Source organism: Rhinoderma darwinii, chromosome 4 (assembly GCF_050947455.1).
Source record: "Rhinoderma darwinii isolate aRhiDar2 chromosome 4, aRhiDar2.hap1, whole genome shotgun sequence".
NCBI classification, from domain to species: domain Eukaryota; kingdom Metazoa; phylum Chordata; class Amphibia; order Anura; family Rhinodermatidae; genus Rhinoderma; species Rhinoderma darwinii.
This window is the reverse complement of record NC_134690.1, coordinates 42,413,236-42,701,593: the sequence shown is the minus strand read 5'-3', so window position 1 is coordinate 42,701,593 and position 288,358 is coordinate 42,413,236.

Genomic DNA, 288,358 nt, shown 5'->3' with positions numbered 1-288,358 from the left:
ATTGGAGAACAGAGCCAGCACTTTGGGGCGAGTCTCTTTGTAATTTAGGATATACAGGGTTGGACTAGGGATTTAACCATAATCCCTTCTCCCTATTTATCATTGTATACCCGGCCTACAATATACCATTGTTGCCCTACACTCTTTTTCTTTTGTTATTCGTTATATGTGATACCGTAGGGTATCCAGGACCTTTTTATTGGGCTTTGTTGCTTATCTGTTTATGTATTGGTATTTGTTTTATTTGCATACCATTAAAGTTATGTTTTAAATTATCTACACACCAGTAATATACAGTTTTTTCTTTCGTAGCATGCCGTCTATTTACAGACCTGAATCTAAGGCTGGGTTCCCACAGTGCAGATTTGCTGCAGATTTTGCCTGCATTTTGTAAATCTGCACTGTGGGAACCCAGCCTTAGATTCAGGTCTGTAAACAAACGGCATGCTACGAAAGAAAGACCTGTATATTACTGGGGTGTAGATAATTTAAAACATAACTTTAATGGTATGCAAATAAAACAAATACCAATACATAAACAGATAAGCAACAAAGCCCAAGAAAAAGGTCCTGGATACCTTACGGTATCACATCCAAAAAGCCCTTTTACACTGGGCGCTTATCGGGCAGACAAGCGTTCATAGAACGCTCGTTGCCGATAATTGCCCTATGTAAACAGGGAAGCGATCAGCAGATAAACGAGCAAACGCTCAATCATCTGCTGATCGTATCGTTTAAAAAATTAAAATATAATCGCTGTTGGCAGCACATCTCCCTGTGTAAGCTGGGAGACCGCTCGTCCCCATGGATAGCTCCTTGTGACAGGAGCAAACGAGTGACCGATCAACGATGTCTTGTTGATCGGCGCTCGCTGCACCGACCGATTATCGGCCGGTGTAATAGGGGCTTAAGTCTGTGACTCTGTGACTTTTTTTAAACCAAACAACCCCTTAAAGATAAACTACCATAGCTTGGGCCATGTGCGGCTGCCAAAACCGTGTGGATTCGTGGTAGAACTGCATGTTTTTTTGCCTCAAAATATGCAAATGTGATCAAGCAGTTCGTTTTTCTTGTACCTCATACTCATATGAATAACAACGCTGTATGTTGATCTGTCTTCTGTAGCTTTAATGTACAACTACACTTCAAAAAATATAAAAGAAAAATAAAGAAATATGAAGTCAATACTACATTGAACTTTGACCTTTGGGAGCATCTGTGGCAAATGAAAATTACGCTTAAATTAATTAAATTATTAAAATAATGACTTATTCTAAGAAATTAATCTTTACTTCTTCTATTAACAAAACATAAGATTTTATAAACTGCACGAGAGACAAGTAATCCCATTAAAATCTTCTGGTGTAATGGACTATAAACTTTTGCTTCTCTATATATTTTCTCTTACTTTCCAAAGAGTAGCAAATTAAACACATGTAACTGAGACATGAGAAAGTGCAGGAGTCTCACAAATTACTTCTATGGATCACAGTTTCAGTCTTACCCCAAAAACCAAGGAGAACTGGATGAAAGGAGAACTGACACGAACCAGGACCTCTCTCTGAGGAATTTTCATTACACTGTTCATACGTTTTTCACGAAGCAAATAAAATAGCTTGGATACTTCTTTTCTTTTAATATATATTCATTTAAAGCCATAAAATGTAAAGTACAAGAGCTGCATGATTCACACTATATTACTTGCTTGATGCTATTCAAAAGAACTTTGAGTATTTGACCAATATATCTAATGAACAAGCCGACATTTGCTATTTTATTATGTAGAGATAACCCTCGCCACAAATCAAGATTTACCATTAAATTACCATTTTCCACAGTTTTCAGTGGTTCATGATGAATGATGGTACACAGATGACTAGATTTACCATTTAATGGACTCAAAAAAGTTGTAATATTCTTCACCCTTTTGGTAGCAACAAGAGGCATTTTTATTTACTTTTACCTGAACCCCTGTTAACATTTCTATATGTGCAGTACAGTACTGGGTCAATATAGATCCTACCCATTAATTCTAAAGCTGTCCACACAAACTAGATAAATGTTGGTGGATCTTACCAATTTTAATAAGATCCGTTGACAATCCAATGTTTATGGGGGCTTCCTGAATGTCCCTCTATTGCAGAGATTGTTGAAATGTGAATCGGGCATGCTGGATTTCTGCATGCTTGATCCTTTCTTCTGCCGAGAGGCAAACTGCTGTCAGAAGTGTCTACTAGCGCCTTATTCCTCTCTCCCCTTCTAACTGTTTAAAATAAGACAAAAAATATACGGCGCACATAGTGCATCATCACAAAGGATTTTGGAGGGGTGGTGCTGGGGATGGTCAAGTTATGCTCACCTGGAGACGTTGCACAATGTCCTGATGCCCCAATATATGATATAGGGGTACTGTAGCCCGAGGTTTGTACGGAGATCCACAAGGGTTTCCATTGGCGATGTGGTAAGAAGTGAAAGAAGAAGAAAATTCCCCTGTAGTGGCGCTGTTCCTCTGTAGTGTGCTTTTGATGGTCCTTATACTTCCATTCTGGATGATTCAATAGTCAAAGAAAGGAGGTCCGTGGCCAAGCGGCATAAAGTTCAAAAGGTTTATTCAGTGTTTTTATAAAACAAGTAAAATAGATACGCGTTTCGAGACCGGACCGGTTTCTTCCTCAGGCTAAAAACACAATGACAAAACTCAGTCCCAATCGATAGTTTTATTGCTGCCTCGAGGTCCAGAGGGATGCTCAGAGGTCAGAGTTCATATTAATTATCTAAATAATACTAAATGGAAATAAAGCCTTAGATACAATATTTGTGCTTTTCACTTCTATGAAATAAAAAAAATTAAAAAAAAAAAAAATATATATATATATATATATATATATATATAAAAGGAAAGGCTTGAGAAAGGACAGAGATTAAACTTTGCACATGGCGCATTAAAGTACCCTCTTTTTTTTCACAATACTACGGAGTGCTGCCTATTTTTTGAATATTGTATATATATATATATATATATATATGTATATATATATATATATATATATATATATATATATATATACACTACCATTCAAAAGTTTGGGGTCACCCAGACAATTTGTGTTTTCCATGAAAACTCACACTTATATTTATCAAATGAGTTGCAAAATGACTAGAAAATATAGTCAAGACATTGACAAGGTTAGAGATAATGATTTTTATTTGAAATAATAATTTTCTCCTTCAAACTTTGCTTTCGTCAAAGAATGCTCCATTTGCAGCAATTACAGCATTGCAGACCTTTGGCATTCTAGCTGTTAATTTGCTGAGGTAATCGGGAGAAATTTCACCCCATACTTCCAGAAGCCCCTCCCACAAGTTGGATTGGCTTGATGGGCACTTCTTGCATACCATATACGGTCAAGCTGCTCCCACAACAGCTCTATGGGGTTGAGATCTGGTGACTGCGCTGGCCACTCCATTACAGATAGAATACCAGCTGCCTGCTTCTTCCCTAAATAGTTTTTGCATAATTTGGAGGTGTGCTTTGGGTCATTGTCCTGTTGTAGGATGAAATTGGCTCCAATTAAGCGCTGTCCACAGGGTATGGCATGGCGTTGCAAAATGGAGTGATAGCCTTCCTTATTCAAAATCCCTTTTACCTTGTACAAATCTCCCACTTTACCAGCACCAAAGCAACCCCAGACCATCAAATTACCTCCACCATGCTTGACAGATGGAGTCAGGCACTCTTCCAGCATCTTTTCAGTTGTTCTGCGTCTCACAAATGTTCTTCTGTGTGATCCAAACACCTCAAACTTCGATTCGTCTGTCCATAACACTTTTTTCCAATCTTCCTCTGTCCAATGTCTGTGAGCTTTTGCCCATATTAATCTTTTCCTTTTATTAGCCAGTCTCGGATATGGCTTTTTCTTTGCCACTCTGCCATGAAGGCCAGCATCCCGGAGTCGCCTCTTCACTGTAGACGTTGACACTGGCGTTTTGCGGGTACTATTTAATGAAGCTGCCAGTTGAGGACCTGTTAGGCGTCTATTTCTCAAACTGGAGACTCTAATGTACTTGTCTTGTTGCTCAGTTGTGCAGCGGGGCCTCCCACTTCTCTTTCTACTCTGGTTAGAGCCTGTTTGTGCTGTCCTCTGAAGGGAGTAGTACACACCGTTGTAGGAAATCTTTAGTTTCTTGGCAATTTCTCGCATGGAATAGCCTTCATTTCTAAGAACAAGAATAGACTGTCGAGTTTCACATGAAAGCTCTCTTTTTCTAGCCATTTTGAGAGTTTAATCGAACCCACAAATGTAATGCTCCAGATTCTCAACTAGCTCAAAGGAAGGTCAGTTTTATAGCTCCTCTAAACAGCAAAACTGTTTACAGCGGTGCTAACATAATTGCACAAGGGTTTTCAAGTGTTTTCTAATCAGCTATTAGCCTTCTAACACAGTTAGCAAACACAATGTACCATTAGAACACTGGAGTGATGGTTGCTGGAAATGGGCCTCTATACACCTATGTAGATATTGCATTAAAAACCAGACGTTTGCAGCTAGAATAGTCATTTAGCACATTACCAATTTATAGAGTGTATTTCTGATTAATTTAATTTTATCTTTATTGAAAAAAACTGTGCTTTTCTTTCAAAAATAAGGAAATTTCTAAGTGACCCTAAACTTTTGAACGGTAGTCCACCAGATAAAAGGTCCTCCCTCCAACCTTCTTGAAATCCAGAATCTCTTTGACTTCAAACACATCAGTAGAACCTCTAGGAGCAGTAGGACTTACTGTTCCAGTTGAGGACCACAGGCTTCAGGAGGGACATATGGAAGGATTTTGGAATCTTGAGAGTAGAAGGTAGACGTAGCTTGTATGTCAAAGAATTGATCTGTTGCAAGACTTCAAAGGGACAGAGAAATCTAGGAGCAAATTTGTAGGAGGGGATCTTCAGGTGAATATTTTTTAAAGATAACGGCCTTCTCTTCTTATTGGCATACTTCTTCATGTGATTCACCGCCTGCAGGATCGCAGACTTCGTTTGCTGTCAGATTTGAAGAAAAATTCCATAAGAAATATTGGCTGCAGGAATTTGAGATGAAGCAGATTCAGGAAGAAAGACACGTGGATGTTGGTTTCAAACGATGAAAAATGGAGAGGAAGCAGTATATTCACTCGTGATTATTATAAGAGAAACTTGGCCCATGGAAGGAGATATATCCAGTTGTCGTGTTCAGCAGATCCAAATTGTGGAGATAATTGTCATATATTTGGTTAATTCTTCAACTTGTCCGTTGGATTGCGGGTGGTATGTGGACAAGGCTCTCCAGAATTTGGAAGTGAATTCCACGCCCCGGTCTGACACGATGTGGAGGGACAATCTGTGTAGACGGAAAACACGCTGAACAATACATACTTGCCAGTCAAGGAGCTGAGAGAAGGCCGGACCGAGGAACAAAATGTGCCATTTTGGATTCATCAGAAAGAGAAAGATCAGAAATTAAATCCATGGCAATGTGTTGTCAAGAGCAGTTCGGCACCGGCAGAGGTTGGTGCCGACTCGCAGGCTTGGATTGGGTATTTTTATTTTGAGCACACTTGGTACAAGAGGAGACATAGTCCATGACATCTTTGGGCAATGTGGGCCACCAACAGTGTCAAAAGATAAAGTGCCGAGTCTTACGAATGCCCGAATGACCTGCCAATTTGGAATTATGGCCCCAGATTACAATTTTCCTCCTGTCAATTTGACAAGCATTTTCCCAGGAGGAATGTCTTTAATCTGCAGAGGGTTAACGCGAATAATACTGGAAGGGTCAGTAATATGCTGAGGATCCTTTTCAGCGTCATCTGTCTCAAACGAACGAGATAGCGCATCAGCCTTGACATTTATATCAGTTCTTGTTGGCGTCAACTCCCAACGAGAACTGCCGAGAAACATCAGGATGGTGAAGAACGGAGGCCCTCTTGAGATTAGTGAATGCCGACTCTGCTTTAGAAGTCCAGTCTTTAGCGTTCACGCCCTTCTTGGTAAGAGCAGAGATAGGGGAGGTAAGCGAAGAGAAGTTTGGGATGAACTGACGATAAAAATAAAAAATTTGCGAAGCCTAAAAATACTTGTATGGCACGGAGACCTTCAGGACGTTGCCACTCAAAGATGGATTTTACCTCCTTATCTGGAGTCCATGATCGGAAACTATATAGCACAGAAAGGACAAGGATTTCCTTACGAATACAAACTTTTCTAATTTGGCAAAGAGGGTATTCCTCCTTAACCGCGACAGGACTTGGTGAACATGCTTCCGGTGAGTAGGTCAAGATATCGTCCAGATATACCACCACACAGACATATAGACAAGCCCGTCGAAAATACCATGCATCAGATGGAAAATACGCATGGAAAATTACCTCAGCATTGCAAAATTAACTCAGCTAGGCATTGCATGGCCTATCTTTAGGATAGGCCATCAATATCAGATTGGTGGGGGACCGACTCCTAGCACCCCCGACGATCAGCTGACTGAGGGGGCCGCGACGTTCATGGCCATGGTCTCTTCAGTGCTTACCACTCACTTGAATGGGACTGGAACTGCAATCCCAGGAACAGCCACTACAGATGTGTATGGCTCTGTGCCTGTAAACTGGGAAGGGACTGCAGAGACGTAACCTTTGCAGGATAATACTAGGAAGTACAACATTGCTCAGGCACTGGTATACAGGGCAGACTTCCTTTTATACAAGACAGCGCATCAAACAGCTGATCGGCGGGTGTGCCGGAATGTGGACCCCCCACCAATCTAATACTGATGGCCTATCCTAGGATAGACCATCAATATAAAATTCCTGGACAACCCCTTTAAGGCAAGCATTTTGTATCTATAGGCTTCTGACATGTAAATCTGGATGCTGATTAATAGCAGTAATTTATGATCTTTTTTACATTTCAGCTCTACAAAAACAAAATACCTGCAATCTGTTGCCTCAAAGGGGTTGTCTCTTTCCAGATTCCATTTAATGGCATATGAATGTGAGCTAACAAAATCCTCCAGATTTTTCTGTTAGCCAGAGCAGAGAGCCACTTATGTGCATGCATTACTTGGAAAACTATTGATATGTATAGGTGCCGTGTAATATTATGAAACTTTAGAAAAATTCTGCACTTGCCAAGTTGTTCTCCAAAAATAAGAGCTGATTTTGGGGTCCCAGCAGCTGGACCCCCTTCCTCCACTCCACTAGTTGCCAGCAGACTAAAGTTTTTGAGCATTTCCTGAAAGCCTTAATAAAAGTGGGCAATGCATCTGCTGCAATATGGAAAATCTTTAATATTGTATGAAGCAATACAGGCATGGCTGGTCATACAGGATGCCTAATAAATTAGGAGTAGATTTTTGGAAAATGCCTCCTGACCTCTTTCCCAGCACTCCTGAATAATAAGCGATGTTTTCTTATCGCTCTCAGGTAAGCAACTAATCATCATAGAATGGACCATGATCAATAAAAGCAATTTATAATACAGTAAAAGACTACTTTGTCTAAACCATATAATCGGTAAAAATAGCAGAAACCAAAAGAAAACATAACTTTGAGGAAAATTTGAAGGAAAATTAAAATTTCATGGGAAATAAGTAATGGATCCTTTGAAACATCATCAAAGCTCTATTGATAAAAGTTTTTTACTCCTTGGTCCAAATTTTATAGGGTAATTTCCAGTGAATTGAAAATGTCATGCAATGCTAAAGAGATAAATCATTCTGCGCTCAACATTTGCCAGTGAAAATGAACATATAAGATAATTATATCAGGACGCTGGCCAATGCATGGTTGACGTCCCTCTCCTTGTCTCACTGCCACCGCCAGTCCATCTATAGCGGTCTGCGCATGTGCACACATTCTGCTACACTTGCTATGTACACCTTAGAAGAGAAAAAACTATTTATTTTGTTACGTGATTTGAAACAACTTTTAAATTTACTTTTATTTAAAAAACATTTTTTTAAGATATAACTTCTATATATCTTGTATACATAGAAGCTGTATAGTTCTGTCAAAGCTGATTCCGTCAGTTCAGCTGAACTGACGGCCTAGATGAAAGATGGTCTTGAGTGTCCCTGACACACAGGATCCAGCTAATATCGATCACATCTAAGTTCAAAAACATAGATGTGATCATTCTCAGCTGGATCTTGTGCATCACAGACATGCAGAACCAGCTTTCAGCGGAACCGTCAGCTCAGCTGAACTGACGGTCGCGGATTTGACAGAACAATACAGCTTCTATGTATACAGGATACATAGAAGATGTATATTAAAAAATAAAACTTTTTTTAATAAAAGTCAATTTAAAAGTTGTTTAAAATCACATAAAACATTGATTTATCTTAAAAAAATTATCTTCAAAGGTGTACATAGCCTTTAATAAGATAGGCATATGTCAGCTGGTTGGTGCTTAGCCAGTGGCGTAACTACCGCGGCATGATGGGGCCCGTGTTGCCCGCCGGCACGGGCCCCCACCATGTCCGGATGCTCCGCTAGCAGCCGCTATGGCTGCTACAGCGCGACGCCACTGAACACTATGGCAGAGCAGAGGGGTATCTCGCCGCTCTGCCATTAAACAAAAGATATGTATCCCCTATCCACAGGATAGGGGATACATGTGTGATCGCTGGCAGCGATAAGGAGAACGGGGGACTGAAAGTCCCCTGAAGTTCTCCATCACAAAGCTCGGACTTCCCGGGTCTGTGTCGGCAGCTCTGTAGAAATTAATGGAGCGCCAGTCGCGCTTGTGCACATGCGTGACCAGCGCTCCTTTCATTTTTATTGAGCTGCGCAGACGCCGGAAGTCAGTGGTTAGTCATGGAGACTTCGGGGGACTTTCGGTCCCCCGTTCTCCCTATCGCTGCCAGCGATCAAACATGTATCCCCTATCCTCTGGATAGGGGATGCATGGCGTTACCTACAGGGGGGGACTCTGCATGGCGTTACCTACAGGGGGGGGACTCTGCATGGCGTTACCTACAGGGGGGGACTCTGCATGGCGTTACCTACAGGGGGGGACTCTGCATGGCATTACCTACAGGGGGGGACTCTGCATGGCGTTACCTATAGGGGGGACTCTGCATGGCGTTACCTACAGGGGGGGGACTCTGCATGGCGTTACCTACAGGTGGGGACTCTGCATGGCGTTACCTACAGGGGGGGGACTCTGTATGGCGTTACCTACAGGGGGGGACTCTGCATGGCGTTACCTACAGGGGGGGGGGACTGTATGGTGTTACCTACAGGGGGGGGACTCTGCATGGCGTTGCCTACAGGGGGGTGACTCTGAATGGCATTACCTACAGGGTGGGGACTCTGCATGGCGTTACCTACAGGGGGGGACTCTGCATGGCGATACCTACAGGGGGGGACTCTGCATGACGTTACCTACAGGGGGGGACTCTGTATGGCGTTACTTACAGGGGGGGGACTCTGTATGGCGTTACCTACAGGGGGGGACTCTGTATGGTGTTACCCACAGGGGGGGAATCTGCATGGCGTTACCTACAGGGGGGGTACTCTATATGGCGTTACCTACAGGGGGGGGACTCTGTATGGCGTTACCTACAGGGGGGGGGACTCTGTATGGTGTTACCTACAGGGGGGACTCTGTATGGCGTTACCTGCAGGGGGTGGACTCTGCATGGCGTTACCTACAGGGGGGGGGACTCTGCATGGCGTTACCTACAGGGGGGACTCTGCATGGCGTTACCTACAGGGGGGGACTCTGCATGGCATTCTCTACAGAGGGGGCTGTATCACGTTATCTACAGGGGGGGCTGTATGGCGTTATCTACAGGGGGGGCTGTAAAAAAGGCACTATCTACAAGGGGGGGTTGTGTGACACCCAGGGGAGGGGGGCCCCAGTCAAAAGTTTGCTATGGGGCCCAGTCTCTCCTAGTTACGCCCCTGTGCTTAGCCTATGGCTTAGCACTTCTGATTATATAAATCTGCTCAGAACTGCCACACCTTGCCTGAGAAACAAGGTTATTTTTATCCTGTCCTTTTGTGAAGGTGTTTGTTGTTTGCTTTCTTGGGTTTGAACGGGATTGTTCATTTCCCTGACCTGTATCTGTCTTATCATGTTGCATGAACTCTGCCAGGCTCTATTCACACGACAGGGTCCGAGTGTCAGCCGACAAAAAATATCCGTTTTGGTCTGTTTTTCTCGGCTGTTTTGCATCCAATTTGCATTCGTTCCGTTTCTGTTCCGGGCCTCATTTTAGTTTTTAACGGGTGATTTTGACCCGTTTTGAAACCATTTTTTCCCTGTCCATTTTGAATGCCCTCTGTAAATAATGCCACACGCTGCCCTCCGTAGATAATGCCACACACTGCCCTCTGTAGATAATGCCACACACAGCCCTCTCTAGATAGTGCCACACACTGCCACCTGTAGATAATGCCACACACTGCCCCCTGTAGATAATGCCACACACTGCCCACTGTAGATAATGCCACACACTGCCCCTGTAGATAATGCCACACTTCCTTTTGTAGATAATGACACACACTGCCCTCTGTAGATAATGCCACACACTGCCCTCTGTAGATACTGCCACACAGCCCCCTGTAGATAATGCCACAGTGCCCCCTGTAGATACTGCCACACAGCCCCCTTGTAGGTAGTGCCACACAGCCCCCTTTTAGGTAGTGCCACTGCCCCCTTGTAAATAGCACACCCCATAGATGGCACTCCCCCCTGTAGATAGCGCCACTGTAGCTCCCTGTAGGAGCGGAATCCCTCTGGCCGGGGATTCTGCTTCAGGAGTTGCCCCTGATGTCACTGCCCATATATGGATAGTGACGTCAGGGTCTCCATCTAGGAGTGGAATCCCCGGCCAGAGAGATTCCTCCTATAGGGGGCAACAGTGGCGCTATCTACAGGGGGGGGGTGCCATCTACGGTGGGTGATATCTACAAGGGAGCTGTGGCACTACTTACAGCAAAAAAATCTCCTCCTCCACACATGCACTTCGCACTGTGAGGAGGAGGAGAGAGAGCAGGAGAAAGCACGGCCGTCACTTTGATCACATCTTCTATGGGAGACTTATCAGGCTGTCAAAAAATCGGCCATGTGAATAGCACCATTTGGGGTCTATTGTTTTTACTGTGGCCGTGAGACGGCTGTTAAATAAACCGCCATCACACGGCCGACTATTCCTGCCGCGTGAATAGGGCCTTACTGCCAGTAAGAGTATTACTGCATATGCATTAAATAGAATAAAATGGTATTCTGTTATCAAGTAAGCTAAGCAGCAGTACTCAATGTCAAGTAGCAGCTTCAAAAGCAAATAAGATTTTAGGGTGTGTAAAAACAGACACAAACCTGTGATCCATATGTAATATGACACCTCCATAAATCCCTTGTAACGCCACATCTCGAATATAGCATCAGTTTTGGGTTCCACATTGTAAAAAGAATATAGAGATGGAGAGTGTTTAAAAATGGGCGACTAGATTGTTAAATGATGGGAGGTCTCTCTTAAAATGAGAGGCTAGAAAAATTGGGCTTGTTCAGCTTGGAAAGAAAACGGCTTCGAGGTGATCTTATTAACATAGTGGCTATTATTATTTAAAGCACCTGCTCGCCCTTTCATCAGCGTTTCTGACCTGGCTGTGTCCATTTGTAAGTATGGCCTTTTTCGGTGTCTTTGTATATGTCCCCTTGTTTTTATCGGTTCTGTTTGTGCATCAGGAACGTTCTGTTCCAGTTTAGGAGTTAGGGACTCGCAAGTCTGGGGATCCTTGTCGTGGATTGCGAGCTTGCGTCCTTTTGGCCAAAATGATTACCAATACCCCAGGGATTTTTCATTATTATGTATATTCGCTTCTCTTGGACACAGTCGGGTCTTTGATGCTGGGAGAGCATGGTGTGTTGTTGTTTGGCATAGCAAGCAGGGTAGCCCGCTCTATGAACTATCAAGGCGTCACAAATAGGCTTCTACCTGGCTATACACGTTGTGCCTCATGACGTACACACTATCCCTCCATGTTTCACTCACTTGCACCCCATTATCCATTTATTTCTATTGAGGCACTTCACTCATTACTGCCCCCTATATTTCACTTATAGTATTACACTGGCACACACACTATTCATTTATTATTTCTTACTACACATCCCATGCACCACACACCACTCCCCTCAAGACTAGTGGGAGTGGCTATTATTATTTAAAGCACCTGCTCGCCCTTTCATCAGCGTTTCTGACCTGGCTGTGTCCATTTGTAAGTATGGCCTTTTTCGGTGTCTTTGTATATGTCCCCTTGTTTTTATCGGTTCTGTTTGTGCATCAGGAACGTTCTGTTCCAGTTTAGGAGTTAGGGACTCGCAAGTCTGGGGATCCTTGTCGTGGATTGCGAGCTTGCGTCCTTTTGGCCAAAATGATTACCAATACCCCAGGTATTTTTCATTATTATGTATATTCGCTTCTCTTGGACACAGCCCGGTCTTTGATGCTGGGAGAGCATGGTGTGTTGTTGTTTGGCATAGCAAGCAGTGTAGCCCGCTCTATGAATTATCAAGGCGTCACAAATAGGCTTCTACCTGGCTATACACGTTGTGCCTCATGACGTACACACTATCCCTCCATGTTTCACTCACTTGCACCCCATTATCCATTTATTTCTATTGAGGCACTTCACTCATTACTGCCCCCTATATTTCACTTATAGTATTACACTGGCACACACACTATTCATTTATTATTTCTTACTACACATCCCATGCACCACACACCACTCCCCTCAAGACTAGTGGGAGTGGCTATTATTATTTAAAGCACCTGCTCGCCCTTTCATCAGCGTTTCTGACCTGGCTGTGTCCATTTGTAAGTATGGCCTTTTTCGGTGTCTTTGTATATGTCCCCTTGTTTTTATCGGTTCTGTTTGTGCATCAGGAACGTTCTGTTCCAGTTTAGGAGTTAGGGACTCGCAAGTCTGGGGATCCTTGTCGTGGATTGCGAGCTTGCGTCCTTTTGGCCAAAATGATTACCAATACCCCAGGTATTTTTCATTATTATGTATATTCGCTTCTCTTGGACACAGCCCGGTCTTTGATGCTGGGAGAGCATGGTGTGTTGTTGTTTGGCATAGCAAGCAGGGTAGCCCGCTCTATGAATTATCAAGGCGTCACAAATAGGCTTCTACCTGGCTATACACGTTGTGCCTCATGACGTACACACTATCCCTCCATGTTTCACTCACTTGCACCCCATTATCCATTTATTTCTATTGAGGCACTTCACTCATTACTGCCCCCTATATTTCACTTATAGTATTACACTGGCACACACACTATTCATTTATTATTTCTTACTACACATCCCATGCACCACACACCACTCCCCTCAAGACTAGTGGGAGTGGCTATTATTATTTAAAGCACCTGCTCGCCCTTTCATCAGCGTTTCTGACCTGGCTGTGTCCATTTGTAAGTATGGCCTTTTTAGGTGTCTTTGTATATGTCCCCTTGTTTTTATCAGTTCTGTTTGTGCATCAGGAACGTTCTGTTCCAGTGTAGGAGTTAGGGACTCGCAAGTCTGGGGATCCTTGTCGTGGATTGCGAGCTTGCGTCCTTTTGGCCAAAATGATTACCAATACCCCAGGGATTTTTCATTATTATGTATATTCGCTTCTCTTGGACACAGCCGGGTCTTTGATGCTGGGAGAGCATGGTGTGTTGTTGTTTGGCATAGCAAGCAGGGTAGCCGGCTCTATGAATTATCAAGGCGTCACAAATAGGCTTCTACCTGGCTATACACGTTGTGCCTCATGACGTACACACTATCCCTCCATGTTTCACTCACTTGCACCCCATTATCCATTTATTTCTATTGAGGCACTTCACTCATTACTGCCCCCTATATTTCACTTATAGTATTACACTGGCACACACACTATTCATTTATTATTTCTTACTACACATCCCATGCACCACACACCACTCCCCTCAAGACTAGTGGGAGTGGCTATTATTATTTAAAGCACCTGCTCGCCCTTTCATCAGCGTTTCTGACCTGGCTGTGTCCATTTGTAAGTATGGCCTTTTTCGGTGTCTTTGTATATGTCCCCTTGTTTTTATCAGTTCTGTTTGTGCATCAGGAACGTTCTGTTCCAGTTTAGGAGTTAGGGACTCGCAAGTCTGGGGATCCTTGTCGTGGATTGCGAGCTTGCGTCCTTTTGGCCAAAATGATTACCAATACCCCAGGTATTTTTCATTATTATGTATATTCGCTTCTCTTGGACACAGCCGGGTCTTTGATGCTGGGAGAGCATGGTGTGTTGTTGTTTGGCATAGCAAGCAGGGTAGCCGGCTCTATGAATTATCAAGGCGTCACAAATAGGCTTCTACCTGGCTATACACGTTGTGCCTCATGACGTACACACTATCCCTCCATGTTTCACTCACTTGCACCCCATTATCCATTTATTTCTATTGAGGCACTTCACTCATTACTGCCCCCTATATTTCACTTATAGTATTACACTGGCACACACACTATTCATTTATTATTTCTTACTACACATCCCATGCACCACACACCACTCCCCTCAAGACTAGTGGGAGTGGCTATTATTATTTAAAGCACCTGCTCGCCCTTTCATCAGCGTTTCTGACCTGGCTGTGTCCATTTGTAAGTATGGCCTTTTTCGGTGTCTTTGTATATGTCCCCTTGTTTTTATCGGTTCTGTTTGTGCATCAGGAACGTTCTGTTCCAGTTTAGGAGTTAGGGACTTGCAAGTCTGTGGATCCTTGTCGTGGATTGCGAGCTTGCGTCCTTTTGGCCAAAATGATTACCAATACCCCAGGTATTTTTCATTATTATGTATATTCGCTTCTCTTGGACACAGCCGGGTCTTTGATGCTGGGAGAGCATGGTGTGTTGTTGTTTGGCATAGCAAGCAGGGTAGCCCGCTCTATGAATTATCAAGGCGTCACAAATAGGCTTCTACATGGCTATACACATTGTGCCTCATGACGTACACACTATCCCTCCATGTTTCACTCACTTGCACCCCATTATCCATTTATTTCTATTGAGGCACTTCACTCATTACTGCCCCCTATATTTCACTTATAGTATTACACTGGCACACACACTATTAATTTATTATTTCTTACTACACATCCCATGCACCACACACCACTCCCCTCAAGACTAGTGGGAGTGGCTATTATTATTTAAAGCACCTGCTCGCCCTTTCATCAGCGTTTCTGACCTGGCTGTGTCCATTTGTAAGTATGGCCTTTTTCGGGATCTTATTAACATGTTTAAATATTTGTGTGGTCAATACAAAGAACTGGCACATGATTTATTACTTCCATTCTTTACGTGTGGAGTAAAATCGATTCAGACATTAATATAGGAAAGGGTTCTTTACAGTTAGAGTAGTTAAACTGTGGAAGGGCCTACCCCAAGAGGTAGTAACAACAGATAATATGACAGCATTCAATAAAGAGATGGGACACATATTTATGAGCCTTAATTGTTGGAATCATTACCTAACCTAACTCCAAGTTAAATAACATTCATAGCATGAACATTAAAAAGGGGCTGTTTAGTTTCAGCAAATTATTGTTATTTTTTTGTGTAACTAAAAGTTATACAATTTTCCAATATACTTTCTGTATTAGTTCCTCATGGTTTTGAAGATCTCTGTTTGCTGTTATTCAGTAGGAACATTCATTGTTTACTTTTAGTGGATAAAATGCTGTCCATGGTCTTCTGATATAAACACAAAGACGCACAGCAAAACCGTGAAGAATTAACACAGAAAGTATATTGGGGGCAAGAAGACCTGGGAGTAGTAAGTACATAGGGGTCTGAATTTTTCTTTGGGGGTCTGGTTTGGGGTGTAAATTAATTTAGGGGTCTGGTCTGGGGTCTGAATTTAGGGGTTTAGGGGGTCAGAATTATTTAAGAGTCTTGTCAGACTCTGAATTAATGTCGGGGTCTGGTTGGGGGTCTGAATTAATGTAGGGGTCTGGTCTAAAATAATGTAGGGTTCTGGTCGAATTAATTTAAGGGTCTGGTCAGGCGTCTGAATTAGCTTAGGGGAGTGGTAAGGGGTCTGAATTAATGTAGAGGTCTGGTCAGGGGTCTGAATTAATTTGGGGTCTAATGGGGGGGTATATTTATTGAGGAGTCTGGCCTTAGATTAGAATTAATATTGTCATCTGATCTAGTGTCTACGCAGATTACATCAATGCCAAGTGTGAGGAGAAGGCGGACACTTCGTCCAGATGTGCCGCAGTGGTGGAAGATCTAAGAGCCTGCAGCAGCCGGAATTGCATCTTGGTGATTGACTGTGCAAAAGCAGCAGCTTCAATGAAATTATTTTTTTCACATTGCCCCCCCCCCCCCTACACACCTACTGTCTCCCACTTGGCCTCAAACAGAGCCCCTGCCAGGGTGTATATCAACCCTGGCCCCACTTCTGCCCATGTCACTTTCTGTTCTCTTAGCCGCTTCCTCCACAGAGCCCTGACAGAGTCTCCCCCACTTGTCTCCTGACATAGCCCTTGCCCCTACTGTTTCTGCCCTGCCCCTCCACAGGTGCCCTGTTAGTTCGCATCTCACCCCTGCCCCCATTCCACCACTGTCCATTGCTACTACTTCATCCCCTGGTAATAGGGGGCCCAAGTACCTTGACTACATCATATAAGGCAATAGTGGCTGAAATGCTTTAATACAGATCCTTATTTCAGCCCCCATTGTCTTATATGAGGGAATATGGTTCTATAAATGGAAATTCACCCTGTAAAGCAAGTTTTCACAGTTTCGCTCATCTTACTGTACCATACTATTTTCACCATTGCTTGAGTTTTTCAAGGCTATTAGGATATGTCCAAGTCGTTTCACCATGTCTCCAGTCTGCAGTATTATATAGAAATCTTGAGAACACAGGGGTTAATTTCCTCCTGATCCTCTCCATTTACATTCTGACAGATGACTAGATGTGGGGATGCTTAGCTAAGGGGGGATACTTATGGTGCCTGGTTTTCTACAGCAGTGGGGAAGGGCTCTTGCTGCTGCCAGTTGCCGTATAGCCAGCAACAGGTTTTACCTAAGGGTTTGTTAAAAGAAGAGGGACCTCCTGGGACATATAAACATATAGAAGAATTTCTTATATTTCTGACAGTTTATAAATGGATGAATTGCTATGACTTTTTTTTGTGTATTTTTGTGTAATTTTTTTGTGTAATTTCTACATTTAGTGTTCCTTTAAAGGCCTTGTTCATATGGAATGTTTTCAGGAATACAATACTCAATGTCCTTTAATGTACAGTTCCAGCTGATATTTAAAAGGGGATTTATGGGATAAAAAAAAAAAAGAATGGCAGAAAAATTACTTACCTAAAATTCTTCAGTTCCCTCACTGCTGCTATTTAGGTCTCCTGCCAGAACTCTGTTATACTTTTGCATGTTGACATGTCCTCCATCCAGTCACAGCCTGCTGTAGTTATGCCATATGTCTGACATGTCACTGCAGTGGCCTGTCTTTGGCCGGCCAGCTCTCATGACATCATGTCACCCTGCAGAAGTATAAACAGATTTAGCAGGGAGCCCGAACAGTGGAAGCAAAGGAATAGTAAAGCATTCTAACGGTAAGTATGTAAGGAGTTTTACTATTTTAGCATTTTGGCCTTTTTTTCCCCCAAAAAAGCCATTTTAACCTATGTGGGCAAAATTATACTTAGTATACACTCAACAGCATACTGTATACTGTACAATCAACAGAAGATAACCAGAAGTGTACTTGAAGCTCCTGGGCTCCATGTGCCAAGTACCCTCAGACCCCAGGGCTCAGGCACGACTGCTATACCTGAGCCCCTGAATCTACCTAATAATATTATGCCTACAGTACATCATAGTACATCCGACATTGCCACATTGAGGCCAAATGAGGCCGAACTGACTACTGGGTAAAGTAGCTGTATCTAATAAATTTTCATATTATATGTCTTGATTATTAAAATATTATATTTAGAATAAATTAAAGTAGATTAACTACCTTACATAGTTTATTATTATAAATAAGGTATAATATTATATATGCAGCACAGACAGCAGCTAGATGAGATGGGAGTGACTCAATAAGGTGCTGATCGGTTGTCTCAGGTATCTGGCGTCATGCTGAATGCAGTGCATCCCACATTTGCTGGAGGGTGCGTAAGGGAGGATCCATGGAGCGAACAAGATGATCGAGGTGGTCCCACAGATGCTCAATTGGGTTCAAGTCTAGTGAAAAAGGGACTAGGAGTCATGCCCATGGCTACGGGCCGTCAGGCTCACTCACCTCCTGACGTCCGCAGCTAAGGAACTGTGAGCGCTGGTCCCCATCTCCTCCTCAGGAGATGTAAGCGCTCACTTCCGCTTTTCCCGGCCGGGTCCCGTAGGGTGCGGGCGCGCACGCTCGTGCCTGCTCTTAAAGGACCAGCGCTCGCACCTGAAATTAAGTCAAAATTAGCCCATGAGCCCCTGGACTATAAGAGGGGCCCAGCCCCTTCCTCCCTTGCCTGAGCCTTGTTGTCGTTACCCTAGTCTGTCTGAGCAAATGGTCTCCTAAGTGTTTTCCAGTTCCCAGTGTTTCTCGTTCCTGCTACCTGTAACCTGTATCCCGTGCTATCCTGGTCAAGTACCGTGTTGAGCTGAAGTCGTGCTGTGCTGTATACCACACCTGTCCTGCTACACCACGCCTGGTGCCTGCCTGCTGCCTAGTCCCAGCCGAGCCTGTCTTGCTACTGTCTGAGCTACCACAGGTACTCTATACAAACTATAGACTGTGACCTGTGTCCTTTTGGCCAGCTGCCATACCGTCAAAGCGGTATGGTCCAGTAGGTCCACGTACCCTACGGGACAGTAGGCTCAGGCAATGGACCCCGCTGGTCAATCCAAGACCATGATGACGTCACAAGAAATGCGGGCGGATATGCTAGACCTCCGGTCTCAACAGGACCAACTCCTCCAGACTTTGAACATTATTGCACGTCGGCTGGAGGTGCAAGATGCTGATCCTCCCCGATTTTCTTTGCCACTTCCTGACCGCTATGATGGAGACGCAAGGACCTGCCGTGGATTTTTGAACCAGTGCCAGATCCACTTTATCCTGTATGCAAGGGCATTTTCGTCTGATGGCGCAAGGGTCGCTTTCATCATCTCTCTCCTCACTGGCAGGGCCCTTGCATGGGCGAACCTTATCTGGGAGAGACAACGACCAGAGACCACAGACTTCCAGGGTTTCCTACGGACATTTTGCATGGTGTTTGAGGAGCCTGGACAAGTCTCGTCTGCAGCCGTCTCCTTGCTAAATCTACACAAGGGAGACACCTCTGTGGGCGAGTACGCCATCCACTTCCGCACCCTGGCGGGAGAACTGTTGTGGAACAATGAGGCCCTGGTGGCTACATTTTGGCAGGGACTGTCTCCTAGGATTAAGGACGAGCTTGCCGCCCGGGATCTACCGTCTACGCTGGATGACCTCATCCTCCTGGCCGCCCGGATTGATATAAGAATCCGAGAACGGTTCCAAGAAGCTGGTCGGGAGGGAGGACTCCCCAGTCCGGTTCCTACTTTGCAGCAACCCCTGCTGTCCTCTGATGCTGATCCTCCTAACTAGTCTGTGAGGAGAGACCAGTTTAAGCTGTTTACCCAGGAGAGACAACGTAGACGGATCTCGGGACTCTGTCTATATTGCGGCCTCGGAGGCCATCTTGTGCGTCTGTGTCCCCAAAAGCCCCAGAGCCTAAGGTTGGTGGGAGAGACAACCTTGGATAAAGAGGGACTGTCGTCTAAATTATCCATTCCCGTGACCATAGTGTCCGGTGAGAGAACGCATCAGGTCTCTGCGTATCTGGACTCTGGATCTGCTACCAATTTCATTTGTAGAGACCTGGTGCATCTTCTCCAATTCCCCACTCCCCCTCTGGAGAGGCCATTGATGGTTGCGTCTGTGAATGGACTACCGCTGCCAGACCCAATTATAGCTGTGACCAAACCGCTGAGGCTCCAAGTGGGAGCCCTTCACTCCGACCTCCTCTCGTTCTTTGTCCTGGCTAAAGTCGTCAATCCTGTGCTGCTGGGCCTGCACTGGCTCCGACTACATGCTCCAGTCCTGGAGAGGTTCTTCAGTGGGGCCCCGAGTGTCACAACCGTTGCCTGGTACAGATTCGTTCGGCTCAGCCTCCTCTGCCTCAGTCCTTGGCAGGATTGCCCGGTCATTATTCTGCATTTTTGGATGTCTTCAGCAAGAAAGAGGCGGAGACGCTGCCCACCACATCAGGCGTATGACTGTCCTATCAACCTAGTTCCTGGTGAATCCATTCCCCATGGTAGGGTATATCCTCTATCCCTGCCAGAGACGCTGTCCATGTCCGCCTATGTTAAGCAGAACTTGGAGAGGGGCTTCATACGGAAGTCTTCCTCTCCAGCAGGAGCCGGGTTCTTCTTCGTCAAGAAAAAGGATGGTTCTCTGTGTCCTTGCATCAACTACCGGGATCTCAACCAGATCACGGTAAAAAATAGGTATCCGTTACCATTAATCTCTGAACTGTTTGATCGCATATGTGGTGCCAAGATTTTTTCAAACCTAGACCTGTGTGGGGCTTACAACCTAATCCGAATTCGCCGGGGTGACAAATGGAAGACTGCATTTAACACCCGTGACAGACACTATGAATATCTAGTAATGCCCTTCGGCCTGTGTAATGCTCCCACGGTCTTCCAGGAGTTCGTTAATGACATCTTCCTTGACCTCCTCTATGTTTGTATTGTGGTCTATCTTGATGACATCTTGATTTTTTTCTCCAGATCCAATGACTCATCAGAGACATGTCCGTCAAGTTTTGCTGCGGTTAAGAGAGAATCACCTGTACGCCAAGTTGGAGAAGTGCGTGTTTGAGAAAGATGCTCTACCCTTCCTGGGCTATATCATCTTGAATCAAGGCTTCAAGATGGAAACTGAAAAGGTAAAGTCTGTCCTGGAATGGCCACGCCCTCAAGGCTTGAGGGCCATACAGCGCTTCCTGGGATTTGCTAAATTTCTACAGACAGTTCATTCCGAACTTCTCCTCACTGACATCTCCTATCTCTACCCTCACCAAGAAAGGCATGAACGCCAAGGTGTGGACTCCAGAGGCAGAGGCCACATTTAATAGCCTGAAGAGTGCCTTTACGTCAGCCTCTATCCTCCATCATCCAGATGTTTCTCGACAGTTCTCGTTGGAGGTGGACACCTCATCTGTTGGTGCTGGTGCACTCCTGTTCCAGAGAGGTTCCAAGGGCAAGTCAATGGTATGTGGCTATTATTCTAAGCTCTTCTCTCCCGCGGAATGCAACTACTCGATTGGGGATCGGGAGTTACTGGCCATTAAATTGGCTCTGGAAGAGTGGAGACATCTATTAGAGGGCGCAGTTCATCCCATCTTGTTATTTACGGACCATAAGAACCTCACTTATCTCCAGACGGCCCAACGACTGAATCCTCGTTAGGACAGGTGGTCGCTGTTCTTTGCCTGGTTCCAGTTTGAGCTCCACTACCGTCCGGCTGACAAGAATGTGAGGGCCGATGCCTTGTTTAGGTCATTCGAGACAGAGGATACTATGGAGTCTCCACAGAGTATCATTAACCCGTCCTGCATCATCCCTGTCAACCCTCTGCAAGTTAGAGACATTCCCCCAGGGAGGACTTTTGTGCGTCTGGCTGACAGAAGAAGAATCCTCCGCTGGGGACACAGTTTCAAATTGGCAGGTCACACGGGTGTCCGTAAGACCGGAGACCTGATTGCTCGTCAGTTCTGGTGGCCCACGCTGCCCAAAGACATCACAGACTTTGTCTACTCGTGCACGGTGTGCGCAGCAAATAAAGTTGCCCACTCCATACCAGCGGGCCTGCTCAAGCCGCTGCCTGTGCCCGATGCCCCCTGGAAACATATTTCTATGGACTTTTTCACAGACCTGCCTCTCTCTGCTGGGTGGTGGTGGACCGATTCTCCAAGATGGCTCATTTCGTTCCACTGACCGGCCTACCATTCGCTTCCTGACTGGCCAAACTCTTCGTCCAACACATCTTCCGTCTGCATGGCTTGCTTCTACATAGTGTCGGATCGGGGGGTTCAGTTCACGTAAAAGTTCTAGAGAGCCCTCTGCGTACTCCTCGGTGCGAAGTTGGACTTTTCCTCTGCCTACCATCCCCAGTCCAATGGTCAAGTCGAGAGAATAAACCAGATTATGGAGAACTATCTACGACACTTTAGCTCCAGGCAGCATGATGACTGGGTGCAGCTGCTTCCTTGGGCTGAGTTCTCCTACAACAACCACACCAGTGAGTCCACCGCTAACACTCCATTCTTCATTGTCTATGGCCAACACCCTCGGATACCTCTTCCTGTTTCCACTACGTCCCAGGTGCCTGCAGCTGACCCTGCATTCAGGGACTTTCTACAGCTATGGCAGCAGACTCGATCTTCTATTCTGCTGGCAGTCAACCGAAAGGCAGAAACAAGAAGACGAGAGCCTCCCCAGTTCCTTCCAGGCACTAAGGTCTGGCTGTCCTCTAGGAATATCCGGCTGAGGGTGCCATCGTACAAGTTTTCTCCCAGGTTCCTTGGACCCTTCGAGATTTTGCAACAAATCAACCCTGTTTCCTACAAGCTTCGGCTTCCTCCTACTCTCAAGATCCCCAACTCCTTCCATGCCTCCCTGCTGAAGCCGGTGATCTTGAACCGCTACTCCAAGACTTCCACTCCTGCAGTGGCTCCTAGCGGTTCATCAGAGAATTTTGAGGTTAAGGAGATCCTGGACACCAAGAGAGTGGGTGCAAGAACCACCGTCAAGGCGGTACGGTCCAGTGGGTCCACGTACCCAACGGGACACCAGGGAAGTACTTCTTCCAACCACTGTCGGACATTTCTAGCCGTGCGACATGTCGCATTGTCTTGCTGGAAGATTCCATCTGCCCCAGAGAATACAAACAGCATGTATGAGTGGACGTGATCTTCTCTGATGGATTCATACTCAAATCAGTTCAGAGCGCTTTCCACATGGATGAGTGGGCCCAGAGAATGGCATAAAAAACATTTCCCCAGACCATAACGCTGCCGCCACCAGCTTGTGTTCTTCCAGGAATGTTTGCAGGGTGTTTGTTCTTGAATGTTTCTCGCCTGACACGCCAAAGTCCATCCGTTCAATAAAGCAGAAAACGGGACTCATCGGAGAAGGCAACCCTTTGCCAATCATCGGTGGTCCAATTCCAATACCGCCATGCAAATTGCAGCCTTTTTTCCGATGCATTTTTGTTAGCAAAGGAGCAGTGACCATCTGTCTGCTCCGGAGTCCCATACACAGTATGTCCCATACACAGTAAGATTAGCTGAACTCTTGTTTTAGACACACGCTTGGTAGCCCGTTGGTTGATTTTTACAATGAACTGCTCCACTCTAGCATATGGTTTGGCCCTTGCGCACCTTCATTCACCTCTCACATCAATGGCACGTGGTTCTCCGCAGTTTCCACGTCAGTTGTTCCCAATGGTGCCATTTGTCCACTCACGATACACCACCACAGCAGCACGTGAACAGTTCACAAACTGCAATGTTTGAGAAATACTGCCACCCTTGGCCCGAAAGCCAATAATCATCCCTTTTTGCAAATCTGATAAACTGCCCCTTTTGCCCATGGCAACAATGAGTTATTATACAGCCTATCAAACACCTTATATACCTTTTATATATATATATATATATATATATATATATATATATATATATATATATATATATATATATATATATACATATATCTCTAATGAGAAAAAGAATAAAGCAGCACAGCAACAGCAGTGGGTGCAGGCCTCCTAGGTTGAAGCTAGGAACCCTTGTTAATGAAATCCCCAAAAAATGAAGAGGCAGCAGTCCAAGGAAATTGGTGAAAAAAAGTGGTGTGTTTATTCACCCCAGGCAGGCAACGTTTTCGATCCGTCTCTATGGGATCTTTGTCAAGCCATAGAGACGGATCGAAACGTTGCCTGCCTGGGGTGAATAAACACACCACTTTTTTTCACCAATTTCCTTGGAGTGCTGCCTCTTCATTTTTTTGGGATTATATATATATATATATATATATATATATATATATATATATATGTATATGTATATATATATATATATATATATATATATATATATATATATATATATATATATATATATATAAAAATCCTGGGTGTTTTCATTACTTTTTTACTATATAATTGTACCTATGTTGCATGTTAGGTTATATTTTTAACTCTGCAGTCGAAAACCTACCGCTTGTGATAATCCAATGTAGTATATTTTTCCTTTACCAGCTTTTCCCTTTTACCTTTTCGGATTTTTTTGCAAACACTTCATAATCATTCATATTCATGAAAGATTTATATTAGCAAAAAAAGCATTAAAAATATTCCCTACTTATAGTCACAAAAACAGATGTGGAAGAGGTTGATTGGCTGATAAAATGTCAATGAATCACCCAGTGACTGAAAGGGTAACGGCAATGATCTTATTAGTGTAACGCATCTAGATCCTGACCTTTGATGAAGTCAATGGAGGGTTCACATAGTAAAAACATTCTGTCTTAGTCATCTCATTGAAATATATTCAATCATTGTAACAGTTATTCTTTCCCAGATCAAGTATTTGGGGGAACCTGCATAGAGATAACCACAATATTGCAAAACAATGATACACACCCAGCATTCCTCAAACCTCCGAGGCAATGAGAATGAATATAATAAGTCACTTGATACTAGGGACTATTCAAACAATACTTAGTCACTGTACCTGATGGGAAAAACTCAATTTCCAGATATTTTCTTATACTGTCAGTTATTACAAAGAAAACTAGTTTAGTTATGTGATGTTTTAGCTGAAACAAAGTATGGGAGCACAGCCCGTAAAATACTAAAATTAAGACATGCTCCATAATTCCCGGCACAGTTCTACAGCACAGACACCTATCCGTCGCGATATAGAAAGGTGTCCGCGCCCAATAGAACTGAATGGGTTCGTAATTGCGGACTGTATTACGGTCCGCAATTACAGATATTTTTTACGGTCGTGTGCATGGGGCCTAAGTGTGCATGGCTTGAGCGGGTAACTACTGTGCTAGACTTAAAGGTTTTATCCACCTTCACAATAAATATTTTAATATTATTCCAATGCATTTAAAATGAGAAAAGTAGCAACTGTACAAATAACCTTAATTGAACATTTACTATCGTTTTGTGTCTACAATTCCTAAACAGGCGTATATATTTCCATGGTAACAGACCATATATAAACCCTATGTATTCCGAAAAGTAATGATTATCTATAAAATATATGTGAGTAAGTATTAGAAGATGAATGCAAGGGAGATGACTGAAGGATCAGACTACACAGGGTGGGTTTGTTGTCTGTTACCATGGAAACATATAGGCTTGTATAGGAACTGTAAACACAAAATTATTTTAAATATTTAACTTATGTCAATTTGCAAAGTTACATCTTTTTTAATGTTAGTTCGTTAAAAGCATACAAAAAAAGTTTGTGGCAAAGGTTAACATAATAAAATAAGTCTTTGTCAGTAAAAGGAATTACAAAAATGTTCAGGATTATCCTTAATCTTAAATCTTATAATTAATAACTTTCTAGATGATGGTGGTGGCCAACAATAAACCTATGCTTGGGCAGTAATGTCAGGGGGCTCCAACAAGCTATTCTGCCTGGCCAGGGTATTCAGTTAGAGGGCTGGGGCAGCAGACTGAATTCTTACGCCGAACTGCGTAGCAAGAGTTATAATGAATATGAAATTATGTATCAAGGTGAATTTAGATTTACATGACTATCAGTGGATGTTTATTATAGCCTCAGTATTTAAAACCATCACCTTTCCTGTTCCTCCAACTTGAAAAGTAAACATGAAGATTCCATGTCAAAGGCAGCTTTTTAGCCAATTACATGACAACTGACCAACCCTTATTATCATGGGAATGGCTAAAACTGTGCACTTGATAAGTAAAGTACTACTCTTCTCTGCCTAGAACTACTTTCACGAAAGGTATGGATTCCTCTCACAGAGGTCCTGGAAAGTAGGGAAGAATTCAAAATACTGTGGGGCAGATTTACGAAGACTGATGTTTCATACGCCGTAATAAGATGCAATAGATTTATTAATAGGTGAATATCCCTTAAAATAATTTATTGCAGCTTTCCACTGGCCATGAATGCAGCTGTGCACCATAACTGTGGCGCAACGGCCTTGCCCGCGGGCCATCCATTCCCAACCCCTAATCAGACATAAAATAAAACCATTATACTCACCTGACTTCTTCGCTCCTCTTCTCCCCTCCGGGTACCCTCAGAATTCCAGCGCGGCTCATAGACGGTCCTGATATTCGACGCTGCACTCAGCGTCATCTGTGCTGCCTTGCAAACAATGTCCTGATGCTGCCCATCACCTGTACCTTGTATGAGCTGCGTCATGCTAATGGGACCTAGAGGGGCGGTGAGGTAAGCATTATTTGTGTTTACTGAATTGTCCAAGGGAGGAAATGATGCAACATGTGCACTAGCAGTAAGTATTATGGAGCTCTGAGCAATTTCTTAAATGTTCAGAGGACCTTTACACTTCTCTATTCGCCTGTTCACATCAATGTTCGTTTTTCGTTCATCGGTTCTGTTCCACCTTTCCGTCGGAGGAACCGATGAACGAAAAGCCTAACTAAAGCGATAGCTTTTCTCTGCATTACCATTGATTTCAATGATAATGCTTCCATTTCAGTTGGTTTCCATTTGTTTCCGTTCCGTAAAGTTTCAGATTTTTCACGGAAACAATAGCGTAGTCAACAGCACTTTTGTTTCTATGAAATAATTACTTTTAGGTGTTGTGCACCTTATTTACCAGTACTGAGTAGTACAGTGTCATTTACTGTAGAATATCGTCTCATTCATCATTCATAAGGTACAGTTTCACTAACTTCAGAGTACGGTGGGAGGTAGGAAGGCCGCCTGTAAAATGTCGCTCAGCTTTTTCCAGAAAAGTCAATAACTGAGACTATTTCAGAGATATGTTTCTCATTTTTGGAGAAAATAAAATTATTTTGAAATCATTGCCGACACTTATGGTCTCTATTTCATTAGAAAAATAAATAGACTAATTGCTTATTGGCTGAAAAGTTCACCTTAAAAAATTACATCTAAATGTCATGTTATTTACTTGAACGCTTATGTATGCAGAGGCTGAAGTGACCCACAGATTACCTTGGACCCCTGTTGACGTGATCTCTCAGTCGCAGCTGACTTCATCCGTCATCCATTCCATTGGCACAATTAATTAATTATTTTTTTTTGCAGAATTCTAAGGCCGAAGGAATGAATACTGTTTGTAGCGAGCTTGGCTTTTACTTTAGGTCCATATTTTTTGTTATTATTTTTATTCCCGCGCATAATTTATTGCTTTTAATCAAATTTAATGATCTCATGTTCGAGAAATATTTATGACAAATATTGGCATGTGAAAAAGGAGAAAATTATCAAAGAAAGTTAGAATTTTGGAATTAGAAAAAAAACATGCAATAAAGAAGGAAAATAGTGATACAGAAACCAGGTCGCAGTGCCGGATTCATTGTAAAACCATGCACCCCACGGACCACATTGACTTATAATAGGGTCCATCGTGTTTCGCCAGGTTTCTGTCATTTTGACAGAAAGAATAGCATTGCCTGGACTTAGCCTGAGGTCCTTTTACACTGGCCCATTGTGACCATAACAACGATCGCCGATCAACGAGACAGCTCGTTGATAGGCGCTTGTTTGCTAGTTTCACAAGGAGCTAGGATGGGGACTAGCACTCATTACTACGATCGCTCGTCCATATACATTTCTATTATGTCGGCAGCACGTCCCCCTGTTTGCCGTCAACGATAGGATCAGCTGATGAATGAGCGTTTGCTTCTGCATCGACTGAGCGTTGCCATGTTTACACAGGGCAATGATCAGAAGGGAGCATTCTGTAAATGCTGTTTTCTCGATAATTGCCCCATGTAAAAAGGCCCTTAGAGCAAGGCGACCCTTCTGCCTGTGGCCCAAGGTCACATGGTGCACAAATCTTTAGATCGGAGACACACAACTCTTTGTCGATATAAAAGTAGGAACGTAGAAAGGTATAAAAATCATACAAAAGAACTCAATTAAAAAAATCCAGAAATATATCATTTTTTATAAATTTATTGATCAATATGATCAGATATTAAAAGACCCATCCGGGTCCAACTTAGTCCTCTGTTCGGCTCTATAGCTTTCATGATGGAAGTTTGGTATCAATGTAAATTATCCCTTTTCTCTTTACTCCCCTACTCCCTGATAGTCTTTCTATCCTCATGTCCAGACCCTGGATGCTCATTAAGCCTTTCACGTCGCTCCACCGGCGATTTACGTCGGGAAAGGGTATTTAGATATGGTGCCCGCTCAGAAGCAGAGCGGGCTCCATAGCCGCTGGGTCTCTACTGTGTTACGAATTTCTGATGGCAAGCATTTAACCCCTCAGATGCTGGTGTCAGATGTGACTACCGGCATCTGAGGGGTTTTTACTGCCCCTTTCACTTCGAGAGTGATCACAGCTCCCGCAAGGCGAGATCGCGGTAGCCGGTGTATTCCTATAGCAGATGGAAGCCTTGTGAATGCTCCCAGCCCTGCTATAGGAAGACTGCTATGGAGACCTGTGTGTGGCTGCACTGCACTGAGTTTGCCATAGACTTCAATACTGTGATATTGCAGTCTATGGCATAAGCTATCTAATGATTGCAGGCTCAAGCCCCTAGGGGGACTAAATAAAAGTAATAAAAAAATTCAAAACAATATAAAAATTCAAATCACCCTCCTTTCCTTAGATCACAAATAAAAATAAATAAACAATAATAAACATAAACACATGAGGTATCTCCGCGTCCGAAAATGCCCGAACTATAAAAATATTTATGCAATACGGTGAACGTCGTAGCAGGAAAAAATTTCAAAATGGCAGTTTTTTTCCACTTCAGCCCCCTAAAAAGTGATCGAAATGCCAGACATTTAACGGGTTAAACGAGTGGGCTCACGAGCGGGATCATGGAAGTGTTGGCTGTAATACACAGCAGACACACTGCTTCCCAGTACATCACACATAATAGTAAATAGTACCGTTAGAAAGTAAAACGTGTCCCATAAAAATTAAGCCCTCATATGGCTGTGTCAACGAAAAAATAAAAAAGTTATGACATTTTGAGGGCGGGGTGGAAAACATAAACACATAAAAATGTAGTCTGGTATCTACACGCCACAGCCATTTTTCGGATTTTCACTTTTGTTTTTTCCTCCCCACCTTCCAAAATAACTTTTTTTTATTTTTCCATCAATATTGGCGTATGAGGGCTAGTTTTTTGCAGGACGAGTTGTAGATTTTCACAGCGCCATTTATTTTACCATATAATGTAGTGGAAAACTGGAAAACAAAATGTTTGTGGGATGAAATAGGAAAAAAACTGTGATTCCTCATTCTTTTGGGTGGTTTTGCTTTTACGGCGTTCACCATGCAGTAAAAACGTCAGTTAACTTTATTCTGTGGGTCAATACGATTACAGTGATACCAAATTTATATAGTTTTCTTTTATGTTTTACTACTTTTACAATGAAAAAAATCTGTTAAAAATAAAATTTGGTATGAGGGCTTATTTTTTTTGCGGGATGAGCTGTAGTTTCTATTAGTACCATTTTGGGGTAAATGAGGCTTTTTGATCACATTTTATTTAATTTTTTGAGATGAAGTCACCACAAAACAACAATTCTGATGTTTTACATTTTTAATTTTTTACGCGTTCACCGTGCGGACTAAATAATGATATATTGTAATAGTTCAGACTTTTACTGACGCGTTGATACTAGTTATGTTAATTTTGAAACAATTTTTTTTTTACATTGTGCTTTAGGGAAAATGGGAAAAGGGTCTTTTTTTGAACTTTTAATTATTTTTTATTGTTTTTAAAAAAAACAACAACTTTATTATACAGTTTATTGATTTTTTTACTTGTCCCCTAGGGTACTTGAACCAGCGATCACTGGATCGCTTGCAGAATAGGCAAGGCAGGGCTTCATGGGAGTACAAAGATCAGGCCCCCAGGCTGCCATGCCAACCAACGGCACCCCCAGATCTCGCCACAGGGGGGTGCGTTGGAACGTTACAGGGGGTCGCCCCCTGTTTTTAGTCATTTAAATGCAGCGGTCGCTATTGACCGTGGCATTTAACGGGTTAAACGAGCAGGCTCAGGAATGGGATCATGGAAGTGTCGGATGTAAGGGTATGTTCACACGCAGTGTTTTCAGACATAATTCGGGCGTTTTACGCCTCGAATTACGCCTGAAAAACGCCCCTAATATGCCTACAAACATCTACCCATTGCTTTCAATGGGTTTTACGGTGTTCTCTTCCCACGAGGTGTAATTTTACTCGTCGCTGTCAAAATACGGATCGTAAAAAAACGCACGCGAAAAAGAACTGCATGTCACTTCTTGGGACGTTTTTGGAGCCCTTTTTCATTGACCATTGAAAAACAGCTCGAATAACGGCCGTAAAATACGCAGCGAAAAACGCGAGTTGCTACAAAAACGTCTGAAAATCAGGAGCTGTTTTCGCCTGAAAACAGCTCCGTATTTTCAGACGTTTTTGGTCACTGCGTGTGAACATACCCTAATACACAGCAGACACACTGGTTCCATGGAGCGAGCTCAGCCCGTGAACCCGCTCCATACTCCCACACCCGACGTGCACCGTATATATACGGCGGATGTCGGGAAGGGGATACAGGGTTTTATTTAGGATATAACATTGATGGTCTATCCTTAGAATAGAAAAAACATCATTCAACAGCACTCTGCAAGTGCCAAGGCCACCAAGTGTATAGATTATTTAGAATTGCGTTAGGGAGATGTGCTGCCGACAACAATATTTTAGGCTGCGTGGTTGATCGTTGCCCTGTTTACACAGGGCAATTATCGGGAACACGCCTTCTGTGAATGCTCGTTTGCCAGATAATTGGCCCGTGTAAAAGTGCCTACAGGCTCTGTTCACATTTTCACGGAGCCTCCGTTGCAAATTTTGTCACATTCGATGGGAAGAATAGCACAACATGCAGTGCTATTCTTCCCATCAAAACGACAGACACAACAGCAAAACCTGATGGACCCCATTATAAAACAATGGGGTCCATCAGGCTCTGGTGGTATACATCATGCTATAGATCCGGCACTGCATCCTTGTTTTCATTATAAACGGAAACGACTACGTAGATGTGATCAGAGCCTAAGATGTAGACAATTTGTTATATGAACTTGGAAAATAAATGTATCTTGATGTTAGCTTTAGGTTCTCCTCTTGATGTTAGCTTTAGGTTCTCTTTTTGAGAGAACTGTAAGACTCTTCTTGAAACTGTAATAAAACTGGACCAAGTCCTTGGCTTAGATACCAACCATTCACCTAATAAATCACAAAGTTTTTGTTCACGTCAACAATAACATCCATGAAAGCATCAATTAGTATTGAGTATATAGCCACTGGTAATTTTTTTTTATTGTCATTGCACACATGTAATGAGCATTTATTTTTGTTTGTTTTTTGCACATTTTTTTAAATTAAATAAAAATAAAATAAAAAATAACAACGTGAGAGTAATTTTCTTCAAATAACTTGCATGGTCATCCTCCTGAATGTCATTATGTTTTGTTTTTTTTTCAGTTTAAAATCTATTGAAAGTTTTTCAAAATATAATAAATCGAATAATACAACAATTGGGGCAATATCCCACATAACAAATGGGTCTGGAAGGAAAGAGAAAAAAAAAACGGTAGCGAAGAGAAGCCCTAGATATTTGTCATACCAAGGAGTGGACCAAAGGCACGAGGAGGTTTAACAAGTAAGTACAAGTATTTCAGAGGTAACAGTCGCACCCAGGCTTTCGTACCTGAGAGACCCAGTATTATAAATGAGACATGATAAGTGGGGGCCTGGTTACAGTTTTGCATTGGGGCCATGGAGCTTCAAATAATGCCCCTGCATGTGTGGCTGCGAGCACGATAATGAATAGAGAAAATGAAATGGGCTAGTAGGAAGTAGTACAGTATGCAGCAGTGCCCTTAAATTGAAACTAGTCCCACCAGGTGCTGGTATGTCATCGCCTCCAGTGTGGGGATAAATACTCTATGCTGTGCAATACGGATACCTCCATAAACCACTCGTCTAATATCAATGGTTCCTGACTTTTGCAGCTGTCCGTAGCTGATTGGGCAGTGTCAGAGCGAAGAGTATAACGCCCCCTTGCCATTAGTGACAGTTCAGGGGCTTATTTACATATCGGGCGCCAAATATAACGGCACCGATATGTAAATAACGGAGGAAGTTAGAAAAATAATTTTACATGAGACAGGGTTTGTGAAGCCTTTCCTATAACATGCTGCACTCAGCTGCACATGTATGGGCAGGTGAAAGGTTCTCTTTAATACTGTATACTAGTCTCAAACAATTGTTATAAGGACAAACAGGCATAGTCCACACATTTGTTGTGTAAAAAAAGGACATAGAAAGCCTACAGAACAATAAGCAACATCTTACCAAAATTATCACCAAGAGCAGAGATCAATAAATATATATTTGATAACTAGATTTTGTGAGTAATCATTAAAGAGCAAATAGATTACCTAAGGCCTCATGCACACGAACGTAAAAATGCCTGTAATCACCGGCCGTAATTACGGCCCGTAATTACCGGCGCATAGACTTATATTGGCCACGGGTACCTTCCCATTTGCGTATGGGCCCGTGCCGTTGAAAAATATTGAACATGTCCTATTTCAGGCCGTAATTACGGCACGGGCAGGCCCATAGAAGTCTATGGGGCTCCCGTGACTACGGGAGCGTTGCTAGGCGATGCCAGGGGATAGTCACTGTCCAGGGTGCTGAAAGAGTTAACTGACTACCGCTGGAGTTAATAGTATAAAACTTAACTTACCTGCTTCTTCCTCCAGTCTGGCCTCCCGGGATGACGTTTCATCCCATGTGACCGCTGCAGCCAATCACAGGCTGCAGCGGTCACATGGAATGCCGCGTCATCCAGGGAGGTCGGACTGGATGTCAAAAGAGGGACGAGTCACCAAGACAACGGCCGGGGTACGTATGAACTTCTTTTACTTTACTTCTTTTACTTTCAATCGCTGCAGAAACTCTGCCCAAAAGGGCTGACCCTTCTCTATATTCAGAACTGATAGAGAGATGGGGCTGCCGATTAGTGCAGAGGAAACGGGTCCGTAAATATGGGTGAAATACTGGTGACACCGGACCCGTATTTACGGGCACGGGTCCGTAGATACTGGTGGAATAACCGTTCGAACACGTGTGACCAAGGACCTGTATTTACGCCAGTATTTACGGGAGGAATAAAATAAGTTTGTGTGCATGAGGCCTAAGAGGGAGGAAAAAGCACTGGGAACATGGAAAGGACTAACTAGTACACAATCTAAAAGGTGATTCTTATGAAATAGATCAAATAGTCCCAGACTTAGGTGGTAGGATAGCCGAGTTGACCATGTAGGTGCTGTATTACCTGCTGGAGGAAGTAAAATGCTTTACAAGTTGGATTGAAGTAGTATTGGATTCCTAAAATCCATCCATGACCGTTAAGGAAGAGATACTGTATGTCTATGTTGACAAGCAATGGAAGGAGTCCCAGTATCTCATCTACGAACTAAATGACATCTCCTTGATCAAGAAGTTAAATCCTGATCTATAAGGGATATACAATTTCATTATAGATGGGTCAGTAAAAAGCTTGAGATGGGCACCCTCACATAAAGTCTAATGGGTAAAGTGAAGTATAAGTTGTAGCTGGACAGCCTGAAAGTCTAAGTGCTGGGTATTATGGAGGGGCTATAGGATATTAGCCTGGTAGAGGACGCCTTGTGGGCCAGCTTAGACCTCATTCTGCATAAACACACTACAGAAGACACGTGGGGCTTTGACTCTAGAGGGTGTTGGTTAAGCTGGAAACCATGGTAGATAAGGTGAAGCAGGGGTTGTTGCAGACCCGTACTCATATGGCATCATATGTCATTCTCAATTAATTTTCAGCATTATCTAGACCAGTATTTCTCAATGTTCCTAAACAAAGTACCCCACTACTCAAACAAATTGAATCAATGTGCCTCCAAGGCTATGCTCATACACAGTGCAGCCTATTGAAAGCAAGCCCCTCTTCTACTGTAACAAGATGATTTTCACCAGGGGATGGAAGTAAAAATGCTGGGATACAAAGGTTAAAAGGGTCTGCAGCTTGAGATAATATTAGGTCAAGAGTAGATTCATCTGGTTTGGTCTGCAGGGAATGTGGAATAGCGGAAGGGGCTTCTTCAACAATACCATAGACGTGGTGCCAGTGATATCCAAGACGCATTGTGCAACCTCAATGAACCAGTAGGCATCACCAGGGTCTTCAGAAGCAGGAGAACATGGAGAGGAAGGTAAATAATAAGAAGAATCAAGCACGGCTACATGGCATGTGTCTGCTTTCTATTTCATGCTAGCTGCATTTAACCAGTTCAGGACCGGGCTATTTTGAGCCTTCAGGACCAGACACCGTTTAGCCATTTTAAGCACTCGTTAGTTAAACGGCTATAACTTTTTTATTTGTTGGGCTAGCGACGTGATTTTTGCGTTGTTTTTTCCATAGACAATGCAGGTTTCTTCGTTTTTAACATTTTTATAAATATCCTTTTTGCTATTTTAGAATTTTTAGGCTTAAAGTTTGAAAATAATAGTAAAAAAAATAAGCATTTTTACTTTTTAGCTATTTTTTTCTGGTAATAACATACCGTATTTTTCGGACTATAAGATGTACCTGACCATAAGACGCACCCAGGTTTTAGACAACAGAAAATAGGAAAAAAATGAGTTGTTAAAAAAATAATTTATTCTGTTTCACCACATTCTGAGAGCCAAAACTTTTTTTATATTTTTTTTATCGATTGAGCGGTGTGAGGGCTTATTTTGTTGCGGGATGAAATTATTAGATTTTTTACATTGTGCTTGAGGAAAAAATGGGAAATTTTTTTATTTTTTTCACACTCCTAAAAATGTATCTAAAATTTTTTTTTTCTTTACACATTTTATTAGTTCCCCTAGGGGACTTGAACCAGCGGCCACTTGGTTACATGTGCAGTTACTGAAACAGCGCAACTACGCTGTTTCCCTAACTCCCATAGTAGTGTATGGCAGTTACGGAAGCAGTGTAGCATGCGAGCTACGCTGTTTGCATAACTACTGTTCAGTTCTATGGGAGTTACGGAAAGAGAGTAGCTAAGCGGGTTACGCTGTTTCAGTAACTCCACATGTAATCAAGTGGCCGGGAGAGCACAGAAAGCTTAGAAGGTTTAGGGGGCCCCGTTCTAGAGATAGGTGCAGGTCCCAGAGGTGGGACCTGCATCTATCTGACATTTATGACATATCCTGTGAAAATGTCATAAATGTCCTTAATAGAAAAAACCTTATAAATGCCACAGTCGCTATTGACCGCGGCATTTAACTAGTTAAAGGGGTTTGCCATAAAACACATGTATCCCCTATCCACAGAATAGGGGCTACATGTGAGATCGCTGGGGGGTTCCGCAGCTCCATAAAGATCAATGGAGAGCCGCTCGCGCATGTGCAGAAGAATCCCATTGATCTCTATGAAGCTGCCGGACACAGAATGCGCAAGTCACAGCTTCTCATGCAGCGCTCGCACTTGGTAACTTTCGGTCCCCGTTCTCCTTATCGATCACACATGTATCCCCTATCCTGTGGATAGGGGATGCATGTGTTTTATGGCACAAGCCCTTTAAACTGCCTGGAACAGCGAATTTGCTGTTCCTGGCCGTTATAGCAGCGTGTCAGAAGCTGACACCTGCAGTTTATGGAGCGGACTCAGTGGATGAGTCTGCTCCATACATCATTCCCCCCCACTCCATGATGTGCCGACACGTCATCGGTCGGGAAAAGGATAAGTAATGAAGCGGTCATGGGGCCCCGGCGACGCCGGGTCCCTTGACTGCGGACTATGAGACGCAGGGACTTTTTAGCAAGATTTATTCATGCTAAAAACTGGGTCTTATAGTCCGACAAATATGGTAGTTTTATCCTAAAATAGACATTTTATTTGTGATCGTCATTATCTACCGTAAATTTTAATATATTATCTGTCTATTTTAGGGTGATTGGCACAGGGCTAGCGTTACGACAATGATTGGCGTGGGGAACGTTTTTTTTGGGGTGGGTATTTTATTTGTATTTATTATATAAAAAAATTGCACTTAACTTTACTTTTATTTTTTATTATTATGGTCTGTGCCTCAATGGTCAGAAAAGACCTTTGGGGGACTTAATTATTTTTTTTCTTTCTTATTTTTTACACCATGTTTTTTCACTGTAACTGGGGCTGCACAGCAGCCCCAGTTACAGGGGAAATCAGCCCTCTCATAGTGACTATTGTCACTAATAGGGCTGTGCTGGGTCTAGTTAGACCCAGCAGCAGTTTTCCACTAATGCCATCCCGGTGATCATGTGATCATTCAAATGATCACCAGGACCAATAGAGACAGTGGGTTTTAAGGACCCTGACCAAATACACAGCCAGCAGTCGGGAACCGGTTAATACCTAGCATGAGTAGCAGCCAGTAACAACTAGTGTTTTATGGGCATGCCCTTTTAACACAGGGATCATTGATTTCTGTTCGAGAATCTGTCCCCTTTCTACCTCTTGGTTAAAAAAAAAATGGAATGTATGATGACTGGAAAGAAGGAGGCCCTTGTTCACAAGCCTTAAAGGGGTTGTCTTAGATTATAAAAAATGTCACTCCATTACATTAACTGTGTTTGGTGTTAACTTGAATAGTGCTGACCTGCAATACCAAACACAGCCCATGGATGAAAGAGGCGCTGTTTATGAAAAAAAATCTGACATTTCTTTCATCTCAGACAATGCCTTTCAAGAAAGCTTTCATAAAGGATAAAGTATTTTATTTGTAAATTTTATAATAAATGTCTTTAGATATCATTATATAACCAGGCTCATACAATTACATTATTTCTTATTTCTAGATAACACAATATATTGTATAAAACATATAGGTGATGTATTATACCATATTTAGGTGACTGAATCTTCTCCAATTGAAAACTGAACCAATTAGGTACCAAACACGGCCACACATAATGAAGACCCAAACCACCATTTTACCCATATAAAGAGTAGCATTGTACCGGAACGCAGCCATAGGCTCTATTCAGTGGCAGATTAAGTAGACCATGGGCCCTGGGCTGTTACCCAAACTTGGGCCCCCCTTCCGCACCGCCGCCCTGCCGCGCCGTAACAATTTTTAACCCTATCTTTTTGGGCAAGCATTAACAAATGGATGTTACGATTCCCCTTGTCACAGGGCTGAGTCCCTATATACTGACAGTATCACACTGTGCTGGGACACATCCTCCTGACAAGGGGAATTGTCTATCAGTCCTGGACTGCAGAAAGACTTTGTGAAATACAAGGATTTCCTATAATAAACATGTCAGGAGAGGTGACAGATTCTCTATAAATCTAGTGACTCACAGGTGACGACGTCTCAGATTCTAGTAGTTTTTTCCTCTTTTCTTCTCCATCCGGTCCAGAGCTCATGACGACTTCTCCCCACCATGACTCATTTCTGCAGAATTTGCCACTCAGATGTCTTCGGCTCCTCACTTTTCCAACATTTCCACACCTATAAACGAAAAGTTATCATACAAATAAAGTTATCATGGTGCCACATACTGTGCCCCTAAATATAATAGCACCAAACACTGCACGCCTGAATATAATAATACCACACACTGTAAAACACCACATGCACACAGCCCCCTGTACATAGTGCCACACACAGCCCCTGTATATTTTACACACCCCCATAGATAGCGCCACACACAGCCCCCTGTAGATATCACACATCCCCCCCCCCCCGTAGAGAGCGTTACACACAGCCCCCTATAAATAGTGCCATACAGCCCCCCTGTAGAGAGCGCCACACAGCCCTACCCCTTTTGTAAATAGCGCCAAAAAGCCCCCCTATAAAGAGCGCCACACACATACCGCTGTGGATAGCGCTACACAGCCCCCCTTGTATATAGTGCTACACAGCCCTCCCCCTTTGTATATAATGTCACACAGAGCTCCCCCTTTGTATATAGTGTCACACAGAGCTCCCCCTTTGTATATAGGGCCACACAGCTCTCCCCCCTTGCATATAGGCCCACATAGCGCTCCCCCTTGCATATAGTGTACACAGTACTCCCCCCCCTTGTATATAGGGTCACAGAGCACTCCCCCCCCCCTTTGTATACAGGCTCACAGCGCTACCCTTCCCCTTGTATATAGGGCCACCTAGCACACCCCCTTGTATATAGTGCAACAAAGCAATCCCCCCCCTCTCCTTGAACATATACACAGCGATAGTCCCCAGCTAAAAAAATATATACAGTTTACTTACCTTACCCCGTGGCGGCCGCTCCAGCTGGATGCGTGTGAATTCTCCGGACTAGACGCATGTGCAGACCGGCGTGATGCAGTACCTCATCACGTCGGCCTGCGCAGGGAGCCTTCCCAGCGCCTTATAGGCTGCAAACCAAACGTGACCGGCTGCAGCCTACAGTATTCATTTGTATCTAAGTCCTGAGGACACAGATACAAATGAATGTGGCTGCCGCTAGCACCAGGGCACCCTCCGGTGCTAGCGATGCCACCGGGCATGAGGGGGCACGTGCGATCATGTGCGGTTTGGCCGGCCTTGGGCCCCCCAGGAGCCTTGGGCCCGAACCGCCCTAATGGTAATCCACCACTGGCTCTATTCACATTGCATTTACAGTGCATGTTCGGGAAAATCTCCCACTATACAGGAGAACATATCACCCGGCAAATGTAACTGAATGTCATACATTTGCATATGTCATCCATTGACTCCCATTGTAAAAACACGTAAACCATATTGAAATGCGTAGCTAACTAAACTTTCAGTAACGGCAAGACATATGCCGAAAGCATACTCTTCTGGAATATGTCGGGTTCATAGAAGTCTATGGACATGTTCGGGGTCTATTTCAGGAGTATTTCCCAGGCGTAGAAGCCGAATATGCACGGTGAAATGCGCGTTACTTTACCTAAACAGAAGAGAAACTCCACAATAATAAAGCCACAAAACTTGTTATAAATTCTATGCATTTGCAGGGCATTTCTGCGTCTCGGAAAAAGGCTGATACTGGTTGGCCACTTCAAGGCGATGCCTATACCCATAAGGTTACATGTTATGTATAATTACAAATAGCATTCATAGCAATGACCAGAAATAATCAGTACGATGCCCTCTGTGCCAGCTCACATATTAGCATACATCACAGAGAACACAGCATGAGGGGAAAAAGTATTTTGGCTGGGTTTTCCTTTAATAGGGTGGCGTGCCAAGCCAGGAATTTCATTTGTACCACGCTATATGAAATACATGTTCAGCAATACATCTAGACATCACTCATTTGTATCAGCTGCATGTTTCGTAAATCTGAAAGATTTTTGGTTTTCATCAAAGATCATGTTTTAATTTAATCATGAAAAAATTTCAACTTTGTGTTTTTTTTAGACCATGTTGAAAGTTGTTGTTAGTGGAGGGATTTTTTTTTTTTTCTCTTTCCAAAACATTTGAATCTTGTTAAGAGTACGTGTTCTTGCCAGGTGAATCCAAGCCATGTCGAGGGCGCCAGTTTTTAACCGCGAGATTTCGGGACTTGTCACTAAACTTAGAAAAATATTCCTCAGGTTAATATGCTACAATGTAAACATGAAATGGCCTTTCCCTCATTATGATCTTCAACACACTTCAGAGTGACTGCCAGTCTCTTAAAGAAGCCTTTAGGTTAGTTCAAACAGGAAACTAGCAGTTCATAACGTCTGGAAGAGATTCAACTTCTTTCATGAGTTTAATGCCGGATTTTACTCGCACTACTGTGACAGAGAGAATATTAATTTTGCTTTGGATGTTTCTGAAGCATTGAAGTCACATTAGGTCATATCTGAAAACATTCTAAAGATATGGTTAATGTTAAATAATGGTAAATGAGTGACATGATACTGTAACCTTACATAAACCTCCCCGTACTTACCAAATTATATTTATTTAGTTTAGAAAATCCATTTTCAAATATGTTATGAGAGAGTTAATAGATTCTGGAACGTCATCTATTAGCCAGAACAGAGAGCAGCTACAAAGAGTATCTCTTGCTCTGGAGGACTCAACTCGTCGGTGTATAACTCATTGATTTTAATGTGAATTGTGCAATGCTTTATATTTCCTGTGGTGGCGCTGCAGGGAGATTGAACACTTGCTGACAACCTGATTCTCCACCATTTCCATGTCCCTTTTTTGAGTTGCTTGGATGTTTGGAAGTTTTCCACTGCAAATATAGAGAAAGCCGCAGACAAATCCGCACCAAATCTGTACACAGTACTCCGCTTCTTAATCTTTTGCCGCTTCCTTGGTAATGTTAACTTGGTGCCCTGCTGCTCTCCGCATCCTGGCCTCCAGTGAGGATGATGTGCTGACACATGTGAACATGTCCATATATTTATTATTATTATTATTATTATTATTATTATTATTATTTTCTACAAGGGCACTACTAAATAGTGCAAATCATGTATTAAGGTGTAGTTCTTCTTTAAGAATACAGATAATCTATTACTCGGGGAATTATGCAGATATCTGACTTCAAGAAAGCTCTTTTTCTTCAACCGGGGTGGGGGGAGGAGGGGACTGCTGTCGCAGATAATATGTATTATATTCTGACTATAGAAAGAAAAACTGCTATAATCCAGCTGATCAGCCCGAGGGTTTAGATGATTGGATTTCATCCCATTTGGCCATCCAAATATATTCCTAAATAGTATGTTTATTTTGTAAATCAACTTTTGGCTCAGGGTTTAAGGTCTGAATTTAAATGCCTATATTAAATCTTAGGGTGCAATCATTTAGCAAGTAATGACTACGGTCAATGATCCCTGAGGGACACAAGACAAGAATGAGGCTAAGACTCCACGACTACTTTTTGCAGTGCTACTTTCCAATTTTAACTACAGTATGAAGCTACGGGTGCAGTGTAGAGGAATATTTGAGTTGCATGCTACTGTCTGCGCTCCTGTGAACTGCAGCTGTCACTCAATAGTTAAAATTGGAAAGTCCCACTTCAAAAAGTGGAGTACCAGCCATATAATATGATCCTATTTAATGTCCAATTGGTTTCCAAACAACTGCCTACTTCAAGAAAGTGTAAAAAAGTTAATTGGCATGTAGAAAAATCCAAAATTGGCAAATAAAAACTGTTGCAAAACACACAAGCAGAGAGCTACTGTTGTGATATAAAACTTGGCGATTAATTCTTCATGTTTTTGAGGATACAAAAATGTAATATATGACGAAAAATTACAGCACAAAGTCTTCAAAAAGTTACACGGAAAAAAAGTCAAGCAAACCTACTTATGAAGTCCCAATATAAAATGACAAGATAAATGGTCGATCAGTGATTAGCACTGTTTTCTTGTGGCACCGGGGTCCTTGGTCTGACATAGCTAAATTAGATTGTTAGCTCCATTGGGGCAGTGTCTTGAAGGGTCTGTGCACCCACTGGGCCGTACCGCCTTGGCGGTAAGGCAGCTGGCCAACAGGGCGCAGGTCTGAGTCTATAGGATATAGGGTACCTGTGGCAGCACGGACAGTAGCTTGGCAGGAGCTAGGCAGCAGGTAGACGTCAGGCGTGGAGAAGCAGACAAGCGTGGTATCCAGCACAGCCTGACTATTGCAGGCACGGCACTAGATCGGGATACAGGTACAGGAACAGGAAACACTGGGAGCAGGAAACACTGGGGGACCATTTGCATAGACAGACTAAGGAAACACAACAATGCTCAGGCATAGAACTAGGGTGCTGGCCCCCTCTTATAGTCCAGGGTACTCACGGGTCAAAGTTCGTCCATGAGGTCCTGTGCGCACGCTGCCCCTTTAAGAACGGGCACGAGCATGCGCTTGCACCCTACGGGATCAGGCAGAGGTGAGTGGACGCGAGCGCTGGCGTCTCCTGAGGAGGAGGCTGGGGCCAGCGCTTGCCAACTCGTGGCTGCGGCTGTCAGGGGGAGTTTGGAGCTGACAGCCCGCAGCCACGGACATTACAGTATCCCCCCTCTTACGCCCCCTCTTCTTGGGACCAGAGCGAGAGAGAAACTTCTTCAGAAGGGTAGGGCTCATTGAGGTTCTCCTCTGGCTCCCAGCACCTCTCACACTATGCGAAAAGTCCGAAGGAAGGCAGGGAAGTCACGGGTCTCTGGTCCTTGTCTCTCCCAGATAGGGTTCGGCAATGCAAGGGCCTTTCCAGTGAAGAGAGAAATGATGAAAGCGACCCTGGCACCATCAGACCAAAATGTCCTAGCATACAAGCTGAAGTGGATCTGGCATTGATTAAGAAAACCACGACAGGTACTTGCTTCTCCATTATAGCGGTCAAGAAGTGGCAAAGAAACACGTGGATCAATACTGCCAAGAGGTGTAGACTGAGGATCCACATTGCAAGGAGGTGTAGTAGGAGGAACGGCAGCTTGAGCCTCTTGCCGACGTGCAAGAATGTTCAACGCCTGGAGGAGTTGGTCCAGTCGGGACCAGAGGTCCAGCATATCCGCTCGGATCTCCTGTGTCGTCGTCATAGTTTTGAACCGACCAGCGGGGTCCATGGCCTGAGCGTACTCTCACGAAAGGTCTGTGGACCCACTGGGCCATACCGCCTTAGCGGTAAGGCAGCTGTCCAACAGGGCGCAGGTCTGAGTCTATAGGATATAGGGTACCTGTGGCAGCACGAACAGTAGTTTGGCAGGAGCTAGGCAGCAGGTAGACGTCAGGCGTGGAGAAGCAGACAAGCGTGGTATCCAGCACAGCACGACTATAGCAAGCACGGCACTAGATTGGGATACAGGTACAGGAACAGGAAACACTGGGCACAGGAAACACTAGGGGACCATTTGCATAGACAGACTAAGGAAACACAACAACGCTCAGGCATAGAACTAGGGGGCTGGACCCCTCTTATAGTCCAGGGTACTCACGGGTCAAAGTTCGTCCATGAGGTCCTGTGCGCGCGCTGCCCCTTTAAGAGCGGGCACGAGCATGCGCGGGCACCCTACGGGATCAGGCAGAGGTGAGTGGACGTGAGCGCTGGCGTCTCCTGAGGAGGAGGCTGGGGCCAGCGCTTGCCAACTCATGGCTGCGGCTGTCAGGGGGAGGTTGGAGCTGACAGCCCGCAGCCACGGACATTACAGTATCCCCCCTCTTACGCCCCCTCTTCTTGGGACCAGAGCGAGAGAGAAACTTCTTCAGAAGAGTAGGGCTAATTGAGGTTCTCCTCTGGCTCCCAGCACCTCTCACACTATGCGAAAAGTCAGAAGGAAGGCAGGGAAACCACGGGTCTCTGGTCCTTGTCTCTCCCAGATAGGGTTCGCCCATGCAAGGGCCTTTCCAGTGAGGAGAGAAATGATGAAAGCGACCCTGGCACCATCAGACGAAAATCTCCTAGCATACAAGCTGAAGTGGATCTGGCATTGATTAAGAAAACCACGACAGGTACTTGCTTCTCCATCATAGCGGTCAGGAAGTGGAAAGAAACACGTGGATCAAGACTGCCAAGAGGTGTAGACTGAGGATCCACATTGCAAGGAGGTGTAGTAGGAGGAAGAATGTTCAACGCCTGGAGGAGTTGGTCCTGTCGTGACCAGAGGTCCAGCATATCCGCTCGCATCCCCTGTGTCGTCGTCATAGTTTTGAACCGACCAGCGGGGTCCATGGCCTGAGCGTACTGACACGAAAGGTCTGTGGACCCACTGGGCCGTACCGCCTTAGCGGTAAGGCAGCTGGCCAACAGGGCACAGGTCTGAGTCTATAGGATATAGGGTACCTGTGGCAGTATGGACAGTAGCTTGGCAGGAGCTAGGCAGCAGGTAGACGTCAGGCGTGGAGAAGCAGACAAGCGTGGTATCCAACACAGCACGACTATAGCAAGCACGGCACTAGATTGGCATACAGGTACAGGAACAGGAAACACTGGGAGCAGGAAACACTAGGGGACCATTTGCATAGACAGACTAAGGAAACACAACAACGCTCAGGCATAGAACTAGGGGGCTGGACCCCTCTTATAGTACAGGGTACTCACGGGTCAAAGTTCGTCCATGATGTCCGGTGTGCGCGCTGCCCCTTTAAGAGAGGGCACGAGCGTGCGCGCGCACCCTACGGGAACTGGCAGAGGTGAGTGGACTAGAGGGCTGGCGTCTCCTGAGGAGGAGGCTGGGGCCAGCGCTTGCCGACTCGTGGCTGCGGCTGTCAGGGGGAGGTTGGAGCTGACAGCCCGCAGCCACGGACACTACAGGCAGGGCCTAACCATTTCTGTACTGTGCTGTGGAATAAGTTGGAGCTATATAAGCAGCGGGAAATTAATAATGTACCCATTATCTCATTGACCTGCTATTATAATGTGATCTGTTTTATATTGTCATGGATGTGCGGTCAGCGAGCTCCTCTTTCTTTGGTGATTTCCAACTTTGGAGCTCTTTTTAGGATGTTTTTATCCTACCATCGATTTTCTAGTTTGGTGATATTCCTGTTTCTTTATCTGGGGTTTTAAGTAATATCCCTTTGGTCATATTGTTTGGTAGGATCTGACTAGTTTTGGAGTCCAGTTCATTATTGTAAATTTTGGTATTGAAATTCTTTTTGAATGTTTTTGTTTCCATTTACCTCTTTAACATCAACTTATAGTGAAACCTATGTTACAATCATACCTACAGATGTATTCAAAGAGATGTAACCTAGCTCCAGGCTTCAAGTGATGACATCACTGATCTACTACTATACGGGCTATAATGGCTTTCTATACGTCTTTCTTGACATATTAAGAAAAAAAATCCCCCCCCCTCCAGCTGTGTAATGTTAGACACAGCAACTGAGAAAGAGTTAAAGGGGAAAGCAATTACATTACATATAAATTACAACCTGCCGTTAAGTGATTGTGTTTGCCTGTGGATTTTGGCAAAATCCAGTGTTTTAGAGAGGTGGAAGAGTACACCTAAATGGTCCTTAATAAATCACACAGGCAAGTGCTAGAGCGATAATGTGTGTTTATATTGCTCCCTCAGTTTATTTTAACTTTTCTGTTATGAATAGTTACTGATCGGGCCCCGAATAGATGACCGCACTCAATCGCTACAGACACATGTGATTGTACTTTATAAAAATGGAATAGAAAAATGCAACAAATCAGCACCGGGCCACTCCAAATACAATACATCAAGCACAGTTCTTTCCAGGCAGACAGCTATACATCCGTCAATAAATAAGCTCTTCTCAGCCCCTATGGGCTTGTTGACACTGGGGGGGGGGGGGATTATCTGTATCACAGGCTCTATAGTCAAGATGTGCTGACTGGATCTCCTCCAATTGGTAACAACAAGAAGGTCAGATTAGAGGTCATATATATCGAACCTGATGTCATTAATGTCCTGTTTTGGGCTACTATGATAAAAACCAATGTATAGGTTAGTTTTATGCATCAATTTTAATATCGTATAACTAATCAATTTAATAGGTTATAGGGAAAATTCAATTAGTATAATATCATAGAATTAATATAGTAGGAGCCCAACAGGATTTATTAGTAGAAACAAGTGCTAAGATTACTCGTGGCCCATCCTTTTATCCAAAAAGTAATGTAATGTTCATGAATATACGTATAAATCAATATCAGTGGGGGAGAACAATAAATAACTATTTACTTTCATATAGTATGGTATTCATACAGACAGTTTTCACATAGCGGACTTTGGGACGGTCGTTCTCAGTATCGGAGGGGGGTCCCAGCTGTCAGACCCCGAGTGTTACCAAGAACGAGCGTCACTGAGACCCCTCTGTGAATGGAGCGGTACTGGGCATTCTCGGCACCGCTCCATTCATTATCTATGGGACTGCTGGAGATAGTCCTGTGTATAGCTGATAAGTGATGAAAACCCCTTTATATAACGTGATATTTTAATAGTTCTAGATTTAACCGAGTTTTATACTTTTTTATATTTTGTCAATTGTTTTTACTTTTTTCTTTAGTCTCCCCAGGGGACTGTTTCTGTGCTCACCTATTAAGCCCTACCTTGGGCAGGGCTCGACTGTGAGACACAGAAGGCAAACCTGGAGGCCTATATCTGCCATACATGTAGGGGTTGATAAAAGCAGAGGTGCACGACCCGTAGCCGCTTCTATGAGGCCTAAAACTAGGACACAGACAATGACAATGAGTAAGTTTTATCCAAAGTGTTCCTTGAAGCTTGTCTTTTGCAGCCCTTGGAAGTACAGATGGAGCAATCCTTATCTTGACTGATAACTTGCTGCGACGTGATGATACAGGGCAGCGATCAGCCGGTGAATGAGCAAACACTCGTTCATCAACTGATCATATCATTTATGCAGCAGAAAATATTATCGTTGTCGGCAGCAAATCTCCCTGTGTAAATAGGGAGACGTGCTGCCGACATAATATTAATGTATGGGGGCGAGTGATGAGAGTAACGAGTAAGGAGCATATGAGTTTCCTCGTTGATCGGCGCTCGTTTACACAGCCCACGTCGGGCCGTGTAAGAGGAACTACAGATGTACTACAGTTTATCTTGACTCTTGGAAAGCCATTGAAAAAGTCAAGTTAAAGAGTCTTTCCACTTTGTACTTAACACGTTAAAAGTCAAGTTAAAAATAGCGACATCTGTAGTACTGTCTGGAATGCGGCCCTCAGAACAGAAAAGGTTGTGCACCCCTTAATGAAAAAAAAAAAAAAACATGAAAAATACAATCAAATATATATGTATATGCTCTGAATCATCGAACATACAAATGGAACCCCTTAGGAACCATTTGTATTTAGAGCAACCACTGTTATTCTGTTATTAACTGTGACCATTGACTAAAACATCCCATAACTTTAAGTAGTTCATTTTAAAAGGGATTGCTTACTTTAAGGAGCACTTTTCTCAAGGTGTTTTTTATGATGACCCTCTGAAGGGGATACAACCCAAGTGTTGATCCTCATACATTGTGTGGCTTAGTGTTAAGGCCCCCTTACATAGAACACCTTGATAAACGATCAGTGGATTCTTTACTGTAAGAGCAGTGAGACTATGGATCTCTCTACCACAGGTTGTTGTGACGGTTGATTCATTGAGCAAGTTCAAAAAGGGTCTGGACACCATATGTAATATTACAAGTTATGAGTACTAGATTCTGGAGATGCGACATTGATCCAGCGATTTGTTCTGATTGGCATATTTTGGGTCAGGGAGGAATTTTCCCCCTAATGAGGCAATTGCCATCTCCCTCATGAGGATTTTCACCTTCCTCTGGATCAACAAGGTAGGACTAAAAAATTAGGCTTGATGGACCTGTGTCTTTTTTCAAATTATCAGCGATGTAACTATGTTACTGTGTGTTTCACGGCTGATAGCTGTGGACTGAACGATGGTTCATACAACAGCTATTGTGCTAAACGTTAGGGATCGGGTGCTCATTCTGAAACCTCTGCCTTTGGCACCGACAGGGTATGTACCACCCCTAAATTGCATCCTCTACTTCCGCCTTATTAGGGCACTGGTAAGATGCCCCATTGTAAAGAGAAGAGAACCGGAGACATTTTCCCTTTAAGCAACATCTGGTTCACCAAGAACAACCAGTTACAGCCTGACCTTCTGAGTTTACAATTTCATAAAAGCTATAAAGCCACAAGCTGCTTACCTCTTGGTTAGCCATGCATACCATACTGCAATTCAAATATTAAGTTACCACCGAATATCACTTACCACTTTGCCCTATCCATCATTCTGTTCGAAAAAGAAAAATAACAGGAGTGAGAATTTCCATATCAGGCTGCTGTTCTTTGTAATCCTTGATGATTTTGGGGACGTAACGTTATCTTGTTATTTTTGCATATGGTGTTTTTTGAAATATCTGAAAAATCATAAATATGACTTGTCTTGGGTATTGTATGTCTTATTCTTTAATATTTCAAGTTTCTAGCAGCAGCTGACATCCATCCATATTTAAGTGGTGCCCTTTCGAAGTTCTAGGAAACTCTGGAAGTCTGATTAAACTACTAAATTCAATTTCGAGCATGGTGGCGTGTACCCCAGGGAGATGTGGGCAGTTTAAACTATGAAACATTTTCTTTTTGGCCAGTTACCACTCTTAAATATTATTATTTCAAATAGTTGATGTGTTGAATTTTACATGAAAAGCAGTTTCATCCAGTATAAATCCTGATAGGAAAAACCAGCTCCATGTGTGTATACTGGCAATACCAAACTAGCAGGTGAACATCTAAGAATAATATATGACCCCATAACTCATTAAAATGAACAAAAAGGGTGGTGAGATTCCATTTTCATCACATCACAGGTTTGATTCTTCAAGGTTGCTGTTTGGTTTTTGGCAACCATTCTTTAAGTCATTCTGAGTCATGGCTAAGTGAAAAGGTCTTAAAAAGATTCTAGGAACTTTGCTGTCTTGTTTTTGGAGCTTACAAGTAAAATGTCCACTTTTTGTTATTTTTTTTTCTTTAAGGAGGTGTCGCTGTGTTTCTGCTATATTGCAAAAATGTAGACAGGCATTCTGAAAGGCAGGAGTACTGGAAAAGAGGCCATTAAAAGCTCCAATAATAATGATAAAGGGTCAAAAAGACAAAAAAGTGTAATCTCGCTAATGGATAAAAGTATTTTAAAATAATTTTTCAATAAAGAGAAGAAATAATTAATCCAGGCCCTAAAAGACCTGACTACATGCATAATCTAATGGCTAAACTTCAACAAATGGACTGGAAAGTTCTTCAGATCCATTAGTATCTCTTACTAAGCTAAGTCATAGACTAAAGTCGGCCTTTCATGGTCGTCTCTTCTGACTCCTGTTAAACAAACATGTTTGGCTCAGCCGGGTGTACATGTTTATTTCAGTACATTGAGGAGTACATATAAGTCACTTCGAGACACTTAGAACTTACACTCTCCCTTTACATTCAGCGATTATGCTAGGGAAATTTATTAAAATACTGTATGTGCCGAAGGTAAAGGCCTGAAATATGCCACTGTATGCCATACACTAGCACACACCACCCATATGCCCAATGCTCAGGAAACCTATACATTTTTTTGTGCTGGCCCTCAGTATAGGAAAGCGAAACAGGTAGGTCTTTCCTGTACAGAAAAAGAAAAGGTATACCGACATATACGTACCTGTCCGGTGGATGCCAATAGGATACTTTTTTGGAATTCCCCAGGTACATATGCTCGATGGATACATTCAGTGTATGTAGCAGTAGTGCATTTGCTGAATGTACACACCAAACGTGGAGGGGGGGGGGGATAAAGCCTAAGGCTGGGTTCACATCTGTGTTTGTTTTTCTATTTTTCTGTTCCGTCACAAGAACAAAAAAATAGAAAAGAAAAAGGAAGTTACTGATCCGTCGCATGACTGGGTATTGTATATATTGCATGACATTGACAAGTCTAAATCGATGCATTCATAGGCAGACTTATAAAATCCATGTAGCTATTACCCTAGACAAATCTCAGGAACCCATTTTAGCAAAGTAATACATTGTTAACCTCTAAACCACCATCTGCCCTTTAGAAGGCCAATACATACTTTATGCATTGGCGGGATTCAACTTTTTAAGAACAGGTTGCCTGTCTGGGAGATATACTGTAGGTGTGGTTACCCCATACAGCGCTCAGTTCCACCATACTGTCCACAATTAATACCGCGATATAGTGCCTACCGTCTTCACAGCAGCTAGAGGGATTAGAGAAAGACGGGGAGGGGGACAGATAGTTATAACTTAGAGCTACCATAAGTCTGTGTCAGGGTACTTTATACTGCCGACAGTGATTGACAGCTACAAAAGTTTAGGTCTACGGAGCTAAAGTTAATATAGCAACATCCAATGGTATCTCACAAATATCCGGGCCTGACTAGCTGCTGATCCTTCATATTTGCAGAACCCTTTCGTAACCCTATATTTGTTTCAGGTTTATTATCTCTTTAAGGCAGGTCCTATGATTACCTGATAAGCAAATGTGTTACAGCTTCTCAGGTCACTCTCTCAGATAGAGGCAGAACCAAAGCAGAAACTGTGGGTGTTTCATGAATTTATGTATTTCAGCTAAAATTTCCCCTTCTTCAAAGTTCATTCATTCTTGGCCGTCTTCTTGTGCTGTCTTGTCTATTATGATGTTGGCACACACTTCAGTCCCAAGGGTTTTGATCCTGGAACAAAACAGAGAATGTTCTCCAGGTTCCTTGTCAAGTTATATTCCCAAACTCCCTGAATGCTTAGTGGGAGCCATGAACTAAAGTAAAATTATCATTTTTTTGCCCTTTTCCAGCCAAAACCGTCTGAAAGGATTTTTTTTCCTTCATTCTGTTCTTTTTAAGAGAAGACGACTTCAAGACACAAAAATATCATTGAAAACTCACCTTGTTAAGTTGTTTTTGATCATAGCACAAAAATTATATTCTGTGTTTGCTGGATTTAAGTTCAACGTTCACAGGATAAAACACTTTTTTGGGGGATTTACATGTTTCCTTGAAGAAATTCTGTGGGTTTTCGTCTTCAAAGTCAAATGTCGAATGTCAAAGCACAGGTATAGTGATTTATTGAGGGACGTGAGTTGTCTAAATCGGAAAGGTAAAATTGCAATATGCTGCCCAAATGTGAGGTGGTAAATGACAAAAATGCATAAAATATATAGGTGGACTTGTGGACAACATGTTTATAAGCAGGATTTATCTCCACCATATACACCCTTCAGCTATAATAATAAAACCTCTGACAGGTGAAGTGAATAACATTAATTATCTCTTTACAATGGCGCCTGACATGGGGTAAGATATATTAGGCAACAAGTGAACAGTCAGTTCTTGTAGTTGATGTACCAGAAGCAGGAAAAATTGTCAAGAAGTAGGAATAATTGGCAAGTTTATGGATCTGCACAACTTTGATAAGGGTTAAATTGTGATGGCTAGACGACTGGGTCAAAACATCTCCAACACGGCAGGTCTTGTGGGGTGTTCCCGATATGCAGTGATTAGTGCCGAGCAAAAGTAGTCCAAGGAAGGATAACTGGTGAATCGGCGACAGGGTCATGGGCACCCAAGGCTCATAGATGCGCGTGGGGAGCAAAGGCTAGCCCATCTGTTCTGATCCCACAGAAAATCAACTGTAGCAGAAATTGCTTAAAGTTACTGTTGGCTATTATAGAAAGGTGCCAGAACACACAGTGCATCACACCGTTCTACGTTCGGTACTGTGTGCACCTACAATGGGCACATGATCATCAGAACTGGGCCATGGAGCAATGGAAGAAGATCCTCTAAGCCACAATCAGTTTGGCGCTGGCTAGACTGTGGTGCTGAGTCTAAGGAGTATCCCTGTTCTTCATCCTTAACCCCCACAAAGAAGTATGGACTTCACATGTTATTGTACCACGAATAGTTCATTGAACTGGAACTTTAGCGTTGCAAGAATAGAGCCAACAGACATCACGGAGAAGTGATCAGGATTCGACAAGTCAGAAAATGACATGGGAATCGTAGTCCGAGAATGGCCCAAGGGGCAGAACCAGAAATAGGACAACAGTTACAGTACAGTGCGACAAATCCAAGGAGCAAGGCAGAAGGGAAATCAAAGACAGAGCCAAGGTCAAGATCAGTGTTAAGATCAAAGTCAGTGTTGGGATCAGGAACAAAGTGCCAAACAAGGATGTACCTTAATCTGCAGATGAGATGTTTGGTCTGGAATCCTCTTGAAACATTATTCAGAAGCGGCGGTTTCCATGTGATCCTCATGTGGACAGCAGTGTGAAATAGGAGAGCAACAGACTGTAGGAGTAAATCTGCGGATGCTAGCAGAGGGCATCGCTGGCGCAAGGAGAGGTGAGTCAGGTTAACTAGCAACTGGACTTGACCAAACAGCTGAGCCGCGGCTACTACTAGAACAGGGGGAGGTAAGTAACAGGAAGTAGGCAAGCTGGCAGCGGTAGTGTGATGTTCTGGGCAATGTTCTGCTGGAAAACTTTGGATCCTGGCATTATTTGGATGTTACTTTGACACATAATATGTACTGTCACGAGGGGCACCTTCACAATATTAGGCAGGTGGTTTTAATGTTATGGCTGTAAAAGGGGGATATGAACCCCTTGACCTAATGTCCTTGCGTATGGACATATATATGTATATATAGTCAACATGTGCTACCCAATTAATTATAGATTGTATTTATATGATATCACATATGTGTTTGTATAGCTGTTTGGGTTCTTTTTCTGTAAATGAGGAGGGAGGATTGTGTGGCAATAAATTAGAACCATGAGGGTATGTACACACGGCTTATTTTCGGCCGTTTATCGGGCCGTAAACGGACAAAAAACGGCCGGTAAATCGGAAGCGGAATGCCTCCAAATATCTGCCCATTGATTTCAATGGGAAAAACAGCGTTCTGTTACGACGGGCCGTTGTTTTACACGGCCGCTTTGAAAAACAGCCGCGTTTAAAAACGCCCGCAAAAAAGAAGTGCATGTCAGTTCTTCAGCAGTTTTTGGAGCCATTTTTTTATTGACTCTATAGCTCCAAAAACGGCAGTATAAAACGCCTTGAAAACAGCTCCATATTTTCGTGTGAACATATCCTAAGGGTATGAGCGCACGCTGTGTTTTCAGACGTGTTTCCAGGCGTAAACGCCTCTAAAAACGCCTGAAAAAACGGAAGCTGAACACCTCCAAACATCTGCCCATTGATATCAATGGGAAAAATACAGTTTCGTTCAGACAGGGCTTTTTTTACGTGGCCTTTTGAATAAAGGGCGCGTAAAAAAAACGCCCCGTAGAAAGAAGTGCATGTCACTTCTTGAGCTGTTTTTGGAGCTGTTTTTCATTGTTTCAATAGAAAAACAGCTCCAAAAAGGGCTCCAAAAAACGCATCAAAAAAACGTTTGCTGCTTTAAAAATGGCTGAAAATCGGAGGCTGTTTTCCTTTGAAGACAGCTCCGTATTTTACAGCCGTTCTTACTTTAGCGTGTGAACATAGCCTAAGAGCTATCGTGGCTGATAATAGTAGCTGGAGGTGTTTGGCTGAAAGTGCCCTTTAGTCTTGTGCAAATACAGCTCTCCATTACAAGGCCATACCCATATCCTGTAGTTATATAGATCAGTGGTTGTCAATCTGATACATTATGGGGCTAGGATTAAATCCTAGCAGAGGACAAAAAGATAAGTATCCTTAGTTTAACTATTTTTTTTTAAAGTACAGCTCCGAAGAGTAAGGCCGGGTTCACACATAGTGTAAATACTGCAGATTTTCTCCAACAGATTTCATTGCGGAAAATACGCAGCATCATCCAGTAGCAGCAGAGTGGATGAGACTTGAAGAAAATGCTGAGCGGAAAAAAACACTCGGTTTTTAATCCGCAGCATGTCAAATGTATTTGCATAATCACTGCTTTTTTGTTGCTGGTTTTCCTTATTGAATTCAATGAGGAGGTAAAACCCGCAACAAATAGTACATTCATACCTCCCCACCGTCCCGGATACGGCGGAACAGTGCCGGTTTCTCACCGATGTCCCGCCGTCCCGGGCGGTCTGCAAAATGTCCCACTGGGCGCTGCATCAAAACAGCTGATCGCTGCTGACTGCAGCAGCGATCAGAAGAAGGCAGGAGTCTTGCGGCGGTGTTCTCACTGGGATAGATGCCAGCCTGGGAGTGGACCAGTCCAGTCACCTGACCTGTCACCTGACTTGTCATCTGACCTCACCGGTCAGGTGACTGGACTGGTCCACTCCCGGGCTGGCATCGACACCAGTGAGAACGAAGCTGCAAGACTCCTGCCTTCTTCTGACGGTGAGTGACGTCAAAGCAGAGCATTAGGGTCGGCTACCTCTACCGCTGTCTGCTCTGGCGGCATTGTGGCACAAAGTATAAGGGGGGTTGTGTTGCGCTACCTACAGGGGGGCTGTCTCTGGCGCTATCTACAGGCGGCTGTGTGTGGCGCTATCTACAGGGGGCTGTGTGTGGAGCTATCTACAGGGGGCTGTGTGGGGCACTATCTACAGGGGGCTGTGTCTGGCGCAATCTACAGGGGGGCTGCGTGTGGCGCTATCTACAGGGGGGATGTGTGTGGAGCTATCTACTGGGGGCTGTGTGGAGCTATCTACAGGGGGGCTGTGTGTGGAGCTATCTACTCGGGGGCTGTGTCTGGAGCTATCTACAGGGGGCTGTGTGTGAAGCTATCTACATGGGGGCTGTGTGTGGAGCTATCTACAGGTGCGGTTATTCGGTCGGAATACCCTGCAGCGTCCAGGGCGTATATGCTGTGTACTTTTACGCAGCGTATCCGCCCTGTGTGAACATAACCTTAAAAGGAGAAATTCAGTGGTCAGCAGTGTTGCCTTGCAGCACTGGGATACTCAATTCCAACTCAGGACAAAATCTGCATGAAGTTTTTATGTTCTCTTGGTGTTTGAGTTGGTTTCTTTCCACACTTCAAAAAACCCACAATTGATAAGATAAAGAAATTCGATTGTGTGCTCTATATAAGCAACAGAAATAAAATGTAAAAAATCCCGCTCTTTAGGATCCATATGTAAAGCAGAGAACCTGATTACATAACGCTGTCCAGAGTACAGTATTGTAACGATGCTGGTTCTCGGGTCTGGAATCCAATAGGGGAGGTATTGATAAGGCCGGATTCACACGAGCGTGTGCGTTTTGCGCGCGCAAAAAACGCAACATTTTGCGAGCGTAAAAGGTCCACAAAAGGTCCGTGTGTCATCAGCGTATGATGCGTGGCTGCGTGATTTTCGCGCAGCCGGCATCATTATTACATTCTGTTTTTATGTTTGTAAACAGAAAAGCAGGTGGTGCTTTTCTGTTTTCATTCATAGTTTTGACAACTGTAGCGCGCATCACGCGCGGCACACGGAAGTGCGTCCGTGTGCCGTGCGCGGTTTTCACGCAAGCATTGACTTCAATGGGTGCGTGATGCGCGAAAAACTGGCAAATATAGGACATGTCGTGAGTTTTACGCAGTGGACATACGCTGCGTGAAACTCACGGACTGTCTGAACGGCCCCATTCACTGACATAGGTCCGTGCGACGCGCGTGAAAATCAGGGTAAACTGGTGTGTGGAGTCTAAGGAATCCCCTGATGCGCACCCTTGGGATATGGACTTTGCTACAAAGGGAATTCCAGACCACAGTCCCCAGGATAGTCCCCAAATGACAGGTGAAGGAGTACAACAGAGAGAGGGATAAGCTTTGGTCAGATGTATGCAGAGTCCGGTACATAGAAGCAGAAGATCAGCCATAGTCAGTTGTATGCAGAGTTCAGTATACAGGGGCGAGAGATCAGCCATAGTCAAATGCAGAATTCGGTACACAGGAGAGCTAAAGTGGTTAAGCATAGGGAAGCTAGATTACTGGCAAATAAGAATTATCAGGCATAGGAAATACAAAGTTGTGGGTAAATATAGGGCAGAAAATACTGTGAACGTCTACATAACAGGTTCAATCCAGAACGAAACACCAAGAGCAGCAAACACATGGATGGGACCAAATTAATCAGTCTGACTCTAACCTCTACAACATGGGCAAGACCAAAGAGCTTTCTAAGGATGTCAGGGACAAGATCATAGACCTGCACAAGTCTGGAATGGGCTACAAAACCATAAGTAAGACACTGGGTGAGAAGGAGACAACTGTTGGTGCAATAGTAAGAAAATGGAAGACATACAAAATGACTGTCAATCAACATCGATCTGGGGCTCCATGCAAAATCTCACCTCGTGGGGTATCCTTGATCCTGAGGAAGGTGAGAGCTCAGCCGAAAACTACACGGGGGGAACTTGTTAATGATCTCAAGGCAGCTGGGACCACAGTCACCAAGAAAACCATTGGTAACACATTACGCCGTAATGGATTAAAATCCTGCAGTGCCCGCAAGGTCCCCGTGCTCAAGAAGGCACATGTACAGGCCCGTCTGAAGTTTGCAAATGAACATCTGGATGATTCTGAGAGTGATTGGGAGAAAGTGCTGTGGTCAGATGAGACTAAAATTTAGCTCTTTGGCATTAACTCAACTCGCCGTGTTTGTAGGAAGAGAAATGCTACCTATGACCCAAAGAACAGCGTCCCCACTGTCAAGCATGGAGGTGGAAACATTATGTTTTGGGGGTGTTTCTCTGCTAAGGGCACAGGACTACTTCACCGCATCAATGGGAGAATGGATGGAGCCATGTACCATCAAATCCTGAGTGACAACCTCCTTCCCTCCACCAGGACATTAAAAATGGCTCGTGGCTGGGTCTTCCAGCACGACAATGACCCGAAACATACAGCCAAGGCAACAAAGGAGTGGCTCAAAAAGAAGCACATTAAGGTCATGGAGTGGCCTAGCCAGTCTCCAGACCTTAATCCCATCGAAAACGTATGGAGGGAGCTGAAGATCCGAGTTGCCAAGCGACAGCCTCGAAATCGTAATGATTTACAGATGATCTGCAAAGAGGAGTGGGCCAAAATTCCATCTAACATGTGTGGAAACCTCATCATCAACTACAAAAAACGTCTGACTGCTGTGCTTGCCAACAAGGGTTTTGCCACCAAGTATTAAGTCTTGTTTGCCAAAGGGATCAAATACTTATTTCTCTGTGCACAATGCAAATAAATATATATAATTTTGACAATGTGATTCTCAGTTTTTTTTTTTTAATATAATCTATCTCTCACTGGTAAAATTAACCTAGCCTAAAAATTCTAGACTGTTCATGACTTTGACAGTGGGCAAACTTACAAAATCAGCAAGGGATCAAATACTTATTTCCTTCACTGTAATTCGGTTAACATTTTAATAGAATTTTCTCCTTTTTGATAAAATGGAGTTTTACACCATCTATATTATTTGAAAGTGGCTTGTGACTTTCAAAAAGTTTGGGGACTTCTGGTATATAATGGAGGAGATTTACTAAGCAAAATGTGCCAGAATTTGAATGGAAATTTTGGCAAAAAGTGACGTACATGGTGTGCACCATATTTAGTAGGTGTTTTAGACTTTTTTACGCTTCCGTTGGCAGTTTTGAAGTGTCAGAAAAAAAAAGTGGTCAAATTTGCCAAATTTATTAACTGTGTGTGTCCTTTATATGGTACAAAGTATGTTATATGGTAAAATATGGCAGCCATGAAGTGGCATAAGGAAAATAAAAATTTACTAACATGTCTAGCGAGTTGAACCAAATTTATCACTATTGACTTTTGATAAAAAACAAACATTTTTTTTTTTCCGTCTGTGCTCACTATACACCCATTCCTCTAGAATGGAGGAAGGGAAGTGACCACTGATCTGAATCATTTTTGGCTCAGAAAACAAAATGTGTCTATTTAACCCTATTCAATGGTTAGCCTGATAAACCAACACCAGTAAGATCATACAGCACCAATGAAGAATTTTTTATATCGCCATCATCATTCTTTTCTTGAGCTACTTTACCGTTCCACACCAAGAGTTCTCCCTCAAGGCTTTTCCTACCACATGTTGTAATACAAAGACTTGACTGATCAATGACAAAAAAGTAAAAAAATAAAATACATCAATTTAGAGTTTCTTTTCAGAAACTCACCAACCACACTTGCTATTGTTGATATGGAATTTATCATCGACAATGAAAGAAATCCTACTTTTGTTTTTAAGTCGAAATCCATCGACCAGATGTTGAACACATGAGGCTCAGTACAAGCGAGATAGGATGGAGATAACTGTAGAAGGTATACTTTTAGGGAATGTTACACAAGTTCAGTTGTAAATTACTGTTGAATGTACTGAATAGCCTAAATCCACCTTGAATCGAGGCGAGGATTTACAGGGAGGAAATTCCCTAAAGAGACGTTTTTACGATGAAAAGATGGCCGAGCCGAGGACTCAAGGTTTTTTTCCTTCACTTCCTTTTACTACAATCTCCATTTTATCTTCGGATGTCTACCCTCCACAGGATTCAAGACTATTTAGGATTTTGGAAGGTGTGAGAAGGATTTGAAAACATTAATGAGAGATAAAAATGGAACATTTGAGATGTTATAAACCAAGAGGGAATCCTAAAATGAAATATATAGCACAGCTCTGCTTCTTATATGATATAAAGATTCCTGAAGGATTTAAGCAACACAAAGAGAGTCAGTGGAGCAAAGCCCTGCAGAGTGTGTGGATGTAAAAAGTTGGCTACAGACAAAAACTTATTTTTTTTTTGATCATCAGCCTGCCTGGAGACAAAGGGAGATGTAAAAGCTCCCTGAATGACTAGATGTGGGCATAAATCACTGTGCTGTATAAGAAGTAACTGTGGTATGTATATAGATATCACATGCTGCTGTTTATCTTTCGTTCTCTGCATGCGCTCATGATGGAGAAATTATATTTTTTAAGACACTAACAGGGAATGGAACATGTGGAAAGCAGGACTTGTCTATTAGGGTACTGTGTTCCTTTTCAACCTCATGTGCCCTTTTATGTATCCACCAACCAGGGCCTGCATGACAAGTCTGTTTTGCAATCTCACATTTCTTCTGGTTACTTCAAGCAGGGCTGGCCTGAGAGGAAGCCATGAAAAGTAGTCAGCTAGGACAAGGCTGGTATCAGAACCAGGCAAATCTGGGCAAATGTCAGGGCCTAATGGGTTTGGAAGGCCTAGAGAGATCTGGGTAATTGGTATTATTTACTTATTGTATAACGGTATTATTTCGTTATTGTATAGTGGTATTATTTAGTTATTGTATGGCGGTATTATTTGGTTCTTGTATAGTGGTATTATTCTGTTCTTGTATAGCGGTATTATTTAGTTATTGTATGGCGGTATTATTTGGTTCTTGTATAGTGGTATTATTCTGTTCTTGTATAGCGGTATTATTTGGTTCTGTTAAGGATCTGCCAGGCACAGCTTCTGTATCCACGCCCATAGGTAATCAGTCTGCACCTGATTCTATGTCTGTGAGACTGACACCATCTTCCACCTCTCAGGATGGCAGGCTTAGGAGTGGGAGAGCCTATCACAGTCTGGCCAGACGGAGCTACCTCCCGCCCTCTGTCTATTTATACCTGCTTTTCCTGTTCCTCCTTGCTTGTGAATCTTCTCTGTTGGTTTCCTGGCCCTGCTGCAGCTTCTGTACTATTTGACCCTGCTTCATATTGACCCCGGCTTACTGACTACTCTCCTGCTCTGCGTTTGACACCTCGTACTCTCCTGGTTTGATTCGGCTCGTTTACTATTCTTGTTGCTCACGGTGTTGCCGTGGGCAACTGCCCCGTTTCCCTTTGTTCTGTGTTTCCTTGTCTGCTTGTCTGTAGTGCACTTACTGAGTGTAGGGACCGTCGCCCAGTTGTACCCCGTCGCCTAGGGCGGGTCGTTGCAAGTAGGCAGGGACTGAGTGGCGGGTAGATTAGGGCTCACTTGTCTGTTTCCCTATCCCTGTCATTACATATTCACAAGCCCATATACCTACTCTACCCTGGTCCCTCACACCACTATGGACCCCCTTGAGACCCTGGTTCAGCAAATGCAGGGTCTCTCCCTACAGGTCCAGGCCCTGGCTCAGAGGGTCAACCAGCCTGATGCTACCATGGTAGTGCCCCTCACCTCACCTCTTGAACCCCACCTCAAGTTGCCTGACCGGTTCTCAGGGGACCGGAAGACTTTTCTCTCCTTTCGGGAGAGTTGTAGGCTCTATTTTCGTCTAAAGCCCCACTCCTCAGGTTCTGAGACCCAGCGGGTGGGTATAATTATGTCCCGGCTCCAGGAAGGGCCCCAAGAACCTGACGCCCCTGAACTTTCCTCGGTTGATCTTTTCTTTTCTGCTCTCGGACGCATTTATGACGAGACTGACAGGACTGCCTTTGCCGAGAGTCAGCTGGTGACCTTACGTCAGGGTAAGAGACCTGTTGAGGAGTATTGCTCTGACTTTAGAAAGTGGAGCGTAGCTTCTCGGTGGTATGACCCTGCCTTAAGGTGCCAGTTTAGGTTGGGTCTATCGAACGCCCTGAAAGACCTGCTAGTTAGATATCCCTCTTCTGACTCCCTAGACCAGGTTATGGCTTTAGCGGTACGACTTGACCGACGTCTCAGGGAACGACAACGTGAACGTTTATGTGTTTTCTCCTCTGACTCCCCCATGATGCCTCCCGAGGTTCCGTTGCTTCGTTCTTCCACGGAAGACTCGGTGGTACCCATGCAACTCGGGGGCCTCCGTGTCCCCCCGACAACGTAGAGAGTTCCGCAGGAAGAATGGTCTCTGCTTCTACTGTGGGGATGACAAGCATCAAGTGAACACCTGTCCTAGGCGTAAGAATAAGCAGCCGGAAAACTTCCGCGCCTAAGTGATCATCGGGGAGGTCACTTGGGCGCACAGGTATTTCCCGTAAATATGAAACGTAATAAAATCTTGCTTCCCTTTCAGGTCTCTTTTGGTGGTAGGTCTGCTACCGGCAGTGCCTACGTGGATTCAGGGTCGTCTGCTAATATCATGTCTGTGGAATTTGCTATGTCTCTAGCTATGCCTTTGATTGATTTGCCTAAACCTGTCCCGGTAGTGGGTATCGACTCCACTCCTCTTGCTAATGGTTATTTTACACAGCATACCCCTGTTTTTGAACTCCTTGTTGGCTCCATGCATTTGGAGCAGTGCTCTGTACTGTTGATGCAGGGATTATCGTCCGATTTGGTTTTAGGCCTTCCCTGGTTGCAGTTGCATAATCCCACGTTTGACTGGAATACTGGGGATCTTACCAAATGGGGTAATGAATGCTTGACGTCATGTTTTTCTGTTAATTCTATTTCTCCCCCTGAGGAGGTGAACACGCTACCTGAGTTTGTTCAGGACTTCGCTGATGTTTTCTCTAAAGAGGCCTCCGAAGTGTTACCTACTCATAGAGAATACGATTGCGCTATCGATTTGGTACCAGGAGCTAAGCTCCCTAAGGGTAGGATATTTAATCTCTCTTGTCCCGAACGTGAAGCCATGATAGAGTATATCCAGGAATGCCTGGCCAAGGGTTACATTCGCCCCTCTACTTCTCCGGTAGGTGCTGGCTTCTTCTTCGTAGGGAAGAAGGATGGTGTCTTAGGCCATGCATTGACTACCGTAACTTGAATAAGGTCACTGTAAGGAACCAGTATCCCCTTCCTTTGATTCCTGACCTCTTTAATCAGGTTCAGGGGGCCAAATGGTTCTCTAAGTTTGATCTACGGGGGGCGTATAACCTTATCCGCATCAAAGAGGGGGATGAGTGGAAGACTGCGTTTAACACGCCTGAAGGTCATTTCGAATACCTCGTCATGTCCTTTGGGTTGTGTAATGCTCCCGCGGTCTTCCAGAATTTCATAAATTAGATTTTAAGAGATTACCTGGGGGTATTTCTTGTAGTGTACCTTGATGACATACTTGTGTTTTCCAAGGACTGGTCCTCCCACATTGAGCATGTCAGGAAGGTGCTCCAGGTCCTTCGGGAAAACAAACTGTTTGCGAAGACCGAAAAATGTGTGTTTGGGGTGCAGGAGATACCATTTTTGGGTCAAATCCTTACTCCTCATGAATTCCGCATGGACCCCGCCAAGGTCCAGGCTGTGGCGGAATGGGTCCAACCTGCCTCCCTGAAGGCGTTACAGTGCTTCTTGGGGTTCGCTAATTATTACAAGAGATTTATTGCTAACTTCTCGGTCATCGCTAAGCCTCTTACGGACCTCACTCGCAAGGGTGCTGATCTCCTCCACTGGCCTCCAAAGGCTGTCCAGGCTTTTGAGGCCCTTAAGAAGTGCTTTATTTCGGCCCCGGTGTTGGTTCAGCCCAACCAAATGGAGCCATTTATCGTGGAGGTTGACGCGTCCGAGGTGGGAGTGGGGGCTGTCTTGTCCCAGGGTATCTGGTCCCTCACCCATCTCCGTCCCTGTGCCTACTTCTCCAGGAAGTTTTCGCCCACTGAGAGTAACTATGATATTGGCAACCGCGAACTGTTAGCCATTAAATGGGCATTTGAAGAGTGGCGCCACTTCCTGGAGGGGGCTAGGCACCAGGTAACGGTCCTTACCGACAACAAGAATCTGGTTTTCCTAGAATCGGCCCGGAGGCTAAACCCGAGACAAGCTCTATGGGCGTTATTTTTTACCAGATTCAATTTTTTGGGTTACCTATAGGGCTGGGTCTAAAAATATTAAGGCTGATGCCCTGTCGCATAGCTTCATGTCCAGCCCTCCTTCGGAGGAAGATCCTGCTTGTATTTTGCCTCCAGGTATAATCATTTCCTCTATTGATTCTGATTTAGTCTCTGAAATTGCTGCAGATCGAGGTTCAGCTCCCGGGAACCTTGCTGGGAACAAGCTGTTTGTTCCCCTGCAATTCCGGCTAAGGGTACTTAGGGAAAATCATGACTCCGCACTATCTGGTCATCCAGGCATCCTGGGTACCAAGCACCTCATTGCCAGAAACTATTGGTGGCCTGGGTTGCCTATAGACGTTAAGGCCTACGTCGCCGCTTGTGAGGTTTGTGCTAGGTCCAAGACTCCCAGGTCCCGACCAGCGGGCTTACTACGTTCTTTGCCCATTTCCCAGAGACCTTGGACCCATATCTCCATGGATTTTATCACCGATTTGCCTCCATCTCAAGGCAAGTCGGTGGTGTGGGTTGTAGTAGACCGCTTCAGTAAGATGTGCCACTTTGTGCCCCTCAAAAAAACTACCCAATGCTAAGACGTTAGCTTCCTTGTTTGTCAAACACATCCTACGTCTCCATGGGGTCCCTGTCAATATTGTTTCTGACAGAGGGGTACAATTTGTTTCTTTGTTTTGGAGAGCCTTCTGTAAAAAGTTGGAGATTGATCTGTCCTTCTCCTCTGCCTTCCATCCTGAAACTAATGGCCAAACCGAGAGGACTAATCAGTCTCTAGAACAATATCTAAGGTGTTGTATCTCTGACTGTCAATATGATTGGTTCTCATTCATTCCCCTCGCCGAATTTTCCCTTAATAACCGGGTCAGTAACTCGTCAGGGGTCTCCCCCTTTTTCTGTAATTTTGAGTTTAATCCACGGTTCTCCTCCATTTCACCTGGTAGTTCCAACAATCCCGAGGTAGAGGTCGTTCATCGGGAACTGTGCACAGTCTGGGCCCAGGTTCAGAAGAACCTAGAGGCATCCCAGAGCATACAAAAAACTCAGGCAGATAGAAGACGTTCTGCTAACCCCTTGTTTATGGTCGGGGATCTGGTGTGGCTATCGTCTAAGAACTTGCGCCTTAAAGTCCCGTCCAAGAAGTTTGGTCCCCGGTTTATAGGGCCATACAAGGTCATTGAAGTCCTCAATCCTGTCTCCTTCCGACTGGAGTTGCCCCCATCTTTTCGAGTACACGACGTGTTTCATGCCTCCCTCCTTAAACACTGCTCCCCGTCCTTGGCTCCCTCGAGGAAACCTCCTGTCCCCGTTCTCACCCCTGAGGGGGTGGAATTCGAGGTGGCCAAGATTGTGGACAGCAAGATGGTCCAAGGCTCCCTCCAGTACCTGGTCCATTGGAGAGGATACGGGCCTGAGGAGAGGACTTGGGTACCCGCCCAGGATGTTCACGCTGGTGTATTGGTCAGGAGGTTCCACCTTCGTTTCCCCAATAAACCAGGTCCATCTAGAAAGGGTCCGGTGGCCCCTCATAAGAGGGGGGTACTGTTAAGGATCTGCCAGGCACAGATTCTGTATCCACGCCCATAGGTAATCAGTCTGCACCTGATTCTATGTCTGTGAGACTGACTCCATCTTCCACCACTCAGGATGGCAGGCTTAGGAGTGGGAGAGCCTATCGCAGCCTGGCCAGATGGAGCTAGCTCCCGCCCTCTGTCTATTTATACCTGCCTTTCCTGTTCCTCCTTGCTTGTGAATCTTCTCTGTTGGTTTCCTGGCCCTGCTGCAGCTTCTGTACTATTTGACCCTGCTTCATATTGCCCCCGGCTTACTGACTACTCTCCTGCTCTGCGTTTGGCACCTCGTACTCTCCTGGTTTGACTCGGCTCGTTTACTACTCTTGTTGCTCACGGTGTTGCCGTGGGCAACTGCCCCGTTTCCCTTTGTTCTGTGTTTCCTTGTCTGGTTGTCTGTAGTGCACTTACTGAGTGTAGGGACCGTCGCCCAGTTGTACCCCGTCGCCTAGGGCGGGTCGTTGCAAGTAGGCAGGGACTGAGTGGCGGGTAGATTAGGGCTCACTTGTCTGTTTCCCTATCCCTGTCATTACAGGTTCTTGTATATCTGTATTATTTGGTTCTTGTATGGCGGTATTTTTTGGTTCTTTTATAGCGGTAATATTTGGTTCTTGTATAGCGGTATTATTTGGTTCTTGTATAACTGTATTATTTGGTTCTTGTATAGCAGTATTATTTCGTTATTGTATAGCGGTATTATTTAATTATTGTATGGCGTAATTATTTGGTTCTTGTATAGCGGTATTATTTGGTTCGTTTATAGCGGCATTTATTTGGTTCTTTTATAGCGTTATTATTTGGTTCTTATATAGCAGTATTATTTGGTTCTTGTATAGCGGTATTATTTGGTTCTTTTATAGCGTTATTATTTGGTTCTTGTATAGCGGTATTATTTGGTTCTTGTATAGCGGTATTATTTGGTTCTTGTATAGCGGTATTATTTGGTTCTTGTATAGCGGTATTATTTGGTTCTTGTATAGCGGTATTATTTGGTTCTTGTATAGCGGTATTATTTGGTTCTTGTATAGCGGTATTATTTGGTTCTTGTATAGCTGTATTATTTGGTTCTTGTCTAGTGGTATTATTTGGTTCTTGTATAGCGATATTATTTGGTTTTTGTATAGCAGTATTACATGGTTTTTCTATAGCTGTATTATTTGGTTCTTGTATATCTGTATTATTTAGTTATTGTATAGTGGTATTATTTGGCTCTTGTATAGCAGTATTATTTAGTTATTGTATAGCAGTATTATTTAGTTATTGTATGGTGGTATTATTTGGCTCTTGCATAGCGGTATTATTTCGTTCTTATATAGCAGTATTATTTGGCTCTTGTATAGTGGTATTATTTCGTTCTTATATAGCGGTATTATTTGGTCCTTGTATAGCTGTATTATTTAGTTATTGTATAGCGGTATTATTTGGCTCTTGTATAGCGGTATTATTTAGTTATTGTATAGCGGTATAATTTGGTTCTTATATAGCAGTATTATTTAGTCATTGTATAGTGGTATTATTTGGTTCTTATATAGTGGTATTATTTGGCTCTTCTATAGTGATATTATTGGTTCTTGTATAGCGGTATTATTTGGCTCTTCTATATTGATAATATCCTGTTCTTCTATAGTGGTATTATTTGGCTCTTCTATAGCGGTATTATTTGTTTCTTGTATAGTGGTATTTGGTTCTTCTAAAGGGGTATTTTTTTATATAGCGATATTATTTGGTTCTTGTATAGTGGCATTATTCCATTCTTGTATAGCAGTATTATTTGTTTCTTGTAAAGCAGTATTATTTGGTCCTTGTATAGCGGTATTATTTGGTTCTTGTAAAGCTGTATTATTTGGTTCTTGTATAGTGGTACTATTTGGTTCTTGTAAAAGGGTATTTTTATTTTTTTATATAGCAATATTATTTGGTTCTTGTATAGTGGTATTATTCTGTTCTTGTACAGTGGTATTATTTGGTTCTTGTATAGTGGTAATATTTGGTTCTTGTATAGTGGTATTATTCTGTTCTTGTATAGTGGTATTATTCTGTTCTTGTATAGCGGTATTTGGTTCTTGTAAAGCGGTATTATTTAGTCATTGTATAGCGGTATTATTTGGTTCTTGTAAAGCGGTATTATTTGGTTCTTGTATAGCGGTATTTTTTGGTTCTTGTATAGTGGCATTATTTGGTTCTTGTAAAGGGGTATTTTTTTATATAGCGATATTATTTGGTTCTTGTACAGTGGTATTTTTTTATATAGTGGTATTATTTGGTTCATGTAAAGCGGTATTATTTGGTTCTTGTATAGCGGTATTGTTTGGTTCTTGTATAATGGTATTATTTTTGTTCTTGGAAATCAATTTAATCTAGTTCTTGTATATCTGTATTATTTGGCCACTGTATGAATTGATTAACTAGAAGTGAACTATTATGTGGTGTTGATGCTAATACAAGTAACTATGGATACAAATGCCAGATTCCTATACAGCATTTTATGGACTGTACCCAGCACAAGAATGCTTTCAACACGGACACTGACCTCCCTCTTCTCTAGACACAAAAATGTCATTAAAGGGATTTTCCAGCTAGTAAAAATTGATGGCCTATCCTCAGTCCATAGGATATATCTTTCGCTCGTATCTCGTGGGTACTGTCACTGTACCCACGACATCAGCAGCAGGAACCAGGCTGTTATACACAACCAGGTTCCTGGCGCAACTGCCGTAATCAAAGATCTCCCTGATTCCGGCAGTTTAACCCCTTAGATGACGCAGTCAATAGTGACCCCAGCAGTCAAGGTGTTTGACATATGTAGGGAGCTCCCTCTGTCACCCCATTGGCATGGCCTAATAATTTGCCTGTCAGTTTTACACTGACAGGTAAAAATGCCTTGGTATACTAAATATACAAAAGCATTATATCTGCAATCAGAAGATCGCAAAGTCAAGTCCCAAAATGGGACTGAAAAAAAAATGAAAAACAGTTTATAAAAAAATCAAAAAATTACAGTAAATATAAAACCACTTTTTTTTCCATAAAAAGTGGTTTTATTTAGTAAAAGTCTAAAAATAAAAAAAAATACTCATATATCGCCGCAATCGTAACGACTCAAATAATGGAGTTAACACATTAAATTAACTGTCTGGTGAACAGCATACAGAAAAATGCAAAAAAACAACAAAATTCCTTTTTCTTTTCCATTCCCTCTCATAAAATAAAATCAAATAAAAGTAAATTAATAAGTCCCATGTTAATCAATAAGACACCTTGTCCCACAAAAAACAAGCCCACATATGGATCGACAGAAAAATAAAAAAGTTACGGCTCTTGAAATGCAGCGATGCAAAAACAAATATTTTTTTTAAAAGGTGCAAACCTAGTAAAACATAAAAAAAACTATACATATTTTGTATCGCCGCAATCGGACCAACCCATAGAATAAAAATAACATTTGTTATTTATGCCGCATAGTGAACGGCGTAAATTTAAAACGCAAAAAACATTGCTGGAATAGCTCGGGGGTTTTTTCAGTTTATCAATATACTATGTGCACCCAAAAATAGTGCATCCAAAATATACTACTAGTCCTGCAAAAACAAGCCCTCATACGGCTATGTTGAAAATAAAAAAGTTATGCCGGTGAAAAATAAAAAATAGTGCTGGTCATTAACGCGCAAAAAGGCCTGGTCATTAAGGGGTTAAATATGACCCTGACTAGATGTACACTGTTAAACAAAGATAAACTGGTTCAGAAATAGAAATCTCCCGTCATAATGGCTGCCTTATTACTAAATCTATGGCTACGTGACAAATTTGGTCGCACGTCACAGTCACACAATATAGGTAAGTAGTGTGACGTCCCCTGTCACATGACATAAACGTTGCACATATTTCCTATTGAAATTAATGGAATGTGACTGTCATGCTACTGAGTTACGTTGCAGCAAAGTTACACTCTGGTGCAGTCAAAAGTTGCAAAAAAATGAAGTTGCGCAAAGTATGCAACTCAATACTTATCTATAAAATCGTCAGTCACCAGACTATATACCTATATATATATATATATATATATATATATATATATATATACATACATATATTTATATATATGTATATATATGTATACACACATGTATGTATGTATGTGTATATATATATATATATATATATATATATATATATATATATATATATATTTATGTAGAGACAAGCAGCACTCTGCGACAGATTCCAACACGGTAATGGGTGCAAGCAGGTAATCCAGATCCGTGGATTATAAGACATAAACGAAGGAAATCCCACAGCACTCCGATGGTTCCAAAAATTATGTGATTTATTCAGTCAACAGCTGCAACGTTTCCGTCCTGCTATAGGATATATACAAATGCAAGACACAAATATTTGTACAAATAAGACCAAAAAATGCCTCAGCTCCAAAAAACATATACCATGCAGAGAATATAGTCCAAAAATTATAATCTTTATCAGTCCATAAATTTGGACAACCTACCCCCCTACAAATATATACAAAAATTTAAAAAACATAATTTAAAAAAAAACAACCTCAGATGAAGATCACCACAGCCCCAGTCACAGCATATGTAATAGTGGCTCATGAGACTAGGTTCAATGTCTAGAACAAGATCCTAGGCTTAAGGAGACCAAAAATTCGACATAGTGAATGCAGGGATAAATCAATTACTAGTGGCTGGCATAATGGCAGTTGGACAGTTCACCTAAGGAGACACCTCCACGCGCATTTCGCAACATTCCTCAGGAGGTGAGACCAGACTGTACTGTTGCGCGACAATGGCGCAACAGATGTTATGTGTAGTCCTAGTCTTGGTATTATGGACATGTATGAATAGATGTTTACACCTGTACACATGTAAATGTCCTTTAACCTAAAAGACGGGAAACTAAAATAACATGGCTTTTCCTGGCTATGATTTTTTGTCTATTGAAGTCAATAAAACAAACCACCCTAAAAATGACACTCTATGTGAGCTTTGTTTTCATGTCTCTCTTGACGATGGGCTGAGTTTAGCATTAAAGCTAATCCCCATTCAAGTAAAGGATGGGCTGTAATACCAGATACAGCCCATGGACAATAGTGGCGCCATGGGAGCCATATCCCTGAGAGTTTTATGTATGTTAATGTTATTATATTAAATGTCTTATTATGAGTGAATGTTGGAACGAGTTGAACACTGGATAAGAATCACTGAATGCAGAAGTACAACTATGGGATCACTATGGACTCTGAAGCATTGAGGGTTATTATATTCTCACTTTGCATTTGAAGAAATAATCACCTACAAGTGCGAGGCAGCAGGAATCTATAATGTATTTAGAATATAATGTAATAAAAATGTGTTGAGTTGTGCATTGAGCCAGAAGGCTCTGATTTAAATTGGTTTGGCCCAGATTTATTCCAGATTTCGTGGATGGTCTGATCCTGGCGTCTGTATTGTATATTACAAGTGACTATGTGACTGCTAGTATTGTAGAGAGTGAACATGGGGTATGTCTTAGACGTCTTTATTTGCCGATGGTGACGTGTTTCCAGCAATTTCTTGTTCAGTGTGCTATGTTTTGTCTTTGTTCTCTTGGTGTAAAAACAGAGACAATGATGGTTGTGCTAATGGGGCCCGTTGGTTCTTTTACAGAACTATGAAAGTTGCCGTATTAAGAATAGATTCATTGTTGAGTTTTGGGACCTGGGACCCCCACCGATGAGCAGAACGAGGAGGTGAAGCGCTGCAGCCCTTTCACTGCAATATAACACTGATGTCCATACAATTGTGGCTGTGCCACTTACTGAAGTGAAGGGGCCGTGGCACTCCAGCAAGCGCCATTGCCCTGTTAATTAAAATTCTGTACTTTACAACTGACTAGTGTAAGTACAAGGATCACTAGGCCTTGAGACCAGACTTGGCAAGTATTGTATGGTGTAGCCAGTGGCATACATAAAAAAGAGGGTAAGATCTAATTGGGCATTACAGTGCTGGGTTTAGCTACCAGAATGAAAGGGCCTGGTGTTCGTTTCACCCGTCACAACCAGGTTCTTGCCACCAAATAGCCAAGCAGATGGGACTAACCATAACTGGGCCCCCTCTCTCCATGTACCCCACAGAAGCTTTGTAAGTTGCCTCTATGGCGCATGTGCCTTTTGGTATAACTCATGTTTATAAGGGCCTGTTCACATCAGCGTTTGGGTTATGTTCATCGGTTCTGTTCAACCTTTCTGTTGGGAGGAACCGACGAACGGAAAGCCGAATAGAAACTATCGCTTCTGTTTCCATTACCATTGATATCAATGGTAATGCTTCCATTTCAGTGTTTTTGTATATGTTTCCGTTTCGTAAAGTTTCTGTTTTTTTTTTCATGGAAAGAAAAGTGCTGTCAACTGCGCTATTGTTTTCATGAAAAAACCTGAAACTTTGCAGAACGGAAACTCACTGACACAGAAGCCATTGACATCAATGGTAATGCAAACGGAAGCGATAGTTTCCGTTTGGGTTTCCATGACGGAGAGGATAAACGGAACTGATGAATGGAACCCAAACGCTGATGTGAACAGGCCCTAATAGTCCTTATTTTTGTTAGTTTAGAAGAGTTTTCTACTGTTGGACAACCAACCTCAATCTTAACCATCTCTTCTGTTTACTTAATCCTTGAAGGGGTCGTCTGAGATTTTTGTTCCCCGGAAACAACGTCACTGTTGTCCACAGGCTGTGTCCAATCAAGTCCATTTCAACCGTTGGTGGCCATATTAATAGTGTTTATAATGGAATGGCTTGTCTTCTGTTTGGACATGATTCATGAGTTCTGTGAATGTCTCCATCCACTATATCACTGGTCATTTGCTCCATCTTATTCCTTGTACTCTTTAAAGCCTCAATGTCCTTCAAATGAGATGTATCTTCTCATAATATTTCCAAAACAAGATCAAGCTTAATGGGTTTTTTTCTCCTTTTTTTGTCTTTCTATTAATGAGGTTTTCCTAAAATCATCAATTATCACCAATCCATAGGATAGGTGATCATTTTCTGATCACTGGGGGCAACATTGCTGGGACGCTCACCGATCATGAGAATGGGGCTACCGAACCCCCTGTTCCTCTTCACTGCTCGACCAAGGAGGACATTAAATGGAGCGCCGGTCGAGCATGTACGCTGCTTCTGCATTTAAAGTACATGGGAAAGTCGGAAACAGCAGAGTACAGTGCTTGGCTGTTCCCGGGTTGTCTCATAAATACCCCTCAACTGAAGCCTGACAATCGGCTGATTACGCTCTTCTGGTCCGTATGAGCTCACCTACGGGGATGGATATATTTGTGTGGGATGGGTAACAACTAAAGGCTATGTATGTATTTGTTGCAATATGATTCTGTACTAATACAGTATGGTTTTTGATTGTGGTAATTTAGGAGTGATTTATGTTTATTGGTCCAGTCCAGGTTTTTGTTGCTGCCTGTGGGTATCCGTGTTTTTTATGTAGACATACGTTGTTTTATTTGATCTTTAGTGTTTACATTTTCATGTGTGTCAGTTTGTGTCATGCCATGATCAAGAACCAAAATATTAAAGAGGTATTTCCAAGAACATAAATTATCACCTATTCACAAGATAAGTGATATTTTTCAGATTGCTGGGATTCCCACGGATTGTGAGAATGGGGGTGCCGAACCCCCACATCCTCCTCACCGCACCCCCGAGGAACTTGAATGGAGCAGTAGTAGAGCATGTGCCCGCCGCTCAATTTACGGACTATGACAATGACGGGAACAGCCAAGCACTGTACTCTGCTGTTTCCGACTTTCCCATAGACTTTAAATGCAGAAGCAGCGTACATGCTCGACCGGCGCTCCATTTAATGTCCTCCTTGGTCGAGCAGTGAAGAGGAACAGGGGGTTCGGTAGCCCCATTCTCATGATCGGTGAGCGTCCCAGCAATGTTGCCCCCAGTGATCAGAAAATGATCACCTATCCTGTGGATTGGTGATAATTGATGATTTTAGGAAAACCTCCTTAATAGAAAGACAAAAAAAGGAGAAAAAAAACCAAAAACTTTATCCTGATAAAAAATTATTTATTGTAATAAAGGGTATAAAGTTATACAATACATTATATGCACGCCAAAGTGGTGTTATTAAAAAATACAATTTGTCCAGCAAAACGCAAGTCCTCAGACATGTCGACGGAAAAATAAATTAAATAGTCATCGCTCTTAGAATGCAAAAAAACTAAAACCAATTGCGTCCTGAAGTCCAAAATAGGCCGTTTCCATTTAAATAAGAAACATTTTTATAGAGAAGAGATGTCTAAAAGTGGAAAATGATGTAGTCACCAATAATCCATTTAGCAGCAGTCATGATGGTGAAGGACGTGATACGGGTGGTGTAGTTGTGCGTGTTAGTGCAGCCTGTTCAGCACTCTACTAAACTTCTTTATTTTGCCCCGAGCAGTTTGGCGAGCGATTACTGAAGGAGCAATTTATTTTTGGCTTGAGTTGTCTTATGCCATTTATGTCAGGTTATGTGCTTTTTCCCAAGTTCCTTTGGTGCTGATACTCTGGGATAATACAGCTACTTTTCTGAAACCGCATATTGTGATAGTTCATGTAATGCACAGACATTGGAGAAATAACTGTACTTGTTCATGAAAGCAGTTGGTGCTGGAGATCTGCTGTGAAATTTTTCACAGATTTGTTTATGTTTGCAGGTTTTTGCCTAGAATGTCTATGAAAAATAATATTCCTACAATCCACTTAACACTCAAAGGTTTTAGATACTGATTTGCCAGCACAAATCGACATTTATGGGATGTAGTTGTTGAAGATATTTAAGAAAAATTAAAATGCTACATTACCAGTATTAGTCTCACTATAGTATAACTCAACATAATGAATTCACTTTTACATGGACATATTATAAAGTGTTATTGCTGAAGGCAAAAAGAAACGTTTAAGCCTATCCTCCGTACACCTAAACTGTAAAAACTTTTACAAAAACAACTGCCCCTAGCCTCCACAATGCCCTATAAGGGATGAGACAATGTTTCAGTATAAAATTGTTTTTTATTGCATTTACTCCACAATATTGATAGATACATATGAGATGATAGATAGATAGATAGATAGATAGATAGATAGATAGATAGATAGATAGATAGATAGATAGATAGATAGATAGATAGATAGATAGATAGATAGATAGATAGATGATAGATAGATAGATAGATAGATAGATAGATAGATAGATAGATAGATAGATAGATAGATAGATAGATAGATAGATAGATAGATAGATAGATAGATAGATATGAGAGAGATAGATAGATATGAGATAGATGATAGATAGATAGATAGATAGATATATAGATAGATAGATAGATAGATAGATAGATAGATAGATAGATAGATAGATAGATAGATAGATAGATAGATAGATAGATAGATAGATAGATAGATAGATAGATAGATAGATAGATAGATAGATAGATAGATAGATAGATAGATAGATAGATGATAGATAATTTTGTATAAAATAAAAATATCAACAACTTTGCAAATAATCCTGATAAATATCTATCTTTCATGGTTACAGACCACAAACAATCCTGTGTGCAGTCTGATCCTACAGTCATTGGTCATCATGATCCCTTCATTATTCGCCACCATGTAAAAACTGAATAATATAACTCTACAATCGGGGTGGTCAGATCTCAACAGCTCAGTTGTGTGTGACTGGTACATCAAAAAATGTCAGGCAAATGACAGGTCATTTACTGCCCCCATTATGTACAATGATGACATGTAATTACAATCCACCTGTCATAGCTTTTCAATTGATCTCAATTGACCTATTAGCGAGCATTGGATTATAGCATCACAATACAATTTGAACATGTTCAGCTGGCACCTGCTATATCTTGTTCATATGGCACCTGCTATTTCTTGTTCAGCTGGCACCTGCTATATCTTGTTCAGCTGGCACCTGCTATATCTTGTTCATATGGCACCTACTATATCTTGTGCAGCTGACACCTGCTAAATCTTGTTCAGCTAGCACCTGCTATAACTTGTTCAGCTGGCGTCTGCTATATCTTGTTTAGCTGGCACCTACTATATCTTGTTCAGCTGGCACCTGTTATATCTTGTTTAGCTGGCACCTGCTATATCTTGTTCAGCTGGCACCTGCTATATTTTGTTCATATGGCACCTGCTATAACTTATTCAGCTGGAACCTGGTATATCTTGTTCATATGGCACCTGGTATATCTTGTTCAGCTGGCACCTGCTATATCTTGTTCATATGGCACCTGCTATATCTTATTCAGCTGGCACCTGCTATATCTTATTCCGCTGGCATATGCTATATCTTGTACAGCTGGTATCTGCTATATCGTGTGGCCTTTTTTAATTTAATAGATAACTATGATCTATCCTATCTATAAAAACGATAGTTGGACATAGTAATGTTTGAAGGCAATCAATAATAGTAGTTGGACGCTTCTATGCAATTCTATATTTTGCCCAGTAGAGGAAATGGTTGATAAATGGTTGACTTACTTCTTCCCGCAGCCCGACCATGAACATCTATTATATTTCCACCTCTCACACAATAGTATGAAGCTGTGTTATTGTTACAGCATGGCTACAGCCAGTTCGAATAACAGTATTATTCATAAGGAAGACTCTGTCACATAAATATTTATCTCACATGAATCAACCGGTCGTTTTATTTCTGCAGCTGCAGCGCCTATCATAAACTATATGAATCATATTTCATTCAAGTCCACATCAAAACTTGGAAACTCCGGAGCAATTTTCAGCACTCACTTTTTCCAGGTCATACTGCATGTGACTACAATAACTGTTTTAGCTTGTTTTACATATTTACACATACACACTTGGAAAAACATGACAGCCATCAATGTAAGTGAGAAGAAGCTGACCTAAGCCCAGACTAAGAATTGTTCAACATGGTTAGACTTGTGATTTTTATGAAGTGGTTGCTATCTTATACAGTGCGCCGCAGCCTCTATCATTTATAGATTTTTTATATTTTTGGCCCAGCTCTGTTACCAACTTTGTACCTCTGGTTGAGACCTGAAGCTTTGTCCTTACTGTACAAATTGTTATGAGGCGTAACTTGAAGCTCCTGGACACCAATGCTTAATCTCTAACGGGTCCCTAACCCACCATGTGCTATTTCTAATAATAGTGTCTTTGTATGAGGCCATCGTATCCCGTCAGGTATTGGGGCCCAGAAGAGACTACTACGAATGCACCTCCTATAACTATACCCCTGCATGATTCTGGCTCTAGTCTTCTGCCTACCCTTGTTGTCGAGAGTCACCTAATACCACTCTGAGGACCATAACCTGGACTTTTGCAGATGTCTCTAAACATGAGATTTCACTAGACAATTAATCTCTTTATAGCCTAAGGTTAGCACAAAATGCCTTCTTCTGTGGATCGCCATATGCCAGCTTGTAAGGCTGCATCCCATGGGAATGTACTGAAGCCCCTATCACAGCAACAGTTACAACCCACAGAGGGGAATTGTGAGCGACTGTTAGTAGTGTGAAATAGTAGAACTACATTTCCATTGAAAGTTTGAAGAAAAGAAAAACATGAAATGAAAAGTATACAAAAGTCACATCATGTATCTCTAGACTTGGGGTGCCCTTGGAAGCATAAGTAGCCATCCATCTCTAACGAGAAATTGTATCTGAAGCGATAGTAAAGTCCCTTTTACATGGGCCATTGATTGGGCAAACAATCGTTTATAGGAATGGTCGTTCCTGATAATTGCCCTGTGTAAACAGGGCAACGATCAGCCGATGAACAGAGAAACACCCGTTCATCGGCTGACCGTATATTTTATGCAGCAATACATTTTATCGTACATGATGCAAATAAATGGGGACAAACGATCATAGTACCGATCGCTCGTCCCCATACATAACCAAGCATTGATGCTCGTTGATCGGCGCTTGTTTTCACAGCCCATATTGGTTGGTGTAAAAGGACCTTTATAGTTCCTAAAGCATATTATCTGGTCAATTGTCAAGAGAAATGTTGCTTTCAGCAATCATACATTCGCTTCGATGGTTTGACATGTGCAGCAGTCATTGTGCAGGGAGAGGGAGGAGGGAGGAGGAGCTGCACTGTCCCTATCATTTTTGGTCAATCCTGAATTATCTGCCTCTAGCTTTATAATAGAGGTGGAGAACCTGGGAAAAATGCTTCTTGTGTCGGGCGCTCTTGTGTGGATGTTTCAGTAATTCCACAGAACCATCGGATAAGACTTAAAACTATTTATTTGTAAACATGCTAAAAAACAATAAAAATTACTGCTGCAACGCGTTTCAACCTCGTGCTGAGGTCTTCGTCAGGCATATAGATTTCGGACAAACATCATCTTAAATAGCCGTGTCATGTAGTTCACACCCGGGTCAAATAGTCAAGGTTGAAGTTCATTATGGGAGTTTTCAAACGGTACGTGTGATTTAGTTCTGAACTTTTGTGAGTGTCTCTATGAATACTTTATCATATTATTTAGTTCTGAACTTATGTTAGTGTCTCTGTGAATACTTTATTATATTATTTAGTTCTGAACTTTTGTTAGTGTCTTTATGGATAATTTGCTGGAAGTATCCATTTGTTTATTTTGAGTCATGTTTCTAAACATTGAAGAACGGAGCAGACTGAATATTATACCGTTTTCTATCATTTACATCAGTTTTTCCTCCATACACAATGTGCTGCTGTGAGGATTTGACAGGTGGTTCGATACTCATATCTCTATATCGGAGGTACATTGTATTTAGGTCAGCTGTCTAACTTTGCTACATCTACGTCACTGTTTAGGACGAATCTGTCAATTATTAAACTGCCTCTTTTTCATAATGGCCCAGAGCGCTTGAGACCCACATACCGCCGAGACATCGGAGGAAGGAGGAAGCCATTTGGGGTAATGTTAATAATCTATTCTTATTCTTATTTTTGTTTTGACTTTTCTTGTGTATGACTTGAATCACAGCAACCTATTTAGGGGTTGTCGAGTGAAAAATAGTGTGTTGCTTTATAATAGAGGTGTTACCTTTCATTGTAACTGTTTGATAATGAGATGATTGACTCTAACCCCAGTGTACACAGCACAAGCTGAAAAGTGACAGGACGTGGCTGACTAGTGTGAGGGCTCAGTAGCCACTGTGAAAACGGCAATATTTCAGGATTTACATAGAAACTTGATTTATACAATAGGTCATTTTTTGACGATATTTTCTTTCTTTTTTAAGCGCTGTATAATAGCATCGCAGTCTAGTAGTATACAGAGAATATACTCATATATTTTCATATGTGCTGCAGCAAATACATAAGCCTACAATCTCTTGTATCATGACCAGTGGCTTGGTTGCGTGCTTTGGATTAAGCAATTTTGTAATTTACTTTATGAAAAGAATTATAGACAAATTGCATCCAATAATGTCAACCATCAGCGATAACTAATTGATGCCATTAAAACTGAATGCCTCTCATTTGTTATATAACCCTATCCCTGAGCACTGTATAATTTTTTATTAATCTGCATATTAATCTCCATCTCTTTGTATTCAAGACATTATCTCCAAAATAATACTCCCGGGATTACAGGCTATAAAGTGACATTAAGCTCGCCTACAACAAATAGGTCTGACGTTAGACGAAAACTTTGAAGTCTCCTTCTGTCTTGCACTGTCATGAATCACTATTGTTACAGTCTTTTCAGTGTTTCATGCATTTGTCATGGGCCGTCGATATGCTTAGATTTATTTAAGATATAAAAACTCATTAAGTTTGATATATCAGAATGTTTTTTCAACATCTGCTGCCAGCCAGTTAAGAAACTATACAAATGGCCTAAGATTTCTCAGTACTGAGACTTAAGAAACGTGAGACAAGAATGTCCACTGTGATTCGATGGATGCTGTAACTTAGCAGGTCATTAATCTAACATTAGCGTAAACACAACACTCACCGCACACTTACATTGTGGGAAAGACACTTAACCGGTCCCTCTAAATTGTTGAAAATTAAAATAATACACTATACAACAGCAGCCATTACTGGGCTATTATCCAGTATCCTGAGTAATTCTCATTGGTAAAAAAAGAGTGTGGTCCATACCCACAGTCAGTGTAGCCCTAAATAAACTTGACTTTATAGACTTCCCTGATTTGCGGTGACATTGTAAGAGAGTCCATTACTCAACATGCCAAATACAAGTGCTTGATTAAAAGAAAAACAAGAAGAGTTGAAGTCTAGAAGAGTGTATGAAAGAACCACTCAGTGTCCTTCATCCAAAGTTCTTCTGATCTTCAAGACCATATACGTCAGTTATAACTCCCTTCTTTTAGGTCATTACCTGGTTGGTATGTGGTAATGTTCACAACAGGGGCTTTTATATATATATATATGCAATAAACATTCCAATTTATCCCAAAGGTGTTGGATGGGGTTGAGGTCAGGACTTGTGCAGCCACTCGAGTTCCTCAACACCAAACATGTAACGCCATGCCTTTATGGATCTCACTTTGTGCACTGGGGCACAGTCATGTTGGAACAGGTAAGAGCTGAACCCCAAACTGTTGCCGAAAACTTGGAAGCATACAATTGTCTAAAATATCTTTGTATCCTATAGCATTAACATTACCCCTCACTGGAAATAAGAAACACAATGAGAACACAATAGTGTGAAGTCAGAAATTCTTTACAAACACCCGTAGACCATTATCCCTCCTCCACCACATTTTTCAGCAGGCACTATGCATTCCGTTAGGTAGCGTTCTCCTGGCATTTGCCAGTTTCTTCCATCCGACTGCCAGATAGTGAGACATGATTCATCACTCAAGAGAACACGTTACCACTTTTTCGTGAGTCCAGTGGCGATGTGCTTTACGCCACTCCAGCCTAGGCTTGACATTGTGCAATGTGGTCTTAGCCTTGTGTGCAGTGACCATGGAAACCCATTTCATAAAGCTCTAGACGCAGTTCTTGTGCTGATGTCACTTCCAGAGGCGTTAGGATCTCTGTAGTGATAGGTGATTTATACGCCCCATGCGCCTCAGCACTCGGCGGCTCCACTTTGTGAGTTTTCGTGGCCTGCTGCTCCGTGGCTGACCTGTTATTACTCCTAGATGGTTTAACTTTACAATAATAGCAGAAGCAGATCTAGCAGTTTAGAAATTTCACAAAATGGCTTGACATCCTATAATAGTGCCACATTTAAAGTCACTGAGTTCATCAGAGATTGCATGGTTGTGTGCTTGATTTTATGTACCTGTTGGCAATGGGTGTGACTGAAACACCTGAACTTAATAATTAGGAGGGGTGTCCACATACTTTTGGCCATATAGTGTATGTGTAAGTACATGGGTCACTTGAATTACAGTAATGCTAGTATTGTATATGGGTTCAGCTCTGGCACCTTTGTAATGCCTGTGATAGGTTTATCTTTCTATTAGCTGGGGGCTCTAATTAGATTGCTTATACATTTGACCCCGGTCTTTGATGCCGACCATTAACCTCTTTCTTGAATTTGACCATGTCTCAGTTTTGTGATTTAGTGACTCATCTTGAACTCATTTGTCCCGTCTGTTTCTTTGCTCGTGTATCTATCAAGCCTGCCCCCTGAAAATCAGAAGAATTGTTTTGTGATTGTGATGCCTTTTTTAGTCCTCGCTATCAAACACATAACAAAAGGGTAAATTAAAATTATTTTACTGCTCCATGAAATTAAACTAGAATTTTATAACTCATGACCTACCCAAGGTATTTAAGGTGAGGACCAGGATAATATGGAACAAATGCAGACAAAGTGTAGGTAACCACAAACCACAATTTTGGCAACTCAAAGTGTCCATCCATGGATTTCGTCTGTGTATAAGTTCAACTATTTGTAATAGCGGAAACGATAATGTAATATCTCAGCATTTCTTATTTTTGGCCATTAAAGTTTAGAAAACTGGTTACTGACAGATATTTTTTCCCAGTAGCTCGATCCAGTCTTGAGGATACATTTCCATTTATATTAATTAGCTGTGAGTTAATGAAGAACATAATAAAATTGTATGTTTGAAGCAATGACTCCATGGATGAGGAACATTATCTATGAAGTTTGAGTAGATATAAAGAATAAAACACATATGGACATTTTTCTGGTGACCTCTTACCGAGCTTCCTCTGCAGATGCTGCCTTTTTGTGAAATACAATCCTGGATAATTTACAAAACCCATCAAGTTGTTTTAAGAAGATGAACGTTGGCTAATTTCCTTCAAATATCACCACATCATCAGGTTTCCTGAATACCAGGGTTCATCTCTGGTGGAAATGAAGAGAGTAGCTCTTGATGTTGACAGAACTCCAACAAAATGGAGTGGTCTATAACCATAATTCCACCTGAGCAATTGGATACATGGATGCCATCATCTTCTTAATATAATACAACATAATAGAAGACTACAAGATATCATCACAAAAACTTTTTATGGTTCTATTCTAGGTTCTGATTTAGAATCGTCCACAAAACGGTTGTCCGCTGTCTCCTATCTCGAGCAAAAGATCTGCCCAAGAACTTCATTCCCCTTCACTTCTTAGAGGGATTGTCACCTTTTTAGACTCCAGGTTTTTTTCTGTTTCCTGAGCTTACGTCTATAGTTGTTTTAACTTCTACAGGACTACAGATCTAGGAAAGTCAAGAAAAGACCCCTAGGACCTCTGCAGACAGAGTTTTCGAACTTGCAACAATATAATGAAGAACTTTCTGAAGATGATGCCAAGGCCTTTTTCATGTCCTCTCCATCGCCTGCTACGTATTCTGAAGGTCACACTCCAATTAATGCAAAGGGGCAGAGAAACTTGGAGACACATCATTCCGCAATGATTCCAGATCGGTCTATCACTTTCCTACACAATATATTAACCCTTAAGTGGAAACAGTCAGCAGACTTGGAGATACCATCATTTTAGGAAATCTCTCTGGAGACCGAATTTCTTGACAGTACAGGTTAATCATAGGGCTGCATAAGGCCAGATTTTGACCTGCCTGCACACCATTTGCCGCGTTTTTCGTGGCGTATTTCGCAGCATTTTTCAGCCACGTCCATTGAGTTCCGTGGGCAAAAAAACGCAGCGAGAAACGCTTTTTCTGCCTCTTATTGATGTCAATGGGAGGTCAGAGACGGAAATGCCCGAAGAAAGTGCATGTCGCTTCTATTTCCCGCAAGCATTTTTTTCCCACGGCAAAAACCGCTGCAAAAAAAACTCAGTGCGAACAGGGCCTAAAGGTGGATTTTCAGAGCAACAGATAAAGGGAGTAATTTTAATAATAACACTATATTTAATTGCAAGCAATGACGAGCTGTTAGCACTCTTCACATTTCTGTTTTAGCAAATACTTGTATTCCCCATGAAATAACAATTGTGAGATATCTTTTCTTGGAACTATACGTTATGCCATTCCTATGTTATTCCTCCTGGAAATCTAGAAATAGCTAACAATTCCCTGTCTCAAAACATTGTGTCCATACACAACACTGTTAGTACCTTTCAGACTTTGTAGGAACACTACCCGTTGACAAGGGGAATGATGACACCCAGTTGTCCATTTAGTCAGTATATTTACAGGAGGAATAACAGAGGAACTGCACAATGCAGATTTCTTAGAAAAGATGCACAGGAATGTTATTTTATGGGGAATGCAAGGACTAACTATAAATGATATGTCAGTAGAGCTGACAGATCTTCTTTAACGCAGTCCTATAATGTCAACACCAAACGTGACCCTACCCCTAGAAAATGTTCAATATTGTATTCTTTGCCTTTGCTATTATTCTTTTGGCACCAAGCACTACACCAATATCTGCCACCTGTAACACTGCTTAGATGACATAGCAGAGTAGAAATATAATGAGCTGTAAGAATGCAGTAGTGTTCGTTTCTCTTGCAGTGAACATTTGACCTCTCTTATTACTACAATTGGCTTTTTGGTGACTGTATTAAATATTTTTACTTGGCCTCATTGTAGGTTCTAAGCTGCTTTATGATCATAATTGCACATTAAAAATCCAGATCTGCGAGTGGTACAACTCCGTACAGCTACCTATTTATAAAAAGCCAAATAATTAATCCCACATGAATGACAACTGCTTTGTAATTTATTCCCCTTTGTTTGGCTGTGGTTTGCAGAAACATGAACTCTGAATTAGTGAACTATGTGTGTTTCAATCTGGAATCCATATGTTGTTATTCTCCTACCCGATTCATCAAACCCACAAACCCTGGGAAAGGTGTGTGCCACATCCAAATATTATTCATTAATGTCCCATGTTTCAGACTTGTTTTATTTGGAGATACCAAAAAAAAATTCTTACATCTGGGAGCATTTTGAATGATTGCCAGGAGAGAAGAAAAGAGAGAAATCCAGGTCATAACTAACGATCGACATCCACTTTTAATCAGATAAAGTCGTCATAATGTGTCTATGTTCCTGGGGAAGTGGAACCTTTTCAACTCCAGCTGATTCCCAGTAGTGTTACCACATTGGATACAGAAGGGATTTGTCAAAGGGGTAGAAAATGAATTCTACCCTCAGCAGCCTTGAGAAGGCAAAATGATTCCCAATTAAAGACTATGTCTACCTTTGAACCAATTTTTAATTGCTCCAATGCGTCTAAAATAAAAGATGCCGCAACTTTGCAAATAGTTGTGATTAAAAATGTTCTTCCGTTTTCTGTATACTGCTCCTAAGCAGACCCATATGTCTCCATGGTTACAGACTACTAACAAACTCTGTGTAGTCTGATCCTGCAGTCGTACTCCCTTTTATCTGTCCCCTACTTTTTGATAGTTTACAGAAGTAGGTTAGCAAGAAGTAGGGAGTATGACTGCAGGATCAGACCACGCAAGGTTTGTTTGTGATCTCTAACCATAAGGAATCATATGAGCTGTATCTAGTATTGCAGCCTAGCCTTCACTTGAATGAGGATGTGCTGCAATACCAGACACAGCCCATGCACAAGAGTGGCACTATTTCTGGAAAAAAAAAAGGCAGATCCTTATTTCCGTTCCTGAACAATCTCTTTAAGGGATATGTCAATTTTTGCAACCAATTTTTTTTTTTTTAGAAAAAAATAAGTGAACATTAACCCTTTCATAACTGAGGTCCTTTTTGAATGCCCCATTTTAAATGTTTTTGGGGAACAGACTTTTTTATTGTACCAAATTGGAGCTGCTATATTTTATTTTCTCAGTTTTTGCATGTTCTTGTTTACAGCCTGCAGGTCCTTCAGTCGACATAACACAGTATATCAGGTGTTCCCAGAGGGTTCTTTTAATGGTAACTCTCCATTAGATCACTGTATACAGGGAAATGAGAGGGTGAAAATTGGGCCTTCTCAGTACCCTACCCCCACCCCACTCAGCTACAGGAGATCTTCGTCATGCCCTTTTTTCTAGACGCTTTTCAAAACTGTCTAGTGAGGCGTAAAAAATGTCTAAAACACATAGTAAATTTGAAGTACAACATGTTCACCAGTTTTTTGGGCGCAATTTGAGCCAGAATTCTAAAAATCAACCCCACTGTGTTAGCGACCAAGTTCCAGGTGCTGTGTCTTTTTTTAGATAATATATAAGACTTTCCTTTCCTATATAAAACCAGTCTTACTTACACTCAGACTATATTCAGGGCTCTAGCCGCTCTCCAGTCTATATTTTGAGGATGTTTGCCAGTTGCCCCCTTGCATATTGGGGTAGGTTTAGTCTTCAGGTTGACAGGTAGTCTAACTATGACATATACTGTAGATCAACGCTGCAGGTGTCAGGTGGAAAACGTTTCATGCTTTATCTTAAATCTCTATTTTTGATGTTTTAAAGTTTCATGCAAGTCAAAAGCAGATAAGGCAATAATACGTCCCAGACATAATATCAGCAAATGCATTACACAAGAGTTGGCAACAAGTCTGGCAACAAGTCTGGCAATAGAATGGAATGACATTGGAGCTGGCAAACTGTACAGTATGAAATCAGCATATGGATGGATCAGTGCATAAACTAATGAGGTATCAGGGTCTGCACAAGAACATTCAGAGATTTTGTATAGTCTATCAACTCAGGGCAAGTATTAAACATGGTAACACTGTGACTCATCCTACTAACATATCAAGCCTCCATTCCTCAGTCAATATATTATCAATGGGTATTGTCATGTTTTTTATAAAGTGATTTCTTATCTCCCCTATCTGAGGGCAGCACATCATAGAGGGGGAGACACTGAACTTGGGGATATATAGTTTTCTAATAATTCAGAATTTTGATGTAAAAAGCTGTTTGCTGCCAGGACTCATAGAGAAAGCCTGTGTGTCCTGTTTCCCCCGCCCACACAAATGATTGTGGGCGGAGAAACAGGACTCACAGGCTTTCTGTATACAGGATGAGATGTCAATCATTCTATGTGGGCGTGGGAAACAGGACTCACAGGCTTTCTGTATATAGAAAGAGATGTCAATCATTCTATGAGGCCGGGGGAAGCAGGACCCACAGACTTTTTCTATGAGTTTTTTTTACTTGTAGAGCTGTAACTGTGTGTGGGCAGGGAAACAGAACTCACAGGCTCTCTCTAGCGCTGCGGCCCCTTTAAAACAGATTATAGGCGGGGGTGCCAGGAGTGGGACCCTGGCCGATTAGATATTGATGGCCTGTCCTGAGGAAAGGCAATACATTTTTTTGGAACTGGACAACCCGATCAGAGCACCTTCAGCAGGCCAGAGAGAAGAGCACAACATTTAGACATGTTACATAAAAAGACGGTACGTTGGGTGATACATCATTAAGATAAGCAAAAAAACAAAAAAAGTTTTTTGTAATATGGAAAGTCAATAGAGGTGATAACTTAGGAGTTCATAGATCTACAGTCAGATACAGGTATGTTTGTTTTTGTTTTACAATTTTAATGTTTTTTTTTTGTTTGTTTTTTACAGTTTTATAAAAATCTTTCTAAAAAATTACACTGTTTCATAAGAACTCAAAAAATACACCAAAATTGCATCAAGACTGCAAAAAAAAACAACTAAAAAACCTGATAAAACCTGCACGTGTGAATACAGTCTAATGGTCTTTGGTGGGTTCATTGGTTTGTACTCGGCAGCATTGTATTACTTTAAACAGATGTATGTAACTTTATTTTGTGCCCTGTCCCAATTCCCTACACTGTAGTACTCCTCTATCTCATACAGACGTTCAGCAGTGGTAATCCTGAGCTTGTGGTTAATAAATCAAATTCTAAATCTATGAAACTTATAGCATTATGCGGCACCTACACAGGCAGAGCAGTAGAAAGAAGGGGGAGAAGATTAAATACTCCATAACATTGCAGATTTCATTACCATCCAGAATAAAGACCATTGAGGAACATGATCCTGTATCTCTCCGCTGCTTTGATTAATAGAGACAGGAACCTTGACCCTACACATGGATCCTGCTGATCAGGTTTTTTTCTCCAGCCGTCATGATGGAGCAGATGTCATCCACCTTTTATTATCATGCTGATAATGTCTTAATATTTCTTTATAGCCTTCAGAGCTTTTCTTATAATAAGCTCTAAATACACTGGACACATTATTAGACACCCATCTAGTAGCCTGTTGGACCTCCTTTGGCCTTTAGAACCGCAGAAATTCGACGTGACATAGATTCCTCTAGGTGCGGAAACTGTTCTGCAGGAATATTGGCCTATGCGGACAGGATAGATTCCTGCAGTTGCCGCTATAGTGTCCTCCTTCCACAGGGTAAACAGCTGCCATAAAGCAATGAGCTTGGTCGGCCACAAAGCTTAGGTAAGCCCTACTGTACAAATATTCATCTACAGGTATCAGAGGAACCAGGGTGTGCCAAGAACACAAATACTGCACCTCCACCAACCTGAACTGTAGACACCTGGCAGGAAGGGTTCATCATTTAAGCTGCTTGCGCCAAATTTTGACCCTCCCATGAGCATTGTGCAAACAAAATCCAGATTTATCTTACCAAACAATGTTTTTCCGCTGCTCAGTGATCCAATTGTTGTACTGTACACCGCTGTTCAATGTTGGAAGTCTTTTAAATACTTTCACACGGAAAACTTGCTAAATAGTTTTATGCTTTCTTCCGGGGTCATTAATCTAATTTCTATACAGCGAAGCTCCAATTGGGAAAGGGCAGGTGTCTCTACTAAAGTGGCCATTCAGTGTAGAGTTAAAATATATTGCAGTGGCTTCCTGCAGCCACCACTAGTAGGAACATGGGAGCTTGCTGCAAATTGTCTTATTATTTGGGTTCAATGTATAACAGTATACAGAAAACAACTCAAAAGCTCCCTCTAGTGGTGGCTGCAGGCAGCCAGAATGTTATGTTTTTGTTTTGCAGATTATGGGTGCCTTCTATAATCTCATTGTTTTCTTTTTTTTTTTAATCAAATCTTTGTTTTATTGAAAATATACGACAAGATAAACAGAAAGAAAAGCATCCGTACACAGATCACGGGCATATAAATCTTACGGCACGCAGGCCGAAGTTCTGTTCAATAATGACCATGCAGGATGAGAAACAGTAAACAATAAAGTAGAACAATAAACTGGGTACCCATGTCAGAACGCGAGAAAAAATGAGATAAGATAGAGATACAGAGAGAGAAAATCGATGTCATGCAAGGTTTAAGGGGTAAGGGGAAGCTGGTTTGGGAGGGGATGAGAGGCACGAAAAGTCAGCCACGGAGTCCACACCTTCAAATAGTCCTCATGCTTTCTGAGTTCCCAGCTCAAGAGCTCCTCCATCCTGCCAATAGAGTCCATCTTATCTAACCCCTCACGGAAAGTCGGGGGTGCGGACGATTTCCAGTGGAGTGGGATCAGTAGTTTAGCCACTGTAATCATTTGAGTTATCAGATCATTACGCTTCGGGCGGAAATTTTGAGATGGAGCCCATAGGAGAACTAGAGGAGCCCCGAGGGGGAGCGTTTGTTTTGTAACTTTCTGAATTGTGTCAGACACTTTATCCCAGAAGGGCATGATCGAGGGGCAGCCCCACCAGATATGTGATATGCTACCCACGCCAGCATTACACCTCCAACACTGGTTGGATGGAATCAGACTGATTTTGTACAAAAAATCTGGAGTTCTGTACCACCTGGTTGTGGTTTTAAAGGAGTTCTCCTGAATTTTAACGCATCTAGAGAAGCCAAATACGTGCTTTAGAATAAAAGACGTATCTTCCCTGCTGAAGGTAACTTCCAGTTCCTTCTCCCAGGCCAGAAGAAAACTAGGTTTGGCAGGAGAGCCATCTAAAACCAGGCCAGAGTATATTTTAGAGACAAGGCCCTTAGGAAGAGCAGGTAGTAGCAAATATGTCTCCAACCAGGAGGGTTCTGAGATATCCGGAAACATCTTCAGGAAGAGGTTGCTTGTTTCTTTGAAACCTAAGGAGTGTAAGAAAGGGATGGGCAGGTGTGTATCTGCAGGTAAAAGGGATTGCAAGGTGGGACTTGCCCATCTCCAAAAGTATCAACTACAGTATTGTATTGTAAAGAAGACCAGAAGGTATCAGGGTCAGCTGTGCAATTAGTGAGTATTGGGAGAAGGTGTAGGGGTGTAAGCGGTAGTGTTTTTTTCCTCGGAGTGCAGTCGCAGAAAAATTTCTGAGATACTAAAACGGTGCCTTTAATTGTAGGGCTTATGGAGTTTGTAAGTCCCGTTTTTAAAAAAGGGCACCATAGTCGAGCTTGTAAACCTGGAGGAAGCAGAGCTCTTTCCGCAGCTAGGTTTGGAGACATGTCTCTGGTCCTGTTCAAGGAAACCCACCTACCAAGGTGTATGGCTTTATAATAGGTTAGAATGTCCGGAAGGCCCATACCCCCGGAGCTGGGTTTGAGAATCAGGTGTCTATGTGCTAGTCGCGGCTTTTTAGAGTTCCAGAGAAATTTGGAGAATAGAGATTTGATGGAGTTAAAGAAAGTATTAGGTAGGTAAATGGGCATGGTTTGAAGCACGTATGGGATTTGAGGGAGAATGTAAGTCTTCAGGTAGTTTTTCCTGCCCACCCAGGATAGGAAGGGGATCCGCAGGGAATGTAAGTGGGTTTTAATCTTGTTTAGTAAGGGGACGAAATTGGCAGCATAGAGTTGGGAGGATTTTTTAGTAAGCTGGACGCCCAGATATTTGATGCTATGTTGCGGCCATTGGAACGGGGCCAGTTGTTGTACGTCGCATATATCCGCCAGCGGCGCTGAAATATTAAGGACTTCTGACTTGGAGTAATTAATTTTGAAGTTTGACACATAGCCGAAGGAGTTAAAAGCTTGCAGTATTAAGGGGAAGGCTTGCTTAGGGTTAGTGACCAGCAGCAGGAGGTCATCTGCAAAAGCAGCTGTCTTGTGGATGTGGTTCCCCAGTTGTATGCCTGAGATATCAGTAGTCTGTATGAGTTTCTGAATGAGTGTTTCTAAGGTGAGGATGAATAAGGCTGGGGAGAGGGGGCAGCCCTGCCTTGTTCCGTTATTTATGCTAAAGGAGGGTGAGATTGTGCCGTTCAAGCGTAGATTAGCCTTGGGTGTAGTGTATAGAGAGAAAACTGCAGATATAAACTTGTCAGGAAAACCAAATTTATGTAGAGTGGCAAGCATAAAGGACCACCTGACCCTATCAAAAGCCTTCTCGGCATTGGTCCCTAGTAAGACTAAAGGGATCCCCTTCTGTGTGGCATGATGAATTATGTTAAGAAATCTGGTGGTGTTATGCTTGCCTTCCCTCTCGGGCACAAACCACACTTGTTCGGGGTTGATCAATCGGGTGAGGAGAGGATTGAGTCTGTTGGCCAAAAGTTTTGCCCACCATTTGAGATCCGTGTTAAGGAGGGAGATGGGCCGATAGCTTCCACATTCTGCACTATCTTTACCCTCTTTGTGCAGCAGGGTAATGTGTGCTTCCAAAGCCTGCGGAGGTAGAGTAGAGCCCTCCAAAAGACTATGGCATACATTAATAAATTTGGGTAACAATACTTGTTTAAACTTTTTATAGTAGCTAATGGGGAAGCCATCAGGTCCAGGACTTTTACCATTGGGTATGGATGAGAGAACTTTGGACAGTTCGTCTAATGTAAAGGGCTGAGTGAGAGCGTCTCTATCTACGTCCGTGAGGGAGGGGAGATTTATATGTTGGAGAAATTGTTCAGTGAGAGTGTGCGAGTCCGAAGGTTCGGGCAAGTTGTATAGGGATGTATAGTATTGCAAGAACTCCCTTGTTATATCTCCAATATCAGAAGATAGAGAACCTGAGGGGGTCTTGATCTCTTTGATAAAGGATTGTTCTGTAAGTTTTTTAAGAAGTTTGGTCATGACTTTGGAGCCTCTATCCCCGTGCGCATAAAATTTGAAAGAGCTACGCTGATAAATTTTAGCTGACTTAATATTAAGTAAATCCTTCAACTTCTTCCGTAAGTCACTCAACTTCCCCTGTATCTCAAGCGCTTGTGAGCGTTTACCCACTCTCTCAAGAGCAGAAATCTGCGAAAGTATGGAGTTGAGCTCCTTCTCTCTTTGTTTTTTTAAATAAGCACCAAGAGCAATGAGCTCCCCTCTGATGAAGTCTTTGTGCGTTTCCCACACAATTGGCGTTGAGATATCAGGAGCTTCGTTTCTCTGAAAGAAGTCGACAAGATGGGCAGATAGGGAGGTTACATTGCGGGGATCATCCAAAAGGGTTTCATTCAAGGACCAAGTCCACGCCCTGGGGGGCAGGTTTTCCATGCTGAGGTTAAGAGAGATGGGGGCGTGGTCAGATAGGGTTATCGAGCCTATGCGAGGGACAGTCGCCATAGGTAGGTGTCTACTAGAAATAAAGAGATAATCGATCCTATGGTGGGTCCCATGGGTATGAGAATAAAAGGAATAATCTTTAGTAGTAGGGAAATGAAGTCGCCAGACATCTATCAGGTTCAGGTGTTGGAGGCGGCTTCTAATTCTTTTGAGGGAGGAGTGCGCAATGGGTGGCCTGGCGGAGGACGTATCTAGCAGGGGATCTAGTGAAACATTAAAATCTCCCCCCACCACCAAAAGTCCCTCTGCAAATTCCTTAAATAACTTTAATGTTTTAATTAACCATTGAGGCTGTCCCTGATTAGGAGCATATAAATTAGCAAAGGAGATGGGCGAGCCAGCAAGAGTTCCCTTAATGAAAAGGAATCTGCCTTCTGGGTCAGATTTAGACACTAAGTGGATGTAGGGTACATTCTTCTTAAAAGCTATGCTAACCCCTTTGGAGGAGGAGGAAGGATGAGTGCTATGGAACCATGTTGTGTAATGGTAGTGTGAGAGAGTGGGTAGCTTTTGGGGTTTAAAGTGGGTTTCCTGTAAAAGATTGACATCAGCCCTCTCCTTTTTCAGGAGCGCTAAAATTTGACTCCTTTTCCTGGGGTCATTCAGGCCTTTGGTGTTGAGGGAGGTTACACAGATATCTGAACTAGTCATAGATAAACATAAGTGGTGGAGACAGGGGGGTAGCGCCACCAGGTGACCAAGTGACATAGCGGTGAGAAAGAGACAGTTGGAGGACAGCGAATAGAGGCATCACATTCTTATATGGAAGTTTCAGTATCTCAGCGGGTACAAAAAACATCTCGAAATTTGGGAGAGACATGGTTAAAACTGGTATCACAAAACAAAATGATGTAACAAAACAAAACAAAAGCCTGGAGATAGGCAAAGTATGTACCATAATAACAGTCCATTTCAGATCGACAAACCAAAATAGTAGGTTTGAGATAGTGCTATGCAATGATAACATTCAAGATAACATTAGAGCTAAGTATGTAGTGGTCTAACATTATAAAGCAATCTGGAGAGGGCGTGAACCCGCAGGTTGCATATAACGAGGTTACAAAAAAGTGGCGGTGCGTAACTGCGTATATAAGGAAACAAGAGCTTTAATATGAAAAAGGATATGTGGAGCCGCTGGTGCTCCCGGAGATCCAGGGATTCAAGTAGTGTCCATGGAGACTCTGCCAGGCGCCGATTTCCCAGATCTTTTACGATTCCTGGTCATCTTATGCGGATTGGCGGTTTCCCAGGGCGTGTGAGGGGGCAATGGCGGCAGATCGGACAGGTTCTGAACCGCAGCCCAGTCCGGAACGTCCAGGTCAGGAATTCTCAAGGCCACCAGTGCGGCCTCCAGGTCCGCATGCTTACGAAGCATGAATCTTTTACCTTCGATCATGAAGGAGATGCCGAAGGGGAAAAGCCATCTGTATGCAATATTGTTGCGCTGGAGGGACTCCGTGAAGGGTTTCAGAATTTGGCGTTTGGATAACGTGGCTCTTGACAGATCTTGGTAGACGGAAACCCTCGAACCCTCCCACAAGAGGGAATCACAAAGTCTCGAATGCTTCAAGATGTCATCTCGGACCTTTGAGCTAAAAAGGCGGCAAATAACGTCGCGTGGAGGCTCTTGGGGCTTAGGTTTGGCTCTCAGAGCCCTGTGAACCCTTTCCATGCTGATTTCATCTCGGTAGTTATCGCCAAGTATTTGGACAAAAATTTGTTTGATCGAGGTATACAAGGATTCGTCCGGAATTGATTCAGATACGCCCTTCAAGCGCAAGTTATTACGGCGCCCTCTGTTATCTTGATCTTCCAGCCAGTCCATGACCGAGTTCAGGTGGGTCTGACAGGCGATAAAAGAGGACGTGGAAGCTTCAGCGTGATGAATTAGGTGGGCTTGTGTAGACTCCAGCTGCTCAACTCTGTTGCCAATCTGACGGACTTCTTGTTTGATGTCACCTAGCTCTTTGACGACCGGTTCTAGTGCCTTGTTCAGGACCCTGCTAATAAAGGATCTGGATACAGGCAAGTCCCTGGTAGGCACAGTATCCTCCATGTCGCTGTCAGCATCTGCTACGGGCGCAGCCTGGGCCTTAACAGACATGTCTTTCTCGTGTCTAGTGGTAGTGGAGAGGTGATCCCTGACGTTTGGGGGCTGAGGCTTTTTAACAAAGTTATCCAGACTGGTGGCTTTAGACTGTACAGTAGCGTCTCTTGCTTTTTGTTGCCCAATCTTGACCATCATACAAGCAGCTAGGGCTGCGGGTAAGTAGAATCAGGTAGTTAGACCATGTGTAAGGTTATGAAGGTTTCATTGCTGACGGTAAAGCTTTTGGATGTCGATCCGAGAAGAGTGGCCAAGTTAATGCAACATAGATACGGAAGTTTGTCCCCCACTCAAGAGGTGCAAATCTGTGGGCAAGAGGTCTTCCTCAGAAATTAGAGCCAGGCTCGTCCATATAGTAGTATAGTGACAATAGCAATATGATTCAAGATGGCAATGTGCTGGGGAACTGCAAGGATATTCCAGTGTAATATAGGTGGAGTAGGATGCAGGTGCATAAGATGCCCCTTGTGCTTGCCGTTCTGGCCCAGGGATGATAGTTAAGGGCCTGATCTGTGTGGGTACGTTGGCTGCAGCAGCTAGCCCCCCCAGCCAGGTGCAGGGTGTAAGGTGTAAGTAGGCCGGAAGGATGGTGTTTGGAGTGATTCTGGCCCCCTCTCCCTCTCACCTCCAGGTCAGTTCAGTTCAGCCACCGGTGCTCAGGCTTCCCCCTGCGAGACCTTCAGCGAGGTGACCTGTATCTGGGGGCTGGGGAGGTCTCGTCCGCGAGCGGGGAGGCCCAAATCGAGGCCGGGGCTTCTCCTCCCGCTGTAGGCCGCAAGTCCTGAGGCGGGACACGGCTAGGACAAGGGCTGTAGAGCAGCCTTCTCTGCTTGCCCCACACCAGGACGAGGGTGGAGGGATGACAGGCGGACCAAGGGGAGCTCCGGGGAGTGCGTCGGGCGAGAGTCTCTGATGCGCGGCCGCCGCGCTTCTAGTACTCGAGGCCGCGGCTTCACTCGTGCCGCTAGGCCGCAAGATGTCCGGCGGCCTAGCGAGGCCGGTAAGGTCTCAAATTGAGCGTGGCCGTGCGGGGGGAGAGATGTTCCTACCGGAGAGTAGCTGCCAGCGAGCAGTGGAGCGGGATCCCCGGTCTGCACTCGGCGGAATCAGGAGCTCTACTGGGATGCGTCCGCTCTGGTCCACGGCAAGCCACGCCCCCCAAATCTCATTGTTTTCTATTATACAATACAGGAACTGAAGAACATAAAAAAATTCATGTTAACGTTTAAAAGCTTTCTCTCCAGCTATATCATGTTGTGTGCCCCATACAGACTGAACGGATGAGGACAGCAAACTTATCTTTATAAGTAAGGGTATGTTCACACGGCCAAATTTCAGACGTATACGAGGCGTATTATGCCTCGTTTTACGTCTGAAAATATGGCTACAATACGTCGGCAAACATCTGCCCATTCATTTGAATGGGTTTGCCGACGTACTGTGCAGACGACCTGTTATTTACGAGTCGTCGTTTGACAGCTGTCAAACGACGACCCGTAAATTTACTGCCTCGGCAAAGAAGTGCAGGGCACTTCTTTGCCACGTAATTTGAGCCGTTCTTCATTGAAATCAATGAAGCACGGCTCAAGGTTTACGAGCGTCTCAGACGCCTCGTAAATTACGAGGAGGAGCTTTTACGTGTGAAATGAGGCAGCTGTTAACAGTCTGTCTTTTCACACGTAACTGCCTCTCAGCGTGTGAACATACCCTAAAGATACAAATAAATTTTTGCAACAATTATAACCACCAAAATAAAATACTGTAAATTCAAATAACCAGACCCCATCAGAGATACCATTCATAACAACTAAGACATCACACTGCCAATAAGGCAACATGAATAACAGTGGAAGGATTTGAAGCTATAGAAATCTGGAGACAAGCTCCCTACACCAACTGAACCCTCCCTCATAACTCCATCATGAAGGTCTTCCCTTACTGTCCCAGTGACAGTACAGCCTTTTCTTCAATGCCAGGAGCCCAGGTTTCCCAACAGAATATTGCTCAAAGCATCACACTGCCTCCGCTGGCTTGTCTTCTTCCCATAATGGATCCTAGTAACATCCCCAGGTAAGCAACATACACGCACTCGGCTATCCTCAGTCCCCGTCTACTGTCCGCCCCACCACCCCCTTCTCCTACTTGACTGCAGGCTACTGAACCGTCCCTCGTAGCTCCATCATGAAGGTCTCCCCTTACTGTCCCTGTGACAGTAAAGTCTTTTCTTGAATGCCAGGACTCCAGGTTTCTCAGCAGAACATTGCCCACAGTATCACACTGACTCAACCGGCTTGTCTTCTTCCCAAAGTGTATCCTGGTGCCAAATCTTCTCTAGGTAAGTGACATACACGCGCCCGGCTGTCCACATGATGTAAGAGAAAACGTGATTCATCAGACCAGCCCGCCTTCTTCCATTGCTCCATGGTCCAGTGCTCACGTGACCACCTTCTTCCATGCTCACGTGACCACTATAGGCATTTTTTGGGGTAGACAGGGGTCAGCATGGGCACTCTGACCAGTCTGTGGCTACACAGCTCCATATACAGCAATCTGCAATGCACAGTGTGCTTTCTATCATATCTCATTTTACAGTAATTTGGGCTACAGTAGTTCTTCTGTGGGCTTGGACAACGCTAGCTAGCCTTCACTCCGCATGGAAATGAATGAGCCTTGGGCACCCATGACCCTGTTACTAGCTTATTGGTTGTCCTTGGACCACTTTTGGTAGGTACTAACCACTGCATACCGGGAACACCCCACAAGATCTGATGTTTTGACATCACAATTCAGTCATTCAGATTCTAAAACTTGTCCATTTTTCCTGCTTCCAACACATCAACTTCAAGAACAGACTCTTCACTGCCTAATAAATCCCACCCCTTGTCAAGCACCATCGTAACCAGATAATCAATGTTATTCACTTCACATGTCAGTGGTTTTAAATTTATGGCTGAACTGTTAATACCTCCTTAATCGTTACAACCTATAAAAAAAATTGAAACATAATTTAAGGCGGAATTGACATTTTTGCACAAAGGAAAAATTGTTTAATCCCTTAATGACCGGGCCTGAAAAGACCTTAATGACCAGCTAATTTTTTTCTGTTTTTGCCTCTCTGCCTTTCATCAGCCATAACTTTTTTATTTTTCTGTTGACGTGGCTGTATGAGGCCTTTTTTTGAATGCGAGAGAAATAGTATTTTTTATTTCCTGCAGTTTGGGGTTAAAAAAATTTTTGGACGGCGTGAATATAGGAAAAAGCGATTCTCGGCATTGTTTTTCTTGTTTATTTTTTATCCCGTTCATGTTTCACGCTTAATAACCCATTAAATTAATTCTTCAGGTTATTACGGTCATGTAGATACCTAATGTGTAAGTTTTGTGTTTTTATGCAATGTAGGGGCAATAAAATATAGTTTATTTAAAATAATGACTTTTTTGGGACATTTTTTTTTAATCCCATTAAGGGATAACTTTATTTATAACTTTATTTTTTACTAATAATGTATTAGCATACTCCTGTATGCTAATACATTACACTGTGTTACTATGACACAGGCTGCTGATAGGGCAGCACATGGTGTGCCCGAACAGCAGGCAAACGGAACAGACAGCCCTGGCGTCCTTTGTAGGTCCCCAGGGCTGACTGCAGAGGGAGACCCGGTAATGTGATCAAAGAGGGGAATTCCCTTTTATCATGTGGTGGTCACGGACCGCGGCAATCAAAGGGTTAAACAGCTGGGGTTGTAATGTTTTCTGACCCCAGCTTTGTTCAGGAGGCTGCTCTGAGATCAGGAGCTGTTAGTTAGGCCTCGTGCACACTTCCATCACCGTTTTCACGGCCGGTTTTAACGGATCCGTGTGCCCGTTTTAGCGGCCGTGTGATTTCCGTGTGCACTCCCATGTGCACTCCGTGTTTCCGTTTCCGAGCGCCGAGCATGGTACTGTCCAGGGTGCTGATAGAGCAGGGTTGTTCATCGCTAGTCACTGTACAGGGTGCTGAAAGAGTTAATGGTCTGCCCTGATCGGCGGTAACTCTTTCAGCACCCTGGACAGTGACTAGCGCTGAAGAATGACGATGCTCGGCGCTCGCAAAATACTATTTTAATTAAATAAAAAATTAAAAAATAATAATACTTACTTTCCTCCTGTCCAGCCTCCAGGGATGACGTTTCATTCCATGTCACCGCTGCAGCCAATCACAGGCTGTAGTGGCGGTCACGCAAGTCAGGATGACATCAGAAGGCCAGCCTCAAGGGATGACACTTCATCCCACGTGACCGCCTCTGCAGCCAATCACAGGCTGCAGCGGCCACATGGACTGCCGCATCATACAGAAAGATCGGACTGGGAGAAGAAGCGGGACTCGTCACCAAGACAACGACCGGGTACGTATGAACTGCTTTTTATTTTATTGTTATCAGCAGCCTCTTCTCTCTATCAGTGATTGATAGAGACAAGTGGCTGCCGATTAATGTAATATATCTGTAATGTACTTCTGCCCGCCCGGGCGTTGCTAGGCAACGGCTCCGTCACACACGGACAGCACACGAATGCATTCCGTGTGCCTTCAGTTTTTTTGACGGCCCCATTTACTTGCATGGGCCTCACGGTCACGGAATCTCGGACCAAAGTAGGACATGCTCTACTTTTGATCGGAACGGAGCAACGGGACCGTCAAAAAAACTGAAGTGTGCATGGCCCCATTGAAATGAATGGGTCAGGGTGCTAGCCGTCAGAAAAACGGCTCACACCCTGAAGAAAAAGACTGAAGTGTGCATGAGGCCTTACAGCTCCTGCTTAGAGGATGAGCTCACAGGAGCGCTCATCAGCCTGATCTACAGCGACGCCAAAATACGTAGTTGCAGACTGGGGACCTGCACCGCCTGATGTCAAAAGACGGTGGTCGGTTGGGAAGGGGTTAACCAGTTAAGGACCAGGCACCGTTTAGACATTTTTAGTAAGCGCCAGTTAAACGGATGTAACTTTTTCATTTGTTGGGCTAGCAAGGTCATTTTTGCAACTTTTTTTCATGACTAATGCAGGTTTCTTTTCTTACGATTTTTTATACACGTAATTTTTGCTTTTTTAGCATTTTTAGAATTAGATTTTTTTTTCAAAACAATATAGTACAAAAATATGCTTTTTTTACTTTATCTGTATTTTCTTTTTCTTGTTTTTTTTTGGGTAATAGTATAAAATAGTGTTACCCTAAAAATACTTTTTATTTGTGATTGTCGCTGTCTACTGTAAATTTCTATATATTACATGGATAGATAGATAGATAGATAGATAGATAGATAGATAGATAGATAGATAGATAGATAGATAGATAGATAGATAGATAGATAGAGAGAGAGAGAGAGAGAGATAGATAGATAGATAGATAGATAGATAGATAGATAGATAGATAGATAGATAGATAGATAGATAGATAGATAGACAGTCAGAGAGATAGATAGATAGATAGATAGATAGATAGATAGATAGATAGATAGATAGATAGATAGATAGATAGATAGATAGATAGATAGATAGATAGATAGAGAGAGAGAGAGAGAGAGAGAGAGAGAGAGAGATAGATAGATAGATAGATAGATAGATAGATAGATAGATAGATAGATAGATAGATAGATAGATAGATAGATAGATAGATAGTAAAATCACTTAGTGTGTAATTTTCTCCTATATATTGATGCCGTAGAATTGCTTGTGCTGACTTGTACTGTATACAGGGCCGGCCCTAGGATAGATGGCGCCCTGTGTGAAATTATCTTTCGGCGCCTCACCCCATCATTAAAAAAAATGCCCCATAAAAAAATTATAATGCCCCTTTAGTGCCCCCATATAGTATAATAATAATATTTAATAATATATTACAACCCCTTCAAGGACACAGTATATTGTCCTCTAATTGTGCCCACAGTATTATGCTATCTGTAGTACCCCTACACAGTATAATGTCCGCTTAGTGACTCCCACACAGTATAGTGCCCCCCTGTAGATTTTGCCATATAGCCTCCCTGTAGACAGTGCCCTAATCCCCCACCTCCTTTTTGTAGATCATGCCATACATCCCCCACCTCCCCCTTGTATGCAGTGCCATACAGTCCCCCACCTCCCCCTTGTAGACAGTGCCATACAGTCCCCCACCACCCCCTTGTAGACAGTGCCATACATTCTCCCACCTCCCCCTTGTAGACAGTGCCCCCAAACAAAAACAAAAATTTTACTCACCTAGGCCTCGTTCCAATGACGTATTGAGCTGCTCCACGACGGGATCCTTTAGCCTAGTACAGAGTTTCCCAACCTTTTGAGACTCGAGGCAGCACTGGAAAAATAAAATTTGCTCAGGGCCCCCCTACCAAACATTGTTTTGAGAAAGACAGAAAACAGCTAAGAACAAGCACTACACTCGTAGGGTATGTTCACATACGTTTTTTGTAAGGCAAAAAAAATCTGCTTCAAAATTCCTTCAGCAACTGACAGCGTTGTGTGACCATTTTTTTGTGTTCTTTCTTAAGCTGTTGAAGCGAATGCAAAAAACGCAGGAAAAAAAGCTCCAAACGAGCGCCGCAGGTATTTTCTGCCTCCTATTAATTTCAATTGGAGGTCAGAGGCGGAAACCACTTGAAGACTATCAGCCCCCCACTCACAGTAAAATGACCATCAGCCCGCCACTCACAGTAAAATGACCATCAGCCCACCATTCACAGTAAAATGACCATCAGCCCCCCACTCACAGTAAAATGACCATCAGCCCACCACTCACAGATTCCCCCTGTACGTAGCACCACACAGCCCCTTGAAGGTAGCGCCACACAGCCCCCTTGTGGGTAGCGCCACACAGCCCCTTGTAGGTAGCACCACACAGCCCCCTTGTAGGTAGCGGCAGACAGCCCCCTTGTAGGTAGCGGCAGACAGCCCCCTTGTAGGTAGCGCCACACAGCCCCCTTGTAGATAGCGCCACAGAGCCCCCTTGTAGATAGCGCCACACAGCCCCCTGTAAAGTGTGCCACACAGCCCCCTGTAGGGAGTGCCACACAGCACCCTGGTAGGGAGTGCAGCACAGCCCCCTGGTAGGGAGTGCCGCACAGACCCTTGGTAGGGAGTGCCACACAGCCCCCTGGTAGGGAGTGGCACACAGCCCCCTGGTTGGTAGTGCCCCACAGCCCCCTGGTTGGTAATGCCCCACAGCCCCCTGGTTGGCAGTGCCACACAGCCCCCTGGTTGGTAGTGCCACACAGCCCCCTGGTTGGTAGTGCCACACAGCCCCCTGGTAGGTAGTGCCACACTTCCCACATATGGACAGTGACATCAGGGGAAACTCCTGTAGCGGAATCCCCGTCCACAGCGTTGCTGACAATGTGACCGTCGATTCCACTCTAGGAGAAGCTACTGTCGTCTGTGTCCATGACGTCATTGGCTTCTCCTGGAGTGGAATCCCCGGTCATAGCGTCTGCAACGCTTTGACCGGGGATTCTGCTTAAGGAGTTTCCCCTGATGTCACTGTCCATATATGGACAGAGACATCAAGCAGCGCTCCAGGAGCGGAATCCCCGGCCACATGGGGATTCCGCTCCTTCAGGGAGCTACAGTGGCGCTAGTAGATAGCAGAGCAGGGAGATGCCCGGTGTCACCGCTAGCAGCCGCTATGGCTGCTACAGCAGTAGCGACGGCCACTAAGTTAAGAAGCGCCCGGGCAGAAAGGCGACTGCAGTTAGTGTGTGTATCCCCGCTGGTAGTTGCAACGACGCGAGGATACACACATCCGCTGGCGCCCCTCTTGCAGTGTGGCGGCTGGCGCCCTGTGCGACCGCACTGGTCGAACGTATCCAAGGCCGGCCATGATTACTTATCTCCCTCCCTGGCAGTCCGCTGGTTGGTCTCTGGGTAAAGCTCCGTGATACAGCTGGTTAGAGACAGCTGTATCACAGAGCTAAATGCGGGCAGCCGCAAACATACTTAATCTGTAGGATATACTGGATGAGGCTTTAAAACCACTGATAGATTCCCTTTAACCAGTTATGAATCTGTGTCAATTAAACATGATCAGGATTGGATTTTTAGCCTCCATTCAAGAGTAAAAATAATCTCGCAATTGCAATAGATGGCAGAAGCTTTAAATACCAGAGAACCACAAAATTATATGTATCCTTGATAGCCTAACTGTTATATGGCTATTATGAGGTCTACACTTACTACCTGTACCCTAGTGACGTCACACGAAGATCACAGGACCACTTCATATGTATAACCTCAGAGCCACGCCACTGGCATCTCAGATCCAAACAATAGCCATTTGGGATTTATGATACACAGGGCTTATATCTATTGGGACTCACATTAGCCATAAGTAGTAGAGCAACCATACGGGACTCCTATACCTGGATGTGGACATCGCCAGCAGTTACATGTTAGTTTATGTTAGAGCGCTATTGCAGGGGGATATATAGTGTCTTACCTGTGAGTTAAAGTTTTCAGGCTATCGTAATATTGATATACATAGCGCCAATGGATTATCCTTAGTGAATTATTCTATTTCCTGACAGCAAGAAGAGATCTTAAAGCGGTGAGGCATTGATACGGAAAGTACATAAGAAATTTGCAGTTTGTTATACAAGCCACAATCCCTCCAAGAGGTTTACGGTGGAGGAAAGAGGCGTTATTAGCTGCGCCAAAGTCGTTGATGTGTTCCAAGAACATTGAGGGACAGGTACTATAGACCCCGTTCTAGAAATATGCAATGATAAAAAAAGAGAGTACAGGAACAAACAGTCTGCTCAGTCTGGACTCTTAATTACACCTCCGATTTTCCTTACATTACCTTAATCTACTGTATCACGGCATTCACCTCAGATCTCCACTGACACTGACGGTAATGATGGCCGCGTGAAGTGGAAGTAATGGCCACCCGCACCCTGGGAAAGTATATAGATATTATATTATAGATATTATCAGGTGAAAAATGCCTTAAAAAACTAAAGCAGAACGCCTACAAACATCTGCCCATTGATTTTAATGAGAAATACAGCGTTCTGTTCCGACGGGGCGGTTTTTTACGCCTCATTTTCAAAAAACGGCGCATAAAAAGATGCCTGCGAAAAAGAAGTGCTTGTCACTTCTTGAGCCGTTTTTGGAGCCGTTTTTCATTGACTCTATAGGGAAAACAGCTCCTGATTTTCAGACGTTTTTGGTTAAGCGTGTGAACATACCCTTAGAATGAAGGACCCTTTGAGTTTTATACTACACAGTGACACTCTGGCCCGTGGGCTGCATCTGGTAGTGCAGTTTAGCCCCATTCAATTGCATGGGATTGAGCTGCAGCTCAGATTGGGGTCCCCACAGGTCACATATCCTAGCAAGAGTCAAACTGAGGTGAGGACATGATTGTCTACATTGAAATAAACATGTATGCTTGTAGACTAGCTTTAGACTCGTATTTATTTACTAGTAATTGTTTAAGGTGGAAATGTTCATTGAACTTATAATGTAAGATTATTGCAGTAAAATCCTTTTAACCCAGCATCCGTGGGACCGGACACGTGATCGATTAGCAGACTTTCTCCATTATCAGAATAACAAGGAAGGAATTTATCTGTATATGAAATGTTTTAAAAACCTGTATTGGGATATTAGGGTGCATACACATGCAAATGTTTTTGCAGTTTTGTGGCTTTCTTTGCCATGACTTGCGCAAAATTCATTTCTGTGAAACTTCTGCATTTATACCGCTTTTTTACAAAAATTGCTAAACAAAATGTGACAAAAACATAAGAAAATGCTCATGTGAATTCATCCTAAAGGCTTTGTTCACATTCACAACCAGTTTTGCACCTAAAATAAAAAATTAAGCAACATTTCAAATTGTCAAACAAAAATACTTTGTGTACACAGCTCCTATGCAGACCTATGTGTCTCTATACTAAGAACGAACTGTGTAGTATGATCATGCAGTCGTGTATTACTTCACTCTCATCTGCCTTCTCTGTTTGGTAAACTACAGACAGTAGACGAGAGGTAAGTTAGTAAAACTGCAGGATCAGACTATACAGGGTTTGTTTGTAGTCTGTTACCATGGAGATGCAATAAAAAATTAGCTGCAAAGGTGAACCTTCCCTTTACCTATCATTTCTTTTTCCCTATAAATATACCTTGTTCCAAATTATTATGCACATTGTATTTAAGTGTCATAAACATTTAATTATTAGTTTTTCAATTAAACTCATGGACGGTATTGTGTCTTAGGGCTCTTTGGATCATTGTAATGAATCTCAGATACCTGTGATAGTTAGTTTGCCAGGTGTGCCCAATCAAAGGAAAACTACTTAAGAAGGACGTTCCACATTATTAAGCAGGCCACAGGTTTCAAGCAATATGGGAAAGAAAAAGGATCTCTCTGCTGCCAAAAAGCGTGAAATAGTGCAATACCTTGGACAAGGTATGAAAACATTGGATATTGCAAGAAAACGTAAGTGTGATCATCGTACTGTGAAAAGATTTGTGGCTGATTCAGAGCACAGACGGGTTTGTTCAGATAAAGGCATAATGAGGAAGGTTTCTGCCAGACAAATTAATAGGATTAGGAGAGCAGCTGCTAAAATTCCATTGCAAAGCAGCAAACAGGTATTTGAAGCCGCTGGTGCCTCTGGAGACCCGCGAACCTCAAGGTGTAGGATCCTCCAGAGGTTTGCAGGTGTGCATAAAGCTATTATTCGACCACCCCTAAATAATGCTCACAAGCAGAAACGGTTGCAGTGGGCTCAGAAATACATGAAGACTAATTTTCAAACCGTGTTGTTTACTGATGAGTGCCGTGCAACCCTGGATGGTCCAGATGGATGGAGTAGTGGATGGTTGGTGAATGGCCACCATGTCCCAACAAGGCTGCGACGTCAGCAAGGAGGTGGCGGAGTCATGTTTTGGTCTGGAATCATGGGGAGTGAGCTGGTATGCCCCTTTAGGGTCCCTGATGGTGTGAAAATCACCTCTGCAAAGTACGTAGAGTTTATGACTGACCACTTTCTTCCGTGGTACAAAAAGAAGAACCGTGCCTTCCGTAGCAAAATTATCTTCATGCATGACAATGCACAATCTCATGCTTAAAAGAATACCTCTGTGTCATTGGCTGCTATGGGCATAAAAGGAGAAAAACTCATGGTGTGGCCCCCATGTACCCCTGACCTCAACCCTATTGAGAACCTTCGGAGCATCCTCAAGCAAAATATCTATGAGGGTGGGAGGCAGTTCACATCAAAACAGAAGCTCTGGGAGGCTATTCTGACATCCTGCAAAGATATTCAAGCAGTAACTGTCCAAATACTCACAAATTCAATGGATGCAAGAATTGTGAAGGTGATATCAAAGAAGGGGTCCTATGTTAACATGTAACTTGGCCTGCTCCGTTTTTTTTGATTGAAAGAGCTTTTGATTTCTGTAAATATGACCTCCTGATGCTGCAAATTCAACAAATTACCATTTTAGTTCTCTTTACAACTTTTAAAATGTTTTGATCTCTGTTGTGCATAATAATGTGAAACAGTGCATTTTGAGTTTTTTTACTTCTAAAAAAAAATCTGTTATCATTAGGAGATTTGTTCAATACAATGTGCATTATACTCCAACGGTTGATGGCTTGAAGATTATACTGACTGTCATTTGCATCGACTATTTAGGAAAATCAGCGAAAAATAACATCTGCATAATAATTTGGAACACGATGTAATGCATGCAAAGATAATAAACTTTGTCATATATCTTGTTAAAGAAAAATGCTCTTTCCTGCTAACCCTGGACTTTAAAGTGTATGTTATCTCTGCACACACTAAAAACCCCAACAACAATGAGGCATGAAAGTTGTCAGATCTGCAACAGAATTAACATGTTATGGATTTGAAAATCTGTGGCATGCCCTCAATACCGCACTTTTTCTGCTACATGTAGTAGGGGTTTTGAATACCCCAACCACATGCATTGTACTGTAACTGTCGCAGATTTTCTGTGCGGAATCTGCTCTAAAAATCCTAAATGTGTGATCTCAGTTCTCTTTATGAATAGATCACCACTGCAATATTACACAGAACTATGGACTGGGAGTAGGGCTGTCACCAGGCCAGTGAGCCGGTATTTACACAAAAGTAAAATGTCATTACCGGTAATGGAAGTGCGCAGTCAGGTTACTTACTTCACTTTCCAAAACCAACCTCACATTTTACCCATGTTGGATTTTATTCACATTTGTATACTTACAAAATTGTATAAAAAAAATAACAAAACACAAAACCAGCAAGTGTAAATACACCCAGAACCTGGCGGTATTTTTGAGTGAAAAAGGTGGCATATCCAAACTGGGGGACGGGGTGCAGTGCTCCTGAGTGTGGGAGAACAGCATAGCAGGTAATGCTGCCTATTCTGGAGCTGGGCTCAGGAAAAACTGACAACAATAGATGGGACCTGGAGAGGGGAAAACTGTTGGAAAATTCATTATATAGGTGACGTGGTGGATAGGAAAATAGGGGAAAGGGTGCAGTGCTCCTGAGCGTGGGAGAACAACATAGCAGGTAGTAATACCTATTTTGGAGCTCAGCTAAGGAAAAACTGACAACGAGAGATGAAGTTTGCACAGCGGGAACACCCATGGAAGATTCATCATACAGGTGACGTTGTGGACAGGAATAGTAGGGGACGGGGTGCGGCGCTCCTGAGTGTGGGAGAACAGAATACCAGGTAGTGATACCTATTTTGGTGCTCAGATCAGGAAAAACTGACAAAGAGAGATGAAGTCTGCATTGTGGGAACACCGCTGGAAAATTCATTATACAGGTGACATTGTGGACAGGAATAGTAGGGGATGGGGTGCAGTGCTTCTGAGTGTGCGAGAACAGCATAGCAGGTAGTGTTGCCTATTCTGGAGCTGGGCTCAGGAAAAACTGACAACACGAGATGGGGCCTGGAGAGGAGAAAACTGCTGGAAAATTTATTATAAAGGTGACGTTGTGGACAGGAATAGTAGGGGACGGGGTGCAGTGCTCCTGAGCGTGGGAGAACAGCATAGCAGGTAGTGATACCTATTTTGGAGCTCAGCTCAGGAAATACTGACAACGAGAGATGAAGTCTGCACAGCGGGAACACCCATGGAAGATTCATCATACAAGTGACGTTGTGGTCAGGAATAGTGTTATTATTTCAGTACCCACACATGACAGCTTATTCTGAGAATTCACTTGAAATTATAGTCACACTTTAAAAAGGTCCTGATAGCTCTCCTGACATGTCAGTATTAGTTAATACTTATATTGCCCATAAAATCACAATTCTGGAGCATCTGTAAAGGATCTGCCAGGCACAGCTTCGGGGTTAACGCCCATAGGTAATCAGTCGGCACCTGAGTCTAAGTCTCTGAGACTGACTCCAGCTTCCACCACTCAGGCTGGCAGGCTTAGGAGTGGGAGAGCCTATCGCAGCCTGGCCAGACTCAGCTAGCTCCCGCCCTCTGTCTATTTATACCTGCCTTTCCTGTTCCTCCTTTGCTTGTGATTCTTCTCGTGTGGTTTCCTGGCCCAGCTACAGCTCCTGACTATTTGATCCTACTCCATACTGACCCTGGCTTACTGACTACTCTCCTGCTCTGCGTTTGGTACCTTGTACACTCCTGGTTTGACTCGGCTCGTTCACCTCTCTTGTTGCTCACGGTGATGCCGTGGGCAACTGCCCCATTTCCCTTAGCTTTGTGTACCCTTGTCTGTTTGTCTCGTGCACTTACTGAGCGTAGGGACCGCCGCCCATTTGTACCCCGTCGCCTAGGGCGGGTCGTTGCAAGTAGGCAGGGACAGAGTGGCGGGTAGATTAGGGCTCACTTGTCCGTTTCCCTACCCCTATTGTTACATAATCACAAGCCCATTACCTAGTCTACCCTGGTCCCTGTCTCTACTATGGACCCCCTTGAGACCCTGGCCCAGCAAATGCAGGGTTTCTCCCTACAGGTCCAGGCCCTTGCTCAGAGGGTCAACCAGCCTGACACTACCATGGTAGTGCCCCTCACCTCATCCCTTGAACCCCACCTCAAGCTGCCTGACCGGTTCTCAGGGGACCGGAGGACTTTTCTCTCCTTTCGGGAGAGTTGTAGGCTTTACTTTCGCTTAAAGCCTCACTCCTCAGGTTCTGAGAGCCAGCGGGTGGGTATAATTATGTCCCGGCTCCAGGAAGGGCCCCAAGAGTGGGCCTTCTCCTTGGCTCCTGACGCCCCTGAACTTTCCTCCATTGATCGTTTATTTTCTGCTCTCGGACTCATTTATGACGAGACTGACAGGACTGCCTTTGCCGCGAGTCAGCTGGTGACCTTACGTCAGGGTAAGAGACCTGTTGAGGAGTATTGTTCTGACTTTAGGAAGTGGTGCGTAGCTTCTCGGTGGAATGACCCTGCCTTAAAGTGCCAGTTTAGGTTGGGTCTGTCGAACGCCCTGAAAGACCTGCTAGTTAGCTATGCCTCTTCTGACTACCTAGACCAGGTTATGGCTTTAGCGGTACGACTTGACCGACGTCTCAGGGAACGACAACTTGAAAGTTTTTGTGTTTTCCCCTCTGACTCCCCCATGATGCCTCCCGAGGTCCCGTTGCTTCGCTCTTCCACGGAAGACTCGGAGGTACCTATGCAACTCGGGGCCTCCGTGTCCCCCCGACAACGTAGAGAGTTCCACAGGAAGAATGGTCTCTGCTTCTATTGTGGGGATGACAAGCATTAAGTGAACACCTGTCCTAGGCGTAAGAATAAGCAGCCGGAAAACTTCCGCGCCTAAGTGATCATCGGGGAGGTCACTTGGGCGCACAGGTATTTCCCGTAAATATGAAACGTAATAAAATCTTGCTTCCCTTTCAGGTCGCTTTTGGTGGTAGGTCTGCTACCGGCAGTGCCTTCGTGGATTCAGGGTCTTCTACTAATATCATGTCTGTGGAATTTGCTATGTCTCTAGCTATGCCTTTGATTGATTTGCCTAAACCTGTTCCGGTAGTGGGTATCGACTCCACTCCTCTTGCTAATGGTTATTTTACACAGCATACCCCTGTTTTTGAACTCCTTGTTGGCTCCATGCATTTGGAGCAGTGCTCTGTATTGTTGATATAGGGATTATCGTCCGATTTGGTTTTAGGCCTTCCCTGGTTGCAGTTGCATAATCCCACGTTTGACTGGAATACTGGGGAGCTTACCAAATGGAGTAATGAATGCTTGACGTCATGTTTTGCTGTTAATTCTATTTCTCCCCCTGAGGTGGTGAACACGCTACCTGACTTCGCTGATGTTTTCTCTAAGGAGGCCTCCGAAGTGTTACCTCCTCATGGAGAATACGATTGCGCTATCGAATTGGTACCAGGAGCTAAGCTCCCTAAGGGTAGGATATTTAATCTTTCTTGTCCCGAACGTGAAGCCATGAGAGAGTATATCCAGGAATGGCTGGCCAAGGGTTACATTCGCCCCTCTACTTCTCCGGTAGGTGCTGGCTTCTTCTTCATAGGGAAGAAGGATGGTGGTCTTAGGCCATGCATTGACTACCGTAACTTCAATAAGGTCACTGTAAGGAACCAGTATCCCCTTCCTTTGATTCCTGATCTCTTTAATCAGGTTCAGGGGGCCCAATGGTTCTCTAAGTTTGATCTACGGGGGGTGTATAACCTTATCCGCATCAAAGAGGGGGATGAGTGGAAGACTGCGTTTAACACGCCCGAAGGTCATTTAGAATACCTCGTCATGCCCTTTGGGATGTGTAATGCTCCGGCGGTCTTCCAGAATTTCATAAACGAAATATTAAGGGATTACCTGGGGGTTTTTCTTGTAGTGTACCTTGATGACATACTGGTGTTTTCCAAGGACCTGTCCTCCCACATTGAGCATGTCAGGAAGGTGCTCCAGGTCCTTCGGGAAAGCAAACTGTTTGCGAAAACCGAAAAATGTGTGTTTGGGGTACAGGAGATACCATTTTTGGGTCAAATCCTCACTCCTCATGAATTCCGCATGGACCCCGCCAAGGTCCAGGCTGTGGCGAAATGGGTCCAACCCGCCTCCCTGAAGCATTATAGTGCTTCCTGGGGTTCGCTAATTATTGCAGGAGATTTATTGCTAACTTCTCGGTCATCGCTAAGCCTCTTACGGATCTCACTCGCAAAGGTGCTGATCTCCTCCACTGGCCTCCTGAGGCTGTCCAGGCTTTTGAGGTCCTTAAGAAGTGCTTTATCTCAGCCCCGGTGCTGGTTCAGCCCAACCAAATGGAGCCATTTATCGTGGAAGTTGACGCATCCGAGGTGGGAGTGGGGGCTGTCTTGTCCCATGGTACCAGGTCCCTCACCCATCTCCGTCCCTGTGCCTACTTCTCCAGGAAGTTTTCGCCCACTGAGAGTAACTATGATATTGGCAACCGCGAACTCTTAGCCATTAAATGGGCATTTGAAGAGTGGCACCACTTCCTGGAGGGGGCTAGGCACCAGGTAACGGTCCTTACCGACCACAAGAATCTGGTTTTCCTAGAATCTGCCCGGAGGCTAAACCCGAGACAAGCTCGATGGGCGCTATTTTTTACCAGATTAAATTTTTTGGTTACCTATAGGGCTGGGTCTAAAAATATTAAGGCCGATGCACTGTCGCTTAGCTTCATGGCCAGCCCCCCTTCGGAGGAAGATCCTGCTTGTATTCTGCCTCCTGGTATAATCATTTCTTCTATTGATTCTGATTTAGTCTCAGAAATTGCGGCTGATCAAGGTTCAGCTCCCGGGAACCTTCCTGAGGACAAGCTGTTTGTTCCCCTGCAATTCCGGCTAAGGGTACTTAGGGAAAACCATGACTCCGCACTATCTGGTCATCCAGGCGTCCTGGGTACCAAACACCTCATTGCCAGAAACTATTGGTGGCCTGGGTTGCCTAAAGACGTTAAGGCCTACGTCACCACTTGTGAGGTTTGTGCTAGGTCCAAGACTCCCAGGTCCCGACCAGCGGGCTTACTACGTTCTTTGCCCATTCCCCAGAGACCTTGGACCCATATCTCCATGGATTTTATCACCGATTTGCCTCCATCTCAAGGCAAGTCGGTGGTGTGGGTTGTAGTATACTGTTTCAGTAAGATGTGCCACTTTGTGCCCCTCAAGAAACTACCCAATGCCAAGATGTTAGCTACCTTGTTTGTCAAACACATCCTGCGTCTCCATGGGGTCCCTGTCAATATTGTTTCGGACAGAGGGGTACAATTTGTTTCATTGTTTTGGAGAGCCTTCTGTAAAAATTTGGAGATTGATCTGTCCTTCTCCTCTGCCTTCCATCCTGAAACTAATGGCCAAACCGAGAGGACTAATCAATCTCTAGAACAATATTTAAGGTGTTTTATCTCTGACTGTCAATATAATTGGGTCTCATTCATTCCCCTCGCCGAATTTTCCCTCAATAACCGGGTCAGTAACTCGTCAGGGGTCTCCCCCTTTTTCTGTAATTTTGGGTTTAATCCACGGTTCTCCTCCGTTTCACCTGGTAGTTCCAACAATCCCGAGGTAGAGGTCGTTCATCGGGAACTGTGCACAGTCTGGGCCCAGGTTCAGAAGAACCTAGAGGCGTCCCAGAGCGTACAAAAAACTCAGGCTGATAGAAGACGTTCTGCTAACCCCTTGTTTATGGTCGGGGATCTGGTGTGTTATCGTCTAGGAACTTGCGCCTTAAGGTCCCGTCCAAGAAATTTGCTCCCCGGTTTATTGGGCCGTATAAGGTCATTGAAGTCCTCAATCCTGTCTCCTTCCGACTGGAGTTGCCCCCGTCTTTTCGAATACACGACGTGTTTCATGCCTCCCTCCTTAAACGCTGCTCCCCGTCCTTGGCTCCCTCAAGGAGACCTCCTGTTCCCGTTCTCACCCTTGAGGGGGTGGAATTCGAGGTGGCCAAGATTGTGGACAGCAAGATGGTCCAAGGCTCCCTCCAGTACCTGATCCATTGGAGGGGATACGGGCCTGAGGAGAGGACTTGGGTACCCGCCCGGGATGTTCACGCTGGGGTATTGGTCAGGAAGTTCCACCTTCGTTTCCCCAATAAACCATGTCCACTTAGAAAGGGTCCGGTGGCCCCTCATAAAAGGGGGGTACTGTAAAGGATCTGCCAGGCACAGCTTCGGGGTTAACGCCCATAGGTAATCAGTCGGCACCTGAGTCTAAGTCTCTGAGACTGACTCCAGCTTCCACCACTCAGGCTGGCAGGCTTAGGAGTGGGAGAGCCTATCGCAGCCTGGCCAGACTCAGCTAGCTCCCGCCCTCTGTCTATTTATACCTGCCTTTCCTGTTCCTCCTTTGCTTGTGATTCTTCTCGTGTGGTTTCCTGGCCCAGCTACAGCTCCTGACTATTTGATCCTGCTCCATACTGACCCTGGCTTACTGACTACTCTCCTGCTCTGCGTTTGGTACCTCGTACACTCCTGGTTTGACTCGGCTCGTTCACCTCTCTTGTTGCTCACGGTGTTGCCGTGGGCAACTGCTCCATTTCCCTTAGCTTTGTGTACCCTTGTCTGTTTGTCTCGTGCACTTACTGAGCGTAGGGACCGCCGCCCAGTTGTACCCCGTCACCTAGGGCGGGTCGTTGCAAGTAGGCAGGGACAGAGTGGCGGGTAGATTAGGGCTCACTTGTCCATTTCCCTACCCCTATTGTTACAGCATCTTTACTTAGAACTCTGTGTTATGCCATTTCTCTATTATTCCTCCTAAAAATCTATGAATAACTTGACAACTAGGTGTTACCATTCTCTTTGTCAAAGTGGTTTGTCCGTACAAAGTCTGAGACTGTGGGCACAGATTGTACATTGTCAGACCCTAAACAGGTAACACCCACATGTCAATTTATTAATACATTTATAAGAGGAGTAACAGAGGAACAGTACAATAAAAAGTTCTAAGAAAATATGCTCCAAATCATTATTTAATGGGGAATACAATTATTTACTAAAACTTATGTGTCAGGAGAGTTGGTAGATCCTCTTTTAAGAGGAACATTCCAGAAAAAGACATTATAGAACCGCCTTGGTAATATGCTTCCTGCTCCTAGTAAATTGACAATCTCCGATCTCAAGTGTTTCTACAGCCTATAAAGTGATTGCCCCCATTGTGTATAGGGGACGGATGCATTTTATGGTACCTATAACGCAGCGGTCCAGCATTCCCACTGTCGTAAATGCTTCAATTACCACTAGGAACTACGTCTTAAGTATTTTCAATCCAGGCAAAGCAGAAAGCTTCAGCTCTTGGGCTAAGTGCTGCGGCTTCACATCTTGACACTGCTCCTTTGTGACTGGTGTTTGTAGTAGGAACAGGAGAGCAAAACTTTCTCTGGACATAATCGGTTTGGGCTGGTCCAGCTTCTGAATGGTGTCATTTATGTGACTTTCCAATTTCACCTGCAGCCAGTAATTGAAGATAATGGGGGAAGAAGTAGCCTTTGCCCTTGCACACTGCAATCTGTTGTCTTAAGAAGAGGCTGCATTTCATTAAGGATCCAAACAGGGAAAATCATTGTTACCCATTAAGAGAACATCCACGAGCCGCGGTGGATTCTGATGATATTTATGCTTAAATTGGACGTCAGCTCAGACGCACATGGATCCTGGGACTTCTAGAAATGTGCAATTCATGAATGTCATTTTGTCTGAAGTACCAGAGAAATAACCAAATTAAATGAAATGTAGCAGAGCTGAGCTTGTCCTTTGCCACAACTATTGCAATATGTTATCTGTTTTTTTATAATCAATCATCTATCTATCTATCTATCTATCTATCTGCCCATCTAATATCTATCTATCTATCTATCTATCCGCCCATCTAATATCTATCTATCTATCTATCTATCTATCTATCTATCTATCTATCTATCTATCTATCCGCCCATCTAATATCTATCTATCTATCTATCTATCTATCTATCTATCTATCTATCTATCTATCTATCTGCCCATCTAATATCTATCTATCTATCTATCTATCTATCTATCTATCTATCTATCTATCTATCTATCTATCTATCTATCTATCTCATATCTATCTATCTATCTAATATCTATCTATCTATCTATCTATCTATCTATCTATCTATCTATCTATCTATCTATCTATCTATCTATCTATCTGCCCATCTAATATCTATCTATCTATCTATCTATCTATCTATCTATCTATCTCATATCTATCTATCTATCTATCTATCTATCTATCTATCTATCTATCTATCATCTATCTATCTATCTATCTATCTATCTATCTATCTATCTATCTATCTATCTATCTATCTATCTATCTATCTATCTATCTATCTATCTATCTATCTATCTATCTCATATCTATCTATCTATCTATCTAATATCTATCTATCTATCTATCTATCTATCTGCCCATCTAATATCTATCTATCTATCTATCTATCTATCTATCTATCTATCTATCTATCTATCTATCTATCTATCTATCTATCTCATATCTATCTATCTATCTATCTATCTATCTATCTATCTATCTATCTATCTATCTATCTATCTATCTATCTATCCATCTATCTATCTATCTATCTATCTATCTATCTATCTATCTATCTATCTATCTATCTATCTATCTATCTATCTATCTCATATCTATCTATCTATCTATCTATCTATCTATCTATCTATCTATCATCTATCTATCTGGCCCCCTCAGGCTCTTGTTACTGGGTTCGACTGCTACCTCTTGACTACCTATATCAATGCCACTGCGTCTATTTTTCAATCCCTTTAAATTCTATTAATCCAGCACATGTGGGCCAAGAAAGGTTTCAACGAGCACAAATGCCATACCACCAGACGTTGCCCAATATAGTATAGCACTGAGACCTCAGCTCCAGATCCTGAAGACAATGCAGAAAGGACCTCGGCAAGTATTTGAGAAAATGTAGAAAAATATGAACCCAGTTTCTTTCTGCTCAGTTTCTTTCTCTCTTAAAGTCTTGCTCCACACAACCCCGCTTACATCTGCTAAAACTTGGAAGGTGCTAAAAATTAGTCCCTCAGATCAGGTCACATTGGAAAGCTTGAGAGTCATCACTGCCCTCCTGAGGCGTTGCAATCAGATCACTATATCTCCGCCCCAGAAATACCAGAAATTTGGGCAATTAGCTAGCAATCTAGTATTTGATTTATTGTGCCTAATGCCAGATTACAGGAATTCTTGATTATCATGTTCAATTGAAAGGATTTAATAATATGTGTGCCGATATATTTTTATTTTTTATCTCCCTATTTTATATTTGGCATTTCATTTTCTCCGCACTCTTCATACTGGCCTGTTGTCCATATTTTTTTCTGCTGTGGTAACTGAGTGACGGAAGTAATCACAGAGATTGAAAGACGTTTAGATCGTGACCTCTTGTAACTAGTTGTTTTTCAGTAGGATATAAGACACATCTGCTCTCAATAGTGAGTTTAAAAAATGACCTGTAGATTTCAAGGCCTGCAAAGCTGAAATTTGTGCTGTGGGAAAACACATCTCCATGCTGAGCGCTATGATGTAATATGACAGTCGAGAAAAAGTTTTATTTCTTTTTTTTTTGTTTTTTCAAAAACATTTTGGATTTCTTAAGTTCTCAATTTCACGGGTTATTGCTTGTTTAACCCACTGCTGTTAAAACAAAGTCCCATTAATAAAAAATACATGCAATTTCTCCTATTACACATTGCAATCAGGGCGGTGTTACTTTTTATAGGGTTAGGGCACTCCGGCTTTCACTAGTCAGTCTACAAAAATATCTTCATAGGTTGAATCATGCCCTCAAGGTTTCTCTCGTTCCCAATTGTTAAGAGGCCTCTTGGTAAGTGTTACCCATGATATCCAGTCAGACTACATCAGTCATGTGGCAAGAAAAACCCTATCAAGTTCAAGTTTCTGATGAGTTGTCATGGCTTATACCATTGTTTTTCATGCCCCCACCCTTCATTTTTACTGTGCGAGTCCAAGAGCAAAAAGCTAATAAAAAAAAATATTTGTTCTAGAAAAGCTACATTTTTTAGTTGCTATAGGCAAAGTAGGCTTCATTCCTGCTAGTTATTAAAGGGGTTGCCCCGCCAGGACAACCACTGCCCATACAGATGTAACTGTCCTTATCTTGGCTATTAACGCATTAAATACACAGTGGTGAGATCCTTTATCTTGACTTTTTTAATGACTTTTCAATGGCTTTTGTTGTGTGATATCACGCTGAGGCAAGTTATCAACGTCAAGATAAAGATGGCTAGATCCGTATGTCCTATGATTGCATATCGACGTCATGAGGGAGTCGAAATCCCCCTCGAAAACCATGCAGCGACTATTACTCTGGCAGACATGAGCTGTCTATTATATTCCAGAGATGGTCATTCAAGTGAATGGCTGCCATGTTATACCACATTTTCCCTGCTGCGGTTGCTGCTTGGTAAATGTCTGGCTGACCGCGGCTTTCTCTAGCAAAATCTGCAGCAGTTCGCATATTAGTGGGACTGTGTGTGATGAGAGCTTGATCATCCGGGTGTGCTGTACAGATACACTTACTTTAACCCCTTGGCGACATACAACATACATTTACGTTTCTGCCGCCAATGTGTACGCTGGAGGAATGGTGCAGGCTCAGAACCAGTAGGTGTGAGCAGTCTGCTACACCTGACACTCTGCTGTAACGGCTGAAATTTGAGCTGGCTTATTATTTATTTACCCCATTATTATACCTTCTTATTATACCCTGATGTACCCCGCACAGCTTACATATGCCCCCACATTATAAACTGAGAGACCTGCAAAACCCCCAACAGAATAACTACCAAGCAAAATCTGAAACCCAAAATCCAAAACGCGCTTACTCCTTTCTGAGCCCTGCAGCGTGCCCAAATAGCAGTGTATGTCCACATATATGGCATCGCCAAACCCAGGAGAGTCCCCTTAACAATTTGTGAGGTACTTATCTTCCGTGGCACAAGCTGGGCACTGAAACGGCATATCAGTGGTAAATTGAAATTTTTATTTTGCACCATCTGCTGCGCATTCATTTCTGGAAAAGAAAACTCTGTGAGGTAAAAGTGCTCACTACACGCCGTGATAAATGTCTTGGGATATATAGTTTAAAAAATGGGGTCACTTCTCGGGGGTTACTACTGTACTGGTACCTTAGGGAACTCTGCAAATGCGACATGGTGCCCGAACATCAATCCAGCTCAATCTGTGCTCTAAAAGTCATATGGTGCTCCTTCTCTTCTGAGCCCCATTGTGTGCCCATACAGCAGTTTATGACCACAGATGGGGTATTTCCGTCCTCGGATAAAATTGATTTACAAATGCTATGGGGCGTTTCCTCGTTTTTTTCTTGTGGAAACTAAAAAACTCTACATTTTATTGAAAAAAATGTAGATTTTCCTTTTCACAGGCCATTTCTAATACATTCTATTAAACACCTGTGAAGTCAAAATGCTTTCTATGCCCCTAGATTAACTCCTCCAGGTGTGTAGTTTTCAAAATGGGGTCTTTTTGGGGCGTTTCCTATGTTTTGGCACTACAAGACCTGGGGCCTGTGTTTCAGTCAAGTAGCACACTAGGGGCACATGTGGGATATTTCTAAAAACTTCAGAAACATGGTAATGAATATTGAGTTGTGTTTTTCTGTTAAAAGGGTTTTCTAGTCATTAGCAATTGATGGCCAATCCTCAGGATAGGCCATCAATACCTGATCAGTGGAGGTCTGACTCCCGGCACCGCTGCTGATCAGCTGTTTTGAAGGTGCTGCGTAATTTCCCTATTTAATGTTTAAAATTGGGAAATTAGGTTGTGAGCCCCATTGGGGACCAGTAGTGTCTGTACAGGGCTGTGGGATATGTTGACTCCCTATATGCAATGCAAAAAAAAAAATTGGCACAATAATAATAAGCTGACAAGTAAATTCCCACAATGTTTGGTGTGTATAAGCAATGGAGAATGGAACTCTTCATTCTAGGGTCGGAGTCTTACACAGCCATAATACAGCCACATTTTAGTCCATAATATGGCCAGAACACCTGAATTCCCATTCGTAGTTCTACTGAAACAAACTTAGATCACCATAGAATTCTATTATCATCTCAGTTTGCTTCAGTAGACCTGTTGGGGCTTCAAGTGTTGCAACCATAATTTGCATGCTATAATACAGCCATATTACAGCTGTGTAATAACCAACCCTTAAGAATTGGTGGAGGTCCAAACAGTGGCAGTCTTTTTTTTAAAAATTATATTTATATTACATTTTATAGTAGAGAACAAACAAGAAATGCAATAATAGATACATCAGGTAAAAAAACAAAAAACAGTATAGATAATCTGGCATACACATATATAGCATACAGTAAGTAATGGCAACACAATTTGAGCATTTCAAAGAATAAACCCAATACACATAAACTGAATAGGCAAAGATTCAGAAATAAGAGACCATCTAAGAAAATTGCAGGATACTAGTGTCGGAGTCCATTGTAAAGCACATAACAGTAAAACAGTCCAAATTCACAAGGTAGAAGAAAGTACTTGGTTGGTGAATACCGCAATAGCCAACCATCCATTTGTAACCCTATGGTTAGGGAGGACAGGTGGGAGACCTTCCATAACTCCGACCACAGGGGAGTGTGATCAAGGGCCTAAAGGCCTATGTCCAGCACAGAAATATGTGCGACATAGCTTTACAACACAAATGATGGTAAACAATATTAGAAGAAGTAGATAAAAACATAAGCATTATGCAATAAACAGACCAAGCCAAGTGTGTCAAAGAGCCCAAATAATGTGACCACAATAGTAGAGCAGACAGACATGTCAGTCCTGAATTGAGGATGCCAGAACCTAGAAGGTGCAGTAAAGCCAACAGGGCAGGAGATACGTATCTTCAGCATGCAGTCGAAGTAATGAAGATGAAGGGGTCCACTCTCTGAGGGTAGCTTAGCCTCACCAGCATATGAAGCACAGACGAGCTGGTCATAGCAGGGTACCGGGTGAAGGCAGGAGACCTTGCAGAGCAGCACACAGGCATAACATACCCAGGCATGGAAGGAGGTAAGCACCAAAGAGCATTCAGTAGGTAGAAGCCATTAAGGCAGTGTTGTTGCAGCCGGTCTGTTATTGTAGAAATGTCTGGCCTCTGTCTGTTGAGTTGGTAATCCAACCTCTAAAGGGCCCAAAAGACGGAGAAGACACCTCTGAAAAAAGCCTGCAGCCTAGGGACAGGAAGCATTGGCGGTGGAGATGTAATACGGCTTTCAGAGCCATGCGGAGAACGGTGCGGCCAGGCATGGCAAGGTGGTAGGTCTCAGGAAAAACTCGGTCTGCGGCAACCAGATGAGGTGGAAGCCACAGAATAAATTTTTCGCAAGTTGCTGGGACAAGAGAAAGACTTTCGATATTATATTGGCAGATTTTATGATTTCTCAGAGCTAGTTACGATAGTGGCTAAGAAGGAGCAAAAAGAATATACGTCCGAGCCCAATCGCCGCTGGCTCAATCATTTTTTATGAAATATCTAATTCACTTGTCAATAAAAATACCTTTAAACAGAACTTCATAAACTACGCCTAATTTGCAACCCAATCATTTCCTCTGCTGGTTGACCTTAACCCATTGTCCCGTGGCCAGTGCCCCAAAGGTGACATGATCCCCGTCAAGACAAATTAGAGATCATTTGTCAACCTTGACATTTCATATTGATATCTTCTCTAAAGAAAATAAAGCTATAACAGAGGCTAGAAGCCATCTGTGCCATGAAGGTTGTGACATTCACTTGAATGTCACAAATTGTCAGAAATTATTGTAAGCGATTGAGAAAAGTGTTAAGAGTGGAAGCGCAGCCGTAGCCTGAGGTGGACTCGCATCGCAGAACAGAAGGAGGGACACCCGATACGCCTTAGCTGGAGATTACTTACCCTACACATGTATTTTTAGATATCCAAGTTAAGCCCTACGGCAATATCTTGGAAGAAAAAAACAGAGTGTAGAAGGATTTAGTCCTCATTCATAAAGCCATCCTACACCTGCCTTCACTACTTCATCTGTGAAAAATTATGTGTGTGACTGTTTCACCCGCCTTCTCCATGGAGTGCTGAAACCAGTAAATTCTTTGCTGTGTAGCTCATAAATTTGGGCTTACTTGCAGGGGACTGAAGATTTAATATTCTGTACCTTTGATAAATAAAAGCTACAAGCAGCCCTTTACAGCGCTTTCTGTGTCTCTAGATCTTAATGCTTTAGTAGTTACCGTCTCTGGACTCCGAGGTAAAGGTAAATTCTAATATCCTCTATGATGACCAGCTAGGGGTTATGCTTATACCATGGACATTTTAAGGATAACTTTCCTACTTACAAGACTTTTCAGTTAAAATCTACAAAAAATTTTGGAGTAAATTTGTAAATATTCTTGTACTGATTTTGAGTTCCTTGAGTGTTTTTCTTCTTGCCGAGTAATGGTCAATTCACACAGAGTTTTTTGGAGCTGGTTTGGATGCAGAAACCTCGTTGGAATAAGCGCAAAGAAAACAGTTAAAATCGCTCCCCATTGATTTCAATGGGAGACAGAGGCCTTTTGTTTTCCCCGGGCAGCTTTTGGCCGATCGCCGTAAAAAAAAAATGGCATGTATTTTTTTGCCCCGCGGCGCTAGTTTCTGAGCGGTTTTTCACATGGACCACGGTCCTTGCATTAGCTTCAATGGCTGCGGGCGAAAAACGCAGCGAAAAAAACAAAAAAAAATACGTGCAAGCAGTTCAAAATCTGACTCAAATTTCCTGAAGGAATTTTAAGGCAAATTCTGTCTTCAAATAACTCAGTGTGAACAGGGCCTAACAATTTAGTCAATGTATCTAAATACCCTCCATCTATACTGAATACATTTGTTGTTATCATTGTACAGGATGGGCCATTTATATGGATACACCTAAATAAAATGGGAATGGTTGGTGATATTAACTTCCTGTTTGTGGCACATTAGTATATGGGAGGGGGGAAACTTTTCAAGCTGGGTGTTGACCATGGCGGCCATTTTGAAGTCAGCCATTTTGTATCCAACTTTAGTTTTTTCAATGGGAAGAGGGTCATGTGACACATCAAACTTATCGAGAATTTCATAAGTAAGAAAAAGGGGGGGGTTGGTTTTAACGTTACTTTATTCTTTCATGAGTTATTTACAAGTTTCTGACCACTCATAAAATGTGTTCAAAGTGCTGCCCATTGTGTTGGATTGTCAATGCAACCCTCTTCTCCCACTCTTCACACACTGATAGCAACACCGCAGAAGAAATGCTAGCACAGGCTTCCAGTATCCGTAGTTTCAGTTGCTGCACATCTCGTATCTTCACAGCATAGACAATTGCCTTCAGATGACCCCAAAGATAAAAGTCTAAGGGGGTCAGATCGGGAGACCTAGGGGGCCATTCAACTGGCCCACGACGACCAATCCACTTTCCAGGAAACTGTTCATTTAGGAATGCTCGGACCTGACACCCATAATGTGGTGGTGCACCATCTTGCTGGAAAAACTCAGGGAACGTGCCAGCTTCAGTGCATAAAGGGGGAAACACATCATCATGTAGCAATTTCAGATATCCTGTGGCTTTGAGGTTTCCATTGATGAAGAATGGCCCCACTATCTTTGTACCCCATATACCACACCATACCATCAATTTTTGTGTTCCAACAGTCTTGGAGGGATCTATCCAATGTGGGTTAGTGTCAGACCAATAGCGGTGCTTTTGTTTGTTAACTTCACCATTCACATAAAAGTTTGCCTCATCGCTGAACAAAATGTTCTGTGTAAACTGAGGGTCCTGTTCCAATTTTTGTTTTGCCCATTCTGCAAATTCAGTGCGCCGATCTGGGTCATCCTCGTTGAGATGCTGCAGCAGCTGGAGTTTGTAAGGGTGCCATTTGTGAGTAGCTAATATCCGCCGAAGGGATGTTCGACTGATGCCACTCTCCAGTGACATGCGGCGAGTGCTACGCTGTGGGCTCTTGCTGAATGAAGCTAGGACAGCCACTGATGTTTCTTCATTAGTGACAGTTTTCATGCGTCCACATTTGGGCAAATCCAACACTGAACCAGTTTCACGAAACTTGGCAAGCAGTTTGCAAACTGTAGCATGGGAGATGGGTGGTCTCGTAGGGTGTCTTGCATTGAAATCTGCTGCAATGACCCGGGTACTGCGTTCACCAGACATCAACACAATTTCAATCCGCTCCTCACGTGTTAACCTCTGCGACATGTCAATGGCTGTAAACAAAGAGAAACTTGTAAATAACTCATGAAAGAATAAAGTAACGTTAAAACCAAGCACACCATTGTTTTTCTTGTGAAATTCTCAATAAGTTTGATGTGTCACATGACCCTCTTCCCATTGAAAAAACTAAAGTTGGATACAAAATGGCCAACTTCAAAATGGCCACCATGGTCAACACCCAGCTTGAAAAGTTTCCCCCCTCCCATATACTAATGTGCCACAAACAGGAAGTTAATATCACCAACCATTCCCATTTTATTTAGGTGTATCCATATAAATGGCCCACCCTGTACATACAGGACATATCAATAAGATGTAATAGATTTTTAGTAAATCATCCCATAAGAAAAAGACCCTTGGGGCAATTGATTGGATCCAAAGTCAGCTCCAAATTGGGCTGTCTTCTGCACCGTGACAGCTCCGATGACAAGTGACATCAGGCATGCAATTTACACCATTTCTTTTTTAACCCATGCCATTCTTGTTCAAATATTTATTGTACAACATTTTAAAATCTCATGAACATTGCATTTACATGAAACTCTGTGTATTCCTATGGACTTTGATTGTTCTATTACAAACATATGTGTGTAGCCACACACACACCACAGTAGTGCAATCGCAGTCTATAGAAATATGTGTAAATTTCAGGAGATTTTCAACTGGTGATAAATCTATTAAAGAAAAATACAAAGTAAAAAAATAAAATAAAAAAATATGGTAAATCCAAATGTTAAATGCTGTAATTCAGGTGTCCTATACCTTCATAGGGATAACACATTGTATTTTTCCAATTTCTAAAAAGTATAATTTTCAAGTTCAAGAACATAAAACTTAAATGGCCTCTCCTCTGAATTAATATATTGTTTATGATAGCTTTTAGTCACTTAGTCTGCCCTATATTTCATTCATTAGATCATCAGTTTGTGCTTCTCCCTACAAGCAGGAAGTTGCAACCTTTGTCAGCCATTTTGGAAATCTATGGAGGGCTGTCTTTAGTCACCTGGTCATCCAAACTGTCTACAAGTATACACAAATAAGAATGGGGGGAGGAAACCTCCAGCTCACCAGTTCAACGCCTGACACCTTGGCCTCGCTCGGATCTCCGCGACGGTCCACGGCAAACAATAGAAATGTGAAGAAAGTTGATCCAGCGCTGCAGGTATGTTGTTAAAAAGGAACGTAGTCCCAATTTTATTGTATCAAAAAGATTAAAATTCGATGTCAGGTGCATATGAGCATCAAGGCAGTATTGGGTGGATATTTCAGCGCCTACGCGTTTCAAGCACGGCAAGTGCTCTTAGTCATGGCATCCATTCGCTGCCATCGAATTTTAATCTTTTTGATACAATAAAATTGGGACTACGTTCCTTTTTAACAACATACCTGCAGCGCTGGATCAACTTTCTTCACATTTCTATACACAAATAAATCTGCACTCTTTTTTTTTCACAATTTTCTTTCTCCATGTCTTTTAACCTTGGGCATGTAACATCTAGAGTCATTCCCTGTGCCATCTTTGCCAACTTGGATTGGTACCCAAGCGGAATGCCCTACTACACTGAGGTAGGTCTGTCAGCCCTTATACCTCATATGGGCTAGTAGTAATGCAAACATTTACTCAGGGTTTCCATTCATATCCATAGTGGGGACACTTCCTCAGGGCTTCCATTAATTTTGAGAGTGGAAAACACACATAATACTGAGGAAATATTATGGAAATATAATAATAAAATAAATAATAATATAAATAATAATAGTAAAAATATACATAATAATAATAATAGCAATGTTAACGACAGTTTTAAATTAGAAATGACGTCCATGCCAGAAGCAGACGGCTCCGGTCACGGAATAGAGGCCGAGCTGCAGTACATCAGCTCTGCTCCTATTCACGTGAATAGGAAAAAAGCTATAGTTCTGCAGCACGTCCGCTATGCAAGGGTCGGAGCCATCTGCTTCCGGCTCCAACTACTGCATTCCTTTCAGAACATCCGGCGCCCGGAGGCAGTCGGAGAAGCTGATCGGTGCGGGGTCCGGGTGACCTGTGGATAGGTCATCAGTTGTCCGATTGTGGACAACCCCTTTAATATTTAGTACTTGTGTTTTGGTGCAGGGGATAGATTGTACAAGGGCCTTAGTCCCTCTGCCCCATATGAGAAGAGCAGTCCTATAAATGATATGAGATAGTTGGGGGTGCTTTATCGACTTTGCATCAGGGCCCAAGAGCTTCCAATTCCATTTCTGTCTCTTACGACCATATACATTCCTGATAAAACGGCGCTCTTTTCACTTTTTTTAAAAATATATTGCACCTTGAGATGGATATACACAAGAAGGTTCAAAACAAATAATAAACAGGCCTCATCTAGGGACCTGTCCAAATAAATGTGTCGCAAATATCCCATATGGCAGGTAAAAGGGAAAGAATATACCAACTATTAATGTGCCCTATTTGTTATGAGATGTCACAGTCGTCACATGTGTAATTACTCATAACAAACATGGAAGCCGAGAGACCTGTCACCCCATCACATTCCCTTGTATTTAGTTATCAAATTAGTTATTGCTCATTAGGAATGACACTCATGTCATGAACTCCGGAGACTGAATAGTCAGAAAGACAAATATCTGCAGAGGTAATTTCGTCTGCAGTTTGGTAACATGTGCCTAATGATTCCCTATGGCTAATTATAGAATCAATGGGACTTTTTTTGGGAGCAAGATATTGTGCCAGATGCTATTGCAGTTTGCATTGACTTCCTTGTCAGCTGAGCTTACAATCTATAGCGAATAATGTAAAGGGATGGGAGAAATGTTTGCACATTGAGGCTGCCGTGATTTAACACAGATTAACACTAATAGCGTCATTAACGTTCTGTGTTGTGGCACCGGGTGACAGGTGTCATAATAAACGGGGGAATGAAGGCTGAAGTGATGAGGAAGGTACTGGGATTAGTCATCTGAGGAAGCCAGTGTTTATTTGAATGTGATCTTATACAATTTGCAGAACAAGGAAAGCTATAATGAGACATGAAGAGATGGGAATTAGGCTGGATGTACTCGTGCTCCATGGCTGATGCCCAGTATATGTAGAGCACAACAGAAATTATACTATTCTAGAACCTGGAGCCTGTAAATGAAGGAGTAATGTCAACCTTGAAAGGAGGACGGCTTCTTAAAATGATATGATATCTTACTAAGGACATTAATGACATAGTTCTAGGCTATTCCAATAATATCTGATCTGCTTATTTAGTTCATGACCAACTATAATACCGCCATAAAAAGCACAGCAGAGCCAAGAGGAGCCGAAGTAACACTAGCTATTAGCTTTCCTGGTACCACTGCCCCACCGTGCCGCAGGCTGTGGGAACCAGAGGGGACACAGAAGGGAGAAAAGGAGCGGTAAGGTGAGCATTCATATTTTTTAGTTTTTTTTTCTTTTATTTATTTAAGTGTCCAAAGAGGGGTGGGTAGTCTGAAGGTACGAAGCCTGGCTTGGGCCTCTAACTTGTTCCAACAGAGAAAAATCTATGCTAGTTAGGAGCTTTTCTGGTGTAAATTATAATAAATTTGCCGGGCCGCGGAGGCTTAGCCCCTTTCATGAAGCCATTCTCCTTTCTATAAAAGTGGCATGAGCGGTGGAAAATGGCTTTTTGCAACTTTTTTATGCCAGAAAACTGGTGTAGAAAGGTTAATAAATTTACCCCATAGATTTAAATGACAAAATGCGGATCAGAATACCAGAGAGCCAATCCCTATTCTCCATATATATAGACTCAACTCATAGTCACCTTGTCGTGGCGGGTGGGTTCTCACAATTTGATAAAAATGTGCTCTAACAACCTCACTATTGTAAGTAGATTCAGCAGCAATGCATATTTATTTCTTTATGTTGTTTAGATGCTCGCATTGGTGTTCGCAGAGTACTGTCGCCATTTTCTTGTATACTATATATATATATATATATATATATACATACATATATATGTACAACTTTATGTAGGTGTATATGTATATATATATATATATATATATATATATATATATATATATATATATATGTATATATATATATATATATATATATGTATATATAAAAATAAAAATCTTGCAGCACTCCAATATGTGGAAAAATTTTGGTTTTATTCAGTCAAAAAATAGCGACGTTTCTGTCCAACAATAGGACCTTTATCAAGCATCATCTATTTTTCTGCTTTGTTCAGTCCTTGGATCAGGACGACTTGCTTGGCACCCATACATCTACGCTTAGTGAGCGCTGCTGATTTCTATTTTCTTTATATATATATATATATATATATATATATATATATATGTGTGTGTGTATATATATTTAAAAATCAAAAGGTAGGCAGCACTCCAATGTATACTGAAGAAAAAAAGCTGTTTTATTAGCCCTGGTGCTACATTTCGGCTCAAGACGCTAGAGTCTTTCTCAAGCCTTGAGAAAGACTCTAGTGTCTTGAGCCGAAAAGTAGCACCAGGCCTAATAAAGCTCCCTCTTCTCTTCACTATACATTGGAGTGCTGCCTACTTTTTGATTCTTATATTCAGAGGGGACTTGAATCGGGTCTCTGGGGCAAGCACCCTTGTCGTACACTGGTGCTGCTGGACAGTGGATTTGTTATATATATATATATATATATATATATATATATATATATATATATATATTCAAAACATATGGAACAAGTGTTCCTCTCCCCCCATTCCTCCCTTCTCTGCCAGTCCCTTTGTTGGCTACCCATCGCCCAACGAATTCATTTAAAAATACTGATATAATGACATACACGGCTATCCACAACCTGTCCCCTCCATATATCTCTGTCCCAATCTGATACCTCCCCCACATGTAATCTCTGGTCCCTCTTTGCTTTCTCTTGTCTGCTCCTCCCATCATCACCTCGAAGATTTCTCCAAGATACCCTGAACTTACTGTCACGACACATAAGACTCTCTCCCTTCATACAAACATTTAAAAACAACCTGTAAACCCACAAAGCGTACGACTGACACTAACTTGTCTCTACTATGCAACTATATAAGCAGCTTCTACCGTCACCTCCTGTCTCCTTTCTTTCTCCCAAGTAGACTGTAAGTCCTCGTGGGCAGTTTCCTCTCTCCTTCTGTTCCAGTCCGTCATCCATTAAGCTCATGTTTATTGTACTTGCTTGTTTTTTTCGTTTATTCATATTATTTTTTTTGAAACCCCTCTGTATTTCATATGTACAGAGGCCTGGAAGGTAATGGTGCTTTAAAACTAAAATCTTAATGAGTCAAAGAGCTCATTCTGATTGGCTAAAAAATAAGCAAAAAGATGAAAAGCTCTGCAGGAGCGACTTTGTGTGTTTTATTGTCGTGTTTCCCACCACCAATTGCACATTTCACTGGGAGACGTCGCTAGTATTTTGTGACACTGTCACTTTCATCTATTTTTTATTATCTGGTTAGAGATCAATATTTTTGAGCAATTCACCAACTGTGTGAATGCCGGAAACCTTCCTTGCAAATTGAAAACGGATCGAATGAGTTTTGTCATCTCTAATATTAGGGAATTACCGGTGAATACATTTTTTTTATATTTTGCCCACCCAAATCAATGGCGGACACCTTAGGTGTGGCGTAAACAGCCATCAAGGGCAAAATGCCAATTTGAACATTGAATTTATTGCGCTAAGAAATAGGTTTAGTGACCATTCATTGGCGTCACTTTATTTTGTCTGGTCACTTTTCTGGTTTTTGGTTGTTGTTGGACTCTTTTCTCTAGATTTCTGGTCTTAGCGTTCTTCTCAAGAAGCCGGAGAAGATTGACAGGTCATTCATGCATCAGGAATGACTCAGACGCAACCTTGACATATGGCAATGATTTGGAGATGAGTGATAGAAGAAGGATGATTGATTACTGCTCGTGTTCAGTGATTTCATGGTGTGCGCAGGGAGAATGGAGATGTTAGAGGTCATTGCTACAGCTATCCTTTCCATAGATAAAACAAGACTAATAATAAAGCAATTACAGACTGTGGGGAAGTACAAGGGCAGCCTCATTAACGTGGACTCGGGAAGCCAGTGATGTGTATAAGCAGTAACAGCTTGGATTGTGGATGGGTAATAGGGGTAATTTCCCTTCAATAAGACTATTTGTCTTTTAATCAATGGGAACAGATAAATAGTAAGTAGACGGTCTGGTCATGTTGGATAGAAAATCAAGCTCCACTACGTCAGATCCACAAAAATATCCACAGGTGTTTCGGTCCATCCTTCCACTGTGAGAAGACAACACTTTTGGTTTTAAAAATGTGAAGCTGTCAAGAAGTGAAGGAAATAGACAAAAAAGGAAGAAAAGTTTTGAGGTGAAGAAGTGTTTTTGGACTGATAAGTCTAAATCTGAGAAGGCAGGGTTCACATCAAATAACAGCAGGCGGTGCTCAGTGGTATATAGAAAAATAAACTAGAAATGCACTGAGAGAGAAGAAAATTCCACGGCACTCACCTTTCGGTTAAAAATGTCTTCTTTTATTTGGCAGGAAAAGACAGCATTTGATGTGGAGCACAAGGCTGCAGCCCTTTTGCATGTTCGGGCGATGTTTAAGAGATTCGGGGAACACGTACGATCCCTAACAACGAAGGAGGGTTCCCCACGTCTTATTGAACATATGTTTATGCATCATGGGACAACCCCAGGCAAATTACATTTACTGGTCTTCAGTGTATAAAACAGCCCATCTCAGGGGGCAATAAACATAATTTATTACTCCAAACAGAGGCGGAGCTTACTTAATGGGCGGAGGCCCTGGGTCCTTTAGGTCTAAATGACCATAATGACATTGGTGCATTTCTAGCTTTATAATGTATAAAACATTGTATCCATCATATGGTATTATAGAAATATTGCAATTGTGTAGACCCGGTGTAAACATTTAATATGTTTATATAATTAAAGTTTTCCCGTTTGTATATAAGGGGCGGGGTCTTTTGTAACGTCGAGGCCTTGACAAAGCGTGGGCACACGCGAAACAGCCGTAGGCTTGTGCTCCACATCCATGCTGCCTTTATATGCCTAAAAAATAGGTATGGAATTTTTCTTCTACTTCAGTGCATCTACTGTACACAGTGCTGACATTGCAACAGTGCCCATTATATCTGCTGCCAACTACCGCAACTAATAAGCTGATCTGATGAAGGTAACGGTATTCCTGATGAACGACCAACATTCACCTTTTGACAAAGTGACCATTGATAGGTGACCATTCTGTACTAATATAGGGGTTGCGTAGAAAGGAAAAAAAAATGCTGGGGAAATACCACATATACATAAATCAACGATGATGCAAAGTAGGTAAAGGAGGTATTTTATTAGCCTCTTAAAATAATGGCAACGCGTTTCAATGCCGGTCTGCCGTCTTCATCAGGTCAGTATACAGTTCTAAAAAAAATTCAGCTTTAAATATAGCACCAAACAATTAAGAACAGGTTGAAAACCAGAAATCACTTAAAGATGACATCATAGGGGTCAGAGCAATTCTGACTGACAGTACTTGTAGCCAATGCGGTATGAGCCTCTGGCAGTGGTTAGACATTGGTACAAAGTAGCGGAGGTCAAGAATGTCCCAATGTCTAGCCACTGCCAGAGACTCATACTGCATTGGCCACAAGTACTGTCAGTGGAAAGGAGATATCTGTATCTTTTATATATATATATATATATATATATATATATATATATATATATATATATATATATATATATATATATATATATATATATATATATTTATATAAAACAGAGGCGTGGGGGGAAGGGAAGGAGGTGGCCCGGGGCCCAATGAGACAGTGGGGCTACAGAGAAGCATGTTTCTATGGTATGCAAAGACTTAATATTTACAGTGTTAAACTAATTTGCCCCGGCATTCTGGATACCAGCTCCTGGGCCAAATTCTGACTGATGGCAACCCATTATTGCCTAATCAGTGCTTGGAGTTTATCACAATTTCTGTGGGGGTTTTTTGTCCACCAGTTTTTTGAGGATTGACCACAATAGGATTGACATCTGGGGAGTTTCCTGTCATAGACCCAAAATGTCAATGTTTTGTTTACCGAGCCACTTAGTTATCATTTTTGCCTTGTGATATGGTGCTCCATCATGCTGGAAAAAGCATTGTTCATCATCAAATTTCTCCCGGATTGTTGGGAGAAGTTACTCTTGTAGGATGTTTGGATACCATTCTTTATTCATGGACGTGTTCTTAGGCAAATCTGTGAGTGAGCCAACTCCCTTGGATGAAACGCAAACCCACACATGAATGGTCTCAGGATGCTTTACTGTTGGCATGACACAGGACTCATGGTAGCGCTCACCTTTTCTCCTCCGGACAATAATTATTCTAGATGTCCTAAACAGTCTGAAGGGGGCTTCATCAGAGAAAATAACTTTATCCCAGATCTCTGCAGTCCAATCCCTGTACTTCCTGCAGAACGTCAGTCTGTCCTTGATGTTTTTCTTTTAGAGAAGTGGCTTCTTTGCTGCCCTTCTTGACACCAGGCTAGCTTCCGAAAGCCTTTGTCTCACTGTGCATCACCATTTCTGAGTAAGCTCTGCACTGGTGATGAACTGATACCATAGCTGAATCCTCTTTATTAGACGGTCCTGGTATTTGCTGGACTTTCTTGGGCACCCTGAAGCCTTTTTTACAGCATCTGAACCTCTCTCCTTAAAGTTCTTGATAATCTGATAAATGGTTGATTTAGGGGCAATCTTACAAGCAGCAATGCTCTTGCCTGTAAAGCCCTTTTGATGCAAAGCAATGATGACTGCATGTGTTTACTTGGAGGTAACCATGGTTACCAGAAGAAGACAATGATTTCAAGCACCATCTCCCTTTTAAAGCAACCAGTCTGCTCTTATAATTCAATCAGCATGACAGAGTGATATCAGCTGCCTTGTCCTCATTAACACATCTGAGCTAACAAGTATATCACTGAAATGATGTTAGCAGGTCATTTTGGGGCAGGGCTGAAATGCAGTGGAAATTGTTTTTTTTGTGATGAATTAATTTTCATGGCAAGGAATGACTTTCCAATTAATTGTAGTTCATCTGATCACTCTTCATAAAAATCTAGAGTTAATGCAAATTGCCACTATAAAAACTCAAGCAGCAAACTTTGTGAAAACCAAAATATGTGTCAGTCTCAAAACTTTTGTCCAGGACTTAATGTATGTATGTATGTATGTATGTATGTATGTATGTATGTATATCATGTGGAGCAAGAGGAGGAGGATGTGTTGCGCTCGTAGCTGGCGCAGATTTCCCCTTCTGGTGCACCTTTTAATAAATTTGCCATATCTTACTCCTGTGGGCTTCATACTAAGACTAGCATATGAAACACTAGTTTTAGTAAATCTGCCCCATGCTAAAAATAGGTTGAACAGAACATTTAACTTGACAGATTCCTAATAAATTGTGAAATGTATCTCCAAACCGGAGATTCGCTCTAATGGTTACTGTTCTATGTCATTGTTTGAGAAAAACCACGCTAGCAACAGCCATGTACAGGAGCTGGATAATGGTCCCATAAATGTCCAGAGGCTCCTTCTTTATGTGCTCTCAACACAGTGCTGTGACAAGAACTTCCCTCATCTTATACATAACTCTATGCTGTGTTTACATGTTCTCATCTATCTGCTTTACCTGCAACAGGAACCATAGAAAATGTGCTGCGTACTAAGAGGGGAAATGCTCGTCACAAGAATCCTGGATACACAAATCATCAGGGGCCAACAGGAAGCTTCAAGTCACCAGAGCCTTACAAAGTCTATTTTACACCATGTAACCACTGCGTGTGAGCTATAGATGATGCAACAGAGAAGAGTTTGTCACTTGTTAAACCCATGATGATAAAACAATGTGTTATGAGTGGTTTTTAGGACACCGAGCCAGGCCACTGCAACACGACACAAACAAAACAAATGCAAAGAGTTAAATGACTGTTCACCTCGATAGGATAGTGTAAAGATGCCCTAATCTAAAGTAAGCCGGTTTACACTCCGTCTAGATAATGGCACAAAATCCCTGATTTATTGAAAGGGAATATATATTAATGATAATGAGATGAATATGCTGGTACTGCCTCAGCCTACACAGCAAAGGTCAGCTGCAGAAAATGACAAATGTCAGCTTATTGTGTCTTTAGCGTACCGTGTGGATACTGGAGTATTTTGAGTTATTTTTGTGTGTGTGCGTATATAAATAAATATTATATATATATATATATTTAAAAAAAATATGTATATATATATATATATATATACACTACCGTTCAAAAGTTTGGGGTCACCCAGACAATTTTGTGTTTTCCATGAGAATTCACACTTATATTTATCAAATGAGTTGCAAAATGACTAGAAAATATAGTCAAGACATTGACAAGGTTAGAAATAATGATTTTTATTTGAAATAATAATTTTCTCCTTCAAACTTTGCTTTCGTCAAAGAATGCTCCATTTGCAGCAATTACAGCATTGCAGACCTTTGGCATTCTAGCTGTTAATTTGCTGAAGTAATCGGGAGAAATTTCACCCCATGCTTCCAGAAGGCCCTCCTACAAGTTGGATTGGCTTGATGGGCACTTCTTGCGTACCATACGGTCAAGCTACTCCCACAACAGCTCTATGGGGTTGAGATCTGGTGACTGCGCTGGCCACTCCATTACAGATAGAATACCAGCTGCCTGCTTCTTCCCTAAATAGTTCTTGCATAATTTGGAGGTGTGCTTTGGGTCATTGTCCTGTTGTAGGATGAAAATGGCTCCAATCAAGCGCTGTCCACAGGGTATGGCATGGCGTTGCGAAATGGAGTGATAGCCTTCCTTATTAAAAATCCCTTTTACCTTGTACAAATTTCCCACTTTACCAGCACCAAAGTAACCCCAGACCATGACATTACCTCCACCATGCTTGACAGATGGCGTCAGGCACTCTTCCAGCATCTTTTCAGTTGTTCTGCGTCTCACAAATGTTCTTCTGTGTAATCCAAACACCTGAAACTTAGATTCGTCTGTCCATAACACTTTTTTCCAATCTTCCTCTGTCCAATGTCTGTGTGCTTTTGCCCATATTAATCTTATCCTTTTATTAGCCAGTCTCAGATATGGCTTTTTCTTTGCCACTCTGCCCTGGAGGCCAGCATCCCGGAGTCGCCTCTTCACTGTAGACGTTGACACTGGCGTTTTGCGGGTACTATTTAATGAAGCTGCCAGTTGAGGACCTGTGAGGCATCTATTTCTCAAACAAGAGACTCTAATGTACTTTTCTTGTTGCTCAGTTGTGCAGCGGGGCCTCCCACTTCTCTTTCTACTCTGGTTAGAGCCTGTTTGTGCTGTCCTCTAAAGGGAGTAGTACACACCGTTGTAGGAAATCTTCAGTTTCTTGGCAATTTCTCGCATGGAATAGCCTTAATTTCTAAGAACAAGAATAGACTGTCGAGTTTCACGTGAAAGCTCTATTTTTCTAGCCATTTTGAGAGTTTAATCGAACCCACAAATGTAATGCTCCAGATTCTCAACTAGCTCAAAGGAAGGTCAGTTTTATAGCTCCTCTAAACAGCAAAACTGTTTACAGCAGTGCTAACATAATTGCACAAGGGTTTTCAAGTGTTTTCTAATCATCCATTAGCCTTCTAACACAGTTAGCAAACACAATATGCCATTAGAACACTGGAGTGATGGTTGCTGGAAATGGGCCTCTATACACCTATGTAGATATTGCATTAAAAACCAGACGTTTGCAGCTAGAATAGCCATTCAGCACATTAACAATATATAGAGTGTATTTCTGATTAATTTAATGTTATCTTCATTGAAAAAAACTGTGCTTTTCTTTCAAAAATAAGGAAATTTCTAAGTGACCCTAAACTTTTGAACGGTAGTGTATATGTATATATACACATATATATAAATGTGTGTGTGTGTGTGTGTGTGTGTGTGTGTGTGTGTGTGTGTATATATATATGTATATATATATATATATATATATATATATACCAAATATATATATTTACACGGCATACAAAAAAATGCTGACAGCACACTGCGAACACCAAAGTCACCTAAACCACTAAATAGAAATAAATATGCATTACTGCTGAATCTACTTACAATAGTGAGGTTCTTAGCACACATTTTGATCTAATTGTGTGAACCCACCCCACATATATGCAATTACATATATGCAATTTCTTATGTATTGCATATATGTGGGGTTAGTGACGGCCCCCATTTTTTGATCTTGCACTCTTCCCATTTTGCCCTGGGTGATTTTAATTAGTTTAATGCCGGTTCCTACCATCCCCGAGTATATGTAGGTTTAGTCCCAGTTCTGGGTGTATGAGCAGCGTTACGGACCCACCTTATAGAGGTTGCCTTGTCATGGCAGGTGGGCTCACACAATTTGATCAAAATGTGCGCTAAGAACGTCACTATTGCAAGTAGATTCACATAAAAAATATGGAAAAAAACAAACAAGTTTTAAAAAAAATGTTTAAAAAATATTTTTAGAATAAAAACCTAATTTAATTAAGTGTAAGCATGTAGAAGAGGAATTATGGGGAAAGTTTATTAATAACGCCACACACTGCCCCAGAAAGCAAGTAGTAGCAAAAGAGTTGAATACAGAGCCTTAACTGTGTATATAATGTATAGTGTTGCTGCCTCCAGCAGTACAAAAGAGCTGTTATCTGTCATTAAATTCCCTGCCCTCTAATGATAATGAGATGACTCTGTCGAACCTGAAAACGTCTATACAGAAAACCTCACAAGTGAGCTGCAGAAAACATACATGTCAGCCTTTTGCCTGTGCTCCATTTTAAAAATAAAATGAAAAACAGATTTTAATTCAAAGATCTTTTCCCCATAAGATGAAATTTAAAAAATCACCAGTAAACTCCTTAAGCCCTTTTTCTTAGTTATTATTGCATGTGCGTTATAAGCAATATTCCCACCAATACACCTTATACTTTTTTTTCCCAGTATGCTAAATACCTACACAAACTTCAGCAGATTTACTTTTCAGTAGTGTGGGAAAACTGGATAACAGCTCTTCATAGAAGCTCAAATGATTGGCATATACTTTACCTTTCCAAGTTTCAGAAAATTGTTGGTAATTTTGTAGACTATTTAAGGGGAAAACACACATTTATTTGGACCTTATAATGAAAATGTGATGCTATATTAGAAATATAGAGGCCAAGCAATAAAATGACAATGGGGCTGTGTAGCACTTTATAAAAGGGAGGTGGGCTTTGTGGCACTATATACAAGGAAGGGGCTGTGTGGCAAATTATGTAAGGGGGGCAGTGTGGCACATATACAAGAGGGAGGTGTGTGCCACTATCTACTATATACAAAGGGGGGGCTGTGTGTTGTGATCTACAGGGGGCTGTGTGTGGTGCTATCTACAGGAGATGCTGTGGCACTATATAGAGGGGGCACAAAGGGGTCATTATTACTGTGTGAGCACGAAGGTGGCACGGTTATGGGGGGCACTTTTATTGTGCCGAGCACTGAGGTTTCATTATTACCATCTGGGACACTGTGGATTACGAGTTTGTTTAGAGGATGGGGTATAGGAGGGGAGGATGCATGAAAAGCAAGAAACCAACATGTTTGTGGGTCAAATTCTGCAAGAGACGGGTCTTGGCTGGAATAAGTCATCACAGTGGTCTGGGCCAGATGCAGAAAAAAAAGCGAAAGTGAACGACTCTCATGGAAAACATCACCTGTCAGTCACTGGAAATAAATGTGCTGTAATCTCTTACAGTATATAGTCTGCAGAGCTCTCGTGTATAACTGGCATCCACCACTTTACGGTCACTACATGGTGGTAATATTGTATGGTCTGCAGAGCTCCTGAATATAACTGGCATCTACCACTACATGGTCACTGTATTATATCGTCTGCAGAGCTCCTGTGTAAGACTAGTATCTACCACTATATGGTCACTCCTTGGTGGTAATATTGGTCTTTGTATAGTGGTTTTTATTCAGTAACAGTATGGGGATATTATTCAGTCACTATGTGGTTATGGTGTGGCGGTATTATTCAGAAACACTATGGGGGCATTATTCAGTCACTATGTGGTTAATGTGTGGTGGTATTATTCATTAACAGTATGGGGGTGTTATTCAGTCACTATGTGATTATGGTGTGGCAGTATTATTCAGTAACAGTATGGGGGTATTATTCAGTCACTATGTGGTTATGGTGTGGTGGTATTATTCAGTACACAGTATGGGGGTATTATTCAGTCACTATGAGGTTATGGTGTGGTGGTATTATTCAGTAACAGTAAAGGGGTATTATTAAGTCACTGTGGCTATGGTGTGGTGGTATTATTTAGTAACAGTATGGGGGTATTATTCAGTCACTATGTGGTTATGGGTTGGCAGTATTATTTAGTAACAGTATGAGGAATTATTCAGTCACTACGTGGTTATTGTGTGGCAGTATTATTCAGTAACAATATGGGGGTATTATTAAGTCACTATGTGGCTATGGTGCAGTGGAATTATCCAGTAACAGTACGGGGGTATTATTCAGTCACTATTTGGTTATGGGTTGGCAGTATTATTTAGTAACAGTATGAGGAATTATTCAGTCACTACGTGGTTATTGTGTGGCAGTATTATTCAGTGATAGTATGGGGGTATTGTTCAGTCACTATGAGGTTATGGTGTGGCGGTATTATTCAGTAACAGCATGGGGGTATTATTCAGTCACTATGTGGTTATGGTGTGTCGGTATTATTCAGTAACAGTAAAGGGGTATTATTCAGTCACTATGGGGTTATGGAGTGCTGTTATTATTCAGTAAAAGTATGGGGGTATTAATCAGTCACTATGTTTTTATAGTGTGGCAGTATTATTCAGTAACAGTACGGGGGTATTATTCAGTCACTATGTGGTTATGGTGTGTCGGTATTATTCAGTAACAGTAAAGGGGTATTATTCAGTCACTATGTGGTTATAGTGTGCTAGTATTATTCAGTAACAGTATGGGGGTAAAATTCAGTCACTCTGTGGGAATGGTGTATTGGTATTATTCAGTCACTATGTGGTTATGATGTTGCAGTATTATACAGTAACAGTATGTGCGTGTTTATTCAGTCAGTATGTGGTTATGGTTTGGCAGTATTGTGCAGTAACCGTATGGGGTATTATTCAGTCACTATGTGGTTATGGTGTAGCGGTATTATTCAGTAACAGTATGGTGGTATTATTCAGCCACTATGTGGTTATGGTGTGGCGGTATTATTCCTTAACAGTTCGGGGGTGTTATTCAGTCACTATGTGGTTATGGTGTGGCGGTATTATTCAGTAACAGTATTGGGGTATTATTTAGTCAGTATGTGGTTATGGTGTTGCGGTATTATTCAGTCACTATGTAGTTATGGTGTGGCGTTATTATTCATTAACATTATGGGGTTATTATTCAGACACTATGGGTTTATGGTGTAGTGGTATTATTCTGTAAAAGTATAGGGTATTAGTCAGTATGTGCGTGTTTATTCAGTCATTATGTGGTTATTGTTTGGCAGTATTATTTAGTAACAGTATGGGGGTATTATTCAGTCACTATGTGGTTACGGTGTGGCGGTATTATTCAGTAAGTATGGGGGTATTATTTAGTCACTATGTGGTTATGGTGTGGAGGTATTATTCAGTAACAGTATGGGGGTATTATTCAGTCACTATGTGGTTACGGTGTGGCGGTATTATTCAGTAAGTATGGGGGTATTATTTAGTCACTATGTGGTTATGGTGTGGAGGTATTATTCAGTAACAGTATGGCGATGTTATTTAGTCATTATGTGGTTATAGTGTGGAGGTATTATTCAGTAACCGTATGAGGGTATTATTAATTCGCTATGTGGTTATGGTGTGGTGGTATTATTCAGTAACAGTATGGGGGTATTATTTAGTCACTATGTGGTTATGGTGTGGCGGTATTATTCAGTAACAGTATGGGGGTATTATTCAGTCACTATTTGGTTATGGTGTGGCTGTATTATTTGGACCTTATATTTTGTAATTATTGGTAATATTGGTCTTATAATAGTGAGTTGTGTTCAGTAACAGTATGCAGGTAATATTTCATCTGGTATAGTGGAATGATATAATAACTATGTATGTATATAGAGAAGGTGTATGGGCAGCACAGTAGAACAAAAACCTCCAGGGCATAAGGGTGCAAGCCTCCAGGGATTCGACTTGTAAATCCCCAATTGTATACAAATGTAAGGAGAAAGAGGCAGCATTCCAAGGTTCAAAAAATAGAACGTTTATTCACCTATCAGTGAAAAAGGTGCACCGTTTCAGCTGCTCAATGTATGAATGTATGTATGTATGTATGTATGTATGTATATAGATACGTTTTGTTGTGTGAGAGGGGGGACATATGCTACATCTGAGAATAGTAGTGTTTGGGGAAGGAATGTCTATAACATACTGTATATTTTTCTATGACTAAGTAATCGGTTTTTAAAAAAAAAAAAAAAGCTCCCGGCAGTGTGGCACTTATAATATTCTTACTGTCTTCCAGAAAATTCTGAGAGGGACTGTGTTAAATGACGGAAAACTGACATCTTTGACTTGTATTTTAGACTCACACATGGCTTTGCCCCACTGCTAACCTTATTGCAGCTCCTGACAAACGATACCAAAACTTTGAAAAGAACGTGTGTGCTATGTTCTCCTCACTAGGACTCAGACATGAAAGAATGGCTAAAAAAAATCTCCTGCCCATTAAACAGACCCATGCAGGAAACCTATTAGCATTTTTGGCAGGGGTTCAATTTACAGTGGCAGGAGGGTAAGAGAAAAATTATTCAGAGAGTGATACACTTCACATTCTACCAGAATTACATATACAAAGGCAGGACAGGGAGTGGAGACGGGGAAAAGGGCAACGAGAACAGGTGTCACATTCACGTGAAAACTCTCATTATATTACTTCGCCTCGTTGGGTCTCCTACAAAAAATGACGAAACTTATTTAAAAAAAAATCGGATTATACACTTAAATACAAGCAGCTTTTAAGGGCCGAAACTATGAAATGAGTGGGGATAGACCCCCCTTATCCAGTCAGCAATCAGATGATAAGAATGATGAAAGCAGCAGGGGTGGAGTGTGCTGATTTTGTCGGAAGCAGTGACTTGTCCACTCGTGTGAATATGTTAAAGAAGACAGAAGTACATGTGACAGGGCCAGTGTCGGGAAGTGGATGGGTAAGAACACACTGAAGCCAATCAGATTATGGGAATGATGAAAGCAGCAGGGGAGGAGTGTTCAGATCTTGTGGGAGGTAGTGACTTGTCCACTCATTTGAGTATATTATAGAAGACAGAAATACATGTGACAGTGGCAGTGTCGGGAATTGGATGGGGAAACAACACGCTGAAGCCAATCAGATTATGGGAATGATGAAAGCAGCAGGGGAGGAGTGTTGTGATCTTGTAGGAGGCAGTGACTTTTCCACTCATGTGGTTATGTAGGAGAAGACAGAAGTACATGTGACAGGGCTAGTGTCAGGAAGTGGATGGGGAAAGAACACATTGAAGCCAATCAGATTATGAGAATGATGGAAGCAGCAGGGGAGGAGTGTTTAGTTCTTGTGGGAGGCAGTGACTTGTCCACTCATGTGATTATGTTATAGAAGACAGAAGTACATGTGACAGGGGCAGTCTTGGAAAGTGGATAGGGAAAGAACAAGCAAAAGCCAAACATATAAAGGGAATGATGAAAGCAGCAGGGGAGAAGTGTTCAGATCTTGTGGGAGGCAGTGACTTGTCCACTCGTTTGAGTATGTTATAGAAGACAGAAGTACATGTGACAGGGGCAGTGTCGGGAAGTGGATGGGGAAAGAACACGTTGAAGCCAATCAGATGATGAGAAATATGGAAGCAGCAGGGGAGGAGTGTTTAGATCTTGTGGGAGGCAGTGACTTGTCCACTTATGTGATTATGTTATAGAAGACAGAAGTACATGTGACAGGAGCAGTCTTGGAAAATGGATAGGGAAAGAACAAGCAGAAGCCAAACAGATAAAGGGAATGATGAAAGCAGCAGGGGAGGAGTGTTCTGATCATGTGGGAGGCAGTGACTTGTCCACTCATGTGATTATGTTATAGAGGACAGAAGTACAAGTGACAGGGGCAGTGTTGGAAAGTGGATGGGGAAAGAACAAGCAGAAGCCAAACAGATGATGGGAATGATGATAGCAGCAAGTGAGGAGTGGGGTGTTGAGCTTGTGGGAGGCAGTGACCTACATTTAAATATTTACCTATATGTGAATCGGAAACTGCTGTACCCGGGAATTCCCAATACCTGCCAGAATTGCCCCTTTTAATGCAAAATGTAATCATACATCCTAACCAGTTAGAAAACATATCTGTTTGGCACATACAGTATAGGGGCTTCTTGTCCTGCTACAGGGTTGAGAAGACGAGTAGTTGCTGCTCTAATCACCCCTCTGAACCTTAAAAGGCATCAACTCTGTGACCTAAGTGTTTGCTTGCATCCACATCGTGGAGTCAAGTTGCACTAGGCCCTGCCTCCATACACAAATACATCTTAATCTATCCTTATCCTAGTCCATACCTGATCATAAATGTAAACCTCTCTATCCGATTCTTTAACAATAAATATATTTCTGATTTTCATTTTCATCACTCAGAAATTACTTTTACATGAACTGATTGTGAACATGAATTATTATAGATTTTTCCACAAAATAATTTGAGTGTGTAAATTATAAATTAGGTATTGTGATTTTAAACAAATCCGACAGTGGACTTAGACATGCAATATTGTATGAACTCCTCACATCTTACAGCTTCTATTTAGTGATATTTTTAGCATAAAGGCTAAAAATCGCGAAGTTACATTTTTATAAAATTTTTGCTGAAAATGACTAAGATGCAAAGTTGCATGAAGGTGCCCAGAACTGTAAACTACTGGACACATTTATTGCAGTGTTCATCGGGTATAGTGTTCTAAATAATATGTAATATGTTTGTAAAATAGCTTTGGTTTGGCTTATATAATTCAATCGAAGAAGTAATTTGTGGATCCACAAGTGATCTTTTTGCATATTTTTTTTTCCCCAGAAAGCACTGCACTATGTCTCTCTACCCTTCTGCTGATTCTCCCTAAGATATAACCCCAAATTAAATTTAAAATGGTTATTAAAGGGGTTTTCCACTACCGGACAACTGATGACCTATTGTCACGAAGGGTCTGTGGACCCACTGGGCCGTACCGCCTTGGCGGTAAGGCAGCTGGCCAACAGACAGCTGCCAACAGACAGCAGCAGGGCAGGCTTGGCAGGGACTTAGGTAGCAGGCGGATGTCAGGCGAGGTGAAGCAGGTCAGACGTGGATGTAGCGCAGCACGACTTTGGCACAGCTCCGTGCTAGACCAGAAATGTATGGATTGCTAGGTACAGGAACTGGAAACAAGTATAGGTACAGGGACAGCGACTTGAACAGTGACTGGAACAGGAAATACACTAGGAGGCCATCACCTAGACAAACTATAGGGAACACAACAATGCTCAGGCATAGAACTAGGGGGCTGGACCCCTCTTATAGTTCAGGGTACTCACGGGTCAAAGTTCGTCCATGAGGTCCGGTGTGCGCGCTGCCCCTTTAGGAGCGGGCACGAGCACCCTACGGAATCCGGCAGAGGTGAGTGGACGCGAGCGCTGGTGTCTCCTGAGGAGGAGGATGGGGCCAGCGCTTGCCGACTCGTGGCTGCGGCTGTCAGGGGGAGGTTGGAGCTGACAGCCCGCAGCCACGGACATTACACCTATCGACTGCATGGGTCATCAGTATGTCATCGGTGCGGGGTCCGGGTGTCGGGCCCCCACCAATCATATACTGATGACCTATCCGGTGTATTCTTGGTAAATTTTAACCCTTCATTTTACATATATCTGATCTCGCAACGTAATGATATTGGGTAAATACAAAACCTAATGAAATTGGGTAAATACACACTAAACATTAAAGATTACTTGTACTTAGGTTACGTTTCTGAAATAAAGAACTGTGTATTCCGAACTAAATTCTATGCTTACTGATTCATGCACTTTCCTTGGCTGCTTACACTTAAAATAGCGTCTTGCGGTCTTAACTTCCATTACGCCTACTTCAACGTGAATCAAAGAGCAAATGGATAAAGCGATATTATTTTCCAGGACCACTGGGACACTTCCTGTCAATTCACATAATTGAGTATTACAGTATTTAAATTACAAATTGAAGATTATTTTTACAGGTGTCATTTTAAATATAACATGAAAATTTTTGACATTACATCAGCCACACTGCACAAACAGCTGCACTTCAACATTCATATGTGATGCACATGGCTAGCGTATTACATCATATACTACACAAACATATAAATAGGCCATTGTAGGGTAACGTTGGTTAGGGCAAATACTGTTTTTCCTATGGAGTTTCGCGCTGAACACAGAAATTATTTTCTTTTTTGCTGGTCTAAAAAGCCAAAAAGCTGCTGAGATGCACAGAAGGCGAGATCTGGTACAGTGCTGCAGTGCCCTCTTGTGGCAGCAGCTGGCCCTCATACTGCGTAAATCACTCAGTGGCTTTGTAGAACTAGAAGACCCAGCATGCTTTGCCTGATAGGTCCGCAAATTAACTTTGCCTAAGCAAGACTTACATATGTAACTTATTAAAGGGGAAGTTCTATTCTAATTTTTGGCTGGGCAGTGGGCACCTGATTAAAAAAATGTGAATATTACAATTTCAGATTTAAGTATCCAAAAGCAGATATTTTTGTTTATAATACTCTATATGTAAGGGCTTCGGAACATGACCGAATTATGGCTACATACAAGTTCAGAGTTATATAAAGCCATAATACGGCACCTATAGAAGTTTATGGGCACATAAATTGGCATAAATATTTTATTTCCCGTCGGATTCATACAGAATCCGAGACAAAAAAATTTTTTGCTACATCAGATGCCGTATTACAGACTATTAGGCTCACAGGCACATAGCCGCTGAGCCTTTGACTGTGGCCTTTAAGGGGTTGCAATATTTTATTGGTAGGCTAGGGGGAGTAGTGTGCTTGCCTTAACCAATCACTGAGAAAAGGGGTGTGGCTATGAAAATCAGGAGGACTTATAGGGACAGGGCCACTTCCTTCTTCCTCTTTTGGCCGTGTGATTTCCCTCCCTCCCCGTTCTGTTTCATGTGGTGTTTTCACTTCTAAAAAAAATAAATTAAAAAAAAATGTAATAAATACAAATATATGTATGGCGGAGAAGCTACGTGCGCTTATGGTCCTATGTTTGGGTTTTTAACAGGACTTCTGGTGGTGATATGTGATGTGTTCATTTCAGGTATCCTGGACATTTGACATGTTGGTTTTTTTCTGGTATATTTGTCACAGCCGGCGGGGAATGGTATTGGTTCTCACCCACATGCCCTCAGTTTTAGGCTGGCATGCGGGTTCGGTGTTCAATTAACCTATATGTGATGTGTATGTTATACAGTTAAGGTCAATTTATTTCATAAAAGAAACATGACTATTTTCTTTACTTAATAAGTTATTTTAATAATAAAAGCTGTGGCCGACCCCAGAGTCAACCCACTTTATAAATGAAGGATTGCGTCGTGTACATTTATTTAAAGGGTTATAGGTTTATTTGTGCTAGCCTACAGATACGTGGTTTATATGGACACAGTCCAATCACCTCTAGCGGCACACCGAGCGCCTACGAGGGACTGTACGGCAATAAACAGTATAGAACCATGGTATAGAGTCCTAGGGTTTCTGTTTACCGCCATACAGTCTCCTCGCACATAGCTCTGCCGTCTACATGAGGCCTAAGTCCAAAGATGAGCCATGTTCATTGACTAAGACTTAGTATTTAGGAACTGTACTTTAGGTACCCAGTTTATTGGACCTTGATTATGTGATATTCATCCTTGAATTCAATATTTTATGGAAAATTAAACTAACATTATTGATGACTGTTCTCTACTCCACCAATAAGAAGTGCCATGCTTGTTTGGCTTCACCTAAATATTTACAAGCGGCACACTTACATCTAGAATCAGTTTGCAAGGTTCAAGATTCACAGTGAATCACATTATGGAGAATCAATGAAGAATAAAAGTGCTTTCCTATCTCTACCTACAGCCTGGTCATCAAAGGTGACGAAGCTGGTTCTCAACCCTCTTATGAAAATGTGGTGTAGTACTATTATATTCAGGGGCGCAGTGTATAGTACTATTATATTCAGGAGCACAGTGTATAGTACTATTATATTCAGGGGCACAGTGTATAGTACTATTATATTCAGGAGCACAGTGTATAGTACTATTATATACAGGAGCACAGTGTATGGTACTATTATATTCAGGAGCACAGTGTATAGTACTATTATATTCAGGAGCACAGTGTATAGTACTATTATATTCAGGAGCACAGCGTATAGTACTATTATATTCAGGAGCACAGTGTATAGTACTATTATATTCAGGAGTACAGTGTATAATACTATTATATTCAGGAGCACATTGTATAGTACTATTATATTCAGGAGTACAGTGTATAGTACTATTATATTCAGGAGTACAGTGTATAGTACTATTATATTCAGGAGTGCAGTGTATAGTACTATTATAACAGGAGCACAGTGTATAGTACTATTATATTCAGGAGCGCAGTGTATAGTACTATTATATTCAGGAGTACAGTGTATAGTACTATTATATTCAGGAGCGCAGTGTATAGTACTATTATATTCAGGGGCACAGTGTATAGTACTATTATATTCAGGAGTACAGTGTATAGTACTATTATATTCATTAGTACAGTGTATAGTACTATTATATTCAGGAGTACAGTGTATAGTACTATTATATTCAGGAGTATAGTGTATAGTACTATTATATTCAGGAGTACAGTGTATAGTACTATTATATTCAGGAGTGCAGTGTATAGTACTATTATATTCAGGGGCACAGTGTATAGTACTATTATATTCAGGAGTACAGTGTATAGTACTATTATATTCAGGAGCACAGTGTATAGTACTATTATATTCAGGGGTGCAGTGTATAGTACTATTATATTCAGCACATTGTATAATACTATTATATTCAGGAGCGCAGTGTATAGCACTATTATATTCAGGGGCACAGTGTATAGTACTATTATATTCAGGAGCACAGTGTATAGTACTATTATATTCAGGGGCACAGTGTATAGTACTATTATATTCAGGAGTACAGTGTATAGTACTATTATATTCAGGAGTACAATGTATAGTACTATTATATTCAGGAGCACAGTGTATAGTACTATTATATTCAGGGGCACAGTGTATAGTACTATTATATTCAGGAGCACAGTGTATAATACTATTATATTCAGGAGCACATTGTATAGTACTATTATATTCAGGAGCACAGTGTATAGTACTATTATATTCAGGGGCACAGTGTAGAGTACTATTATATTCAGGAGCGCAGTGTATAATACTATTATATTCAGGAGCGCAGTGTATAGCACTATTATATTCAGGGGCACAGTGTATAGTACTATTATATTCAGAACTACAGGGTATAGTACTATTATATTCAGGAGCACAGTGTATAGTACTATTATATTCAGGAGTACAGTGTATAATACTATTATATTCAGGAGTTCAGTGTATAGTACTATTATATTCAGGAGCACAGTGTAAAGTACTATTATATTCAGGGGCACAGTGTATAGTACTATTATATTCAGGAGCGCAGTGTATAATACTATTATATTCAGGAGCGCAGTGTATAGCACTATTATATTCAGGGGCACAGTGTATAGTACTATTATATTCAGAAGTACAGGGTATAGTACTATTATATTCAGGAGCACAGTGTATAGTACTATTATATTCAGGAGTACAGTGCATAATACTATTATTTTCAGGAGTTCAGTGTATAGTACTATTATATTCAGGAGCACAGTGTATAGTGCCATTATATTCAGGAGCACAGTGTATAGTACTATTATATTCAGGAGTACAGTGTATAGTACTATTATATTCAGGAGTACAGTGTATAGTACTATTATATTCAGGAGCGCAGTGTATAGTACTATTATATTCAGGAGCGCAGTGTATAATACTATTATATTCAGGAGTACAGGGTATAGTACTATTATATTCAGGGGCACAGTGTATAGTACTATTATATTCAGGAGCACAGTGTATAGTACTATTATATTCAGGGGCACAGTGTATAATACTATTATATTCAGGAGTACAGGTTATAGTACTATTATATTCAGGAGCACAGTGTATAGCACTATTATATTCAGGAGCACAGTGTATAGTACTATTATATTCAGGAGCACAGTGTATAGTGCCATTATATTCAGGAGCACAGTGTATAGTACTATTATATTCAGGAGTACAGTGTATAGTACTATTATATTCAGGAGTACAGTGTATAGTACTATTATATTCAGGAGCACAGTGTATAGTACTATTATATTCAGGAGTACAGTGTATAGTACTATTATATTCAGGAGTACAGGGTATAGTACTATTATATTCAGGAGCACAGTGTATAGTACTATTATATTCAGGAGCACAGTGTATAGTACTATTAGATTCAGGGGCGCAGTGTATAGTACTATTATATTCAGGAGCGCAGTGTATAGTACTATTATATTTAGGAGTACAGTGTATAGCACTATTATATTCAGGGGCACAGTGTATAGTACTATTATATTCAGAAGTACAGGGTATAGTACTATTATATTCAGGAGCACAGTGTATAGTACTATTATATTCAGGAGCACAGTGTATAGTACTATTATATTCAGGGGCACAGTGTATAATTCTATTATATTCAGGAGCACAGTGTATAGTACTATTATATTCAGGAGCACAGTGTATAGTACTATTATATTGAGGAGCACAGTGTATAGTACTATTATATTCAGGAGTACAGTGTATAGTACTCTTATATTCAGGAGCACAGTGTATAGTACTATTATATTCAGGAGCGCAGTGTATAGTACTATTATATTCAGGAGTACAGTGTATAGTACTATTATATTCAGGAGCACAGTGTATGGTACTATTATATTCAGGAGCACAGTGTATAGTACCATTATATTCAGGAGCGCAGTGTATAGTGCTATTATATTCAGGAGTACAGTGTATAGTACTATTATATCCAGGAGCACAGCGTATAGTACTATTATATTCAGGAGTACAGTGTATAGTACTATTATATTCAGGAGTACAGTGTATAGTACTATTATATTCAGGAGTACAGTGTATAATACTATTATATTCAGGAGCACAGTGTATAGTACTATTATATTCAGAAGTACAGTGTATAGTACTATTATATTCAGGAGTACAGTGTATAGTACTATTATATTCAGGAGCACAGTGTATAGCACTATTATATTCAGGAGTACAGTGTATAGCACTATTATATTCAGGAGTACAGTGTATAGTACTATTATATTCAGGAGTACAGTGTATAGTACTATTATATTCAGGAGCACAGTGTATAGCACTATTATATTCAGGAGTACAGTGTATAGCACTATTATATTCAGGAGTACAGTGTATAGTACTATTATATTCAGGAGTACAGTGTATAGTGCTATTATATTCAGGAGAACAGTGTATAGTACTATTATATTCAGGGGCACAGTGTATAGTACTATTATATTAAGGAGCGCAGTGTATAGTACTATTATATTCAGGAGCACAGTGTATAGTACTATTATATTCAGGAGCACAGTGTATAGTACTATTATATTCAGGAGTACAGTGTATAATACTATTATATTCAGGAGCACAGTGTATAGTACTATTATATTCAGAAGTACAGTGTATAGTACTATTATATTCAGGAGTACAGTGTATAGTACTATTATATTCAGGAGCACAGTGTATAGCACTATTATATTCAGGAGTACAGTGTATAGCACTATTATATTCAGGAGTACAGTGTATAGTACTATTATATTCAGGAGTACAGTGTATAGTACTATTATATTCAGGAGCGCAGTGTATAGTACTATTATATTCAGGGGCACAGTGTATAGTACTATTATATTCAGGGGCACAGTGTATAGTACTATTATATTCAGGAGCACAGTGTATAGTACTATTATATTCAGGAGCACAGTGTATAGTACTATTATATTTAGCACAGTGTATAATACTATTATATTCAGGAACACAGTGTATAGTACTATTATATTCAGGAGTACAGTGTATAGTACTATTATATTCAGGAGCACAGTGTATAGTACTATTATATTCAGGAGTACAGTGTATAATACTATTATATTCAGGAGTAGAGTGTATAGTACTATTATATTCAGAAGCACAGTGTATAGTACTATTATATTCAGGAGCACAGTGTATAGTACTATTATATTCAGGAGTACAGTGTATAGTACTATTATATTCAGGAGCACAGTGTATAGTACTATTCTATTCAGGGGCACAGTGTATAGTACTATTATATTCAGGGGCACAGTGTATAGTACTATTATATTCAGGAGCAGAGTGTATAGTACTATTATATTCAGGAGTACAGTGTATAGTACTATTATATACAGGAGTACAGTGTATAGCACTATTGTATTCAGGAGTACAGTGTATAGTACTATTATATACAGGAGTACAGTGTATAGCACTATTATATTCAGGAGTACAGTGTATAGTACTATTATATACAGGAGTACAGTGTATAGCACTATTATATTCAGGAGTACAGTGTATAGTACTATTATATGCAGGAGTACAGTGTATAGTACTATTATATTCAGGAGTACAGTGTATAGTACAATTATATTCAGGAGCACAGTGTATAGTACTATTATATTCAGGAGTACAGTGTATAGTACTATTATATTCAGCACAGTGTATAGTACTATTATATGCAAGAGTACAGTGTATAGTACTATTATATTCAGGAGTACAGTGTATAGTACAATTATATTCAGGAGCACAGTGTATAGTACTATTATATTCAGGAGTACAGTGTATAGTACTATTATATTCAGGGGCGCAGTGTATAGTACTATTATATTCAGGAGCACAGTGTATAGTACTATTATATTCAGGGGCACAGTGTATAGTACTACTATATTCAGGAGCACAGTGTATAGTACTATTATATTCAGGGGCACAGTGTATAGTACTATTATATTCAGGGGCGTAGTGCATAGTACTATTATATTCAGGGGTGCAGTGTATAGTACTATTATATTCAGGAGTGCAGTGTATAGTACTATTATATTCAGGGGCACAGTGTATAGTACTATTATATTCAGGAGCAGAGTGTATAGTACTATTATATTCAGGAGTACAGTGTATAGTACTATTATATTCAGGAGTAAAGTGTATAGTACTATTATATTCAGGAGCACAGTGTATAGTACTATTATATTCAGGGGCACAGTGTATAGTACTATTATATTCAGGGGCGCAGTGCATAGTACTATTATATTCAGGGGTACAGTGTATAATACTATTATATTCAGGAGCACATTGTATAGTACTATTATATTCAGGAGTACAGTGTATAGTACTATTATATTCAGGAGTACAGTGTATAGTACTATTATATTCAGGAGCACATTGTATAGTACTATTATATTCAGGAGCACATTGTATAGTACTATTATATTCAGGAGCGCAGTGTATAGTACTATTATATTCAGGAGTACAGTGTATAGTACTATTATATTCAGGAGTGCAGTGTATAGTACTATTATAACAGGAGCACAGTGTATAGTACTATTATATTCAGGAGCGCAGTGTATAGTACTATTATATTCAGGAGTACAGTGTATAGTACTATTATATTCAGGAGCGCAGTGTATAGTACTATTATATTCAGGGGCACAGTGTATAGTACTATTATATTCAGGAGTACAGTGTATAGTACTATCATATTCAGGAGCACAGTGTATAGTACTATTATATTCAGGAGTACAGTGTATAGTACTATTATATTCAGGAGTACAGGGTATAGTATTATTATATTCAGGAGCACAGTGTATAGTACTATTATATTCAGGAGCACAGTGTATAGTACTATTATATTCAGGGGCACAGTGTATAATACTATTAAATTCAGGAGTACAGGTTATAGTACTATTATATTCAGGAGTACAGGGTATAGTACTATTATATTCAGGAGCACAGTGTATAGTACTATTATATTCAGGAGTACAGGGTATAGTACTATTATATTCAGGAGCACAGTGTATAGTACTATTATATTCAGGAGCACAGTGTATAGTACTATTAGATTCAGGGGCGCAGTGTATAGTACTATTATATTCAGGAGCGCAGTGTATAGTACTATTATATTTAGGAGTACAGTGTATAGCACTATTATATTCAGGGGCACAGTGTATAGTACTATTATAATCAGAAGTACAGGGTATAGTACTATTATATTCAGGAGCACAGTGTATAGTACTATTATATTCAGGAGCACAGTGTATAGTACTATTATATTCAGGGGCACAGTGTATAATTCTATTATATTCAGGAGCACAGTGTATAGTACTATTATATTCAGGAGCACAGTGTATAGTACTATTATATTGAGGAGCACAGTGTATAGTACTATTATATTCAGGAGCACAGTGTATAGTACTATTATATTCAGGGGCACAGTGTATAATTCTATTATATTCAGGAGCACAGTGTATAGTACTATTATATTCAGGAGCACAGTGTATAGTACTATTATATTGAGGAGCACAGTGTATAGTACTATTATATTCAGGAGCACAGTGTATAGTACTATTATATTCAGGGGCACAGTGTATAATTCTATTATATTCAGGAGCACAGTGTATAGTACTATTATATTCAGGAGCGCAGTGTATAGTACTATTATATTCAGGAGTACAGTGTATAGTACTATTATATTCAGGAGCACAGTGTATGGTACTATTATATTCAGGAGCACAGTGTATAGTACAATTATATTCAGGAGCGCAGTGTATAGTGCTATTATATTCAGGAGTACAGTGTATAGTACTATTATATCCAGGAGCACAGCGTATAGTACTATTATATTCAGGAGCACAGTGTATAGTACTATTATATTCAGGAGTACAGTGTATAGTACTATTATATTCAGGAGCACAGTGTATAGCACTATTATATTCAGGAGTACAGTGTATAGCACTATTATATTCAGGAGTACAGTGTATAGTACTATTATATTCAGGAGTACAGTGTATAGTACTATTATATTCAGGAGCACAGTGTATAGCACTATTATATTCAGGAGTACAGTGTATAGCACTATTATATTCAGGAGTACAGTGTATAGTACTATTATATTCAGGACATAAACCTATTGGTACATACAGGGAGGGTCTAGTTAGTATGTAATTATATATGTAAATGCATACTCTATAAGTCACTGTATCGTGCACTAGACCTGTAGTGAAACCAAGTAAACCTTGGTGTATTGCCCTAATCAATCAATAGAAAACCTATAAGTTGTAGGGTCAATTAACACATAGTCATTTTTGAAAGAACATGTATAAATTTTTATTAAATATCACAGTATTAACAATATTAAAAGATGGATCATGCAGAGCATGAAATAAAACGTCTGTCAGTTACAGAGGACGTACAGGTAATATGAAAACGTAGAATAAGTAAATACGTGCACTACTGGACCCAAGAGAATCTGCCCAGAAAAATGATTGCAGTCTTTATATAAATAGCATCAGCAAAGAATTGCATAACATGTGTGAAGGAGCAGAGATGGGAAACTCTGCTGCAAATAACCACAAAAGACTGGGATGTAACGCCAGATAATTGCCTGTTAGTAAACCTAATGAATGCAGATGCAGTTGGTAAAGATGCAAATGGTTGGAGCGAAGTAGTGCACAAAAAATACAGCATGTAACATACCCATAACAGCCCTCTGCATAGAGAGAACGTCAGTCCCGACGCGCGTTTCGGCGAAATGCCTTCGTCCGGGGGTGGCGTCTCTCCAGCAGGGGCCTCCCCTTTACAGAGACAGCCGTCCAATCAGAATTGCAGACGCCTGTCAGATGATGCATGAAGTCTGTAATAGTTGGCGTCATGTGTCCGGACAGGAGAGCCCATGGAAATCCCCCGACCGCGCGTCATCCGGAGGGCGTGGATCCACGGCGTCTGACGCCATGGAGACACGCCCCCCCAGATGCAGACGCACGGACCGAAAGGGCACCAGGACACTCCCCCCGACACACGCGCACATACAGACACTGTAGAGAGGTAAAGTATAAACAGGACAATGTCTGACAAATCCGACAGAACGGCAATGTCAAAGCAGAGAGCCATAGATACTATTTATTAATTCTCAAACCATTAGTGGAATATATATGTGTTTAAGACAACATGTGCTGAGACTAGTTAACAAATAGAAGATAAATTAGACATAAGCTACTATATGGGGATAACGGAAAAGGATCTTTGTGATCCACAATATGCTTCACCATACTCATAATACACATTATAAATATATATACTTGGTGTATATTGATAGCATGTTTAATCAATATAATTGTATATAATATACATATAATAAAGATACTCTAATGCTTAACATGATTTTGGTGTATATTTAATGAAAATACATGCCGAACACCTACATGGATATAACTTCTATTCACTACATTCTGAATAATAAAAATAAAAAATATATTAATATATAAATAAGTGTAAAGGAAAAAGTATATAAATGAAAAGTAATAAATGAATAAAATAAAAAATAATAAAAATTAATGGGTATTAGTTAATATCAAATAGTGCATATTACACAGATATTCATTGTATTATGTCTATATGAAGTGATGTACAGGAAGTATGTGATAAAGGTGACTAACTCTTAGGAAAAAATTAAAAAATTAAAAAATATATTAATAAGTGAGATAATATGGGACAGAAAATATATATATAAAATAGGACCCATATAAATTATGCATACAACCAAAAAATGTGTCATTAAAAAGTGTGTGTAATACAAGACAATATTGTGTGGATATCCATAGATATTTAAAATATGAATAACCATAAAGATTAAAAAGTGTGATAATAAAGAATGTAGAATAAATATATAAGTGTATCATATATATATACAGTGAAAATATACATTATATTAATCTTGATACGAGAACACAAATATATATGTATGTAAAAAAGTGATAGAAACAAAATTAAGTGAATCATAGGAAATGTATACAATGAATAAATATATACAAAGAAGAAAATCCATGTACAATATATAAGGTAAAACATATACATAAATCCAATAGATAACCAATCCACATCAGTATATATGACATGAAAAAGCAATTGTATAACACATGAAGAAGACAGAATATTGATGGGAGCAAAAAGTCCAATAAGACCACAATGGTGAATCGTATTCTTCTTTAGTGTGGATCGATATTCATCATATAATGTTCACGACTTAAGCTTCTCTAGGCTATACCAAAATCGGAAATAGTCTATAATAAAGGAGAGGAAATTAGATATAAATAGCATAAAACATACTTAAAATATACTTAAAATAACCCACTGGAGGTCAATGGTCAAAGGAATGGCGCAAAGTTTAAATTTTCATTGAGTCCAAGGGGAACCATGGTCCCCAGAGTCCAGATCCACTTGGATTCACATTTTGCCAAGTTTTTAGAGACATCACCCCTTCGAATGTGTTTTTCGATACAGTCAATTCCCTTTACTTTAAATTTAGTTGGGTCACAGGAGTGGTACTTTTTAAAATGTCTTGCGACAGGTTTCAAAGTTTCAAGAGTCTCTATTTCTTTAGCCAGAACAATATCACGGACATGTTCCCTAACCCGTATTTTAAGTTCGCGAGTGGTGAGGCCAACATAGATCTTGGGGCAGGGGCATGTGGCGTAATATACAACTGCCTTGGTTGTGCACGTGATAGAGTGGGTGATTGTAAAGGTGTGTTTTCCCGCAGAGTCAACAAATGATGTTGCTCTCTCAATATTTGAGCAGGCAACACAGTGGCCACATGTCTTGCAGCCCCATTTTGGACCCTTAGTACCAAAGGGAAACTTTTGATTTTTATGTTGATAGTGACTTCGAACTAAGTGGTCCTTTAGGTTTTTAGAACGTCGAGCCGATACTGATGGAAATTTGGAAATATATTTCTCAATGGTAGGGTCTGTACATAATATGGGCCAGAATTGCTTCAAAATTACTTTCATTTGGGGCCACCGTGAATGATATTCCGTGGTAAATCTTACCTGGGTTTCTGATTTATTCTTGGGTTTCGGAAATAGGAGGTCGTCTCTAGATGTATTTTTCGCACGGTGATACGCCTTTTTTATCGAGCGTTTGCTGTATCCGCGGGCAATAAATCGATTGGTAAGATCGTACGCTTGTTTCTCAAACACCTCTGTGGAGGAACAGATCCTCCTAATCCTTAAGAATTGACCTATCGGCACGGCCCGTATGGTCTGCACGGGATGGGAAGAAGAGGCGTGAAGAAGAGAATTAACTGCCGTGGCTTTCCTGAAAACATCTGAATGAAGAAATCCATTAACATCTCTTGATAGTTTGACATCTAAGAATTCCGCCTTGTGTTTGTCGTAATGATACGTCAATTTAATGTTCAGATTGTTTGCGTTAAGCTCATCAATAAAGGTCTCAAAAGACTCAGATGTCCCCTTCCAGATGAGCAGAATGTCATCGATGTACCTGGCCCAAAAAATGACCTGGTCCATCGAGACATTCCGCCCACCCTGAAAAAGTTCGCGTTCCCACAGCCCCAGGAACAAATTGGCATATGACGGGGCACAGGCTGCCCCCATTGCCGTTCCCTGGAGCTGGAGATAGAAAGAATCGTTAAAAATGAAAAAATTATGCGTGAGTGCGAACTCAAGCAACGTCACAATAAAGTTGGAAAAATTGGGTTCCATACTCCCTGTAGTTAGGAAGAAGGAGACGGCCTTTAAACCATCAGTGTGACGGATGCTGGTATAGAGTGACTCAACGTCGCAAGTGACTAGAAGCATGTCTTCCTCTATACTGATTCCATCTATTTTTTGTAACAAATCTGAGGTATCGCGGACGTATGAAGGCAGACACTCAACATACCCCTTAAGATAATAATCAATAAATTTACATGTTTTTTCCGTAAGATTACCCCTACCTGAAATAATTGGTCGTCCTGGGGGGATTTTTGGGTTCTTATGGACTTTCGGGAGTAGATAAAGTGTTGATATAGTCGGTTCAACAGGAGTGAGTGCCTCATACAATTCTTTGTTAATAACGTTGTCGATTTGAGCCTTCATTGTTGTTACAAAAAATAGATGGAATCAGTATAGAGGAAGACATGCTTCTAGTCACTTGCGACGTTGAGTCACTCTATACCAGCATCCGTCACACTGATGGTTTAAAGGCCGTCTCCTTCTTCCTAACTACGGGGAGTATGGAACCCAATTTTTCCAACTTTATTGTGACGTTGCTTGAGTTCGCACTCACGCATAATTTTTTCATTTTTAACGATTCTTTCTATCTCCAGCTCCAGGGAACGGCAATGGGGGCAGCCTGTGCCCCGTCATATGCCAATTTGTTCCTGGGGCTGTGGGAACGCGAACTTTTTCAGGGTGGGCGGAATGTCTCGATGGACCAGGTCATTTTTTGGGCCAGGTACATCGATGACATTCTGCTCATCTGGAAGGGGACATCTGAGTCTTTTGAGACCTTTATTGATGAGCTTAACGCAAACAATCTGAACATTAAATTGACGTATCATTACGACAAACACAAGGCGGAATTCTTAGATGTCAAACTATCAAGAGATGTTAATGGATTTCTTCATTCAGATGTTTTCAGGAAAGCCACGGCAGTTAATTCTCTTCTTCACGCCTCTTCTTCCCATCCCGTGCAGACCATACGGGCCGTGCCGATAGGTCAATTCTTAAGGATTAGGAGGATCTGTTCCTCCACAGAGGTGTTTGAGAAACAAGCGTACGATCTTACCAATCGATTTATTGCCCGCGGATACAGCAAACGCTCGATAAAAAAGGCGTATCACCGTGCGAAAAATACATCTAGAGACGACCTCCTATTTCCGAAACCCAAGAATAAATCAGAAACCCAGGTAAGATTTACCACGGAATATCATTCACGGTGGCCCCAAATGAAAGTAATTTTGAAGCAATTCTGGCCCATATTATGTACAGACCCTACCATTGAGAAATATATTTCCAAATTTCCATCAGTATCGGCTCGACGTTCTAAAAACCTAAAGGACCACTTAGTTCGAAGTCACTATCAACATAAAAATCAAAAGTTTCCCTTTGGTACTAAGGGTCCAAAATGGGGCTGCAAGACATGTGGCCACTGTGTTGCCTGCTCAAATATTGAGAGAGCAACATCATTTGTTGACTCTGCGGGAAAACACACCTTTACAATCACCCACTCTATCACGTGCACAACCAAGGCAGTTGTATATTACGCCACATGCCCCTGCCCCAAGATCTATGTTGGCCTCACCACTCGCGAACTTAAAATACGGGTTAGGGAACATGTCCGTGATATTGTTCTGGCTAAAGAAATAGAGACTCTTGAAACTTTGAAACCTGTCGCAAGACATTTTAAAAAGTACCACTCCTGTGACCCAACTAAATTTAAAGTAAAGGGAATTGACTGTATCGAAAAACACATTCGAAGGGGTGATGTCTCTAAAAACTTGGCAAAATGTGAATCCAAGTGGATCTGGACTCTGGGGACCATGGTTCCCCTTGGACTCAATGAAAATTTAAACTTTGCGCCATTCCTTTGACCATTGACCTCCAGTGGGTTATTTTAAGTATATTTTAAGTATGTTTTATGCTATTTATATCTAATTTCCTCTCCTTTATTATAGACTATTTCCGATTTTGGTATAGCCTAGAGAAGCTTAAGTCATGAACATTATATGATGAATATCGATCCACACTAAAGAAGAATACGATTCACCATTGTGGTCTTATTGGACTTTTTGCTCCCATCAATATTCTGTCTTCTTCATGTGTTATACAATTGCTTTTTCATGTCATATATACTGATGTGGATTGGTTATCTATTGGATTTATGTATATGTTTTACCTTATATATTGTACATGGATTTTCTTCTTTGTATATATTTATTCATTGTATACATTTCCTATGATTCACTTAATTTTGTTTCTATCACTTTTTTACATACATATATATTTGTGTTCTCGTATCAAGATTAATATAATGTATATTTTCACTGTATATATATATGATACACTTATATATTTATTCTACATTCTTTATTATCACACTTTTTAATCTTTATGGTTATTCATATTTTAAATATCTATGGATATCCACACAATATTGTCTTGTATTACACACACTTTTTAATGACACATTTTTTGGTTGTATGCATAATTTATATGGGTCCTATTTTATATATATATTTTCTGTCCCATATTATCTCACTTATTAATATATTTTTTAATTTTTTAATTTTTTCCTAAGAGTTAGTCACCTTTATCACATACTTCCTGTACATCACTTCATATAGACATAATACAATGAATATCTGTGTAATATGCACTATTTGATATTAACTAATACCCATTAATTTTTATTATTTTTTATTTTATTCATTTATTACTTTTCATTTATATACTTTTTCCTTTACACTTATTTATATATTAATATATTTTTTATTTTTATTATTCAGAATGTAGTGAATAGAAGTTATATCCATGTAGGTGTTCGGCATGTATTTTCATTAAATATACACCAAAATCATGTTAAGCATTAGAGTATCTTTATTATATGTATATTATATACAATTATATTGATTAAACATGCTATCAATATACACCAAGTATATATATTTATAATGTGTATTATGAGTATGGTGAAGCATATTGTGGATCACAAAGATCCTTTTCCGTTATCCCCATATAGTAGCTTATGTCTAATTTATCTTCTATTTGTTAACTAGTCTCAGCACATGTTGTCTTAAACACATATATATTCCACTAATGGTTTGAGAATTAATAAATAGTATCTATGGCTCTCTGCTTTGACATTGCCGTTCTGTCGGATTTGTCAGACATTGTCCTGTTTATACTTTACCTCTCTACAGTGTCTGTATGTGCGCGTGTGTCGGGGGGAGTGTCCTGGTGCCCTTTCGGTCCGTGCGTCTGCATCTGGGGGGGCGTGTCTCCATGGCGTCAGACGCCGTGGATCCACGCCCTCCGGATGACGCGCGGTCGGGGGATTTCCATGGGCTCTCCTGTCCGGACACATGACGCCAACTATTACAGACTTCATGCATCATCTGACAGGCGTCTGCAATTCTGATTGGACGGCTGTCTCTGTAAAGGGGAGGCCCCTGCTGGAGAGACGCCACCCCCGGACGAAGGCATTTCGCCGAAACGCGCGTCGGGACTGACGTTCTCTCTATGCAGAGGGCTGTTATGGGTATGTTACATGCTGTATTTTTTGTGCACTACTTCGCTCCAACCATTTGCATCTTTACCAACTGCATCTGCATTCATTAGGTTTACTAACAGGCAATTATCTGGCGTTACATCCCAGTCTTTTGTGGTTATTTGCAGCAGAGTTTCCCATCTCTGCTCCTTCACACATGTTATGCAATTCTTTGCTGATGCTATTTATATAAAGACTGCAATCATTTTTCTGGGCAGATTCTCTTGGGTCCAGTAGTGCACGTATTTACTTATTCTACGTTTTCATATTACCTGTACGTCCTCTGTAACTGACAGACGTTTTATTTCATGCTCTGCATGATCCATCTTTTAATATTGTTAATACTGTGATATTTAATAAAAATTTATACATGTTCTTTCAAAAATGACTATGTGTTAATTGACCCTACAACTTATAGGTTTTCTATTATATTCAGGAGTACAGTGTATAGTGCTATTATATTCAGGAGTACAGTGTATAGTACTATTATATTCAGGGGCACAGTGTATAGTACTATTATATTAAGGAGCGCAGTGTATAGTACTATTATATTCAGGAGCACAGTGTATAGTACTATTATATTCAGGAGCACAGTGTATAGTACTATTATATTCAGGAGTACAGTGTATAATACTATTATATTCAGGAGCACAGTGTATAGTACTATTATATTCAGAAGTACAGTGTATAGTACTATTATATTCAGGAGTACAGTGTATAGTACTATTATATTCAGGAGCACAGTGTATAGCACTATTATATTCAGGAGTACAGTGTATAGCACTATTATATTCAGGAGTACAGTGTATAGTACTATTATATTCAGGAGTACAGTGTATAGTACTATTATATTCAGGAGCGCAGTGTATAGTACTATTATATTCAGGGGCACAGCGTATAGTACTATTATATTCAGGGGCACAGTGTATAGTACTATTATATTCAGGAGCACAGTGTATAGTACTATTATATTCAGGAGCACAGTGTATAGTACTATTATATTTAGCACAGTGTATAATACTATTATATTCAGGAGCACAGTGTATAGTACTATTATATTCAGGAGTACAGTGTATAGTACTATTATATTCAGGAGCACAGTGTATAGTACTATTATATTCAGGAGTACAGTGTATAATACTATTATATTCAGGAGTAGAGTGTATAGTACTATTATATACAGGAGTACAGTGTATAGCACTATTATATTCAGGAGTACAGTGTATAGTACTATTATATTCAGGAGCACAGTGTATAGTACTATTATATTCAGGAGTACAGTGTATAATACTATTATATTCAGGAGTAGAGTGTATAGTACTATTATATTCAGGAGCACAGTGTATAGTACTATTATATTCAGGAGTACAGTGTATAGTACTATTATATTCAGGAGCACAGTGTATAGTACTATTCTATTCAGGGGCACAGTGTATAGTACTATTATATTCAGGGGCACAGTGTATAGTACTATTCTATTCAGGGGCACAGTGTATAGTACTATTATATTCAGGAGTACAGTGTATAGTACTATTATATACAGGAGTACAGTGTATAGCACTATTATATTCAGGAGTACAGTGTATAGTACTATTATATACAGGAGTACAGTGTATAGCACTATTATATTCAGGAGTACAGTGTATAGTACTATTATATACAGGAGTACAGTGTATAGCACTATTATATTCAGGAGTACAGTGTATAGTACTATTATATGCAGGAGTACAGTGTATAGTACTATTATATTCAGGAGTACAGTGTATAGTACTATTATATTCAGGAGCACAGTGTATAGTACTATTATATTCAGGAGTACAGTGTATAGTACTATTATATTCAGCACAGTGTATAGTACTATTATATTCAGGGGCACAGTGTATAGTACTACTATATTCAGGAGCACAGTGTATAGTACTATTATATTCAGGGGCACAGTGTATAGTACTATTATATTCAGGGGCGCAGTGCATAGTACTATTATATTCAGGGGCGCAGTGTATAGTACTATTATATTCAGGAGTGCAGTGTATAGTACTATTATATTCAGGGGCACAGTGTATAGTACTATTATATTCAGGAGCAGAGTGTATAGCACTATTATATTCAGGAGTACAGTGTATAGTACTATTATATTCAGGAGCACAGTGTATAGTACTATTATATTCAGGAGCACAGTGTATAGTACTATTATATTCAGGAGTAAAGTGTATAGTACTATTATATTCAGGAGCACAGTGTATAGTACTATTATATTCAGGGGCACAGTGTATAGTACTATTATATTCAGGGGCGCAGTGCATAGTACTATTATATTCAGGGGTACAGTGTATAATACTATTATATTCAGGAGCACATTGTATAGTACTATTATATTCAGGAGTACAGTGTATAGTACTATTATATTCAGGAGTACAGTGTATAGTACTATTATATTCAGGAGTGCAGTGTATAGTACTATTATAACAGGAGCACAGTGTATAGTACTATTATATTCAGGAGCGCAGTGTATAGTACTATTATATACAGGAGTACAGTGTATAGTACTATTATATTCAGGAGCGCAGTGTATAGTACTATTATATTCAGGGGCACAGTGTATAGTACTATTATATTCAGGCGTACAGTGTATAGTACTATTATATTCAGGAGCACAGTGTATAGTACTATTATATTCAGGAGTACAGTGTATAGTACTATTATATTCAGGAGTACAGGGTATAGTACTATTATATTCAGGAGCACAGTGTATAGTACTATTATATTCAGGAGCACAGCGTATAGTACTATTATATTCAGGAGTAGAGTGTATAGTGCTATAATATTCAGGAGCACAATGTATAGTACTATTATATTTAGGAGTACAGTGTATAATTCTATTATATTCAGGAGCACAGTGTATAGTACTATTATATTCAGGGGCACAGTGTATAGTACTATTATATTCAGGAGCACAGTGTATAGTACTATTATATTCAGGAGTACAGTGTATAGCACTATTATATTCAGGAGTACAGTGTATAGTACTATTATATTCAGGAGTACAGTGTATAGTACTATTATATTCAGGAGCGCAGTGTATAGCACTATTATATTCAGCACAGTGTATAGTACTATTATATTCAGGAGTACAGTGTATAGTACTATTATATTCAGGAGCACAGTGTATAGTACTATTATATTCAGGAGCACAGTGTATAGTACTATTATATTCAGAAGTACAGTGTATAGTACTATTATATTAAGGAGCGCAGTGTATAGTACTATTATATTCAGGAGCACAGTGTATAGTACTATTATATTCAGGAGCACAGTGTATAGTACTATTATATTCAGGAGAGCAGTGTATAGTACTATTAGATTCAGGGGCGCAGTGTATAGTACTATTATGTCCAGGAGTAGACTGTATAGTGCTATTATATTCAGGAGTACAGTGTATAGCACTATTATATTCAGGAGTACAGTGTATAGTACTATTATATTCAGGAGTACAGTGTATAGTACTATTATATTCAGGAGCGCAGTGTATAGCACTATTATATTCAGCACAGTGTATAGTACTATTATATTCAGGAGTACAGTGTATAGTACTATTATATTCAGGAGCACAGTGTATAGTACTATTATATTCAGGAGCACAGTGTATAGTACTATTATATTCAGAAGTACAGTGTATAGTACTATTATATTAAGGAGCGCAGTGTATAGTACTATTATATTCAGGAGCACAGTGTATAGTACTATTATATTCAGGAGCACAGTGTATAGTACTATTATATTCAGGAGAGCAGTGTATAGTACTATTATATTCAGGAGCACAGTGTATAGTACTATTATATTCAGGAGTAGACTGTATAGTGCTATTATATTCAGGAGTACAGTGTATAGTACTATTATATTCAGGAGTAGAGTGTATAGTACTATTATATTCAGGAGCACAATGTATAGTACTATTATATTCAGGAGCACAGTGTATAGTACTATTATATTCAAGGCACAGTGTATAGTACTATTATATTCAGCAGAGTGTATGATACTATTATATTCAGCACAGTGTATGATACTCTTATATTCAGGGGCACAGTTTATGATACTATTACATTTAGAAGCATAGAGTGTGACATCATGAGAAATGTAATCTTCATTTATAGGTGTGGAAATGTTGGAAAAGTGAGGAACTGAAGAAATGGACCGTGCCCGGAAGAAGTCTGGACCGGATGGAGAAAAAAAGAGAAAAAGAACGAAAAAGAATCTGAGACATCACCTGTGAGTCACTCAATGTAAATGTTTATTCTCCCTGTGACTGATCAGTACTGTAGTCACTGTATGATCTGCAGCGAGATGACGGATGGTAGCATTCTTTTATGTTAAATTGCAGCTCCCAGCATAACCTAACCGTTGTTCAGGCTATACTGGGAGCTGTTGTTTTATGTCGTACAAATTTGTAGAGCAGGGGTTAAACTGAATTTGCAAATTATCTCTATACTGAACTGTATTTATTCTGGTTCTGTATATATGTACTTAGCTTGGTTCTGGTGTTGTATATATGTACTGAGCTCGGTTCTGTTGCTGTATATATGTACTGAGCTCAGTTCTGTTGCTGCATATATGTACTGAGCTTGGTTCTGGGTCTGTATATTTGTACTGAGCTCGGTTCTGTTGCTGTATATATGTACTGAGCTTGGTTCTGGGGCTGTATATATTTACATTCTCTTAAAGGAACAGTGTCATCACAAATAATTTTTTTATATGTTAAAGATGTTAGTGCTTTAATAAAAACGTTTATTTTCATTTGTGTGTTTGTGTTTTACTGTTTCTTATTTTTACACTTTTTCTTCCCTATGGGGGCTGCCATTTTTTGTTCAATTTCTGTGTGTGTCGATTAACGACACACACAGACATGGAATACGGCAGCCACAGTCCCATAGGGACTGCGAACGGCTCCCGTCCCATTGACTGCCGTGTACGGCGTCTGTGTGGGAACTGCGCATGCGCCGCTCCCACACAGTCCTATTCGAAATTGGCGCCGTCCGGCGCCATTTTCCTGTGGACTGGAAGTCGCGGCCGGACAGTAATATTACTACTTCCGGTCGCGGCTTCCGGACTTGTGCACATGGAACAGCGGCAGCAAAGGGAGCGGACGGGCCGGAGGGAGCCGCGGCGGCAGGAGCAGGTAAGAGATTTCAATGTATGTTAGTGTTTGTGTGTGTTTACTACTGTATGTAAACCTACTACACTGTGGGTTACCTCAAAAAATGGCGACACACAGTGTAGAAGGTTAAACCTTTCAAACCCCTCGTTTATCCCGGCACTAGCCAGGATAAAGGAGGGGGGGATGCTGAGAGCTCACTAGAGCGAGGGCTTTTAACCCAATGTTGCAATGCTGCAATTTTGGGAACTAGCTCCATCTAGTGACCAAAAATGGGTAGTATTATAAATTAGAAAAAATTTATAATATTTCCTGACTCGCGAAAAAAATAAAAAAAATTTGAACAATGTTTAATCACCCACACACTAAATGTTTAATTTTTTAAAAAAAAACATGTTTTTCTGGCAACACATTCCCTTTAAGGTAAAAGTAGATGTTAACCGCTTAATGACCGCCGATAAGCCTTTTCACGGCGGTCATTAGTGGGCTTTATTCTGATGCAATAGCCTTTTCACGTCGCTGCATCAGAATAAAGTAAACAGAGCAGGGAGCCGATAAATGTCCCTGCTCTCAGCTACCAGATGTAGCTGAGGGCTGGGGGCATCCCTGCTCGAACGTGTGAGATCGATATTAGTATCGCTCTCATCCGTTTAACCCCTCAGATGCGGTGCTCAATAGCGTGCGCCGCATCTGAGTGGTTTTGGAGAGAGGGAGGGAGCTCCCTCTCATCCCACTGACACCCGGCGATAGGATCGCCGAGTGTCTGTGTCTCTGATGGCAGCCGGGGGCCTAATAAAGGCCCCCAGGTCTGCCCGTAGTAAATGCCTGCTTGGTCATGCCAGAGGCATGTCCTAGCAGATGCCTGTCCGTTTTAAACGGACAGGCATAATACACTGCAATACAATAGTATTGCAGTGTATTATAAAAGCGATCCGAGGATCGCATATTAAAGTCCCCTAGTGGGACTAGTAAAAAAGTAAAAAAAAGTTGAATAAAGTTAATTTAAAAAAAAGTGAAAAAAAAACTAATGAAAAACCCACTTTTTCCCCCTTACAAAATGCTTTACTATAAAAAAAATCACAATAAAGCAAACAATTTACACATATTTGGTATCGCCGCGACCGTAACGACCTCGGCTATAAAGCTGTTACATTATTTAACCCACACGGTGAACGCCATAAAAAAATAAATAAAAAACAATGGAAAAATTGCTGTTTTCTGTTAATCCTGACTTGTGATAAATGTGATAAAAAGTGATCAAAATGTCGTCCCGCAAAAAAAATCCCTCATACAACTGCATCGGAGGAACAATAAAAAAGTTATGGCTCTTCAAATATGGAGACACAAAAAAGTGTTTGTACTGTGTAAGTAGTAAAACATACAAAATCTATACAAATTTTGTATCTTTGCAATCGTAACAACCCGTTGAATAAAGTTATTGTGTTATTTATACCACACGGTAAACAACGTATATTTAGGACGCAAAAAAAAGAGGGGCGAAATTTCAGGTTTTCTTCTATTCGCCCCCCCAAAAAAGTTAATAAAAATTAATGAATAAATTATTTGTACCCCAAAATGGTGCTATTAATAGTACAACTTGTCCCGCAAAAAACAAGACCTTATACAGCTATGTCGACGCAAAAATAAAAACGTTATAGCTCTTGGAATGCGACGATGGAAAAACGTAAAAAATGGCTTGGTCATTAGGGCCCAGAATGCAAGCAGGGGGAAGGGGTTAAAATCTACTTTTACCTTAAGAGAAGGTAAATATATACAGTAAAAACTAAACCCAAAAAACCATGGAAGTTTTTTCCAATTCACCCATTATATGGTACCTTAAATGGTGTCAATAAAAACTACAACGCCTCCCGCAAAAAAATAATCCTTCACACACCAATCCATTGACACAAAAATAAAAAAGTTATAAAGCTCCTGACCACTTTAGTGCCTCAAAATATTCAGCTTTTTCTCTTCTGTATGGCTCATTCTGCGTTTACAGCTAATTCAAAACTGTGCCAGATCTGTGGCCGCCTAAACAGAAATCTGCAAATATATACGGTACAGCGTCTTCAAAGTTCTGTCTTCAGAGTTCGGGGGGGGGGGGCAGACTTGAAAAAGTGCCCCGGAGCCCATGGTACCCTTAATCCACCTCTGGGTTTCCGTTTGTCTCCGTTGTGGAAGTGTTCCGTCGTTTTGACGGGATGAATACCATAGTCGACTACGCTACTCAACCCGTCGGAACCCCTGCACAACGGACACAAACTGAAATAATTGAAATCAATGGTGATGGAAACGGAAACCTTTGGTTTCAGTTTGTGTCAGTCATGGCTGCGTTCTGACGTAAAGCTTGGACGGAACGTCGGAGCGGAGCCCTGACGCAGATGTGAACTTAGCCTAAGTTGCCTATCCATTTCCAATGTATAGTAATTATTTTTTTTTAGGACTGGAGGGTCGCTTTCCGGGGCATAACTATGAAAGACTTGGCCCCATAGTAAACTTTTGAATGTGCCCCCCCCCTTTCCTGGGTGCCACACAACCCCCCTTGTAGAGAGTGCCTCCCTGTACATTCCGCCAAACAGCGCCCCCTGTAGATAGCACCATACAGCCCCCCTGTAGATAGCGCCATACACAGTCCCCTGTATATAGCGTCATACAGCCCCATGTATATAGCGCCATACAGCCCCCCTGTATATAGTGCCATACCGCCCACTGTATATAGCACCCCTGTATATAGCACCATACAGCCCCCTGTATATAGCAACATAAAGCCCCTGTATATAGCCCCATACAGCCCCCCTGTATATAGCAACATACAGCCCCCCTGTATATAGCACCATACAGCCCACTGTATATAACGCCATACAGCCCTACTGTATATAGCACCATACTGCCCCCTGTATATAGCACCCTACAGCCCCCTGTATATAGCGCCATACAGCCCACTGTATATAGCACCATACAGCCCTCTTCTATATAGCACCATACAGCTCCCTGTATATAGTGCCATACAGCACCCTGTATATAGCACCATACAGCCCCCCTGTATATAGTGCCATACAGCCCCCTGTATATAGCACCATAAACCCCCCTGTATATCGCACCATATAGCCCCCTATATATAGCACCATACAGCCCCCTTGTATATAGCACCTTACAGCCCCTCTGTATATAGCAACATACAGCCCCCTGTATATAGCACCATACAGCCCCCCTGTATATAGCACCATACAGCCCCCCCTGTAGATAACGTCTTACAGCCCCAGCCCCCCTCCCCCCAAAAAAACGGCCTGTAGCCTATGGTTTGTCCCACAAAACACATGTATCCCCTATCCTGGGACGCCCAGCGATAAGGAGAACGGGGGACCGAAAATCCCCCGAAGTTCTCCATGAGAAACCTCGGACTTCCGGGGACTGTGTCTGTCAGCACAATAAAAATGAAAGGAACGCTGGTCATGCATGCGCACAAGCGAGCCAGGGGCTCTATTCATTTCTGCGGAGCTGCTGACACAGACCCCGGAAGTCCGAGGTTTCTCTTGGAGAACTTCGGGGGACTTTTGGTCCCCGGTTCACCTTCTTACTGGGGGTCCCAGCGATCACACATGTATCCCCTATCCTGTGGATAGGGTATACATGGGTTTTGTAGGAACAACCCCTTTGATGGCAGAGTGGGGAGATACCTCCTTGCTCTGCCGTATTATTCAGTGGCGTCGAGCTGTAGCAGCCATAGCCGTTGCTAGCTGGAGATACTGGCCATTCCCCGGGGGTCCGTCGGCCCGTGCCGGCAGGCGGCATGGGCCCCCTCATGCCGCGGGCCCCGTAACAGCCGCTATGGCTGCTACAGCGATAGTTACGCCACTGGTCGCTTTGAGAAGGAATACTGGCTGACTTTCTTAAGAGGGTTAAGGCAATAAGTCTAAGCAGCAGTAGCACATATGACTGTCTCCATTCTGATAGCTGTTTCCCATACTGGCACATTGTAACAAACCCTCAACCATGAATTGAACTATAGGTTTTAGTCTCTGAATGTAAACTAGAATATTTCCTATCTGTAACAACAAGCTGACATTTCAAGTATATTAAAAAAAATTGCACACATATATTTAAGTTCTAAACACCTTCACAAATATTTTGTACCAATGCATCTAATTTGAAAAATGAAGGGACTTTGCAAATCTCCTCTCATTTTGTGTCCACAGCACCTATTAAGACCTATACATCACCCTTGTACTGACTATAAATAATCACTGTGTAGTCTGATCCTACAGTCCCAGTCCCTTTAATCTGTCCTGATCTACTTACTACTACTTACTAGCATACATTTTGTAGGTTACAAGAAGTAGGGGCCAGATGGATGTCAATATGACACGTAACACATGATTGCATGATCAGACTGTACAGGCTTTGTTTGTAGCCTGTTACCGTGGAGACACATATGTCTCCATAGGAGCTGTTGACATAAAAAGATAACCCCTTTAACCCCCTTAGATGTTGCTCAATAGAGATCGCAGCATCTGAGGGGTTTTTAGCCACCGGCACCCCAGAGGCGGAAGCTAAAAGGCTTCCAGTACCGACAGCAATAAGGCGCCGGGTTCTGAAGCTGAGCCAGCCTCATCAGAGGTGGGTGTCAGATATATGTTACAGCTGATACCCTGCTGTAACTGCAGGGACCGGAGCTAGCTCCGATCCCTGCCATTAACCCCTTAGATGCAACGATCGAAAGCGATCGCTGCATCTTAGTGGTTTGTAGCAAATCGGCAGCCCTGCGATTGCATTGCAATCGCAGGGCTGCCGACGGCTACTATGGCAACAGGAGGCCAAAAATGACCTCCTGCTATGACGATTAGGCCCCGTCTGGATGTGGAGCCTAATCAGCTTGCTGTCACTGAACGAATGACAGTTCTAATACATTCCATTACATAGCTAGTGCAATGTATTATAACAGCAATCAAATAGTTGGACTTTCAAGTCCCCCAGTGGGACTAAAAAAAAAGTGTAAAAAAATTGAAAAAAAGGTGGTAAAAAATAAAATAAAAGTTTAAAGTAATAAAATAAAACTCAAACACACTTTTTCCCTTATCAAGTCCTTTATTATTGAAAACATAAAATAAACCATACATATTTGGTATCGCCATGTCCGTAACGGCCTGAACTATAAAATTATTATGTTACTTATTATGCGCGGGGAACGCCATAAAATAAAAGCCCTAAAAAATGTATGCTAGAATTGCGGATTTTTGGTCACTTTGGCTTCCAAAAATTGGAATAAAAAGTGATCAAAAAGTTGCATGTATCCAAAAATGGTACCTATAAAAACTATAGTTTGTCTTCCAAAAAACAAGCCCTCATACAGCTCCATCGACCAAAAAATGCAAACATTATGGCTCTCAGAACATGGCGACACAAAATATACATTATTTTTAGAAATTGTATTAATTTTATTGTGCAAAAAGTTGTAAAACATAAAAAAGTGCTATAAATTTTTTTATCGTCAGAATCGTATGTAACTACCATTTAGTTCTACGGGGCTTCCGGGAACAGAGTAGCTCAGCAAGGTACATTGTTTTCTCCTTCATGGTTGGAAATCAGCCGGAAAAACAGAGAGGTAGAACGGGGATTAGGGGGCCCCCTATTAGAGATAGGTGCGGGTCCCAGAGGTGGGACCCGCATCTATCTGACATTTATGACATATCCTGTGGATATGTCATAAATGTCCCTTGTGGGAAAACCCTTTTAAGGCTCCCATAAGTCAGGAAAGAAAAATATGCAGTAGAGCAGGCCCAAGGGGAACATTTCTTTTGTTTCAAGAGTCGATTTATCAAGGCCCTAAAACTAGGGAACCAGGAAGGGAAGTGCCCAAACATATCTGCTGGAAGCGACGGTGCCAGTATTATACCAGGACAACACTTCCCAGCAAAATTCCCCAAACCACAAAGGTGTGGAGTGTGGACCAAAAGGGGAATACGAAATGACACCATTTATCAGTGCGACACTGGTCTGTGCATAAAGGATTTATCCCATTATTATACCACCTGACTATGCCCCTGATGTACTCTGCCCAGCTTACATGTGCCCCCACATTATAAACTAAAACACCAGTAAACTCCAAACAAAACTATTACCAAGCAAAATTTGCGCTTCAAAATCCAAATTGCGCTCCCTCCCTTCTGAGCCCTACAGTGTGCCTTAACAGTAGTTTACTTCCACATATATGGCACCGCCATACCCGGGAGAACCCTTCTAACAATTTTTGGGGTGTGTGTCTCCAGTGGCACAAGCTGGGCATGACATATTTGCCACTGAAATGGCATACCTAGGGAAAAATTGCAATTCTTACTTTGGACCATCTGCAGCGCAACCATTTAGGGAAAAGACCTGTGTGGTGAAAATGCTCACTACACCCCTCAACAAATGCCTTGAGGGGTGTAGTTTCCAAAATGGGGTCACTTGTCAGGGGTTTCTTTTATTATTTCACATCAGAACCTCTGCAATTGTGAACCAATACGTTGTAACTCACCAAATTAGGCTGTCATTTTGCATGGTGCTCTTTCAACCTGAGCCTGGTCCAGGCAAAAGATTAGGGCCACATGTAGGGTGTTTCTAAAACCGGGAAACACAGCATAATAATTAGAGAATTGTCTTTTCATGGGGGCACAACCTGGGCACCACATATTGGCATATCTATGGAAAAATTGCAATTATCACTCTGCAAAATTGAGTTCACACTCATTTCTGGAAAACACATGCGGGGTTAACATGCTCACTACACCCCTAGATGAATACCTTCAGGGAAGTAGTTTCCAAAATGAGGTCACTTCTGGGGGTTTTCCCCTGTTTTGGTCCCACAGGGACTTTGTAAATATGACATAGCGACCAGAAACTAATCCAGCAAAATCTGTGCTCCAAAAGCCAAATGGCACTCCTTCTCTTCTGAGCCCTGCCGTGTACCCAAACAGCAGTTTATGACCACATTTGGGGTATTGCCGTACTCGAGAGAAATTGCTTTACAAATATTGGAAAATGTTTCTCCTTTTATTTGTTGAGAAAAATTTTGAGCTAAGGCTACGTCTTATTTTCTCTGCCCAATTCTAATAAAATCTATGAAACACCTGTGGAGTCAAAATACTCACTTCACCCCTAGATGAATTCCTCATGGTGTGTAGTTTCTCAAATGGAGTCACTTTTTGGGAATTTCCACTGTACTGGTCAAATGCGACATGTTGTAGAGAAAGCAATCCAGCAAAATCTGCGCACCAAAAGCCAAATGGCGCGCCTTCCCTTCTAAGCTGTGCCATGTGCCCAAACAGTAGTTTATGACCACATATGGGGTATTTACATACTCTGGAGAAGTTGCTTTACAAATGTAGAATTTAGAATATGGGATTTTTCTTCTTTATTCCTTGTGGAAATAGATTTATTTTTTTTTAGCTAAAACTACATCTTATTGGAAAAAAAATTCCATTTTTATTTTCACGTCCAAATTCTAATAAAATCTATGAAACACCTGTGGGGTTGAAATGCTAGATGAATTCCTTGTGGGTGTGGTTTCCAAAATGGGGGTCTTTTTGGGGGTGTTTCCTTTGTTTTGGCATCAGAAGACCTCTTCAAACCTGACATGGTGCCTAAAATATAATCTAATAAAAAGAAGGCCCCAAAATCTACTAGGTGCTCCTTTGCTTCTGAGGCCGGTGCTTCGGTCCATTAGCACACTAGGGCCACATGTGGGATATTTCTAAAAACTGCAGAATCTAGGCAATAACTATTGAATTGTGTTTCTCTGGTAAAACCTTCTGTGTTACAGATTTTTTTTTATAAAAATGAATTTCTGTAAAAAAAATTAATTTGTACATTTCACCTCTGCTTTGCTGTAATTATTATGAAACGCCCAAAGGGTTAAGGAACTTTCTAAATGCTGTTTTGAATACTTTGAGGGATGCAGTTTTAAAAATGGGGTGAATTATGGGTGTTTGTATGTTATGGGCCTCTCAAAGCCAATTTCTGCTAAAGCCTTGTAACGTCCTAGAAAGATAAAAGGATGTTCAAAAAACAATACCAATCTAAAGTAGACATATGGGAAATGTTAATTACCAACTATTTTGTGTGGTATAACTATTTGTCTTACAAGCAGATACATTTAAATTGATAAAAATGCAAATTTTTGCAATTTGTCGCTAACTTTTGGTGTTTTTCACAATTAAATACTGAATGTATCGATCACATTTTACCAGTAACATAAAGTCCAATGTGTCATGAGAAAACATTCTCAGAATTGCTTGGATAAGTAAAAGCATTCTAAAGATTTTACCACATAAAGTGAGATATGTAACCATTTGAAAAAAAAAAAGGCTCTGTCAGGAAGGTCAAAAGTGCCCGCAGCGGTAAGGCATTAATATATAAATTATTTATTTATTTATTTATTTATTTATGTTTACAATAGGGGCACAGGACAGCAGGGAACACATTATCTATGTGTTTCTATTTTCCCCATATAGAGATCACAGTTATCAGTGATCTGTATAGCCAGACATACAGAGAAGACGCAGATCTCCTCTTCTCTGCATTCCTCCAAGCCCTCTCTGAACGGGGAATCTCTGTGACTTCACTAATGATGTCACAGGGATTCCCTGGGCAGAAGGGACATATTAGTGACATCACAGGGTTTCCTAGCAACCACCCGAATGCAGAAGCAGTGGCTTATGCATTTGGGGACACAACATTCAATGTGAGCTCTGTGTTTTGTTTGTCACATGGAACCGAATATTTCAGTTCCCTGTCACAGTTATTGGAATATTACATCTGCAGCTTAATGCTGGAGGAACTATCTAGAACTGACAGTAGATGGCGCTGTGTTAACTATTAGTTATTATCTATGTGTAGCTCCTCTAGTGATGATGTGTATGTTATCTCTTGTATTCTCCATCTTGATGTTGGTTTTGTTCTCCCACAATGTCTGAGTGCTCTTGAAAGCTGCAAATACTGCAACAACACTACCAATTCTGCTGACTTCACTACATATGAGCTAAACACAAGAAATGGTTATAAACCATACCCAGTAGAGATCCCAAAATATGCAATCAATATATAGCACAGTGCCGTTTCAGAAGGCAATAATTAAAAAACAAAAAAAGAAAAAATATATTTTCCAAAACAAACCAGGCACTCTTTGGGATAAGAATAATTTTGTATACATTTTATTAAATTCTATATAAAAATATATTTTAAAGATTTTTTTATCTATATATATATATATATATATATATATCTCTTTCCTCTTCTTTTCATAATGAAAGAAATTTTTTGGGGAGAAGGAAAAGGTTTGAATGAACACACTTTTTTTAAACGAGATGTACACAATTTAAAAATGTCTCCTGGCCAGGATACCAACACATGCATTTATAACATTACTTCCTTCAATTTATCCCCCTCTAAACATAATAACACATCATGATAGGTTTTCTAAGTAATATAAATTCGATACACATGTTATTCAAGAAACACATAAGAGTATTTAGCTGGAAAACGACTTTTTCCTAAAATTTATGTTCGGAAACCGTTGGTCTCAGTTCACACTTGCGTTTTTTTCTCTTTGTTTTTATTTTTTTATATATTTTGATCAAGAACTAGCAAGGACAGTTCCTCTTATATGGTGGTAATGATAGTGTGAGTAAAGATTTTAGATCTATTTAATACTCATCTTTATGTTGGTTTCTCATAATTTAGGATAGACTGGAGGTTCCCTCCTTTCCACTGTGTTCTTCCTCCTAGAACAAATGTTGAGTGGAAACAGATTTTTGAGCTATACCAGTCAGGTTTGCCCCTTCGATCTTTCAATGGCAGTCCATAATTTTCACAGAGGAGATTTCTCTTGTATCCAACCCATCAATGGTTGATGCTTATTTAAGCGGCTTAGGTTTTCATATACTCGGGGTCAGCCGAGATTTCACACAAAGGTGAATAAAATTAGAAGAGAAGCACACTCTTAGGCCCCATGCACACGACAGCAAAAAACCTCCGTTTTTGCGGACCGCAATTGCGGTCCGCAAAAACGGAGCCATTCACTTTCATTGAACACTGACACCTTTCCGTAGCACTACGGAAGGGTGTCAGTGCCGTGGAAATGTTCCGGGAATTATGGAACATGTCCGTTCTTTCGCATTTTGCGGGCTGTGCTCCCATACTTTGTATGGGAGTACGGCCCAAAAATGCGGCTGTCAGTCAGCGGCCGGCAGTGCCCGCAATCGCGGGCCGTGATTGCGGGCACGGTCGTGTGCATGGGGCCTCACTCTGAAGAGTCAGTATCGTGCTGTGCTGGTTTCCACGTTGAGTTTTCGGCAACGCTGGAGACTGCAAAACGAGGCAAGGTTGACGTGACCTTTGTGTGAAATCTCGGCTGCCCCCGAGTATATGAAAACCTAAGCCGCTTAAATTAGCATCAACCATTGATGGGTTGGATACAAGAGAAATCTCCTCTGTGAAAATTATGGACTGCCATTGAAAGATCGAAGGGGCAAACCTGACTGGTATAGCTCAAAAATCTGTTTCCACTCAACATTTGTTCTAGGAGGAAGAACACAGTGGAAAGGAGGGAACCTCCAGTCTATCCGAAATTATGAGAAACCAACATAAAGATGAGTATTAAATAGATCTAAAATCTTTACTCACACTATCATTACCACCATATAAGAGGAACTGTCCTTGCTAGTTCTTGATCAAAATATATAAAAAAATAAAAACAAAGAGAAAAAAACGCAAGTGTGAACTGAGACCAACGGTTTCCGAACATAAATTTTAGGAAAAAGTCGTTTTCCAGCTAAATACTCTTATGTGTTTCTTGAATAACATGTGTATCGAATTTATATTACTTAGAAAACCTATCATGATGTGTTATTATGTTTAGAGGGGGATAAATTGATGGAAGTAATGTTATAAACGCATGTTTTGGTATCCTGGCCAGGAGACATTTTTAAATTGTGTACATCTCGTTTGAAAAAAATGTGTTCATTCAAACCTTTTCCTTCTCCCCCAAAAATTTCTTTCATTATGAAAAGAAGAGGAAAGAGATATATATATATAGATAAAAAAAATCTTTAAAATATATTTTTATATAGAATTTAATAAAATTGATACAAAATTATTCTTATCCCAAAGAGTGCCTGGTTTGTTTTGGAAAATATATTTTTTATTTTTTTGTTTTTGACTTCACTACATGCAGGAGCGTGCCGCGCCATCAAAGGAAGCGCGTAATTTAACGGGCTGCAGGCACTAGGACCAGTCCTTTAACCCATTAAGTAACATGAATTGGGCATGAAGGGCTTTATTTTCATAATCCACTTAACCAATATTGGCTATGCGGGTGTGCACCTAGAAAACGTGCTCTACTGCACTTATATTATGATAATTATTACTATATACCTCTGATTTCGGCTACTTTCACACGGCAGTATTTTCGCTACATGTGAACTTACCCTTACACAGCAATATTTTGTTTAGGATTTTGCATCAGTATTTGTAAGCCTAGAGGAATGAAAAGGGAGAAAAGATTTGCACCTCTTCTGTGTTCTGTACTCGCTCCTAGTTTTGCCTTACAAATACTGATGCAAAATCCTGACCAAAATATGCCGTGTAAGGCCCCATGCACACGAACGTAAAAACGCCCATAATTACGGCATGTTTTTATGGGCCCATGGACTACTATTGGCCACGGGTACCTCCCCGTATGCTTACGGGAAGGTGCCCGTGCCGTTGAAAAATATAGAACATGTCCTATTTCAGGCCGTAATTACGGCACGGGCAGGCCCATAGAAGTCTATGGGGCTCCCGTAATCACGGGTGTCTACGTGTGTGCACCCGTAATTACTGGAGCGTTGCTAGGCGACGTCAGTGGATAGTCACTGCCCAGGGTGCTGAAAGAGTTAAACGATCGGCAGTAACTCTTTCAGCACCCTGGACAGTGACTTCCGATCACAATATAGATCAACCTGTAACAAAAAAAAAGACTTTCATACTTACCCAGAACTCCCTGCTTCTTCCTCCAGTCCGGCCTCCTGGGATGACGTTACAGCCCATGTGACCGCTGCAGTCAATCACAGGCCAATCACAGGCTGCAGTGGTCACATGGACTGCCGTGTCATCCAGGGAGGTCGGGCTGGATGGCGAAAGAGGGACGTGTCACCAAGACAACGGCCGGGTAAGTATGAATTTATTTTACTTTTTCTGCGGAAAGGGCTGTCCCTTCTCTCTATCCTGCACTGATAGAGAGAAGGGCTGCCGATTACTGCAGTGCAATTTTGCAGGGAAAACGTGCCCGTAAATACGGGTGACACCGGACCCATATTTACGGGCACGGGTCGAATACGTGTGACCAAGGACCCGTAGTTACGCCAGTATTTACGGGAGGACAAAAATATGTTTGTGTGCATGAGGCCTAAGGGTAAGTTCACATGTAGCGAAAAATACTGGGGATTTTCCACAACGGATGTCGTTGCGGAAAATTCGCTGCATAATACAGTTGCAGCAGAGTGGATGCGATTTGAACAAATCTCATCCACACGCTGCATAAATGATGAGCAGAAAAACAGCTCAGAAATTGACCTGTGGTGCGTTTTTATTAATCCGCAGCATGTGAATTGTGTTTGCGTAATCGCTGCATCTGTGTTGCGGGTTTGACCCATTGAATTGACGCAATTAGAAAAAAAAATCTTATGCTTACCCAGAATTCTGTGCTTCTTCTTCCAGGCCGGCATCCTGGGATGATATTTCATCCCATGTGACTGCTGCAGCCAATCCCAGGTTGCAGCGATCACATGGGATTAAATGTCATCCCGGGAGGCTGGGCTGCAGGACATCTGTGTTTCTTTTTTTTCTATGTGCAGCTTTTCGCAGTGGACATTCTGGCCGAAAAACTGCACTACAATTTGGTACTGTCTTTCGCCCGTAAATTACCTAAAGCACCCAGTGTGATTACGCTGTGTGCTTTTACGCAGCGTATCCGCCCTGTGTGAACATAACCTTATAATGCTTTGGAATACATAGCAAGCAACTATGGCCTAATAGGACATGGCTATCCGCCCTGTGTGAACATAGCCTAAAAGTGGGGAAGAGAAGGCCAACAATGACACCTCTCCTGATCAATGAAAACAGTCTTTGCCATCATTAAAACTAGACAAACCGTAACAAGAATACTGTAAAACAAAAATAAACTTGTACAAGGTATGTGTCTTGAAAGTTGCAGGGATAGTTACAGCACAAATATGAGACGGTGGATGCCAATCCTGCTGTGACATGATTCTACAGTTTGGTATTTCTGATGTGATAAACAACAAGGGACGATCCAGAACACTTGTCAATAAGATCTGAGGCCACAAGTGTATCACACGAAGGATAGTGATGACATGATCCTTATATCAACAATATGTCTAATGAAAGGGAAATGTATCAGGAAGATAAAAGGAACAGCATGGAGTACTGCGATTCTTCTGGGAAATGTGAAGAGGAATGTATTAGCTAGTGGTTCAATTTTCTGAGAAACTCAATGATGTCATCATATGAAGCTGATTTGCAATTTATAAGCAATGTAATTTAGATGACATTAGGAAATGTCAATGAGGGTGGAGGGGCCGCCGAGAGTTGTCATGGAGCCAAGCAAATTAACGTAAAACCATTATACATGTAATGCGAGGTTGGAAGGGAAGCCCCTACAGTTGATGGATTATATGTTCTTAATCTCTGTGTCCAGCCTGGTCGGCAGAGCATAGAATGAAGATACATGTTTGCTAGAAGAATTGGTAACAACACAGAGAAACAGACAAAAGTTGAGTCTTCGGTTGCCCCTAAGGCCCCATGCACACAAACGTGCTTTTGCGGCCGCAATTTCCCCGAAAATCCACGGGAAAATTGCGGCCCCATTCCTTTCTATGGGGCCATGCACACGACCGTAGTTTTTATGGTCCGTGCATGGCCCGGGAGCCCGCACCGCAGAAAGAACGGACCTGTCTTATTACAGCCGTCTTCTGCGGTCCGGGCTCATTGAAAATAATGGCCGCGGCCATGTGCATGTCCCGCGATTTGCGGGCGGCTCGCGGCTGACAGTCCGACCCGAAAATCACGGCCATGCACATGGCTACGGTCGTGTGCATGAGGCCTAAGTCCCAATAGGTATCAGGGACCTCCTAACTATAACATGCCATATTATAGCGATACAATCCTAGGGGATTTTGGAATCTCTCAAGCAAGGGGGTCCCAGGTGTGAAAGGAAAGTACACCACAGTGCTTGTCTCATGATAGACATTGGTGGCGTATTACTATTATATGCCACCAACGCCCAATTGGCAGGTCTCCCCACTGCAATCCCCGGCAATTGCTGGAGCAAAGTGCTGTGCCAATTCACGTCCTGTTACTTCCACACAATCCACAGCGTATTACTGTAGCAGCAAGTGGGTGAGATTTTAACAAATCTCAACCACATGCTGTGGAAAATTTCCACCTGAGAATTGCGACCACTTTTTTTTAATGAGAGGGGTGATATCTTCTGTGAAATCCGTAACAAATTCCCACACATGCAGATTTTGCTGTGGTCTACATACGGATTTGGGGCAGGATCTACAAACGGATTTTCAGCAAATTTTTTTTGGTCCGTGTGGATGTGCCCTTACTAAGCAAAATGTGCCATAATTCTTGCTCAAATTAAGCATTAAAATTTTGTACATGGTGTGCGCCAATTTTTATATGTGTTTTAAACATTCACTGAAACTCCCTCGATAGTTTTGAAAAGTGTCTAAAAATACACGTCATAGTGATCGCACAGGCAAAAGAGCAGTTTTAGCGCAATCAATAGCAGGAGCCCGGTGGTGATTTACTGGGTAATCACGTGGTGTCGGTGGCAACTGGGTCTGCCATAGCTATGTCCTATTAGGCCATAGTGGCTTGCTATATGTACCAAAGCATTATAAGGCTATGTTCACACAGGCACACAGCATATCCGCCCTGGGCGCCGCACAGCCCAGGCCGAAAGACTGCACCAAATTGTGTTGCAGTTTTACGGCTGGAATGTCCACTGCGGAAAGCTGCACATAAAAAAAAAGTTTCATACTTACGTAGCCATGGCGACGCGTCTGTCTGCTGTCCTACAGGCCGGCCTACTGGGATGACGTTTCATCCCATGTGACCGCTGCAGCCTTCAGCTTGCAACCTCCCCATTGAATTAAATGGGGAAAACCCGCAACAGAAAGCAGCGATTACGCAAATACAATTCACATAATGCAGATTAAAAAAACGCACCGCTGGTAAATTTGTTTTTTCCGCTCATCATTTACGCAGCGTGTGGATGAGGTTTGTTCAAATCTCAGCCACTCTGCTGCTACTGTATTATGCTGCAGATTTTCCACAACTAACTATGTTGCGGAAAATACGCAGTATTAACACTCTGTGTTATGGGCATGTTCCCACACACAGGATACGCTGTAGATTTTCTGCAACAGAATCTGTAGCAGAAACGAGAAAAAAGCAGATAAATCTGTCACAGAAATCCGCACCAAATAGCGCTTTTTTTGCGGTGTATATTGATTCAGAAATGCTGAATTTTTTTCCTTCAGATTTGGTCAATGGCGGATCATCATTGGGCGTTTTGGGTGGCCGCCCGCTGCCCGATGCTCCTGGGGGGCCTATGGCCGCCCCAAGTACAATGTGTTTTCGCGGCAAAATCCGCAACAATGCGGCATTGTGTATGTCCTTTAACAGACCTGCAAACATCAAGGTCACATGAATTTTTGTCTGCAGTTCTTGTTACTGATTAGAGACCTGCTGGTCACATGACTGCAGGTCCTACAACAGCAGCAGGAGAGAAGACCGTCAGGTGAGGTGAGGCGCAAGGTAAGTATAAGGGGATCATGGATTTGTTTAAGGGGTCTGGGGTCTGTGTTTAGGGGGTCTATATTTAGGGGGTTTGCATTGCGGTGCTCTGGTCTGGGGTCTGTAGTTAGGTGGTCTGGTCTGGAGTCTGTATTTAGGTGGTCTGGGGTCTGTATTTAGGTGGTCTGGTCTGGGGTCTGTATTTAGGGGGTCTGGTCTGGGGTCTGTATTTAGGATGTCTGGGGTGTATATTTAGGGGGTCTGTATTTAGGCGTATGTATTTAGGGGATCTCTATTAGTTTAGTGTGTCTGGTCTGGGGTCTGTATTCAAGGGGTCTGGAGGTCTGTATATTTAGGTGGTCTGGTCTGGGGTCTGAATTTAGGGGTCTGGTATGGGGTCTGTATTTAGGAAGGTTTGGGGTCTGTATATTTAGAGGGTCTGGTCTAGGGTCTGCATATTTATGGGGTCTGGTCTTGGCTCTGTATTAGTTTATGGGGGTCTGTATTTAGGGGGTCTGGTCTGGGTTCTGTATTAGTTTAGAGAGTCAGGTAGGGGGTCTGTATTAGTTTAAGGGGTCTGCATTTAGAGGGCCTGGTTGGGGGTCTGTATTAGTTTAGGGGGTCTGGGTTAGGGGGTCTGTATTTAGGGGTCTGGGGTCTGTATTAGTTTATGGGGTCTGTATTTAGGGGGTCTGGTCTGGGGTCTGTATTAGTTTATTGGGTCTATATTTAGGGGGTCAGGTCTTGGGTCTGTATTTAGGGGTCTGGTCCGAGGTCTGTATTTAGGATGCTTGTTCTGGGGTCTGTATTTGTTTAGGGTGCTTGTTCTGGGGTCTGTATTTGCTTAGAGGGGTCTGGACTCGGGATAGCAATAGTTTAGAAGGTCTGGGATTTGTATGCATTCTAATGTATTAGTCTGAGTAAAAGGAGTTGTCCAGGCACATCGATAGGTCATCAGTATGAAAAACGGTCTGTGCCCGGACAACCCCTTTAATGTATGGTCCTGGCCTGGGCCTTGATGTCTGAATTTTTGTGTTTCTATAGAGACTGGAAATGGCTGCAGAAGCGAGGAGCAAAGACGTCTCATCAGGAGAAGTCGCCGAAACTGGTCTGTGTCAGATGGAGAAGAAAGGAGGACGACTCCTATCAGAGAAGACGTCACTTGTGAGTCACTGGATCTATAGAGGATCTCCTGACATGTCTGTTGTAGGAAATCCTTGTATTCCACATAAAGTCTTTTTGTGCCCAGGACTAATACACAAATGTGTGTTACCATTCCCATTGTCAGGAGGATGTGTTCCTACACAGTGTGATACTGTCAGCGATGGTTAGAGTCTTTCAGTATGTAGGGACACAGCTCTTTGACAAGAGAAATCGTAACACTCATTTGTCAATGCTCGCACAGAAAGGTGGTGTTCACTATAGACACAGCAGATCGGCGGTGGGGAAGGGGGGCCCAAGTTTGCGGAAGAGCCAAGGGCCTATGGTCTACTTAATCTGCCACTGGATTTGGTGTTAAACATTGAATATAGCAAAGTATATGTGCACCTGCGGATTTCAACAGTTTTTTTTACTGCGTTTCCGCTGCATAAACTATGTAAAAACCGCAACAAAACAAATCTTTTGCAGAATTTTCTGCTCCCCATTGAAGTCTATGGGCGAAACACGCAGCATCTCCGCATAGAATATGCAGCATAAATCGACATGCTGCGGAGTTGAAAGATGCAGAATACTCTCCACACGACTTTTCTGTAGATTGTTTTCCGCAGCGTGTGCATTCGATTTTCTAAATCTCACTCACTTTGCTGCTACTGTAAATACTGCGGAATTTCCACACAGAATTCCGTTGCGGATATTCCGCAGCGTTTACTGCATCAAAAACGTTTGTGTTTTTCATTTAGTGTCATTTTTCTGACGTTTCTTAGTCCTGTGGAGAAGCTTATACAGAAAATGCCTGAAAAAAACGCCATACTCAGTGCATTTGGAAAAAGATGCCACTGGTTTTAGTACGCCATAGGTCTTAAAACATTTTTTTTCATAAAACATGCTTTTATTGTGCAACAATACTAAAACAGAAAAAATAACTATTGCATTTGGTATAGATGTATTTATTTGTATAGACCTGTAGAATAAAGTTAATGTTATTTATACAACATGGTGAACAGCGCCAAAAAATTTCAAAAGACAATTATGGAATTGCTCTTTTTTTTCCGCCCTCCTCTAAAAAAATTAATAAACTTTAATTCATGAATTATATGTATCCAAAAATGGTGCCAATAAAAACTACAACACACTCCACAAAAAATCAAGTCATCCTATGGCAACGTAAATGGGAAAAAAAAAGAAATCGGCTTTTGGAATGCGATGATTAACACGTTGGTGCATAATCAAGTACATGCACGGCATAGAATGCAGCCATTAGCGCATTCCGCCGTGCATGAACGTGAAGGAGCTTCTGTGCCCGCACGATCGCCGCTGGAGCCCGGCTGTGTCTGACAGTAGAGCTCCCGCTGCAATGGTTAGGGTTGGAGAAACCTCCAATCCTGGCCGTTTAAAACCTAAAATGCCGCGGTCAATAGCGACAGTTAAGTTGTTTGACAGAGGGAGGGTGCTCCCTCTGTCACCGATCGGCGGCCTGCGAGTGTAATCGCCGACAGCCGATGGGTTGCCATGGCAGCCAGGGGCCTAACGAAGGCCCCCAGTTCTGCCCTGGCTGTATGCCTATTAGGCCGTGCCAGAGGCATAGCCTAATAAATTGCCTGTCAGTTTAAGGCTATGTTCCCACACATGTTCTGCGGTGTGTTTTTCAATTCCGCAGCATGTCAACTTATGCTGCGTGTTCTGTGCGGAGATGCTGCGTGTTTGGCCCATAGACTTCAATGGGGAGCAGAAATTCCGCAACAGATTTATTTTGATGCGGATTTTACAGCGTTTCCGCAACAATATGAGCAGGAAAAACGCACTATTTGGTGCGGATTTCTGTGACAGATTTACCAGCGTTTTTCTAGAGATTCTGCTGCAGATTTTCTGTTGCAGAAAATCTGCAGCGTATCCGGTGTGGGAACATACCCTCACATTGCACATTGTATAGATAATGCGGTGGGAAATTACAAACAAGTGGGAATTTGCTTTTCGGATATATCCCTCAGTGACAAATTGACATGAAGTAATGGAACATGAAGGGGTTAAGCCTAAAAATGCATGTATACCGTATTTCTAATAATACATGTGCTGTGGGAATCAGCTTTGTCTATGAAGTTTTGCATTTACCTTAATAAGTGCACAAGGAAGCAGCAATTTAATCATTAACACCCATAGACTAAACACAGATGTTAGCAATATCCCTGCAACAAACAACACAGCGAACCAGGCACAAGCGTACGCTGACGTGAAATTCAGTCACCATATTTATCAGTTTTATCAAAATCATATTAGACATTAATATAGGAAACACATGGGAAAGAGAACGCCGATGCCAAGCTGTCGAAAACAGAGAAGTATATTCAGAATTTAGTCTAAAAAGTTCCTGCATTACATTAAAGGGCACACATTAGAGATGAGCAGATCAATTCCACATTAATCAAATTTGGTCCCAATTTTCCAACAATTTCGGATTAGTCGAATTCCGAAAATGTTAAGGTTCGAAGTGCAGTAATTGTGGCACTGTATCAGACGCCGGAAGAATCACATAACCTGGTGTAGGCTTCCCCATAATGCCTTACAGGCCATGCCATGTGGTTATCCCTCCCTCTACCCATATCAGTTGCTGTCATTTTGACATCACATACTGTCTTGGCAATACGAGCTTGAAAGGGATTGGATTTCGCTTAATACAGTCCTAGAAGACATCATAGAGTCAGACACAAGTTTTCAGGGCAATCAGGGAACTTTCGATTTGCAATTAATTTATTCGTATTGAATCGGACAGACGATTTGACTGAATCGGACCCGAAACTAATTTTGAGAAATTCGATCATCTCTTTAACACATAAGCCACAAAGTAGATTATTCAATACTGGTGAAGGCCATCGGTGCCCTTCTACTAAGCATTGTACCATTTACACCAAACTATACCTTTCAAATATAGACTTCTTTGGGTGGTGCTCCCCAAAGACACAGACCTAGAGGAGGAGGACTAATTTGTATTTTGCTATAGGGCTTTTCCAAGCTCCTTGCTGAGGGTAAAATACTGTATGCAGAGGTCTCAGGGTTTGACTTTTGTTACTCAGTTGCTCAGCTAAAGATGTAGCCATCTTTATCTTGACTTTTAACGCATTAAATACACAGTGGTGAGATCCTTTATCTTGACTTTTTCAATGACTTTTCAATGGCTTTTGTTGTGTGATATCACGCTGCAGCAAGTTATCAGAGTCAAGATAAAGATGGCTACATCCGTAGTTATACAAAAAGCAAAGGTTGGGAGATTAACCCTCTAAGGACCGAGCCATTTTTAATTTTTTCGTTTTTCACTCCCCGTGTTCCAAGAGCCATAACTTTTTTATTTTTCCGTCAATGGAGCGGCGTGAGGGCTTATTATTTGTGGGAGGAGTCATAGTTTCTAATGGCACTATTTAAAGTACCATATAATGTACTGGGAAACTGAAAAAAAAATATTTGTGGGCTGAAATTGGAAAAACTGTGATTCCTACATTGTTTTTTGGGGTTTTTGTTTTTACTGTTTTCACCGTGTGGTGAAAATGACAACTGAACTTTATTCTGCAGGTCAATACGATTACAGCGATGCCAAATTTATATAGTTTTTTTTTTATATATTACTACTTTTAAAAAGAAATAACCTTTTTGTTAAAAAAAAATTGCTTTGTTTCACCACATTCCGAGAGCCAAAACTTTTTTATTTTTCTGTGGATTGAGCGGTGTGAGGGCTTATTTTATGCGGGACGAGCTGTAGTTTTTATTGGTACCATTTTTTAGTACATTCAACTTTCTGATCACTTTTTTTATTACATTTTTTTTGCGAGCTAAAGTGACCAAAAAAATCAATTTTGGCGGTTTACATTTTTTGTTTTTACTGCGTTTACTGTTAAATAATGGTATATTGTAATAGTTCAGACTTTTACAGACGCAGCGATACCAATTTTGTTTATTTTTTACATTACTTTAGAGGGAAAATGGGAAAAGTTTATTTTTTTAACTTTTAATATTTTTATTTTTTATTTTTTTCACTCCTAATAACTTTGTTAAACTTTTCTTTTTAACCATTTACTACTCCCCCTAGGCGGTTTAACCCAGCGATCGTTAGATCGCTGGTACAATATACTGCAATACTAATGTATTGCAATATATCGGCATTTTCACAGGCTTCTGTTAAGCCGTGCCAGAGACACGGCTTAAAGGGGTTGTCCGAGATAACATAGTATTTTAAATAACGAAAGAAAGAAGTTGAGATCCAGCGCAAAAATGTGTTAAAATGGAATCCAGTTCCAATTTTATTGGAAAACAGCATAAAACAGGGAGTCTTATTCCCCAGTGGGTAGGGTGGATGTAGGTAGAAGAAAAATGAAAGCGTAGCCTACGCGTTTCAGACGATAGCCTCGTCCTTAGTCATGGCTGAGAATGAAAGATTTGACAGCTGAGGTTGGAGCTATATCCGGTTCCCGACACGTGAAAATAGATTGCGGCTCAACACACAAGTCGAGTGGAACGCTAACCATATGATTGGACTAAATTTACTATTTATCCAGCATTAATTTTTACATCTGGGAATATAATGGAGTAGTCTACCTCTTGAGAATCATTTAATGGTAGATAAATAATTACAATACGTGTCAGTTGCCGACAAATAAGTAACCAGGGACGCGCGAATGCCAGAGAACATGACAACGCGATCAACTCCTGGTAAGTACATGGTTAATTTGTATATTTATTCCCACGGTATTTTTAGTATCAATTTCTATCCCGGGGAGAGAAATACCTAATGAATAGTGATATTTACTGGTTTTACACTAGAGATAGCTCCTGTTGACACGTCTCAGCTTGTCAAAAATATATCGGAAGGAAAGAAAATGAATGTGAAAGGGTGCTTATAATACAGAATGAAGAAAAATAGTTAAAATAGATAAAAAGTGACAAACATTGGTTTGAATGCTTATGATGGACTGCTGAATATATGTACACCTAGGACACTTGGACAATAATTGTGTATATGTATATATGTATAACACGAAAAACTGGAAAACTGGAACACCAGTGATACTATTAGATTGATTCCTGGGACGTACAGTGAATGAAAATGTAAAATGATATATTGTAAATGTGACAAAAATTCTAATATGAACTACCAGGCAAGAAAATGGAAAATATTACTTTACACTGTTGTATTGATTGAAGGCAAATATTTCTGGGAATGGATGGAAGAGGGAGCACAAAAATGATTTTCCTATATATAGCAGATTATTAATTAATCTATATTAGTTATGTATATTGAATAGTCTATATAATTACGGCAAAGCCCGTTTATTGACTGAAAACTAATTTTCTATTTAGATTGTTATATTATAATGTGTTTCAAAAGAACTTAGTATGAACAAGTTAGTAATGAAACATAAGTTCTTTCCTTAAATTTAACCCATGCGGGTGTCTCGTTTTAAGGCGGAAAATCCAAAAGGCTTCCCTTCCTAGAATTTTGTGCTTCAAATTACCTCCCCGTTTAGGTGAAAATACCTTTTCAATAGCATAGCATTTAAGGGAATCAGTAGATCTATTATGATATTTTATAAAATGCTTGGCTGCATTTGATGTATTTAAAATATTTGGATTCCTGATATATCCCAAATGTTCCAAAAATCTTTGTTTGAACCTGCGACTAGTGCAGCCAATATATTTCAAATTGCATGCCGTGCATTCAAGAATATAAATCACTGACTCACTATTGCAATTAATGTAGTTTTTGATGGAAAAACTATGGGTATCTGAAGAATCAAGGAAGGTTTTTTTAGGGGAGGCAAAAGTGCAAGTTTTACATGGATGTGTACCGCATCTATAAAAACCATTTTGTTCTATCCACGTACTTGTGCGTGTCTCTGGTCGCAGCATAGATGGAGCTAATGCATTACCTAAAGTAGAAGCTTTACGTGCAACAATATTGCAGCCTTTTTCCAGAATCTGATCTAATATCGGGTCCTCTTTGAGGATTGATATATGATTCAGAACGATGTTTTTAATTGCCGCAAATTGATTGCTGTACTGAAGGATAATAACTGGTTTATTGGTATCTGTTGTTATATATTTGTTGGTATTTGCGAGCATGTTTTCTCGACTTTTTTTAGATACAATTTCAGAGACTCTTTTTAATGTCCAGTTTGGATAATTTCTATTGTGTAATCTCTGGCATATAGTGTTTTGTTCTGCCATGAAATTCCCATCCGTATTACAGTTTCGTCTAGCCCTGTGCATTTCCCCAACTGGGATAGATGTAATCGTTTGCTTGGGATGACTGCTTTTCGCGTGGAGAATGGTATTCCCCGAAATCAGTTTACGATGTGTCTTAGTACAGATAATTTCACCTGCCGTCCCTTTCAATTCTAAATCCAAGAAGATTGTATTATTGGGATGAAACGTATGAGTAAATTTAAGGTTGGCAATATTGGAATTGAGGTAACTAACAAAATGAGGGATATCTGGAATTGGGCCTTTCCAAATAAATAGCAGGTCGTCTATATAACGACCGTACCAATGTATTTGTTTAATGAAAATATTATTATCTGAAAAAATGTAGAGTTCTTCCCACCATGCCATTACCAAATTGGCCATGGATGGTGAGAATTTTGCCCCCATGGAGACACCCTTGAGTTGGAGGTAGAATTTTTGATTGAACAAGAAATAATTGTGTTGCATCAGAAACAATGAGACATCTAAGATAAAGAGTTGGAGCTCTAGGCTATAAGAACTATGTGTAGATAGGTGATGTTCTAATGCTTTATATGCCACCGTGTGTGGTATGTTGGTATACAATGAAATGACATCACAATTTAGCCAAACAAATTCTTGAGACCAAGACTCTTTTTCAAAGGACCTAAGGACATCCTGTGTGTCTTTGAGGAAACCCGGAGTGTTCTTAGCCAAGGGCTGTAATAGAGAGTCCAACCATTCGGAAAATCTTTCAAGGAGTGATCCAATCCCAGATACGATGGGTCTCATCGGTGGAGGGTTCAGGTTCTTATGTACCTTCGGTAAAGCGTGTAGGATGGGTATAGTTGGAAATTCAACATCAATATACACTGATTGCTTTACAGTAAGGAGACCTTTATTGAGACCTTCTTGGATTAACTTCCTAATTGTGGTTTGGAAGTTCCTGGTAGGATTGTAGTCTAGAACTTTATAAGTATTTTCGTCCGATAACATATTGGATACTTCTGTTATATAGGTTTCTCTGTTCATTACTACAATACTTCCCCCTTTATCTGATTTTTTAATGATAAGATCATTATTCTTTTCAAGAGATTTAAGTGCCATAAATAGATCTTTAGATAAATTCTTTGGATGTTTCAGTATTTTTATAGAATCTGTGAGTAATTGAAGGTCTCTCTCTATAGCCACTTGAAATCTATCCATCGATTCTGTTCTTGATTCAAGTGGATAGAACTTGGGGTTACTGGTTTTTAATGTTGTAGACAAATGTGTCCCCTGTGTCAATGTTTCCGAACTTAAACTTTCGAGATCAGTCAAGGTTTTCAATTCATCAAATAGGAATAACCCCGGGTTCTGATCTTTGAGGGAGGTTTTCCCCGGAATAACCATTTGGGAATCAGGTTCTTGCTCTTTGATGTTAATGAAATGTCTCTTGATAGTGAGGTCCCTCACAAATTTATTAATGTCCAAAAGTGTGATAAACGGATCAAAATTTTGTGCAGGGGCGAAATTTAGACCAAGTGAGAGCACTTTTTCTTGTGCTGGGGTCAGTGTAGTAGATGATAGATTGATAATGCTGAGTTGAGATGTTACATCCTCCGGTGCCTCAGTAGTCGACCTTGATCCTGTTCCGTGTATTTGATGTTTTCTCCCCCCCCTTCTGCCCCGTTTTTTGAGACCTTGGGTTGATTTTTGTCTGGATTAAATGGGACTGTTGATCTGTAATTGGGGCCTTCACTAGAGATTATGCTAATGATGAGATCTATTCATGGAAAACAGAGGATAGAACACCCAATTCATCCAGATCCAAATCCATCCTCAAAAAACGGAACTTTGGAAGGAATAGAAGCATCAATACATCAAGAGTCAGTTTCAGCTCTACGGAGTTCGAGTCTGGAGAAACTTCGGATAGTGAAGGCCCCAATTACAGATCAACAGTCCCATTTAATCCAGACAAAAATCAACCCAAGGTCTCAAAAAACGGGGCAGAAGGGGGGGGAGAAAACATCAAATACACGGAACAGGATCAAGGTCGACGTCTGAGGCACCGGAGGATGTAACATCTCAACTCAGCATTATCAATCTATCATCTACTACACTGACCCCAGCACAAGAAAAAGTGCTCTCACTTGGTCTAAATTTCGCCCCTGCACAAAATTTTGATCCGTTTATCACACTTTTGGACATTAATAAATTTGTGAGGGACCTCACTATCAAGAGACATTTCATTAACATCAAAGAGCAAGAACCTGATTCCCAAATGGTTATTCCGGGGAAAACCTCCCTCAAAGATCAGAACCCGGGGTTATTCCTATTTGATGAATTGAAAACCTTGACTGATCTCGAAAGTTTAAGTTCGGAAACATTGACACAGGGGACACATTTGTCTACAACATTAAAAACCAGTAACCCCAAGTTCTATCCACTTGAATCAAGAACAGAATCGATGGATAGATTTCAAGTGGCTATAGAGAGAGACCTTCAATTACTCACAGATTCTATAAAAATACTGAAACATCCAAAGAATTTATCTAAAGATCTATTTATGGCACTTAAATCTCTTGAAAAGAATAATGATCTTATCATTAAAAAATCAGATAAAGGGGGAAGTATTGTAGTAATGAACAGAGAAACCTATATAACAGAAGTATCCAATATGTTATCGGACGAAAATACTTATAAAGTTCTAGACTACAATCCTACCAGGAACTTCCAAACCACAATTAGGAAGTTAATCCAAGAAGGTCTCAATAAAGGTCTCCTTACTGTAAAGCAATCAGTGTATATTGATGTTGAATTTCCAACTATACCCATCCTACACGCTTTACCGAAGGTACATAAGAACCTGAACCCTCCACCGATGAGACCCATCGTATCTGGGATTGGATCACTCCTTGAAAGATTTTCCGAATGGTTGGACTCTCTATTACAGCCCTTGGCTAAGAACACTCCGGGTTTCCTCAAAGACACACAGGATGTCCTTAGGTCCTTTGAAAAAGAGTCTTGGTCTCAAGAATTTGTTTGGCTAAATTGTGATGTCATTTCATTGTATACCAACATACCACACACGGTGGCATATAAAGCATTAGAACATCACCTATCTACACATAGTTCTTATAGCCTAGAGCTCCAACTCTTTATCTTAGATGTCTCATTGTTTCTGATGCAACACAATTATTTCTTGTTCAATCAAAAATTCTACCTCCAACTCAAGGGTGTCTCCATGGGGGCAAAATTCTCACCATCCATGGCCAATTTGGTAATGGCATGGTGGGAAGAACTCTACATTTTTTCAGATAATAATATTTTCATTAAACAAATACATTGGTACGGTCGTTATATAGACGACCTGCTATTTATTTGGAAAGGCCCAATTCCAGATATCCCTCATTTTGTTAGTTACCTCAATTCCAATATTGCCAACCTTAAATTTACTCATACGTTTCATCCCAATAATACAATCTTCTTGGATTTAGAATTGAAAGGGACGGCAGGTGAAATTATCTGTACTAAGACACATCGTAAACTGATTTCGGGGAATACCATTCTCCACGCGAAAAGCAGTCATCCCAAGCAAACGATTACATCTATCCCAGTTGGGGAAATGCACAGGGCTAGACGAAACTGTAATACGGATGGGAATTTCATGGCAGAACAAAACACTATATGCCAGAGATTACACAATAGAAATTATCCAAACTGGACATTAAAAAGAGCCTCTGAAATTGTATCTAAAAAAAGTCGAGAAAACATGCTCGCAAATACCAACAAATATATAACAACAGATACCAATAAACCAGTTATTATCCTTCAGTACAGCAATCAATTTGCGGCAATTAAAAACATCGTTCTGAATCATATATCAATCCTCAAAGAGGACCCGATATTAGATCAGATTCTGGAAAAAGGCTGCAATATTGTTGCACGTAAAGCTTCTACTTTAGGTAATGCATTAGCTCCATCTATGCTGCGACCAGAGACACGCACAAGTACGTGGATAGAACAAAATGGTTTTTATAGATGCGGTACACATCCATGTAAAACTTGCACTTTTGCCTCCCCTAAAAAAACCTTCCTTGATTCTTCAGATACCCATAGTTTTTCCATCAAAAACTACATTAATTGCAATAGTGAGTCAGTGATTTATATTCTTGAATGCACGGCATGCAATTTGAAATATATTGGCTGCACTAATCGCAGGTTCAAACAGAGATTTTTGGAACATTTGGGATATATCAGGAATCCAAATATTTTAAATACATCAAATGCAGCCAAGCATTTTATAAAATATCATAATAGATCTACTGATTCCCTTAAATGCTATGCTATTGAAAAGGTATTTTCACCTAAACGGGGAGGTAATTTGAAGCACAAAATTCTAGGAAGGGAAGCCTTTTGGATTTTCCGCCTTAAAACGAGACACCCGCATGGGTTAAATTTAAGGAAAGAACTTATGTTTCATTACTAACTTGTTCATACTAAGTTCTTTTGAAACACATTATAATATAACAATCTAAATAGAAAATTAGTTTTCAGTCAATAAACGGGCTTTGCCGTAATTATATAGACTATTCAATATACATAACTAATATAGATTAATTAATAATCTGCTATATATAGGAAAATCATTTTTGTGCTCCCTCTTCCATCCATTCCCAGAAATATTTGCCTTCAATCAATACAACAGTGTAAAGTAATATTTTCCATTTTCTTGCCTGGTAGTTCATATTAGAATTTTTGTCACATTTACAATATATCATTTTACATTTTCATTCACTGTACGTCCCAGGAATCAATCTAATAGTATCACTGGTGTTCCAGTTTTCCAGTTTTTCGTGTTATACATATATACATATACACAATTATTGTCCAAGTGTCCTAGGTGTACATATATTCAGCAGTCCATCATAAGCATTCAAACCAATGTTTGTCACTTTTTATCTATTTTAACTATTTTTCTTCATTCTGTATTATAAGCACCCTTTCACATTCATTTTCTTTCCTTCCGATATATTTTTGACAAGCTGAGACGTGTCAACAGGAGCTATCTCTAGTGTAAAACCAGTAAATATCACTATTCATTAGGTATTTCTCTCCCCGGGATAGAAATTGATACTAAAAATACCGTGGGAATAAATATACAAATTAACCATGTACTTACCAGGAGTTGATCGCGTTGTCATGTTCTCTGGCATTCGCGCGTCCCTGGTTACTTATTTGTCGGCAACTGACACGTATTGTAATTATTTATCTACCATTAAATGATTCTCAAGAGGTAGACTACTCCATTATATTCCCAGATGTAAAAATTAATGCTGGATAAATAGTAAATTTAGTCCAATCATATGGTTAGCGTTCCACTCGACTTGTGTGTTGAGCCGCAATCTATTTTCACGTGTCGGGAACCGGATATAGCTCCAACCTCAGCTGTCAAATCTTTCATTCTCAGCCATGACTAAGGACGAGGCTATCGTCTGAAACGCGTAGGCTACGCTTTCATTTTTCTTCTACCTACATCCACCCTACCCACTGGGGAATAAGACTCCCTGTTTTATGCTGTTTTCCAATAAAATTGGAACTGGATTCCATTTTAACACATTTTTGCGCTGGATCTCAACTTCTTTCTTTCGTTACAATTTCACCAGCGTGTGCCGACACGAGGATCCGTGCGCATCAGGCATTCTGTTATTCTTCTGCCTCAAGGTGAGCTGGAGGTTCCCTCCTATTTACTTTCTATTTTAAATAACACCATTAAATCATTTACGTTAAAAAAATAAATACATTTGTAATATACTTACGTTTTCCAAAGTGGCCCCGTTTCCAGATCCTGCCGTCGGGAACTTGATTGTTGACGTCTCTCTCTGCTCCGGCTCTGCTCTCTCTTGTTGATCTGGAATTCTTGCCGGGTATACGACACGTCACTTGTGACGTGGTGTATATCGGCTTGTTCTGTTGTAACGCGCATGCGCGGCGGCCCCTGCTGTTATCTCGAGAACAGCAGGGACCGCGAGAACAGCAGTGACAGCGCATGCGCATTACTGCATGTGAAGCAGAAGAAGCCGATATACACCACGTGACAAGTGACGTGTCGTATACCATCCGAGGTCTCTCTGGTGCGAGACCATGTGATCGGGATACGACACGACAGTGGAGGCGGCTGAAAAGGTGACGTCAGAGCTCAAGTGACCAGAAGGAAGAAGCAGCCAGAGCGGAGAACAGAAGCAAGATTGCACAGGTAAGTATATTATGTAATTTTTTATATGTGTAATGTATTTCTAACTGTACTTAAAAAAAAAATCTCGGACAACCCCTTTAACAGAGGCAGACAAAAGGCAGACCTGGGGACCTTCATTAGGCCCCCGGGCTGCCATGACAACCACTGGCGGATGGGGGGCGCCTCCTCTCTATAACGCCCCAGATGCTGCGGTCGCGATTGACCACAGCATTGGAGGGGTTAAACGGCCAGGAACAGCGCGATCGCTGTTCACGGCCGTTAGTCTGGGCTGTCAGCTGTAAAACACAGCTGACACCCGCAGGGTATGGAGGGCACTCAGCCCGTGAGCGCCCTCCATACCTCCCTATGACACTTATCACGTGCATGTACGTGATAATGCGTCAAGGAGTTAAAGGGATTGTCCACTTTGGACAATGTATTCATGTTAGAAGGGTCCCCGATGATAAACTGATCACAGGGTGTCCTGACGCTTGGACCCACAGTAATCTGCTGTAATCTGTGGGGGTAACTTGCAATAAGTGTTTAGTTCCCCTGCAGCGCCACCACAGGGGAAATTAAGCATTGCACAGTTTTCATTGAAATGAAAGGATTGTTCATGTATGTAATGCACAGTCGTGAAAGACCCTCCAAAGGTAAAGACACTTTATGCAGCTTCTCCCCATTCTGGCTAATAGATAAGGGTCCTTAAAGTTACAGGCCCAAGTGTGAGCTTATACTTCTCTCTGAAAGACTCAGATGACAACATGTCTCCTTCTGATTACTTTCAGGTGCAATGTTACTATAGAAACCTTGTGCGCAACCAAATCACCAGATACAACAATGTCTACATCTTTCCTGGATTGAATATGTGTATATGTGAGGCTATTGATGTAGATGGTCATTTTAATATACACAATGTCTCCATGACAACATTGTACCTGACAGAAATTACAAGGGGACATGTTATCATCAGAATCTCTCAGTAGTGCAACCTCAGGACTTGAGACTGTAAACGCAAGCACTGAAAACTCAGTAAACATTTATAGGGGCTGTCTCATCACAGACAATCCCTTTAATCTGAGAGTCCAGGTAATCTCGGCGATCAGATCATCTTGGCATTAAGGCCCGTGACGATCAGCTGATCACCGTGGGTTAGGCTCCTGAGACCCCTGGCAAACAGCGGATTTTGCCGAGGGATGATGTGGTCGGCATTCAGATAAATGACTGTCCATGCCTGTCAGCGGCTTTCCGCTTTGACTCATAAAAGGTGATGTTAAGCGAGACCCTTAATGGAACAGCCATTTTAGGATATTAAAACATGTTTTTACTTTTTTAATATGCACTTAAGCGCCCTCCTTAATTTTGATCTATTAGGTTCTTATAGGGTTTATCTAATCACAATAACCACTTTTTCAATTGAAGCCGGCCGGGTAATCAGCTGGTTAAACTTCAGAACACGTCCTCATGCCACCGCCGAGAACAGCTCATCTCCGAGGGTTTCTAAAGTTGCGACTAGTCATATGGTTCTCCTCTACAGGGGAAATGTAGTGTTATATGCAGGCAATCCAAATGAAGGGCCAACAATGGGATACATGGAAGAACCAGGTCCACCAAAGCTAGAGTGGCTCTTTGCTTACTGCTCTGGCTCGTACCGTAGGGTCCTGATAGGGGGACCATCGTTGATTACATCCATATAACCTAATAGGGCATAAGGGGTTGTCTTCATGAGACTACATTTTAAAAATAAATTTGGGTTTAACATGTGACACTCTTCCTTTTGTGCCCATTCCTGTGAGCATCTCGTAACAATGTTTTGAATGTCCAAGTCAATTTTTGGCTTTCTTTTTAGCAAGAATATTACTGAAAAAGGATGTATAAGAGAATCTGAAGGATTCTACTATGGAAAACCCGAACTTTCCCTTTAAATAATATAGAATCTGACCCGATAAATTGCAAGTTAAGTGGAGTTCTATCCATGTCCCTATTTAAACTTTACCTCATAAGCGTTCCATTGATCTCTTCACAAGATACCTATTTCCACGAAGGAGAAAGGAGAGCTGACCGCGACAACCCTGCGGCTACCTCTACGGCTCGCTTTGTGGAGTGAAGACTGCAGTAAGTAATTGAATTTTTTTAAAGTATACATTTGATTTAAAAGTACAGCTTTAGAAAAACAAATCACATGTCATTTTTAATATCAAGCAATGGAATTTGTAAGAAACAGCTGTGTTTTTTTCTGTTTTCGGTTGCATTGAAAGGTTAACCTCCGGTGGACTCCATCCTTCACCAAGCCAACCCAGCCTCCGACATGTCATCTCTAATTTGGATTTTAAACAAGTTTGACCTACTGTGTGCACATTGCTACATGGTTTCAGTGTCATCTGAGTCTTTGCCATTGCTGGCACTGCACATCTTAAATCCCCAGGAGCAATAGGTTGTGGTGCACAATGTGTTTAGAGATTATTTGAAAGAATAGCTCCATCTTTTTTTGGAGCCAAAGGCAGTAATGTAATGTATCAGGGTGCAGAAGTTAGTCTGATGGGTCCCAATGGCCACATATGGGAACACTAGTGTTTTATTTTCTGTACTGTGACGTCATTGTGTTTTTTTATACCTATATTGTTACCTCTTGGCTGTGACATCATCGTGGTCCTTAGCCATTAGCTATGACATCTTTATGTTTGTTTATTGACCCTGTTCTGTGAAATAAGTGTTTGCATTATTGCCATACTGTGACATCACTATGAGCATTACCCTTGTATCATGTGTTTACTTTCACTGTTTTGACATCTCTGTGGTGCTTAGACTTTAGTTCTGACATCATCATGCATATTAATTCATACTGTGACATCACTGTGTGCAATATCCCTTTCCTATGACTTCACAGTGTTTCTTATGCATGTACTGTGACATCACAGCGCTTATTATTTATTTTTTATGACATCATTTTGTGCATGAACGCTGTATTTTGATATATAGTAATGTGACCATAACTGCTGTACTGTGATATCACTATGTATAATAACTCTTTCCTGTGACTTCCCAGAATTTCATATCCATGTATGTGCATTTTCACTCTACTATACTACACCCTAAAAAGTGGATCTTGGGCATCATAAGTTTGCCTCAGCAACTGTACTGCCCAACTTGCTGGCTGAGTCTCCCGTAGTCAATTAAAACGTCCAGTGGGAGATACAGAATTGATTAAACCTTTATTCTGTCACTTTATTTGGTGGGTCTCTTGAGATTATTTTTTTTAAACGTAAATGTTATAAGCAGCCATTTAATCATTACTTTGGAATAAAATGTGGATGTTTAACCTCTTGATATCCTATAAAGTCAACATGATCGTTTCTTAATCTACTTCCTATGTAGAGGCACAATATACTGGCATAAGTACATTTTCCAGTGTATTGTAATTAAAAAATAGAGAAAAGTCAAGGTCCCTTTATAGGACCAAAGAAAACTAAAAGAATAAAATAAAGCATTGTAAAAAAAAAAAAAAAAAAATGATTCTCCCAGAATGAAATTCATAAATTAAAATGACATGTGTAGAAACGACAACTTTTTCAGCCTAAAAAACACCCTAAATTGCTGTATTGTTGTAAAAATAAAACATATAAATTTGGAATTTCAAGATGAAAAATTAAATAATTGTGTGTAATTCTGAGGCTCAAAAATGGCTTGGCCTCGAAGGGGTTGTCCAGAATTCTGTGGACTTTTTTTTTTTTAGGGCATCTATTAGATGCCCTAAATTAAAGGTTATATCCTGGTAACAAATTATAGACCCCAACTGGACATCCCCTTTATTATAACCCTGTATTTCTATGTTAAACCACAGATGACCCATCATGATACAACCAAAAATTGTGCCAAATGAGAAACGAAACTCTGCTGCAACTGCATTTCTTTTTCTTTATGGCTTGAAATCACAATTTAACGACATATTTACATATAATGCAGCCATTTTAATTGGTTTCTCTATATTTTTTTTAACTTCCCGACATCAGCATATGGACTTAGGTTAAGAAAAGTGTGGTTAGATACCCTGTTGAACACCACACCCTGAGGCAAAGTTCAATGAAAATAAAATGAATTCAGCTGTTCTACGCAAAAGGAAAACACCCAGTAATATATTCTTTAACTTTATATGTCTAATTAATGACGTCTCCAGAGATTGCCCTCCTGTGAACCAATACAAGCTGAATAAATCAGTGCGGGAACATATGGAAGATCACATGCATGGGAATGTTTGCCAAGCTGTGATACAGCTACATGGGTCTCGTCCAGTTTCCAATTTGTACTTTAAAACCACTCTTAAGGCTCTTTCCCTGATAATAGCGATGGAGGAAATGTGCCAATGTGTATATCTTTGGAAGGCATAGAGTACTCTCACATGACACTAATCCATACACCCCACGTTACATTGACTCCTGATCGTATGAAGCAGAAACCTTCTTTGTCTTAAGATCCGTCTTGAGCTTTTTCCATCTGTGTTAACTTTAAGCTGAATTTATGTTCTTTTCTTGAAAGATATTTTTTATTATTTTGTTTATTTGGAAGAGTAATGTTAAAATGGTTGATTCACACAAAAAAAAGATGTATTTGTAGAAATCAGCATCCAGAGATGTATGAGTATTGTCAAAAATCTGGAAAAGGTCACCTAAAATTGAGACATGTCCGTATCAAGAAGGTTAAGGCCCCATGCACACGACCGGAAAATCGCCCGTAATTACTGGCCCATTCATGTCTATGGCCGAAGGACACCTTCCCGTATGTCTACGGGAGGTTGTTCGTGCCATAGAAACTTGACGAAAAAAATAGGACATGTCCTATTTTTTATTTTACGGACTGTGCTCTTATACTTTATAATGGGAGCATGGCCCGTAAAAACGGCCGGCTGTCTACGGCCGGCCGTGCCCGTAATTACGGGTCGTAATCACGGGCACTATCTTGTGCATGAAGCCTAAGAGGAATGAAACACTGGAAAACATTAGACAAAGATGGGCTATTTTATTCACAGCATGGATTTATGTTGCCTACATAGTCCTTAGATATTCAGCAGCGCTGTACAGAAGTCATCGCTTACTGTCCTCATTGGGGCTCACATTCTAAATTCCCTATCGGTATGTTCAAACCCAGGACTTCAAGTAGCAGTGCTAACCCCTGAGCCCCCATGCTGCCTGAACAACTACTTGTAGTTTTGATGACAGCGGGCAATTCAGCCACATTGGCAGCACAACTTGCTTGTCAATTGGGGTTGACCTGGATGCTATTGTGGGCAACAGTGATATAAAGGGTTATGAGTCATGACCACTTTACACCATGCCTGTTTTCAGAAGTGAGTGATGTGATGCAATGGACACTTGAATGGGATTGAGTTGCAATACCAGACCCAGCCCACTGGCTAGAGTGGCGCTGTTTCGTAAAAAAAAAAAAAAGGCTCTTTTTTTCTAATCTCACCGACAGGAGACAATAAAAATATGGCCAGAAGAAAAACATGAGTGACCGTTATGCAGAAAATAGGCTCCGACATGCACTGGAGAGTGAGCGTCAGGATTATTTGAAGTCAATTAGTTCGGATGTATGGGCAAAATTAAAAATCCATTAAGAAAGAGGAATGGGAAGAAACTTGTATCAAAATTCTATGACATATTTTTAGTCCCGATGACTAAGAAATTTACCGGGCTATGCGCAAATAGGAGGTTTCAGGACCTTGATGGAGTTTCTGTTGAAGAATGGCAAAAAAAAAATGCAAAATACAGTGTTTTTGAGCCCTATAGATAGAACTATACAGATTTTTACAATTAATAGAGCTTACCTTACCCCTATGTAGGATGGGAATACATAGAACGAGCATGTCGGCTGTGTCGTACAGCCCACACTTAAGTGTAATGAGAGCGATCCCACTCTTTTGACTCCTTAAATGCCGCGGCCAATAGCGACCGCAGCATTTAAATGGTTAGAAACAGGGGGCACCCGCCCACGTTCGCGGGGTACCGATGGTTGGCATGGCATCCTGGGGAACATCCGACAGGGCTTCATAGGAGAGTGTCAGCATAACGATATACTGCAATACATTAGTATTGCAGTATATCATGCAAACGATCCAACGATTGCTGGTTCAAGTCCTTTAGTGGGATAAATAAAATAAAATAACGTTTTTCTTTAATAAATGTAAGTATATTAATAAGCATATTAAAAGTTAAAAAAAATAACTTTCCATTTCCCTTCAAGCACAACGTTTTTTTTAAAATGAACATAACTGGTATTGCCGTGTCCGCAAAGTCTGAATTATTACAATTTATAATTATTTAGTACAGAAGGTGAACACCATAAAAAAATAAAAAATTCAATCTTTTTTGGACACTTCCTCTCCCACGAAAGATGGAACAAAAAGTGATCAAGAAGTCTCATGTACCCCAAAATGATACCAATAGAAACTACAGTTCGCCCCACAAAAAATTTTCAACAATCAGTTTTTTCCTTGTAAAAGTAGCAAAAGATCCAAAAAATGAATACATTTGGTATCACCGTAATCGTATTGACCCACAGAATAAAGTTATCATGTTGTTTTTACCGCACGGTGAACGCCGTAAAAACGAAACCCCCCAAAAAATTGAGGAATCACTGTTGTTTTTCCTATTCCACCCCAGAAATATTTTTTTTCCAGTTTCCCACTACATTATATGGTACAATAAATAGTGCCGTACAAATCTACAACTCGTCCTATAGAAAAAAAAAAGTCTCATAAGGCTATATTGATGGCAAAATTAAAAAAAGTTATGGCTTTTTGAAGGTGGGTAGGAAAAAACGACAGTGAAAATCCAAAAAATGGCGGCAGCCGGAAGGGGTTAAGGGACATCTGACCTAACTTTTCAACTGCTACGGCTTTTACACCTCTTGTGCTTTTTTTTTCTTTCCAAAGGGTGGAGGGGACTGGGGGGTGGGGAGTAAATGGTGGAAAATTTGGTAGGAAAAGGGAACTATTGCTTCTAAGCAGACTTTGATATGTGTATACTAAAGTCTATGATGGTACCTTCTTTGTTAACAGCTCAATTTAGGTGATGTATATACATTGAATAATGCGATGAATATTTAAAAATTATTCTTATTTTTTTTCTTTCATACCGTAATAAAAAAAAGTAATAAAGTAAAGCAAATATAAAAGTAAGGTAAAGCAATATAAGTTTTCAGTGAATTGCAGCAGTCTATAAAATGAAATGGGCTGTGATGGATGAAACCTGGAGGTTCTCCTGCCTTCTCCAGCAGAAGACAACCCCATTTGAAGATAATTTTGAGCCAATCAATAGGGACAATTCTTATAAACTTGATTCACAAATAACTTCTTGGAATTTATTGATATGACCTGTGTAGGCAATAATGATGGCTTAGTTTAGGAAGCAAATAAAAGTGGACGTACACATGTTCTGTAGGGATTGATGGTAGACCCTCCAAATAATTTCTTCTGGTGGACACAAGGTACCCCGTCCTACGCCGCTGGTGTCAATGTCAGACCTGGCGACTGCATAAAACTGAAGACAGAGAAGAAGACTTCTGTAGGAAATACACTCGTCTGAACCTCCTGAGCCCAAAAACATAAAGCTTATTCTATGAAGGTGATTTTTTTGCCAATAAAAACATTCTTCCATGTCAGATTACATTCAGAATAATACAGTATCATAATATACTAGCATAGATCTGAGGCACATCATTATTTTATGGAAATAGAAATAAACAAAGGCAATGGCAGACTCTTCAAACAGCTGCTTGTGTATATATAGTGCACAGACAGTACTAACATAAAAGAGCTGTATTGATTGTCCTTTAACCATTCTCCGCTCTATGTACATTATTTTACATCTCAGGATTAATTACAGATTTAAGATGGAAATGTTGTGGCTACTTACAAGCATGACCTAGCTTTCCCTGCTGGAATTGCCCGGTTTAACCTATAAATAAATATATATATATATATATATATATATATATATATATATACACACACACACACACACACACATCGTTCAGCCATAATGATAAAACCACCTGCCTAATATTGTGTAGATCTCTCTCATGTGGCTAAAATAGCTCTGTCCCATCGAGGAATGGACTCCACAAAACTGTCGTATCAATACTTTAGCAGCAGATAATTTGAGTCCCTTAAGTTGCTAGATAGGGTCCTCATGGATCGGACTTGTTGTTTCAGCACATCCCACAGATACTCAATTGGATTAAGATCTGGGAAATTTGGAGGCTAAGTCATCCTGGTGCCATCTGCCCCAGGTAAGCATCGAAAACATGCCTCCAGCCATTTATATGATGTAAAATAAAATGGGATTCATAAGACCAGGCCACCTTCTTCCATTGCTCCATGGTCCTGTCGTGATAATTGATGGCCTATTCTGAGGATAGGTCATCAATGTTAGGGACTGGACAACCCCTTTAAGCCCACCCTGTGGTAGACTTAGATACAGGGCCCATGAGACAGGATCACTCATTGTGTGATCCTGTCTGCTGGGCCCTGTATCTAAGCCTATCACCTGGTAGGCTTAGATACAGGGCCCAGGCCGACAGTAATCTTATACTGTATAATATTACTCTCTGCTGGAGCTCTGTATCTAAGCATCTTACCATGACCACATGGTAAGCTTAGAAACATGGCCCATGTTTGATCCTATCTGATGGGCCCTGTATTTAAGCCTACCACATGGTAGGTTAGATACAGGGCTCCAGCAGACAGTAATCTTTTATTGTATAAGATTACTGTCTGCTGGACCCTGTATCTAAGCCTACCTTGTGGTAGGCTTAGATATAGGGTTCAAAAGACAGTATCACACATGGGCCCTGTATCTGAGCCTGCCACATGTGTTACTAATGTTTTTTATTTTGTGTGTTTCCGTGTTTTTTTTACGGATTCGGTCACTGGACTACATCAGATTCGAGGACTACTTCGATGACGGCGTTTTTTTATTTCAATAAAATATTTTGTCTGTATTTTTTTAAAACTTTATAACTACCGCCTCAGTGATGGCTGCTGGCTGATTGACAGCATCCATTACAAAGGTGGGGCTCAGTGTTTGCCAGTGCAGAGGCTAACACTAAGCCCCCCATTAGTACCCCGGTACCCACCGCCACCAAGGGTGCCGGGAAGAGCCGGGAACGATCCAGTACTCGACCATCTGTAGTGATGGTCAGGCACGGGGGCGACCGCAGGCTGGTAGTATTAGGCTGGGAAAGGCCAAATACAGTGACCCTTCCCACCCTGGTAATGCTAGGCTGCGGCTGCTGTGTTGTATCTGGCTGGTTATGAAATTTCGTGGGGACCCCACGTCATTTTTTACAAAAAATAATAATTGAAACGAACGATGTGGGGTTCCCCCATTTTTCATAAACACTCAGATACAATATAGCAGCAGCAGGCTAGCATTACCAGGGTGGGAAGGCCAACTGTTTCTCACCTTTCCCAGCCTAATAATACCAGCCTGCAGTCACCCCAGTGCCCGAACATCACTACAGATGGATGGTCAGGTACTGGATCGTACCCGGCTCTTCCTGGTACCCCTGGTGGCGGTGGGTACCAGGGTAATAATGGGGGTTAGTGTTAGTATTTTACCAGCTAACATTAAGCCCAGCTTAGTAATGGATGCTGTCAATCAGCCAGCGGCTATTACTAAGGAGGTAGTAATAAAGTTTAAAAATATACAAGGACATAGAAAAATATTTTATTGAAATAAAAAAAAAGCACACAACACTCATTAACCATTTTATTGAGAATAAAAAAAATCACTGTCATTGAAGTCCTCGAATCCGAAGTAGTCCAACAACCGAACCTGTAAAAAAACAAAAACACAAAAAAATTAGTAACAGATAAAAAAGCAAAACAATTCTTATACTTACCTTTCCTGGGTCCAGAGCTGGAGCCACAATGTCAGCGAGCTGTGCCCTATATCTAATCCTATCATGTGTGATACTGTCTGCTGAGCCACTGTATCTAATCCTATCCATAGCTATAGGGTCGTAGTGCTACAGATATGCTGTCTCCTTAATACACATATAAATACACGCACACACATATTTTTATTTGGGGATGACACATATGTATTGGGGCTATTTCACCGGACATTTTAAGACCTTAGTGACGCCCCTGGCTACTAGTGCTGCATCGTTGGGTCATTTCGGAGACCCATCGATGCAGCTGAAAGCTGCGGGCCGTCGGCCACGAGAAGTTTGGGGGGGGCCCAATAAGAACCTTTGCATCGGGGCCCATGAGCCTTTAGCTACACCCCTGCTCCCCAAACGCATCAATGAGCATTGGGCGCCCATGACCCTGTTGCCAGTTTTCTAGTTGTCATTTCTTGGGCCACTTTTGGTAGGTACTAACCACTGCATACCGGGAAAAGACCTGCCGTTTTGGAGAAAGACCCAGTCATCTAGTCATCACAATTTGGCCTTTGTTAAATTCGCTCAGATCCTTACACTTGTCCATTTTTCCTGCTTCTAACACATCAACTTATAGAACTGATTCACTTGATGCCTAATATATCTCACCCCATAACTGGAAAAGCATAACCTAAGTTAAAAGATGCATTAAAGGGGGAAAAGAAAGATACACATAAGATAATTGCTTCTTGAGTTTTCTTTCTGCTAAGAAAAATGTAAAATGAATAGAGGAGGGAATCCAAATAACAGATAGTGATCTTTTAGGGATTATGGGTTAAGAAGAGTTTCTATTTAAAAGAACGCTCCACACCAAATCTATACACTGTGAAAGACTTAGTGCATTGCCTGATGGGACGGAAGATGGCACAGGAACTCAAACAACAACAAAGAGAGAATCCCCTATGTCATGCACCGCCTCCTCATGCCCTGTATTAGAGATAACATAGTGCATCAGTTTTGCCCGGGGTGTTGCTTTGAATAATATGTGGAACTTAATATATCTTATTAAGGCTAAATGGAATCTTCTTCACCATCTAGCACCTCAGTGACCAAAAAATTATTCTTGTATAAAACAGTAAATAGTATACAGGGAGGAGGGGGATGATGCTGCATTCTCTCTCCCTTAATGTTGTGAAAAGGGAGGGGAAGCAGCAGGGTGGAGAAAGCTGATTGGTCAGAGCACACAATACAGTTCTCGAACTCCACAACAAAAGTAGAACACCCCAGTGACAGGTACTCTTCAATCACTCTAGCTTTTTCGATAGTGTTCTGCTCGAAAGACTTCTTTACATTACTGTGGCTTTGCTATGCTAATCCTAAATCTTTGACTGCTGAAAAGCAGTGTGTGCCAGTGAGTACAGGTGTATACCCAGTGTGAATTGGTGGTGGCAGATGTTGGTGAATCTGGGATGTGTAATCATTCGAGGTGTCTTTTATGGTCATATTGCAACATGAGTAAAAAGGGTGAGCGCAAGACTGACAGCATGACCCCTTATACTTACATCCACTTTGTGTACTGTGAAGATACAGCATAATGTGACATCATCAATTTGAGCATACCCAACTTTTCATGTGACTTACAGAATAAGCTGTCATATGTGTGTACATGAGGAATAACACTATTTCTGGCCATTATATGAATTGTACCCTGAATTATTTAGCTCTGTCTCTAATTCTCAGTTTTCTCTGATGGAGTCTAACTGCTATCATGACTTCTATACACAAAAAAACATAGAAGAGGAGAATCCTACTCTACTATCTCTATCTATCACATATACAGAAGCTACAGCAACATGGAGGACATTATATAGCAGTAATGAGCAGTGTAGCTGTGAATCCGGCACTGGGGTGACATATAACAGTTACCAGCAGCCTATGTCTACTCTCTGCTCCTTCTCAGAGACACTCCACCACTTTCTGCAGTCCGTCAATTCTGCTTTGTAACTGTAAATTTACTTACATTTGTCCGGGTGGTGGGAGCCAGTTGGGCCCAAACAAGTCACTCCGCGTTGCCCAGGTTATTTAAATACAGGGCTATGGCAGCATCTGAATCTTTGCCCTGGGTGAAAGAAAGCCTAGCTGCAACTCTACTGAATTCCCCATTTTAAGGGACCATGTTTGATTAGATGTACATCAGTGCGTTAAAGGGATCTTCTAAGAGCAACAACACACAGGCACATCTTGCTTTTAGTAGGTTAGTGTCATAAATAATCCTCTGGCGCATTGGTAAAAGCTATGACTGACTACATGTGCAGACACACAGTAGATAAGTTAGCACATTCATGGAATGGTCTCCCAGCAGGAGGTTTAAACATGCTGAAAACGGTTTTATTTTATTTGTTGGGACCAAGATATATTCATCGTAAATTGTACAAATGGCATCTTTATTGCAAGTTAGGAGAGAAGTCCAATGTTCTGCCGTCAGCCCATTGCTAAATCAAATGACTCATTATTCCTCCAGGACCTCATGCAGCCGAGACCTTTAGTACATAGCAACTACTGTCCTTGATATGGGATTAAATCAACTGCAAGCGTATTTAGGAGTGTCATGGCTGATAGTGTTTAACTAGTACTCTGCCAACCATGCGGAACATAAATCTTGATTATGTTTAATATATTGTATCTTCTAGTAGTCATGATATGAGGGCTATAGGTTTTTCCGGTCCAAACACCATGTGTTCTCATGCTTTAGGGAACTATTGTCTTACTGAAGTTGTGTAGAAAAAGGTGGGGAGGAAGAACATGAAATGTAATGGTGTGACAACAAGGTTAGAAGAAGACCAATTGGGATAGTTCTTCATTGTGTCATGAGTAAAGATGAATACCGAATCTGTTATATTCTGATATGTTTATGTCATGACCTAGGGTACAAGTTGGGTAATAGGAGGCTCTCTACACATGAACATACCAAAACCATGTGCATGGACCTTGTACGGTGGCACACTGAATCCCATAGACCTGTAGGTCTTATGGTGCCTTTATCACGCATGGTATTCTCCCCTGCAAGCATTACCCATGGAATTTAATACCTCTTTAATATAGAACGAGTTACAACATTTTCTGTATGAATCTGTAACAAAAAAAAAATCTGTGTGCCTCCATATAAAATCAGAGGTCCATGATGGTACAGTATGGGCAACTTATGCTATCCACGCTGTATTATGAATCCATACACTACCCATAATACAGCCATGTGCATAAGGGCCTTAAAGGGAAGGTGTCACGAAATTTTTTTTTTTTATATAATATTGCTTTTAGTATGATATTAAAATAAATTTTATTTATTTGTGATCTTGTGTTGTACTTTTTTCTTACTTTTACTTCACTATGGGGGCTGCCATTTTTTTTTTAATCTCTGTATGTGTCGATTAACGACACAAACAGAGATGGAATACGGCACATACATCCCCATAGAGAATGCGAACGGGAGCCGTTCCATTCACTATAGCGTACGCCGTCTGTGGGGGAACGGCGCATGTGCCGCTCCCATACAGTCCAAAAGGAAGGTCTTTGGCAAAGCGGACTTCGGCGCCATTTTCATGTGGACCGGAAGCCGCGGCCGGACAGTAAGATGACGACTTCCGGTCGCAGCTTCCGGCCATATGTTCAAGGCAGCGAAGACGCAAGGTATAGGAGCGGAGGCGGCAGCGGCGGCAGGAGCAGGTAAGTTATGTTTGAGTATGTGATGTGTGTATTATGTTCGTTTATGTTCGTGTTATACTGTATAATTACCACTGTATCTAATCCTCCTACACTGTGCATTCGCTCAGAATATGGTGGCACACAGTGTAGGAGGTTTGAAGATTCAACCCCCTCCTTCTTCTGGCACTAGCCAGAATAAGGGAGGGGGGATTGTGTGAGTACACTAGAGCGGGTGTGTCTACCCCAAATTTGCAGCATAAAGCAATATGGTTGCTTTACCACATTGCCAATGCTGCGATTTTGGGAATTGCTCCTTCTAGTGACCAGCACATGGAAATGTTATAAATTATAATCTAATTTCTAATATTTCCTGACTTGTGAAAAAATTAAAAAAATTAAAACAATGTGTAATCACTTATATACAGTACTGTTTAACTGAAAAAAAAAATAATAATTTCTAGCGACACATTCCCTTTAACCCCTTCCCGCCGGATCACGTACTGTAACGTCATTAAAACTGGTGTCTTACCGCATTTTCACGTTACTGTACGTGATGGAGATGAAGCTGGCTCAGGAGCTGAGCCAGCGACATCACCACCGGGTGACAGCTGTATGTTACAGCTGGCACCCTGAGGTATCGGCCAGGACCGGAGCTAGCCTCCGATCCGACCGATTAACCCCTCACATGCTGCGTTCAATAGAGATCGCAGCATCTGAGGAGTTTATAGCCACCGGCATCCCAGCAACGTGATCGCTGGGTTGCCAGTGGCTGCAAAGGCGATCGGAGGGCTAATGCTTACCTCCCGGTCCGCCAGTAACGGAATCCTCCTATGCCCCGTCGTCGGCGGAGCCCAGGAGGCTTCCGGTACCATCGGCAAGATGGCGCCGTCTCAGCTTCCGGCTCAGAAGCTGAGCCGGCGTCATCAGCAGTAGGTGTCCGCTGTATGTTACAGCGGACACCCCAATCAATCGCCAGGAACCGGAGCTAGCTCCGATTCCTGGCATTAACCCCTTCGATGCAGCGATCCATTGTGATCGCTGCATCCTAGAGGTTTGTAGAAAATCGGCAGCCTTGCCATGCGATGGCAAGGCTGGCGACTGTTACTATGGCAACAGGAGCCCTAACAATGGACTCCTGTCTGCCATTACGTAAGATGATTATGCCCCCCCGGAGGCGGAGCCTGATCGGCTTGCTGTCAGTGAACAACTGACAGTTCCAATACATTGCACTACCTAGGTAGTGCAATATATTAGAACATCAAACAAACAGTTGGACATTCAAGTCCCCTAGTGAGACTAAAGAAAAGTGTAAAAAAAAAGTGTAAAAAAAGTAAAAATAAAAGTTGGAAAACATACAATAAAAGTTTCAAGTAATAAAATAAAACACAATCGCCCTTTTTCACTTATCAAGTCATTTATTATAGAAAAAAAGAATAAAGCCATACATATTTGGTATCGCAGCGACCGTAACGACCTGAACTATAAAAATATTATGTTATTTATCCAGCGCATTGAACGCCGTAAAAAAAACCTCAAAAACACTGCTATAATTACTGTTTTTTTGGTCACTTTCTTCCAAAAATTGAAATAAAAAGTGATCAAAAAGTCGCATGTATCCAAAAATGGTACCTATAGAATCTATACCTCGTCTCGCAAAAAACAAGCCCTCACACAGCTCCATCGACGAAAAAATGTAAAAGTTATGGCTCCCACAACTTGGCGACAGAAAAAATACATTCTCTTTCCAAAAGTAATTTTATTGTGCAAAAAGTTATAAAAAAGTTCTATAAATTTGGTATCGCCGGAATCGTACTGACCCGCAGAATAAAGGTAACGTGTAGTTTAGAACGTATGGTGGACGCTGTATAAAAAAAAACAACTAAAAAACTATGGAAGAATTGCTGTTTTTTTTGTCACCTTGCCTCCCAAAAAAAGGATAACAAGTGATCAAAAAGTTGCATGTACCCCAATATGGTACCAATAAAAGCTACAGCTCGTCCCGTAAAAAAGAGCCCTCATACCACTACGTCTATGAAAAAATAAAATAAGTTAAGGCTCCAATAATTCAGGAAAGAAAAATATCCAGTTGTGAAGGCCCGAGGGGAACATTTCTTCTGTTTCAAAAGGCGATGTATCAAGGCACTAAAATTAGGGAACCAGGAAGGGGAGGGCCCAAACATATCTGCTGGAAGCGACGGTGCCCTTATTATACCAGGGCAACACTTTCCCGGCAAAATTCCCCAAACTGCAAAGGTGAGGAGTGTGGACCAAAAGGGGGATAAGGAAGGACATTTATCAGTGCGACACCGGCCTGTGCAGAAAGGATCGATCACAGCGTAACACACATCTATGGATCATTTTATTATTTTTTTTACCTTATTATTATACCACCTGACTATGCCCCTGATGTACTCTGCCCAGCTCAGATATGCCCCACATTATAAATGGAAACAACAGTGATACTCCAAACAAAACTATTACCAAGCAAATTCCACGCTCCAAAACCCAAATGGCGCTCCCACCCATCTGAGCCCTACAGTGTGCCCAAACAGCAGTTTACTTCCAGATATATGGCATCACCATACACGGGAGAACCCTTTTAACAATTTTTGGGTGTATGTCCCCAGTGGCACAAGCTGGGCACGACATATTTGACACTGAATTGGCATATCTAGGAAAAAAAAATAATTTGTACCTTCCGCAGCGCAATCATTTATGGAAAAGACACGTGGGGTGAAAATGCTCACTACACCTCTTAATAAATGACTTATGGGGTGCAGTTTCCAAAATGGGGTCACTTCTCAGGGGTTTCTTTTATTATTTCACATCAAAGCCTCTGCAATTGTGAACCAATACTTTATATGTCGCCAAATTAGGCCTCAATTTTACATGGTACTCTTTCACTCCTGAGCCCTGTCGAATGTCCAGGCAAAAGATTAGGGCCACATGTAGGGTGATTCTAAAACAGGGAAACACTGCATAATAATTGAGAGCTGTCTTGTTATGGTGGCACAAGCTGGGCACCACATATTGGCGTATCTAAGGAAAAATTCCCATTTTCATTCTCCCACATTGTGTGCACACGAATTTCTGCAAAACACCTGTGGGGTTAACATGCTCACTACACCCCTAGGTGAATACCTTGAGGGTGTTGTTTCCAAAATGGGGTCACTTCTGGGGGGGATCCACTGTTTTGGTCCCACAGGGACTTTGCAAATGCAACATAGCGACCAGAAACCAAATGCAGCAAAATCTGTACACCAAAAGCAAATGGCGCTCCTTCCCTTCTGAGCCCTGCCGTGTGCCCAAACAGCATTTTATAACCACGTGTGGGGTATTGCCGTACTCCAGAGAAGTTGCTTTACAAATTTTGGGGTTCTTTTTTTCCTTTATTTGTTGAGAAAATTAAAAATTTGGAGCTAAAGCTACGTCTTATTGAAGAAAAAGGATTTTTTTTATTTTCACTGCCCAATTCTAATAAAATCTATGAAACACCTGTGGGGGCAAAATGCTTTTTTGGCGTTTTCACTGTTTTGGTCCCTCAGGGGCTTTGCAAATGCGACATGGCCTGCGCAAACAATTCCTGCTAAATTTGAGCTCCAAAAGCCAAATAGCGCTCTTTCCCTTCTAAGTTCCGCCGTGTGTCCGTTTATAACCACATGTGGGGTATTGTTTTACTCGGGAGAAATTGCTTTACAAATGTTGTGGTGCTTTTTTTCCTTCAGTCCTCGTGGAAATTAGAAAAAATTAGCTAAACCTACATTTTCTTTGAAAGAATGACGATTTTCATTTTCACGGCCTACTTCCAATAATTTCTGCAAAAAACCTGCAGGGTCAAAATGCTCACTATACCCCTAGATAATTTCCTGAAGGTGTGTAGTTTCCCAAATGGGGTCATTTTGGTGGATTTCCACTGTTTTGGAACCGAAAGAGCCCTTGAAACCTGACATGGTGCCTAAAATACTTTCTAATAAAAAGGAGGCCCAAAATCCACTATGTGCTCCTTTGCTTCTGAGGCCGGTGCTTCAGTCCATTACCGCACTAGGGCCACATGTGGGATATTTCTAAAACCGGCAGAATCTGGGCAATCAATATTGAGTTGCGTTTCTCTGGTAAAAACTTCTGTGTTACATAAAAAATAGATTAAAAATGAATTTCTGCAACAAAAAAAAATTAAATTTGAAAGTTTCATCTCTACGTTACTTTAATTCCTGTGAAACGTTTAAAGGGTTAAGAAACTTTCTAAATGCTGTTCTGAATACTTTGAGGGGTGAAGATTTTAAAATGGGGTGACTTTTTGGCGGTTTCTAATATATAAGGCCCTAAAAGCCGCTTCACAACTGAACTGGCCCCTGTAAAAATAGCCTTTTGAAATTTTCTTGAAAATGTGAGAAATTGCTGCTAAAGTTCTAAGCCTTGTAACGTCCTAGAAAAATAAAAGGATGTTCAAAAAACGATGCCAATCTAAAGTAGACATATGGGTGATGTTAATTAGCAACAATTTTGTGTGGTATAACTGCCTGTCTTACAAGCAGATACATTTACATTTAGAAAAATGCTAATTTTTGCAATTTTTCACAAAATTTTGGTGTTTTTCACTGGTAAATATTGAATTTATCGACCACATTTTTCCACTATCATAAAGTCCAATGTGTCACGAGAAAACAATCTCAGAATCGCTTTGATAGGTAAAAGCATTCCGGAGTTATTACCACATAAAGTGAAATATGTCAGATTTGAAAAAAAGGGTCTGGTCCTGAAGGCCAAAATGAGCTTGGTCCTGAAGGGGTTAAGTAGACCTTTTGGGTGCTTATCAACTGTGATCTCCAAGTTAGTCCAAGGTGTGGCAGGAAAGTTATAAGTAAGTTTGTAAGTACCTTTGGAACACGTGGAGACAAAGTTAAAAGGTCCAAAAATAGGACGTCTGGTATTTTATATAATGGATCTTAAAGAGGCTCTGTCACCAGATTTTGCAACCCCTATCTGCTATTGCAGCAGATAGGCGCTGCAATGTAGATTACAGTAACGTTTTTATTTTTAAAAAACGAGCATTTTTGGCCAAGTTATGACCATTTTCGTATTTATGCAAATGAGGCTTGCAAAAGTACAACTGGGCGTGTTGAAAAGTAAAAGTACAACTGGGCGTGTATTATGTGCGTACATCGGGGCGTGTTTACTACTTTTACTAGCTGGGCGTTCTGATGAGAAGTATCATCCACTTCTCTTCACAACGCCCAGCTTCTGGCAGTGCAGCACTGTGACGTCACTCACAGGTCCTGCATCGTGTCGGCACCAGAGGCTACAGTTGATTCTGCAGCAGCATCAGCATTTGCAGGTAAGTAGCTACATCGACTTACCTGCAAACGCCGATGCTGCTGCAGAATCATCTGTAGCCTCTGGTGCCGACACGATGCAGGACCTGTGAGTGACGTCACAGTGCTGCACTGCCAGAAGCTGGGCGTTGTGAAGAGAAGTGGATGACACTTCTATACACAACGCCCAGCTAGTAAAAGTAGTAAACACGCCCCGATGTACGCACATAATACACGCCCAGTTGTACTTTTACTTTTCAACACGCCCAGTTGTACTTTTGCAAGCCTCATTTGCATAAATACGAAAATGGTCATAACTTGGCCAAAAATGCTCGTTTTTTAAAAATAAAAACGTTACTGTAATCTACATTGCAGCGCCGATCTGCTGCAATAGCAGATAGGGGCTGCAAAATCTGGTGACAGAGCCTCTTTAAAGGGAAGATCAAAATAAAACTAGGTCCATTTTCCATAAAAGCATGGTACCTAGAACATTGTTTCGTGGAACCATCGTGTTTCTTGGAGCCTGGTCAGGGATTCCCCAGATGGCAGTAACAGTAAGGGCCTGTTCGCATCTGCATTGGAGGCTTCGTTAGGGGCTTTGGTTACAGATCCCGCCCAAAATACCGGAAATAATAGCGCAGCTGAAGTGACGGACACCATGACGGAAACCTGAAAAAACCCATTAAAGTCATGGGCATTCTGTCGGGCGCCAATGGTTTCCATCTGGAGACCATTGGAACTGGTGCTTCCGGTATTTTTGTTGTTTTACTCCTCTGACAGAGCAGAGCAACAGAAACACCTACACAGATGTGAACAGGTTCGAAGAGATGTCACTTTTTTCTTATTTATTAATATTATTATTATTATTATTATTATTATTAAAGTGCAAACAATAAAAGACAAGACAGCATTTTGGGGATTTGAAAATTACTACTCAGTATGTCAAAGTTCAACTTGCCCTTGGTAAAAAAAAATGGCTCCACTTTATACAATACTAGCGTTACACAGGGATGATGAACCCTAATTTTTTACCATTTCCGGATACCATGGATTCTCCCAAATAGAGTTGTAAGAAAGTGCTACCGTAACAACCCCCCCTCCCCGCCAACTCGCAATACCCATACCAACATCTGTGCATCATCTGCTCTATGGCCGCACTGCGCCCAACAACTTCACGATACTCCCCATATTTTTATATTTCTTCAGTAACCATAAAGAAAAAAGAGATTAAAAATTAAACAATGTATATTTCAGTTGTGACCGTATAAAATACAGCCTAAAACAAGTCATCTCTTCCAAACACAGATTCTTGTTTTATCCTTGGAGGTTTTCCCCTCCATAGAAGATAATTATTGTTGCTCTCTAGTGCCCTAATATTCTACCCACATTGGGGATCACATAGAGGATCTCCGTTATAACCACCATCTTTACCATGGCTATCCTATCTGAAAAACAAAAGGGTATCTTAGACCACACCTTACATTTCCCTGTAATCCTTTATAGACACAGGATTATATTAAGATCAATATGTTCCTCAATTGCTCTCGATATTGTCTCCCCAGGTACTTAAATTACCCCTTGGGTGCAGAACCCTTATTCTACTATCTATCAAGTCAATAGGTCCATCCAGTGATAATAAAAATAGATTTGGAACAGTTTAGCCGCACCCCAGAGAAACCCATGTCCAATAGATGCTTTATATCTCTCCTGGTGTTGTCCAAATATATAAAAAGGTCATCAGAAAATAAAGAAATTTTATCATTTTTTCCTCCACAACTAAACATTTCTAATCTATCATCTTGTCTTATCGAACAGGCCAGCGTGTCACTTTAGGGATTGGGAAAGTTGTAGAGGTTCTCCATGAGGGAAAAACGTTTGTCAGGGGTGCCCCAATGGTAAAAACCTTGTGAATTACAGGATGAGCTACGGTATATCTTTTTATTGGTCAAATGTAACAAGATATTGTCTGATTATCAGGCATATGCTTTACTAGGGCGTATAGATAGGGCTCAGGACCTCCCTTTATTAGACACAATGGGGAGCTGCTAAACTGGGGGGTCTCCTTCCCTAGCGGAATTGGCTCAGCCGGGTATTACATGGTCACTCATTCATTTGATTGGCCGGCCATAACTTCCCCCAGATATCAGCTGTTCACTGGGGGGTTTCAAAAGCCAGACCCGTTTTGTGTTCAGATGATGTATTTATTTGAAAGATGCGTATTCATAGTGAAACAAACTCTTTAACCCCTTCCAGACATTTGATGTACAGTTACATCATAGGTGGAAAGGGGGAGTGTGGAGCAGGCTCATGGGCTGAGCCCACTCCTCACTCAGTAGATTTTAATTGTATGTTACAGCCGACACCTCACTGCAACAACCAGGATCACAGCTAACTCCGATCCTGGACATTTCACCACTTAGATGCCACGGTCAATAACGTCCGCAGCATCATTAGAAAGAGTGGGATGACCCCCCTCCATTATGGATCTCAGAATATGGCGACACAGAACAATTACATATTTTTTTAACAGTTTGTTTTTTCTTTGCAAAAAAAAACTGGAAAAAAGCATTAAAAATACAATACAAAATTTGGAATTGCTGTAATTGGATTAATCTGCTGAATAAAGTTTAACTTGTCGTTTTAACCTCAGGGTGAATATCGTAAAAACAAAAACAAAAAATATTGGAGAAATCACTATATTTTTCCCATTCCACTCCACATAGAATTTTTGTTCATTTTCCCAGTACATTATATGGTACAATAGATGGTAACGTGAAAAACTGCAACTCGTCCCACAAAAAACAAACCTTCATACGGATATATTAATGGAAAAATAAAAAAGTTATGTCTTTTGGATTGCAGGTAGGACAAAAAAAAAATTGAAAATTGAAAAATGGCTGCAGCGGCAAGGGGTTAATATTCTCCATCAAGAGCAGAAATAATTATATTAATGTGATGATCCTGTACAAACTAAAAAAACAAAAACTTTCAATGACTCCCATTGTACAGCACAGGAATTAACCTCAGCTGCAGCTCTGCTACATTGTGCTGCTATTAGTGTTAATATGATCTCTTTATAAAGCCATTTTCCTTTGTTAATTTATGGAGGATTTCTGCCTGTGGTTAAACCTTCAGCAATTGCGGAACTTTTTTTATACCACTAATAGTTCACACTCGGGTTTCAGTGTGAAAACAACTCATGTCTTTCTGTATTTCTTCCTCTATAAATAATACATCATCTAGGTTAAGGACCATATGGAAATACCTGCCAAGTTCAAGTCAAGGTTATCAAGAGTTTACTAGAAAGAGTTAATTATGGGTATAAATGAAGGTCTTGTTTCTATTATTGTAAATGGCTGTTGTAGTAGTCCTATTAATAGTAGTAATTTGAGAGCGAGGGGCATTCTATAGGGTGTGCAAAGGTAGGAGTTGCACCCGGACCCTGGTGCCTGAGGCGGCCCAGACACCAGTAATTTAATCGCACTTAGTAGGTGGGGGGCCTTGTTACAGATTTTACATTAAGGCCCAATGTTACTGTATGCTAAACAGTTGAGAAGTGTCAGGCTTTTTGTATGACCAGCAGATGCCAAAATAAAATTATTTTGGCATTGGTCAGTTCCATAGGGGTCTATGTACATATTCACTGTAAACATTGGGAGCATTTTCTTGCAAATATGCCGAACGTACTTTGCAAACGCAGTGTGAATAGACCCTAGGATGCCATAATAACCCCTAACCTTGAAAGTAACTATTGGTGGGTAGGTCTTCACATCATGTCACAGCTTTTAACAGTTTCATAGGAGCAGGGCCGACGTTAGGGGGGGGGGGGGCAAACTGGGCAATTGCCCAGGGCCCCAATACTCTCAGGACCCCCTGCCCAGTAATTGCACAGTAGCAGTAATAGGGGCTGCTACTGGGCCCGCGACATGAGGGGTCCTTGTCGTCTGGCACATAACATTTATGGACCGTGCGGCAAGGGCCCCCAGTAATGGGCAGTGGCGTCGCTAGCATGCCGGGGGACCCAGTGCGAGCGACTGCCACAATCAATTGTATCTGCGTCCTCAGAATGCAGATACAATTAAATACTATAGGCTAATTAAATACTAATACGTTTGGCCTGCAGCCGATAAGACACTGGGACAGTATCCCTGCACAGACCAGTGTGATGACGTCACTGGATATCGCTGGCCTACGCAAGGGTCCCAACTCTACGTCTTGAGGCTGTGGAGCAGCTTCGTCCGTGAATGGGGCTAGGTGAGTAATTTTTTTTTGTGGGGCTGTGTGGCACTATCTACAAGGGGGGGTTATGTGGCACCATCTACAAGGGGGGACTGTGTGGCACTATGTACAAGGGGGGCTGTGTGGCACTATCTACAAGAGGGGGGCTGTGTGGCACTATCTACCAGGGGGAGTTGTATGGCACTATCTACAAGAGGAGGGCTGTGTGGAACTATCTACAAGAGGGGAGGCTGTGTGGCACTATCTAAAACAGTCTAAAAGAGGGGGGCTTTGTGGCACTATCTACAAGGTGGGCTGTATGGCACTATCTACAAGGGGGTGTTGTGTGGCACTATCTACAAGGGGGGGTTATGTGGCGCTATATACAAAGGGGGCTATGTGTGGCACTATTTACAGGCAGCTGTGTGTGGCACTATCTACAGGGGATGTTGGGGCGCTAGGGCTATCCAGAAGGGCAAACCTGCTCCTAAACGCTTTTATTTCACAATAATAGCACTTACAGGTGAACGGGGCAGATCCCGCAATTTCACTACCTGACGTGTTAAAAGTGGCATTCTATTACAGTGCCATATTTAAAGTCACTGATATTTTCCGTACGACCCATACTACTACAAATGTTAATCTATGGAGATTACATGGCTATGTGCTTGATTTTTTTTGCACCTGTTTTCAATGGGTGTGACTGATACAACTGTACTTAAAATTAGGAGGAGTGTCCACACTTTTTGCCATATAGTGTATCAATTAATTGTTCAGCATCTCTTCAGTATTTTGGTGAAGTTGGTTAATGGACACAACTGTGCCCTCTAGTTGAGCGACGCTAGGGCATATTAGGGTCCCTTTAAATAAAGTGGCCTGTACTTTTTGAAGAGGGCCTGTCAGCTCTTCAGTCATGTCTGTCTTAGTAAGTACTTGCATTTCCTATACAATTCTGGAACAACTTTGGGTTGTATTGATCCTCTGTTCTTCCTCCTAGAATTGGGCAAATAGTTTTATAAAATGGGTGTATCCATTACCCTTTAAGCATAGTCTTAGAAAATATTCTAAAATTTCCTTATAAAGTAAAATTTTATCCATGTATACCATTGCAGGAAATCAAAGAGACCATACAAGCGGCCCCTTTAACAACATATACTCTACAAGTAATTATTTTCCCCATAATCTTCCTGCTTGATTCATAAAAACTATGTTCCATGATTCCAACCAAACAACATGTTCAGTAAGATTAGTCTAGCCTTCCTTGGGCATAAATGATAATTGCTTTGGAGAAATATATGTAATATTTGCAAACTGGATGTGAACTCATAGCTCTTGAAGGGTCTTTACCTTGTAGCTGATATATAAAATATTCCAAGAGAGCAAAAGACGTTCCAACACATACTGAGTTATTAGCAGACAATGAGGAGACGTAAGTCCTTAGAACGCAATGTTCCAACCCGAGGATCAGCCTCAAACCATAAACAAGTTAACAAGGCAATGAATTGCTTTTCACACTCCAGCTGTAGGGTCAGAACTGGGATTCTGTTAGATAGTCCAAATGAAACATGGCAATTCTGGCACATCATGAGGCCTTTCTATGTTATTTGAAAAAATATATATAACGCATCCTTGTCTTGGGTCAGAAAATTCAGAAGAACATCATGGAAAAGAAAACCAATGTTTCATGGCCAAATTATCTGGCTCCATTTTAATTAGATACGAGTGAATGTCTATAAGGGAAAGATACAGGGAGGTGAACTTGTTCTGTTGGTTTTTGGATTTCAAAATGTTTTTGTTTTGGTGATTATACTCAGAATTTCCCACTAATTTAGGTAATGAAGATCCAGTAACTTTCCAGTCAACTCTCTCTATTTTCTTTCTATATAACGTAGACATGTCAATTTATTATACTCTTGTTAAAAGACCAATACTGTACTCTAGTTCTACAGATTAAAAAGAATGTTTCAGCAGAAAATAACATTATTTAAATCAGGTTTTTATTCTAAATATATAGTTTTAGAATTTCGTGTGCTATTTTTGTTTATTTTGTATGTAAAATTTCCAGTTACCTGTCAGCTTTGCTGTATATATTCAGACAGAATGAGCAGAGACAACTCATTAGCATTAGGGGGTGGACAAGTTAATAAAGGACGGGACAAGCTCTCTTGGTGCCCAAGGCAAGGGTTTCAGAATGCACCGCCTCCTTCTCTCGGTCCCTGAGGTCCAGCACTATAGCTGTCAGATGCACAATCATTCATTTAGTTGCCCATTCCTTCTCCATCCCCCCCCCCCACATTCTTTCATCATTATTAATTATAATTATTACTCCCTTTTTCCCACCATTCTCTCCATACATGTGCAATTCTTAATGCAGATCTGGTTGACCACTTTACCATGTAGCAACGCCAATTATTCCCATACACCGTAAGCCCCGAATGCACCTACCATTACAAAACCAAAGAGAAAGATCTCATGCAGGACATGAAGTACTAACATGTTAGTACTTCATGTCCTGCACTTTACCATATATCTGTAGTAGAGTCTGCGGACCCCACCTCTAACCTGTCATATAGATTATGTATTAGTAAAGAGAAGCACTCCTTTTATCCCAGCACTTACAGCAGTATGAGCTGCTTGGACATAGCAGTTGTACAAATAAATTTAAGGCGTCTTTCTTTTTAAATTGCATCCCCTTCTTAATGGCACTTGAGATGGACACCTACTTTGCATACCCCTCGTCCCAGTCTTGTCTGTATCATACTGCTGGAGTCCTAGATAAGGTGGGATAGCAGCACTATACACACAGGTCAGTGAGGGAAGGAGCTATACTCCATTATTTCATACATACTGAAATAATCGAAGACATTTCTCTGTAAAGACAATACAGGAAGAAAATTTGTGTTTCTATAAGGGCCACCCCCATAAAACTAAAATTAAATACATGAGACATACCCCTTATTGCCTCATGCACACAAAAGTAGCTGTAGGGAGGCTCGGGACGCCATTTTCTACTATGTGGTGCCCTGTTGGGTGTCATATGTTGGAGATAAGCGTCCCCAGAAGCAATGCTTCTAGAAAATACATCCGTAATATAATTTTTTCTTTTGGATTTGTATGGGATGCGACAGAAAAAAAAAACTGTGTGCATTCATATGAGGCATACGGAGGAACCGTAAACCCCCTTGCACCTTTTGACGGAATGAATTGAACAGTGGACTATGGTATTCATTCCGTCAAAACGACGGAACCCTTGCACAACTGAGACAAATGGAAACCATTTGCGTTGGGTCCATCTTAATTGAAATCAATGGTGATGCAAACCTATGGTTTCCGTTGCTTTCAGTCAGGGTTCCGTTCTGACGGGAAGCTCAGATGGAGCATCAGAACGGAACCCTGATGTAGGTGTGAACGAAGCCTTAGAAGAGTTCTCTCAATGGACATCCTGCTCCCATAGAAGGTTCCTTCTTGATTGCCCTGCAAAGTTTTGATGTGTAATGATGGTAGTCATCCTTGACATCTCTGTTTCCTGTCTCTAGAATGCACTCTAGAGAACCTTCATAGGTTTTCGGAGTTTCTCGACCAATTACTCCAGTTTAGGCTGGTCCTTTTAGATTACATTTATCACTCTCAAACACGTTATGTAGCAACTCATATAGCTCGCATTACTAACAAATGGAAACTACCCCCACCCTGCTTCACTCCCCTCCATTTCCAGGCAGATTGAATCAAAATCATCAGGATCAATAAAAAAAAAGAAAAAATGTGTCTTTGGCCAACCGACTGATTCATTTACATGGGGTGCTCAAACCATACACCACCCCATTACAAAACGTAAACTTTCTTTGATGGAGCCCATATGTCACATACACTTTGCCATTAGTGTATCGGGGAAGTGAAATCTAGATTATCTTTACTCCACCTAGGCTAAAATTTCATGGCAACTTGCCTAACTACACTAGCTATCAATGCAAGTCTTGAACTACTGTTGCAAGCGCTAATGTACTAGTCAACCTTGAGGCTCGTGGTACCTTGGACTTGCTGGAGGTAATTATCATAGAGGCCAGCCTCTAGTGGTATGGGATGACTGCATGTTTTTGTATTATCTTTCCACACATATTGAAATAATAACGGAATGAACTCCAGCAGCAAGTAGTCCACCCCACGGTCAACTCCAGATGGGTTGTCTTATATTAAACCTCATGGGCCTTGTTGTGGTTGAGCTCCATTACCAAAATGGTAGAAATCCTCTGGACCTCTAGTGGTCCAGTCTAACTCCAGCGAGGCACCATGTATAGGACATATTATATAAAAGTTTACAGGTTCACTTCAACTAATGTATTTATTTAAGGATAAAGACCTTTCATCTGCCCTTTTGAAGCCACTTTTCGGGTTTAATATGTAAAATTACTTCTTAGACATTACATATTATTTTGCTCATCGTTCTGTTGCCTCACCATCATTTTAAACTGATTATTATTAATGTTTTTAAAGAACATAATAGAGGTTTCCCCTCTTAGTATTCCAACAAGAAGAAAAAAAAAGTTGCTTATTACCCCCAGAGGAATCCATAAGTCACTGGTTTCCAGGGGTCTTTGATCATTTTGAATTTATGAAATATATTTATAAATTCTAATAGCCCCCTTGTAAAAACAATCAAGAGTTCAGCCGCAGTTGTTCTTGCAGGAAGAGGTCATTCTCTTTGACATAGCCTATCAGCGACTGACATCATAATCATGAACCCAAAGCATCTGCCATTCCCCGACCACATGAAACTCACAGGAGAAGATAATTACCTTACGAAATTCACATGGAAATTTGACTCTGGCTGAAAGAGTCTCAGGTGGATTTGGGACGTTTGTTCTAGATAAAGTATATCTGTATTTCTAATTGACTTAATTCTTGTGTGACGGGATTCTGAACACAACACGCAAATGTGGAGGATGTGGAGTAAAGAGATAAAGATCAGGACTTGTAGATTTAAATTTGACATTTTGATCCAGATAGAACAGAAGAAGGATAAGACAAATATAATGCTGTACCTTGTTAGCTGCTACAATATTGTCTGCTATTAGATATATGTGTGGTATGAATTACTCAATAGAAGTATCACAATACAATACACAGGGTAAGCAAAGTATTTAAAGGGGTACCACACTTGTATTTAAATAGATCAGATTGTAAAAATGAAGTGCCCCCCCCCCGTAACATACTCCGATATCCTACACGCGGGTCTGTGGAGGGGCAGTCAGACACGGTAGAGGCTCCAAATGTTAACAGAAAGAAGAGGCCGTACTGCAGACAAAAGAACAGAATAAGGGGAGGCCTCCATGACTGAAATAGATGGGAGGGGTAACGAGTTGGATTGGCCTATGGGGGTGGGGGATAAGCTAGTAGGAGGGCTAGTAAGAAAAGGGGTGGGGGAAAGTAAGGGGATGTACCTTTTCCTGTGCTTTCTCTCCCTCTCTTCGCCAGGACGCTGAAGCAGGAACATGTCCTTCCCCTCCTCTGCTGCTATGATGTCGGATGCTGAGGTGCTGCAGCAGCTGCTGGCCGTGGCTGATTCCAGGGAGCCGGGTTGGCTACAGCGGGAGATTGCGGCGCTGATCCCGGGCCCGGCGTCAGCTGAGGTACGGGACTCATCGGAGGCTCAGGGAACAGGCCTGGAGCGCTCCCCCGCAGCATCAGCTCCTTCGATGCAGGAGCTGCCGGAGGGGAGAACGCTCGCTCGCGGGGGACAGGGAGCGGGCGAGAGCCTGTCTCCCCGACGACGCCGGCACTTCCGCTGCGAAGCGCTCCACGAGGCGCTCGCGACCTCTGGCTCGGCTCAGTCCGGAGGTGATCCCGCGGGCACGGCGCTGCATGAGGAGCCCCTCTGTGGACCCTTCAGGCCGGTCTGTGGTGCAGACGCCTGCTGTTCCACGGGCCGGTCCTGTGAGGAATCCCAGAACGTGGCGGCGCCCGGCGGCGACGTCCACAAGATGGAGGCCTTCACTTCCGGCCACCCCTCCTTCTTCGTCTAGACGGGGCGGAAGTTTATCGGCGGCCCTGCATGGCGATGTTCCAGCCAGAGGGCCGGCTGGATCAGACGAGGATATGACCGTCGGCGAAGGTGTCGGTGATCGACGTCTGCGGTCAGTGGTGTGCGTGCCAGACAACGGGCACCAGGGGGCCGGTGCTTCAGCACAGCAGAGAGGAGTCGAGTGCCGCAAGGATGATGCGATGTCCGCTCCTCAAGTCCCTTCCAGGAGCTGGAATTCCCCGTGCACACATTGTCAATGCGGACAACGCCACAGCGGCACCGGAGCAATAGATGATGGTGAGCGGCGGGCCTCTGCACGTGGACATGCGGGTCCGGCTGACGGGTACACAGCCCCTGGGCAGCCTGGTGAGTTGACTTCTACGTTACCTTTTCCTGCGTTATTAATGTCGGGTGTCGGGGCGGATGTAGTTGGGGCAGAGTGTTCTGGGGTTCCTGTGTCGCAAGCGCGTGGGGATAGGGATAATCTGGCGGACTTAGTGGGTTGTTTAAAAGAGTTAGTGGGGCGGTTAGGGGGGGCCAGGCCCCCTAGGCAGGCGGTTGCTTCCCCGGTTGCGGTTTGGACGGGTCAACATACGAGCGCCCCCAATCCTGGGTACGGGAGTTATATCACCTGGGGAGGTGGGGGATGCGGTAGCGGTCTAGGTGAAGAAGGAGTCGCCAAAGGAGGTGGATAGGGTGCGGTTAGATGATCGTGCACGGGGTGAGTTTTATCTGTGTTACGAGGGCCCGTTGGGAGCCCATTTGAAACAGGAGGTTAGAGAGCGTATTTGGAAAGATGAGTACTTTGAAATTTTTTCCCTTCTGCCTTTGGAAAAGTTTAATTTGGATAAGGTTAAGCGCGACAAAACTAAGAAGGATGAGGAGGAGAAGAGACGGTATCGGTTAATCCCGAAAACATTCGTCAATTGGTTGCAGGCTTTCGCGATATTGGCAAGTGTTATTGGGGAGAAGGCGCCGGACAATTGCTTGGCGCTGTTTTGCTACTTGGACGCGGTGGGGGAGGCTCATAGGGTTTATGGGGGTCAGGCGTGGCTCCGGTACGACGAACAATTTCGTCAACGAAAGGCAGTACGGCCAAACATCCGGTGGGACCACAAGGACATAGCCTTGTGGTTGAAGGTAACTGCGTTGTACAAGCAGGGTCAGTCCTTTCCCGGGAGCGGGGCGGGAACCTCTGCTCAGGCTGGGCAGGCGTCGGGCTCCAAGCTTGGAACATGCTGGCAATTCAATGAAGGCCAATGTAAATTCGGAGCCACATGTAAGTTTAAGCATGTCTGTTCCCATTGTAGCGGGCAGTCCCATGGGGCGGCAAAATGCTTTAAAAAAGGGCGCCGACAAGGGGGATCAAGTGGGTCCTCTGGTCATGGGGGTGACACCAGTGATGGTCAGAAAGATGGCCCCCTATCTTAGTAGATACCCCGATAAGGAAGGTGCGTTGCTGCTTAGTTCAGGTTTTAGTTCGGGTTTTATTATTCCGCCCCCGCCTCACGCGGTCCCTTTTACGCAGCGCAACTTGCGGTCGGGTTATCAGCATGCAGGGGTAGTATCAGAAAAACTTAAGAAAGAGGTGGAGCTGGGCAGAATGGCGGGCCCTTTCACGTTGGTTCCGGTGCCGGATTTGGTAGTGTCACCCTTGGGTGTGGTGCCAAAGCGGGAACCGAACAAGTTCCGTCTGATACACCACTTGTCGTTTCCAAAAGCGTTGTCGGTTAACGATGGGATAGATCCTGACTTGTGTTCGGTCGTCTATACGTCATTTGATGCGGCGGTACAGCTGGTGCGCGGGTACGGACGGGGGGCGTTAATGGCAAAGACTGACATCGAGCGGCTTTTGGGGTGTTACTGGAACGGGGGATATTTTGTTGATCGTTGCCTGCCAATGGGCTGTTCGGTGTCGTGTGCGTATTTCGAGGTTTTTCGTTCCTTTTTAGAGTGGGTTATGAGGAGTGTTGCGGGAGTGAATTCGGTTATACATAATCTCGATGACTTTTTGTGTGTCGGTCCGGCGGGTTCAGTAATGTGCGCGAACTTGCTGGAGACGGTTACGTGGGTGTCCCGGGAATTTGGGGTCCCTTTGGCGGCTGATAAGACGGAAGGTCCGACGTCATCCATTTGTTTTTTAGGGATTGCTATAGATTCGGTGAAAATGGAGTGTAGATTGCCGGAGGATAAGCTGTTGGCTTTGCGGTTGGAGGTGGACAGAGCGTGTCGGCTTAAAAAGATCACGTTACGGGAGTTACAGTCGCTGTTGGGGAAGTTAAATTTTGCCTGCCGCATCATGCCGATGGGTAGGGTGTTTTGCCGTCGGCTGTCAGCTGCGACGTCGGGGGTTAAGGAGCCGCATCATTTTATCAGGTTGGTTGCTGATCACCGAGAGGATTTGCAAGTATGGCTTCATTTCTTGGCTACATACAATGGGCGCTCCTTATGGATGTCTCAGGCGTTGGAAAGTTTAGATATGGAATTGTTCACTGATGCGTCGGGAGCGGTGGGTTTCGGAGCGTTCTTTGGAGGTCAGTGGTGCGCGGGTACGTGGCCGGCCTCATGGGTGGAGGGGGTTTGACGCGTAACTTGGCCCTGCTCGAACTATTTGCCATCATGGTGGCAGTCACCATTTGGGGGGATAGGTTCCGGGACAAAAAAGTTAGCTTTCATTGCGACAATATGGGGGTTGTTATGGCAATAAACAATGTGTCAGCGTCGTCTCCTCCGGTTATTCGCTTGTTAAGAAAGTTGGTGCTCACTTGTCTGCAGTTGAATGCGTGGGTAGTGGCGGTGCATGTACCGGGGGTGGAAAATTGTATCGCTGAAGCGCTTTCTCGCTCACAGTGGGGTCGTTTTCATCAGCTGGTGCCGGACGCGGACTTGACTGGGATGGACTGTCCCAGTCATCTTTGGGAGCTGGTGTACGGGCTGCCAGTGCCTTGATTGAGCGATCCCTAGCGAGATCGACGTGGGCAGCATATTCCGCTGGATGGCGTCAGTGGGAAGAGTGGATTAGGTCACTGGGGGATGTGGCGTCTGACAATGACAGGATACTTGCGTTGCTGTTTTGGCTGGGGGAGGCATTTTCTGCGGGTTGCACGGTTGCCAAGGTCAATCGCTTTATGGCGGCCATAGCTTTTGGTTTGAAGCTCCGGAGCTTGGTGGACGTCACAAAGCATTTCTTGGTGAGCCAAGCATTGCGGGGTTTGAGAAAAGGTGTGGTGGTATGGGACAGGAGGCGTCCGGTGTCGTTTCAGTTGCTTTGTGAGTTGGGCGATGTGGTGTGGCAGGTGTGTAAATCACCTTCTGAGAGTAAGCTGTTTCGTTTGGCTTTTTCTTTAGCCTTTTTCGGGGCTTTCCGGGTGGGGGAGCTGGTGTCCCCTAGTGCGTCTACGCCGGGTGGTGTGAGGCAGGATGATGTGGATGTGTATGAGGATAGTGCTTCGTTATTCCAAAACTGATCAAATGGGTAGGGGAAGGAGGTTGGTGTTGTTCGCTTTGCCGGGGAAGGCCTTATGTCCGGTTTCCTGCCTCAGGGAGTTCTTGGCGGGCGCAGTTATTTCGGATTCGCCGTTACTTCGGCATTTGGATGGTACTTTCCTGTCGCGTTTTCAGTTTGTGGCAGTGTTTAAAAAGTGTTTGGTGGCATGTCAGGTGGGGGCGGAACAGTACTCGTCTCATTCCTTTCGGATAGAAGCGGCGACTGAAGCTGTGAGGTGGGGTTTGGTCGACGCCGGAGTGCAGCGTATCGGGCGCTGGGAGTCAGCGCGCTTTCGCTCGTATGTTCGTCCTCACATGCTGTAATTTATGTTTTTCTGCATTACTGATCTTGGTGTGTGCGTTCCCGCCTGTGATGTGGTGTTGTGTGCAAGGGTGAATGGTGTGCGAGTATGTTTTTCCTTTGTTTTACAGGCCCTCCTCCTTGTTTGGTGTGGATCATGGGGCATTCTTATGTGTACTGGGGTGCCATACGGGCGGATGTACGGCCCGACGGCAGACAGCTCAGGATTCCGCGGGACGCAGCAATTTTGCGTGGTATGACCTGGTATGACCTGGGGCAGGGTGTTACAGGAGTTTAACACTTTTGTGCTGTTGGACAGTGTACCGTTGGTGTTGGTTTTACATGTGAGAGGGAATGATTTGGGCTTACGCCCTTTTCGGGAACTAGTGCGGGACGTCAAACATGACCTGTTGTGCTTGTGGTCAGCACATCCCCAACTGGTGACTGTATGGTCGGAGATCGTCCCAAGAAAAAGTTGGCGGTGGGCTCGCTCCGTGGAGAAGGTCAATAAGGCTAGGATTAAGGCCAACAGGGCCATATCTGATTTTGTGGCACGAAGTGGGGGAGTGGCTGTGCAGCATTGGGATTTGGAGGCTGGGACAGGCAATTATTGGAGGGAAGATGGAGTGCATTTGAATGATGTGGGAATTGATATGTGGAGCCTGGCCCTGTCTGAAGGGATTGAAAGAGCGGTGGGCGTGTGGAGGAGCTCACAGGCGTGAGGAGGTCAAGGCCTATGTCGCTTTGGCGGGGGGGAGTCCTTGAAGTAGGTCGAAAAATGTGGTGGGGGGGAATGAATCACGGGATGCACCCCCCAATTTTGTTGGAAATCGGCTTCTTAGGGTGTTACCCCTTTTGAAGGCTGTGACATATATGGTCGAGGTCATCTGCAAAAAGGTAATCGATGCCCCCGAGCCGGGTTACGGCTGGGGGTAAGGTATTGGTGGGCAGATGGCCTGTAAATACAAAAATTATTGGTGGCTTCTAGGACTTGCCCCTGTCATTCTTTTGTTGACCCGGAGAGGGTCATATGGTTAAGTATGTTATGTTGAATTCCTCGGAGGGGAATTAAAAAAGTTATGTTATATGGTTATTTAAAAAAGTTATGGTTATTTATGATAATAATAAACGGCTGCTGTGGCCATTAAATTCCAACTCTGTTTCAGTGTCTGCTTTATAAAAGGGAATTAAAGGGGGGTACACGACTCGACTTATTTGAGTCATGTGGAGACTTCATTTGTTCACACTCTGTGACCTAATGTGGGAAAAGTGTGGAACCTCTTTAACATTATTCGTTTTTGGCCCTTCTCCAATTCATTGGGGGTAGGAGGCAAAGTAGATAAAGATATTTTACCTGGCAATATCATATGATAGATCTGGGATCATACTAGATGGTCGGTCATGTATACAGTACAAGTCAGCACAAGCAATTCTACGGCATCAATATATAGGAGAAAATTACACACTAAGTGATTTTACTATCTATCTATCTATCTATCTATCTAATATCTATCTATCTATCTATCTATCTATCTATCTATCTAATATCTATCTATCTATCTATCTATCTATCTATCTATCTATCTATCATCTATCCGTCTGTCTATCTATCTATCTATCTATCTATCTATCTATCTATCTATCTATCTATCTATCTATCTATCTATCTATCTATCTATCTATCTATGTATCTATCTATCTATCTATCTATCTATCTATCTGTCTGTCTATCTATCTACCTCATATCTATTTATCTATCTATCTATCTATCTATCTATCTATCTATCATCTATCTATCTAATATCTATCTATCTATCTATCTATCTATCATCTATCTATCTATCTATCTATCTATCTATCTATCTATCATCTATCCGTCTGTCTATCTATCTATCTATCTATCTATCTATCTATCTATCTATCTATCTATCTATCTATCTATCTATCTATCTATCTATCTATCTATCTGTCTATCTATCTACCTCATATCTATTTATCTATCTATCTATCTATCTATCTATCTATCTATCTATCTATCTATCTATCTGTCTGTCTGTCTGTCTGTCTATCTATCTATTTATCTATCTAAGAGAATAAATGCAAAAAAATGAATTGTAAACTACACATTAAAGTCATACAAATATAGAATAACAAAGCAAGAGCAATATAAATAAAGATTAAAAAGATTCCAAAAATCATCGTAAAGCAGTCAAACATGAGAGAAGGATTATGTAATGAATGTGACGATGTAACGACTTGTAGAGGAGCACAGTACAGTGACAACATGATAACTGGGGGAATAACACAGCATTCAACGCCGGGGAATTACAACCTTCCTTCCCTACTTTCCCATATGTTCTGACATGTGATGTAATAGCAGTTCTGTGCCTAGTAATAAGCTGTACTTCCCACAGTGGCATACACTCAGTCAATTGCCTTTTCCAGCAATTATAGCTGTCTGCAGGGGCTCGTCAGTGACATTCCCAACTAAGAGGCTCATTTATTACAAGGAAGTATGGGTAATATCACACCAAGACATCTCATGTCCATGCTATGTGAATAGGCTCTGCTAGGTGGAGGTGATTTATTACTGCCTGTAACATCTCCCTGTGCTTGACATTCCTTGTACTTCTCTTAAATTTGCATTTCCAGCTGTTTTTCAGAAGATAGATAGATAGATAGATAGATAGATAGATAGATAGATAGATAGATAGATAGATAGATAGATAGATAGATAGATAGATAGATAGATAGATAGATAGATAGATGAATGATAGATAGATAGATAGATAGATAGATAGATAGATAGATAGATAGATAGATAGATAGATAGATAGATAGATAGATAGATAGATAGATAGATAGATAGATAGATAGATAGATATGAGATAGATAGATAGATAGATAGATAGATAGATAGATAGATAGATAGATAGATAGATAGATAGATAGATAGATAGATAGATAGATAGATAGATAGATAGATAGATAGATAGATAGATAGATGTATTGTAGAAGATAGATAGATAGATAGATAGATAGATAGATAGATAGATAGATAGATAGATAGATAGATAGATAGATAGATAGATAGATAGATAGATAGATAGATAGATAGATAGATAGATAGATAGATAGATATGAGATGATAGATAGATAGATAGATAGATAGATAGATAGATAGATAGATAGATAGATAGATAGATAGATAGATAGATAGATAGATAGATAGATGTATTGTAGATAGATAGATAGATAGATAGATAGATAGATAGATAGATAGATAGATAGATAGATAGATAGATAGATAGATAGATAGATAGATAGATAGATAGATAGATAGATAGATATGAGATAGATAGATAGATAGATAGATAGATAGATAGATAGATAGATAGATAGATAGATAGATAGATAGATAGATAGATAGATAGATAGATAGATAGATAGATAGATTCATAAGAATAAGTTTGTAATCACTAAGAAATGTCCAGAAATTGAAGTCAGTATATTGATGATGTCATCAGGCTTTACATTCATTATATGGCATTCTAGCTGTCAGTTTTTCATATACTTAGGGTAGATTTGGACTGGTCCAGCAGAGGGCCCGGCTATTATAATTTGTCGCACAATACCAGTTTTATATCTTGTTTTGGGGTTAATGCACAAATTACCTATTAATCCTTTTCATTTACTGTAGCATGTGCGGTTTGATAACAGAATATTATAGTAGAAAATACAATCAAAAGAGGACAAGTAATGTATAGCTGGAGGTTGGCCCGTAGAATCTAGGTGGTCCCAATGTACTGACATCGACCACAGGGGTTTGTACAATATGACCTTTCTGGTTATGTCTTGTACTCTGTATAAATCTCCAACTTGAGCAGGCCCAAAGCAACCCTATACCATTACATGTGACTCGTGATGCTTGACAGAAGGCTTCAACCTGATCTCCGCCATTGGCTCTACATCTCATATACTCTATGTTCTCTTCTTCGGTCTAGACATCTCAAACATAGATTCATCAGTTGTAAAATCCTGCAAATCGGTCCTAGTACAATCAAGTCATGTAGGGTTTAATTTGATATTTTTCAGTCATCCACTGTCCAAGGTCTATGTTCTTTTGACTATTTTAACCTTTTCTTTCCATTTGCCAGTTTCAAATATGGCTTTATCTTCATTACATCCAAGTCGTCTTTTTTTACTGGTACACTGGTATTTGTCATGTACTATTTAATGAGTTGTCTCCTTATTGTTAGAAGTGTCCCCTGACAATAAGTTGATCACTGTTCAGACCCCCAGTGATCAGCTGTAATCTGTAAAGTGTTTAATTTCCCTGCAGCACCACAAGAGGTTAAAAGAAGCATTACACATGGGAGCTGCCAACTCAGACTGTGATTTCATTTTTCTTTTTTACCTGGATATTAAAGGAAAACTCCCTATAGAATGCCAGTGATTATTAGGTCTTGAAACTGTAGAATAGAAATGCATAAATTCTTTTTTTTTTTTTTTTTACATTAAACTCATTTCTCATGAATCCGTGGGAAAATACTTTTCATGTGCCTCCATATGAATTTACATAAAGTAGATTGAGGTCCAGTATAAATCCACATATTTCTAAATTATGGATTTACACAACACGGATCTGTAGTATGACCATGTGCATGATATAATACATTGTGATATTATGATGAGTTGAGCCAAACAACAGTTATTGTGGCTCATTAAGTTCATTACATCCACCCAGTTGGTGTGTACTCCATTTTTGGCCATCAAATGGTTATATTTTCTGGAGTCTGACCAAGTAGAGTCTCTCTAAAATATATTATTACCTAATCCGTCTACTACAATGCTGATACGTAGCATATTTCAATGGTATCCAAACATTATTTTTATTGGTTAGTGAACCATATGTGAGATGCCAGTGGCTCAAAATGAAACGTTAATTGTATAACCACATGTTTTTCTCATGGCTTTCTACATCTTGAAGTGTTTATTTGGTTAATTATTTATGTAGTCCTGTGGTCTGCAGCGATATCCCTGCTTGTACTCACCTTACACAGTTCCAACACAGAATATGGCATTTCCTTTAATGTGGGGAACAGATTGCGCATTGGGAACTTTAATTGTGATTATTGCGGCAGGTGTCAGGAACAATTAAGAAGTCGATTAGAATAGGATCCAGTGCAGATCTGATGAGGAAAACACAGGTTAGGGATTAGTCACAAGATGCTCTGATAAAGCCCAGGAAAGGTGATAAAACAAAACACAATACGGAATTATAATGTCCGTCTATTGTGGCTTGAAATGCAAGCGCTAGCCCCATCTGAAAATGTCATGGAGTGAAACCCTGGAATTATAGTCCTATAGAGTTATAGTCCTTGTGTCTAGAAAGCAACCACAATGGGTATTCATAGAGATTCCTTGATGCTATAGTTCATAGTCTCCCGCAGCACAAATCTTTGAGAAGACAGACATGTTTAAAGGATTCAGCAAGGTGATGTAGAGGTCATTTCGAATTGATAAGCAAGCTAACTGGAAACTGAATTGTGCAGATGTACAGTATTTTAGCTATATTCTAAATACTATGGTGTCCTGCATTGAATGGAAACCAGATTCAACATAGTAAAGATGAAATTGCTTCCGCCATTTAGGTGCCAATTTTTCCATCCAGGACAGAAGGACTTCTAAGCCCTTTTTATGACCTTTGGGTTAATTTCCTACCCCTTCTGGAGAGAGGACTCCTGCAAATGTTCTTTCCAACCAGAACAGGGTCCCTCCCTCCAAGGGCCCCATAGTCTGTCTTTATGGTATGGACAGGGGCGTCCACCAAATAAATACAGTTATCCTCACAAATAGAAAACCGTGTGCATATAGAGTAGGCACTTCATGAGGCACTGTACTATTTATATACATTATAGGGCTAATGTTTCGGTAAGAGAGAGCGACTATGTTATTCTATGGTCGCGATCAGTAACCCTAGATGACTGATCGCAGAAGATAAACAAGTTAAATTTTTACATCCAGTCATTTTTCATACTAAGGTAAGCCAATGTTGTACTCATGGGTCCAAAGCAGATATTGGTCCCACAGATTATCTTATTGTTATCTATGAAATGTTGGTCAAGACCTCATATAGACCAATTGGAGACAATTTGTTAATTTTCTACATGATTTCAGCCATTTAGAATTTTATATCTAATCATATAAGACGCCAGGGACTACTTCATTTAGTCCCAGAATTCCTCACAAATCAAAAGCAATTATTTTTCTTGAACCCAAGGGTATGGCACTTAGTACCTGGCCTATAAGTAAAATCAGGAACCATGAAATTTGGTTTCCGAAACCATGATGAATCCACTTCATTGTTCTTCTTTAATCCATCCATTTGGCACAAAAGTGTGCCAGAAACATGGGCATAACTGCCAGTGTAGCAGGCATAGCATCTGCTCTGAGGCCAAACAGCTAAGAGGACCCATGGGTCAAAAGTGATCACTGTGGATGATGGAAGGGAAGATTGGAAGGAGCAGTGTTAAATTGAATGAAAATTGCTGGGAGACCAAGGAAAGGAAGAAAACACGAAGGGGACAGGACAGAGGCCAGAAAAATAATGAGCTATTCATAACCTAAATTGACTTGCTTCTAGGGCGGGCCATAATGAAGTGAGGTCCCATTTCAAGTTTTGGGATGGGGCCCCCTGGATAAGTATGTCCCTGGTCAACAATCATTTAATTTGTCTCCTGGCTCCATGGAGATTGAATATGACATTCAAAGTGATCGCCATGTACTAGTAGATGATAGCTACCACTGCTGGATTCGAACAAGTCTGTTAAAAATAGTTTAAATAAAATCTTAAAGGGTTCTCGGGCCATTTATTTTTTTTTCAAATTCCAGGGCATTGAGCCGATACGACCGTCGGTGAGGGTGGAAACCTGGATAAGAGGATCTTACAAAAAGAAGCACAGTGGACCTTTCGCATGGAAACTATTAAACCTGTGGGTTTAAATGAGCATATCTCATACACTTGCTTCCTGTAAGATCTGTTCTTGTTCCAATTAGAAAGGCACATAGGTACAGGGTCCACTATCCGTGTACATTAGCTTATTGTTCGCTAACTCCTCAGACAACCATTTTGTCACTATACCACTGTGGGATGATTCCTCTGCTGCTGCTGCTTCTGCTGCTGGTCCGTCCCTGTAGTCTTCTGTGGTTATACTATAACAGCTAATTTTGTGATCTCTATTACTCCACTGGCCACTGGGCGATCTTACTTCTATGCATCGCTAGTTTTGGCTGTCACTATTAATTTACAGTGCGTGTTGGGGCCGCTTGGAGATCCCCAGAGTTACCAGGGAAGCTCGTCGTTGCCGCTTGGGGATTGACTGGTAGACCGGGGGATGCAATTCAGCCCGCTACATCATCAATGATGTTGGCGGTCATGGATTGGCCTGCCTGGCGGTGTGTCATCGCCAAGGGGGAGGGACCTTATCTATTTATGTCCGGCGTCTCCTCGGCGTGAGTGCGGCCAGCTGACTAGTGTCGTGCACACGCCGGGAGACTGTAGAAGCACACAATAGGTGCTAACCGGCCAAGAGGTGTTCTATAACCAATGAATATGACCCCTGATGATGCACTCTAAAAACGAGGGGTGCAGAAATGCGTAGGGACACAGTTTTAGTGGCAATAGCAACCGGAGCTCTATCTAATAACAATGGAGAGGGGCATGTTGGTATTGTATATATACACAGAACCGTGATACCTTATACATAACCCCCCCCCCCTGTGTCTGGTCTTATTGTATACGCCTGTTTAGTATTGTAGCTATCTAGAGTTGTGATTTACCATAATAAAATTAAAAATCTTGAATCAGTCATGCAGGCAGTGATAATAGTATATATCTTTGAACATCATTTCCTCTGACATCTTGTTGGATAGTGGAATATTTGTTAATCATTTTTTTTACAATATCAGTGGGGATGACAGGCTTTCTGACTGGAGAGACAAATGTGGCAAAATGGATGAGCGATTCAAAATAAGTTTTTTCAGAATTTTTTCAGAATTTGAGCATTACTGCCTCTTTTAGTCAGCTCACCAAAACTTATAAGGACCATATTAGATCGTGGTGGGAAATTCAAACTTTAGAGACCTATTTGATAAATAAGATCATACCCTGTGGGTTAAGAATTACCCTGATTCCAGCCTCCAGGGTTAGGTCAGCAGGCCTCTTAAAAAAAAGTGGGCGAAAGAGTCAATTGATTCCTCACTGAGATTTATGGGGATTCTTTTGGAGGAAGAAAAAATATTTTTGGCTCGGAGCTCTATTGAATTGAAAGAGGGTATTGAGTCTGTTAGAAAATTTGCAAGTAACCCTGACAATGAAAGAAAAGATGCTGCATTACAACAGGGAATAGAGAAATTCACTGGGCATATCAAAGAAAGAAAGCACTTTAAATACGTACGTGATACCATTGATTTCAAGGAAGGAAGGATCTTTGACTACAGCACGATTAATAGAGTAAGTCAGGAACTTGACAGAACAATCTTCCTCTGAGCAGGAACAATCAGGCTCTGAAAACCCAAGGACTTCAGATAGAAAGGCTCAGGGAGGTCATCATCAGGGTAGAAATCTAACTCGCACAAACCAATGGAGAGGAGGAGTAAAGGGGCTAAACGTGAGGGTTTTTTTTTAGCCAAAATCCATCCCATTTCCGAATATCTCCTGGTAGACAGGAGAGACGTGTAAGTCTCGAACCTCATTAGGAGGATGATTTACAGATAATCAATCTTTCATCACGACTATTAACCACTGGAGAAACTAGCATTTTGAGGAAAGGATTGTCATTTGTCCCCACAAACAGATTTGACCTATTTAGATTGGTGAAGGATCTAAATCTGTTTGTGCACATATTAAAATGGAGATAATTCTTCAAGACACATGACAGGTGGCAATGTCTGGAACTGGGGATCACGGAAGATGATCTACCAGATCTAAGAATATTGGATAAATTATGGGAAGAGGGTCCCTTTACTGACCTGAGGGTGCCTTCGACGTGAAATTTACCCATAAATGACAATACCCCAATCGATGTTCTCTTGGAGGTGGTTGATGAGCTTAAATAGGTGGATACTATAAAGAGGATCATACATAATATCTCTAAAGAGGAGATGGCAGGTCTACAAGCACTTGAACAGGACAGCAATATTGTCATAAAGCCTTCAGATAAAGGCGGTAATATTGTGATAAAGGATCTGGATCTATACAGGAGGATGTGCCATCAAATACTGGGGGATCAAATCCTTCAGGAATGCACTTAAAGAAATAGTGAACTTGGGCAAGTCTATCCACCTTATAAGTGGTGATGAACAACGTTTCATCATGACTGACCACCCACAATGTGCCACCTTTTACAGTCTTCCCAAGGTGCACAAAGGAACGGATCCGCTAAAAGGCCACCCCATTGTGTCGGGGGTCAACAATCTAACTCAAAATGCTAGTTTATACATGGACAATATCCTCAGACCCTTCATAATAGCCCTCCCGTCTTATGTGAGGGATACCATGGATGTATTGAGAAGGCTGGAGGATATCAGATGTGATACCAAAGTATGGTTGGCCTCCCTGGATGTTGAGGCTCTCTACAGCTCCATACCCCATATTCTTGGTGGTAGAGCAGTAGAGAACTTTCTTGGTGAAAGGGTTACACAATACCAGGACCACAATGAATTTGTAGTCGTCCTCCTACAACACGTGCTTGAACATAATTTTTTCTTCTTTGATTGCAAATTCTTCCACCAGCTCAGGGGGCTGGCCATGGGAAGTCCATGTTCCCCCTCCTATGCTAACCTGTATCTGGGCTGGTGGGAGAAGAAAGTTGTCTTCAATGATGATATGGAGAGATGGACGTCATTGATTCTCTATTGGTGAGATTCATTGATGACGTCCTGAATCTCTGGACAGGATCGAGTGAGGAATTCCTAGAAATCGTGGCTATTCTAAATGTGAATGAGATGGGACTTTTTTTCACATCCGAGATCAATGCAAACAGAATTACGTTTCTAGATATCAATATCTCCAAGACGGAACAAGGGTGTATTCAAACCAACATCTATAGAAAGAATACGGTAACAAATAGCCTTCTCCGTTGGGAGAGTTGGCACCTGACACCGTTGAGAAGAGGGATACCGAAAGGGCAATACCTAAGGGCACAGAGGAATTGCTCCACCATCACGGATTTTGGGATCGTTGCAAATGATCCAATAAAGAGATTCCACCGTAGAGGATACCCACAAGGGATCCTCAAGTCAGCATATAAGAATGCCCTAAGTTGTAATAGAACTGAATTGCTCAATCCTAAGAAACGTAACTCTGATGATCAAATTTGGATCATTGGGACCTATGATTCGGCAAATGTGGAAATGCAAAGAATCCTACAAACGTATTGGGGGATACTGAAGGCCGAGGCGGATGTTGGGGGTCTTGTTGGAGATATGCCTCATTAACTTACAGGAGGGGGAGGAACATTAGAGACAGAGTGGTGCACAGCCATCTGCAACCACAAGTACAGACGTTATGGCTGACAAACAGACTTAAGGGGGCTTACAAATGTGGGTCCTGTAGGGTCTGTGAATCTATATTATGCAGAAAAAGCTTCTCCAGCAATAGTACAGGGAAAGTGTATGAAAATAGATCCTTCATAAACTGTAAAATTAGGAGAATCGTCTACATAATAACATGTGGCTGTAGGCTTCAATATGTGGGGAAGACGATCAGAGAATTTAGAAGAAGGATCAGGGACCATATAGGTGACATTCGAAGGAGGGAGGACACTCCAGTGGCATGTTATGTGTGGGACTGTCATCAGGGCGATGCATCTTTTCTCAAATTCCAGGGTATTGAGCAGATCCAACCATCAGTGAGAGGTGGAAACCTGGATAAGAGAATCTTACAAAAAGAAGCACATCTTTGTTTTTTTCGCATGGAAACTATTAAACCTGCGGGTTTAAATGAGCATATCTCATACACTTGCTTCCTGTAAAATCTGTTCTTGCTCCAATTAGAAAGGCACATAGGTACAGGGTCCTGCTTCTATATATATATATATATATATATATATATATATATATATATATAATGACCATACAGCAAAGTAGCGGCACCAGGACTTCAAGGTAGATGAAACAGGCTGGATTTATTCACCTCAAGTGAGCGACGCTTCGGCAGATGCAAATGTCTTTCTCAAGCTTCTTGTGCTGTGTCCATTTGCTTTTGGACTGTGTGTATATATATATATATATATATATATATATATACACACAGTATATATATATATATATATATATATATATATATATATATATATATATATATATATATATATTTAGCCATCTTTACAAACACTTTAGGTTTTCACTATACCACTGTGGGATGATTCCCCTGCTGCTGCTGGTCCCTCCCTGTAGTCTTCTGTGGTTATACTATAACAGCTAATTTTGTGATCTCTATTACTCCACTGGCCACTGGGCGATCTTACTTCTATGCATCGCTAGTTTTGGCTGTCACTGTTCTTTTACAGTGCGTGTTGGTGCTGCTTGGAGATCCCCAGAGTTACCAGGGAAGCTTGTCGCCGCTTGGGGATTGGCTGGTTGGTCAGGGTCGTGATTCAGCCACCTACGTTATCAATGACGTTGGCGGTCATTAATTGGCCTGCCTGGCGACGCGTCATCACCAAGGGGGGGGGGTATTGTCTATTTATGTCTGGCATCTTCTCTGCGTGTGTGCGGCCAGATGACTAGTGTCGTGCACACGCCGGGAGACAGTAGAAGCACACAATAGATGCTAACCGGCCACTAGGTGTTCTGTAATCAATGAATGTGACCTCTGATGATGCACTCTAAAAACGAGGGGTGCAGAAATGCGTAGGGACACAGTTTTAGTAGCAATTTCGACCGGTGCTCTATCTAATAAGAAGGGAGAGGGGCATGTTGGTGAACAGTGATACCTTATACAAACCCCCCCCCCCCCCGTGTCTGGTCTTATTGCTTATGCCTGTTTAGTATTGCGGCTATCTAGCCATTTTTAGAGTTGTGAATTACCATAATAAAATTCAATTTATTTAATCGTTCATACAGGCAGTGATAATAAGATTTTATATTAATGGCCTATTCTTAGGATAGGTCATAAATATCTGATCGGTGGGGAACCGACTCCAGGCACCTCTGCCGATCATCTGACTAAAGGGACCGTGGCGACCAACGCTGCAGCCTCTTCATAGCTTACCAAGCCATTTATATAGAAAGCCCAGAGAACTCCTTTAGGTAAGGCAATTAAAACAAACCAGTATCTTCTCAAGACAATCAGTAGAAATCCTGCACTGTATTTCTGAAAAATGGTTCCTCTAGTTTTTCAAAAACATAACATCACTGGACACACAAAATAACCCTCAATGGAGATGGATGCTGTTACGTTTCAGACACAGTTTCAGTCCAAAGTCATTGCTTAAAGGGCTTTTCTTATTATGATAATTTATCACCTATCCACAGGAAAGGTGATAAATGTCAGATCAGTGGGGGCCCGACCACTGGAACACTCACCGATCCCTAGTATGGAGGCCATGGAGTGCCCTACATGAATGGAGCAAGGCTGCGCATGCTCGGCGCTGCGCTGTGTTTGGGGCTGCCAGACCTAGCTGAGCGCTATAACCGGAAGCTCCATAAAAATTGAATGGAGCAGTGGCTGCGCATGCTCAGTCCCGGTCCATTCGTATGAGGCACTCCTGGACCCCCATTCTCAGGATTGGTGGGGGTCCCAGCTGTCAGACCCCCACTGATCTGACATTTATCATAATAAGAAAAGCCCTTTAAGATCCATACTAGAGCATGTTCATTAAAAACATAATCACAAGTCACATACTGGGCCAACCTTAAGTTGGTTGGTGCCATGTGCAGGTCTTTTTATTAACCACCCGCTACCTTATGGTGTACTCTATAGTGCTTAAGTAACACTGCCAGACAGTTGCCTGAATAACACTGTCCAATCAATGAACTAGAGAATGAAAGAAGTTGTTCGGTTTTAGCAAATTTATGATTTTTTGTAAAATTAAAAGTTATTCAATTTTGCAATACACTTTCTGTATTCATTCCTCATGGTTTTCAAGATCTCTGCTTGTTGTTATTCAGTAGGATCATTCATTGTTTACGTCCAGTGGATAAAGTTCTGTCCATTGTCATGTGATAGACACACAGAGGCATGGCTCGTTACAGTTGAAGTTTGTATCAGAGCTGTATCTTCTAACAATCCAAGCACTTGTGTCCATCACATGACCATGTAACGCTCCCAGCACCTGTGTGTCCATCACATGATCATGGACAGAATTTTATCCACTGGAAATAAACAATGAATTTTCCTACTGAATAACAGCAAGCAGAGATCTTGAAAACGGTGAAGAATTAATACAGAAAATATATTAAACATTGTTTAACTTTTAATTATATAAAAAAAATAACCTTCAATTTGCTGATATTGGACAACGCTTTGAAGTTATATCCTGTGCATCTGCTTTTCCGAAGCCTTGGGTACAAAGTGTAGGGTCAAGGGTGCAAGCTATAGGTGCCCATGTCATCAGACCCAGTGGTGCCCCCCTTCAGTATTGACAGGCAGTGTGCGGTGGTCTACCACACAGTTTGCACAACCCTTCTGAGTTTATTACATTTACTATTTTACTAAGTAATTGAATAAATAATGTTATGTTTTAGGGGTCCGTCCACAAATTCATTGATACTACTGGGAACTTTGTATATTCTTCTGTGTGGCGGATTCTGCGATTAATATATTCTAAAGCAGCAAGAAAAAACAAAATTTTCCATTGGATATTGATGAAGTTATAATGTATAAACAGGTATTATATACTCAATGTCTATATATCTTCATACTTGACTGGTCCCCATGGAATCTGACAATTTAAGGTAGCCAGTATAAAGTAGATCAGATTATTTATAAGTAACCATATCCCTGTATGTTATAGAGGAGCTATTTTAATTGTTCTGAGCTCTAACCTTGCTTCAACTTCTTCCAGCCTCCAGATGGTCATAAACAGTGAGGGAAAGGCATCAGTCATTATTTCTTAAATAAATACCAACTCCCTCTCTCATGGAAATATGAACCAGGAAATGAATAAATGGATATTTTATTTTTGCTTCCATTACTCATGTGATGAAATTCCCATTCCGACCCTGATTTACGTGGCATCAGTCTATGCATATCTTTTGTTAGCGCTGTGCTATGCGATTTTCTGTTCCCCGTTCCAAAAAGGATCGCTGTGAACTGAATGTGTGTTCTAGCATCAAAGCTAATGGACTGAAGCCGCCCGTGACAATGCAGGAAGATGAAGTGTGATATTCCATGGAAGACCGATCCGATATATTGTTCTTAGGTGTGTTTTTGCTCATAGTCTAAAGAAATATATATTAATAACCACTATAATATGTAAAAATATTGACATACAAATAAGGAAGGGAATGATATTGACGGCAGAACCCAAGCAATTGCGTTAAAGTGGTCCTCAGGGTTATTCCACATGACGTTTATTGAAGTGAGAGATTTCGGAGTCTATGGTTCCATGGACTGCATTGTTTGTTGTTTCTATATATACTGTACATATATGTAGACTGCTCTGTGATGTCATTACTGCCCATAACTTGTATGGGCAGACAGTCCATGGTCCATTGTAGTGTTGCCAGATGGTAAGGCATACATATAGTATTTAAGTAGAGAGTGTAATATGCTAGCATATGTATGTATATTCTAACATATTAATATGTAGACAAAAAAATATTAAAATCTCTTAACCCGTTAGTGACTCCCAACACGCCTTTTCACGGCGGTCACTAAGGGGCCATATTACGAGGCATAAGCCTTTGAACGGCACATCAGAAAAAGCCCGGCACCGTTGTCCCGTGCCAGGAGGAGCAGGTGCTTGGCTGTCTGATGAGAGTCGGGCTACTGCTCTAACAGCTGCAAATGCAGTTAACTCCGATCAGACATTTAACTACTTAGATGGCGGTTAATAGCGACCACGGCATCTAAGTGGTTTACAGAGTGGTTTACAGAGGCTCCTTCTGTCCCCCAACAGTGGCCTGCCAATCCAATCGCGGGCCACCAATGGGTTCCATGGCAACCGGGGGCCTAATAAAGGCCCCAGGCCTACCATGGCTATATGTCTATTAGGTCGTGCCAGAGGCATGGCCTAATAGATTGGCTGTTAGTTTAAGGCTGGGTTCACACGACCTATTTTCAGGCGTAATGGAGGCGTTTTACGCCTCGAATTACGCCTGAAAAGACGGCTCCAATACGTCGGCAAACATCTGCCCATTGCTTTCAATGCCGATGTACTGTGCCGACGACCTGTCATTTTATGCGTCGCTGTCAAAAGACAACACGTAAAATTACAGCCTCGTCAAAAGAAGTGCAGGACACTTCTTGGGACGTTTTTGGAGCCATTTTCTCATAGACTCTATTGAAAACAGCTCCAAAAGCGGCCAAGAAAACGCAGCGAAAAAGCAGCGAAAAACGCGAGTTGCTCAAAAAACGTCTGAAAATCAGGTGCTGTTTTCCCTTGAAAACAGCTCCGTATTTTCAGATGTTTTTGGCTCAGCGTGTGAACCTACATTACACTGACTGGCAATAATGCTTTGGTATACTAAGCATACCAAAGCATTATACAAGCGATCAAAAGATCGCAAAGTAAAGTTCCCTAGTGAGACTAAAAAATTAATAAATAATGTAAAATAAAAATTATTTAAAAAAGTGCACAGAAAAAAATAAAACCATTTTTTTCTATAAAAAGTGGTTTTATTTTGTCAGTGTAAAAAAAATACACATATGTGGTATTGCCGCGATCGTAATGACACAATAAAGTTAACACATTATTTAAACCACAAGGTGAATGCCGTAAAAAGAAATAACAAAAAACAACAGTGGAATTGCTTTTTTTCCATCCCCTTCCCCAAAAAAAATTAATAAAAGTTAATCAAATGTACTCAAATGGTACCAATGAAAGCTACAAGCCCTCATATGACTACATCAATGGAAAAATAAAAAGTTATGGGTCTCGGAATGCGACAATGCAAAAACAAATTATTTTCTTTTAAAATGTATCATACGACTTGTGCGATTGTGTTTTTATTTGGCGCAGTTTCTTCCTGTCTGGTCTAGTTTCCTCCTAAGGGGCTGTTCACATCTGCATCAGAGGTTCCCTTAGGGGCCTCCGTCGCAGATACGGCATGAATTACCAGAAAAAATAATGCAACATGCTGCGCTATAGCTTCCAGTAAAACGACGGACATCCCGACGGAAAGCCGTCAGAAACCCATTATGTTCAGCCGTTTGCCGCATTTTTTCCATTGAACGCTACGGGCAAAAACGGTGCGAAATACGCTTTCTCTGCCTCCTATTGACGTCAATGGGGATCAGAAACATAAACGCCCGAATATAGGGCATGTCGCTTGAAATCACTGGGAGGCATTTTCGGACGTTTTTTTACGTGTTTTCTGACGCGGTTTCCGCGTCAAAAAACATGTAAAAAACTCAGTGTGAACTGGCCCTGAAAGTCAATGTCTTCCATCGGCCTTCGGTGGTGTCCGTGTTGCAACAGAATCGTTGCGTACGGCATTCCCTTGTTCTGCTCCACTGACAGAGAAGAACAACGGAATGCCCTGACGTATACGTGAACAGGGCCCAACTCGTAGAAGGTATTAACCCCTTTGCAACCACCCACTATCATGTGTGTCATGGGTGGTGGGAGGTTGTGTGGAGCGGGCTTATGTGCTGAGCCCGCCCCATATGCTGCGGGTGTCAGCTCCATATTACAGCTGACACCCTGCTCTAACTGCTGGAATTGCAGATTACTGCGATCCCAGTTGTTTAACCCCTTGAGATGCCACAGGGGAATAGCGACCTCTGCATCTACGGTGATGGTTGCGATTGCTGGGTTCTGATGGTTATCAGCCAGCTTTTTGCTCCTATGAAGCCCTGCCAGAGCAGAAAGTCACGATATACTGCAATAGATAAGTATTGCAGTATAATGTGCAAGCGATTCAACGATCGCTGCTTCAAGTCCTCTAGGAAGACTAATGAAAAAAATAAAAAGCTGTTAAATAAAAAAAAGTATATTAAATGTTCAAAAAACTTCCCTTTTCCCCCAAAAACGATGTAAAAAAATTACAAAAAACAATAACATAACTAGTATTGCCGTGTTCGTAAATGTATGAAATATTATAATACAACATTATTTAACCCGCACGGTGAACACAGTAAAGAAAAAAATAAAGTAGTAAACTATAAAAATAACTATAGAAATTTGGTAGAAAAAAATAAAGTAGTAAACTATAAAAATAACTATAGAAATTTGGTATTGCCTTAATCGTATTGATCCACAGCATAAAGTTAAGATGTCATTTTTACTGGATGAACGCCGTAAAAACCCCAAAAAACAATGGGGAAATTGCTGTTTTTCTTCCATTCCTCTTACAAAATTCCTACAAAATAATTTTTCAACGTTTTTCCTGTATATTATATGGCACATTAAATGGTGGCATGAAAAATTACATCAGCAAAGAAAAAAGCCCTCATATACACCGTGTTCCAAATTATTATGCACATTAGATTTAAGTGTCATAAACATTTAATTATTAGTTTTTCAATTAAACTCATGGATGGTATTGTGTCTTAGGGCTCTTTGGATCATTGTAATCAATCTCAGACACCTGTGATAATTAGTTTTCCAGGTGTGCCCAATTAAAGGAAAACTACTTAAGAAGGACGTTCCACATTATTAAGCAGGCCACAGGTTTCAAGCAATATGGGAAAGAAAAAGGATCTCTCTGCTGCCGAAAAGCGTGAAATAGTGCAATACCTTGGACAAGGTATTAAAACATTGGATATTTCAAGAAAACGTAAGCGTGATCATCGTACTGTGAAAAGATTTGTGGCTGATTCAGAGCACAGACGGGTTCGTTCAGATAAAGGCATAATGAGGAAGGTTTCTGCCAGACAAATTAATAGGATTAGGAAAGCAGCTGCTAAAATGCCATTGCAAAGCAGCAAACAGGTATTTGAAGCCGCTGGTGCCTCTGGAGTCCCGCGAACCTCAAGGTGTAGGATCCTCCAGAGGTTTGCAAGTGTGCATAAAGCTATAATTCGGCCACCCCTAAACAATGCTCACAAGCAGAAACGGTTGCAGTGGGCTCAAAAATACATGAAGATTAATTTTCAAACCGTGTTGTTTACTGATGAGTACCGTGCAACCCTGGATGGTCCAGATGGATGGAGTAGTGGATGGTTGGTGAATGGCCACCATGTCCCAACAAGGCTGCGACGTCAGCAAGGAGGTGGTGGAGTCATGTTTTGGGCTGAAATCATGGGGAGAGAGCTGGTAGGCCCCTTTAGGGTCCCTGACAGTGTGAAAATGGCCTCTGCAAAGTATGTAGAGTTTATGACTGACCACTTTCTTCCTTGGTACAAAAAGAAGAACCGTACCATCCGCAGCAAAATTATCTTCATGCATGACAATGCACCATCTCATGCCGCAAAGAATACCTCTGTGTCATTGGCTGGTATGGGCATAAAAGGAGAGAAACTCATGGTGTGGCCCCCATGTTCCCCTGACCTCAATCCTATTGAGAACCTTTGGAGCATCCTCATGCAAAATATCTATGAGGGTGGGAGGCAGTTCACATCAAAACAGAATCTCTGGGAGGCTATTCTGACATCCTGCAAAGATATTCAAGCAAAAACTGTCCAAATACTCACAAATTCAATGGATGCAAGAATTGTGAAGGTGATATTAGAGAAGGGGTCCTATGTTAACATGTAACTTGGCCTGTTAAGTTTTTTTTGATTGACAGAGCTTTTGATTTCTGTAAATATGACCTCCTGATGCTGCAAATTCAACAAATTACCATTTTAGTTCTCTTTACAACCTTTAAAATGTTTTGATCTCTGTTGTGCATAATAATTTGAAACAGTGCATTTTGAGTTTTTTTACTTCTAAAAAAAAATCTGTTATCGTTAGGAGATTTGTTCAATAAAATTTGCATTATATTCCAACGGTTGATGGCTTGAAGATTATACTGACTGTCATTTGCATAGACTATTTAGGAAAATCAGCGAAAAATAACATTTGCATAATAATTTGGAATGCGGTGTATCTGTCAATAGAAAAATGAAAAGTTATTGCTCTTGGAAGGCAATAAGGGAAAAAACGTAAATGAAAAAATTGGTCATTAAAGGGTTAATAAATCCCCTATCATTCTTTACAAAAGATAACAGTCACCCTAGATTATATTACAGCCTAAGGCCTCATGCACACAAACGTATTTTTTTCCTCCCGTAAATACTGGCGCAAATACGGGTCCTTGGTCACACGTAGTCGACCTGTATTCCACCGGTATTTACGGACCCGTGCCCGTAAATACGTGTTCGGTGTCACCAGTACTCCACCCGTATTTCCGGATCCGTTTTCTCTGCACTAATCGGTAGCCCCTTCTCTCTATCAGTTCTGAATAGAGAGAAGGGGCAACCCTTTCGGGCAGAGTTTTCGCAGCGATTGAAAGTAAAAGAAGTAAAGTAAAAGAAGTTCATACGTACCTCGACCGTTGTCTTGGTGACGCGTCCCTCTTTTGACATCCAGTCCGACCTCCCTGGATAACGCGGCAGTCCATGTGACTGCTGCAGCCTGTAATTGGCCTGTTATTGGCTGCAGCGGTTACATGGGATGAAACGTCATCCCGGGAGGCCGGACTGGAGGAAGAATCAGGTAAGTTAACTTTTAATACTATTAACTCCAGCGGTAGTCACTGTCCCGGGTGCTGAAAGAGTTACTGCCGATCAGTAAACTCTTTCAGCACCCTGGACAGTGACTATCCCCTGACGTCACCTAGCAATGCTCCCGTAATTACGGGTGCACACACGTAGCCACCTGTAATTACGGGAGCCATATAGACTTCTATGAGCCTGCCCGTGCCTTAATTACGGCCTGAAATAGGACAAGTTCCATATTTTTCAACGGCACGGGCACCTTCCCGTAAGCAAATGGGAAGGTACCCGTGGCCAATAGAAGTCTATGGGCCCGTAATTACGGCCCGTAATTACGTCCGTTTTTACGTTCGTGTGCATGAGGCTTAAGTCACTGTTCACCCTCGCGTCATGGCTTCTATTTGTAAAGCTGTAACAGATCCGTCAAACAATAAATCTAAGTGGTGACGGACTCCTTTGCTGTATAATGGGGTCCATAGGAGTTCCTTCGAGGTTTCTCTCATTTTGATTGTAAAAATAGCAATATCAAAAGCGATGGAAACCCATACGGAACTCCTGACTGAGTCTTAACTAATATGTGAACAGAACTCAAGTCCACTAAAAATGACTTTTCTGTAATCTAATAACAATAAGATACCTTACCCCTCATCCTCCATCTGCGTCCTAACTGCAGCCTTGGTTAGGACATACGTAGGGGATCTAGAAAACTGCCCCACCCAGATAAGTGGAACTTTGTGCATGTAACGTCCACTGGTATGTGGACCCACTGGGCTACTTCGATGTGACGAAGTAGCTGCTGGCCAGACATGTAAAGGACAGTCACTGGCAGATAGTACCTTGATGGCAGGCTGGTGCCGGATTACTGGAGGTAGGCTCGTACTGGATAGCTCTGAGCTGACTTGTGCTGGATTATCGGTAGCTGGTTTGTGCTAAATTATCAGAAGCTTGTGCTGGAACACTGGAACCAGGACTGGACATGGACACTGGACTCAGGATACAGGACTGGACATGGATACAGGACTGGTCACGGACATTGGACTCGTCACGGACACTGGAATCAGGATACAGAACTGAACACGGATACAGGATAGACCCGGACACAGGTTACAGGGAACAGGTTACAGTACCATCGCAGACTAACTCTGGGTTAGAAATAACGTTGCTCAGGCACTGAGGAATTTGGCAGAGTTCCTTAAATAGTCATGGTTCTGGGATAGGCTGGGGGCAATATTCCTGGTGCGCACGCTGGCCGTTTAAGAACTGGGACAAGGGTGCGCGCACCCTATGGGCCTAGGCCGGGAGAGGAGGAAAGTGTACAGCGTATCGGCGTCCCTGGGCAGTATACTGGTGGCCGCTTGGGTGAGTGAGACCCACGTCTGCTGGCTCTACATGGGACAGGTTCCAGTGGTCTAGTTGAAAGCTAAATTTTTCATTTTTGCCTGGTCTTTGGCTTTTGGATTTTTTTTATTTTATTCATCTTTATTAAGAATGTAGCACAGTGCATTCAATTGTTACCACAAACAAGTACTATTGTAACAGAGCACTTATATGCAATGTTTCTCACAGAGCTGAAAGATTTGGTTTTTCATGTTTCCCATTGTACTGTACACCTCATAACATCCACAGCATCATTCAATTATGGTCATAGAACATTTCACTTAGTCCATCTCACTGGCGGAGAGTGCAACCACACATCTCCAGGGTTCCATCGAAACATATGAACCTTATAACAATGTTCCTCTTCAGGGGCGTAACTAGGAAAGACTAGGCAAACCTTTGACTGGGGCCCCCTACCCTTAGGTGCCCCACTTGTAGATAGTGCCTCCCTGTAGACAGTGCTATACAGCCCCCACTGTAGACAGTGCCATACCTTACTTGTAGATAGTGCCATACAGCCCACCAGTAAATAGTGCCACTCAGCCCCACTGTAGATAGCGCCCCACCTCCACCTGTAGATGGAGCCATACAGCCCCCTGTAGATAGCGCCACACAGCCCCCTCTGTAGATAATGCCATACAGCCCCCCTGTAGATAGCGCTTCTCCTCCCCTGTAGATAGTCCCATACAGCTCCCCTGTAGATAGCGCCATACAGCCCGTGTAGATAGCTACATACAGCCCGACCTGTAGATAGCGCCATACAACCCCCCTCCTATAGATAGCGCCATACAGCCCCCCCCCCCGTAGATAGCACCATACAGCCCCCTGTAGATAGCACCATACAGCCCCCTGTAGATAGCACCATACAGCCCCCCTCCTGTAGATAGCACCATACAGCCCCCCTCCTGTAGATAGTGCCATACAGCCCCCTCCTGTAGATAGCGCCATACAGCCCCCCCTCCTGTAGATAGCACCCGCCCAAACAAATAAAACAAAAAACTTTATACTCACCTAGGTCCCGTTCCCGCAATGAACTGAGCAAATCAGCTCCGACGGGAACCTTGCGTAGGCCAGTGTGATCCAGTCATGTCATCACGCCGACCTGCACATGGATCCCATCGGCGCATGACAGGCTGCAGGCCGAACGTGACTTGTAGCCTAATAAATGGCAGAGCAGGGAGATCTGTGTGGCACTATCTACAAGGAGGGCTGTGTGGCACTATCTACAAGGGGGCTGTGTGGCAGTATCTACAATCTACAAGGAGGGCTGTGTGGCATGACCAATAAGCGGGGCTGTGTGTGTCACTATCTACAGGGGGGACTGTGTCTGTCAATATCTACAAGGGGGGCTGTGTGGCAGCGTCTACAAAGGGGGGCTGTGTGGCACTATCTACAAGAAGGGCTGTGTGACACTATCTACAAGAGGGGCTGTGTGGCACTATCTACAAGGGGGACTGTGTGGCACTATCTACAAGAGGGGGTGTGTGGCAATATTTACAAGAAGGGCTGTGTGGCACTATCTACAAGGGGGATGTGTAGTAATATCTACAAGGGGGGCTGTGTGTCACTATCTACAAGGGGGCTGTGTGTGGCATGACCTATGAGGGGGCTGTGTATGTGGCACTATCTACAAGGTGGCTTTGTTTGGCACTCTCTACAAATGGTCTTTGTCTGGCACTATCTACAAGGGGGCTGTGCGTGGCCCTATCTACAGGGGGCTGCATCTGGCACTATCTACAGGGGGCTGTATGTGGCACTATCTACAAGGGTTTGTGTGTGTCACTATCTACAAGGGTCTGAGTGTGTGTCACACTATCTACAGGGGGCCGTGTGTGGAGCTATCTTCTGGGGGCTGTGTGTGGCACTATCTACAAGGGGCTGTGTGTGGCACTATCTACAGGGGGCTGTGTGTGGCACTATCTACAAGGGTTTGCGTGTGTCACTATCTACAAGGGTCTGAGTGTGTGTCACACTATCTACAGGGGGCCGTGTGTGGAACTATCTTCTGGGGGCTGTGTGTGGCACTATCTACAGGGGGCTGTGTTTGTCACTATCTACAGGGGGCTGGAAAAGCGAGAAACCAACATGTCTGTGTGTCAAAATCTGCAGAGACGAGTCGTGGCTGGAATAAAACGTCACAATGATCTTGGCTGGATGAAGAAAAAAAGGGAAATTGAATGAATCTAATCAGAGAAAACATGACCTGTGAGTCACTGGATATAAATGTTCTGTAATCACTTATATCATATGCAGAGCTCCTGTGTATAACAGGCATCTACCACTGCGTGGTCACTATATGGTGGTAATATTGGTCTTTATATAGTGGTTTTTGTTCAGTAACAGTATGTGGGTATTATTCAGTCACTATATTGTTATGGTATGGTGGTATTATTCAGTAACAGTATGGGGGTATTATTCAGTCACTATGTGGTTATGGTGTGGCAGTATTATTCAGTAACAGTATGGGGGTATTATTCAGTCACGATGTGGTTATGGTGTGGCGGTATTATTCAGTAACAGTATGGGGGTATTATTCAGTCACTATGTGGTTATGGTGTGGCGGTATTATTCAGTAACAGTATGGGGGTATTATTCACTCATTATGTGGTTATGGTGTGGCGGTACTATTCAGTAACAGTATGGGGGTAATATTCAGTCACTATGTGGTTATGGCGTGGCGGTATTATTCAGTAACAGTATGGGGGTATTATTCAGTGAATATGTGGTTATGGTGTGGCAGTATTATTCAGTATCAGTATGAGGTATTATTCAGTCACTATGTGGTTATGGTGTGACAGTATTATTCAGTAACAGTATGGGGGTATTATTCAGTCACTATGTGGTTATGGTGTGGCGGTATTATCCAGTAGCAGTATGGGGGTATTATTCAGTCACTATGTGGTTATGGCGTGGCGGTATTATTCAGTAACAGTATGGGGGTATTATTCAGTGAATATGTGGTTATGGTGTGGCAGTATTATTCAGTATCAGTATGAGGTATTATTCAGTCACTATGTGGTTATGGTGTGACAGTATTATTCAGTAACAGTATGGGGGTATTATTCAGTCACTATGTGGTTATGGTGTGGCGGTATTATCCAGTAGCAGTATGGGGGTATTATTCAGTCACTATGTGGTTATGGTGTGGCGGTATTATTCAGTAACAGTATGGGGGTATTATTCAGTCATTATGTGGTTATGGTGTGGCGGTACTATTCAGTAACAGTATGGGGATAATATTCAGTCACTATGTGGTTATGGTGTGGCAGTATTATTCAGTATCAGTATGAGGTATTATTCAGTCACTATGTGGTTATGGTGTGACAGTATTATTCAGTAACAGTATGGGGGTATTATTCAGTCACTATGTGGTTATGGTGTGGCGGTATTATCCAGTAGCAGTATGGGGGTATTATTCAGTCACTATGCGGTTATGGTGTGGCGGTATTATTCAGTAACAGTATGGGGGTATTATTCAGTCATTATGTGGTTATGGTGTGGCGGTACTATTCAGTAACAGTATGGGGATAATATTCAGTCACTATGTGGTTATGGTGTGGCGGTATTATTCAGTAACAGTATGGGGGTTTTATTCAGTTAATATGTGGTTATGGTGTGGTGGTATTATTTGGATCCTATATTGTGTTATTATTGTTAATATTGGTCTTATATTAGTGATTTGTGTTCAGTAACAGTATGCAGGTAATATTTAGTGGTATGATTTAATAACTGTATATGAATATAAAAGAAAAGTCCAAATACAATGTCAGCCGCACAGCCTTATAAATCGTAGGTGGGTGCCGACCTGCCCAGGTCAGGGCTAACAGACCTGCTGTAGTTGAATCCAAAAATCAGGCAGCACTCCAAGGTATAAGCAAAGTAGAAAAAGGTGCTTTATTGATCTTTATTGGTCAGCTTAACACTTGAAAAAGGCTCCTGTGTTAAGCTGAAACGTTGTGTGTATATGCACCAATAAAGCACCTTTTTCTACTTTGCTTATACCTTGGAGTGCTGCCTGATTTTTGGATTCTGTATATGAATATAGATAATTTTTTGTGTGAGAGGGGGATCATATATTTGGGGCATATGATCCACCCTGGACATGCTAGAAATCAGTGATGCAGTTTTCTGCACACCGCCTTCTGAATTGACTGCATTATTAATACCATAATTCAGCATTTGGGGCCCCAATTTGCCAGGGCCACACTGTGTCTAAAACTGGCCCTGAGGTCAGTGCATGGCGATCACTTCTTTCTCTACATCTTGGTCATGTGGCCAGGTTTGAATTAAGATGCCAAAAGTGTTAACACTATGAAGAACAAATTTGCTCTTTAAGTTCTATACCCTCCTTTCAGAAATCTGTAGACACAACTTTGCGAGTCCATGACAATATATTCATAGATATTTTTTTACATAAACGTAAACACTTGTACTGAGAAAGAAAAACCTATTTAGAGTGAAAACATAACAAAATTTATTCTTCAACCTACAGCCAAGTTTTCATGCGCGTTTAATAAGTTTTTACTTTGAATGCCAGGATTATCAATACAATAGGACTATATGTCAGCATGGCACCTTTAATGTCTTAACATAAGAGCATTGTGTTATCTGCATCACATCATGGATGAAAATCTTTTGATTTTTTTTATTTGCATAAACCACTTTTATTGCAGAGAGCATATGTTCCTCATTACATGTCATACCTCAAAAACATGGTCGATGATTTATAAAATGAATACCAGAAACCAGCTGAACTTTCAAAAAAACAATATGTAAAGTTGAATAGGTGCCAACAGGGACCTCAAAAAAAGTGCATGTCAGAGCCTTCTAGGAGAGGACAAGAAATATGTCTGCAAGTCCAAGACTTTACAATCGTTCAGTCTGGACTGGATCCAGAGCGTCTCTTGATTGTGTGGCTCTGTAATAGATAATAAGACGTAATCTCCCATACAGATCTTCATTTAATCCACTGTAGGTAAAAGAAAAGATACTTTTATATCCATTTATTAAAAAGCATGGTTGTAAATAGTTTTTATACATGAGAGTCCAATAGATTTAATACTAACACTAGAGATAGTTTAACGAAGACAAAGCAGGTTGCCTAAGGATATATTTTCCTTCAGGATATTTCTTCTCCTTGTGGTTCAGTCTTAAAACTTCAATGTGCTTGTGAATGTTAGACGTCTCTCAGATCTGCACAGCATTTAACCTGGCAAAGCAGCAGTTTGAACTCAAGAGCTGCCCTCCTCTATTTAACTGGGGAAAGGCAGTTTCCTGTTGTCAGCCATTTTGGAGCCTATGGGCAATTGTCTTTGATCAAGCGGTCACTGAGCCTGCGTAGCAATATATATATCTTCTTCCTCTTTGCTTTCTGTGTCTGTTAGAGACGGTTTTATAGAAAATGGGACCCTTGGCAACAAACAAAGTAGAGCCCCCACTTTTTTAAACAGTTGTTTTAGAATTTCAGGCCACATAATAACACCATACTGTCATATAGTGCCAAAATACTACTGGCATATACAGCCCACATGACACCATCATATAGTGCCCAAATAATATGCAGCATCCAAAAAATACCCTCTTAAATATTCTACGTAATATTGCCACAAAGTTTCCACATAATACTGCAATTCAAATCCCAACTAATGCCACCATACACTGCTAAAAAGTACTAGGTGGTTTGCTTCTGGGGTTCCCATCCTTGTGGGGCCCCAGGCAATTGCCCAGTTTGCCAAACTCTAAAACTGGCTCTTTTATATTTTACTTCTATAGCTTCACCTCTGTCAATTTGGATTAGTACACACGGGGAAGGGACTCCTACATTGAGGTAAAAATACCTCCCTGGGAGCTAACAAAGCCCATTCCTCCTCCTTCTCCCCCTTTGCCGTTTCCATTCCTTGCAAGGTTTTAATAGTGAACTCTGAAGCATATGTCTAAAAGAAAAAAATTGCTGTAAATATACTTTATACTCCTCATACTATGTATTCATCCTGATGGCCTAAGACACAATCTGCAGAAAATGCAGACCAGATTTTAGGTCCAAGGATTCAGTCCGATACAAGTTGTTGCAAAATATGAAAATGTTCTTAATCATAGGGGACGATGAGGTGAGTATAAAAAAAAAAAGTCTGTCAGGTTTACGTTATTTTAACAATTTTTAGAAAAAAACGATGCAAGCTGCACTATATGGTCCGGGATTTATAATGGATTCTGCGATGGAAGCTCCTACTGGAAGACACAAACACAGCCGAATTATAACTAGTGAGGGACCTTCTCCCAGGAAACTAGTTCAAGTGGGTTCTGAAGCATCAGGACCTTATCAGCAATGGACAGATATTTCGGGAGAATACAACATAGTGCTTACAAAGGAGACATACAAGAGCCAGCTGATGGTACCAACGACATGAGAGCTTATACAGGTCTGAGTGCAACGTTTCGTTGTTGTTGACCTTCTTCAGGCACTGTGCTGTGCTGGGGACTGTTCTGTGAGCACTACATAGGTCTTGTAAAGCAGCTGACTGCTGGATGTGGCACCACAAGACTGAAACGTTGCAGTCAGCCACTGGCAATAGGATAAATAAAAAATCTCAACTCCAGTTTTGTTTGCTGGATACTTCTTTATTTATTCAGAATTGGTTTGGGTCCCTATCCATGCACCACCCACAGCTGCTGCTTTACACATTAGACGACATCTAGTTGCAGCGGCAGGCCCGTTAGTATCCTACCTCTCCAGGCCACCCCGCCTCAACGGCGGCACAGGGCTCCCACACCAATCATCTTGCAGCTTCTTACTGCATCCTGTGGCCTGCCCAGCCACAAGTCTAGGTTGCCTGTCACTGCTGATGCCTGCCGACTCACACTATCTCCTCTCACTCTTGTGTCCGTCCCTTCTCCTCACAGTGATTCAATGAGCGTGAGGAGGGAGAGCCCCTTCTACCTATTGTCTCCCATGCTCCCCACAAAGCCTCTGCCACCTGCTTCTGTCCCTCTCCCTCAAACTGTCTCCTTCTGTATTCCCAGTTCCTGCGCTCTGACAAAGCGCCTGCCACCATTTTCACCCCACCCCACACACAGGCCATGCTACATTGAATTTTGTAGTAAAATAGCATGTCAGCGCAGTAGTTGGCCATGCTGTGGCTTTTACATGTAACTCAGACTTTCCAGGATATGCCATCAATTCCACCTCTATGATCTTCACCTATCGGGAGAATCGGGGTCCACTGACCCCCATTCCACCGATCACCACCCACCGCATTCTCTATATACTTCACTGGGGATGTGGCTGCACGCATTGTAGTGTATGGAGAATGTGGCGGCTGAGAATTGGCAAACAGTGGTCAGGTAATATTTGCATGTAGCTGTACTGTAGAGTGGGCCCCCAGAACCAATTTTACTGGTGGGCCCTAGGCAGCCCAGTCCGATACTGCCCACAACTATATTTTTGCTTATTCTACAGACCAAAATGTCAACATTTTTCACATTTGGACTAATTAGATGTACTCCCTAAAAATGGACTCACACACTTCCCACTTCTGATATTATTTTTGCTAATTTTTGTCTTCAACTTTTGGCCAATAAAGCCAATACATTGATTTTCAAAAAGGCCATTCTAGTGCAAAGCAAAAACAGAAATCTGAAACGTGATACATTTACCAATGACAGTCAATGAACATAACCCCATGCTCTTTTCTTTATACCCAACTTCCCTTTGAAGAGATTGGAGACAACCACTTTTTTATCTTCATCACCTGTCAATCTGACAAGTTCTAAAAGTAAAAATGGTGGAATTTCGACCTTTTTTCGCAACGTTGTCGAAAAAAAGAGGCTGCAGAGTAGGACGAACATACACTATCGGAAAAAAAAATTCTCCTGTTATAGTGAAAGAACTTCTAGATTGTCCTAATATAGTATGTCAGAAAAATACAATCTAACCAGCTTACCATACACCATACACTTGGTCCCAACACTGAGAACCCAACAGGATTTTATGTAGGATAAGAAAGCCATCGAGGGACGCACAGGTAAGGACTGAATGGAGAAGTCGCCGCGCACTATGTAACTTAAAGTGGTTATGTGGGGACCAAAAAGTATTAGCAGTGTACTCTCTGCAGTATGTGATACACTCGCTAATATACATTCTGGTCCCCCGTCACACTGATTCTGAGATATTCATAGATTTTTATAGTGCTGTCGGGGGACCAGAAGTCTAGTTGCACAGTCTTCCTTCATGACGACATGACTGTTCGTCACGTGACCGGCCCCGCTGTACTCTATGTACAAGCAGTATCAGTAGTACATCAATTACATTGAGTACAGCGGGGCTGGTCACATGACGAAGCACTATAAATATCTATGAAAATATCGTAATCAGTGTGACGGGGTGGCCGGAATGTATATTAGCGAGTGTACACACACACTGCAGAGAGTATACTGCTAATAATTTTGGTCCCCACATCTCCCCTTTAAGGAAACAACCAAGTACCCGCAATCTCCACCTTTGCAGAAGAAAACTCATTTGTTTAGTTTTTTATCCCACTTCACCTTATTTCTACGTTACTGTTTTAGTGAGTATTCTTTTTAACCCGTTCTGCAAAATTGAAATAAAAAAAGTGAAAAAATAAGGCACTTTAAATAGATTGAAGAACATTATAACAACGCAGAAGTGGATGAAAACGTATGTCAGCTCAGTGAATATCATGAAAACATTACAATATCTATTTGCTTGCACAGTAGTAGAACCATTATACAACATGTAGCCTGGAGTCCCATGTGGAGGGCATATGTGACCTTCTGAAACGTAATTCTTGTATTACGTCCTAAATCACTTAACTAATCAATAGAGACATGTCTTAAGTCATCGACCTACTTGACAAACATGGACCTGTGCCTTTAATCTCCAGAGGAGAAGGTAACATGACGCGGCACTAGACATTCAATTCTGTAAATAAAAATTGTTCATGAAATACCCAACGATCAGCAGAGAGCATAAATTTACCCCTGTGAGGAGAAGGCGAAATTCCCTCCAGCAGGGAATGACGAGTACAAGGCAGATCAGCTCAACAGGCAACTATAACGTCTTTGATGTTGTGATTGGTGAAATGTAGATCACTGACATGTGTGTTACACATTTACACATTGACCTCAGGCTAGTATAGAGGCATTACACTATTTAAAGTGGACGCTCACCTTTGTTGAGGCCGGACTAATGTATTGTAGAATTGTATCAACAGCAATTGCGCACATATAAGCGGTACCGGATTTACATATCAGGAGCCTATACTCACATATTGTCTGGCATCTTAGGCTCTGCCCATCAACTAGGCCACACCTTAACCCCTTCCCGCCGCAGCCCTTTTTCAGATTTTCATTATCGTTTTTTCCTCCCCATCTTCCAAAAGCCATAACGTCTTTATTTTTCCGTCTATATAGTACTATGAGAGCTTTATTTTTGCAGAACGAGTTGTAGTTTTTTGTAGCACCATTTATTTTGCCATATAATGTACTAGGAAACTGGAAAAACGTATTTGTGAGGTAGAAAATGAAAAAAACAGCGATTCCTCCATGGTTTTTTGCGCGCCGTTTTTACGGAATTCACTGTGCAATTAAAACAACATGTTAACTTTATTTTCTGGGTCAATATGACTACGGCGATTCCACATATATATAGTTTTTTCTATATTTTACTACTTTTACAAGCAAAAACCTAAGTGTAAAAAAGAAAATTTATTTTGTGTCGCCAAATTCCGAAAGCCACAACTTTTTTATTTTTCCGTTGATTAAGTGGTCTGAGGGCTTATTTTTTGCGGGATAAGCTGTAGATTTTAATAATACCATTTTGGTGTAAATGCAACGGTTTGATCACTTTTTATTTAATTATTTGTGGGAGATTAGGTGACCAAAAAATAGAGATTATGGCATTTACAATTTTATTTTATTTTTTTGCAGTGTTCACCGTGCGGGTTAAATAATGATATATTGTAATAGTTCAGACTTTTACGGACGCGGCAATACCAATTATGTTTATTTATTTTTTTACTATGCTCTAGGGGGAAAATGGGAAAAGTGTTTTTTGTTTAACTTTTAATTTTTTTATTTTTTTTAACAATGTATTGCAGTATATCGTGATTCTGACAGGCAATTATTAAGCCCTGGGCTTATTAGGTGTACAAAGATGGCGGACCTGGGGGTCTTCATTAGGCCCCCAAGCAGCCGTAGCAACCATCGCCCCCCCCCCCCCGCGCGCGATTGCGTTGCGGGGAGCACGACGAGCTGTTAGAGGGGGTCACCCCCCTCTTTCTAACGATTTAAATGCTACGGTCATTGTTGCGCTCCATACTTCCCCTACCCGTCTTTGGCGTATGGATACGTCAAATGTTGGGAAGGGGTTAAAGGGGTTGTCCAGTTTCAGCAAATTATTGAAATGTTTTTGTATAATTAAAAGTTATACAAATTTCCAAAACAATTTCTGTATTCTTTTCGGTTTACAAGATCTCTGCTTGTTGTTATTCAGTAGGAACGTTCATCTAGCACCATTTGCATTTCATCTAGCGCCATTTGTTATGGGGCTCCTGGTGAAAGAGGCTCCGGCACTAAACTGCTTCCCCCTGTTACCGACTGAGTCATAGCCTCTTCTGCAGCCACCTCTAGGGGAAGCTTATAGCATATAGATTATTACAGCTCCCATTGAGTTGAATAGTAGCTGTATAAACCTATATCTAATAAGCTCCCCCTAGTGGTGGCTATAGGCAACCAGAGTTTTAGCATGACTGATTTATCATCTGTGACCATGTAAAAGGAAGCAGGGAATTTGTGTGAAAAACAAAGTTCCAAATCATGCAAAGTTAATTTAAAAAACTCTGGCTGAATTAAAAAAAAAGAAAAAAAGAATATATATATATATATATATATATATATATATATATATATATATAGATAGATATTGTATCCTTTAAAAAGCAGTACATTTGTCCAAACCCTTACTAAGAGGGGGAGGCATTATCAGTTTCTAGGTTTGCTTCTGCTTTGAAGTCTTCCACTTGTTCCTCAATTCGCACCGTTCAGTGCCCTTCCCCCAGGTCCATCTCTAGGCTCAGGCCTACTGTGCCTAAAGGTAAATTCGACCCTTCATGTAACATTGGGGCTTCCTTTACCATTAGGAGATTTCTCTTAGTAAAACAGAAAAGTTCAGATTTTTTTTTTTTTTTTTAAAGTAACTAAAGTGAACTTTCTTTAATATGGCATCTGATAATCCCGACAGTTTGATACCCCGCGCTTATTTCCAACTGAGAAATGAAAGATAAAGTGGAATTTCACAAACAGAAGACTAAGCTGGGATAATCAATTAGTTAATTCCTCTGATTAAAAAACAAAAGTTATAGCAAATTTATCGAAATATGAACCTCAAATCGCAGGGAATTTTATGCTCCGCCTCTTCTCCTCCTTAGAACGGCCCCAGAAATTAGTAGAATTTCATTTTTAATGCAAATTAGCACAAGCCCTATCCATTTTGTGGTCCAGTTTTCTAGTCAGTCGCTAAAAAACTAGGTGGTCTATTGGCATGTAGTGTGAGGCTGGGTTCACACGACCACATTAACGTCCGTAATGGACGGACGTATTTCGGCCGGAAGTCCTGGACCGAACTCAGTGCAGGGAGCCGGGCTCCTAGCATCGTAGTTATGTACGATGCTAGGAGTCCCCGCCTCTCCGTGGAACTACTGTCCCGTACTGAAAACATGATCACAGTACGGGACAGTTGTCCTGCAGCGAGGCGGGGACTTCTAGCATCGTACATAACTACGATGCTAGGAGCCCGGCTCCCTGCACTGAGTTCGGTCCGGGACTTCCGGCCGAAATACGTCCATCCATTACGGACGTTAATGTGGTCGTGTGAACCCAGCCTTACAGTTGCGGACTTTGGGATAACATTTTGTCTACCTTTAAAATGTCGTTTTTATATAGTTGTGTCCTTTTTACCTTTTTAGTTATCTCAACATATTCTGAGATGTGTGGCGCGAGATGACAAGCATTGAAAAAAACCTTATTTTGTGATACCCTGTCATGAAATGTCTATGCTATAGGTGTCTATGTGTGGCCTTCCAGTGGTTGTGGTGATGTGAATTGCATTCGGTCAAGGATTTTGCTAGCATATCGCGATATTGTATTGAATTGGTTTCATGAAAAATTGGAGTCCTTAACCAAATTCTAGCAAAGGTAAGGCTGAACACATCTGTAATGAACTATCCGATAATCCAGAATACCTGATAATCCGGCACCTCAGGTCACACTGTTGCTGGATAAAATGATTTTCACTGTACAACCTTCTAAAATACAAAAGCCAGGGAGATGCCTTGTTCACATCTGCTTCATGGTTTTTGTTAAAAACTGAATGCTTGATGCAGTGTCGGTTCTGTCGCACATTAACGGCGTCTGATGGACGCCATTAACTTCATGCTATAGTATTCAAATATGACGGAATCTGCAATGAAGCTTCCTGACACAGATGTGAGCATAGCCTTACTGATAAATTCTGTTGTTTATTACATTGATCATATGAAGTGTTTCCTACAGAGCTTCTTATGCATTTTCTGACTAAACAGGACAAGATTCCCAACATCTGGGAAGTGATTATTCTCACATTGACACTCTTTCCTTGACGTGTATCTGGTCTCTCACCAACTTAGTCATAGATTATTCCGTTTATACAGTAGCGGGAGATAGAGGGTCAAAAGCGTGGAGACATTACATTCTCTGCATTTTCTCTCTGAGACAGGAAATAAGCATTCAGTAGCTTGAATAAGATCAAGGACCGGAGTAATCTCAAAGATAGATAGATAGATAGATAGATAGATAGATAGATAGATAGATAGATAGATAGATAGATAGATAGATAGATAGATAGATAGATAGATAGATAGAACGGACGGACAAACGGACGGACGGACGGACAGACAGATAGATAGATAATGATAGACAGACAGACAGATAGATAGATAATGATAGACAGACAGACAGACAGACAGATAGATAGATAGATAGATAGATAGATAGATAGATAGATAGATAGATAGATAGATAGATAGATAGATAGATAGATAGATAGATAGATAGATACAGTTAGCTGATTGGTGGGGGTTACGGAAGTTGGACTCTCACCGATCTGATATTCATGACCTCTGTCATCAATATCAAAGTCCTGGAAAACCCTATAATATATATTTTTATTCTGATACAGGGCTCCAAATCTGTTGCATAGACAGGTTAGGTGATAAAATGTGGGCTGCCTTCAGCCACCACTAGGGGAAGTTAAAGGAGCACTTCAGGATTTTTTTTTTATCTTGACCCACATTTGTAAAGTACAGCCGATAGACGGCAGTGCGGGCAATTCTCTTATCGGGCGCTTTCTTTCCATTCTTTTCTATTACGCTCCGCCGTTATATCACGTGATAATTTACCTGATGTACTTTGATGTACGCTCTGAAGCTTCCCTTAGTGATGGCTGCAGCCAGCCCAAATCTTACTATTTAAGTCTATGTCTATGCGGGGCACTTGGAGCTTTGTATCAGATACATGGAGCTCCGACTACTATAAATATATATTCAAAAAATGAATCAGCGCAGAATTTTGGTCCTCTTTAGACTAAATAAAACGGTGTTCAAGGGTGGACGTTCACTTTCAGCTTACAAAGCGGTTACCTCAATATTGTTTGTGGATAGGTGACGGGGGCACTTTAACGTCTAGTCACATATAAAATGTGTTTATTTGATCATTCTGCCTCATGAATTATACATATAAATACATTGACACTGGATAGAGCCCAGCACAGCTGTCATATGTGATGCCAGTGTGTAGCGATCGATGCCAGAAGGTTTGTTGAAGAAACGGTTTCGAGCTGATGTGAAGGGGCGGCCTCCCAGGCTGTATAAATTTGCAGTAGCTGAGAGCTATTTCACCGCTTCATTTGAAGTAAAAACATTACTTAGAATTCTGTCGTAACTAATCTGAAAATGTGTTTTTGTAAGCGATCTCTACATTCTTTTCTCATGTCCACGTATCATGTGACCCACGATAAAAGCTCTGCAGATATCTAATGTTTTCATTAGTTTGCAGCCTCGTATTAGTGACTTTTTAATGGTCAGTATAATAAAATATTTATTTCTTTTTATCAATCATCAGAAATAACATACACTCCAATACCAATATACCCCAATATATGCACAATAGGGTCAGGAGACCACAATGTTACTCAGGAGAAGTGTTGTCTACATTCTCGAAATGTCCAGAAGACTCTCAGAAAATGGAGACCTCGCGGACTCCCGGAAGAGTAGGCCATTCTCCCACGCAGGGTTCTCCTCAGATTATCTGCACTCAGGACCAGGACAAGGGTTAGGCAGTGTAGGTGGCTGACTAGGGGGCCATGAGGGGAGCACCGTTGCCTTTAAAGTTTTGTCTACTGCCAATTGGGCATAGAGTCGGAGTGGATGACAATGGCGTACTACACCACCGTACATGCAGATATGTTACATAAACAGACAGAACATGCATCTTACTGGGTCATTCAGCTATCAAGCTAAAGTTTAGAGGCCGAGGATTGGGTGGGGGGCACATTCTGAAGCCCCTGTCTGTTCTACAAACTCTTCCCTGCTGGTGAATTCTGGAGGGCAGAGATCTGATGTCTTATGTTCTGTGCCATGTATGAAGAAATAACTCTCCATGACTTTCAGTACAATTTATTTATCAGTGGCGTAACTTGAAGCTCCTCTGTCCCAATGCAAAAATCTCAAGAGGGACCCTACCATGTACCATTTATAATACTGGTGTCTTCTTCTGTGGCATTGGGGGTTCCTCGGACACCAGGGCCTCTGCACCCACTATTACTATGCCCCTGATATTCAGATAGTTGAAGGCGTAGCATATATGTTAAGGGCCAGGGCATATGCCTGAAAATTTTACTTGCTGCCCACAATTTCTCCCTCAAAAAATCTCTCAAAAGTAGGCAAATATGCTCAAGAGCAACATGTATCTTGCAGATCTATTTTAAGCAGCTCTCGACTGCCCAATTATTATGCAAAGCATAATAATTTTGTTGCATCTTTCCGCTAGTCCATGAGCAATCCAAGCCCCCTCCAGTCGGGGACATAAAATAAAAAAAGTAGATACTCATCTCACCGCTCCTCTTCGCTTTTTCCCTTTGAGTCCCCTCAGCAGACTGGGGCTCATACAATGTCCTGATGCCGGGCAGCGTCAGCGTCTAATATGCGACACAGCTCTCAACGTCATCAGTTCTGCGTCACATACAACGTCCTGACGATGCCCGGCATCAGTACGCTGTATGAGCCACAGACGCTAGTGAAAGCCTGAGGGGACTTGGAGGGGAGAAAAGGAGCGCTTAGTATACTTTTTTTTTTATCGTCTGATAGGGGGTTGTCTGATTTGGGTGGACAAGGTATGAAACCCAGCAAGGGCCTCCATTTTCTATGTCTCACAGAGGGAAATCTAGACTTTTACTATTAATTTAAGCAAGTTTTCTTGCATAAAGTATAATGAATTTGTCGCCTTTCTGTAAGTCACCCCATTTTCAAAAAGTAGTTATTTGTCACCCATAGGTGCAGACAACAGCTGATTGTCCTTAGCGACCACATTATTTTCACACAAAACTAGCATGGCAACATTATTCTTTGGGTTACTATTAATAACACACATCACATGTGAGACTATCGCCATATTCAACCACAACCTATAGAGGCACATTTGTGACCCATTTTTAGAAATAGGAGCACTACAAAAGTAGGGTAGTTGCCCATAGCAACCAATGAGGTCCAAGCTCTCATTTTACAGAAGCGCTTTTGAAAACAAAAGAAGGAATCTGATTGGTTACTATGGGCAACTACTCCACTTTTCCTTTGCACCAGTTTTGTTAAATCTCCACCATTGTCTTTCTCCCATAACTCGCTGAGCTACGCTGTTTCCGTACGTCCCATAGTAGTGAATGTCAGTTACGGAAACAGCGTAGCATGTGAGCTACGCGGTTTCCCCTAACTGCCATACGCTTCTATGGGACGTATGGAAACGGTAGATCAGCGAGCAACGGTATTTTCATCTAACATTGTCGGAAATCCCGCTTCAGCGGGAACACAGCGGGGTGTAGGGGGCCACGTTCTAGAGATAGGTGCGGGTCCCAGGGGTGGGACCCGCATCTATCTGACATTTATGACATATCCTGTGGATATGTCCTACATGTCACTGATGGTAAAACCCCTTTAATGAATAGCAATATGTCCGCATGCACTCTCAATACTTCTTGGTCAAGATCCAGACTGAGCAGTAGTAAGATTTCACCCATCCATAACTCACCCATTTTCCTCAGCAACTCCTATGGCCTACTGACCAAAAGACAACCAGGTGCATATCTCTTTACTTGACGGCACCTCCAACCATGTTCTTTCTGCTAGGCGACAGCCGCCTGCTGTCGAGGTTGGTCACCCCCAGCAACCGTATCTTGGCAGCTCAGAAGAATAGACTTTTTAACACTTGGCCACTCGGCAACAGGACAACCGACCATACAATAGTTCACACTCGGGCATCCCCAGACTGGCCTTGATTTGTTGCCCTTAGCAAAGATACTCACATTTTGTATCTCGGGCATCCAAGTCCTTTGGTTTTTCTTGCAAATGAGTATCAACCCTCAACGCACCATTTGTTGTAGATGTGTTGTAGAGCATCCACTTTGTATGAAAGGTCATCTTTCTAGGAACAACTCCACTTGCGCCCTCATGGGTCTAATCTGCCCGAAGCTACCCGACGCTAATTTTGTGGCTAAATACGCTGCAGACATGACTACTTTTTTCAGCTCCGCCGTTTTCAATTCTGAATTCATGTGTCGGAATCAGCGTGAATGTTCTGTCGTGTCAACATGGCCTACGTCCCCATGCACACGACTATGCCCGTAATCACAGTCCGTGACAGCTGCGGACAGCCAACCGCATTTGCGGGCCGTGCTCCTATATGGGAGCACAGTCCATATAAAGCAAAAAATAGGACATGTCCTATCTTTTGCGGAGCCTTTCTACGGCAGGGACACCTTCCCGTAAATCTACAGGAAGATGCCTGTTGGCTATAGAAATGAATGGGTCCGTAATTACGGACAAAATCTACGGTCGTTTGCATGGGGCCTAAGAGTGTATTCACACAGTGCAGTGAAATCTATTTTTTTGCTACGATTTCTGCAGAATCATACCAAAAAATGGGATTTGAGCGCGCACTATGAAAATATAGCCTAACAGCACATTGTTTTTGTATTTTGTACTGTTTTTTGACGCATTTTTTTTTGCAATGAATGCACTAACGGCACGTTTTTGTTTAAAAAAAAAGGCAAGCAGATTAAAAAATAACTTTAACTTACTGTACACTCTACTAGAGGAGTCAGGAGAGATGTGAAGGAGAATGAAGGAGGGAAGCACTCACCAGACTGCAAAGTCCAGCCGTCACTGTAGGAGGACCTGAGTGGTGGGTGGGCTTTCTGCACTCGGAGCTTTCATGCTGCTTGTGCAACGGGACAGGAGGTTGAATGATCCCTGTTCGGGAAATAGATGCGGGTCCCAGAGGTGATACCAATATCTACCAGACATTTATCCTGTGGATATGCCACAAATGGGGACACAACCCCTTTAAGGCATTAAAGTGCAGCTAAACATTTGACAAACTTCTGACATGTCATAGTGACATGTTAGAAGTTTGGATTGGTGGGGGTCCAAGCACTGAAACCCCCACCAATCGCTAGAATGAAGAAGCTGAAGTGCTCGTGTGAGCGCTCAGCCGCTTCGTGCCTGTTCGGCCTTTTCCGGAAAGCCGATGTATCGGAGTACGGGCTCATAGACTTTCTATTGAATCCATACACCGACACTTTTATTTCCGGAAACAGTCGACCAGACACGATGTGGTTGAGCGCTCACACGAACGCTTCAGCTGCTTCGTTCTAGCAATTGGTGGGGGTCTCAGTGCTCGGACCCCCACCAATCCAAACTTCTAACAATTCACTATGACATGTCAGAAGTTTGTCAAAAGTTTAGCTACACTTTAATCATTTTATAAATAAAATCACCATAATATTAACGCAGCATTCATAGTAACCTCCAAACACTGATTGGGGACTTGCTCCAGGACCTACATTAGGAACCTCTACAACCATCTCCTCCCTATATGAGGCCCACCTTAAACTTCCTCGCTGATGTCCCACTGAAATCCAATAGTCAAGTCCTGTTCATAGAAAAAAAAAACATGGGGCAGTGCTATGTCTACCTCCTCAATATTATGTAGTGAAAATGTGACAATTTCTCTTGTAGCTGCTCTCTGCTCTGCCCAATAGATGAGGGTCTTGAACCACCCGTTTTATTGACTCAGAATTCCCCTTTGGGATATTTAAAAAATCTGTAAACCAAACAACCTCTTTAATATACACTGTAGCTGCAGGAAAGCGGTGGGTCTAAGACAATGGGGAAATGACTAGGACTCTGAATTACGGGCCATATTTAACTGGAGCCAGCCTTGGTTATTCTACATGTATTTTCAACTCCAACAGCTGATTCAATGCTAACCTCATAGGCAGAGAAAAATAACTTTCCATTGCAACCAATCATCTTATTACCATATATATTATTATTATTATTATTATTATTATTATAATTGTCCACTTTGGACAATCTCTACTTGAAGGATCCTTTGACAATAAGCCGATGACAAAGCGTCCTTCTGCTGGGAAGCCAAGCGATCAGCTGTAAGATGTGGGGGAACATGGTAGTATGTGTTCTTTTTTCCCTACAGTGCCACCACAGTAGAAATGCAGCATTACACAGTGCCCATTCATATCAAAGGGTTGTCTGCATATTGCAGGACAGGACAGATCTTCGAGAGCGAGAAACACTCTATGTAACCGCTCTCCACTCTCGCCAAGAGAGGAGGATCCTGATCATGGGACCCCCTCTGAAAATTACCTGATAGGGTGTACGAAAATGGGTTTTGTAAACTGGAAAACCCCTTTAACAGGAAACTGGGTGCTTATACAGGATACAATGATGCAACATGCATCAACATACATGTGTTCTAGGCTGATGGTTCGAGATAAAGTAAATCCTTAAAAGGAACACTAAACTGATTAGGTCAGTCCTTTGCCTCCTGTTATTAGCCATTTCACCCTGGGTAGAGGGTGACTGTGCTGTTCTTCAATGGGAATACTGTTTGGAAGTCCAGAACAATGTATGCCCCAATGATCACCTCTTTATCTCACGTATCTTCAGAGTGGGTAACATCCAGGGACACTTACATCTATATGTGTGATCAATATTAGTTGCTCGTTTTATAGGCTGATGGCCGGGTATAGGATACCCTTACCCAATTCTCTAACTGTTCAGTAAATGTCTAGCAGTATAGAATGACTGTAAAAAAAAAAATGTATTATGAAGCAAAGACATTGCATGGCCCATTGTTTGGCTGACCTCATCGTGCTTCTTAGAATGCATTCCCTGTAAGGCATGATATCTATGCAATTATAAATATGGGAACAATTTTTGCTGTAATTAGACAAGTCTCAGAAGACCATGGCCACTGATGTGTTCACTCTGTCAATATTATTCCATAGGACACACCAAAGCGTTACATGAAGTTCAAGTATGGGGCAGCAGGAATAGCCTTAGATCTTCTCCAGCGAGGTCTAAAAACACCCCATCAGTTCTCAGCAACTCCAGCGTTAATTACTTTTCGGAGTTAAATGATGTTTATGTTTCATAGCAGCTTTGTCAATTGCACAAATTACTTTTACAAATACTATGACACATTCCTTTGTGTGTAAAAACATAGGGCCACAATTACCAGCTGGACGCATATTTTCTATATGGTTGAGGTCAATGGAGCTCTTGAAACTATGCATGTAATGGTAACAGTACACAAATATTAGTGTATACAGAACTGGTTAATGACAATTAATGCATGGTATGTGATTCCATCGGGGATGGATGATGTGAGTAGCAGTGGTCCGCCGCTTCCTCACTATCCATAAACATAAAGAAGTCAGTGAAAAATGACATATCACTTAACACTGCAACAAATTAGTAACTTTGGCCATAGTACAGAGAAATAGATTTTAAAATGCATCTCCAGCTTCATCTATAAAACTTCATGTGGAGTAATACTGCAGGATATTCTATTTAAACAAATGTCTTACATATTTCTATTTTTTTACTACCAATCTAATAGACTTTACACTGAGTTTAGTTTAATATAACAGGGGGAGTCACAAAGAGAGAGGACAAAGGGGAGGAGACAGCAGGGACTATGCATTTCTATGAAGCCTGGGTGACTAAATGCTCCATGGCTGCTAAAAATGGCTGCAGCAACTTAGCTGCTATTTTTAGCTTTTTACTAGCAGACTGTCATATTACACTAAATTCGGTGTAAAGTCTAACAGGAGGAGCCACAAAGAGAGAGGACAGGGGGAGGACAATGAATTTATATAAAGCCTGGGTGAGTTAATGCTGTAGCTGCTAAAAAAAAAAAAGAGTCACAAAGTGAGAGGACAAGGGGAGGAGTCAGCAGGGACTATGCAGTTCTATAAAGCCTGGGTGACTAAATGCTCCATAGCTGCTAAAAATGGCTGCAGTAACTGGGCAACCAACTAGATATTTTTAGCTTTTTTACTACCAGACTGCCGTATTACACTAAATTCAGCATAAAGTTTAACAGGAGGAACCACAAAGAGAGCAAACAAGGGGAGGAGACAGCAGGGACTATTCATTTTTATGTCTGGGTGACTAAATGATCCATATCTGTTGAAAATGGCTGTTGTAACTCAGCTACATTCTGGAACAAACTAGAAGAAAAAGATAAAATCAGGAGTATAAGTGTCCATGCACACGGCAAAGCCGTGTATTGACCCTGTATGATGGCACGGGTAATCCTAACAGGTCCCCTATAATACAACATGCTTTGCCATGTATGAAATCTGAGGTACAGTATATGCCCATCGCAGTCTACTGGCACGGATCTGTACTATATGGATCCAAACTACTTTCTTGCATGAGCCCATAGGCAAAATTGTCAGGTATTCTGTATCTTCAATGCAGAAAATCGAGTCATGAAAAAAGTTTGTCCTTTGGCACAACTGTAATGATATTACAGTCATGGTCTTCGAAAAACTATTATAGTGCATGTAAGAAAAAGGTTGTTTTGCTTGGCCCACTGGTGCCCTTGTAAAGATATAGGGGGTAATTCATCAACGTATCTATGCCAGTTTTCTGAAAAAATTGCCTAATAAAACCGACCTTGCCACTTTTGTGGTTTCAGAAAAGGCGATGGTCCGCACATCAGTCCGATAAATGTATTATAATTTACGTAAAAATAACTGGAGTAGAACTGGTGCTCCTAGCTAGCGTAGATTTTCCTTTATGAAGCATAGCACAGTACAGGCTCGTGCACTGGGCCCCTACCTTGCCCCCCTATCAGACTACTCCACCCCACCCCCCATTGGTCAGTTAAAATAAAAAATAAATAAAAAAGAAATGTATCGCACATTAGTTACATTTTTCTTTCTATTAAGACTGACGTATGAAACGCCAGTCTTAATAAATTGTCCCCGTAGAGCTACCTTTTTGTACATTTGGTCTAACTTGGAGCATTCTTCAAGCACCCTGATCTAATGCCTTTTCTCCTAATGCTCTGGCCAGGCTGATTTTGATTGTGTCATGCACCTCCCCCGCTTGTTCAATATTGTGTATAATACATAGCAATATGGGGTAGAACACTAGAAGATTCCTATGATATGTACCAAGCATAAGGTCAGAATACATGAAGTCGAACAAGTCCTACATCACACAAGGGTGCTGGTTAAAAGAAGCTGGTTGGGAGGGCGGAGCTTGCCGAGCATGGCGATGGACGTGTAATCCCGGCGCTCCTAAATACATCCACCGATTCCTCAGGTTATTGCCCGCTTATTCAGCTAAAATGGTGAAGACAGGTCGGGACAAGACTAAGGATCCTACAGGTACCCCCAGATCCCATAAACAGTCATCCGACATGGACAAATACTTTGGCAAAAGCTGCCGTCTGTGGAGGGCAGATCTAAGATGGCGCCGGCGGCCTCTCACTGTGAGCAGGGAGAGGACTTAGACAGCTCATGTGCGCCTTCAGACTCGGCTGGGGATGCGGACTCTGTGCCGATATCCAGGGCTTACCTGAAGAAAACACTGCTCCAGGCACTCATGCCTGTGATGAAAGATTTATCGGACATCAAATCCGACATGCATCATATTGGCCATAGGGTAATGGCGCTGGAGGAAGCTCACGTTACCACTTCTAAATATGGCGCTTCAGTTCACCAGGAGTTCTCTGCTCACCACATGCATTTAAATAACCTATATCTTCACATGGAAGATCAAGAAAATCGTAGTAGACGGAGGAATGTCCGCCTACGAGGAATTCCCGAATCGATTGACCATGATGCCTTACCTGCTGTGGTGGATACTATTTTTCGCTCATTAGTGGGATCTGAGCTGGCTTTGGCTATTACGGTAGAAAGGGTGCATCGAGCCCTTCGCCCCAGGCCTGGGGCTGGTGAACCACCGCGTGACGTCATATGTGGGATTCTTAGCTATGTTCACACGGCGGCCATTTTAAGAGCTGCAAGAGATGCTCCAGAAGTAGTGTATGAAGGGACTAAGATCTTACTCTTCCAAGACCTGGCTGCGAGCACATTGGCCAAACGCCGTATTCTGAAGCCGGTTACAGAGGCTCTTTGGGCTAAGAAATTACCTGTTCGTTGGCTTTACCCCTTTGGCCTTGCTACGATGAAAGATGGCCGGCAAATCACCATCCGCACACCTGGAGATCTGGATACCGCATGGAATAAACTGGGGATAGAGCCTATGGAGATTCCGTCCTGGATGCCAGTGTCGTTGGATCTAGAATCGCCTTCTGTGCAGGAACCGTGGCACCCTACTCTTAAGCCTAAGTCTCCTAGAGGCAAGAAGACGCGTATGGCAGAGGACACTTGAATGATGTCTTAGAGTGTTATATATTTTTCAGTTTCTTCACAGATTGTTGTGGTCGTTTGTACATGTTGGGGCATTTTATTTTCTTTCATGTAAACCCAATACGTTGTTGCAAATTCACCTTGATAGGTGAGAGGAAGGTTTGATACTGTTTTACTGAGGGGTTGGAGGAGATTGTTATATCGTAGGTTGGTGAATAATTTTTATAGTGTGTGTCAGACGCTGTAGTTGACAGATGCTTATGTTACTACTTATACCCCCTACATATATATTTCTTCCAACTCTCTAGTATATTCCTGAGGTGACTCAGTTTAGTATTAGTATTTGGATCAGTATTCGGTTTATGTCCTACGAGTTATGAAGAATTGGTGCGATGTTTTGTACAAAAAGGCAATCTTCTTCTCCCCCCCCCCTCTGATGGTGATTTGTTGGATGCTTAGTTGCATCACGATAGCACCTCCTATTTCCGGGATGATATGGAGGTTTCCTTTTGATACCATTCCTTATTGTTTTGTTATTATTTGTTATCAATTTTGTCTTATCTCCCTGGTGGTGGCTCTTAGCAAACGTACTTGCGGTCCGGTTGGTTCTACATGTAAAATATCATGGGTAGATTACGTATTTGTTCCTTCAATGTGAAGGGGTTGAATTCTCCCCAAAAGAGCTCTCGTATTTTTAACTCCTTAAAGGAACAGTGTCACCCCAAAAAAAATTTTTATATCAGTTTTATGTTAGGGTTTTATTGAAAACGTTTATATTTATTTGTGTGTTTGTGTGTTACTTTTTTCTATTTTTACACTTTTTCTTCCCTATGGGGGCTGCCATTCTTTTTTCCATTTCTGTATGTGTCGATTAACGACACATACAGACATGGAATACGGCAGCTCCAGTCCCATAGGGAATGTGAACGGGGCCCGTTCCATCCACTTTGGTGTACGCCGTGTGTGTGGGAACGGCGCATGCGCCGCTACCACACAGTCCAATTTGAAATGCGCGCCGTCCGGCGCCATTTTCCTGTGGACCGGAAGTCGCGGCCGGACAGTAAGATTACTACTTCCGGTCGCGGCTTCCGGACTTGTGCACATGGAGCAGCGGCAGCAGACGGAGCGGACGGACCCGAGGGAGCGGCAGCGACTGGAGCAGGTAAGTGATTTCTATGTATGTTCGTGTTTCAGTGTGTGTTTACTACTGTATGTAAACCTTCTACACTGTGTGTTAGCTCAAAAAATGGCGACACACAGTGTAGGAGGTTAGACCGTTCAAACCCCTCGTTTCTCCCGGCACTAGCCAGGATAAAGGAGGGGGGGATTCTGAGAGCTCACTAGAGCGAGGGATTTTTTCCCAATTTTGCAGCATAAAGCAATGTGGTTGCTTTACCACATGCAATGCTGCAATTTTGGGAATTGCTCCATCTAGTGACCAGTGCTGGGAAATATTATAAATTGAATCCAATTTATAATATTTCCTGACTCGTGAAAAAAATAAAAAAAATTAGAACAATGTTTAATCACCTACACACTAATTGTTTAACTAAAAAAAAAAAACATGTTTTGCTGGCAACACATTCCCTTTAAGGTTTAATACTCCTGATATATTAATGATGCAAGAAATCCACTTCCGTCCTACACATATCCCAAACTTCTCTACACAACCATATACACAATGGTTCCATAGCACTTATTCATCTAAATCGAGGGGGGTTTCTATTGCTATTCACAAAGATATTCCATTTTGAGTGGAAGCTTCTTTGCTAGATCCTATGGGAAGATATGTCTTCTTGAAGGGACACATCTCCAACATAAAGTTTACGATAGCAGCTGTATATGCACCTAATGTTGGACAACTGACGTGGTTGCGTAAAACTCTTTGCTCTCTTAAAACGTTTAGTGAAGGGTATCTTGTTTTTGGGGGAGACCTTAATGTATCTCTGGACCTCACTTTGGATTCTACCTCTTCTAGTACGAGGTTATCCATATCTGCTATGCGTCGCCTTAAACTTCTTTTGTCACAATTAGGGATAGTAGATGCCTGGCGTGTTAAGAATCCGTCCTTAAAAGACTTTACTTTTTATTCTTCCCCACATGAGACTTATCATAGAATTGACTATATATTCATTCCTATGGTCCTTGTTCCCTCATTACTTCAAGCTGATATAGGAAGTATTACGGTCTTGGACCATGCTCCGATCTCGCTTTCCTTAGAACTGTTTAATTTGCCTCGAAGGGAATGGATATGGAGATTGAACGATACCATTATTGCAAATAAGGAGCATAGTCAGGCACTTGCCCTAAAACTAAAAGAATTCTTTGGCTTTAATGATACTCCGCAAATCTCTAAACCCATTCTCTGGGAGACGCAAAAAGCTTTCATGAGAGGAGAACTTATTGCCATGTCCTAACGGGTTAAAAAACAACGGAATGCCCAAATCCTAGACTTGCTTCACAAGATAACCCAAATGGAATTATCGCATAAAAATTCTAGCTTGGCTGAAGATTATAGGGAACTGTGTCAGTTACGACAGGAACTTAAGGACCATATGAATGTCAAAGCGGCTAAAGCTTTTTTGGCAGCTCAAAGTCACATTTATCTTCATGGAGACAAAGGCTCTAAATTGATGACCCGTCTGATCCGACAAAAACAGTCTAAAACATTTAGGGTATGTTCACACGCTAGCAGGCTTTTACGGCTGAAATGACAGACTGTTTTCAGGAGAAAACAGCTGCCTCGTTTCAGCCGTAAAGGCTCCTCCTCGTATTATGCGAGGCGTCTGTGATGCTCGTAAATCTTGAGCTGCTCTTCATTGAGTTCAATGAAGAACGGCTCAAATTACGTTGCAAAGAAGTGCCCTGCACTTCTTTGCCAGGCAGTCAATTTACGCGTCGTCGTTTGACAGCTGTCAAACGACGACGCGTAAATTACAGGTCGTCTGCACAATACGTCGGCAAACCCATTCAAATGAATGGGCAGATGTTTGCCGACGTATTGTAGCCCTATTTTCAGACGTAAAACGAGGCATAATACGCCTCGTTTACGTCTGAAAATAGGTCGTGTGAACCCAGCCTTATAGAGACCATAAAGGATGACAAAGGGGCAAGGGTGACTACCACCCCGCTTATAGCAAAGGCCTTTCAATCCTTTTATTCTTCCCTATACAATTTGGGTAGCTCGGTGGGAAATTCTGGGTTGATGCCTCAGGAGAAGACTGGTAAAATAGGAAGTTTTTTAGATTCCATTAAGGTTCCTGGCCTTTCTGAGTTGGATTGTGGAGTGCTCCTGGCGCCTATCACTAAAGAGGAAGTTGAGAAAGTATTGCATTCAATACCGTCTGGGAAGAGCCCGGGGCCAGGTGGTCTCCCTATTTCGTTCTATAAAAAATTTAGTCAGCAATTGATACCGAAGTTTGTGGAAGTATGCAATTCTCTGATGAAGGGGGCTGCACTACCTAAGCAAGCACTGGAAGCTTTTATAACTATTCTCCCTAAAGAGGGGAAGGATCTAGAGTGCTGTGGGAGTTATAGGCCTATCTCGCTCTTGAATTGTGATGTGAAGTGGTGGGCTAAAATTCTGTCTCTCCGCATTCAACCACTATTACCGAAACTCATAAATGAAGAACAGGTGGGATTTGTGAAGGGACGGGAAGGTAGGCACAATGTGAGTAGGGTATTGCATGCTATTTGTCAAATAAGGGGCCGGGGGCACTCTATGATCCTCCTTGGTACTGATGCAGAGAAGGCGTTTGATAGGGTCTGTTGGGAGTACATGAGAGCTACCTTACTTAAGTTTAATTTTCCGCCTGTGTTTATTGATGCCATATTTTCTCTGTATACCTCCCAGTCTGCTAGAATTCAAGTGAACGGTTCTTTGTCAGACTACTTTTCTATTACAAATGGTACCCGTCAAGGTTGCCCCTTGTCCCCGTCTCTGTTTTGTATGGTGATGGAGACATTACTTGCGAAATTGCGACAGACCGATGATATTGAAGGGCTACGGATGGGGAACTATACTCATAAATTGGCAGCCTTTGCAGATGATTTGCTATTGATGGAATCCACCTGTAGCCTTCCCAAAAATAATAGATGTCTTTAAGGAATTTGGAGAGATATCTAATTTTAAAATTAATTATGATAAGTCGGAGGCCTTAGGTGTTAATGTACCGGTTGGTCAGCTCTTGGTTCTGAAATCTATGTCACCCTTTAAATGGCCCTCGCATGCTATTAAATATTTGGGGATAATGATTTCAGCTGATGTGTCCCAGCTTTTCGCACTTAATTTTAAACCCCTTCTCTCCAAAATTCATAGATTTATCTCCCAATTGAACATACCTTATGTCTCTTGGATAGGACGGAAAAATTTACTTGCGACTTATGTGCTCCCACAGATCCTATACATGATGCAAAGTCTGCCTATTGAACTTCCTAATAGTTTTTTCAATCGTTTTAAGAGTCTTTTTATTAAGTTCTTGTGGAAGGGGAAACATTCCCGGTTGGCTTATCGGCTCCTTACGTTTAAAAAAGCACAAGGAGGGATGGCATTGCCTGATTTAAAGACATATTACGAGGCGGTCCAATTGTCTCGCTGGTCACAATTAGCTAATATGTCTTTGGGGGCTCTTCATCTGGACATGGAAAGAGCGCTCCTCTCGGAGGACTTAGCTCACTTGTTGTGGGTGAAATTACCGTTACCTCCGCCAAAGGTTTTAATCAGTGTATTGACTAGGGGAATGCTTAAGGTCTGTCAGAGATCGAGCGCTCTGGCCATGTCTAGTGGAAATCTCTCTTCATTGGCTCCGCTGGTTGTACTGCCACATTTTGTAAATAAAGCGCAAAATGTTAGTTCTTCAATGTGGCAGACACTTAAAACTTATAAAGTAACTGAGATAATAGATTCGGCAGCCTTACCTGATTTGGATGCTCTTAGGGCACGACTCCGGGGAAATGCTCCGAACCCTTCTCTTCATAAGGTTAAGGTCTCCTTTCTACATCAATTTAATTTTAACTCAGTATGTTGTAAATTTCTGTCAGCCAATCCAGTCTCGTATCCTGACCCCACGTGGCTTGAAAATTATTCTCTTTTACCCAGTACCCCAGCTAGGCCTCTGTCCAAGATACATTCTGGTCTCCTCCTACAACGGGCTCCATCTAAACCATACTTCATTAGAGAATGGGAAGTTGAGTTAGGCTTTACTTTTTCGCAAACAGAGATTGATCTGATATTATCTCATTCTCATGGGTTCTCTAGATGTGTGAGGTACCAGGAAAATTCGTACAAATTAGTGACAAGATGGTATAGGTCACCCGCTTATCTTTATAAAATACACCTAGTTAGCACGGACGTTTGTTGGAGATGTGGCCTTGAGACAGGGACGCTTTCGCACATATGGTGGTTTTGCCCTAAAATTAAGAATTTCTGGTGGGAGGTGGAAATAGCTATAGGCAAGATTACAGGGAATACTATCCGGTTGACCCCGGAGTTGGTTTTGCTGTGGCTACCGGTGAAAGATTTTGCGCCCTCGAAAAAGAACTTGATTACTTTCATGGTGTCCACTGCAAAACTTTTAATTCCTTTATATTGGAGGAAAGCAGACCCCCCCCTACGATAGAGGTCTTGTGGTCTAAAATGCATCAACTGTATAGACTTGAGGAGTTGGTTGGCTGGAACACTTTCACAAGGGACAAATTTCTTAAGATATGGCAACTTTGGAAACAGTATTTAGAACAATTATCCAGTGATGGGAATAGGGGGATAGGAATCTCACACTGAGGGAATAGCTAGGGGTAGGCATATTTCAAGAAACCCTTTCTAGATTAAGCAAAATAGTAGTTAAGGGATCGATGTATGAATAATTTATATTTCATGGTATTTTATTTAATTTTTCTTTTGAAGGACGTGATCAGGGACGTTGCAAGGTGCCGATATTCAATACTTTCCCGCCACCGGGGAGACTGTGTCTTTTGTACTGTATTTACCCTTATGTGTTGTTATTATTATTTCCTTTTCTTTCCTTTGTGTTCTTTCACTACTAAAGTAGGTTATTGATATTTGATCTTCGATTCGTGGTTTTCATTTATCTGGTTATAATATAATGGAGGGGGACCTCTGGGTCCACTCTCTGTCTTGCATGTCTTTGAATTTTCTACACACGTTATTTCATGCTGATATTTCGGTATTTATCCCATTCGCTCTTAGACTAATTTTCTAAAGATGTTTGATTTATGTAAACCTACTGCATTGTAAGATTATTATTACGATGGATGTGAGTTTTGTCTTTCTTTGTATGTTAAAACCTTTAATAAAAGAGAATTTATAAAAAAAAAAAAAGAAGCTGGTTGGGGGGCCCAGCTTTGCCTGCAATATTGCTTGAAAAGACAAATTTATCTTTAATGAATTGTAATGACACTGGAGATTGTAAAGGTTTGCATGTAGTGAGCATGCTCTTAGTGATTTTAGCAGAATTTCATCAAAACTCTGTTACCCCTTTAAACATGCAGATAGACTCTCATGTCCATGTTCACGGGCCATCAGGCTCAATCACCTCCTGACGGCCACAGCCATGGGTCTGCGAGCGCTGGCCCCAGTCTCCTCCTCAGGAGACACCAACGATCACTTACGCTTACCTCAGCTGGGTCCCGTAGGGTGTGCGTGCACGCTCGTGCCTGCACCTGAAGTTAATGTCAAAATTAGCCCATGAGCACCCTGGACTATAAGAAGGGTTCAGCCCCTTTTATCCCATGCCTGGGTGGTTGTTGTCGTACCCAAAGTTTGTCTAAGCAAATGGTCTCCTAGTGTTTCCCAGTTCCCAGTGTTCCCCGTTCCTGTACCTGTATCCTGTATCCCGTGCTATCCTGGTTAAGTGCCGTGCTGAGCTGAAGTCGTGCTGTGCTATATACCACGCCTGTCCTGCTACACCATGCCTGACGTCTGCCTGCTGTCTAGTCCCAGCCGAGCCTGTCTCGCTACTGTCCGAGCTGCCACAGGTACACTATACGAACTATAGACTGTGACCTGCGTCCTGTTGGCCAGCTGCCATACCGTCGAAGCGGTACGGCCCAGTGGGTCCACGTACCCAATGTGACATAGACTGCTAATATAGCAGGCGCATTTCATTGCAATCGTATATGACACAAATGCAATAAGTAACTTTACTACCTTAGTTGTGAAGATTTGCATGTAGTGAGCATGCTCTTTGTTATTTTAGTAAGAGTTTATCAGAACTGGAGGACTTTATTTAAACATGCATAGAAACTACGTATGTAGTAGAAATCCAAAAACCCTTAAGAAAAAAAGTGGTTCCGATATATACACGTATAAACCTACAGATGTAGCAGAGCTAAGTGTGCCATGTGGCACAATGTAACAATCTGCTTTATTATATAGATTATTAGATTATTATCGTTATTAATATTATTATTTTTATATTATTATTATATTTTTTTTATATTATTATTATTATTATATATTTTTTAATATTATTATTACTATTATTATTATTATGCTATCATGGTACTCAAAAGAAACAGTTAGATAACAAATTCAGCTGTGTAATTTATATAGTGATATGTTGGTGAATAGGTACAGTATCCCACCCAGAGATGGAACTATTTTCCTGATTTACAGTTTATTTGCTTTATGTCCTGCTTTTCATTCTCGATCTCACACTCTCCCAGTTAAATACTAGGGATAAAGTCTTATTCTTCCTCCTTTTCCCATGCACTCATACACATATGTTCCCATTAAAATATCGTTCTGAGCATCTTCAAGGGCCACTGTATGAAATACATTCATTGTTTCATCATCTCGACATCTTGATTGCACTATAATTGAAATGAAATGTTACGTCCTGCCAAGAATCCTACAACAATAGAGATGGTTTGAGCAGAGTGCAGTATCGGAAAGTAGAGAGTGCCGGGTTCCCAACCCAAAGAGTGTTATTATGTATTAACTGGAACAGGATTTACAAGAAATCATATCTAAAGGTTAAATTCCAAATATCCAATGGGGGATACAATGATAAAAATCCTATATTTTATATTACACCAAAGTGGAAAGCTTCTAATTTGTCCCATCGTACAGAATGAGTCATTGACTTGTATGTGGAAAACATTGACTTTGTAAGCCAAGGAATATGAAATAAAGTTTTGTATTGACAATACAACCAAGCTCTGCTGCGTTTTCAGGGACTGGGGGTGGGTGAAATTATCCCTTTTAATTTGCCCCTACTAGAGTGCATGGTGTTAAAAAGATTGCCCCACCTATATGCCCTATTATGACATAAGGACGCCATGGGGTGTCTCCCACTCGGGATCCCCTCTATGAGCTAAAACAGAGAGTCGCTAACGAGCAGCGTGTAGGGGGGTTTCTTGATAGAAGAATAACGGATACAACACCAATTACTCAAATAACACTTTACTTTGTTAATAACAATACAACAGTGCTTCTTTCTTTATGGAAGCAAGCAGACAAAACTGAGGTTGGGGCACATCGATCCCACTGGAGTCCCCCTGAGAGAGGTTGTGCCTGAACCCACGTTACTCAGCTCAACTGCCTACGCGCCTCTGACAGTCACGGCAGGAGCTACCCACTATTTTGTAGACACTGAAGCGCCTAGGGAGAGTGTCAGGGACTGCAAGGGGTTAAGAAAGGATGGAACGGTTTAAAATAATGCCCAGGACCAGGATTGGTCAACAAGGGGTAAGAGGGGCGTGGTTAAGAAGATATAAGGCAGGGGTTTGGAGCAGGAAGCCCTCTTACCTTCAAGCTGCAGTGGAAGAAACACCCGCCCTCCCTCCCCTGGTGGTTTTGGTTTTGTTTTTGGAAATTTTTCAACGGTTATATTCTTGTTCTGGCGTTTTTCTGGTTTTTTCGTAGATGTCACAGCTGGCGGAAAGTACGGCAGATGAAGACGGAGGTAGCACCCTACATGCCAGATGGAGACAGGGAGCATCAGCATTTCAGGAGGAGAGAAAAATAAATAAATATATATATGTCTTCATGCCGATGTTTGTAAATAAGAATAAAGCTGTGGCCACTTCCACATTTCCATAAAGAAGGTGTTGGTGTGTTAATTCAAAGAAGGATGGTTAAGGTCCTGGGCAGGTAAAGTGGATAATGGGTCCTTGCAGTCGCCAGAATACTATAGGTCAGGAGACACACCTCCTAGTTGCACCGTGAGTATCAGTAGAACTATCCGAACCTTCCGACACCACCGTGGGTCCTTGCGACGCTAACCGCTACCTTTCACAGTTTTTCCTCTCCCTCAGCCGACGGCCAACACTGATCGGGCACGCCTCGAAACGCAGCCAAATTGTTGGGTTGCAGAAGCGAGAGCATATACGGCCACCACCCACTAATATGTCCTTAGTCCATTGTCTCACATTTAGTTTGCTTGCTCCCAGTCTTCACGCTGATCCACTTTAATAACTTTATACAGGGTTCTAGATTCAACAGTAGATATATTCACTTGTTCCTTTGTTCACAGGGACACAGGCTTAAATCTATATAATCAGAGATAACAGGGTCGGAGCAACGACTGTCCCAATGTACTATAATTCTCAGGTGATCATAAACGTACTCTGTAAATGTATCAGCAGCTCCACATACCGCCATTAACCGGCCTAAATAGCAAGGAAGTGTGGGAGGAAACTTGTCTCAGGTGTTAGTTGTTTCTCGGAAGCCTCCTGGTGTTGGTACTCAGTTTATCTCTGTGATGTCCTTCTTCACTGCCACTGCCACCTCTGCTCAGATACCGACAAGCTCCTAGAGGTACTTCTCCTCACTCTAATGGCCTCTCCTCTCTCCTCTATCCCCATCATCTTTCTCTGTCTTCCTTCCTGCCCTTACTCCTTCCCGTTCCCGACGTCACGACGATGCCGTCGCTCCGCTTTCCTAATCCGTCACCAGTTCGACAGAACCTCGTTCCGTCATTCTATATGGGAAGGTGTCGTTGTCATGACAAACAATGCTATACGTGTCATTGCCATTATATGTCCTTGTATTATATGAATACAGAGAGGTAACTTAAAGTTCCTGGGTCCCAATGCAAAACGTATTACAGGGTCCCCCAATTCCATGTGCTATTTATTTTACTAGTGTTTACTTATGTGTCAGAGGCGTTTTTGGGTCCCCTCAGGCACTAGGGTGACTGTTACCCCGGCTCCTCCTTTAGATACGCCCCTGCATAGATGGCCGTATGCAATACTACATTTCCCCTGTAGTGGCCGCTGCAGGGGAAATGAGCAGTTTCTGTCAATTTATCTAGTAAAATCAGCTATTTACAGGGTTCTCGGGAGTCGGCTCTCAGATTAAAGGGGTTGTCTGAGAAGAGACAACCACTTTAAGTATAAATAATTATAAATAATTACGTCAGACTTTATAGTGGCATTTTAAAATCTAAGCATAGCAACAAAAGCACTGGTACTTTGCCCTGTTTGCCCTGATCCTGTATTATAGTCCAGAGCATTGACACTGGGGAACATACATGACCACTAAGCATAGGGAGCCACTCATTGTCAATATGTAGAGGACACTGGTCTTCCCAGCCGCAGCACTAATGAAGCAAAACATATTTCTTACCAGACCTATCAAAGGGATCACCTTTTATGATGCACTTGTCAACTACCTTTGCCGGCGAGTAACATATTACAGCATGGGATTAGATGCTAGTGACCCTCCCGGATACTGATTTAACCCTTGCTGACCCCCTGGTCCAGTCCTCTGTAGACCATACTCTCCACTGATTTCGTAGTTGAGGTAGCTACACCAGTTAAGGAGTGGATATTGCAGCAACTACTACTCTAAATAGGACATTGAGGAGAGTACTCGGAGGGTTACCAATAACATAAAACACATTTTTCATCTGGGAAGAAAAAATAGAAGCTTTTGATTTACTCATCACTATTCCCTCAATATTTAGTGGGGTTCTGGGTCGTAACCCCCTTCTCCCTAGCTAAACTTCAAATCCCCACCATTCATAGAATACCAAGAGCCAAATCTATTCCGCCGTCAGCGCTTAGAAAGGTTATCTGAACTAATCCAGTGAGTAGAGAAGCTGCCCATACCTGGAACATGAGGACTTACCAGTCACGAGTCTCCAGGATGTAGTGTACAGGATGCCCACAGAACTCACCAATAGTAAATTCCAATTAGAGAGGATGCAAACTTCAAAATGTGCAAAAATCCAGTTTCAGACCTTCACATACTGTAAAAACTCTATGGCAGCATCCAAATTGCGAAAAATAATGCAGGTGTTTATTAACACATCCCAACACAGCGTTCAACGTTTCGACTCACACATGCTTAACAAAGACTCCTGTGCGAATTGAAACATTGTACTTTGAGTTAGGATGTGTTAATAAACACTTAATTTTTTTACACATTTGGAAGCGGTCATGGAGTTTTTATAGTCTCCATAATGTGTCGTGCATTACTCTCCGGCAACGTGTTAACTTCACCCAACTTTAGACTCAGCAACAGTTTAAATAAATATATGCCATTGTATCAAACTGTTGCCGTTTCAGTAGGACTAGGTTTTTTATTGTTTTCCAGTCCCTGGATGTAAACAAGAATGTTCCGTTCACTGAGAGAATGCCAGGATCTTGAAAATGGTGAGGAATCGAACCAGATATTAAATCAGAAATATGGATTACATATATCTGTCACAGTAAGCCAAAGAATTGGAAAGTCCAAACTATAGGATCTCCCCAGTTACATGTCCATGGGGCATGTGTCTATGTAAGGTCCTCATCTTCTGGAGGCCCTAAAATGCAGACACTGATTTTACATGGATGGCCAACTCTGTGACGATGGTAACATAATATAAATATAAGAGATAGATATGCAAAATGATAGATCGATAGAAAGATTGATAGATCAATAGATCAACAGATCAGCTTATTCTCTTCTTTAGCAGCCATTGATGATCACAACAAGCTTTAATAATGCAGAGGGGACAGTAAATGTACCTCTACTCTTTACTACCCCAGTCAGAGGACAGTTCATGGACCATTCCATTCAGAAAAAAATATAAAAAAATAATCTCTTATCTCTGATGACATGTTGTCACATAATTTATTCACCTTTCTTATATAGCGCTACATATTCCATAACACTGCACAAACATCATCACTCACTGTCCCCAGTGGGGTTCCCAATCTCTATGTTTTTTGGGGTGAGGGAGGAAACTGGAGTACACATATAAAATCCACACAAACTCCATGCATGGGGTTGCCCTTGGTCAGATTCGAACCCAGGACACCGTTGGTGTCATGCAACAGTACTGAGCACTGAGTCACCATGCTGCTCATCAAACACAATCGCACTAAGATTGTATATATAAATGAGACTCATTTATACGAGTCCTGGTTATTTTTCTTGGATGCCATTTAACTACTAAGTTGTATGACGTGAAGATTGGAAGGTGAGACGTTAGATGTTATACAAGCAATGTTAGCGCTCAGCTTTCACTAGCTGTACATAGGATTTTCCTACTTAGCAGCTTCTTGGCAAAACAAATGTTTTTTTTCCCTTTCTAAGGAGGTAAATTCTCCAAAGTTGTCAGACATATCAGTGTTTACCATACTTCAAATCCTACGCCCAGCTCTACCGAGTCAGTTTTTAAGGCGTGTAAGACCCCGATTGTTGACCCCTTCTCTTTTCACACACACGCACACACTTTTTAGCCATCTCATATTTAACGTAAGTGCTAATCATGTCCATACTCATATCTTTTGGCTTAATCTTCCCCTCTTGATGCCAATAATCCATGACATCAGTTTTATATGCTCGTTTACCAAAAAATTATATTAAATTCAGAAACGTTTGGAAAAGAATATGGCGGCCGAAGCGATGGGAAGGAACATGAAATCAAAACCTATCCAAAAAAAACAAAAAATATTTCTGCCCATTAAATTATAAAAAAAAGTGGAAAGGTTCTTAAGGCGGCCAAATCAGATATGTTTCGAATATTTCTTGGGCATTCCTCAAAACGTACTATTTACTATTATTCTTTGCTTCAGTGCGGCTGTAGATTTGGATGAGGTAATGGTTATTTTTTTCTTGCGAAAAAATAAAAATGACAGTTCAAGCAGACAACAGCCATTAAAAATGAAAATTAATGGTAGCCGTGGGTCATTAATCACGGCTCTCCTTAGCCCATGTGACGCGTCAAAATTAGGGCTGATAAGACGAGAAAATAACACAAAACAGCAGTTTTGAAACTTAGATTCGTTATTTGGGATACTCACTATTTGGAAGTTTTTCAAACAGACTTGCTAGTTTATGCTACATAGAACATTCCGAGCTTTCATCTATATGCGAGACAGAAAAGTGAATAATTAGCACAGTCCGGCAGAAAACAATGACTACATTCGCTCTGCTAACCCTTTTTGGAATGGTCTAAGGCAACAGAGAGCCAAACCTTGATGTTTCATTTAAACCAATCTTCTCTTGTATTGTGTTTAGTGTCTTAGAGTTTAAATAAGTTAGATCTAGTGTCCCCATCTCATGTGTGTGCGGAGTTAGAAGTGGGGGGGTTTCTAGCATTGTCGATATTCCTGAAATGTATTATTCATATATTTTCCATTGCTTATATAACGGCATCTTTTAATGCACCAGTCCTTGTGATCACTGCAGGTCTGACTACTCTAACCTCCAGCGATCAACTGTTTGCTTGGGGAGAAGCTCTGTGAGCCCACTGCAGGGGAAATTTAGTATTGGTATGAATAGGCGGCCATGTTAACGGGCTCCCGTCAAAGCGCAACCTTTCAGGTCCTAATGAAAGTGCCACTCGCCATTAGGATGTGAATCGGTGTCCGCTGGTGCCCCCACGGGAAGCGCTTCTGGGGCTTCCGATCTTCCCTCCTGGCTGCCAGTACAGACACAGTGGCGGGGAGTAAGTTGGGTGGTCCAATGCAATTGGGTTGGGTAACCCCTTAGATGCTGCAGCACTTAAGGAGTTTGACAGAGAGAGGGTCTCCCTTTGTCAGTCGATCTGCACCTCGCGTCGCAATCACGGGGTGTCGATGACTTTCAGTGGCCTCACAGTTTGCCTGTCAGTTTTACACTTGGAATACTAAATATCATGCCCCTAGTGGGACAAATTTAAAAAAAAGTTAAATTAAGTTCAATAAGATTTAATAAAATAAGCCCCCCATTTTTTATCAAAATATTTTACTTTGTAAAAGTAGCGTAACGACGAGTAGACAAAAGATCACCTATTATATAAACCGTATCGAGCATGGTGTTAAAAAAAACAAACACACAAAAACTATGGCAGAATTGCTGTTTTTTCACTATTCCCCCCGTAACAAAAATTTTCTTCCATAACAAAAACTGCAACTCACCTTTCAAAAAAACAAGCCCTAATACAGCTATGTCAACAGAACAATAAGAAAGTTATAGCTCTTGGAATGTGTAGATGATTCTGAAAGTCCAAAATAGGTGGTGTCCTTAAGGGTTAATACATGGTCCCATCAACTCCGCTAGAGTAAAAGCCTCTCTGTTTTGGCTACTACAGAGGCCCTGAGTGGGAAACCCACCACTATGATCTACATATACCCTAATAGGACGTATGGAAAGGGGACATCCAGATGGAACAACCCGTTTAAGTTACCAGAAACGGCTATCAGCTATGGCAAGTAGTCATATGTTACCCTGTCAAATCTACCAGAGTAATAGCCACATTTTACGCCACTACACTTTGGCTAAAAGAGGTGTCACAAGTGTGGTCAATGCAGGGAAAACGTAGTATTACATGGCACCAGTTTAAACAAATGGGCGACAATGTTAATGCATGGTCCCGTTGAGTCTGCCAGAGTGGGAGCTCCCTGTTCTGGCTAATACAAAAGTTGTCCTGAGTGGAGTACCCACCTCAACAATGTCCATATTCCCTAATAGGAAATATGGAAAGAGAATGTCCAGATTGGAGAATCCCTTTCACCTATTAGAATGGTTTTGGCCAGGAATCATGCATAGTCTTGTCGAGTCCACCAGATCAGAAGCCACTATTTACGCCTACCATAATGATGTCCATATACTCTAATTGACATGTCCCATATGGAAGGGCGTTGTCCAAATGGTACAAATCCTTTAACCTATCAGTAGGCTTTTGTCCAGGAGCCAAAATATCCCTCTAGCACGTTTAAGTTTATGGTCGATATAAAAAAATAGGAGGGTTTTTTTCTGATGGGATCATGTCAGCAATCTAAAATTGGTGCCTATGTAGATGGATTATCAGTTTTTCCTACTAGTGGGCCAAAGGTGTGAAGACACGACTCAACCTTCTGTTTCATTAAGGTTTTAGGTGACAATAATATATGGCCAATACTTGTGGATAGAGAACAGACACATGTACAATAGTGAGGTCAGGACAAGTCAAAGTCTGGAACATGTTATCTGTAGGATCAGCAGAAGGAGAGTAAAGAAATGCAGAAGTAAAGTCATTAAGGCTGAGATGGAACACCTAAGAGATTTAGGAGGAATAGTCATTTGGATATCCCACCAGATGCCAGGCCTAATATAGAAAATGGCAGGTGCTGCCCTAGTAGGACCTACTGTATACAGTTAACTTATTCACATTTTTATGCGTTTTTCATAGAGTTTTTATTTGTTTTTGTTTTTGCATTTTTTGTGTGCAGCTTGGCGTTACAATAAAGTAAAACATACACTGTGTTTTTTTTGCCAGTGAAATTTTGTCCAAACACAGCATGCTTTGGGTGTGGTGTTTTTCTGTGGTTGTTCCCATAGGTTTCTCTATAGGACTTAAAAAATGCTAAAAAAAAAAACACTAGATAAAAAACTTAACCAAATACACCACTGAAAACGCCATAAAAATGTATGCAATATTTTTTTTAAAAAACACTGGCGTTTTAAAATGCATTTCTTCTTGAGGAAATATAAGTGAATAACGTCTGAGGTGACATTTTTATTTCCCAGAAAATATACATTTATTTTTGAACATTTTTACATTTATTCTTTTCATAAGACATAAGTTACATTTATATGCATATATTCAGCTTTTAGTCGCTTCTTCTGACCCTTAAAAATCTTGATTTTTGCTTCGTTCTTGCTCTGTTTTTGATATTATTTTCTATGCCATGTACTGTGAATCAAAGTGATTATTTTATATGTTTCTTTTACTTTTTACTGATGTGATAATATCTTTCCATATCAATTTTCGTAGTGTACAGTCCCCCTTAGAGTGTCTTGTGTTGCCAATACATATGTCTTAGAGCTAAAATAGGCAATTTTATTTTGGTACAAAGAAACAGGCCAAACACAACAGGCGCTACTGCCCTAAATGAAGCATGCCTTGCAATGATTTGTTGCTTTTGGGGAACTTCATTGAACAATGAATCATTCCTTTAAGTGGTTAGCCGTACCCAAGGAAAGTCCAGATTTGTAGACGAGGTGAAGACAGGTCTAGCATATTGAACGATGATAGAGGGATTGAGACCTGCTAATCTAGTGCAGGGTGCCATATTGAGGAAAGATTTCAGAATATGTTAACTTTTAGCCTTGCTGTTTATTGTATTGCCTTTGTGTTGGTAATCTTTAAGTAACTATGTAAATTAAAAATATTTCACATTTTATAATAAGCTTTGTTCTATTTTTGTAATCCAATTCCTTTATTTTCTATTTTATAAAGAAACTTTGTCCTTTTTTTGTCTTATTTGTACTGGTTAATAAACTGGTTCCAATGCTTTCCTCAGGAGTACCAGGGGCAGACACTTCTGGTGTGAGGAGGACACACACCAGAAGTGGTGTTTTCAGGTATTGCTCCCATAATAGTGTTCAGAGCCACAGTTGGTTACTCATTGCACTAGCTCCACAGACATGACTTCTTTATACATGACCATGCTGCTTCTCTCTTCTTCCCTACTTTGTACTACAGCATATATTAGCCATCAATCGATTGTGAGATACCCACATTAGCTAATTGCAATGGTCTAGATTCATAAGTCGCTATATGATTCACCAGTGGGAATTGCACAAGAAAAAGCTGGTGATGGGCACACGAAAACCGGAACATAAGGAGGCCTTATTCCCAATCTTGTGTAGAAGTCAGCAGAAGAATAGCTTGATGGCCTAGAAGCGAGATCTACTGTAAGATGTACGTGTAAATCAGAATCTATCATTTGGGCATTACTGAGTGGCTCATCTTTGTTAACTACTTGATCTTGACCTTGAACCTGACATGTTGTGACCCGGCTTTCCTGAATACTGTTCGGATTCTCCACAGTACTGTATCCTGGTTCTAACCGATCCCCATTACCTGACCCCTTGCTTGTTCGACTAGCAATTGTATCACCAACCCATTCCCATGTATTCTGGTTCCAACCCCACTTGACGCTTGACCAAGGAATAAAACATCGGACTAGCTTAGGGCATATGGCATCTTTGTGCCATCCATTTGGTTATTTCCCTGGGTATCTCAGTAACCAGATAATTCCATAATAGGTTTTTAGAGTTGCGCCCCTTTCTTGTGATGTCTCACGAATGTACACTACCTACCTCATAAAACTTTCCAGACTTGTGTTTATTTCACACTACGCTACCATATTTCAACCAGGTGGTACAGAAGTTTCAGGATAATATATTAAAGAAAATAATTGAAGCAATCAAGGTTTCTTTGGCATACAGAGGGCGCTATCATAATATCTTCACTATTTCTTCAATATTATTCCTTCATGATCTCCTTTTCCTAAGAGGTATGTGAGCTCCGAAGCCAAAAAATCCTAACAAAGTTTCTTTGTCACCTTTTGTAACAGTCCCGTTATACATAAACCATCCGGCTTCGATCATCTTTCCATTACTGAGATGGCAAATTGACAACTTAATGCTGATTGAAGGATTCATGTTTTATGTAAAGAAACCAATTCAGAAAGGAGGCACAACGCCCAACTCAGTATCCAGCACAGGCCTTACTAATACAGTTCTCTTTATATTAACTAGAGGGGAAGATTCAAGTTCTCCAAGCTCAGACCTTGATATTCGTCCAATAACATCTTAGATCACTTAAAATAATCAGAAGTTTATGATGTCTGACTCTATTAGGACAATGTTTTTCATGATTTCTGCATCCTGCACCTTGTTTACAGATAATCTGTCATGTACAATCATAGTCCAGGGTGGATAAATGCATTTCTGAAGCCAAAACTTATCAAGCATCGGTTAATTTCATGTATACAGATCACACTTTCTGTTTTGTGCTTTTAATCCAAGGTTTTGGAACTAAAATGGACAGTTACGGAAAAATTCCATTTCATTCACATCAATAGTCAACTCACAAGACTAGCAAGGTCAAACCAGCAGAGAACAAGAATTAATGTAGAACAATGCACTACAGAAATTTTTAGGTGCTTATCAATACCATTTCTACATAAATGCATTATAATTAAAGGGGTATTTCCAGAATAGACATTTATCATCTATCCATCTATCCACAGAATAGGTGATAAGCTTCTAAATGCTGGGACCCCCACCACTGGGATCCCCTCCTCACTGCACCCCCTGCAGGCGTTTCAAAGGAGCGGAGGACAAGCATGCGCCTGCCACTCCATTCAATGTCTATGGGACTGTCGGAAACAGCCAAGCACTCTATTTGACTGTCTCTGTCAGTCCCATAGACTTTGAATGGAGCAGCGCCACAAATGCTCATCTGCTGCTCCATTCCAAGTTCTCCTTACTGCAGTCTTGCAGTGAGGAGGAATGGTGGCTCCCTGTAATGTATGGACTTGCTGGGTCTTCCAAACCGAGAGACATTCTTAGTAGCCCCTCTCTTCTTTGGCTCATTGATAGAGACTTCAAATGAGGGATTCCACTCCATAACTCTGAATGCTCTTAAGGGTTTTCTAAACCAGATATCCCCTTTAGAAGTATTATTGAAAAGTAACTAGATTCTAGGTGGCACAGAAAGGAGAGTTCCAGGGAACAGGGGCAGCACAGGAGAAGTCCAGGAGACATAAGTAACAACATCTAATCTTAAAAGTAAAGAGTCAATAAAGATTCACAGGCAATTCATGAACTTGTTTATGGAAATGGTAGTTACTAGAGATTACCAAGAGAATCATGAATATATTTAAAGGGATTAGCCACTTTGTAGGAAGATTCCCTACAAGGCCAGAAATTGTGGAACTTACAACTATACCAGTATCTTTATCTTACACCAGCCCATGTATATGCTGTGTGAACTTTGGAGATTTGTTGTCTTCGCGTCCATAGAATGCAATATGGTGATGGTTATGCCTACCTGTATCTGCGAAGGCGCTTGACACGTTCAGATACAGTTACGCGCAGTAGCGGACGCAGCCAGGCACAGTGAAGAAGTGGTTATGTGGGCAAATCATGTGACCATCAACATATTATATCCTATGGACGTGGTTTCCAATATTTACATAAATGGGCAGCAGGGAACCTTCAATTTCAGACTTGGAGTTATATATACGTACAAGTATATTTGTGAATTTATGGTCTTTTAAGGTGGCCATACATATTAGATGTATGTTGGCCTTACCCACCAATTTCAGCGGGACAGGCTGATCATTTAATGTGTACGGCAGCGTCCCGACTCTCCGCCATAGACAGATGTCGGGGGAGAGAAGAATTGGGCTGTTGAATTTCAGCTTGCCCGATCCTTTTGTCCATGAGAAGATAAGCTACTGCCAGAGGAGTCTGGCTGCAGTTTTCCGCCTTCTCCCTATTGAAAATGTTTGCAGGCTCAGCTGAGCCGAACATGCATGTGTATGGAGGAGTCGGAAGGAATAGCTCTCGACCG